Here is a 261,038-nt window from a genome sequence, read left to right on the forward strand (position 1 = left end):
GCTATAGTGAAGAAGGAGATTGGTGACATTTTTTTTACTGAGCTAATTCAGTTCACCTAGCCTAGGCATTTAACTGTGTTTATTATTACATGGGCTGTGGTGGTCTGAGCATAATATAAGAGCTGTTTTCTAAGAAAGATGAAGTTTATACTGTAAAAGTCCTTGCAACTCTAGGAAAAGCACTTTAACAATATACACTCTAACCAAGCCTATCCCTTTAAGAGGAATTTATTCTTTTGAAAAATATCCTTTGAGTGTTCATCATGTGTCTTGAAGACAAATAAGACACCAGTCATTGTCTTCAAGGAGTTCAGTTTAACAATTAGTAGAGAGAAGATGAATATATACAGAACCACAGTACAAAACAAAATGTGACAAACAAGTACAGAATTTCAGGGCAATCGGGAGGGTTTCATGGGTGGAGTGGATCCACTGAGGCACCTGGACACCAGTGGATGTGTCACTCTATGGGGCATAGGTGGGGCTGCCAAGCAAAGGCAAAGCCAGGGGAGCCGGGACTGATCAGAGCCCGCGATGCTTTGGGCTGGAGTGCAGACATGCTGCCAGCACACTGGCAGCCCATGAATACTGAGCTAAAGTTTTTAACACGTAATAAATTAGGCACCAGGAAGTCACTGAGAGTGTCTCACAGGGACGGTTCCCCAAGAGAGCTATGCCTTGGTTAGGTTCATCTCACAGTAGCAGCTGGAGTATCTCACGCAGCCGGGTCAGCGTGAAGGTGACCCTGCTAAAGACCAGACAGAACATTGTTGCCAATAGCCTAGGTGAGAGGTCACAACCCCGGCACTGGGTGATGGACTGCAGTGGGGAAGAAAGAGGAAATGGACTTTGGTGGCTGCAAGAGTAGAATCCACGGGTGTGACTCAGATGCTGGAGTCACAGCCACCATGAGGATTCGGTAAGAGGCTGCAGTCAGGAGGGCCAGCGCCCACGTCCACTTGGCCTGGTGATCCTGGGAAAGTGATCTCACTCTGGCTGGATTTCAGTTATCTTTTTCATAACCTAACTTAGCACCGTGTGTATTAAAAAACACTCTGAAACTGCATGGACTTTGAGAATCCCCACTTGCATTATCTGATGGAGAGTTGAGCTCCACTCTCTGCTTTCACTCTCCACCTTCTTGCTCTCTGCCTTTCATCTTAGAACGGCCCTTGGAAGCTACAGAGGAAAACTAGCAAGAGGCCTGCAGGAAGGGGAGCTAAGTTGATGGATAAGAACTGCCTTTCCCTCCTCATCCTCTTTTCTCCATGCCTGATTCCTCCCCACTTAGAGACCAGCCATGCATGGTGTGGGCATGTAAGCAGCGAATGGGACACTCTGCTCCAGGGAGGAGCCAGAAGGTTTCAGTGTCCTCCCATGTCATTCAGAGTCTGAGAGATGGGGAGAATATAGAGTGGGCCTGGGTCTCCACAGAGAGGTGAGAACCAGCTTAGTCTCCTGATGGTATCCTGGACTATAGAGAGGTGGTGCATGGCTTCCTCCCGTCTCCTACCCCTACCCCATTCCACCCCCCCTCCCCGCTACACACACTAGCATAGGGGGTTCAAACCAGTCAGGGGTAATGACACAGGAAGTTGCCATAGTTTGAAGCACCAATGTCCCCCCGTTCTTGAGTCCTGGCACACTGCGGCAAGGGTTAGACACTTTGATAAGCTGAAGCAGAACCACTATGGGCTCTCCTCCTCCAGAAGTTTCCCAAATCCCCCAAATAAATCAAAGGAAGCAAGATAAGTCCCTAAAAACCTGAGTTTACACCCAGCAGTGGACTTGGCACTGAGGGGTGATGACTGAAAGGGAAGACTCTTGACTGCTAGCTACCATGTCAGATGAACTCAGACTTCAGAATCCAGTCAAATGCAGATCGCAGTGTGTTCTTCATCTTAGGAAGGAAGAAAATAAGGTTTGAAAATCTCTTAGTACTACACCATCCCAACAAATAAAGTATCTGCAGGATACCAATTGCTCCAAAACTTTGGCCACCTGATACAAAGAGCTGACTCATTGGAAAAGACTCCGATGCTGGGAAAGACTGAGGGCAGGAGGAAAAGGGGACAACAGAGGATGAGATGGTTGGATGGCATCGCTGACTCAATGGACATGAGTTTGAGCAAACTCCAGGAAATGGTGAAGGACAGGGAAACCTGGCACACCGCATTCCATGGGGTCACAGAGAATTTTTAATCTTTTTTAAAATTTATGTATTTTTGACTGCAGTGGATCTTTGTGGCGCACAGGCTCTTCATTGCTGCATGTGGGCTTTCTCTAGTTACAGAGGCTACCCTCTAGTTGTAGTGCATGGGCTTCTCTTGTTGAAAAGCATGGGCGCTAGGGCATGGGCTTCAGTAGTTGTAGCTCGTGGGCTTAGTGGCCCCAGCACATGTGGAATCTTAGTTTCCAAACCAGGGGTCAAACCCATGTCTTCTGCATTGTAAGGCAGGTTCTTGACCACTGGGCCACCATCCTGAATCTTAGTTTAAACTTATGTTCAAATAACCATATGGGGCTGGAGGTTGTCATACTGGACACCAGCCCTTGAACATGAGATAACAAAATCTCTGGGGAAAATTGATATATGAAGACTTCTGTGGCAGGAACTGAGTCTCCCTTTTTTGGTGGATTTTGTACTTTCTGGTTAGGGTAATATGAAATTCCTCTAACTCAAAAATAGTTAGAAAAACAACATCAACTCTTCGTTTTTGCATTTTTTATTGGGATATAATAGCTTTACAATGTTGTATTAATTTCTGCTATACAATGAAGTGAGTCAACTCTATGTATACATATATCCTCTCCCTCTTGGGACTCCTTCCTACTGCCTACCTCTGTAGGTCATCACAGAGCACTGAGCTGAGCTCCCTGTGCTATGTAACAGGTTCTCTCTAGCTATCTGTTTTACACATGGTGGTGTATATATGTCAGTCTTAATCTCCCAATTTGTCCCACCCTCCCCTTGTGCATCAGTGTCCACATGTCCTTGGTGGGAATGTTAGTTGATACAGCCTCTATGAAAAACAGTATGGAGGTTCCTTAAAAAACTAAAAATAGAACTACCATATGACCCAGCAATCCCACTACTGGGCATATACCCTGAGGAAATCATAATGCAAAAAGACACATGTACTCCCACTATTCATTGCAACATCAACTCTTGATTCCAAATTGCAAAATAAGAGCACTCTGGGAATAGGAGGTGTTAGTTACCAGCGATTCAGTATCAGGAATGCTACCCTTCCCGAGGATTCCAGAATGCTTTCAGCATTTTATTTACCCTTTCATGTGTTCTTTCATTTCATTCATTCATGAATTCAGTTCATTCATTTCATGTGTTCTTTTTGTCTCTTTAACATAGATGATTGCAAGTTCAGGTACTTGAAAATGATCTAGGCTTAGCTCAAGGATCTAGTCATTCATCAAACGAAACAGATGGAAGGTGGAGCTACAGGGAAGTAAAAAACAGATGCAGTCTGAAGCAAAGCAGTGAGGTGGGGTGCAGCCCTGGTGGAAAAGAAGAGCAACTAGAAGGCTGATCTTGCTTCCAGCTCCTCCTCTAAGGTAAAGGAAGAAGAATTTTTCCTTCTTTTACCCACTGGAAATGAGAAAGTTGGTGGCTGACTAAATCATTAAAACAGGGAGAGAAACACCAGACAAGGCAGATATGGAGGCAGAGAGTAGGGGATTGCTGAAGAAGAGTTTCATTATATTGGAACACTAGGTCATGAGTGGACTGAGACTTTCAGGGCCAAGTACAGCACCAGATAAGTCTCCTGAAAATCACTTTAATCCCATGCCAGAACGAAGGCCAATGCTTAATGTTTTGCAAACCAAAAAATTAAGATTGTTAATTCTTCCCTGCAATATTGATCAATCCTTTCATCCATCTATCTATCGATACATCCATCCCTCCCTCTCTCCCTCTTACACCAAGGACTCAACTCATGACATCTAAAAAATGCTTAACATTTCCCTTCTGTCTATATTGTCAACCTTTGCAATTTGGCTATTTTTCTGGCAATAGGCAGCTTGGATATGTCATTTTAAATTTCTTAATGGAAAGAAACATTTTATAAAATCTAAAATTAAAAAAAATTAACTCACTTGAAAAGTACTTAGCAAATTAACACTATGGCATTTCTTTGACAGTTTGCAAACTTTTGGCTGAAAGGTTTTTTTTCTTTTTGATAATTACTCCTTTTCTAAAGCTGTTGTTTATGAATTTTACTTCATCATAAATATCTCTGAGATGTTAGAAAACTAACATATTGTACTTTCCACTGAACATTTCTTGGCATACTTCACCTCCCAGAAATAAACAGTGACAGTCCCAACAAGTAACAAATACTTTAGCCTAAGGCCTTCCCAGTGGCCATGTCTGAAAACCTTACCTTGGCTCCAAGATCAAGGACAGTTGGCTCCACTCTCAGTGCACACAATCTAGTCTTACCTCCCCTGTACCCTAGCCTGCCAGCTGATTTCTCTGAATTCACTCTTGCCTTCTGCAGTTTGTTTCTCATGTGTCATTCTCTATTTAAATCCCATTAATGGTCATATTACCTCTAGGATAAAGACATTAATCCTCACTATGATCCCTAAGGCCTGATATGATTTGGCCCTTACCTACATCTCTGACCTAACTGTCCAGTAGAAATAAGATTTAAGTGGGACTTCACTGGTGGTCCAGTGGTTAAGACTCCAAGACTTTCACAGCAGGTTTGGGTTCAATCCCTGATTGGGGAACCAAGATCCCACATGCCGTGTGGCCGAGAAAGAAAAGAAGAAAGATTTGAGTGATAAATATGAACCATTTATATGATTTTAAATTTTAGTAGCCACATTAAAACACACAAACCAATGAAATTAATTTTATTAATATATTTTATTTAACCTCAAACCATACAAACTATTATCATTTCTACTTATAATCAGTATTTTAAATAATTAATTATCTGTGAATAGAGATAGTTTTACTTCTTCCCTTCCAATCTGGAGGTTTTTATTTCATTTTTCTTGCTATATTGCACTGGCTAGAGACCTCAGAATAGACTTCCTTGTTTTTTTCCTGATCTTAAGAGGAAAGCATTCATATTACTGAGTGTTATTTTAAATGTGTTTTTCACTGATGCCCTTTATCAGGTTGGAGAAGTTCCCTTCTCCCTCCCTTCCAAGTTTGCTGACAGTTTGAAAAATCAGGACTGGATGTTGAATTTTGTCAAATGCTTTTTCCACATCTACTGAAATGACCGTGTAGTTTTTCTTCTTTAGTATTATGATGAATTACATTGAATTTTGAATGTTGAACTAGTCTTGTATTCTTGGAAAAAACCCACTTGGTTACGATGTATTTTCCCTTTGATATATTGTTGGATTTAATTGGCTAAAATGTTGAAAAATTTTGCTTCTATATTCATGTAGGATATTGGTCTGTAGTTTTCTTGTAATATCTTTGCCTGGTTTTGGGATAGATAATGCTGGCTTCATGAAATAAGTTAGACAAACACTCCCTCTTCTTCAGTTTTCTGGAAGTCTGTGTATAATTAGTATTTCTTCCTTAAATGCTTGGTAGAATCACTGCTGAAGGCATCTGGGCCTGGTATTTTCTTTATGAAAGAAGTAAATGAGTTAACACATGTGAAGTAATTAGAACTGTGCTTGGCTTGTAGGAGGTGCTCAATAAATGCTAGCTGTTATTTTTTTTTAATTCATCATATTTTCAATTAAAATAATAAATGTTTAGTATAGAACTTAGAAAATATTTTTAAATTTTAAGGATGAAAAAGTCATAGTAATTCTACTAGTCAAAGATCACTAGTATTAACATTTTAGTGCATTCTTCAGCGCTTCCTGCAGATAATTTATGCTTATTTATATTGCTCTGTACATACTTTATTCACTTAACATTCAATTATTAACATTTCCTAAGTCACTTCCTAAGCCATAAAATTAAAAGATGCTTACTCCTTGGAAGAAAAGCTATGACCAACCTAGACAGCATATTAAAAAGCAGAGACATTACTTTGCCAACAAAGGTCCATCTAGTCAAAGCTATGGTTTTTCCAGTAGTCATGTATGGATGTGAGAGTTGGACTATAAAGAAAGCTGAGCACCAAAGAATTGCTGCTTTTGAACTGTGGTGTTGGATAGGACTCTTGAGAGTCCCTTGGACTACAAGGAGATCAAGCCATCGGTCCTAAGGGAAATCAGTCCTGAATATTCATTGGAAGAACTGATGCTGGAGCTGAAGCTTTGGCCACCTGATGTGAAGAACTGACTCACTGGAAAAGATCCTGATGCTGGGAAAGATTGAAGGCAGGAGGAGAAGGGGACGACAGAGGATGAGATGGTTGGATGGCGTCGCTGACTCAATGGAAATGAGTTTGAGTAAACTCCGGGAGTTGGTGATGGGTAGGGAAGCCTATCGTGCTGCAGTCCATGGGGTCACAAAGAGTCGGACATGACTGAGTAACTGAACTGAAAGTCAATAGACGTTCTTAATAAATATAATTTCAAAGGCTATACTATTACGTGGTCATATCATAACTCACTTAACCATAATTTTGTATTTTTAGAATTGCTTTACTTTTCCTGCACCAGAGATCCAAGCATTTCTTTCCTTCACTTCCATATATATTTATATAAATACACATAGACACCTTCAGAATATCCCCTCCAGTCCTTCCCTCTATATGTGCAGATAACATACACTGGTAACAGTTCATGTTCACTGTGTGATTACTATGTGCCAGGCACTGCAGTAAGGACTTTATATGTTATATCTTAATTAAGAGTAGGTTCCATTATTATTATCCCTGTTTTACCAATGAGGAAACTAAAGCACCAGGATGTCAAGCAACTTGCACAAGGTCACCCAGCTAAGGATCGACAAAGACAAAAAAGTCTGTCAGGTTTCACAGCCCATGTGATTAACCACTCAGCAGTAGTGCCTCTCAGCTTATACTTTCAGACTTTTTATATGAATTCCATCCTACACCTGATTTGCTGATCCTAAGACTTTGAGTTCTCACCCAGCTCACTTGCCCCAAATGTGTGTTCTCCACCTGGCTTTGGGGTGCATTCCTTCCTATTCCTTTACTTATTACCCATTTCTTGTTCTTGTAGTTATTTATAGTTTCATTTCCAGCTCCTTTAGTCAGCCAGCTAGAACCCCTATCATCCCAACCAGAAATTGGGACATAATCATCTGATAAAAGGATTCTTTTTCCTATTTTGTAAATTTGTTTCCACAAAAATAATGATAGAGTTGAAGTAAATCATTACACATCCAACTAAGAGACTTTATTGTAAACAATTAAAAATGGAGGCTGCCCTAGAAAATTAAAGATATGCCAATAAAAAATGGCAGGTTGTACCCACTGATAACAAAAATATACAGGTTGTCTAGAATCCTAAAATGGACATAAAGTATTTTCATTTCTTAATTGTTAATCCTCACAAAAGGTATTATTTCTGCCTTTGTCTAGAAGGTTTATATTTTGTGTTGAGAACCAGCAGTATGGTTTGCGCAGCTTATTCATGGCTATCGTATAGGAAATTAGGATGAAAAGACTTTATTACCAGGAAAGGCTTTGTGTGTGTTCTGCTAGATTTCTGAATCTTTCAGTGACTGTGTGTATCTGTGTTTTTGTCACGTCTTTGTTTAACCAAACAGGCTACACTCTAGGGCAGCCCAATTGAGTCCTTCCTGCTGGTGGTCTCTGGTTAATCCTCCAAAGTTACTTCCCAGGTGGGAAATGACGTTAGAATCCTCAAACAAGAAGCCTCTGGGTCCAGGGACTTTCCCACTTCCTTGTCTGGCCTCAGGTACCCCTTGGCTTTAGCGTATCCGTCTTGGATCTGCCAAGAAGAGCCCCGCATCCCACTATATGCAGTTGAGATGGACAAGAACAGTCCTCGCCTCCTGGGCTCAACGTTAAGTTTAAAGTAGCCAGCGAGCGTCCTTTTCCAAGTTCTGGGGTTTTTGTTTGTTTCTCTGTCGGTTCCCCCTAACGATGGGCAGTTTAGGCTCATATGGGTCCCTTTAAGTGCAGCCATCAATCACAAAAGAGTCTGAGTGCTGGCAGACGTGACTGCAATCTGTCGCCATTTTTGGAAAGAAAAAGAAACAATTTCGTGAACTACACAAAGTAAATGGGTCTAAAATTTTTTTATTTTTAAATTTACCCCTGCAAGCACCCGTTAGCTCTTGTCTGGGAAGTTTTAGTAGGGTAACCTCAAGAGCTCGCCTAACTTCTCACTTGCCCTAGGCTAACTTTCAGCTCTACTTAGACTCGAATGAAAATAGAAAGAAAAACTATCACCCGGGAGACCAAGAGAAAAACTGGAGGATGCGGGCATCGATCCCGCTACCTCTCGCATGCTAAGCGAGCGCTCTACCATTTGAGCTAATCCCCCACCGCTAGCCACGGCTGGTTATCTCTTCCTCTAGAGAGAGATCAGAGCTTTTACAAGAGACGATAAGCATTCTTGACCACATTCTTGACCTTACTTCATAGTTTAAGGCCAAAGTAACAAAATTAAGACCCTCTCCTTCGAGCCGGAATCGAACCAGCGACCTAAGGATGGCCGCGGACATTCGTCTACAGTCCTCCGCTCTACCAGCTGAGCTATCGAAGGGAGCGGAAGGACGTGCTCTCAACTTATCCTGGTAACTTTGACTCGGGTTTCTAGGTTTCGTGTGCTTTCGTTTCCTGGGCACAGGATCCCCACTGCGGCCCTCTCACCGCCTCACGGCCGCTGCCACAAGCTCTCATCGCCGACCTCGCCCGTGCTCTGAAGACAAGGTTGGGGGCCCGGCCCCGGGAACGCGGCGTGGCTGTTTCCTGACTCAGGGGTTCGGAAACGCCACAGAGGCTTTAGAAACGAGCAGAAAGCCTTGACCCGGCAGCCGCCCCGCGTAGAGTTGACTCTGCTCCTCTGGGAACTTGGACTTCATGTCCCCGATTCCGGGATTCGCAAAAGATTTCACACTCAGGAAGCTGCCATAGACCAAAGCTGCCGCGAAAGAGCTCTCACCTGTTTTCTGGAACGTAATGGATTATCAGAGAAATCCTTGCGTGGAAAGGATGATAAATCATAGGCGGCTCGACAAAAGTGGATATGTCTCCTTCGAGCCGGAGTCGAACCAGCGACCTAAGGATGTCTCTCGGCTAGAATGTCAACTACAGTCCTCCGCTCTACCAACTGAGCTATCGAAGGGACAGCCAAGTTTTCGGCCCCGCCCGCTGAGATTCAATACGGAAGAACTGGAGCGCGTTTGACTACGAGATCACACTGAGCATGCGCAATGGAGGGAGCCAGACAGGAAGGCGGCGTTGGCGGAGCTTTGTTTTACGCGTGCGCACAAAGACCGCCCGGCTCTGCCTCGCTGGATGCAGTCTGACTCTCAACTTGGGGAAGAACTCCCAAGTCGTTGGTTAAAGCTGAGACACTCCCCCTCCCTCTTCACCCCCCGCATGCCTACTGCCCTTTTTCTTTACTCCCCTTTCTTAGGGTAGTTACTGTCGGGTGTGGCTTCACTATTATGTAACGTTCATGTCCCCTGAGCCCCTCCCCATGTGAGGGGCAGTGGTGTAGGGTGGCCCCAGATTCCTATGTTGAAAACCTAATGCCCAATTGATGGTATTAGGAGGTGGAGTTTATGGGAGGTGATTAAGTTGTGAGGGCTGAGCCCTTATGAATAGGATTAGTGTCTTTATAAAAGAGGTCACAGAGACTGCCTCTTTTCTAGTCATGTGAGGATACAATGAGAAAGGTTGGATACATATGATTATGTCCCTTCTTCGTAGGGTCCCAGTGAAAGATATTAAAGATATGCAAGAAGAAAAAGTCACACATGGAAAACAAAGCAGGTGCAATGAGCAAACCTCAGGTTTTAAATAATTTCTGGGATTGTGGAAAGCAAATGAGTCTGAATGGATGCATGTCCCAAGATGGAGAAAAATCACAGCTCAAAATATACACAATCTAGAAGCTTGCAGAAACAGAACCATTCTCCCCAAGAGGTTTCAGGCACAGAGGCAGCTGCTGAAAGATCAGTTCAGTTGCTCAGTCGTCTCCGACTGTTTGTGACCCCATGAATCACAGCACGCCAGGCCTCCCTGTCCATCACCAACTCCCAGAGTTCACTCAGACTCACCTCTATTGAGTCGGTGATGCCATCCAGCCATCTCATTCTCTGTCGTCCCCTTCTCCTCCTGCCCCCAATCCCTCCCAGCATCAGAGTCTTTTCCAGTGAGTCAGCTCTTCGCATGAGATGGCCAAAGTATTGGAGCTTCAGCTTTAGTATCAGTCCTTCCAATGAACACCCAGGACTGATCTCCTTTAGAATGGACTAGTTGAATCTGCTTGCAGTCCAAAGAATTCTCAAGAGTCTTCTCCAACACCACAGTTCAAAAGCATCAGTTCTTCGGCGATCAGCTTTCTTCACAGTCCAACTCACAGTCCACAGTCCAATTTGGCCTTGGAGCACGGAATGATGCAGGGCAAAGGCTAATAGAGTTTTGCCAAGAGAACACACTGGTCATAGCAAACACCCTCTTTCAACAACACAAGAGAAGACTCTACACATGTACATCACCAGATGGTCAACACCAAAATCAGATTGATTATATTCTTTGCAGCCAAAGATGGAGAAGCTCTATACAGTTAGCAAAATCAAGACCAGGAGTGGACTGTGGCTCAGATCATGAACTCCTTATTGCCAAATTCACACTTAAATTGAAGAAAGTAGGGAAAACCACTAGATCATTCAGATATGACCTAAATCAAATCCCTTATGATTATACAGTAGAAGTGAGAAATAGATTTAAGGGACTAGATCTGATAGCTAGACTGCCTGATGAACTCTGGATGGAGGTTTGTGATATTGTACAGGAGACAGGGACCAGGACCATCCCCATGGAAAAGAAATGAAAAAAAGCAAAATGGCTGTCTGAGGAGGCCTTACAAATAGCTGTGAAAAGAAGAGAAGCGAAAAGCTGAAAGATCAGAGGCCCACAAATCCCAGGTTGACAGTGATGCAGCAAGTCAATAAAGCAATCAGGCAAGTTAGGAAAAACAAAAGAGGTCGGGGTTCTAGCAAGATGATCTTTGATGAAGGAAATTATTTCACAGTAAGAACTTGGAGATACGATAAAGGCATGTCACTTTTCTCAAAAAGAAAACCAAAACTAATTAGAAATTTCTAAAAAACAAAGCAAGTACATAGAGCTTTATGAAGAACTCACCGTCTAAATATAAGGGAAACTGAAATCTGGTGTGATTTTGAGAAACTGATGACCTGTGTTGTGGGCTAACTTGTATCTCCCCTTCTTATATTGAACCTCTGGCTTTCAAAATGTGGCTTTATTTGAAGATAGGGGCTTTAAAGAGAGAATTAAAATGGTGTTGTTAGGGTAGGCCCTCATCGAATATGACTAATGTCCTTATAAGATAAGGATTTAGGAAGAGAGAGAAACACCTGACACGCAGACAACTGTGTGAACATGTGACAAGAAGCATGCATCTGCAAGCCCAGGAAAGAGGCCTCTGAAGAAATCAAACCTGCTGACTTCTTGATCTTGATCTTTTAGCCGCCACAACTCTAAGAAAATAAACTGTTGTTTTAGCCAGCCAGCCTGTGATATTTTGTTACGGTAGCCCCAGCAAAAAAATACAGAGATAGTGAGGAAAGAGAAACATGCTTTGTTTCCTGTACCGTTTGGTATTGTTTTGTTTGACCACATCCAGATACATGTGGGGCAGCTAGTCCCATGAGCTCAGTTCAGTCACTAAGTCATGTCTGACTCTGCGTCCCCCAGGGACTGCAGCACCCCAGGCTTCCCTGTCCTTCACCATCTCCTGGAGTTAGCTCAAACTCATGTGCATTGAGTTGGTGATGCCATTCAACCAACTCGTCCTCTATCAGCCCCTTCCCATAGTTGTCATCTAGGACAGCATTTAATGAAAGTTGCTTTTAAATGAAGGAACTGGTGCCCAAAGCTGTGAAACAACTTACCTACAGTAACAAAGTTGAACAATGGCAGATGAGATCTCAGCTTCCCTGAGTCACCAGCCAGGACTCCTTCCTTGGCACTACTTGTCACCAATTGGACACTTGAGTTAGAGTGACTGGATGCTGGACTGCTCCCTGGGAGGAAGGAGGTTGAAAGGCAGTTTCTGACGTCAGGCAAAAACAAATGAAGACCAGGATGTTCTGGGAGTAACAAAGTGTTCCATTTATTAAAGGGAACACTCTTCTTATCTCTCAAACACAATGATCAAGTTTCTAAAATTTGTTAACAGTGGTGCTCCATGAAAATCATGCCAAGATATCCTGAGATCTGAAAAGCCCTTGTTCAACTTGGAAAAATACTTTACACATATCCGCTTGAAAGTACTTTCACATTCTTTCTTAATTAAGGAAACCGTTCTACAGATCACAAGCCCCTACAAAGATAAGTTAAATAATTTCCTCAGGATGACCCTCCAGACTGGGGGAGCAGAATTGAATTCAGGTTTACTGAGTCCTCATCCATGGCTTCCGGTAAATATTTACTGTCTCCAAGAAGGTTGTTTGTGAGAAACCACAGAGGTGCTATTTCCAAGGTCAGAAAGGGAACTGTTCTGGATAACTGCAGGGGAACTACAGTTGATTCTTGTTATTCATGGTAGTTAGGGTCTATGAAGTCACCACAAACACTGATTTAGTGAATATTGAACCATTGCTTCTGAGGAAGTACAGGGCTAAGTTCCTGTGAGCCTCTGCTCACAACATTTTCATCATTAAGTGATAGATACACAACCTTGTTTTATTCATGCTTCTGTTAAGACACCTTATTTAATACACAACCTTGTTTTATTTATGCTTCTGTTAAGACACCTGCATATTTTTGATGCAGTAACATTGAACTCTTGCCCAATAGCACTATTACTAATACCTGGAAGAAGCTTATCTAACATACATATATTCCCTATAAGGCACACTATAACCTCTTGCACTTATAAACAGCAGACAGCTCTGTGCTTTTAAGAATTTTAAACAATGAGATTACAAACAGAAAGCACACACCAAAAAAAGTGATACTTGTTTACAGTAAGAGGGTTGAAACAATAAGAATGTTATCTTGTCATTCTCTGCTGGGAACGTGTACCCTGGGCAGCTGGGATTTTTTTTGCTGTTTTTTGTGTGTTGCTGCAAGTAACCATGAAAGCACTGTGAGTTCTGATTTGGGGGGTTATAAATGAATAATAGGGAAAGGAGTACATCACGGAGTATTTTTCCAAGTTGTATATTGTCACCCTGCTTATTTAACTTATATGCAGAGCACATCATGAGAAACGCTGTGCTGGATGAAGCACAAGCTGGAATCAAGATTCCCGGGAGAACTATCAATAACCTCAGATATGCAGATGACACCACCCTCATGGCAGAAAGCGAAGAACTACTAAAGAGCCTCTTGATGAAAGTGAAAGAGGAGAGTGAAAAAGTTGACTGAAAACTCAACATTCAGAAAACTAAGATCATGGCATCTGGTCCCATCACTTCATGGCAAATAGATGGGGAAACAGTGGCAGACTTTATTTTCTGGAGCTCCAAAATCACTGCAGATGCTGATTGTAGCCATGAAATTAAAAGATGCTTACTCCTTGGAAGGAAAGTTATGACCAACCTAGATAGCATATTAAAAAGCAGAGACATTACTTTGCCAACAAAGCTCTGTCTAATCAAAGCTATGGTTTTTCCAATAGTCATGTATGGATGTGAGATTTGGACTATAAAGAAAGCTGAGTGCCGAAGAATTGGTGCTTTTGAACTGTGGTGTTGGATAAGACTTTTGAGAGTCCCTTGGACTATAAGGAGATGCAAACAGTCCATCCTAAAGGAAATCAGTCCTGGGTATTCATTGGAAGGACTGATATTGAAGCTGAAACTCCAATACTTTGGCCATTTGATGCAAAGAACTGACTCATTTGAAAAGACTGGGAAAGATTGAAGGCAGGAGTAGAAGGGGATGACAGAGGATGAGATGGTTGGATGGCATAACCGACTCGATGGACATGAGTCTGAGTAAACTCTGGGAGTTGAAGATGGACTGGGAGACCTGGTGTCCTTCAGTCCATGGGGTCGAAAAGAGTTGGACACGACTGAGCAACTGGACTGAATTGAACTGAACTGAATGAGTAATACAAGTAGGCAAATTCGCAAACATGGAATCTGTGATAATGAGAATTGACTGTTTTATTAAGCCACACTAAGCCCTGAATTATATGCCAAATCACTACATCTAAAGATCTTAATGAGTCTAGCCCCCAGTTCCCCACCTCCATTACGGAGGTTAACAGGAGCCACTTGTACTACAGGGAGATGGCAAGACCAACCCAGCCACATCCCAGGGCTCCACAAGCCTCTGCAAACTCGTTTACTTTCGCACTCAGGGAGAGGAGGGCTCTCATCTTGTTCACACAGTACCTTTCACAAAGGCATGATTTGAAGGGTGGGAGTCTGGAAGGTTGTTGCAGGGAGATTTCCTTTAGAGATTCATATTCGTTTAACAAACATTTATTTAGTCTCTACTATGTGTTAGGTATTGTATTGCTCCAATGCTGGAAATACAGCAGTAAACAAAACAGGCACAAATCCCTGCTCTGATGGAGCACACATTCTGAAGGGCAGACAGACAGTATATTGGTTATAAATAACACGTAGAGTAGGTTCAGCAGTTGTGAGTACCAGAGGGAAAAAACAAAGCACAAGTTGTTTCAGTGTGTGGAGCATAAAATGAAAAATTGACATAGGGCAAAAAGTAAAACAAATTATTACAGAATATATATACTCACACAACACACACACTTATTTATTTTAAATGGTTGCAGGTAAAGTTCCTTCAGAAAAAGTTAGTTTGCTAAGTTGTATTTCCTTTGTACTATGAATAAATAATAAAGGATTGCTAATTCTTAGGAACTTGGGGATTTTGAGGCTTTGAGGATTTACTTGAGGAAGTCACTGGAATTTCAGTAAGGGTTATTCACTAGTCCAGTGGTCCCCACCCTTTTTAGTACCAGGGACTGGTTTCATGGAAGACAATTTTTCCATGGTCTGGGGTGGGAGGTGGGTGTTTCAGGATGATTCAAGTGCATTTCATTTATTGTGTACATTGTTTCTATTACTGTTGCGTCAGCTTTACCTCGGATCATCAGGCATTAGATCCCAGAGTTTGGGGACCCCTGTTCTAGAGGAATCTTCTTGAACAGCAAAGGGCAGTTGAAGAGAAAGCAAGATAATAAAAGAAGTGACAGGAGTGAATGTTCTTTTGAAAATAAAAAGACTCTGGGAAGGAGGTGGATAGGGAGGTATAGAGGGTTTGTTTTGAAGGACAAATATAGTTGTAAATGATGTAGTGTGGCATTAAGGTCATGGACTCAATGACCAGCCTGCTGTACCCCTCACTAACTGGGAAATCTTGGCCAAGTTACTTAACCTGTTTTAGTTTCTTAGTCTGAAAAATGGGGAATAATAATGCTGATAGTACTTGTCCCATAGGTTGTTGAGAGCATTAAGTTACTATATAAATATAAAAAATATAAAGCTAATATAGGACAGTGTCAGGTACTGAGCACAATGTTGTTGTTGTTGTTGTTGAGTTGCTAAGTCATGTCTGCCTCTCGAGACTCCATGAACTGTAGCCCATGAGTCTCCTCTGCCCATGGGATTTCCCAGGCAAGAACTCTGGAGTGAGTTGCCATTTTCTTCTCTACAGGATCTTCCCAACCCAGGGGCTGAAGCCTCCTGCATCAGTGGGCAGGTTTTTTACCACTGAGCCACCAGGGAGCACAATGGCTACTGGTTATTACTGTTAGTTTATAATTTTAATTTATGAAAGAATGAACCCTTTCTTCAGACACACCTGTGATCCTAAAAGCCAACACATTCCACCTCCTTTCAAATCCTTTAGTTTGGGGGATGGGATGGGTTAAGAAGAGTTAAGAGATGAAACTAAGAAAAGCAGGAGATAAGCAAGGAAGTGAATCATTTTTATTTTCTATTAAGACTTTATCCTCTTATTCAGAATAATGTGTACCTTTCAGATTTTGGTGACTAAAAATTAAATTTCCTAGTTTGCTGTATATCAAGTTAGAAAATAAATTCCTTGCTAAATACATTAAAGAAACTTTTGAAGTCATTTTATAGAAAATTATTATGCCATTAATAATAAGTTAATCAATATATGGGCTTCCCTGATAACTCAGATGGTAAAGAATCTGCCTGCAATGCAGGAGACCCAGGTTTGATCCCTGGGTCAGGAAGATCCCCTGGAGAAGGGAATGGCAACCCACTCCAGTATTCTTGCCTGGAGAACTCCAAGGACAGAGAAGCCTGGTGGGCTACAATGCATGAGATCGCATAGAGTTGGAAAGGACTGAGTAACTAACACTTAATACACAGGCGGTATTTTTCATTGCTTAACGGCTTTCATTTGTTGCTTTTATGAAGCTATCTAGGTTAGCTTTAAAATACTGTTTTTTTGTGATTATAATTCTGAAAATATCAGTTTAGTAAATGGTTAATGTATATACATGCCCAAATAGATCATTCTAAAAACAATTAAGAAAATGTTGAAATCTCATTCCCAGAGTGAATATTTGTACTAAAAATTTCCCCCAACTATTCTTCACCAGAAAAGAAAGTATATTGTAGATTGAGATTCATCAATCTGAACAGCGTCTCAGGAGTGGAGAAATTTGGTTACCAGAGCAGATTACTCAGAAGTAAGAAGGAAAAAAAAAAAAAAAAACCTTGTAGGTAAGATCCATCTTCCTGGACCTGGGAATAAGGATGTGCCTGGGGACTTTCAGGCATGGGAAAAATTGATAATTAGGTTTTTTAGCTAATAGAAAGCTCAACTGACAGCCTAGAAATGAGCAGAATGTGTTAACAACTGTCCGGTAAGTGCTGATTTGATTCTAGGAATTCAGTTTTGCTTCTTGAGGACAGCCCTGGAATAGCATGAAAATTCCAGAAAGTTTTACCACACTTACCCCTTCATCTGGCACTGAGCATGTTTAGGTCTCCTTTTGGAGACAGACTTTTCTCAGAAATGGTCTATGTTATGAGGATTGATCAGTTAGTCAACAAGTATTTAGTAGTCTCTTCATATTTTAGCACGGTGCAGAATACAGATGTAAACGCTGACCCTAAGATGTGGTTCTGAAATCACTGCTAATGTGAACCACCTACAATTTGGAAATAGCTTTGTTTCACAGAAGCTGGTTTTTCATGACTTAATCTAAATTTCTGGTCCTTTGGTGGTCTAGAACTGCTCAGGAATAATATGAAGGTGACTGTTACTTAGGTTCTCAGGAGGGCTTCAGGCCAGAAGAAGAAGGGTTTTGGAGAGGAGGACTCGTGATTGTCAAATAACGGTCTTTCTTTGCTTTGAGGACTGTTGCCCTGGAAGTGGACATCTGCCTTCTCACCTATAAGAAGTAAGGGGTGGCAGGCTGCTGAAATTAAAAAAATAAATAAATTCTTAAAATTGGGTCAGAGGTTTGAGTGCCCAACTAACAGAGAAATCCCAAGGACAGAGGGGCTTCCTTTGTGGTTCATCTGGTAAAGAATCTGCCTGCAATGCAATCCCTGGGTTGGGAAGATCCCCTGAGAAGGGAAAGGCTACCTCCTCCAGTATTCTGACCTGGAGAATTCTATGGACTGTATGACATCCATGGGGTCACAAAGAGTCGGACACGACCAAGCGACTTTCACTTAACTTCACTTTGCTTCATGGACAGAGAAGCCTGGAGGGCTAGAGTCCATGGGGGTCACAAGAGTTGGACATGACTCTGCAACTGAACAACAACAAATGTAAGACAGCAAAAAAGTAAACGGTTGATTCATGAAACCCCCTACTCTTATAGCCTGGAGGCCAGGATTAGGTAGTGAACCACTGAAGTAGGCAGTTCATTTAACCCTTCATGAACTGGGATCATTCTTGAGGATCACAGTCAGCATGTCCTTTCTTTCCTTGATGCTTCACTGCTAAGATGCTTGTGGATTCATAATAATAGCAGGTGATTCCAGATGGCAACTCCACAAGACGCTTATGTGGCCCCTCCTCAGGTGGAGAGTTGGTCCTTGTGCCTGTTGTAGCTAAGGGGCATTCTGTAGAACTCATTCCCTCACTCACAGACATCCACGTGCTTACATTTGCTGTCGGGAGCTGACAAGAGACACCCCGCCCATGACAAGGTCTTGGCTTGAGGAGCTGGCACGCAAGGCCATCCAGACCTCCAGGGATTTCTCGGGGCCGCCCCATCATCTACACCCAGGCCTCCGTCTCTTCTTCTGATGCTTGGTAGTCCTCAGTGCTGTCTAAGAATCCTGACTCCTGCTCAAATATCCCCCTTGAAGCCTTTGCATGGCAGCAATACAGTCCTTGAGGGTGTATGGGCCCTATAAACTGGCCAGGAATGAAGAAAATATTTTTACACAGAACATCCTGGTTCTTCTGGCCCTGTTGGGGTTATAATTGTCAATTTAGAATTTGGAATGCTCAGGACTACACAAAGCGCCCCGGGCATAAAACTAAGTCTGCTAACAATAGGCCTAAACATTTCACAAGCAAAATAGATACAAAGCCTTTCATGAGTTTAGAAGGGCCCCTTAAAGTGAGATCCGGAGGGAGCTCATGAGACTCTTGGCCCTCAAGGTCACATACCAGTGCTTGCTGATATGTCTCCCTGCCCCCTGTCTATGGTGTGCCTGGGAGTACACTAAAAGAAAACATAGAGATAAAGGTTGATAACAAAATGAATAAGCATATAGTATTAGTGTAAAAAATTGTCTCTGCAGATGTATGGGGATAGAGCCCAAAAACAGATACCATGTTACCTAGGGAGTCACAAGGTCTGCCCAGAACTGAGGCTCCCAAGACAAGGCTTCCTAATAGTTTTTACAGTTGACTAACTGATACACAAATAAAGCCATTTCTCATGCCTTGTGGCCTTGATGTCTTAAGAGCCCATTGTTTAAGAGTTATGCGTAAAGGTACTGACTGTTCTAGAAGATGGTCTATGACTGCATTCCCGGCACAATTTTATCAAGACAATCCCTCCTCCCTTTTTAGTATTGCTGGTTTTAGGGTATATAAGCACTGATGTAAAAAATAAAGCAGTCTTGATCCTGCACTCTACCAAGACTCGACTCGCTTTTTTTTTCTTTCTTTTCTCGCCGAAGCTGCTCATCCTGAGGGTATCCCTGGTCTCTGCCGAGGCTGGACCCCGGCAATTTGCCATGCAGCACTGTAACTAAAACTAGCCCTCTGTAGGAAGCCTTGGCCAGAACACCTCCAGGAATTTAATTCCACATCTGATTGGGATTCTAATTCATGACCTATTTTCATCAAAACCACTCTTGTACTGGCTTTGTGGGAAAGCTGGGGATGGAAGTAGAAAGTCTTCTGTAAGAAAGAAAAGTGAGGTCGAGGGGAGAAAGAGAAGATGAGTGTTGTGACTTGTAGGTTACTATTCAACAGCAGGACTGCTGTTTTGCTTAGAGACCTCAGGAAGGAAAAGTAATGGCTCCAAGTACTCAGAGGTGGGGCTGTTCATCTCATTGTTCCCTTCAAATGGAAAGTTACTCTGAGTACAGTTCTGAGTATCTGCTGGTCACTGGGCTATTTGTATTGGGTATTTTCATGGGTCCTGTTGAGTGAGAGAGTTTATATACAGAAGTCTCCTCACATTTGTCTCTGTGTATCAGACTATACGAACTCATATAAAACCATCTTAAACTTGTTAAATACTTGACTTTTTGGAGTTCTTTCACTTCAACTATTTTACTTGGTCTTGCAACAATTTGGAAGGTAAACAGAGAAGACATGAAAACAGAGTCATAGATTAGCCATATCATTCTCATCTCACTTGGTCACAGGGCTAGTTTGTGAGTGCTTAATTAGAACCAGGTTCTTAAATTTCAAACCTGGGCCCTTTGTACTTAATTATGTTGATTAAAAAATAATTCCAGTAACACGCGAGTTAGAGTAGAGTTTTAATTATGTCAGAACTGTCAGAGCTATAACACCAATTCTCACTTACAATGTATATTTAACTTTGGGGCATAGAATAAGAAACAAAGAAAAAAGGAAATGGCATTTCATGCAATATTATGTAAAAACATAACAAGATCTTGAAAAATCCAACTTTACATTAAGAACTAAGGAAGATCTGGAAAAAGTAAACATTTGCTGCTTACTGTTTTAGAAATAGCATAGGGCTTCTACCACCTGATGAATATAAGAATCAAGTAAATGCAGAGATGACCTCTGAGCATAGATGTTCAACATGGGCAGTATTTCTGGTCACTGGCATGGCTGAAAATGGGATAAGTGATATACCTTTAAATTTAAATTAGAGAATTTAGAATTCTGTCCTTTACCTCATGTGTTTCTTTTTCTTAGTGTGGCTAATCTAAGCCTATTGGACAAAAAATATTTTAACTTAAAATTGTCAGACACATTGTTTGGGGCTGTTTTGTGCCCAGAATGATTTTTTGGGGATCATTTACAACATTTCACAAGGCTGAAGTTCTGTTTTTGTTTTTATGCCCATCTAAAAGTACACAGAAAACTTCTTTCTTCCTGGTTTTGTTAGTTTTCAGTAAGTGATAATTTGTAATCTTTCAAAACTATACTTTAATGTGATTTGTCTTTACCTAATAATTTTTTCCTGCCTCTTGAAATATTTCTGTGGCCATATTGTATATGACAGGAAAAATCTCTACACACACAAGAAATTCTTCCTAAATTCTCATGTATGTTTTGCTGATGATATTTAAAGGCAGATGTTAACACTGCATTTAGTTAAATAGATGAAAAGTGGCTTTGGTTTCAGAATACAACTTTAGTCTATAAGGACTGAGGTCTGGCTCATATAAAGGGAAGGCTCAAAAAGCCTGTCCAGTGCCACAGTCTTACCTCAGGCAAGGAGCATAAAACAACTCTTCAGGCCTTTATTCATCAAAATGGAATGTGTGTTTCCATTAGGAATTCTACTCAAAGAGTGAATCTGCATACTGAGAAAATTATGTAGCAGTCATCTTTCCTTAACCTAAAGATAAAATACAAATGTGGAAAAGTTCACAGCATTTCATGTCCCCTCCCCTCCCCCAACAAGACCACCTGGAGACATGGCTGAACCAAGAGAAGGTATTGTGGACCCTCAATGGGCTCAATATTAAGAGTCTGTACAATAACTTCGAGGTTCTTCTCTGATTAGCTGTGTTTTCTCATTTGCATTTGTGGGTTGGAGAACAACTGGAAAGTCCATATCTAAAAATAAACAAAGAAAACCAATAAGCACCCTCTTAGCATGCTATGTTTCCTTTAACGGGGGCAAGTGGTAGATATTTTTGTTGAAGTGATGATTGGCAAGCCAATTCAATTGCTAAAATATTAGGATCCTCCCTTTTAAAGGCCTTCAAAAGGGAGGATTTATAGTCTTTATTCTTCATTTAAGTTATTTCAGTTATAAAATTTTAAAACCAAAGCACTAAACGCAACTTTCACCTCAAGGCAATTTTCTAAAACCAATAAACTTAAGCTTTAGTTTTTACCATTTTGTGGGTATGAGGACAGGGCCACCACCCATGTCTTATAGACTACATGTTAAGTCTGCATGAAAAGTACCTCCTAGAGTTGTGCAGTGGACAACTGCAAATATGGCCCTGGTTGGGATAGAGGTCAAAACCCAGAGCTTGCTTAGGTGAGGAGTCTAATAGGAAGTTGTCCACAAAAGTAAAAGTGAACTGTTACTTGCTCAGTTGTGTCCGACTCTGCGACCCCATGGACTGTAGCTCACCAGGCTCCTCTGTCCGTGGGATTTTCCAGGCAAGAATACTGGAGTGGGTTGCCATTTCCTACTCCAGGGGATCTTTCCAACCCAGGGATCAAATCCAGGTCTCTTGCATTGGCAGGTGGATTCTTTACCTTCTGGGCCAACAGGGAAGCCACAAGTCCACAAAAAGCTAGTACCCTGAATGATAATGTGGTGTCTAAATCACCATACTCCTAAATCTGCAAGGAAATGTGCTGGTCTTGAGTTTTTGTGAAGCAGGGAAGAGCCTTTTTAAACATTTTTATTGGCAAGTCAATGAGCACACAATTTGGCAGGCCAAATTTATAATACTTATGGTGTTCCAAGAAACCTCAAGCTGAAAATTTAGTTTAAAATGGTCCAGTGCAAAAGCACTGAGCAGAAGTAGATGACCCCAACCTTCAACCCAAGGCTTAAAGAGTCCCCCACAAATTGCAAGAAATAAACTCATAGTTAAAACAGGTAGGAGAGATAAGGAGAAAGAGAAGGAGAGAGACTGAGAGAAGGGGGTGAATATGAGTGGAAGTTAAAAATAGAAACAGTGAACATTGGGTAAGGGCCGGTAGAAACAACAAAAGGCTAAATCAGACCCCAAAAGGCTTCAAATCCTGCAGTGACACTTCAAACTCATACAGTGTTGTATGTCAAGTAAACATCTCAATAAGACTGAGATTCAAAAAGGAAAATGATCACAAATGATTTAAGATAGGAGTTACCTCTGAAGAGGGACAGCAAGCAAAGAACTTAAAGGTAATGGCAATAATCAGGTTGTAATATTTGCTTGTATATGCTGGATAAGTAGAAACAATAACAGATAAAATAGTTAAGTGAATTACCCCCAAAATCTCTACCAGTAACTAACAGAGTTGGGGCTTGAAATGGGACTGTCTAATTCAAAGCCCTTTCCTATCTTAGCCATAACAGTGTACTGTTTTGAGGGAGCTGGCATAAAGGCTGATGATCAACTTTCCCATTTCCCCACACTTGTGAATATTGATGCTTTGTGGTATCCTCTGCTCCTTGCCTCATGGGTGAATTTGCAGCAAACAAAGAACCTTTTCCTTTTCTGAAGAAAGGGTGTTTAGCTTCTTTCTGTAGTCAACTCTTGGTATACCCCTCTCCTCTCCTACAGATATTTTTTAATTGAAGTGAGATCCACATAACATAAAAGTAACCATTTTAATGTGAACAAGTTAGTACATTCATAATATACTACATATAATTCTCTGCTTCTATCTAGTTGCAAAACAGTTCCCCCAAAGGAAACCCAGTACATATTAGGTTCCTCCTCTCCCCCACCCCCCAACCCAGGCCCTGGCAACCACCAATATGCTTTCTGCCTCTATGACTTTACCTATCTGGATATTTCATGTAGATGGAGTTATGCTGTATTTGTCCTTTTGTGTCTGGCTTCTTTCACTTAGCATAATGTTTCCGGGTTCATTCATCCTATAGTATTTTTCAGTACTTCATTCCTTTCTAAGGTTGAATAATATTTCACCTCCGGGTTCGATCCCTGGGTTGGGAAGATCCCCTGGAAAAGGGAATGGCTACCCACTCCAGTAGTCTTGCCTGGAGAATTCCATGGACAGAGGAGCCTGGTGGGCTACAGTTCATGGGGTCGCAAAGAGTCGGACATGACTGAGCGACTGATACCACCTTTTTGCTTTTCTTCCCCAGAACCTTCTGGGTTTTCTCTCAACTTCCTCTCCCCTCTTCCTAGTTAAATCCTACGGCTCTTGCTCTTGTCTAGCAAACTTTCCAGGATTCCAGCTGTTTTCTGCTTATCACATTTTGCTTTGATAGTATGAGTCCTTTTCTGAATGTAGCCCAGTTTGGGGTTATTTGCAAATATGATCTCTGCATAACTTCTACTTCATTCTATTTCCTGATAAAAACTATGCAATAGAACAGCCTAATATGACTATCCCCGCCTTGCCCAGCATCTAGAGCTCCATTTACACTTTTGTCCACAGGATACAGAGAGATTGTGTGCCAAACGCTGTGCCAGTATCAGGATTCCTTCCTTCTGGGACTTCCTTGGTGGTCCAGTAGCTAAGAACCCATCTTCCATTGCAGGGGATGCGGGAAACTAAGATCCCATATGCCTGGGGGCAACTAAGCCTGTGTGCTGCAACTGCAAGAAACACAGCCAAATAAATAGATTTTTTAAATAAAATACTTAAAAAAAAAAAGGATTCTTCTTTTCTAGGATTCTCCATCCCCATAATCTCCTACCCCTAACTCCTCCTCCTTATTAAAGTTTTCAGCTTTATGTGTCACTCCCTCTGGGAAGCAGTCCTCATCTGTATCCGGTCCTCACCTGAATCCGTGTTCACTGTCACAGCCCCCGTGCTTCTCCTCTGGCAGACTTACTGTACCTCTAAGTTAACTAGCTTGTTGTGTGATTATTTACTATTTGTCTTCCCATCTCCTCTGCTAGACTGTCAGGTCTAAGACTGCAGGGACGGCATCTTTCTTTGCTCTGCTGCTGCTGCTAAGTCGCTTCAGTCGTGTCCGACTCTGTGTGACCCCAGAGACAGCAGCCCACCAGGCTCCCCGTGTCCCTGGGATTCTCCAGGCAAGAACACTGGAGTGTGTTGCCATTTCCTTCTCCAATGTGTGAAAGTGAAAAGTGAAAGTGAAGTTGCTCAGTTGTGTCTGACTCTTAGCGATCCCATGGACTGCAGCCTACCAGGCTCTTCCGCCCATGGGATTTTCCAGGCAAAGTCCTGGAGTGGGTTGCCATTGCCTTCTCCTTCTTTGCTCTGCTGCTGCTGCTGCTGCTGCTAAGTCACTTCAGTTGTGTCCGACTCTGTGTGACCCCATAGACCGAAGCCCACCAGGCTCCCCCGTCCCTGGGATTCTCCAGGCAAGAACACTGGAGTGGGTTGCCATTTCCTTCTCCAATGTGTGAAAGTGAAAAGTGAAAGTGAAGTCTCTCAGTCGTGTCCAACCCTTAGGGACCCCACGGACTGCAGCCTACCAAGCTCCTTCTTTGCTCTAGCCCCTAGCAAAAAGTGCGCAATAAATGTTTGTGGTTGAAAGACTATCGTGATAAACCTGTCGAGTAAATTTGCTCACTGAACCTTAGCAGGCAAACTTTGAAGAAACCTTGGGTCCACTTTGAACTGCTTCTAGGGCAGTATTCTGAGCTGACTCATTTGTCCTGCTCCCCAGGCCCAGGCCTCAGTGATGCTTACTTGATATTTTCATATAGAAAGTGAAAGTGTCAGCTGCTCAGTCGTGTCCTACTCTTTGCAACCCTGCGGACAATACTCAGCCAGGCTCCTCTGTTCATGGGATTCTCCAGGCAAGAACTGGAGTGGGTAGCTATTTCCTCTCCAGAGGATCTTCCTGACCCAGGGATCGAACCTGGGTCTTCCTCGTTGCAGGCAGAGTCTTTATCAGCAAAGGGCTTTGGACTAGTTACCACAGTTATTTTCCATAAATTATTTTTAGAAATCAGATCCTTTGGATTGGGGGATGGTTAGGAAGGGGATTGAGTAGGATTGGTGAAGAGAAAGGATGAATTTAATCTCTTCCTTGGTGCCCTTTTACTGGGCAGTAAAGTGCAATAAATGCTGAATAGTAAATGTAATAAATGTCTCAATTTCTTGGCAGAGGGTGAGTCTAATTACAAGCCATATGGCCTCTTCAGCTCAGTGGCTGTGAATTTATTTGGGCTTCATCCAGGTGACTGGCAGGAGCAGCTAAGCAATCCACAGATTTTTCTCTGCACTGACTCTCACGTTTTTAGATCCAAGGTCAGCACACTATAACATTTTCTCCCTTAAATACCGTATTCCCTTGCCTTCAAAAAAAAATAGGGAAATTATGACTCCACAAGGAAATTTTAGGGCTTTAATTAGTCATTTGCGGACCAGTGCTTGAGGAAAAAACCAAAAACTGAATTTATCTTTTGTATTTTTGGTTCTCTTTGCCAGGGTATCCAGCGAAGCTAGGTTTCCATTTATGCTCTTGTTTCTATACCTCCTTCCTCTTTTCTTTCCTTCCTTCCTCTCTCTCTGTCTCTGTCTGTCTGCCTGTCTCTCTCTCACACACACACAGGCCTAGGGAAAGGTTTTCTGTCTCAGGATAGTCTCTGCAGCCCTCTTGGCTGGTAGAATTTTGACTTCATTGTATCCTTCATCTAACAGAGGACAACAGGGTCTAGATGAGCTTGTTTACATATAGTGCTCAAAATTTCACAAAGTAGAACTTCTAATTTGTGATATCGATTACCTTTATCTTTCAAGCTTTAAATTTTCCAAGACAAAAGGGAGGGGTGGGCAACCCAAGATACTGTCTGTCTTCTCTTTGCTCCTAGTTGATTAATAAGAATAATAGAATTCCCCTGTGTTCCTAGAAACCCACTGGGATTTTATTTTTATTTTGAGAAAGAGAAGGGAATCAGTCTACAAGTTCTAAAGTTTGCAGAGACTATTGAAGGTGCCACTGTTTTGAACTTCCTTCATTTCTTAAGGGTAGAAGCTGGCTTACACCTTTTTGCGTGGATGAAACAGACACAATAACCCAAGTAAATCTCTCCTCTTTACTAGAAAATGCCACCCTATACCACTACTCTTGACCAGAAACTGTGGGGTATGTTTGTGTGGTTTGTAGCAATTCTGTGTATAATTACTGCTAGCCATACTGGCATAGAAGTGGCCTTAGAGATAACTTCTGTAACTCAACATCCCAATTTAAATGCTTAAGAGACTTGAAGATCCACACCAGACACGGTGTCACACTCTATGAATGTGTCCAGTGTACTCTGATCCTGGAAGCATTGGATGATGGAGGGGCAACAGGGTTTCAAATGTGTATTCAAACTTGGTCTGTAGAAAAATTCTTCCAAATTTTACATCTTATGAATGAAATAAGTTGGATAGGAGTTTTCTTAAATTTGACAACATCCCTAAAGTTAGACAACATTATCAATAATGAGATGTAAAATTGAAATTTTTCTAATCTACCAATAATAAAAAACAAATTTTGAACAGACATGCTAGAGGAAAGAATTATTTTTCTATTGCCCCTACAGTAAATGATATTAATGAAACTGCTATTAAATAAAGAGGCAATGAAAGAAGATGTACCCAGAAAGTATAGCAGGGAGTATTATAAATGTGTCTCAGGCAGTTACTTAAACTATTGCTATTTTTCAAAATTTGTGACATTTAAGATGTTTATGAGTTTTTAAGTCTTGCAAATTTTTTTTGTTATTTCTTTTTTTCATGATAAATATTTGCTTTCAGATCTAATTTGTAATTTTATGATTTTTTTTCTCCAAAAGGACTGTACAGATTGTGTTAAGTTTCTGGCCCTCAGAAACCTAGAATAATTGTGTATTAAAATACTTCAGAATAAGACAGAGCCTTTCCTTTTGGTTAAGGCTTATAGTAACACAGTCAAATGGGTTCATGATTTACTTAGTCTATAATCTGACTTTTGCAATGGAATTGGTAGCTCTGGAGTGTCAGAACTGAGGAGTGTGTGAGTGGCACAAAAATTCATCACCAACAACTCTGTAGGAAGGAAACCTGGGTGGAATTTGGCACTGAGGATGTGTTTCTGTTCCAGAAAGGAAATCTTCTACAGAGAAGGTCTGCTGAAATGACTGGGTGGAGCTTTTGTCTAATTTAAAATGGAAAGACTCTGTGGCTCTTCAGAGAAGAGTGAAACACTGGATTTGTGATATCTAGATTTAATTCACCCAGTTTTGGTTTCCACGCTATAAAGGAAAAGATAAGGATGACACACTGGCTGACATTGACAATGTTCTCCTGTGTCACTGCTCCTTTCTGTTCTCTGCCAGTGATGGACTGGGTTGATGGATATTATAGGAGATCCCAGTGACCCCTGACATGACCTAATGTCAGTTTTCAGATCTTTTCAGTTGCTCAGTCATATCCGAATCTTTGCAACCCCATGGACTGCAGCACGCCAGTCTTCCCTGTCCATCACCAACTCCCAGAGCTTACTCAAATTCATGTCCATTGAGTCACTGATGCCATCCAACCATCTCATTCTCTGTCGTCCCCTTCTCCTCCTGTCTTCAATCTTCCACAGCATCATGGTCTTTTCCAGTGAGTCAGTTCTTTGCATCAGGTAGCCAAAATATTGGAGTTTCAGCTTCAGCGGCAATACTTCCAGTGCATATTCAGGACTGACTTCCTTTAGGATGGACTGGTTGGATCTCCATGCAGTCCAAGGGACACTCAAGAGTCTTTTCCAACACTACAGTTCAAAACCATTAATTCTTTGGCACTCAGCTTTCTTTATGGTCCAACTCTCACATCCATACCTGGCTACTGGAAAAACCATAGCTTTAACTACACGGACCTTTGTTAGCAAAGTAATGTCTCTGCTTTTTAATATGCTATCTAGGTTGGTCATAGCTTTTCTTCCAAGGAGCAAGCATCTTTTAATTTCATGGCTGCAGTCACCATCTGCAGTGATTTTGGAGCCCAAAAAATAAAGTCTGTCACTGTTTCCATTGTTTCCCCATCTATTTGCCATAAAGTGATGGGACCAGATGCCATGATCTTTGTTTTCTGAATGTTGAGCTTCAAGCCAACCTTTTCACTCTCCTCTTTCACTTTCATCAAGAGGCTTTTTAGTTCCTCTTTGCTTGCCATTACGGTGGTGTCATCTGCATATCTGAGGTTATTGATATTTCGCCCAGCTTTGTTGATTCTAGTTTGTTCTTCATCCAGCCCAGCATTTCACATGATGTACTCTGTATATAAGTTAAATAAGCAGCATGACAATATACAGCCTTGACATACTCCTTTTCCTATTTGGAACCAGTCTGTTGTACCATGTCCAGTTCTGACTGTTGCTTCCTGACCTGCATACAGGTTTCTCAAGAGGCAGGTCAGGTGGTCTGGTATTCCCATCTCTTCACAGTTTGTTGTGATCCACACAGTCAAAGGCTTTGGCATAGTCAATAAAACAGAAGTAGATGTTTTCTGGAATTCTCTTGCTTTTTCGATGATCTAACAGATATTGGAAATTTGATCTCTGGTTCCTCTGCCTTTTCTAAATCTAGCTTGAAAATCTGGAAGTTCTCATACTGTTGAAGCCTGGCTTGAAGAATTTTGAGCATTACTTTGCTAGCGTGTGAGATGAGTGCAATTGTGTGGTAGTTTGAGCATTCTTTGGCATTGTCTTTCTTTGGGATTGCAATGAAAACTGACTTTTTCCAGTGCTGTGGCCACTGTTGAGTTTTCCAAACTTGCTGGCATATTGAGTGCAGCACTTTCACAGCATCATCTTTTAGGATTTTGAAATAACTCAACTGGAATTCCATCACCTCCACTAGCTTTGTTCATAGTGATGCTTCCTAAGGCCCACTTGACTTCACACTCAAGGATGTCTGGCTCTAGATGAGTGATCCCACCATCGTGGTTATCTGGGTCATGAAGATCTTTTTTGTATAGTTCTTCTGTGTATTCTTGCCACCTCTTCTTAATATCTTCTGCTTCTGTTAGGTCCATACCATTTCTGTCCTTTATTGTGCCCATCTTAGCATGAAATGTTCCCTTGGTATCTCTAATTTTCTTGAAGAGGTCTCTAGTCTTTCTCATTCTATTGATTTCCTCTATTTCTTTGCATTGATCACTGAGGAAGGCTTTCTTATCTCTCCTTGCTATTCTTTGGAACTCTGCATTCAAATGGGTATACCTTTCCTTTTCTCCTTTGCCTTTAGCTTCTCTTCTTTTCTCAGCTATCTTTAAGGCCTCCTCAGACAACCACTTTGCCTTTTTGCATTTCTTTTTCTTGGGGATGGTCTTGATCACTGCCTCCTGTACAATGTCATGAACCTCTGTCCACAGTTCTTCAGGCATTCTGTCTATCAGACCTAATCCCTTGAGTCTATTTTCACTTCCACATTATAATCATAAGGGATTAGATTTAGGTCATACCTGAACGGTCCAATGGTTTTCCCTACTTTCTTCAATTTAAGTCTGAATTTTGCAATAAGGAGTTCATGATCTGAGCCACAGTCCGCTCTCGGTCTTGTTTTTGCTGGCTGTATAGAACTTGTCCATCTTTGGCTACAAAGAATATAATCATTCTGATTTCAGTATTGTCCGTCTAGTGATGTCCATGTGTAGAGTCTTCTCTTGTTGTTGTTGGAAGAGGGTGTTTGCTATGCCCAATGTATTTTCCTGACAAAACTCTGTTAGCCTTTGCCGTGCTTCGTTTTGTACTCCAAGGCCAAATTTGCCTGTTACTCCAGTTATCTCTTGACTTCCTACTTTTGCATTCCAGTCCCCTATGATGAAAAGGACATCTTTTTTGGGCAGTAGTTCTAGAAGGTCTTGTAGGTCTTCATAGAACTGTTCAACTTCAGCTTCTTCAGCCTTGCTGGTCGGGGCATAGATTTGGATTACTGTGATATTGAATGGTTTGCCTTGGAAACAAATAGAGATCATTCTGTCGTTTTTGAGACTGCATCCAAGTACTGCATTTCGGACTCTTTTTCTGACTATGATGGCTAATCTATTTCTTCTAAGGGATTCTTGCCCAAAGTAGTAGATATAATGGTCACCTGAGTTAAATTCACCCATTCCAGTTCATTTTAGTTTGCTGATTCCTAAAATGTTGATGTTCACTCTTGCCATCTCCTGTTTGACCACTTCCAATTTGCCTTGATTCATGGACCTAACATTCCAGGTTCCTATGCAACATTGTTCTTTACAGCATCGGAATTTACTTTCATCACTGGTCACATCCACAACTGGGTGTTTTTGTTTTAGCTCCATCTCTTCTTTCTTTCCAGAGTTATTTCTCCACTGTTCTCCAGTAGCATATTGGGTATCTACTGACCTGGGGACTTCATCATTCAGTGTCCTATCTTTTTGCCTTTTCATACTGTTCATGGAGTTCTCAAGGCAAGAATAGGGAAGTGGTTTGCCATTCCCTTCTCCAATGGACCACGTTTTGTCAGAACTCTCCACCATGACCCATCCATCTTGGGTGGCCCTACATGGCATGGCTTATAGTTTCTTTGAGTTAGACAAGGCTGTGGTCCATTTGATCAGTTTGGTTAGTTTTCCATGATTATGGTTTTCATTCTGTTGGCCCTCTGATGGATAAGAAGCTTATGGAAACTTCCTGATGGGAGAGACTGACTGTGGGGGAAAGTGGGTCTTGTTCTGATGGGTGGGGTCATGCTCAGTAATTCTTTAATCTAATTTTCTGTTGATAGGCAGGGCTGAATGTCAGTTTATCTCCCTCCAAAGAACAGATGTGAAAAATGTGTTGGTCTCATCATCTTCATACCCATCGAGGATCTTAGTTCCCTAACCAGGCAATAAACCTGTGTCCCATGCACTGGGAGCATGGAGTCTTAACCACTGGACCAGCAAGGAAGTGCACTGGGCTCATCATTCTTAAGCAGGTTATGCCAAAGTCCGCGGCTCTTTCCTGAAGAAGAGTTTACACATATATATTTCTGTTTAACCTATTCATGAGTAATATAGCTTGCTTGCTCTTTTTTGGTATGTGTGCCCCATTAAATATGTGTCCTTTTGTATCCCAAATTAAGCAAAAGAAAGTTGTAATTGTATTTCACCATGGGCCTACAATTTGGCCGCAGGGGCAGTAATAAAAAATGGTAGGAGCAAACCCCATCTGCCACACTGGCCACCCACTGTGCCCCATAGGAAGGAGTCACAGCTGGCATAGACGTGCCTTCTGATATCCCAGCCCTGAAATGGTCTGAGACCAAGCCATGTTCACATGACTCCTTTAAGTTGGAGTCCTCACTCAGTCACTCAGTCATGTCCAACTCTTCGCAACCCCATGGACTGTAGCCTACACCATGCTCCTCCATCCTTGGGATTTTCCAGTCAAGAGTACTAGAGTGGGTTGCCATTTCAGGGTGGGTAGCATCATATAAGGCAATGGCAAGCCACTCCAATACTCTTGCCTAGAAAACCCCATGGATGGAGGAGCCTGGTAGGCTGCAGTCCGTGGGGTCGCTAAGGGTCGGACACGACTGAGAGACTTCACTTTTCACTTTCACACATTGGAGAAGGAAATGGCAACCCACTCCAGTGTTCTTGCCTGGAGAATCCCAGGGACAGCGGAGCCTGGTTGGCTACCGTCTATGGGGTCACACAGAGTCGGACACGACTGAAGTGACTTAGCAGCAGCAGCAGCAGCATCATATATGATAGGGAATTAAAAGAACCTCGAAACCTTTAAACAGTCTCTGCTCTGTCTCATGTCATGGAATTTGTGCTTCATAGTCATCAAAAGAACCACTTCACAGAAGCGCATCCTGCATCACTGTCTGAGTACTTACTCAGTTGCTTCAGTCATGTCTGATTCTTTGCAACCCCATGGACTGTAGCCTGCCAGGCTCTTCTGTCCATGGAATTCTCCAGGCAAGAATACTGGAGTGGGTTGCCATGCCCTCATCCAGGGATCACTGCCTGAATTATCAAGTAATTCTTTTATTTCCAGGCTTCTCTGTGACTTAGTGGTAAAGCCTGTTACCTAGAATAATGATTCATTCTGCAGGAGAAAATGACAGTGGCATTATGGCTGCAAGACAGAGAGGACAATGGCAGGTTTGACTCCAGTTTGTTTAAAACAAAAACATTTCCATGAGAGTATGGAGTATTCCTGATGTTGTGAATTCTATGAGATTTTACCTTTCTTTACATTTTTTTGTTCAGTGAGTGCACTTGAAGAATCAAGGAATATACCGTGGCCATGCATACACAGTGATAAACACACGGAGGTAGTTTAGCAAACAGCCCCATTTGTAGGATGACATGCTTGATGCTAGCATGGTTCGAAGCTAGCTCTGAATGTGTGGATACGAAGAGAGCCGAATTTCCAGGGAAGGCTACCGTCCACCGGTTTTACCCAAATGCATTTGCAAAGTAACCAAAAAGAAGAAAAGTCAAGGGTTGCTGACTTCTCTTGATGTCCATTCCCTTCTATTTGAATAGAGATCCTAATATAATAGGGCTCAGCGGTAAAGGATCTACCTGTGACACAGGAGATATGGGTTTGACCCCCTGGGTCAGGAAGATACCTTGGAGGAGAGCATGGCAACCCACTCCAGTATTCCTGCTTGGAGAATCCCATGGACAGAGGAGCCTGGTGGCCTATAGTCCAAGCCAGACATGACTGAGCACAGCATGCACCTAAACTAACAGACTGAAGTGTTTTTCCTGGGATAAATATCTACCTTGGCTGTCCTACCCCTGGGATTCCCACCCAACCTCCCTGGATCCATGGTTCACTCTCATAATGTGACTATGGACCTTTGCTTTGTGATCAGCATATCTCATGACTTCTTTCAGTGTCATTTTGTGCTTTTTTTCTGAGACTGGTAAAGATAAATTCCTTTTATCTTCCTCAAAACAGGCACCAAAGGAAAAAGTCTGTGGGATTCTTCCCCCGGTTTGGTTGTTTCATCTCTCTCACTTTGGCAATGACCATCACCATGGGACCTGGTGCCTGGCCAGGCATGTGAAGGGACACCCACTACTCTATCTCATCTCACTCCACCTTTTGCTATGTCTGTCTTGATCTGCTCCTCAAGATCCTCTGGAGACACATAGAAGTCCTCTTCTGGCATCGATGACTTAGCCCAACAGCGTCCACAGCAGCAGTTGCAACAACAGCATAGACAGCAACAAAAATAGCAGCCGGTCAAGAGGCCAATGATGACAAACAGAGTCTAGAGGAAAGACAGGCAAAGAAAAACAGGAGTGAGGGGTACAGGGGTATAGGAGATCCAAGAAATCAAGTGTTTTGCCCACGTACCTCCAAAGACCTGGAGGCATCACAGTTTTCATCCCACAAACTGCACATTCACCCTCATTCCTTATTCCGTGGAGGACTATCTTTTCTGTTTCCTTGGAAACAAATTTCTCATAAAGTTTTGCCTAACGAGCCAGGAACAAGTGACTTGCAGTCAAAGTCACGAGGTATGACATTTTCTTCTTTATTGTTAAGTCACGGTGATCATTATTAAGAGCAGAGCAAACAAAACAAACCAGAAAACATACCCTCTACAGGTCAGATGAGCTGACCACGGGCACTCACTCTCACCAAAGAAGAGCCATGGATAGCCAGCCCTGCCGCCACCTTATTCTCTCAGTCACCGAGTCCTGCAGTCTCTCTCCTCGGTATCTTTGTCCTGTGCCGCCCCACCCTCCCCCAACCCCATCATCTGTATCCTGAGTCGTAGGGCTTTAGAATGGAGCCCCTTATCCTGAAAGGCTACCCACTCCAGCATTCTGGCCTGGAGAATTCCATGGACTGTATAGTCCATGGGGTTGCAAAAAGTCGGAAACAACTGAGTGACTTTCACTTTCCCTTATCTCTTCTCTGGACACTTCAGTAGCCTCAAAACTGACCTACCTGTGGCCACTCTTGCCTCTAACCCAGCCTACACATCGCTGCCGGAGTTTTCTGACATGCGTGTTCTCGTGAACCCATGCAGCAATTCTTCTTGCCTTTTAGAATAAGCTGGAGCTCCTTATTAGTGGTCATCTGGCCTCTCCCAACGCTGCCTCCCCTGCACCAGCATGGCTCCCCTCCTGCTGTATTTGCCATAGCTCTGCTTTCCCTGTGGACTCATCTGCCTGGACATCCCCTGCTCCAACCCCTAGTCATCTAACAGATACCCACTCCGTGTGTAAGTTTATCTCAGCGATCCTCTCCGTCATCTTTCTGGAAAGCCCACCTCCCCCAGAACAATTCCCCCTGGAAAAGGGCATGGCCAACCAGTCCAGTATTCTTGCCTTTAGAATCCTGTGGACAGAGGAGCCTGGTGGGCTATATCCATGGGGTTCAAAGAGTCGGACATGACCGAAGTGACTTAGCACTCATGCACCAGAACAATTACTCCCTCCTTTGTGCCCCAACCATACTCATACAAATGACCACCGTAGGCTTGTTTTGTTGACAAGACAAAACTTTTCAGTTATTCTGAAAAGTTTAAGACAGTGGTCAGTTTATAATTCTGTCTCAGACCATGAGCCTCTTGAAGGCTAGAACTATATGTTAGTCATCTTTCAATCCCTCCTCTACCTCAGGGTTTAGTATTTGGCGTGTGGTAGACAAGAAATACCTACTGAATGAATGTATTGATTGATTATTGATTAGTAGATAAAAAAATGATTTTTTTCCTTCTAGTGCACAACAAATCCTAGTGGGATTTCCCCACAAGCATATAAAAAGTTTCCTCACTAAGTTCACCATAGTTAAAGATTAAAAGATTACACTCTGCTCATCTAATCTGCAGTGAAAACAAGGCCATCTTTGTTAACTGAGCAAAATAAGTTTACGATTGTATTAAAAATATGTTATTTGAAATCAGAAGTGATTTTATACACCCTCACACCTACAGTTTTTTTTTGCTGTGGATTCTCTGCATTTTCATAGAGTTGTAAATTTCTTAAATTAGTCTGAAAAGTACAAAAAACTTCCTTCTCACCAACAGCCTCTAAGACCCTCCTGTGCTGTGTTCTGGAGCTGTTTCCCCAACATGCTACCCCTTTCTTTACCTACTGTTGTCCTTTTTTGCTTTTCCTATTCCGTTCCCCAATTTTTTCTCCTTTCTGAAAATTTCTTTTAATAGCTGTTCTGTTCTTTAGTTATTCCAGCTGGATTGCTTGCCTATTTCAGAAATAACCTTGCCTTATCCTCACAGAGCTTAGTGTAGTATAAGATACAAGCAGGTGTTCATTGTTTTTAAAATACACATTTTCAAATTGGTACACTGATTCATACATGTAGTGCATACTTAAAACATGATCATCGTGTGCTGGGGCACTCTAATGGATACTATGCAATGAGGCTTTGGCACAAGCAGAAGGGAAGGTAAAATTTTTTGTAGCCTTATTTTTAAAGAACCACATCAGGAATTATTTTATGTATATCTCTTACACTGTTCTTCCCAAGTGGTGCTAGTAGTAAAGAATCTGCTTGCCAAGGCAGGAGACATAAGTGATGGGGGTTCAGTCCCTGGGTTGGGGAGATACCCTGGAGGGGGAAATGGTAACCCATTCTAGTATTCTTGCCTGGAGAATCCCATGGACAGAGGGGCCTGGAGAACTTCAGTCCATGGGGTTGCAAAAGGTTGGACAAGACTGAGGCAACTTAGCACACGTATCTCTTATACTACTTACAGCTTCTGCTTAACTCTATGACTTTTGATCAATTTTGTCAACTTCCTGGACAATGAAATTGATTCTCCTTTTTATCCAGGTAGGCTCCAATATGCAATCAGGTACTAGTGTGTAATTATCTAGAACTCTGGACATATCTTCCCATGGACATTATGTCATATCTGGAGGTTAGGTTCCCAGGTAAGCCCACAAAAACCTGTATTTTACATAAACGTTCAATCTATCATCATAAATGACAATATTTACATTCTCATTCCAAGTTCCACAGAAATTTGTCTCCCTCCCAAGTCCTCAACAGTAAAGAAAGGGGGTTTCAGTGGGAACCCCACTTATCCCCAAGAAAAGGAATTCTGAGGACTGTAGAAGGCAGAGGAGGCTTTAGGCTGCAGACTTGCTCTCCCCATGAAAGTGAAAGTGTTAGTCATTCAGTCGTGTCTGACTCTTCGCGATCCCATGGACTATAGCCTATCAGGCCCCTCTGTCCATGGGATTCTCCAGGCAAGGACACTGGAGTGGGTTGCCATGCCCTTCTCCAGGGGACCTTCCTGACCCAGAGATCAAACCCAGGTATCTTGCACTGCAGGCAGATTCTTTACTGTCTGAGCCACCAGGGATATCCTCTCTCATCCTGCATATGTACAACCACTCAATTTAGCAAGATTTACTTTTGTGGAAGAAGGTGGCAATTAGGATACTACTGAACATGACTCCTGACTCTGGAGATCTGCAGTTTCCTAAATTATTTGTTACAACTCATGTGAATTGAGTTGTAACATGTGATTTCATGTTACATGGGAGTTCATGTGATTTCATAAGATGTATGAACTGTAAACTTACTACATGTACATGAACTGTCCAAAAAAAGATGCCAATGGACTATATGTATGATTCAAATGTAAATATACTGTAATCAGAAGATAAGGATATGAATATTCGTGTGTGTGTGTGCTCAGTTGTGTCTGACTCTTTGTGGCCCCGTGGACTGTAGCGCACCAGGCTCCTCTGTCCATGGGATTCTCCAGGCAAGAATACTGGGGTAGTGGGTTGCCACTTCCTACTCCAGAGGATCTTCCTGACCCAGGGATCGGACCTAGGGATCAAACCCAGGTCTCCTCTGGCTCCTGCACTGACAGGCAGATTCTTTACCACTAGCGCCACTTGGGAAGCCTTGAATACTCGAAAACAAATATGAAATTATCATCAAACATGCCTATATGAGGCATTCCTAGAGAATCACACTACTGTCAAAAGTCAATTCTGATTGCACTGAGTCCTAACAATGCTGCCTTTCTCTTGGCTAGATATCCTTTTTCTCCTTCTCTCTTCCTCTCTGTCTCTCCAACTCAGTGTCCTCCACTACTTAATTCTCACCTTTCCCCTTCATTTCCTTCTCTACTACCCCACATCAGGCTTCACATGAACCTATGACATAATTTCCATGCATTCTCCCTAGCCTTGTGTTCACTGATGTAGCCTGTGCTATAGATAGGAAAGTACATAGCTAAATTTGTCCCATAATAATTTTTAAACAGTTGTCACACTAATTAATTATTTTTGGTTTTTAGCAATGAGTCAGTTCTTAGTCATTATGGGAGTAGGGAGGGCAGTCAGAATTAACCTGAAGCTTCAACTTCAAACATAATTAATGTCTAGAAGTATTTTAAGTCATGCTGTATTTTATAATCATTTGGTAAGCTAAAGCAAAAACGATCCTTAAATATCATAACAGCTTTCAGTCAAAGTGATAGCTCTTTTATTAATAAGAGTTTAGTAATATACTAAGGTTAGGCTTTCTTTAAGATGGAGTCTAAAAGAGTGAATAATATCATGACCTTTCAGGAAATTTTTTTCAAGGGAAACAAAAAATCCAATTCACCTTTGCCCACCAGCTTGACAGCATGAAGTAGGTATTAACGTTTTCATCTCCAAATTGCTCGGCCACATAGAGTCCCAGTGATCCGTACTTGTCATAAATGTTTCTTTTTGACATGTCAGTAAGAATTGTGTGGGCATTGTTGATTTCCTTAAACTTTTCAGCAGCCCCTGGATCATCTGGATTCTTGTCTGGATGATGTTTTAAGGCCAATTTTCTTTTAAAATTAAAAAGAAGTGAGGAAAAGTGTTATTCAACAGGAATTACAATGACATTCGAGAAGGGCATTATTCGTTTGTCCATCTTTTATACATGTAAATACCATGACATGGTAAATTTCACAATAATATTGATTTAAGCAAGGTTTTGTTGTCAACTCGTGTTTCTAACGTATAGGCTCAACAGTACTGTTTTCCCCTTCACATCCTCAAAGGAATTCTCCATAGCTGCATAGTTGTTGAGTCTGAGAGATTTTGCTATTGGCAAATATGTGACGTTTATTTTTGCCTGGAAGCTTATGTGTATTCCACCTCAACATGCGGAGGCCTCTAAGACTTCCAGCAATAGGACCAGTTTACACCACAATTTCGTTTAGAACCGCAAGACTTTTCCAGAATTAACAAAATGTCACACCACATATTCTAAAAGTTAAACTCAGCTATCAAAAAAAGAGATCTTACTCTGCCCAATGTCATGTGGCAGGCTGCACAGTAGGGGAGTTTGGGGGAGGATGGCTACATGTTTATGTATGGCTGAGTCCCTTCATTGTTCACCTGAAACTATTCACAGCATTGTTAATCAGCTGTATACACCTCAATACAAAATGAGTTTTTTTAAAAAAAAAAAGATCTCTCATTTATACACCCTTGAATAAATTTTATGACCTATTCACAATTTTTTCACAAAGCCTAACTCCCTTTTGTTTTTATAGACAAACACTGTGACTTACCTTGTATTCAAATGTGTATTTGACCTCTTTTCAAAGAGGTCTTCCCACTTGAAATAATCTGTAGAAGTTTTCTTGTGAGTCCAAGGCCTTCTCTCCTCTGTGGATCATCAGGCAATTCCAGAAGGGTATGAATATATGTTGTGTTGCCATGTGTGTGTATTGTGCAGAGGGGAGTGGTTTGTGAGTATTCTTTATTCTTCAGTTATAATGAAGTATTAAAAGTGTAAAATGATGTAAGAACTGAGCTATGATGATCAGGCTCTGGCTGGGGACTCTTTCCCCCCTCCCTCCACAGACAGATTTAAATTGATAAAAGCCTTGTTCAATATTGAGTTTGTAGTGTTTTTTCCTCTACAAAATCAATTGTATGACTCTCTATGGAAATTCCACGTGACTTACTCTCCCTATTCTACCCATAATATTTAATAGGTATATGTAGGAATGCACCTTAAGTTTTTGTTTATTCTATCAGTGTAGATTGAATTGTTTCACTTCAATGCATTAATAAAAGGCATAAGTAGAGAAAAAAAAAATAAAGTGTATCTTATAAACCAATCTATACAATAAACTGAAAAAAAGCCCACCTATTTTAGGAAGTAAAGCATTGCTGGTTAGGAAGTAGGTGAATGAATAAGCAATTTAGCATCAGTATGCTTAAAAAGCACCAAAGTGTTTAAAAACATAAATCATGGTGTATAATAAATTCTAACTCTGAACTCAGAATAAACAAGAAGAATAAAACAATGATGCGTGCATTTGTGCTAAGTCGCTTCAGTCATGTTCAACTCTTCGTGACCCTATAGTTCATTTTAAGTATGTTTCACCAAACACACTTCATCCTTATTTTTTGAGAGATGTTTGGAGAGAGAGAGAGAGAAGTCGCTCAGTCGTGTCCAACTCTTTGCGACCCCATGGACTGTAGCCTACCAGACTTCTCTGTCCATGGGATTCTCCAGGCAAGAATACTGGAGTGGGTTACCATTTCCTTCTCCAGGGGATCTTCCTGACCCAGGGATCGAACCCGGGTCTCCCGCATTGGAGGCAGATGCTTTAACCTCTGAGCCACCAGGGAAGCTGGAGACATTTTCCTATGTGCAGAATTTATGATAAAATCTTCTGCTAATAGCATAAAAATGCCAATTTTGTCATTTAAAAAAAATTATAATGTTTACTACATGCCAGCACTATTGTAAGCATGTTATAAATAATAATTCATTAATCTTCACCACAGTTCTATGAGATTAATATTATAATAATCCCATTTTACAGTAAGGAAATTTAGCCACTGAGATGAGAGGCTAAGTAACTTGCCCAGCGTCATGTTTTTGTTGTTTAGTCCCTAAGTCCTGTCCAACTATTTTGCATCCCCATGAGCTGTCCACGGGATTTTTCAGGCAAGAATACTGGAGTAGGTTGCCATTTCCTTCAGCAGGCAATCTTCCTGACCCAGGGATTGAACCTGCAGCTCCTGCATTGCAGACAGGTTCTTTACTCCTGAGCCACCAGGGAAGCCCAGCATCATACAGCTAATAATTAGAGCCAGGCTTTGAACACAGGCAATCTAACCCCGAGCACTGTGTTGCCTCCCACATATTCTTAAATTTAAAAAGTAAGACATAGAAAATGTTAATAAGACATTGCAAGTACTTTGGTGTTTGGTCTGGGTGATATGGGAAGCCCTTGGAGTGTTTTGAGAAGAAAAGTGGTTATGATCCGAATTTAAGTTTAGAAGAATCACTCAAGTCTTGGAGAGGACAAATGCAAAAGCAGGAGACTCTTTCAGGGGAAGTTCATGGTGGTTTGGACCAGTGTGGTAGTGGATTAGTTAGAAGTGGTCGGATGCTGGATACACCTTGGGGGCTAGCTGATGGATTGGGTGTGGGATGTGAAAGAAAAGAAGAATCAAGGATAGCATCGAAGTTTCAGCTCAGGTAACTGGCAATTTGGAGTTACTATTTTAAAAGTTGGCAAGAGATTTTTTTTTCAGTAGTAGGAAATGGTTTGCTAGGATTCAGAGTTCCATTTGAACACCTCTGAGATGCCTGTTGGACTTCCAAGTATAATGGAGTACAGATATATAAGCCTGGAGTTCAAATGAGAATTACTCTGGGGGATGTACATTTGGGAGTTCTCAGCAGGTAGATGGTATTTAGAGCCATGAAACTGGAAAAGATTCCCAAGAGAGTTGGATCCAAGATAAGTCCAAGGGCTGAGTTTTAGGAAGGAAGAAACACAAAAGAGAAGAAGAAAGAAAGACCAATGGTACAGAAGGGAAAATTTGGAGAATATGGGATCTTGGGATCCAAGTGAACAAAGTACTTCAAGGAAGAGAGTGGTCACTTGTGTCAAGTACCACTGACAGGTCATGTGCAATGACGACTGTGATTGCTGGATTTAGTGATATAGAGATCTTTGGTGACCTTGACATGTGCGCACACATACACACGTTATACATGTACACATGCACATCTGACTGCACATGCACACAGACTGTTGTAAATCTGCCTTTTATAGGGAAAATATAGCAGAAAAATAAAGAGAGAAATGGAAGGTTATAACCACACTTAACTGGGATTCTAGGTGATTCTTTCTTTTTGTAATTAAAAAATCATACATACTACTTATGTAGTTTCTTTCCCTAAGCATTTTTAAGCTCCAGCTAAAAAATTTTGTGCTCTTTTAATAGTTAAGAGTTTAGAGTTTGCTCTCTTAAATGACCCACTACCAAATTAGAGTAGAGAGGGAGAAAGGAAGAAAGAAGTCCTCCAACTTCAATAATACAACAATCATTATCAAAAAGCCTCAAGTGGGTTCTTGAAGCACATTCATTTTAATGGGTCAGTATTCCTGGAATTCTCACTCCATGCCCTGGAACACAACTGCAGCATTTCCCCCTACCAGTTCCCGAGATCATGTCCAGGACAACCAAATGCAAAGGCTATTATTTCTGCCTGAAAAGAAAAAAAAAAAAAAAAAAAAACCTGGAAAATGTCTCTTTATATAATACTTCTTATTTCTAGGGTTCAGTTGTAGATGGATGGCCCACTGCCCAAGACTTAGCCAGTGGAGCCTATCATTTTAAGCTGCTTGGATCTTTGTCAGCTTACAAGGGCAGAGGCACACAACCATTTATCACATTCCTCTAACAATGAAGTTGGCAAATTCAGAGGCTGGAGCACTTCCATCTGTAACAAATCCAATTCTTTGTCATCAGCAGCATTTTGACTCCTCTTAGCAGATGCTCTTGGCTCCGAGGAATCCTCAGAAAGTATGGCTAACAGAGGCAGCTACCAAAGTCACACAACTGCTCACACAATTGCCAAAGTCACACAGGCAAGTTAATCGATCAATGACTCACCTCCTTGTCCATACATCAGGAAAACACATCTGGAATTTAGGGTAAAAAGAGGGATGCTTGAAGTACATTTAAATATGAAGTGAAGTGAAGTAAAAGTCACTCAGTCGTGTGGACTCTTTGTCATACCATGGACTGTACAGTCCACAGAATTTTCCAGGCCAGAATACTGGAGTGGATAGGCATTCCCTTCTCCAGGGGATCTTCCCAACCCAGATATCAAACTCAGGTCTTCCACGTTTTAGGCAGATTCTTTACCAGCTGAGTTACCAGGGAAGCCAACATTGCCTATTCACTTTAAAGATCTTTCTTGTAATTTTTCATTTTATACTTAAAGCTGATAATAATGTTCAATCAGAATGTGTGCCTTTAATTCCAAATCTTTGTATACTCTTAATCACTGTTAATCTGATATGGCTATAACTAATATTACTGATTACTGATATATATATATATATAAATAATACTGATATGTGTGTGTGTGTGTGTGTGTATATACATACATATATAACTGTGGTGTTGGAGAAAACTGATGAGAGACCTTTGGACTGCAAGGATATCAAGCCAGTCAGTCCTAAAGGAAATCAACCCTGAATATTCATTGGAAGGACTGATGCTGAAACTAAAACTCCAATACTTTGGCCACCTGATGTGAAGAGCTGACTCACTGGAAGAGACCCTGATGCTGGGAAAGATTGAGGGCAGGAGGAGAAGGGACAACAGAGGATGAGATAGTTGGATGGCATCACTGCCTCAATGGACATGAGTTTGAGCAAACTCTGGGAGATAAAGGACAGGGAAGCCTGGCGTGCTGCAGTCCATGTGGTCACAAAGAACTGGACATAACTTAGCGACTGAGTAATAGCTAATATTAAAAATAGCATCAATACCTGTACTTTCTACTTCAAAATCCAATAACAGCTTTCAACTGAAAAGCATAATGAATTCAGTGAGTGGCAGATAAGATCAATATGGATTTATAGTTGTAATTACCAAAGGCTCCTAAGATCTACCTATTTTGAGGCAGTGGAATAATTCTAAGAATTGTAGTACCCAATTCTCTTCCTTACACCATATACCACTCTGGTGAGATCTACTTACTACTCTCTACCAGCCTGTTTTGTTTTTTTTTTTTTTAATTTATTGACATGTAGGTGATTTACATGGAGAAGGAAATGGCAACCCACTCCAGTGTTCTTGCCTGGAGAATCCAGGCAAGGGGGAGCCTGGTGGGCTGCCTTCTGTGGGGTCGCACAGAGTCGGACATGACTGAAGAGACTCAGCAGGAGCAGCAGCAGCAGCAGGTGATTTACAAAGTTGTGTTAGTTTCAGGTGTACAGCAAATTCAGTTATATCCAAACATATATTCATTATTTTTTAGATTCTTTTCTCATATAGGTTATCACAGAATACTGAGTAGAGTTCTTTGTACTATAAAATAGGTCCTTCCTGGTTATCTGTCTTATATATAGCAGTGAAGTGAAGTCGCTCAGTCGTGTGACCTCTTGGACTGTAGCCTACCACATTCCTCTGTCCATGGAGTTTTCCAGGCAAGAGTACTGAAGTGGATTGCCATCTCCTTCTCCAGGCGACCCAGGGATCGAACCCAGGTCTCCCACATTGTAGGCAGATGCTTTACCATCTGAGCCACCAGGGAAGTCAGTACTGTATATAGTAGTATGTGTATGTTAATATCCAGCTCCTGATTTATACTTCACTCTGTGTCCCCTTTGGTAACCATAAGTTTGTTTTCAGACAAAGTCAGTCAGTCAGTAAGTCTGTTTCTATTTTGTAAATAAGTTCATTTGTATCATTTTAAAATTAGATTCCACATATGCTGCTGCTGATGCTGAGTCACTTCAGTTGTGTCCGACTCTGTGTGACCCCATAGACAGAAGCTCACCAGGCTGCCCCGTCCCTGGGATTCTCCAGGCAAGAACACTGGAGTGGGTTGCCATTTCCTTCTCCAATGTGTGAAAGTGAAAAGTGAAAGTAAAGTTGCTCAGTCGTGTCTGACCCCCAGCGACCCCACGGACTGCAGCCCACCAGGCTCCTCCATCCATGGGATTTTCTAGGCAAGAGTACTGGAGTGGCTTGCCATTGCCTTCTCCAGATTCCACATATAAGTGATATCAAATATTTGTCTGACTTCACTTAGTATGATGATTTCAGTTGAAGATGATGTAGCACCAGCTACAAATGAGATCATTTCATTTTTTATGGCTGAATGGTATTCTGTTTTATATATGCACCACATCTTCATTACCCACTTGTCTGTTGTTGGACATTGAGGTTGCTTCCATGTCTTGGCTATTATAAACAGTGCTGTGGTGAATGTTGGAGTGTGTGTATCTTTTCAAATGATCATTTTCTCTGGATATATGCCCAGGAGTGGGATTGCAGGATCATATGGTGACTAGTTTTAGTTTTTTAATGAAACTTCATACTTTTCTCTGTAGTGGCTGAACCAATTTATCTTCCCATCAACAGAGTGGAAGGCTTCCCTTTTCTCCAAGCCTCTAAAGCATATATTGTTTGTAGACTTTTTGGTGATGGCCTTTCTGACCTATGTGAGGGGATAAATGATTGTAATTCTGATTTTCATTTTTCTGATAATTAGTAATGTTCAGTATCTTTTCATGTGCTTTTCGGCCACCTGTATGTCCAGAAATTCTTAACTTTAATTAGTTGAATTAATCAGTCTTTACCTGAATTAGGGAATATATTGTCCTATCAACTCTTCAACTCTAAACTTTTTATAGATTGGACTTTCACATAGACTTCATTGATGCATTTATAGTTGATTTTTAAATAGTTGAAAGTAAGCATACAATTTCATTTTAAAAATCTAGATATGCAATTGCCCTAGCATCATTTATTAAAAAGATAAATTCCTTTTCCTATATTTTAGGATCTCTATTCTGCTACAGTGATATGTTTGGCTATTTCTGAGCTAATAACAGTCTTAGGTATGATGTTTTTAAAATATGTCAGTCTAGTCAAGGCTATGGTTTTTCCCATGGTCATGTATGGATGTGAGAGTTGGACTGTGAAGAAAGCTGATGGCCGAAGAATTGATGCTTTTGAACTGTGGTGCTGGAGAAGACTCTTGAGAGTCCCTTGCTTGGACTGCAAGGATATCCAACCAGTCCATTCTAAAAGAGATCAATCCTGGGTGTTCACTGGAAGAACTGATGCTAAAGCTGAAACTCCAATACTTTGGCCACCTCATGCGATGAGTTGACTCACTGGAAAAGACTGATGCTGGGAAGGATTGGGGGCGGGAGGAGAAGGGGACAACAGAGAATGAGATGGCTGGATGGCATCACCGACTCGATGGACATGAGTTTGCATGAACTCTGGGAGTTGGTGATGGACAGGGAGGCCTGGAGTGCTATGATTCATGGGGTCGCAAAGAGTCGGACACGACTGAGTGACTGAACTGAACTGAAATTAAAGAACAAACTCTTCCATATTGTTGTTCTTCAAGAGTTCTGTGGCTATGCTGGTCCCTCTATATTTCCACAAAAATTTTAGAATTGGCTTGCCAATTTACACACACACACACACACACTTTGTTGGGATTTTTATTACAATTATATTTGACACTGTAGATTAATTTAGACGTTGATATTTGTATGGTATGTCTACTTATTTGGAACTCAAACATTATCATTTTACCATTTAAGCTCTGCATATATTTTATTAGCTTTATTTCTAGGAGCTTAATTTTTTGTGTATTTTTTGGTTGTTGTTTTGTTGGAAGTTTTACTTTCATTTTTGGTTTGAAGAAACCACTCTTTACACACACGTAAACAATTTCAATTTTTTATAGAAGATTAGTTGACTTAATTTCAATACACAGTCTATTCTATTAAAAGAAATAGAAAAAAAAAAGTAGCAGAGTTTATGGTCTTCCCTGGTGGCTTAGTGGCAAAAAATCTGCCTGCCAAGCATGAGATGTGGGTTCAGTCCCTAGGTTGAGAAGATCCCCTGGAGGAAGAAATAGCAACCCACTCCAGTATTCTTGCTTGGGAAATTCCATGAACAGAGGAGCCTGGTGGGCCACACTCCATGAGGTCACGAAAGAGTAGGACATGACTTAGCAACTTCACAACAACAGAGTAAACTTTACCAAATTAGACTGACCTCCACCCAGACTTCTATCATTGACAGCAATCAGGAATCCCAACTGGGAAGTGGTCCTGGGCAGTACGTCCCCCCACAGGTCAGACTTCAAATTGCAGTTTTGTGGGGTCCTGCGTATAATCCCAGGTCACAAACTGATATCATTGTCAGTTTGCATACAAAAATGCAGCTCTGGTTTTTATGACTTTTACAATGCTGTTTGTTTCACACTGTGAGTCACAGGATTTCGTTAGACCCTGGGGGAGGGTGGGGGTGTGGTGTGGAGGGGTGTCTAGACCCTCAGGAGCTCAGGAATTCCAAGAATTCCTTTCTTATCTAAAGTGCCACCTGACTTGCTGTGCTTGCAGACAAGGAATCTGAGCAGCGTCCAGGCAGGTCAGAAACAGGTCAGAGCCTGCTCTCCTGCTTCTGAAGCCCTAACAAGACCTCCATTTTAATTTTCCTAACAGTGGGCCTCAGGATTGTTTAGGCTGAACATCATAGGAATAAAACAAAATTCTTATTCCTATGAATAAGAGCAGTTTTCTTAATCCTACAAGTCAGACCACAATTCCAAATAGTCAAACAAAAATCATCAAAGAAACAAGGGATTAAACAAGTAGGCAATAAATTTTTGAGCGTAGGGGATTTAGTAAAGAAAAAGTCCCACATGAATGAGAAGTATGTTTTTGTACATCAATTCCTATATCCATTAACTTTTTGGCAGCTATAGTAATAACAGCAGAATGTTCTATCAAGGTATGATTACATTTATCTATGAAATTTTGTAGCACTTTGGTTCCTTGCAAAATCTTACATAAAGATTCTCAGGGGAAGCTAATATTAGGGACAGACAAAGTAGGAAATAACATTTGGGTCCATAATACCTGAGTTCTCATTGGGGGATAGTAATAGGTGGTCCCCTTCCAATGTAAATGATCAACATGTACTAGGCATCCAGAAAAAGGGGTTCCAGAAAAACATCTATTTCTGCTTCATTGACTATGCCAAAGCCTTTGACTGTGTGGATCACAATAAACTGTGGAACATTCTGAAAGAGATGGGAATCCCAGACCACCTGACCTGCCTCTTGAGAAACCTGTATGCAGGTCAGGAAGTAATAGTCAGAACTGTACATGGAACAACCGACTGGTTCCAAACAGGAAAAGGAGTACGTCAAGGTTGTATATTGTCACCCTGCTTATTTAACTTATATGCAGAGTACATCATGAGGAACGCTGGGCTGGAAGAAGCACAGGCTGGAATCAAGATCGCCGGGAGAAATATCAATAACCTCAGATATGCAGATGACACCACCCTTATGGCAGAAAGTGAAGAGGAACTCAAAGGCCTTTTGATGAAAGTGAAAGAGGAGAGTGAAAAGGTTGGCTTGAAGCTCAACATTCAGAAAACGAAGATCATGGCATCTGGTCCCATCATTTCATGGGAAATAGATGGGGAAACAGTGGAAACAGTGTCAGACTTTATTTTTTTGGGCTCCAAAATCACTTCGGATGCTGATTGCAGCCATGAAATTAAAAGACGCTTGCTCCTTGGAAGGAAAGTTATGACCAGCCTAGATAGCATATTAAAAAGCAGAGATATTACTTTGCCAACCAAGGTCCGTCTAGTCAAGGCTATGGTTTTTCCCGTGGTCATGTATGGATGTGAGAGTTGGACTGTGCAGAAAGCTGATCGCCGAAGAATTGATGCTTTTGAACTGCGGTGCTGGAGAAGACTCTTGAGAGTCCCTTGGACTGCAAGGAAATCCAACCAGTCCATTCTAAAAGAGATCAATCCTGGGTGTTCATTGGAAGGACTGATGCTAAAGCTGAAGCTCCAATACTTTGGCCACCTCATGCGACGAGTTGACTCACTGGAAAAGAGTCTGATGCTGGGAAAGGTTGGGGGCGGGAGGAGAAGGGGTCGACCAAGGATGAGATGGCTGGATGGCAGCACCGACTCTGTGGACATGAGTTTGAGTGAACTCTGGGAGTTGGTGATGGACAGCGAGGCCTGGCGTGCTGTGGTTCATGGGGTCGCAAAGAGTCGGACACGACTAAGCGACTGAACTGAACTGAACTGAACTGCACTGCACTGATATGCAGAAACAGTTTCTACATCATTGGTTACAATACAGAAAATTGAGCATCCATTTTTTTAAAAAAACATAGGATTTAGGGAAGATAGTCCATTCATAATAGTTAATGGAGGTCCCCAATAAGCAGGATTCCCAAATGTGAGAAGTTGGTCCACAAAGCAGAACCTCAGTAGCCTCATCACAATCTGCCAGTCATTGGGTATGGTTATCAAAGTCCAAATATTTCCCACTGAAACGAGGCAACCAATATTCTTCTCCAAATACAATAGGTAACACATGAAACTGGCCCTTGATACTTGTGTTCACTACACTATAAGGTTAGTGTTCCTTGGTACCAGCTGTCAGTGCACTTTGTAATGCCACTGGGGATAAGAGCCCAGTGATTGTTAGGAATCCATGCTCTAAATAATTTTTTTCCATTATGCATCAATAGACATTAAAATCCCTTGGGCCTTATCCTTTTGAGCCAGGTGCTATAATAACTGGATAGAACAAACTGTCTAATCAAATATGTCCATTGAGGATTAAGTTTGGTGTAGCTGAAATATTACCGAGCCTTTAAACAACTGTAAAATATCTGTCATGTATTAAGCTAAGTTCCTGTCCTGTGAAAGTCACTCAGTCATGTCTGACTCTTTGCAACCCCGTGGACTGTAGCCTGCCAGGCTCCTCTGTCCATGGAATTCTCCAGGCAAGAATACTGGAGTGGGTTGCCATTCCCTTCTCCAGGGGATCTTCCTGACCCAGGGATCAAATCCAGGTCTCCCGCATTCTTTACCATCTGAGCCACTGAAATATTACCAAGCCTTTAAACAACTGCAAAAAAAGCAAAATGGCTGCCTGAGAAGGCCTTACAAACAGCTGTGAAAAGAAGAGAAGCCAAAAGCAAAGGAGAAAAGGAAAGTTATACCCATCTGAATGCAGAGTTCCAAAGAATAGCAAGGAGAGATAAGAAAGCTTTCCTCAGTGATCAGTGCAAAGAAATAGAAGAAAACAATAGAATGGGAAAGACTAGAGGTCTCTTCAAGAAAATTAGAGATACCAAGGGAACATCTCATGCAAAGATGGGCTCAATAAAGGACAGAAATGGTATGGACCTAACAGAAGCAGAAGATATTAAGAAGAGGTGGCAAGAATACACAGAACTGTACAAAAAAGATCTTCACAACCCAGATAATCACGATGGTGTGATCACTCACCTAGAACCAGACATCCTGGAATGCAAAGTCAAGTGGGCCTTAGGAAGCATCACTACGAACAAAGCTAGTGGAGGTGATGGAATTCCAGTTGAGCTATTTCAAATCCTGAAAGATGATGCTGTGAAGTGTTGCACTGAATATGCCAGCAAGTTTGGAAAACTCATCAGTGGCCACAGGACTGGAAAAGGTCAGTTTTCATTCCAATCCCAAAGAAAGACAATGCCAAAGAATGTTCAAACTACTGGACAATTGCACTGATCTCACACACTAGCAAAGTAATGCTCAAAATTCTCCAAGCCAGGCTTCAACAATACGTGAACTGTGAAATTCCAGATGTTCAAGCTGGATTTAGAAAAGGCAGAGGAACCAGAGATAAAATTGCCAACATCCGCTGGATCATCGAAAAAGCAAGAGAATTCCAGAAAAACATCTATTTCTGCTTTATTGACTGTGCCAAAGCCTTTGACTGTGTGGATCACAACAAATTGTGGAAAATTCTGAAAAAGATGGGAATACCAGACCACCTGACCTGCCTCTTGAAAAACCTGTATGCAGGTCAGGAAGCAAGAGTTAGAACTGGACATTGAACAACAGACTGGTTCCAAATAGGAAAAGGAGGACGTCAAGGCTGTATATTGTCACCCTGCTTATTTAACTTATATGCAGAGTACATCATGAGAAACGCTGGGCTGGAAGAAGCACAAGCTGGAATCAAGATTGCTGGGAGAAAGATCAATAACCTCAGATATACAGATAATACAACCCTTATGGCAGAAAGTGAAGAGGATCTAAAGAGCCTCTTGATGAAAGTGAAAGTGGAGAGTGAAATAGTTGGCTTAAAGCTCAGCATTCAGAAAACTAAGATCATGGCATCTGGTCCCATCACTTCATGGCAAATAGATGGAGAAGCAGTGGAAATAGTGACAGACTATTATTTTGGGCTCCAAAATCACTGCAGATGGTGATTGCAGGAATGAAATTAAAAGACACTCCTTGGAAGGAAAGTTATGACCAACCTAGACAGCATATTAAAAAAACAGACATTACTTTGTCAACAAAGGTCCATATAGTCAAGGCTATGGTTTTTCCAGTGTGTCATGTATAGATGTGAGAGTTGGACTATATAGAAAGCTGAGTGCCCAAGAATTGATGTTTTTGAACTGTGGTATTGGAGAAGACTCTTGAGAGTCCCTTGGACTGCAAGGAGATCCAACCAGTCCATTTTAAAGGAAATCAGTCCTGAATATTCATTGGAAGGACTGATGTTGAAGCTGAAACTCCAATACTTTGGCCACCTGATGTGATGAACTGACTCATTTGAAAAGACCCTGATGCTGGGAAAGATTGAAGGTGGGAGGAGAAGGGGATGACAGAAGATGAGATGGTTGGATGACTCAATGGATATGAGTCTGAGTAAACTCCAGGAGTTGGTGATGGACAGGAAGGCCTGGCGTGCTGCAGTCCATGGGGTCACAAAGAGTCGGACACAACTAAGCAACTGAACTGAACAACTGTGAAAGGTCCTTCTCGTGTGTTAATCTTAGTTCATAAAGTTTTAATGTTTTAGGGATTCACTTAGCATTAGTGGTCAAGGCTTGAACTATATCTTTACCAGTACTGTGTAATCTAGGAGACAGATAAATTTTGTCCATAAAAGTCAAAGTTAAGAGAGGACAGGCCTTGTTTGTTGGGCAGGTGATGTTATCCTGAGTTTGGGTCCAGCTCACATTTCTCTAGCTGAAGATTCTTCAGTAGATTTCTTCGTATTTTTCTTTTAACTGTAGCATATCCTTGAATGTTGAGGCATGAATGACAATCCACATTACAGTCAGGCTTCCAAGAAGAGTCTGTATGTTGCTTTTTCTCCCAGATGGCCACATTTTTGGTGTGCCCACAAATTCAAACCCTGTAGGTTGCGGGATTCTGGATCAATGTCCACTGCTTGGATTTCGGTTTGCTCATCTGTAATAGTTACAGCGTTATTGCATAGAATCTGGGACACTGTGAGAATTTCCATGTAAGACTGAAACATCAGTCATGTGAACAGTTTCTGAAATGTTCTTTGGCATGAATTTGTCAGTTATGCTTCCCTGGTGGCTCAGACAGTAAAGAATCTACCTGCAATGCAGGAGACCTGGGTTCGAGCCCTGGGTCAGGAAGATCCCTTGGAGAAAGCAATGGCAGTCCACTCCAGTATTCTTGCCTGGCGAATTCCATGGACAGAGGAGCCTGGCGGGCTATAGTCCATAGGGTCACAAAGAATAGGACAGGACTGAGTGACTTTCACTTTCTTTACCCAGAGGGGAAGTCAAGTGGCCAATCCATTGGCTACTGACCAAGAATCTGTATTAGTATGGCATGCTGTTTAATGTTCTTATTTTAGAGCCTGATATACAGTGTATAATTCAGCAAATTGACTTGTTCAGTTGCTTAATCCTTTCTGACTCTTTGTGACCCATGGACTGCAGCATGCCAGGCTTCCCTGTCCTTAACTATCTCCCGGAGTTTGCTCAAACTCCTGTCCATTGAGTTGTGATGCAAATTGACGGTTCTTAGTATAATTCTTTTCTGCCTCTGGAAATTTCCTATTTCAGAAACTAAGGTCACTCTTTTGTTGTTTTCACCATAAGCTCCAATTAGCATACAGTTCACTGATATATACATGTAATTTTGTTTCTCCTAGTTGTATCTTATAGGGTATCTAATCTCTATCCTAAAATAGATTACTGAGATAAGCTTTAGAATAATTAACTTAAACTTCTCATCAATAAAATATAACAGCAAGAAACTATCTGGGAAATGGGTCTTGGTCAATATGGATTTCAATTAACAAAACTAGAACTTAATACTCATTGAAACATAGAAATTTTTTTGTGAGGGTATGTATTAACCTTGCAGCCAGAGAAGGCTTTATTCCTTCGAATAAGAAATGAGGTTTGTCAGGGAGCCTGAAAGTGAAAGTGAAGTCACTCAGTCGTGTCCGACTCTTTGGGATCCCATGGACTGTAGTCTACCAGGCTTCTCTGTCCATGGCATTTTTCCAGGCAAGAGTACTGGAGTGGGTTGCCACTTCCTTCTCCAGGGGATCTTCCTGACCCAGGGATCAAACCCAGGTCTCCTGCATTGCAGGCAGACGCTTTACCCTCTGAGCCACTGGCCACCTCAGGTTTACCATTGCCCTGAGTTTTTATTTACATCTGTTGTTTGTGTGTGTGTTGCTCAGTCATTCACTCATGTCAGACTCTTTACAAACCCATGTACTGTAGCCTGCCAGGCTTCTCTGTCCATGGAATTTCCCAGGCAAGAATACTGGAGTGGGCTGCCATTTCCTTCTCTAGGGCATCTTCCCGACCCAGAGATCAAATCAGTTTTTCTTGTTTCTCCTGTACTGGCAGGCGGGTTCTTTGTCACTGCACTACCTATTGTTTACCCATTTTAAATTTCTTGATTTTCGGGTTGACTGTTTGGGGGTTGATTGCTACCTTGTCCTAAGTGATCTCTGGTGGCCTTGACTTGCAGTGGCTGGAAACAGGGTCTGGGCCAGAGATTGAGGTCAGGTCTTGGTGGTGAGACCACTGAATCCTAACCACTAGTCCAGTGGTCAGTTACAAGGCCCTGGCTTCTTGGCTTTGCAGAAAAGAATTTCCACAAAGAAGGGAAAGTAGTGAAACAAGCAAAGTGTTTGTTAGGAGAAAAAGAGTAACGTACATGTCAATAGGCACATGGGCTGGCTCAGAGAGAAAGTCACTGGGTCGCTTTTATGGTTTTGATACTGAAATATTTTTCTTAATTTATTGCAGATGTAAAAGATTTCTATATACTGATTTTTTTCCTACAAACTTTTTAAGCTCATTTATTAATTTTAAGAAATAATAGGTTTTTTTGTATTTTCTATATATACAATCATATAATTAGCAAATAATTTTTTTCACTTCAATTCTTATATCATTTACATTTTTCCTTATCTTATTGTCCTGGCTAAGACCTCCAGTATAATATCAAGTAAGAGTGACTAAAGGAGGGGTTCTTCTTTCCTTCTTTAACTAATTCACTAAGAATGAATGAATATTGAATTTTAATCAAATCTTTCTTCTGCATCTGTTGAGAAGATACGTGTTTTCTTTTTCTGTATATTAATATGATTGATTTCTTAGTGATAAATGAAACTGATGTTCCTGGGATAAATTTAATCATGTGTTATTTTATTTATTGCTGAACTCAGTTTTTTAATATGTGCATTTAATTCTGTCACTTTCCCTCTAAGTACCACTTTAACTACATTCCACAAGTTTTAATATGAAATATTAACTTCTGTATCTTTTCTAATTTCAATTGTCATATAATTTTACCCATGAATTATTTAAAATTGTGCCTCCAAATTTTCAAACATAGGGGAATTTTCCAGCTATCTTTTTATTTTTGCTTTCAACTTGATTTCCCTGCAGTGGGAGAACATATTCTATATGATTTAAATCCTCCAAAATTTGAGATACGCTTTATGTCTCATTACTTGTTCAATATTTTTATGTGTTTCATGTGCACTTTAAAGAATATGTATTCTGTACTTATTCAGTGCTTTTTTCATATAAAGACAATAAATTTTCTTTCTAATTCTTTTTGTTTAAATCTTCTGTATTCTTTGCCATTTTATTGTTCTACAAGCAAGGTATAATGAAATCTCCCACTATTTCTGTAGGTTTGCAAATTTTTCCTTATAGTTCAGTTTTTGCTTTCTATAGTTTAGGCCATGTTCTTTAGAAGCATGCAGATTCACAACTGATATATATTCCTCATGAACTGAACTTTTATCATTATGAAATGTACACCTCTTTTCCCTAGTAATACTTTTTGTCTTTGATATTATTAAGCTATACCAGCTTTCTTTGGATACGTTTATACATAGAATATACTTTTCTCTTATTTTCGGGTTTCAAATTGGAATACTAAGAAGATGTTATTTTTTAGGTTCTATTTTCAGATGTCTGGAGGATCTTATAAAACTGGGGTCATCTTGATCCAATATTAGGACTTGAGACTTTCTCAGTCACCCCGATGGCTCAAAAGCCATCAGTGCCAAACTCAAATTTCCACACAATCAGGTATTTTTTTATTAACATTTTTGGCCATACTACGAGACTTGTGGGATCTTAGTTCCCTGACTAGGGATTGAAGCCAGGGCTTCGGTGGTGAGAGCACAGAGTCCTAATCACTGTACTGCCAGGGAATTTCCTCAGTTAATTTTAAATAACCCAAACAAGTAGGTTGTTAGCCATTTAGAGCCTATAGCCTATATGCTTCACATATCTGCAAGAGTCACCCAACATCTGCCAGTCATTGGTAAGAGAGTCTTATGGTTGTGAGACTTCAAACTGCTGTGGCCCTTGGAACTCTGACTCAGAAACTCCCCACTCTGGCCCTGAGTGACATCACTTAGATATGTAACCTCCTTTCCAACCTTCTTCTCACCTGGGTGTTCCCTTGACCTCCTGTCTTTTGGTAGTAACCTCCATGCCATACACCTTTGGATGGTCTCATGCTGTCAGAGACTTCCGCTCTCGTGCAGCCCTGTTCAGGCACCATCCAGTGAATCCTGTTGTGTTACTGCTGCTCCTAAGTCGCTTCAGTCATGTCTGACTCTGTGCGACCCCATAGATGACAGCCCACCAGGCTCATTCTCCAGGCAAAAACACTGGAGTGGGTTGCCATTTCCTCCTCCAATGCATGAAAGTGAAAAATGAAAGTTAAGTCACTCAGTTGTGTCCAACTCTTAGCGACCCCATGGACTGCAGCCTACCAGGCTCCTCCGTCCATGAGATTTTCCAGGCAAGAGTACTGGAGTGCGTTGCCATTGCCTTCTACATGATTGTATCTTTCCCCTTGATCAGCCCCCAAATCTCTCAAACCGCCACAACCATTTCAGACATCGGCACTCATTACAGTTTTCCTCCTCACAAGGCACTTTAGTATAATAAGCTGCTGAGAGAAAGCTGGAACAAGAGTGTAAGTGGGACTCAAGGAAGCTGGAGCCACTGGGCCAGGATTGGTGTAGAATCAAGGAAGTGAAGTGAAGTGAAAGTCGCTCAGTCGTGTCCGACTCTTTACGACCCCATGGACTGTAGCCCACCAGGCTCCTCTGTCCATGGAATTCTCCAGGCCAGAATACTGGAGTGGGTAGCCTTGCCCTTCTCCAGGGGATCTTCCCAACCCAGGGATCGAATCCAGGTCTCCTGCATTGCAGATGGATTGTTTACCTGCTGAGCCACAAGAGTCAAGGAACAGAATAGCAAAGAATGATGCCAGTACTACCCCTGCCGTGTGATTGTTTCTGAAACACCGGCTGCCATGTGATTCAAGAGTATGATGCAAGTACTTTGATTCAAGTGTATGATTCAAGTATCTTGACTACCCAGGCAGGCTTCACCCAGGGCCCTCTGAAGGCCACAGTGCTGTGATTTCATCACATTTACAGACAGAATATCTGAGCAGTTCATCCCAGCAATTGTTCATGTTTTCTCAAGTTTTCTGGGATTCACAGTTACAGTCACAATTCAAGACAGGTTCCATGAGATAACAATGGTTATCTCATTGTGATGATCTATTATCTCATTGTGATGATTGGCTAGTGATAATCTGTTTCAGAGAATCAGTCTTTTCTCTCATAACAGAATCACATCAAGAGTCCAGTGCTGACCCCTAGTGGCGGTTGAGACAGTGATCCCACCATACTTAAAATGATCCTTTGCCGGATTTTCACTTGACTCCGTGAGGCGTTATGCCTCATTGTGAGACTTAAAAGTTTTTAAAGTTCAAAAGCAAATTGATAGAGTCTGTTTTAGATAGTTTTTTGATCATTACAATTCTTTTCTATGACTAATTTTAAAAGCGGCTCCTTACCCTTCTTAATAGAATAGACCATAATGTTTGTGCAAACACAGTAGATAAAATGTGGCCATTATTAGAAGCATTTATCGATACCAATCATAAAAATACTACTTTAGGGAAGGAAGACCTGAAGTTCAGACACCAGTGGGCCTCTGACAGCCTTCAGCGGGCCACTAAGATTGGGTGCTATATTTAATCCTTTTTCTCTATAGCCCACCACCTCACCCAGGACTTGAGAGCTGCATATAATACAGGATATATCTGTATCTGGCTCAGATACAGAAAATTTCTGCACCTCTAAGAGGCTTTCCAGGTGTGCAGTGGTAAAGAATCTGTTTGCCAGTGCAGACACAGAAGATGTGGTTTTGATTCCTGGGTTGGGAAGATTCCGTGGAGAAGGAAATAGCAACCTACTCCAGTATTCTTGGCTGGAGAATCCCATGGACAGAGGAGCCTGGCAGGCTACAGTCCATGGGGTCACAAAGAGTCGAACTCAACTAAGCCATTAACACTTATTCTTTTAGACTGTCTATTTCACTGAGTCAGTTTCTTTGACTAGACAAACTCAACCTCATGCATGGTCATACTTTTGTAGTGCTACTCAAATCAATTACATTCAATTTCTTAAAAGCTCTGATTTCCTGACATACCTCCAGGAAGATATGGCACTCTAGCCATCCACTGCTTCCATTCCTATTTCTGGGAGACCAGTATTGCTGGAGAGGATTGCAAAAACATGCAATCCAGGGACAGTAAAGGTACAGGGCTTCCCACCTCAACTGGCCTTTCATGCAGCTTGCCAATCCTGTGGCTTGACCTCGGTAAGTTCCCTTTCAAGTCTCCCGTGGCAGGTGTTCAAGCTTTTGCCACTTCTTGATTGCTCTTCCTCATTCCCTCACCCCTCTCCACAAGAAACCTCATTTCCTACTTCAAAGGGATTAAGAGGTCATTAGAAAGAAACTCCTTCTTCACACACTTTTACTTATGCATATTTGCACTCTCTTTCCCTCCTCCTCTTATTTAGAAAAGAACCACCTCTCCTTTTTAAAATTAAGTTTTCCAGTTATTCGAGAATCTGTTTATCTGTACACCTTCCTAAATCCTGGTCCATCAGTCATCAATCCCTACCCCCAACTCCAGTATCTTCAATAATGTCTCCATTAACTCCTTCTCAACAAGCAAAGACACTCACCATTTTTTATAAAGGGGAACGATTTTTTTTTTGTCCTCACCTCCCCTTCAAACTATTGGACTGTTAATTATCTCCTCTTTCTCTTCCCCATGTGTACACATGCTAAGTTGTTTCAGTCGTGTCTGACTCTTTGCAACCCTATGGACTGTAGCCTGCTAGGCTCCTCTGTCTATGGCATTTTCCAAGCAAGAATACTGGAATGGATTGCCATTTCCTTCTCCAGGCGGTCTTCCCGACCCAGAGATCTAACCCAGGTCTCCTGCATTGTAAGTGGATTCTTTACCACTGAGCTACTGGGGAAGCCCCATTTCTCCTCTGCCCACCAGTTAAATCTGTGGTTTTCAACATCTGGTATTAACAGTCATCTGTCAAGGGCTTTTCTTTTTAAAAACTCACATGTCATGCCGTAAATCTTTCTTTTTCTTGCTCTAGAGTGTTTTTTTACTTTGCAAAACTGAAATTCTGTATCTGTTAAACAACTTCCCATTTCCTCCTCTATAGAAACCACAATTCTGTGTTGTTTCTGTGAGCTTGACTACTTTAGACAGAAATTTGTTTTTGTTTTGTTTAACATATACATGAATTCCTAGCTTCAAAGCTATCTAACACTTTCTCAACAGTTTTGTTGGAATGTTACTAATTCCATGTTACTAATTTATTTGATGCTTTTTTCCCTTATGGTAAATAGTTAAGCACATTGTACAATATTAATGGCAAAGTATTATACACATACAACATCAAGTTATGGCAATTCGATCTCTGTTAAAACATTTAAGTCTGTTCTTTTTGCTTTTTTATTTTGTTTTTTTTTTCTTTAGGACTTAATTCATTTTATAACTGGAAGTTTGTAACTTTGAACCATCTCTACTCACTTCACCCAGCCCCAATGTCCACCTCTTGTCACCGCTAGTCTGCTGTCTGTATCTATGAGTTTGGTATTTTTTTAGATTCTATATTTAAGTGAGATCACACATTTTTTGTCTTTGAGTTTTTCAGTTAGCATAATGCCCTCAAGGTCTATTTATGTCAGAAACGGCAAGCTTTCTCTTTCATGGCTGAATAGGATTCTCTTGAATATATACCACATTTTCTTTATCCATTTATCTATTGATGGACACTTTGGTTGTTTCCATGTCTTGACCATTATAAATAGTGCTGCAGTTAACATGGGTACAGATATCCTTTCAAGTTAGTGTTTTTGCTTTCTTTAGATAAATATTGAGAAGTAGAATTGCTGGATCAGATGGTAGTTCTATTTTTAATTTTTTTAAGAACCACAATACTGTTTTCCCTAGCAGCTACACCAATTTTTATTCCCACCAACACTTTACAAGAATTCCCTTTTCTCCACGTCCTCACCAACAGTTGTTATTTCTTATCTTTTTGAAAACAGTCCTCCTAACAGGTGTGAGGTGATATTTCCTTATGGTTTTGATTTGCATTTCCCTGATGATTGGTGATGCTGAGCATCCTTTCATGTGCCTGTTGGCCATCTGCATTTCCTCCTTGCAAAAATGTCTATTCAGTTCTTCCACACACTTTTCAATCAGGTTGTTTATTTCTTTGATATTGAGTTGTATGATATATGCAGTTGTTTTTTAAATCAGGTGGGAAAAAATAGGAATTGCAAACAGATTAATTCTGTTTTCTATATTTACCTATGAAGTTATTTTTACTGGTATCCACTAAGTCTTCATGTGGATTCAAGTTACTGACTAGTGTATTTGCATTTCAGCCTGAGGGACTCCTTTTAGGATTTCTTATAGGGGGAAGTCTACTAATCACACAGTTATTTATTTATCTAGAAATGTGTTGATTTCTCTTTCATTTTTGAGGGATTATTTTGGTAAATATAGAATTATTGGTTGATACATATATTTTTTCAGCCTTTGAATATATTGGTCTACTGCCTTCTGGCCTCATAGTTTGTAATGAGAAATCAGTTGTTGATCTCACTGAGGACTGTTTATAAATGATGATTCATTTTTCTCTCATTGCTTTCAACATACTATTTGGCTTTGAACAGTGGTTTATGAAGTATCTCAGTGAGGATTTTTTATGTAATTAGAAATTATGGAACTTCTTGGATATGTAGATTATTTTTTTTTTGAAAGTTTTAACCATTATTTCTTCAAATATTCTTCTTTCCCCTTTCTCTTTCTTCTCTCCTCTGGGACTCATATGTATATGTTGGTGTGCATGATGGTATATATAGAGAAATTGATCTATCTTCAACTTCACTGGTTCTTTCTTCTGCCTGCTCATATCTACTATTAAACTCTCTAGTGAATTTTTTGGAGAAGGCAATGGCAAGCCACTCCAGTACTCTTGTCTGGAAAATCCCATGGATGGAGGAGCCTGGTAGGCTGCAGTTCGTGGGGTCGCTAAGAGTCGGACACGACTGGGCAACTTCACTTTCACTTTCACACACTGGAGAAGGAAATGGCAACCCACTTCAGTGTTCTTGCCTGGAGAATCCCAGGGACGGGGGAGCCTGGTGGGCTTCCGTCTATGGGGTCACACAGAGTCGGACACGACTGAAGTGACTTAGCAGCAGCAGCAGCAGCAGTGAATTTTTCATTTTAGATATTGTACTTTTCAGCTAAGTCTGGAATTTCTATTTTTGTTCATTTATATAATTTTTGTTATTTTATTAATATTCAGTATGTGATGAGATACAATTTTCATCTTTCCTTTAGTTCTTCAGATATGATTTTCTTTATCCTTTGACATATTAGCTTATTTAAAGTCTTTGTCTAACATGTCCAAACTTGGAGCTTTCTCAGGGACAGTTGCTGTTGATCATTTTTCACCCTGCATATGGGCCTTATTATCTTGCTTTTTGTTTTTGTGTGGCTCATAATATTTTGTTTTGAAAACTGGACATTTTGAATAGTATAATCTGGCAACTGTACATTTCAGATTCTCTTCTTTCTCTATGGTTTTCAGTTGTTAACTTGTGGTAGTTGTTGTTTAGTAACATTTCTCACCTAGTTTTAGAAAGTCTGTATTCTTAGGCATGTATGGCCACTGAAGTCTCTTGATGGTCAGCTAAAGATTAAATAGATTTTCTTACACATTTGGAACCAGAAATCACTCAGTTTTTGCAGATGGGCTCTGTGTGTGTGTGTTAGGACACACCTTCAGCACTGAGCTAGGCAGTTTACAACTGTGCCTTATAATAGCCTTCACTTCCTGCTTGCACACCTCTTCAAGGTCAGCCAGAAGTAGGACCCTGGGGCTTTCTTGAGTCTTTTCTGGGCATATGCAGAGCCCTGAGCATGAGAGTAGCTTATAGATTCCCAGAAATATGTCAGAGCTTTCCAAAGCCCCTCTTCCCCAAAGTATCTCATTCCCCAGCCTTTCCTCCCAAGAGTCTTTAGTGAGTCTACTGTTACCCCAACTGTTATCATTGCTTCAGGCAGCAATGACTACAAATTTGCCCATAAATGTTTTCAACAAATCCTGCCCCCCTCCTTTTCATGACAGATTTAGCACTGGATGAGTTTTGATTTAGGTGAGATCAAACAAACCTCTTAAATAGGTCTTCCAGAAAGCCACCAGACAGATCATCCAATGACAATTATTTGCAAATGAAGTCCTTCTTGCTTCTTCTAGTACCAGGAGTACCATGAATGCAGGCAGTTTATTTTCAAGGTTACAACTGAGCACAGGAGCGAGTTGTGGGACTAAGATAATTTAAAATGCCATGAAATTCACTGTTCTTACCATGATTCAACTTAATTAAAAATAAGTACACCCCAGTTGCCACAAGCTTTTGTACAGTTTCCAGATTCTGAAAAGGTTGATTCTAATAGGTTTGATAGTTGAAAAATCTTTCAGATTTTTAGTTGATTTTATGGTGGAGCAGACTTTAGGAGTCCCTATTCAACTATTTCCAATGATATCATCACTTATCAAGTTTTAATACATATACAAATTTCAGTAAAATGTGTTTTTTAAGTTTATAGAAAACATTTCTTTGAAAGTATACTTTTATACTTTATGCTTCTGTTTCAAGAATACCGATAGACATAAAGCAGATTTAAGGAACGTTTTGGTACCTAAAAGATGTAGCAACGTCCAATGAGGTAAACAATGTTAGTTTTGTACCTTCATACTCTTGCTTTCACGTTTATGTCTACATAATATCTTTCAATTGCTATATTGTGGTTTTTGGCTTGAGGGCCATTGCTCAAGCACCCAGGAAAACAAGCATTGCTTTTTCATACTGATTTATTCATTTATACTTTTCATGCATGTATTTATTTGTACTTAGTCACTCAGTTGTGGAGAAGGCAATGGCACCCCACTCCAGTACTCTTGCCTGGAAAATCCCATGGACAGAGAAGCCTGGTAGGCTGCAGTCCATGGGGTCGCTAACAGTCGGACACGACTGAGCGACTTCACTTTCACACATTGGAGAAGGAAATGGCAACCCACTCCAGTGTTCTGGCCTGGAGAATCCCAGGGACGGGGGAGCCTGATGGGCTGCCATCTATGGGGTCACACAGAGTCGGACACGACTGAAGCGACTTAGCAGCAGCAGCAGCAGCAGTCACTCAGTCGTGTCCTACTCTTTATGGCCCCATGGACCATAGCCTGCCAGGCTCCTCTGCCCATGGAATTTTCCAGAAGAATACTGACGTGGGTTGCCACTTCCTATTTCAGGGGATCTTCCCCACCTAGGGCTAGAACCAGCATCTCTTGCATTGCAGGTGGATTCTTTTACTGCTGACCAACAGGGAAGCCAGTGTAAACTGTCTTAAAATTGGTATAATTTGTCCTAAAATTAAGACTGCATTAAGTTTCTTGTGGAAGACTTCTCTAATCCTTGGTCCACATCGGCTTTGTTATATACTCTAATGGAACCATCCTTTTTTCCTTTAGATCTCCTTATCTTATCAGTAATTTTACACTCATTTTTGTCACCATTTGATTAATTCTTGTCTCCTCCATTAGGTTACATGAGATCAATGACCATGGTTTGCTTAGAATTGTACCCCCAGAACCTACCATAATGCCTGGAACAGAAATGAATAATGGCATGAAGCATTCACTTTCATTAAATGATTAATATTAATTCTATGCTCAAATTAATCTATTCCCCTGCACCACAATTTCCCTGGTTTTCTTGTTGTGTAATTGCTGGAGAAGACTCTTGAGAGTCCCTTGGACTGCAAGGAGATCCAACCAGTCCATTCTAGAGGAGATCAATCCTGGGTGTTCATTGGAAGGACTGATGCTAAAGCTGAAACTGCAATACTTTGGCCACCTCATGCGAACAGTTGACTCCCTGGAAAAGACTCTGATGCTGGGAAAGGTTGGGGGCGGGAAGAGAAGGGGATGACAGAGAATGAGATGGTTGGATGGCATCACCGATTCTATGGACATGAGTTTGGGTGAACTCTGGGAGTTGGTGATGGACAGGGAGGCCTGGCGTGCTGTGATTCATGGGGTCGCAGAGAGTCAGACACGACTGAGCGACTGAACTAAACTGAGTATGTATCTTTTAAACCTTACTAAATCTAACTCTTTATAAATTAACCTCTTTAAATGACACAAAATTTGTATTTACAGATATGCATCAATTAGAGAAAGAAATGGCATTAGAGAAAAAGACATTTGAGAAAGAAATGGCAACCCACTCCAGTATTCTTGCCTGGAAAATCCCATGGACAGCAAAGCCTTGCGGGTTACAGTCCATGGGGGTCACAAGTGTCAGACACAACTTAGTGACTAAACCACTACCACCATCAGTAGACATAGATATAGAAATCAGTTCAGTTCAGTCACTCAGTCATGTCCAATTCTTTGAGACCCCATGGACTGCAGCACACCAGACTTCCGTGTCCAACTCCCGGAGTTCATGTCCATTGAGTCGGTGATGCCATCCAACCATCTTATCGTCTGTCATCCCCTTCTCCTCCCACCTTCAATCTTTCCCAGCATCAGGGTCTTTTCCAATGAGTCAGTTCTTTGCATCAGGTGGCCAAAGTATTGGAGCTTCAGTGTCAGTCCTTCCAATGAACACCCAGGACTGATTTCCTTTAGAATGGACTGGTTGGATCTCCTTGCAGTCCAAGGGACTCTCAAGAGTCTTCTCCAACACTACAGTTCAAAAGCATCAGTTCTATGGCGCTCAGCTTTGTTTATGATCCAATTCTCACATCCATACTTGACTACTGGATTACTACCATATGGACTACTACCATAGCTTTGATTATACAGACCTTTGTCAGTAAAGTAATGTCTCTGCTTTTTAATATGCTGTCTAGGTTGATCATAGCTTTTCTTCCAGGGAGCAAGCGTCTTTTAATTTCACGGCTGCAGTCATCATCTGCAGTGATTTTGGAGCCCAAGAAAATAAAGTCTCTCACTGTTTCCATGGTTTCCCCATCTATTTGCCATGAAGTGATGGGACCAGATACCATGATCCTAGTTTTTTGAATGTTGAGTTTTAAGTCAGCTTTTTCACTCTCCTCTTTCACTTTCATCAAGAGGTTCTTTAGTTCCTCTTTGCTTTCTGCCATAAGGGTGGTGTCATCTGCATATCTGAGGTTATTGATATTTCTCCCTGCAGTCTTGAGTCTAGCTTGTACTTCATCCAGCCCAGCATTTCACATGGTGTACTCTGCATACAAGTGAAATAAGCAAGGTGACAATATACAAAAAGCATTAACATAATCCTTTCCCTGTTTGGAACCAGTCTGTTGTTCCATGTTCAGTTCTAACCATTGATTCTTGACTTGCATACAGATTTCTCAGGAGGCAAGTCAGGTGGTCTGGTATTCCAATCTCTTTAAGAATTTTCCACAGTTTGTTTTGATCCACACAATCAAAGGTGTTAGCGTAGTCAATGAAGCAGAAATAGATGCTTCTCTGGAACGCTCTTGCTTTTTCTATGATCCAACAGATGATGGCAATTTGATCTCTGATTCCTCTGCCTTTTCTAAACCCAGTTTAAACACCTGGAAGTTCTCATTTCCAGTACTTTTGAAGCCTGGCTTGGAGAATTTTGAGTATTACTTTGCTAGCGTGTGAGATGAGTGCAATTGTGCGGTAGTTTGAGCATTCTTTGGCATTGCCTTTCTTTGGGATTGAATGAAAACTGACCTTTTCCAGTCCTGTGGCCACTGCTGAGTTTTCCAAATTTGCTGGCATATTGAGTGCAGCACTTTCACAAAATCATCATTAGGATCTGAAATAGCTCAGCTGGTATTCCATCATGGTGAGTGATGAATATACATATCTAGATATAGAAATAGATATGTATATTCATCTCTCACAGTGTAAAATAATAAGTATTCAAAAGTAAATAGGTATTGAGTGAGTGAGTGAGTGGGGAAAAAAATCATTGATCATAATGATTCTAGAGCCCAGGAATAATCAAAATAGATGCTGCATGAAGAATGAAGAGAATCAAGTTAGTTCAACTTGATCAAGTTAGATCAAGTTCAACTAAGAGGAAGAACTAAGAGGATCTGCTACAGGCGAAGGGAAGTTCTTACTGACCTGGAGGATCACTCTGGCATAGCCTCAGTTACTCTTCTTTTCAGTGGAAGGTTTTAGAATTCAGGAAGCAAATTAGTGCTTGATAGAGATTAATTTCAATTTATTTTGTGAGCTTGAATCATCACTTTGCCTTGTAAATGTTTACAATTCTTCTATTAGCTATGCACTCCCCTGACATTTAAACTTTATTCATAAGTACCTCTATTATGACATGTAATTGCTGATAAAGATGGGGAAAAGCACCACATATTGGGGTTGCCACAGATCTCTATGGAAATGACAATCTTTCCTGCCTCTTGTGAAAACACCATTTGCCTCACTTCGGTCTAGGCTGAGGCAACTCACCTCTTCAGAGGTGGAAGACAATTTCCAGAAAGTTCCATGTGAAGTTGAATGAAACAGAAGAATTAACTGAGTCCCTGCTACCTTGGGAACCAAGATTTTGGTATCTTATCTCTAAGGAGAAATTAAGCTCATCCATGAACAAAGAGACCAAGGTGCTAATGTACAAACAATTCATTCTGATTCTGTGGTTCTCTGAGGAGTTAAGAAAGAGCTCAGTCTTTGATTTCTCCTCCAGTTGGCCAACCATATGTTAGGCTCTTGTGCCATAAACACCATGGAGACCAATCAGCCTTCTTTTTGACCATCTTAAGTTTGTTTTTATCTAACTTCACATGAATGAAGTTAGTACACATGTAGTAACTTCACATCGGTGTACACATCAATGTGAATAAAAACTACCATTTAAGTTACAGATGAGATTGTGAATACTCAAGACTTAGATTCTCTAAATTGCACAGCTGGCTCTGTTTTCTAGTTTTCCATTCACTTTTGTCTGTCTCCTCCTTCACCAGCTTCCTAACTCAAAAATATTGTTGGTTCAGAGATGCTGCTTAAATTAGGCAAGAGGGAAAAGCATGTCTGTTTAAAGGTGCAGCAAATATGAGAAAGATGGGTAAATGCTTAACCGTTCAGGGTGTATCTGAACTTTAAAAGATTAACTCAAGTAAGTCTTCTTCAGACAGCATGAGAAAGGGGGAGTAAAGACTTTTAGGCAGTGGGAGAATGGGCGGAAATCTTTCTTCATCTTATGAAACCCTGTTGGGATCAAGTGACATGACCCAGCTATGGAAAAATTGGATTAAATAAGGCTTAGAGTTCAAACTCCTTGGAATTATGGTGGCTGAGATGGTAAAAAATCTGCCTGCAATGATCTGAGTTTGATCCCTGGGTTGGGAAGATCCCCTGGAGAAGGAAATGGCAACCCACTCCAGTATTCTTGCCTGGAGAATCCCATGGACAGAGGAGCTACAGTCCATAGGGTCGCAAAGAGTCAGACACGACTAAGTGACTAACACTTTTTTTCACTTTTTCAGACTTCAGACTCTTAGGAGTTATTACACTCCATGATACCAAAAGCAGATTTATTTCATAAGGAAGGCCCTGGATAAGACTCATGGCACAAACCTGAAACTACCACAACATTGTTAATTGGTTATACCCCCAATATAAAATAAAAAGTTCAAAGTTCGAAAAAAAAGACTCATAGCATGAATCTCATTCCATGATGTGGCACTCTTGACATGGTACAGAAACTCACCTTATGCTAGATAAATGGTTTTTGAACAGTAGCACCAAATAGCAGGATAATTTCAGACTTTTAAGGCTAATGAAAGTGTCTGTCCATTCATAATAGTATCTGGTACTTCATTGTGCTTTTCCACAAAGGGCTCCATGCACTTTGAAAAATGATCTCTTCACAAAATCTCAGTGAGGCAAGAGCTTTTGGTACATTGTGGATTGACACAGTAGAAACCTTCCTCTTGTCATACTCCTTGGTGTCCTTTGAGAGAGCTGGGGGCTCCAATTTATTAGGTGACTAATGAACCATAATTGTACTCATAATGCAGAAAAAACAATGATATGGGGAAAAGAGATAGTTTATTCACAGAAAAGTTATAGGATAAAGATTTCTAAATAGACCCAGAAAGGGACTGAAAGAGATCTGTGAGGCTTCTGTCTATGATACTCTCTTAAAAATAAAGAGCTAAGGATATTGATAGTTTCCCGTCCAACTCTGTACCCCCTCTTTGAGAACATTACCACTTCTCCTTCCCATAGAGTTGGATCCCACAGTCCTTGCTAAGTGGTAGTGGGAATTTGTGATTCCAGATCTCAAGTCTGGGCCAGGCATACATGGGTGAGCATCTGATCTAGCTGAGTCCATTAGCTACTTGCTCAGGAATTGAGAATTGGGACCTAGCAAAGCTGAAAAGTGGATAAGAACCAAAATAGTTCTCCTTTTCCCTCCTTTGTCTACCTTTATGGGGCTATGGAAAACATTCTGTTTCCTTCTCTGAGAAGCTCTAAGTTGGTTTAGAAAGGAAGCCTTGATGAAAAACAGCCTAAATATCCATTGACAGAGAAAGGATTCATTCACCTATATGGCTATATAGCACTGTGAAAAAAATGAAACTTCTTTATGAACTGATCATTTCTTAGAATGACCTCCAAGATATATTAGAAAAGAATGCAACACACAAGATAGGAATGATAGTACATCACCATTTGTATAACAAGAAGGGAAAATTTAACATACTTAGACCATTTACATTTGATATAATTACTAATACGTAAGTCTGTCATTTAACTATTTGATTTCTGCTTGTTTCCTCTATTTCTCATTTCCCTTTTCTTGTCTTGCTGGGGGTTGTTTGAACATTTTTAAGGATTCCATCTTGATTTACTTGTAGTATTTTTTGGAGTTTATTAATTTGTCTACTCTTTTTAGTGGTTGGGTATATATTTATCGCAGTCTACTGATAACAGTGTTTTGCCAATTTGAGTGATGTGCAGAAGCTTTACTCCCATTTAGATCACATTATCCTCTCCACTTTAAATGTCATTGTTTTGAATATCAGGTGGTGCTATAAAATTTTTATGGGTTTCTCAGTTAGCTCAGATGGTAAAGAATCTGCCTGCAATGCAGGAGACCTGGGTTTGATCCCTGGGTTGGGAAGATCTCCTGTAGGAGGGCATGGCAACCCACTCCAGTATTCTTGCCTGGAGAATCACATGGACAGAGGAGCCTGGAAAACTACAGTCCATGGGGTCGCAAAGAGTTGGACACAACTGAATGACTAAGCACACATAATTTTTGTACCAATCATCATATATAATTTTAAAAACTTATGAGAAGGATAGTCAATTGTATTTACCCATATTTCTGTAGTCCCTGGGGTTGCAAACAGTCGGACTGAGAAACTGAACAACAACATTTCTGTGTCCTTCATGTTCTTTCTTCCTTTCAGATCCAAGATTCCTTCTTTTATCATTTTCTTTCTTTTGAAGAACACCCTTTAGCCATTCTTTGAGTAGATCTGCTAGTGATTAATTGTTTTAGTTTCCCTTAATCTGAGAATGCCTTTCTTTCCCCTTAATTCCTGAAGTATAGAATGGGAAAGACTAGAGATCTCTTCAAGAAAATTAGAGATACCAGGGGAACATTTCATGCAAAAATGGGCACAATAAAGGACAGAAATGGTATGGACCTTACAGAAGCAGAAGATCTTAAGAAGAGGTGGCGAGAATACACAGAACTATCCAAAAAAGATTTTCATGACCCAGATAATCACAATGGTATGATCATTCACCTAGAGCCAGACATCCTGGAATGTAAAGTCAAGTGGGCCTTAGGAAGCATCACTACAAACAAAGCCAGTAGAGGTGATGGTATTCCAGTTGAGCTATTTCAAATCCTAAAAGGTGATGCTGTGAAAGTGCTGCACTCAATATGCCAGCAAATTTGGAAAACTCAGTAGTGGCCACAGGACTGGAAAAGGTCAGCTTTCATTCCAATCCCAAATAAAGGCAATGCCAAAAAATGCTCCAACTACTACACAGTTGCATTCATCTCACACACTAGTAAAATAATGCTCAGAACTCTCCAAGCCAGACTTCAACAGCACATGAACCATGAACTTCCAGATGTTCAAACTGGATTTAGAAAAGGCAGAGGAACCAGAAATCAAATTGCCAACATCCATTGGATCATCAAAAAAGCAAGAGAGTTCCAAAAAAATATCTACTTCTGCTTTATTGATTATGCCAAACAAACTGTGGGAAATTCTTCAAGAGATGAGATAACCAGACCACCTGACCTGTCTCCTGAGAAATCTGTATGCAGGTCAGGAAGCAACAGTTAGATCTGAACATGGAACAACAGACTGGTTGCAAATAGGGAAAGGAGTACGTCAAGGCTGTATATTGTCACCCTGCTTATTTAACTTATATGCAGAGTACATCATGAGGAACGCTGGGCTGGAAGAAGCACAAGCTGAAATCAAGATTGCCAGGGGAAATATCAATAACCTCAGATATGCAGATGACACCACTCTTATGGCAGAAAGTGAAGAAGAACTAAAGAGCCTCGATGAAAGTGAAAGAGGAGAGTGAAAAAGTTGGCTTAAAAGTCAACATTCAGAAAACTAAGATCATATCACTTCATGGCAAATAGATGGAGAAACAGTGGAAACAGTGAGAGACTGTTATTTTGGGCTCCAAAATCACTGCAGATGGTGACGACTGCAGCCATGAAATTAAAAGACACTTGCTCCCTGGAAGAAAATCTATGACCAATCTAGACAGCATTTTAAAAAGCAGAGACATTACTTTGCCAACAAAGGTCCATATAGTCAAGGCTATGGTTTTTCCAGTGAGAGTTGGACTGTGAAGAAAGCTGAGCGCAGAAGAATTGATGCTTTTGAACTGTGGTGCTGGAGAAGACTCTTGAGAGTCCCTAGGAGATCCAACCAGTCCATCCTAAAGGAATTCAGTCCTGAATATTCATTAGAAGGACTGATGCTGAAGCTGAAACTCCAGTGCTTTGGCCACCAGATTTGAAGAGCTGACTCATTTGAAAAGACCCTGATGCTGGGGAAGATTGAAGGTGGGAGGAGAAGGGGATGACAGAGGATCAGATGGTTTGATGGCATCACCGACTTGATGGACATGAGTTTGAGTAAACTCCGGGAGTTGGTGATGGACAGGGGAGCCTAGAGCACTGCAGTCCATGGGGTCGCAGAGTTGGACATGACTGAGGGTCTCAATTGACTGACTGACTGATAGTTTCACCAGACATAGAATTCACAGTTCTTTAAGCATTTGAAAACTATCATATCACTTCTTTCTGGTCACTATTATTTGAGATGATAAATCTGCTGTCATTTCAATTCCTGTTCTCATATAGATATTATGTCATTTCTCTGTCTGCTTTTAAGTTATTTTCTTTGTCTTTAGTTTTCAAAGGTTTAATTATGATGTATCTTGGCATGAATTTGTTTAGATTTATTCTATTTGAGATGCACTTAACCTCTTGATTTATAGGTTTGTATATTTTGCCAAATTTGGGGAATTTTCAGTCATTATTTCTTTGAATATTCATTCTGTGCCACTCTTTCTCCTTCCCTTCTAGGACACCAGTGCTATAAAGTTGGGTTTTTTGTTAATGGCCTCACAGTTTCCTGTGACTGTTTGGTTTCAGTTTATTTTCTTTCTGCTGTTCAGATTGCGTTTATTCCATTGATCCATCCTCCACTGATTCTGTTCTCTGTTATCCCACTCTACTACTAAGCTCATCCAGTTAGTTGTATTATTTCTATAATTTTTCAGTTCTTTAATTTCCATTTGGTTCTTTTTTATTACTTCTATTTCTTTGCTGAAATTTCTATTTTTTTTTCACTTGGTTCAAGAGAATTTGCAATTGCTTATTGAATCTTTTTTGATGGTTACTCTAGGATGCCTAGATAATTCCAGTAACTGGTTCATCTCTGTGTGAGAGTAAGGTGGTTATCTTTTCTCATCAAGTTGGGCTTTCCTTCTTTCCTTGTATACAATGAGTGATTTTAATCTAGACACTTTGGCTATTATGTTATGAGACTCTGGTTTCTTTTTTTTTTAAATAAAACACTATAGTTTTAAAAAAATTACTTATTTATTAATTATTTTTGACTGTACTGGGTCTTTGCTGCTGTCCGGGCTTTTTTTCTAGTGGCGGTGAGCGGGGGCTACTCCCTAGTTGCCGTGTGCGGGCTTCTCATTGCTGTGGCTTCTCCCGTTGTGGAGCACCGGCTCTATGGTCCATGCACTGACTCAGCAGCTGTGGCTCGTGGTCTCTAGAGCAATGGGTTCAGTAGTTGTGGTGGCTGGGCTTACGTGCCCTGTGGCATGTGGGATCTTCCCAGCCCAGGGATCTAACTGGAGTCCCTTGCACTGCATGGCAGATTCTTAACCACGGGAGCACCAGGGAAGCCCCTCTGGGTCCTATTTAAATTTTTTACTTTAACAGTCAGTCACTTTGTTAGAGTTTAGCTTGCAGGTCCTAGCCTATTTTTGTGGTCAGTGGCTCCAATGACAATCTAATTTTCAGACCCTTATGGTGTTGCTTTGGTCAGCTTGGTCTGTCTCCTGCCTCTGGGGCCCCTAGTGGTGCTTGTTGGTTCTAGATGAAGAAGTGAAAGGAGCCTCCCCAGTCTGGGTGCCTTGGTGCCGTTAGGTAGGGAAAGAGAATCTCCCGGGCAGGGACAAAAACACTTCATGGGCTGGGTGTTTGTTGTGGCAGAATCCCTTGGTGTTAATTTCCCCTGTAAAGTGGGAAAGTCCTCTCTCTGGCTGTTGTTAGGGAGACATTCAATGGGTCCCCTTGGCCGTTTCTGTGGGGATTGCCTAGAGCTGTTGGCTGGGCTTCCGTTCGATTTGGAGGAAGTGTAGGACCACCTGGCTGCCTTCCATTGCTACGGTGGGTGTCAGGAAAGGCCAGGTCTGGCTTACCTTTTCTTAGATGTGGAGTCATCAGAGGCCTTGTCACAGTGTTGTTCCTTTGCTCCTGTGGTCCCTAACTGATGCACCTTTTCTTCTTCCTTCTACCTTTCGAAGGTTCTCTTTTTTTGTCTCTTGAGTTATTTCCAAAGTTTTTGTCATGTTTAGCATGAGGAACTGGGAGAGACAAGTGTATACTATCTTGCCTAGACCAGAAGGTCTCTATATATGCTTATATAGGCATAAGATCTCTCTGTAGAAGGGTACACAGGGAATTGTTTTCCCAGGGGAGGGAACCTGGGGGATATAAGTTAGGAAGGAGACTTTTTTCTTGCATACCTATTTATGTGTTCTTCCCTGATGGTTCAGACAGTAAAGCATCTGTTTGTTGCTTTACTAGGTTTGATCCCTGGGTCAGGCAGATCCTCTGGAGAAGGGCATGGCAACCCATTCCTGTATTCTTGCCTAGAGAATTCTACAGATAGAGGAGCCTGATGGGCTACAGTTCATGGAGTCACAAAGAGTCTGACACGACTAAGCAACTAACACTTTCATTTTATGTGATCTCATGTTAATCAGGTGAATATATTATGTATTCAAAAACAAAATAAAATTTCTAGCTCAACTTTATTCAAGAGCACAACCAAGGATTACAACAGAGGTCAAGCAGTGTATAGATTCAACAGTTGGTAATTTTATTAAACTTCACTGACTTTTAATTTCACTGTATTGTCACTGCTTTGATCCAGATCCCTGAATATAAGAATAATATTCTCAGTGGATTTTTCAGCCTGCTCATACATTTTGAATAACTAGCAGAATACAAATGTGTAATTTAGTTAGAAGGAGAGACTTTTGGCAGCATACTAGTATCCTAATCAGCTGAAAAAATAATATTTGTATGACATTAAAACAAAATTAATAGGAAGACACTGATTACATGAAGAGACTTTAGGTTGTAATGATTAAACTTGCAAACTACTCAGCATAATTAGTGCCTTAATTAGGATATGACCTGAAATTTCAGCTTACAAAATAAAGGCAATTAAAAGTCACATTTGTAAAGTGGGCTCTAGAACTTACAGTTAGACATCACTTTTTTTCTCATTTTGGGAAGCATCTTTGTAGGTATTATGCTTATTGTCCATTTACTTTGATTCCTAGTCTCACCCCCAGCACAATGTCTCAGCCCAGAGCCTTAAAGGTCAAGTTTAATGACCTTTCACCAAGGACATCTACGAACAGGAAGCCGAACAGCTTCCAGCCACACTCCTGGGTAACTCTAGGGTGCAGTGAAACAGCAAAGACTTTTCTAGTACATTAAATGAAATAAACAAGAAGTTTTATATTGACTTTGATCGAAATATACCATTTCACAGAACTATTTGGGTCCAAATGGCAGTTTTCACTGCTGTCATTTATTTTTAAACATGTGCTTCTTGAAGGCATTTCAGGTACCACAGCTTACCACATGGTGAAGGTTCTAATCCAAAGCCAAAGAATTTTCTAATAGTAGATAAAAATGGATAATTCAATAAATTTTGGTGGGCTAGTGATTTAGGAAAAAAATAGTTTGGAATACTACCTTCATTTCTCATGTCAAAATGAACTCCAAATGGATCAAAGATTGAATATAAAAGCAAAATTATAAATGTACTATAAGAAGATAATGGTTAAAAAAAAAAGATAATGGTTAAATATTTTTATAATATTATAATCGAGAGAGGCTTTTTAACCACAACAGATTACCCAAAAGCCGTAAAGAAAATGACCAACAAATTTGCCTACTTAAAGATTTTAAACTTCCATACAGCAAAAAAAAAAAAAAGTTTTCCTAATTCAAGGCCAACTCAAGAAGTAACTGATTAAAATCTGAAACTTTCATTTGTCTTTTGATTCATTTTTCTTCTAAAGGCACAGTTTTATTTTTCAGTAAGTTAGGAAATAATTGGAAATATGCATTACAATTTATGTACAAGGATATTAAGTATAGGGTAAATTAAAAGAATTTACATTGTAAAAAATAGCTCATGGGACTTCTCCGGTGGTCCAGTGACTGTCTGCGCTCCCCAGTGCAGGGAGCCCAGGTTCGATCCCTGGTCAGGGAACTAGATCCCACATGCCACAACTAAGATTCACTGCAGCCAAATAAGTAAGTTAAAATATTTTTTTAGTGGCTCATTAATTAAGTTACAGAATCCCTAGGCTACTGGCATTAAAAATCACAATATTAAACGGCACCTATATTCATGATAGATCCTCTTTAAAAAGAAAACTAATTAGTTGGTGGGAATATAAATTGGTATGCTGCTGCTAAGTCACTTCAGTCGTATCCGACTCTGTGTGACCCCATAGACGGAAGCCCACCAGACTCCCCCATCCCTGGGATTCTCCAGGCAAGAACACTGGGGTGGGTTGCCATTTCCTTCTCCAATGTGTGAAAGTGAAAAGTGAAAGTGAAGTCGCTCAGTCGTGTCCGACCCTTAGCGACCCCATGGACTGCAGCCTACCAGGCTCCTCCATCCATGGGATTTTCTAGGCAAGAGTACTGGAGTGGCTTGTATAGCCACTGTGAAAAACAGTATGGAGAGTTCTTAGAAAACTAAAAATAGAACTGCCATATGACCCTGTAATTTCACTCCTGGGTATGTATCTGAAAAAAAGCAAAATCTCTGATTCAAAAAGATACTTGCAACCAGTATAGGGGTGGGAGAGTGGGAGGTACAAACTACTGAATGTAAGTTAGGCTCAAGGATGCATTGTACAACACAGGGAAAATCACCAATATGTAGTAAGTGTAAATGGAAAGTAACCTTTAAAAATTGTATAAAAATAAAAAATTAAATAAAACAGAGGAAAAACTTATGTTTTCCTAAAATATAAAAGGCACGAATCTGGAAAAAAAATTTAAGAATGAAAAAATACAATAAACTAGTGAATATAACACAAAAGAAGCGGACTCCCAGATATAGAGAACAAACTAGTGGTTACCAGAGGCCGAGAGGGAGCACAGTGTAGGGGTTGTATTATCTAGATTTTTTTTTAAAGACTGGAAGAAAAATTTCAGTGATTGTCAGTAGAGGTAAAATTATGGATCAATGTTATTATCTTCATTTTTAGTAATTTCCAAATTTTGCAAAATAATTATACTTAATCCTTTTTTTAAATTCCTTGATGCTTTTAAGAAGTTATTTCAACTTTTCCCAAAAACAGCTAAGTTGGAACTAGATCAGATATGAAAGATCAAAATGGAAGACTTGAAAAGCATAGCACAATATAGCAATGGCAAGAACCCCCCCCCCTTATTTTTTTTAAAACGCTCTGCCATATTTGGTGGTGCTATCTCATGTCAGTTAACCACAACTCCTGGTCATTCGCAGTGTCTGTCTGTCTGTCTGTCTCTCTCTCTCTCTCTAACAACACTGGCCTAGAACACAAGACTACCTTTCCAGCATCACAGGAGAGTTCTTTCATAAAATCAGCATCATGCTTCTCTGTTCCCAACTGCTCAGCTGTAGAACAGGGAATGGAACGTGAGTTCCAAAGCTCTGATTACCAGGCCTCAGTAGGAAGCTTATGTCTCTGAAACTCACCAATCACAACATAGCTATCAATAGTAGTACAAGAAATGCCATCATTGAACTTCCTCTGTACCTGTAGGTCTTCTTAATTTCTTCATTTGATGCTCCCTTATGCAGACCAAGAATTTCATACAGAGCTTTTCCAGATGTTGACATTGTCCGCTGTCGTTGGTTAGGTATGTTACATGCCATTTTCTCAAACTGCAAAACCAAAGAGGGAGATGGCCGTGAAGCTAATGCATTCCAGATCTCTAAAGGGAAGACAGTTTGTTTCTGAGTGTTTGTAAAATGTTGATCTGAAGTACATCTTTGTGTCAACTGCAAAAGGAGGGGAGAAAAGGATTAGGAAAGTCAACATTAGAGCTTCAGGTCAGGGTCCTAAGCGCTAAACGCAGTCATGCAAATGGAATATGACTTTGTCCACATGGCTAAATAGAAGCAAGATGTTATATAAATAGCCAGCTAATTTACAGTTGTTAAAAACCGATCCTCTCAGGTCAGGCATGTGTAGATTTTTTTCTGTCAGGATTTTTTGGTTAGAATTTGTCCTTTTAAAAATATCTTTTCCAAATGTAGCCAACAACGGAAATAATCATCTATTTTACTTTGACTCTATTGGCATAGCCATTGTTAGAGTATGAGTTCTTAAAGACAAACAAAAAACTAAAACCCAACATTTTGTAAGTATCAAAAACAAAGAAAAACACAACATTCCTAGTCTCATCTGAGAACCTAGTTAGACCATCTCTGCAACTATGGGGTACCAAGTCCCCCCACAGTGCTCATGAGTTCTATATCCAAGATAGCTCCTCTCCCTGTGGTCTATACAGAAGGGGTTGTGCTGCCCCATGTCCCATGGAGCTGCCTTTTGCTGTTTTCTGGCTGTGGGGAGAAGCATGGAGAAGCAAGCACACTGGGGCATCCCTGCATCCACCATGTAGTCTTGACAAACCTAATGTCTTCACTCAGAATACAAGGCTAATAAAGCCCACATCATAAGGATATCTTAAGAATTTAGATGGAGAAGGCAATGTCACCCCACTCCAGTACTCTTGCCTGGGAAATCCCACGAACAGAGAAGCCTGGTAGGCTACAGTCCATGGGATCGCTAAGAGCCAGACACGACTGAGCGACTTCACTTTCACTTTCATGCATTGGAGAAGGAAATGGCAACCCACTCCAGAGTTCTTGCCTGGAGAATCCCAGGGACAGAGGAGCCTGTGGGCTGCTGTCTATGGGGTCGCACAGAGTCGGACACGACTGAAGCAACTTAGCAGCAACAGCAAGGATTTAGAAATAATGCAGATAATGTACCGAGGACATATTGACTTTAAAGAACTATTTCTGTTAAAGGAGGCACAGTATATAAGTCAGAGTGTGCATGGCATTCTGACTATAGGCCTGAATATAGGCCTTGCCATGACCAGCTACATGACTATCCCTATCTATAAACTGGAGACCAAAAAAGTACTTAAATTCATAGAGCTGTCATAAGAATTAAATGAGTTAATATATTTAAAAGATACCAATGTTCATAGCAGCATTATTCATAAAAGTCAGATAAATGAAAATATGGTATATACATACAATGCAAAATTATTCAGTTATAAAAAGAAATGAAATTCTGACATATGCTACAATAAAATGAACCTTGAAAACATTAAGTGAAATAAACCAGTCACAAAAGGGCAAATATTGAATATGATTCCTCTTACATGAGTACCTAGAACAGGCGATGGTGATGGTTAAATATCACAGAGATTTTACTTCGTGTCATTGAATTGTGCACTTTAAAACAAAATTGTAAACTTTGTTATATTTTATCACAAAAACAAAACAAAATAAAAAACAGAACTACTTAGATTGCAAGCTCCTCTGACCAGAAGTTCCTTGAGCATTATCATCTGTCTTCCAGCTTTGGGCTTTGTGCATCAGGCGCTGTAAGAGTGAATAGATGTGGATGAATGAACGTGCCAGGGCTCAGGAGATGGTGTCAGGGCTGGGGAGACTCTTGTGTTCTACACAAGGGGCCCCTGGTGACAGCAGTGAAGCTGCAGACCCAAACAGGTGTAGCCCAGGGATGGGGGGGCTTGGTTGATGCCAAGCTTCAAGCTCTGCTCCCACCAGACTAGACTGAAACAAGATAGATAAAAACAGAGCCTTCTGGACATTGCCTGGTGGGTTCCAGTGGTCTTAGAGGCCCTTGAGATTCCAACATGGCACAGCAAGCACTTGTGGTCCTAAGTAATTCAATGAAGAACAGTGTGGAGAACTTCAAAATGTTTTTGTGAGCATCTAGCTTCTTGAGAGGAGAAAAGGAAGCTGGTGCAGAATAAAGTCAGACCTCAGTCAAAAATCCTGTAGACCCCAAGGCACTTAGAAGAAAACTGACTTAACAAGGACAACAACAAGGATGAAGCCTTGTCTGGTGGCATGACTATGTTGTCTCCTTTCAGTTAGCTCTCCATGCAAGTCAAGCTTTCAGAGGCCAGAGAGGCCCTAGTCCGTAGTGTCTGGTACAGACAATGGTAGGAGGAGGAGGAATTCTAATTTTGCCTGCCACTAAACAAAATCTGGGTTTCCCAGGTGGCACAGGTGGTAAAGAATCCACCTACCAATGCAGGAGAGGCAAGTTTGATCCCTGTGTAAGGAAGATTCCCTGGAGGAGGAAATGGCAACTCACTCCAGTATTCTTGCCTAGAGAATTCCATGGGCAGAGGAGCTTGGCAGGCTACAGTCCAAGGGTTCTCAAAGAATCAGACAGGACTGAGCACATACATACAAACAAAATCTAGCAGATATTCAAACTGACTGGCAGCCACGCAGTAAATCATAGCACATATTCTAGTTACTGCTCCACCTTCCATCACAGTTTCCCTAGCAGATAAATAATTCAGGACTTGGGGCTGGGTCATTCACTCCTGTATTCCAGGTCTGCAGCTCAGCCCTGTCTTGGAACCACAGCCCAGCTGAGTATTCACAATTGAGGGAAAAATTGCCTGACACCCTCCCTACTTCTTTTCCTGTCCCCTCTCTCCTGCTGCCACCTCACATGTAAACTCAGGACACAGATACTCTGCCCTACCCTTCACCGAACTGCTTCCAGAAATGGAGACAACTGGCAGACAGACAGGTCACACTACTTGCCATGAATGAATGGGATTTGGAAAGTAGATATTTCTGTGTGACTTGGGCAAGGAATGAAGCACAGTAATTATACTTGTCTCTGAGATTGTAAGATCTCACTGGGTAGCAAGATCCCCAAGTCACTAAGAATATGACTCAAATCCTAAGACCATAGAATATGGAGTTATAGGTCATCTAAGCCAACTTGGATGAACTTAGATGGTCATCTCATGCAAGAGATGCAAGTTTGATCTCTGTGTCAGGAAGATCCCCCTGGGGAAGGACAGAACAACCCACTCCAGTATTCTTGCCTGGAGAATCCCCATGGACAGAGGAGCCTGGTGGGCTACAGTCCAAGGGGTCACAGAGTCGGACACAACCAGGCGACTAAACACAGCACAGGACAAGCCAACTTAACAAATGCCTTTTGGGGCCTTCTGACCAGAGATCATTGTAGTCAACTAGACCAGGAGTAGGTACTTTACCCAAGCCAAGTCAGAGTCCTTCCCTAAGTTTCTTTTTTTTTGGATGTAGAGCAATCTCTCATGGTAAAAACCTGTCAAATGTGAATTTTGGGTATTATTGGCTGGCCTGAAATGAGAGAGATTGAAACAGACCTGCAGAGGACGAGCTGTGTTAAGAGACAGAGATAGAACCTAGATGGGGTTTGGGTACACTTGCAACTCCTTGTCTCCCACAGTTTGTCAATTAATTCTTCCTTGGATTGAGCCAGTGAAATTCCTCCCTATACACAAATTTATTTACATTGTTTTCTTTTGAGTATATTGTAGCTAGATTCTGGTCAACCAATACTGCTTAGTGTCATGTACCTCAATTAAAAGATCAAGCTATTTCCTTTTAGACAACATCTAAGAAAAGATAGTTGGTCAATAGTTGGTCAGAGTTGTTAGTAGTTTCCTTATTCTACAAACAGAATACACACACACACAAAGATATTCAAACCAAACAGATTCAGTTATGTAGACATTACTACTAAGGTGCGACCCCATAGACGGCAGCCCATCAGGCTCCCCCGTCCCTGGGATTCTCCAGGTAAGAACACTGGAGTGGGTTGCCATTTCCTTCTCCAATGCATACGAGTGAAAAGTGAAAGTGAAGTTGCTTAGTCGTGTCTGACCCTCAGCGACCCCACGGATTGCAGCCTTCCAGGCTCCTCCATCCATGGGATTTTCCAGGCAAGAGTACTGGAGTGGGGTGCCATTGCCTTCTCTGATGGATAAAAGAAGCAGTGGTAAATCTGTGTTAAGACATTTTCATAAAGGAAATTTATAGAGAGCTATTCAAGAGAGCTAAGAAGAAATAAAAGAAACACCTTTGCTTTATGTATTTTTCTCTCTATTCGACATTCAAAAGAAAGAGTTTCAACTGCGGGAATAAAATCTGTTCACTCTTCATCATCTGTCTCATGGATAAGAGAGATGCCATGGCTCATAAATCAACAGATTGTCCTAAAATCAGTTTCAACAAAGCACAAATATGCACAATTTCTCAATTTTGACTGGGCCTTATTTTCCCCCAAGGTTGCCCCCTAAAATTATTCCAGGTGTGGAACAAGAGAGGGGATTACCTGGGGGCTGAAATAGTCCTGGAAACAATCTGAGATTCATCCTTCCCTGCCCCACAGCCATCCCTTTGTGCACTCTTCTCCCCAGTGGAAAAAAGAAGGCAGATACCATCTCTCGAATAGTTCCATACATAGAAACTCACCCCCAAGAAGACATGGTAGCTGGCTATTGCTTTCGTTTGTTTTTTTTCAAATCATCTCTTTGTTGAGAAATCTAATCATACTGTAATCTGTGTTGTTTTCCTAGAGGAAAACATAGGCAAAACACTCTCTGACATAAATCGCAGCAGGATCCTCTATGACCCACCTCCCAGAGTAATGGAAATAAAAGCAAAAATAAACAAGTGGGACCTAATTAAACTTAAAACTTTCACACAACGAAGGAAACTATAAGCAAGCTGAAAAGCCAGCCTTCAGAATGGGAGAAAATAATAGCAAACTAAACAACTGACAGATAATTAATCTCAAAAATATACAGGCAGCTCATGCAGCTCAATACCAGAAAAATAAACCAATCAAAAAATGGGCCAAAGAACTAAACAGACATTTCTTCAAAGAAGACATACAGATGGCTAACATATGAAAAGATGTTCAACATCACTCATTATCAGAGAAATGCAAATCAAAACCACAATGAAGTACCATCACATGCCAGTCAGAATGGCTGCTATCAAAAAGTCTACAAGCAATAAATGCTGGAGAGGATGTGGAGAAAAGGGAACCCTCTTACACTGTTGGTGGGAATGCAAACTAGTACAGCCACTATGGAGAACAGTGTGGAGATTCCTTAAAAAACTGGAAATAGAACTGCCATATGACCCAGCAATCCCACTGCAGGGCAGACACACCGAGGAAACCGGAATTGAAAGAGACACATGTACCCCAATGTTCATCGCAGCACTGTTTACAATAGCTAGGATGTGGAAGCAACCTAGATGTCCATCGGCAGACAAATGGATAAGAAAGCTGTGCTACATAGACACAATGAAATATTGCTCAGCTATTAAAAAGAACACATTTGAATCAGTTCTAATGAGGTGGATGAAACTGGAGCCTATTATACAGAGTGAAGTTAAGTCAGAAAGAAAAACACCAATACAGTATGTTAACGCATATATATGGAATTTAGAAAGATGGTAATGATGATGCTATATGCAAGCCAGCAAAAGAGACACAGATGCAAAGAACAGACTTTTGGACTCTGTGGGAGATGGCGAGGGTGGGATGATTTGAGAGAATATCTTTGAAACATGTATATTACCATATGTGAAACAGATCGCCAGTCCAGGTTCAATCTATGAGACAGGGTGCTCAGGGCCAGTGTACTAGGATGACTCTGAGGGATGGGATGGGGAGGGAGGTGAGAGGGGTTTCAGGATAGGGGACACATGTACACCCATGGCTGATTCATGTCAATGTATGGCAAAACCACTACAATATCGTAAGGTAATTAGCCTCCAATTAAAATAAATAAAATTTAAAAATAAATGAAATTAAAAAAGAAATCCAGTAGCTGATGGCTTTATGTTGTGGGTTGATTAATACTGAGAATGAGTTGTTACAGAGAGTTTGAAATTTGTTTATTTTCTGTTTCACCTTCTTTGCCCTATTCCCCAAAGATCAAACTATTTTCTTTTAGACAACATCTAAGAAAAGATAGTTGGTCAATAGTTGGTCAAAGTTGTTAGTAGTTGGCTTATTCTACAAACTGAAACAAAGAAACACAAAGACCGCAACTTTGCTTTTTTGTGTGTCAAGCAACAACCTGCTATTTTTCTGTGCCCTTGGTGAGCTAGAAACCAGACTCTTCATATATTATTAATGTAGATAACATTTAGTGTCAAATTCAATAGAGCAATACATTGAAACACTTACTTGTTTCAATTTGTGAAAATAAAGACATTATGCTAAGAACCTACTAACTACAGGGCAATAGTCCAAACACCTGCTAAAAACTCTCCTTAAACTTAAATAGTGGAGCCATACCCTTGTTTAATGCCTTATATAAAATATAATTTTTATGAGTTCTTTCTCTTAGCCTTTTGAATGCTCATATTCCTATGCAAAATTCAAGTCTTTATTATTTATTCATAATCACTCAGATATACTATCCAATGGAGAAAAAATTATTATGCAAAGTTATTAAGTAATTTAATTTTGATCGTGATAGGTACATGATACTTAATCTTCTGAACTTAAATTACTTTCTAGCTGCATTTGTGTTAGTCGCTCAGTCGTGTCTGAATCTTCATAGTCCCATGGACTGTAGTCCACCAGGCTCCTCTGTCCATGGAATTCTCCAGGCAAGAATACTGAAGTGGGTTGCCATTTCCTTCTCCAGGGGATCTTCCCACCCAAGGGGTTGAACCTGGGTCTCCTGCATTGCAGCCAGATTCTTTACCATCTGAGTCACCTAGCTGCATTACAATCCATGAATATCATAATTTCTTAAAGCACTGACCACTGAACAGTCACTACCAAACCACATTCAACTGTCTCTTGATAAAGATACAATTAGAAAGAAGGCTCAGTGCTCCAATGGTGACAAACATCCAATTCAAAATAAGCACATATTTTAAAGGTACTAACTCGAGGAGTCCTACAAATGCTGTGCTAAAGTTTTCATGTTGACATGAAATGTTTCCTTCAGAACAAAAGAAGTTTCACCTCTCTCTACTATGTGAATTCTGAAAATGGGAAAAAAAAAATCAGACTCTGCCTTTCTTGGCAGGGTCCCTTCACTGCTGAGAAAGTAAAAATATGAGCAGAGGAGATTAGATCATTAAACAGTAAAAACACTTTTGATGGCTGTGATTAGAGAAACCAACACATTTTACCATTTTTTATTACATCTGTAAACCCTCTATAGAAATCTATTTATTGGAGCAAGATCTTATTCAAAGAGCATTGTATCTTAAAGCTAAACACACATCCAAAATGCTAAGCCTATGTTTTAAAGTATTAACTCTCCCTAGTGTGATTACAACTTGTTATTTAAAAATAATTACCTCTTGACTGCACTGGTACTTATATAAACAGCATCCTGAAGACGAGACAACTTGGAATGTCACAAATAACCCCCAGTACCTGTTCGTATAACTCCAATCCTGTGTTTTCAAACAGGAACCACTTGCTGTTTTCAACTGGTCTGGAAATAGGTGTGCAAAGAGATAAAGAAAGGCAGCAACAAAAGGAACTATTTCATACCTGTTCCACTCTTTCAAAGTAAATGGCTGCCTCTTTCCATTGTTCCCACACGAGCTTAAGCGAATCAATGGCGTCGAGTTACTTTTGATTTGTTACTCTATCAGCCAATCCCTCTGGAAAACACAACAAAGAGAGAATAAAACATGCATGAACTTGAAGGTTGCCATTACAAGGCATATCCAGTGATACCAAAATACATGCTGTATCCATGTATCTAATCGGATCATTAGTCAGCTGGTGCTGGACTCAACCAAATGCTGGTATGAAACTGCCTCCAGGTTTCCACCAGAACTTTCAATCAAGAAAATGGGCTATCCCCTGACGTGCAAACTGGGTTCTTTTAATTTTTTTTTAATTGAGATATAGTTGACATATTTAATTCGTTTTGGGTGTACAATGTAATGATTCAATATTTGTATATATTGCTAAGAGATCACCAAGTCTAGTTAACATATATCAACATACATAGTTACAAATTTTTTTTCTTGTGATGAAAACTTTAAAGATCTCTCTTAGCAACTTTCAATAGGCAGTACAGTATTATTAACTATAGTCATGCTGTACATTACATCTTCATGACTTATATTTATTTTGTAGCTAGAAGTTTGTACCTTTTGACCACCACCAACTGTCATCACCGCTACATTACCCCACCACCACCACCCCCACTTTGCTTAAGGCAGCCACCAACCTGATCTTTATATCTGTGAGCTCAGGTTATTTTCAAGTTCCACATGTAAGTGAGATTATATGGTATTTGTCTCAATTATTTCCCATAGCATGATACCCTCATGATCCATCCATGTTGTCACAAATGGCAGGATTTCCTTTTTTTATGGTTAAGTGCTCTCTACCATATTTTCTTTAGCCACTGATACACACTTGGGTTGTTTCCATATCTTGGCTATTGCAAATAATGCTGCTATGAACATGGAGGTACAGGTGTCTTTTTGAGTTAATGTTTTTATTTTCTTCAGATAAATACCCAGAAGTGAAACTGCTGAATCATATGGTAGTTTTTTAAATTTTTTGAGGTACTGTTTCCCAGAGGTGCTGCACCAATTTACATTCTTATCAACAGTGCACCAAGGGCTCCCTTTTCTCCACATTTTCATCAACATTTGTTATTTATAGACATTTTGATAACAGCCAGTTTGACAGGTGTGAGGTGACACCTTACTGTGGTTGTGACTTGCATTTCCCTGATGATTAGTTATGTTGAACACCTTTTCGTGTACCACCTGTGTGCCTTTGAAAAAATACCTATTCAGATCTTCTACCCACTTTTAATTGGATTGCTTGCTTGCTGTTTTTCTATAGATTTGTATGAATTCTTTATATATTCTAGGTATTAACCCATTGTCAAATATACGATTTGCAAATACTTTCTCCCATTTGGTAGGCTGCTTTTTCATTTTGTTGATGGTGTCCTTTGCTGCGTAGAAGGTTTTTAGCTTGATGTATTCTCACTTGCTTATTTTTGTTTTAGTCTTTGCTTTTGATGTCAAATCCAAAATATTGTCACCCACACCAATGTCAAAAGGTACTTCCAAACCTACATTTTCTTCTAAGAGTTTTGTTGTTTCATGTCTTACATTCAACTTTTTAATCCGTTTTGAGTTGATTTTTTGCATATGGTGAAATATAGTGATCCAGTTTCATTCTTTTGCATGTGGCTGTCCAGTTTTCCCAATATCATTTATTGAAGAAACTGTCCTTTCCCCAGTGTATATTCTTAGCTCCTTTGTCATAGATTAATTGACCATATGAGTCTGACTTTATTTCTGGGCTCTGTATTTTGTCCCACTGATCTATATGTCTGTTTTTATGCCAATACCATACTATTTTGATTAATAGCATTATAATATAGTTTGAAATCATCCAGCTTGGTGGTTCTTTCTGAAGCTTGCTTTGGATATTCAGAGTCAAGTTGAGTTCTTTTAAATTTTATTTTCCTTTGGTCTAAGGCTAATACTAATCCATTGCTTTAAAATTACTAGGAGGACCATATAACATTAATAAGGGGAAAACTACAATTTTTCACTACATTAATCCAACAATTTTCATATCTGAACATTTTGCTCTAATCTTAGTTAATAGGCATTGAGGTGACTGAGGTGGTTTTAAGAATTAGAGACTTCTTGTTGAAACTCTTATGTAACATAAAAAGATCACATGAGAGAATAGTTCCCTGTGATTTTGAGTAAGATCATAAAGATTAAAAAAGGGTTAAACGAGACAGGTGTTACTCCTGAATTTTGCAAAATGGGATCTTGCTCCTGAAGTTGATGGTAGAGTTTAAGTTTGCTTCTTAGCATGACACACAACAAATCATAGTGCTATTTTGTGCAAATATTTCAGAGCACTCTCACTTCTAGATAGCATTGCGTTTTTTTTTCCCAGATACAGTGGTTATTTCTCATAGATCCTGATTTCCAGCAGAGTTTAGGAAGCAGCCCATCATCATGCAAAGAAATGGGGTGAGGATGTAGGGGAGGGGCGGTGTGGAACTAAAGACATTTAGAAATAAATACCGAAGTTCCAGCATCACTTCAGCTTAAGAACAATGTCCTTTTTTCAAAAAAAATGAAGTATAGTTAATTTACAATATTGCATTAGTTTCAAGTGTATAGCATAGTGATTCAGTTATATATGTGTGTGTATATATATATATAAAATATATATATATGAGGGAAGCCCATATAGACATACATATGTACGTATGTATCCTTCTTCAGATTCTTTTCCATTATAGGTTATTAGAAGATATTGAGTATAATTCCCTGTGTTATATGTAGGTCCTTGTTTTCTATTTTATATATAGTAGTGTATACACATTAATCCCAAACTGCTAATTTATCTCTCTTCCACACATCCCACTATTCCCTCTGGGTAATCATACATTTGTTTTCTAAGGGAGTCTATTTCTGTTTCATAAATGAGTTTGTATCACTTTTTTAGATTACACGTTTAAATGATGTCATATGATATTTGTCTTTTGCTGTCTGACTTACTTCACTTAATATGATCATCTCTAAATCCATCTGTGTGGTGCAAATGATATTACTTCATTCCTTTTTTATGGCTGAGTAATATTCATATGTATGTATATGATCCGTCACGTCTTTATCTATTCATCTGTCAGTGGACATTTAGGTTGCTTCCATTTCTGAGCTTTTGTAAATAGTGCTGCTATGAACTTTGGGGTGCTTGTATCTTTTTCAGTTAGAATTTTCTCTGGATATATGCCCAGGAGTGGGATTACAGGATCATATGGTAACTCTATTTTTATTTTTTAAAGGAACCTCCTTACTGTTCTCCATAGTGGCTGCACTAATTTACATTCCCACCAGCAATGTAGAAAGGTTCCCTTTTCTCCACACCCTCTCCAGCATTAATTATTTGGAGACTTGTTAATGATGGCCATTCTGACTGCTTTGAGGTGATACTTCATTGTAGCTTTAATTTGGATTTCTCTAGTAATTAGCAATATTGAGCATCTTTTCATGCTCCTGTTATCATCTGAATGTCTTCTTTGGAGAAATGTCTGTTTAGGTCTTCTGCACATTTTTTGATTGGGTTGTTTGTTTTTTGACATTAAGTTGTATAAGCTTTTTGTATATTTTGGAAATTAAGCCCTTGTCAGTACCATTGTTTGTAAATATTTTCTCCCAGTCCATAGATTTTTTTCTTTTGCTTATGGTTTCCTTTGCTGTCCAGAAACTTTTAAGTTTAATTACAAGGACAAAAACTCTAAGTTTATAATTTTTTAAGTATTGAAACACTCTTAAGTAGAACTGTATTTTTCTCAGAGAGAAAACATAGTTTCTTATTTATCTAGTCATTCACCAGTTGGTTACCTACTAGATCCAGTCATTGCTTAAATGCTAGAAATAGCCTGGTAAGCAAAAATGCAGATCCTGGGTTTGTGGTTTACAGAGTTACAGCCAACTAACAGAGACAGATATTATTCAAATGATTTCTCAAATAAATATAAGAATTTGGAGAGGTGTTACCAGACCATGTAAATGTTAAGACCATGCAAAGGAAGATCAGAAAAAGCTTCCCTGAACAAAAATAGCCAAGCAGATATCTGAAAAGAACCAAATGACTGGGTTTGTGTACTTCTCAAGTATACTTGAGAAGCAAGTATACTCTAGGTAGGAGGAAGAGCATATTCAATGGGCCCAGGCACTTAAATTGAAGAAGTAAAACATTCATGCTGAGGTGCGCTCTAATGCATAGAATGTCGGTGCATGCCTATATATGTATGGCTTCTGATATATAATCTGAAGATATAGCAGGAAATTCTGCTTAAACAAGTGAGGCTTTCTAGAAATGGTGAAGTTTAAATGATATTTGTTAAAGGACATAACTCATGGGAAGCACGTCAATAACTCCTTGATGCAAAACGCACTAAATGTACTGTAAAAGCAGTATAATCATTGAAGTTTGAAAATTTAGAAAATATTCTAAGACGAAGCAATGTGGCCTTTCTGTAAGTTAGAAAACTGGAGAGAGAAGTCTATGTGTGTGTGTTTGTACTGGGGGATGGGACACTACATACTAATTTTCCCTGTGTATTCTATTTATGGGCTTCTGAGGTGCCGCTAGTGGTAAGAAAGTTGCCTGCCAGTGCAGGAGATGAAAGAGATGTGGGTTCAGTCCCTGGGTGGGGAAGATCCCCTGGAGGAGGGCATGGCAACCCACTCCAGTATTCTTGCCTGGAGAATCCCATGGACAGAGGAGCCTGGCAGTATACAGTCCATGCGGTCACAAAGAGTGGGACACAACTGAAGCAACTTAGCACTCATAGACATGCATTCTGTTTATGGGGTCTTCACTATTCCCTTAGGTGCTCCTGGAGACCTTCTATATACCTCTCTCAATTGCGACATAGGGTCAGGGTTATTATAATAAATGGCTAGTATCAATACATCAGCACAGAATCTGCAACAGGTTCTAGATGAATTTTAATATTCAATCAAAATAACCTAAGAATCATAAACATTAGGGTACATAGTGTTTAATGTAAGCTACGTATATCAGCAGATGCAAACACCACTCTTTTTGAACATGTAATGTACAAGGGCACGTAGTTCCAACAAATAGTGTTAGTTGCTCAGTTGTGTCTGACTCTTTGCAACCCCATGGACTGTAGCCCGCCAGCTCCTCTGTCCATGGAATTCTCCAGGCAAGAATACCAGAGTGGGTTGCCATTTACTTCTCCAAGAGATCTTCCCTACCCAGGGATCAAACCCAGGTCTCCTGCAGTGCAGGCAGATTCTTTACCGCCTGAGCCACCAGGGAAGGCCTAATCTAAAATAAATCTAAAGAACCCAATGCAGTGAACAAAGGCATTATTATTGCTCTCTGTTACCATTATTACCCCACCACATTGTTGTTGTTATTATTGCTATTACGTGGAATTCAGGTCAATTTTCAAAAGGACGAGTCATCTGGGTAAAATTCATTCTGTTAAGTGAATTTAGAAAGGGAAAAGATAGTTATTCCTTTGACTGTAAAATTAAGAGGTTATTGGCTACCAGTCCAGCAGCACCTCAAACAAAATTACAGAACAATTCTGGCATTTCAGTAAAACCAAGTGTTCATGTTTCAGAATGCAAATTGGTTAAATCCTATTACATTTCATAATTTTTCAAAGTTAAAAAAATGTCCCTTTTAAAAAGAGGTTACAAAGAGGATGTAAATTTTAAAGTGCCTAAATCTATAAATATGAAGAAAGCATAGAATCATAGAAGGCTAAGGGGTATGGTAAACACAAATCAAAAACCTACAACAGATATACAATTAAAGAGAAAGGAAAACAAGCACATCCCCCCAAAAATTATTAAACCACAAGGAAAGAAACTAAATGAAGAAAATAACAGAGAACTACAAGAGCAACCAGAAGGACACATCAAAATGGCAATAAGTACACACCTAGCAGTGATAATTCTGAATGTCAATGGGCTAAATGTTTTAATAAGATAATATAGGGTGGCTGACTAGAAAAAAAGAAAAAAACAGGATCTGTCTTATAAGAGACTCACTTCAGAGATAAAAACACACACCGATTGAAAATGAGAGGACGGAAAAAGATATTTCAATATTTAATAAATGGATATTTAAACAATGGAAATGACAAGAAACTGGGGATAGCAATACTCAGAGCAGAAAAAAAACAGATTTTGAAACAAAGTCTAACCAAAGATAAAGAAGAGCATTATATAATGATAAAGGGATCGATATAAGAAAAGAATATAACACTTATCAACATATATGTACCTAATATAGAAACACCTAAATGTATAAAGCAAATATTAATAGACATAAAGGGAGAAACTAACAAAACTACAATAGTAATAGAGGACTTTAACACCCAATTTGCATCAATGGACAGATTATCCGGACAGAAAATCAATAAGGAAATGGTGGTCTTAAATGATATTAGACTAACTAGATTTAATAGATATTTACAAGGCATTCCATCTAAAAACATAATATACATTTTTTTTCAAGTACACGTGGAACATTCTCTAAGATTGATCACATACTAGGCCACCAAATAAGTCTCAACAAATATTAAAGGATAGAAATTATATCAAGCATTTTTTCTGATAACAGTAGTATGAAGCTTGAAATCAATTGCAGAAAGAAAACTAGGGGAAAAATGGAGACCAAACAACATGCTACCATAAAAACAATGAGTCAATGAAGAAATTACACAGGAAATAAATCAGAAAATACCTCCAGACAAATGAAAATGGAAGCACAACCTCCCAAACCTATGGAATGCAGCAAAATGCAGAGTCGGACACAACTGAGCAACTGAACTGAACTGAACTGAACTGAAGAAGGAAGTTTATAGTGATTAGGCCTATCTTAAGGACAAGAAACATTTCAAATAAACAACCTAACTTAATATCTAAAGGAATTAGAAAAAGAAAAACAGTCAGCAGAAGGAAGAAAATAATAAAAATCAGACAGAAAATAAAATAGATACAAAAATAAAGTATCAGTGAAACGACCAGTAGTCTTTTTTAAAAGACAAATAAAATTGATAAACTTTTAGCCAGGCTTATAAAAAAGAGACAGGACCCATATAAACAAAATAAGAAATGATAGAGGAAAACATAGCAACCAATAATATCACAAGGATACAAAATATCATAGAATACTATGAACAGTGATAGTCCAATAAATTGGATAACCTAGAAGAAATGGGCAAATTTCTAGAAACATACAACTCTCTAAGACTGAATCAGAAAGAAATAGACAATCTGAACAGACTGATCACTGGTAGTGAAATTGAATTTATAATTTAAAAATTCCCAGGAAACAAAAGTCCAGGACAAGACAGCTTCACAGGGGAATTTCACAAAACATATAAAGACCTGTCCTGCTCAAACTATTCCAAAGAAATAAAAAGGAAGAGAATAAAACACTCCCAAATTCATTCTACTATTACCCTGATCCCAAAACCTACAAAAAAGGAAATTAAAGCCAGTATCTCTGATGAATATAGATGCAAAAACCCTCAACAAAATATTAATAAGCTGAATTCAACAATATGTTAAAAGAACCATACTTCTACACCATGATCAAGTGGGATTTATTCTGGGGATACAAGGATGGTCCAGTATTTGCATATCAATCAGTGTGATACACCATATTAAGACCTGGCTAAAAGAAATCACATAATCATCTCAATAGATGCAGAAAAAGCATTTGACAAAATTCAACATCCATTCATGATAAAAACTCTCATCAAAGTGGGTATAGACGAAGATATCCAGTCCCATCACTTCATGGCAAATAGTTGAGGAAACAATGGAAACAGTCACAGATTTTATTTTCTTGGGCTCCAAAATCACTGTAGATGGTGACTGCAGCCATGAAATTAAAAGACATTTGCTCCTTGGAAGAAAGGCTATGACCAACCCAAACAGTGTATTGAAAAGCAGAGACATCACTTTGCCAGAAAAAGTCGGTATAGTCAAAGCTATGGTTTTTCCTGTAGTCATGTAAGGATGTGAGAGTTGGACTATAAAGAAGGCTGAGCACCGAAGAATTGATGCTTTTAAATTGTAGTCCTGAAGAAGACTCTTGAGAGTCCCTTGGACAGTGTGGAGATTAAACCAGTCAATCCTAAAGGAAATCAACCCTGAATACTCATTGGAAGGACTGATGCTAAAGCTGAAGCTCCAATACTTTGGCCACCTGATGGGAAGAGCTGACTCACTGGAAAAGACCTTGATGCCAGGAAAGATTGAGGACAAGTGGAGAAGGGGGTGGCAGAGGATTAGATAGTTAGATAGCATTACTGACTCAATGAGTTTGAGCAAACTCTGGGAGATAATGAAGGACAGGGAAGCCTGGCATGCTGCAGTTCATGAGGTCCAAAGAGTTGGACATGACTTAGTGACTGAACAACAAAAATTCAAACAGAATAAAGAGCATTTACATAAAAAAAGACCAATAACACAATAAGCATCATACTCACTGTGAAAATTTGACAGTCTTTCCTCTAGAGTCAGGAGTAAGACAAGGATGCCCACTATCACCACTTCTATTTAACATAGTATTAGAAATGCTAGCCACAGCAATCAGACAAGGAAAAGAAATAAAAGGCATCCAGACTGGAAGAGAACAAATCTGTGACTATTTGCAGATTTCATGGTACTATTTCTAGAAAACCCTAAAGTCTCCAACAACAACAACAAAAAAACTGTTGAAACTAATAAATAACTTTGTAAATTTTCAGGATACAAGATTGATATACAGACATCTATTGCTTTTCAAAACAGTAATAATTATCAGAAAGACAAAAAAAAAATCTGGCTTAAAATCACATCAAAAAGACTAAAATATGTAAGAATAAACTTAACCAAGGAGATGAAAGATCTATATTCTGAAAACTGTAAAACATTAATGAAGGAAATTGAAGATGATACAAAGAAAATGGAAAGATACTCCATGTTCTTGGATTGGGAGAATTAATATTGTTAAAATGTGCATACCACCTAAAGCAATCTACAGATGAAATGCACTATCAAAATACCCATGATATTTTCCACAGAAGTAGAACAAGTGATTCTAAGGTTTACATGAAACTACAAATGACACTGAATTGCCAAAGCAATCTTTAGAAAAAAGGACACAGCTGGAGGTATCAAGCTCCCTTACTTCAGGCTATACTCTGAAACTACAGTAAGCAAAACAGCACGGTACTGGCACAAAAACAGATATATTGATCAATGGGACAGAATAGAGAGCCCAGAAATAAACCCACAGCTTATGGTCATTTAATCTACAACAAAGGAGGCAAGAATATACAATGGAGAAAAGACAATCTCTTCAGTAAGTGGTGCTGGAAAAACTGGACAACTACATGTAAAAGAGTGAAATTAAAACATTCTATAACACCATACACAAAAATAAACTCAAAATGGATTAAAGACCTAAATGTAAGACCAAATACTATAAAACTCCTAAAGGAAAACATAGGCAGAACATTCTTTGACGTAAATAGCAGCAATATCTTTTTGGATCTGTCTCTTAAGGCAAAAGAAACAGAAGCAAAAATAAACAAATGGAACCTAATTAAACTTAAAAATGTTTGCACAGCAAAGGAAAGCATTGACATAGGTGGTGAAAAGACCACCTATGAAATGGGAGAAAATATTTGTAAATCGTGTGACTGACAAGAGGTTAATATCCAAAATATATAAACAGCTTATACAACTGAACATCAAAAGACAAACACTTGATGAAAAATATGGGCAGAAGAACTGAATAGATGTTTTTCCAAAGAAGATATACAGATGACCCACAGACTCCTGAAAAAATGCTCAATATGCCTAATCATCAGAGAAATGAAAATTGAAACCACAATGAGATGTCACCTCACACCTGTCTAAATGGCTATCGACAAATAACATTTTGTCAAGGATGTGGAGAAAAGGGAACCCTCCTGCATTGTTGGTGGGAATGAAAATTGGTGCAGTCCCTATGAAAAATAGTACAGAGTTTGCAAAAAAAAAAAAGAAGAAGAAGAAGAATAGAACTACCATCACTTCAGTTGAGTTCAGTTCAGTCACTCAGTATTGTCTGACTATTTGCAACCCCATAAACTGCACACCAGGCTTCCCTGTCCATCAAAAACTCTGGGAACTTACTCAAACTCATGTCCATTGAGTTAGTGATGTTATCCAACCATCTCAACCTCTGTCGTCCCCTTCTCCTCCTGCCCTCAATCTTTCCCAGCATCATGGTCTTTTCAAATGAGTCAGTTCTTTACATCAGGTGGCCAAAATATTGGAGTTTCAACTTCAGCATCAGTCCTTCCATTGAATATTTCCTTTAGGATTGACTGGTTGGATCTCCTTGCAGTCCAAGGGACTCTCAAGAATCTTCTCCAACACCACAGTTCAAAAGCATCAGTTCTTTGGCACTCAGCTTTCTTTATAGTTCAACTCTCACATCCATATGGGACTACTGGAAAAACCAAAGCTTTGACTAGATGGACCTTTGCTGGCAAAGTCATGTCTGTTTTTTAATATGCTGTTTAGGTTGGTCATAGCTTTTCTTCAAAGGAGCAAGCATCTTTTAATTTCATGGCTGAAATCACCATCTGCAGTGATTTTGGAGCCCCCCAAAGTAAAGTCTCCAACTGTTTCCATTGTTTCTCCATCTACTTGCCATGAAGTGATGGGACCAGATGCCATGATCTTAGTTTTTTGAATGTTGAGTTTTAAACCAACTTTTTCACTCTCCTCTTTCACTTTCATCAAGAGTTTCTTTAGTTCCTTTTCACTTTCTGCCATAAAAGTGATGTCATCTGCATCACTGAGGTTATTGATATTTCTCCTGGCAATCTTGATTCCAGCTTGTGCTTCATCCAGCCCAGAATTTCTCATGATGTACTCTGCATATAAGTTAAATAAGCAGGATGACAATATACAGCCTTGACATACTCCTTTCCCTATTTGGAACCAGTCTGTTGTTCCATGTTCAGTTCTGTTTCTTCTTGACCTGCATGCAGATTTCTCAGGAGACAGGTCAGGTGGTGTGGTATTCCCATCTATTTCAGAATTTTCCACAGTTTGTTGTGATCCACACAGTCAAAGGCTTTGGCATAGTCAATAAAGCAGAAGTAGATGTTTTTTTGGAACTATCTTGCTTTTTCGATGATCCAGTGGATGTTGGCAATTTGATCTCTGGTTCCTCTGCCTTTTCTAAATCCAGTTTGAACATCTGGAAGTTTACAGTTCACGTACTACTGAAGTCTGGCTTGGAAAATTTTGAGCATTACTTTGCTAGTGTGTGAGATGAGTACAATTGTGCAGTAGTTTGAACATTCTTTGACATTGACTTTCTTTGGGATTGGAATGAAAACTGACCTTTTCCAGTCCTGTGGCCACTGCTGAGTTTTCCAAATTTGCTGGCATATTGAGTGCAGCACTTTCATAGCATCATCTTTTAGGATTTGAAATAGCTCAAGTGAAATTCTATCACCTCCGCTAGCTTTGTTTGTAGTGATGCTTCCTAAGGTCCACTTGACTTCGTAGTCCAAGATGTCTGGTTCTAGGTGAGTGGTCACATCATCATGGTTATCTGGGTCATGAAGGTCTTTTTTGTACAGTTCTTCTGTGTATTCTTGCCATCTCTTCTTAATATATAAGAAGAGCCACAGCCTTGGCTCTTCTAAGACTTAATATCTAAGAATATAGATATCTAAGAAGGTATCTTAATATCTTAAGGCTTCTTAATATCTAAGAAGGACCACAGCCTTGTCTAACAATGAAACAATGAGCCCTGCCAGGTAGGACCACCAAAGATGGACCATGGTATAGAGTTCTGAGAAAACATGGTCCACTGAAGAAGGCAATGGCGCACCACTTCAGTATTCTTGCTTTGAGAACCCCATGAACAGTATGAGAAGAACTACCATATGACCTAGCAATTCCTCTGCTAGGCCAAGAAAACAAAAACACTAATTCTAAGAAATACATTCTCCCCAATGTTCATAGTAGCATTATTTATAATAGCCAAGATATGGAAGCAATCTGTGTCCATCAACATATAAATGGATAAAGAAGATGTAGTGTGTGTACACACACAAAGATACAGACACACACACACAGACACACACACACAGACAATGGAATATTACTCAGCTGTAAAAAGAATAAAATTCTGCCATTTGCAACAACGTAGATGGACCTAGAGAGTATTATGCTTAGTGAAATAAGCCAGATAAAGACAATTACTCTGTGTGATCATTTGTATGTGGAATCTAAAAAATGAAACAAACAAATGAATATAACAATATAGGAATAGACTCACAGATATAGAGAATAAGCTAGTGGTTACCAGTGGGGAGGGAGAAGGGGAGGGCCAAGATAGGGGTATGGGATTAGGAGATGCATACAACTATGCAGAAAATAAATAAGCAACAAGGATATATTGTACAGTACAGGGAAATATGTATCTGTTATTTGTAATAAATTTTAAATGGAATATAGTCTATAAAAGTTCTTAATCACTGTGCTATACATCTAAATTAATATAACATTGTAAATCAACTGTACTTCAGTTTTAAAAAGAACCATAGAAGACCTGAAGAGGGAAGAACTAGAGAGGAACTCTTTCTAGAATCACTGGGAAAAGTTTTAAGAATTCTGATGTCTAGGTGCCACCCATGGTGTCCCAAAGCAAAATTCTCTTGGATTTAACCCCAACACAAAATCTTGCACAGTGGACCCAGCTCAGGCATGTTTAGGGCTCCAGGTGATTCTGTAGAGCTGCCTGCATTAAGAGCCAGTGCTGACTGGTTCCCAAACTCACTGGATCTGACAACTTTAGTTAAGTAACATGAGAAGCACTCATTGACCAAGCAGCTGTCTGGAGGAATTTTCCTTTGCCTAAGAAAATACTCAGGTAAATAATGGCATCTGTGTGATTCAACAGAAAATAAAATTTGTCTTCTCATAGTTTAAATCAAGAAAACTTATCCAAAGACATCAACTTGCCCTGACATTCTGGGCAAGTCACTTTAATCTACTTTTCTTCTCTGCAAACAGTCATAAAATATGAACCCTTTTTTTCTCTTAGACATTTTATCAAATATCTAGTATGGACGTGCCAAGAATGACACTAGGAACTTTCATAAACACAAATCTAATGATTATTTTTTAGGGTTGGGGTTTGAGCAATTGTTAAGACAGTCGTTGCTCTCTCTCTGCCCCCTAAAATTGAAACAGAGTACGCTGAAAGTGCTTTAATAATTTGAATGTGTAATCCTGGTAGATTTCACCCCAAATCTCTAATTCATCAGTAAGCGGAATGAGCTATGCAATGCACATGGTGCAAGACACTGTACTGGGGGTTGTGACACTTTTAGAGGCGGTAATAATGGTGCTGGTGATGCTGGTAGCTTACATGTTAATTAGATTTTTTAATTGGAACCCTACAAAAGTATGAGGAGGGTATACTCCTATCCTTATTTTACAGAGGAGGAATATAAGATTGGAGAGGCTGATGAACTGCCCAAATTCACCAGCTAAGGGTCGGACACGACTGAGCGACTTCACTTTCACTTTTTACCTTCACACATTGGAGAAGGAAATGGCAACCCACCCCAGTGTTCTTGCCTGGAGAATCCCAGGGATTGGGGAGCCTGGTGGGCTTCCGTCTATGGGGTCACACAGAGTCGGACACGACTGAAGTGACTTAGCAGCAGCAGTACGCCGTGGACCCAGGCTTTGATGTTACATCCCAGGCTCTAACTCACCAGAGAGCTTTGCTTCAGGAGTTCACAGTCTAGTAATATATTCCCTTGCTTATCAATATGTGAATGAGCCAGATGGTGTATGTTTTAAGGTTCATGAAAAAAAAATTGGAGTAATGGCTTTAAACAAGGAAGTATCAATCAGCCCGTTCCTTAGTGAGGTTCAATATGTAGTTCAGTGTCAAGGACAGTGTCTGTTTGGTTAAATAAAGCTCTGAATCTGAGACCTGTATTACTGAAAAAATATTACTCGTGTCTTGTCCCCTGCTAGGAAACATAACATGGACTTCACAGATGTGAAATTTAAACACCTTGTCGCTTACTTACAGTAAGCACTTGCTGTGATAAACCAAGGAGACTTCAAGTCCAACAGAAGTGTGTATTTGACAGAATGTCTCTAAGCAGAACGTTGATCCTTGATATTGCCTGTAGTTGTTCCCCATTCACATTAGCGCAAGATGTCTCTTTTGTTAATTAGCTAAAAGAGATAGAGGACAAAAACAAAGATAAAAATCTTTACTCAAGGCAAAATTTCCCTCCAATATGGTTTCCAGTATAGTGATTATTCTGCACATTGTCATATAAATGTGGCCAAACAGACTACAAAACCAACAGAGTACACAGCTACCAGAATAGTAGTCATTTCTTTTTGTGTGTGTGCATTTAAGTAGTAGTTTAATAGTACTGGCCTAGAGATATATCTTTAACTCTAATAAACCCACTAATTGCTCAGTTGTGTCCAACTCTTTGCAGCCCCATGGACTGTAGCCCGCCAGGCTTCTCTGTTCATGGGCTTCTCCAGGTGAGAATACTGGAGTGAATTGCCATTTCCTCCTCCAGGGGATTGTTCCATCTCAGAGATCCAATCCTCGTCTCTTGCATCTCCTGCATTGGCAGGTTGATTCCTTACCACTAGCGCCATAAGGCCCACTTTCAAATGAAGCCTCACCTAGCACAGACATGTATTTGAAAGAAACACTAAAGGATTCCTTCTAGAGATTAATAACTGCCCTTATATCATCCTTGGTAATTTCCTAAGATTTTTCACATGTCAGATGTATTATCTGACTCTCAGTGTCTGTCTTAAGGAAGAGCTAACTGACTACTTGTGGTCATGTCACTTTCCCCAAGCATGAACATCAATCCTGAGGGGCAGGAAGTTGGAACTAGGGCCCCACCTAAGTACTCTACTTCCAAATCTGTCCTTTTATATCCTTGTTAATTTAAAAGGCTCAATTGAGAAACAGAATCATAAAGAGCCAAGAACCTCTCTAATTAGTGCACGTGGTCAAGCAGCTCCTGAAAAACCCACAGGCCTGGAAGCAGGGCAGTCCTCTGAACTTGCACCAGTTTCTAGGGTCCACAGTGGATTTTCCAGGGGAACATTTCAACTTACTCACTGGGGTAATGGCAATGACTTTGTGCCCTCTGTTGTAGGTACAGGGCTTCCCAGGTGGCACCAATGGTAAAGAACCTGCCTGCCAATGCAGGAGACATAAGAGACACAGGTTAAATCCCTGGGTCAGGAAGATCCCCTGGAGGAGGGCATGGCAACCCACTCCAGTATTCTTGCTGGAGAATCCCATGGGCAGAGAAGCCTGGCGGGTCATGGTCCATGGGGTCACACAGAGTCGGACATGACTGAAACGACTTTGGAGCAGCAGCAGCATTGTAAATACACACTTCCCCCTCAGTTTGCTAAAGGTTTGTCTTTCAGATGAACAGCTAGGGCCCACTAACTTGTAATTAATTCATTAGCACAGCTTTTTGGTCTGCATGATCTTCTTCTGTCTTGTGAAGTAAGTTGTGCTTTACAATTGACAACATGTCATTGCTAAGCACAGTCTCGCTGCCTGCTGAATGCCTTTGGAAGGTGCACAGACTGAATAGCTAGAGCTGAGATGCCTCTCCCAGTGGGTGAAAGTAGACAGGTCCCTTTCTTTTTCTTCTTTTTATATTTATTTGGCTTCGCTGGGTCTTAGTTGCAGCACACGAACTCATAGTTGAGGCATGTAGGATCTAGTTCCCTGACCAGGGATCAAAGCCCGATCCCCTGCATTGCAAGCTCAGAGTCTTAGCCACTGGACCACCAGTAGACAGTCTCCTTTCTGAGTCAGTTATGTAGTCAGGGGCACACACACACACATCCATGGCTTCTAAGCCTGCAGGATTAGATAGGCTCTGATGCTATCTCCCTCCTGTCTACCTAGGTGGGCACTTGTGCAGCTTGGGCTCTCCTCACAGGCTCAAAGATCCAAAGCTGAGACCTGTCACCCCTTCCAGGGCCCTCACCACCCCTGTCAAGCCTCCCCTGGGCATTCCCAACTGCTTTATTCCTGCTTCTCCCAGACTCTTCCATGAGTCCTGCACTGCTGTCCAGAGTGCTCCAGAAGCCATGAACATTCTGTCAGAACGTCCTCACAGCCAGAGACCACTGGTGAGAACTGATGCAGGGCCACAGACACACAGACTGGTCAGCTGGCCACCACCAAAGCTCCACCAACTGTCAGGGCAGCAACCAAGAAAGTGAAACTAGTGAGAGCTTTAGTCACTCAGTCGTGTCCAACTCTGTGTGACCCTATGGACTGTGTAGCCTGCCAGGTTGCTCTGTCCATGGAATTTCCCAGGCAAGAATACTGGGGTGGGTAGCCATTCCCTTTCTCCAGGGGATCTTCCTGACCCAGGGATCAAACCTGGGTCTCACACACTGCAGGCAGATTCTTTACTGTCTGATCCTCCAGGGGAGCTACAGGACCCCTGAAGTCCTTCAGCCCTCCTTGCGGGGTCTTCTCTCTCTGGCTTCTCCATTCTATCAGGGCCAGATAGTAAGTATAGAACTCAGGAATCCAGTTAAATGATTGGCCATGGAAGTAACAAGCCGGGTCCCCACACGAAGTAGCTCTTACCTGGGACACAATCCACACCCTCTCAAAGAGCCGAGCACGGACAGTCTCAGTATGTGGTGGGAGGGTCAGTGACAAGGGCTTCCCCACAAAGGAAGCTGTAACCCTGCCCAGCACCTTCTGGTGGGTATCTCAGGGCCAGATGTCAGGACTTGGACATCCAGAAAGTGATCTCAAAAGCCTTTGCTGTATCTTTCTTAGAGACAGAGCAAAACAGTCAAAAGATCAATTTTCAACATTTGATCTCACATTAGGAAAATGTGAGCCGAGCAGCTATTATTCCCTGTGACTGTATCGCCCTCTAGTGTTCAAAATGTAATGAACTGTAAACAGGAATTTCAGCTTCTAAACAGTCTTCACCCCAAATCACCCGTTCTGTTTAATATCCCTGGACTTCTCAGGTGGCACAATGGTAAAGAATCTGCTTGCCAGTGCAGGAGATGCAGGAGACCAGGTTCAAAAGTCTCCTTGGATGGGCGAGATCCCTGGAATTCGGAATGACAATTCACTCCAGTATTCTTACCTGGAAAATTCCATGGACAGAGGAGCGTGGCGTGCTACAGTCCATGGGGTCACAGAGTTGGACATGACTGAACACACGCACAGACAGATACTCATCGCTGACGCAGCTCCCTCAGCTACCTGAGATTCTGAGAATCACCAAGAAAAACACTCATGGAAATGTCAGGGTGGGGCAAGCCGTGGCTAGAGGGGACACCGCCCTTTTGCTGCATTCTTCTGAAGCTGAAGTTTTGCAATAGTGTCGAGTAGCTAGGCAGTTGGGGGGTTTAAAACATAACCTTATAAAAATCTGTTCTGAAGTTTCTGTCTGAAGGGGGAAACTTAGGGGCAATTGCTGCAATTCAGAGGTCTCACACCCATTGACTGGGCCAGAGCAGAAGACCCAAGAGCTCCAAGCAGCGAATCCACAACCAGCACATCCGTGCCTGCTGGCTGCTGCTGGGGGAGGCAGAGGCCAGGAGCCATTCCCGCTCTTGCTCGCTCACTCTCTCGCTCCCTCTTTCTCGGGCACATCACAGAGGTCCCGAGACACCAGATCTCAGTCAGGTGTTCCTCAGCCAACAAGGTGGGGTAAGTGTTTTAAAGGCAGGAGCACACTGCAGTCTGAAATGGCTGCACTGGCCTCACCCTCAGCTACCTTGAATTTGCAGCTTCTGGTTACCAGTTAGAAGAGGAGACAACTCATCGACACTTAAAAGCACACTCCAGGGTATTTGCCCAGTAGTGGGATTGCTGGGTCATATGCTAGTTTTATTCCTAGTTTTTAAGGACTCTCCATACTGTTCTCCATAGTGGTTGTATCCATTTGCATTCCCACCAGCAGTGTAAGAAGGCTCCCTTTTCTGCACACCCTTTCCAGCATTTATTGTCTGTAGACTTTTTATGGTGGCCATTCTGACTAGAGTGAGCTGATACCTCATTGTGTTTTTGATTTGCATTTCTCTAATAATGAGTGATGTTGAGCATCTTTCCATGTGTTTATTATGCACCTGTATGTTTTCTTTAGAGAAATGTCTGTTTAGGTCTTCTTCCCACTTTTTGATTGGGTTGTTCATTTTTCTGGTATTGAGCTGCATAAGCTGCTTGCACATTTTGGAGATTAATTCTTTGTCAGTTGTTTTGTTTGCTGTTATTTTCTCCCATGCTGAGGGCTGTCTTTTCACCTTGCTTGAAAAAGATACCTGCACCGCAGTGTTCACTGCAGCACTGTTCACAATAATAGCTACGACATGGAAGCAACCTAGATGTCCATCGGCAGATGAATGGATAAGGAAGTTGTGGTGCATATACACAATGGAATATTGCTCAGCCATAAAAGGAAAGCATTTGAGTCAGTTCTAATGAGGTGGATGAACCTAGAGTCTATTATACAGAGTGAAGTAAGTCAGAAAGAGAAAGACAAATGCTATATATTAATGCATATAAATGGTATCTGGAAAGATGATACTGACAGTCCTACATACAGGGCAGCAAAGAAGCCACAGACATGAAGAATCGACTTTTGGATTCAGTGGAAGGAGAGGGTGAGATGACTTGCAAGAATAGCATTGAAACATATACATTACCATAGGTAAAATAGATGGCCAGTGCGAATTTGATGTATAAAGCAGCGCACCCAAAGCTGGTGCTCTGTGACAACCTGGAGGGATAGGAGGGAGGTGGGAGGGGGTTCAGGATGAGGGAGACGCCTGTGTACTTATAGCTGATTTATACTGCTGCTACTGCTACTGCTGCTAAGTCACTTCAGTCGTGTCCAACTCTGTGTGACTCCATAGACAGCAGCCCACCAGGCTCCCCCATCCCTGGGATTCTCCAGGCAAGAACAGTGGAGTGGGTTGCCATTTCCTTCTCCAATGCATGAAAGTGAAAAGTGAAAGTGAAGTCGCTCAGTCGGTTCCGACTCTTTGCGACCCCATGGACTGCAGCCCACCAGGCTCCTCTGCCCATGGGATTCATACTGACATATGGCAAAAAAAAATCATAATAATGTAAAGTAATTATCCTCCAATTAAAATAATTTTTAAAAAAAATTGTGCCTCCACAATCCGAGGCAGCTGACAAGGAGGAGCAGATGACGGTGCAGGACAGACAGGCTGGGGAGGGGAGAGGGAGGATTCCTGGGAACAGGGATCTTCCCTTCATAGTCCTCACTGGGGAACTTCCTCAGTCTGGTGCCCAGACTGGATGGCATGGCAGGTGTATCAGTTTCCAGCCATGCTGAACAAGCTAGTACAAAGTGGATGACTTAGAACAACAGAAGCGTGTCATCTCACAGTCCTGGGAGGCTGAAGTCTGAAATCAAGGTGTTGTGGGCCAGGTTGGTTCGTTCCGGTGGTTCCGAGGGAACGAAGCTCACGGCATCCTCCTAGCTTCTGGCGCCGGGCCATGCTTGGCACGCCTCAGTCTCTGCCTCCGTCGCCGCAGTGTCCTCCCCGCTCTGTCTTCACACGTGCTCCTCTCTGTGTGTGTCTGTCTCTGCGGCTCCTCTTCCAGACTACAGTCTTGTGGGATTAAGGACCCACCCTGCCCACTCCAGTGTCCTTGCCTGGGAAATCCATGGACAGAGGAGCCTTGAGGGGGCTACGGTCCATGGGGTCACAAAAGAGTCATAGGACTGAGCGACTAAACAACAACAGCTACTACTCCAGGATGTCCTCATCTTAACTGACATCTTGATTACATGGGCAGAACCGTACTTTCAAGAAGGTCACATCCATACACGCTGGGGATTATGACGTTTCTCCTTTAGTGACACAGTTAAACCCCCAACAGGACTGTAAGGCTGGGCAGATTGGAGGTTCTCATTGGGCCTATTCAGTGGTGTGCTAGAAAATATTCAACAACCAGATTTCCAGGGGAGAAAAAGCCCTAGTGGTGAAGTGTTTGCAAATTTTCTTGGCATAACTATTCCCTCCCAGGCCTGCTTCAAGCTACCAACATAACACCCAGCTTGCCAAAATTCCAGAAAATTTAACGATGTGCATCCCTCATCCACTGGTGCAAACCAACTACCACATGCTGTTGAGCCTACAGTATTTTAAAATGTCAATAGCTAAAAGGAGTTGTCCAAAACAGTTTGTTCTATATGTTTACATGGGCTTCTTTTGTGACAGCGGTGAAGTGTCTTCCTGCCAGTACAGGAAATGCAGGTTTGATCCCTGGAGGAGGGCACAGCAACCCACTCCAGTATTCTTGCCTGGAAAATTCCATGGGCAGAGGAGCCTGGAGGGCTACAGTACAAAGAGTTGCAAAGAGTTTGACACAACTGACCACACACACATATAGGTTTACCTGTTGAGGCCAAGGTGCCCCTACAACTTTTGATTATCTGTACGTAAAGTGACCAATTCATGTATACTGCATATCAACTTTTAAATCTGAGCACGCCTTGGGGCCATTCTATTTTCTGGGCCTCCCTAAGCCTGAAGCAGCTGCAGCAGCATTCTCCTTCCAGCCTGCCCCCCACCTTTGATGTCCTTACCGTCCACAGGTCCTGTTTGCCCCATGGCTGTCCCCAAGCCTATCAACTCACTCACGTTCCTCGGGATCTAGGTACTCAGCTGTCAATCTCTCCACCCCAAGTCCTGTCACTGACCTTTGACCTGGGGTCCTTCAGCTCCCATGTAGTCCTCCCAGCCAGCACACCCTCCCTTGTGACTCCTTGTTCATACACCTGGATGTTCTCCAGGTCACAAACCTTGAACTCCAGCCTCACTCACCACTGCCTCCCTCACCAGCTAGCTTCCCTGTGCTCATGGTACTAACATCTCACTAGTACCCCCCGCTCCCCAAATCTGTCAGCTTGTTCCTTTCTTCCACCCTCTCCCTGTTCAGCCTAGATACTGTATATATTCCCTTGTCCAGCTCCCAATTCTTTTCACCACCCCAACCAACATCCAGTTGTGCATCCATGGCTGAGGCAGATGTCAGCACCACAGACCCATGGTCTCTGGTACCAGCTGCAACCCTGCCCCATACCTTCTGTGTGTCTTGTGGCCAAGTCCTGGCCGACTCTTTGAGACCCCATGGAAGGCAGCACGCCAGGCCTCCCTCTCCCTCACTATCTCCCAGAGTTTGCCTGTGTGTCCTGGGGGAACCCTAATCCCTTCACCATTCCCCATCACTTTCATCCCAAACTCCTTCTTCACTTCCATCAAAAGACATTATGTCCTACTCGGGAAAAAAACATAGAGTACTCGATGGTTAACAAGGTATTTTCACATAGGTTTATTTGACCTCCACAGAAGCTGTGTCAGGCAGGCAGGGAAAGAGTTCTTATTCCCATTTCATAAGCCAAGAGACTCCTCTGAGGCTCAGAGGAGTTTCATGTTAGTCGGACAGTTACTAACAAAGCTGCGATTGGTGCACAGGTCTCCCAGATCCAAGAACCCCGAGTCAAGCAGTGAAGTGGATATTTGTCCAAGGGCATGAGCGAGTCCTCTGCGTACCTTCCAGATTCTTTATCCACCTCTAGGGTGTGCTGCCTTCACAACAATGGCTCTGTTGCTCTCAAAGCACCTGAGGTTCATCTATCCTTAATGGTTGTGTCTGTGTGCTAGTTGCTCGTGCATGCGAGAGTGTGTGCTAAGTCATTTCATTTGTATCCGACTCTGTGGCCCCATGGACTGTAGCCCATCAGGCTTCTCTGTCCATGAAATTCTCCAGGCAAGAAAACTAGAGTGGGTAGCCATTCCCTTCTCCAGGAGATCTTCCCCACCCAGGAATCAAATCTGCATCTTCTGCATTGCAGGCAGATTCTTTACTGTCTGTGTCACCAGGGCAGCAATGTTATTTTGCTTTTTTATTTTTCCAAATTGTTCCCACCAAGGACTGTTTCTCTGTGTAAATATCTGACAATATCCTCAGAGCCTTGCCTGACACAAGCACAGCTGCCCTCAGCTCTTATCATCACGTTTGCAGGCTCTGGAAACAAGACCAACAACAAAACAAAGGGAGCCAGACCAGGGATCTAATCTAGAAATGTCATCCCATGCAGCCCAAATGCATGCCTGTTTGGCCTGCCATGGAAAATCCTCTGGGTGGATCCCTGCAAACTAACAAGCTGAGTTTCTGTGAATACATGATATAAGCCAAAGCCACTTCCGTTGGGAATGGGGTCCATAGTGAGTCATTCACTTCAGTTCCAGACAGATGGGAATCTCAGCTCTTTCCAGGCCCTTCCAGAGAACCATGAAGACTAAAGGGAATCTGCTTCTGTTCATAAGAAAGGCCCACCCCATCCCAGCATCTCTGGCAATACTTGCTTTGTTTGTGCTGTTGTTTGTTGTTCAGTCACTCAGTCATGTCCAATTCTTTGCAACCCCATGGACTGCAGTACGCCAGGCTTCCCTGTCCATCACAAAATCCCAGAGCTTGCTCAAACTCATGTCCTTTGAGTCGAAGGTACCATCCAACCATCTCATCCTCTGTCTCCCGCTTCTCCTCCTACCCTCAATCTTTCCCAGAATCAGGGTCTTTCCCAATGGGTCTGCTCTTTGAATCAGGTGGTCAAACTATTGGAGCTTCAGCATCAGTGCTTCCAATGAATATTCAGGGTTGATTTCCTTTAGGATTGACTGGTTTGATCTCCTTGCAGTCCAAGGGACTCTCAGGAGTCCTCTCCAGCACCACAGTTTGAAAGCATCAATTCTTTGGCGCTCAGCCTTCTTTATGGTCCAGTTATCATACATCAGTATACGTGGAGGCAGACACGCAAGAGGGGTTCTGACCTCCCTTGTTGTCTGCCGTAGCCTGCATGTCTTTCTGCCCCTCAGCTGCTGCCTTGGAGATAAACTGTTCTTTATCTGCCACCGCAGCCCTGTCCCCACCCCCTCAGAACTGATATCTCTGGGGAACACTGGCCTGGGGGACAGATGACTCAGCCCATGACTGTAAACTTGGGTAAGACATAAGAGGAACCTCTGATTCCTCCTCTCTAGGAACCGAGGTTTGCTGTGATCTACCCAACTCAGCCTCACTGTTAGGACTGCCTATGTCATCCCAATGAAGGGGACTCACAGGAAGCAGCCCAGAGAGGGGACAGAGGCATCCCCTTTATACAAGGTTGGTTTAGGGTCTCCCAGTACAGTGTTTCCTGACAGTGCTGGTGGAGGTAGAAAGTAAGGAACAGCAACTTGTAAGCTGAGGAGCAGACCCAACAAAGGGAAAGCCCAGGCCTGTCCCATGGGTGAATCAGCAGGTGGCACCCCTGTAGAATTTTTGATTCATGTGTATTTTATCCTGGCTTTATGAGCAGATTTTGGGGACGGGTAGAACAGGATGAGGGCTTCCCACATGGCACTAGTGGTAAAGAATCCGCCTGCCAATGCAGGAGACAAGGATTCGATTCCTGGGTTGAGAATATCCCCTGGGGGAGGGCATAGTCACCCACTCCAGCATTTGTGCCTGAAGAATCCCGTGGACAGAGGAGCCTGGTGGGCTGCAGTCCATGGGGTCGCAAAGAATAGAACATGATTGAAGCGACTTAGCACACACACCCTGAAATCCAAGTTGGGGAGGAAAAAGGGTCTGATTACTGTTTACACTATGAAGGGCAATAGAGGATAAAATGCCCACCAAGTCTTTGAAAAGCAAGATAACAGGAAGACCATCAGGAATAATACTTATAGGCATAGATGTCTATTCCCCAAGATTCATTGGATACCTATGAGCCCTGGGGACTCTAGCAAATGAATGAAAGAGATCCCAAGCCTGTATCAACTACAGTGTTCTCTAAAAGCTAAGTGTCTGGAGAGTCCTTGGCCAGGCTTATTGAAAGCACCATCTCTGAGAAGAAAAATACCTGCTACTCTGAGCTTAACTCTGATTGCCAGTGGGGCTCTGACGTTTTAGAGTTGATAACCCGCCTTACTGCACCTGTGTAAGTACAGTTTGAAGCACAGTTCATAGATTTAGAGAAAAGACTGATCTTTTTGCCCAAGAAATATGATCTGATAAAGCCAGGTTGGCCAGTTGACTCCATGATGGAAGAAAATTTAGCTTGTGCTAAATTTGTGTGGCTGCAGAGGGAGTTCTCTTACTTTAGATTTGAAAAGAGCTGCGTGAAAGGAGAGAGTGCCCCCAGAGTGGAGCCAGGGAGAGTTTAAAGCAGCCGCCGTGTGAGGGGCTGAGGATGGGGTACAAGGAAAAGGATGCTTCAAAACCAAATTTGACTTCGATGTTAATCAGCAGGGGGTTTGTGAGATCACCATAGGAGCATAGCCACAGTAGTCGTTGAAGAGAATGAAGCTGACATAAAAGTGGTATAACGAAACACAGTTTCCCATTTTTTTATAAAAAGGAAGACCTATGTTTGGGTTTCTCTGGTAGCTCAGATGCTAAAAAATCTGTCTGCAGTACAGGAGACCCGCAGTACAGGGCTCAATCCCTGGGTCAGAAAGATCCCCTGGAGAAGAGAATGGCAACCCACTCCAATCATCTTGCCTGGAGAATTCCATGGACAGGGGAGCCTGGTGACCTACAGTCCACGGGGTCTCAAAGAGTCGGATACAGCTGAGCAATTAACACACACAAGGCTTCTGTATAGTGATATCACTTTAAAAAGTAGATCTATGCATCTGTATATACACATACGTACACAGAGAGCATGCGCATAGTACATACTCAGACACATTTGTATATGCACAAAACCTTTCTGGAGAGTGTGTAAAACTTGCAAAATCTCCATGGAGGAAAAGGACTGGGGCCTGGGGTGGGAGGGAGAATTGTTTTTCATAGCGTAGCACTGTTGAATTTTTTTTTTTTTTACAACATGCACATATAACTTTTCAATTAGAACACTATTTTTTTTTTCATTAAACTATGCTTGAGGAAGAATTGCCAGCACCAAGAAGGACTCCCTGCTTTGAGCAGCTGTGCGCTGTCAGCATTTAACACCCCACGTCAGTAGCTCTGCCGTCTAGTCTGTCTGTCTTCTCCTTTCTGGCCATGCTCCACACCACTTGCAGTTTTCTCTTTCAAAAACGTAGGTGGGATGGGGTGGGAGGTGGGAGGGAGGTTCTAGAGGGAGGGGACATATGTATACCTAGAGCTGAATCATGTTGATGCATGTCAGAGTCCACTACAATATTGTAAAGAAACTATCCTCCAATTAAAAATAAATTTAAATTGAAAAAAAAAAAGTAGGGTTACCTTAGCCAAGAAATCCTTGTTGCCTCCTGTTTCTTTCAGGATAATATGAAGTCTCCCTGGTGTGAGGCATTATCAGGAAGTGATACTGCCCCAGGACAGTGTCTTCTGGGCCTTTTCTGGCTGTCTTCCTTAACTTCTCCTCCAAGTAATCCAGGCCTGGTTGATGAACCAGGCCTCATTAGTCCTCCTTTCTAAAGCTCCCGGAAGCCCACTGTCTTCCTCTCTTCCCTCTGTCACTAACCTAGACCCAGTTCATCACCTCCTTGGTTTTCCCTGCCAGCGTCCTAACTGAGACTCCTTTCTCCAGTCTCTCTTCGTTCCCATCTTTTCTCTGGACACCACATTCTTTTAAAATGCAAGTAGGATCCTGTCCCTCCCCCTGCTTATAACGCTTTAGAGTGGCCCGCTGATGTCAAGCTAAAGTCCCAGCTCCTTAGCAGGGCTAGCCTCTGCATCTTTCTCCAGAGCCATCTCCTCCAGCTCCTTCCCCTCAAGTCAGACTTGACTTCCACCAACTCCTGTGAACTGGTCAGAGGAGATAGTCTGACTGTGTGCTCAGACAGTCTGCTGTGTGCTCAGTTGCACAGTCATATCCAACTCTGTGACCTCAGGGACTGTAGCCCACCAGGCTCCTCTGTCCATGGGATTCTCCAGGCAAGAATGCTGGAATGGGTTGCTATGCCCTCTCCAAAGGGAACTTCTCAACCCAGGGATTGAACCCATATCTCCTGCCTTGGCAGGCAAGATTCTTTACCACTAGCGCCACCTGGGAATCATCTCTGACATGTTAATCCCTGTCTTAAAACATTCTTCTGCTCCCTTCTCTCTGGTGTTCCAACCGCATCCAGCTTACTCTTTCAGCATAAAGGGTCATACATAATAATGTCATGAGGAGATCATAAATAATGGGGGAAGAAAGTGGCCACCCCTTTGAGGAGGACTCGTGCAGGAGTTTAGCTGTCAGAAGAGACCTGCATAAGAAAGAACACAGGGGCAAGAAAGTTCCGGGCAGGCTGGAGAAAGGGAAGCAAAGGGATCCATCCGGTGCACAGAGTGGGGAGGACCAGGTGAACAGGTTGCCGAGGAGAGGCGCGGCTCAGGAAGCTAGAGAAAGTGAAGGACTTCTTGAAAGCCAAGATGAGTTTGTGTGTGCATGCTAAGTCACTTTATCCATGTCCAACTCTGTGTGACCCCATGGACTGTATCCCACCAGGCTCCTCTGTCCATGGGATTCTCCAGGCAAGAATACTGGAGTGGGTTGCCATGCCCTCCTCTAGGGGATCTTCCCAAACCAGGGATTGAACATACGTCCTTTTCATCTCCTGCATTGGTCAACGGGTTCTTTACCACTGGTGCCACCTGGGAAGCCCAAGATGAGTTCAGTCCTCATTTTTTTAAACAGTGGGAAACCTGAACTGTTTTAAAACTGGCAAGTGACAGACTCTAGTGTTTGTTTTAGAAAGATGTGACCAGCAGAGTGCAGAGGATGAACCTGGGGAGATGACTTACCCCAGGAAACAGGATGGGAAACAGCGTGGTCCAGTGCAGCAGCCTGCAGAACCAGCAGGAAGTGATGGATTCCAAAGAGATGTGGAGCCATAACCTCCTGGGCCTGGTGGCCAAGTGCCAGGGAGGACTCACGGTTCTAGCCAGAATAGCTGGGAATGTGCTGAGGTCATGGGCCGAGATGGGGGTCACAAAAGGAGATCAGATTTGGAGGAAGATAGTGAATCAGATTTAGAACATGTTGACTTGGGGTATAAAGTCAGGAAGCCCAGGTCCATAATTAAAGTCCAACACAACTCTGGTTATGGCAGGTAGGCCCTTTCACAGAGAACACCTGTTAGGGTGGGTTTCATCCTTCCTGGAGTGTCATGTTTCCATGACTCCAGTCTCCTTGTCCCAAAGCAACCTTGTGAACTGTTCGTATCACATGCAAAGAAGGAGTTGTGAAAGCACAGGGAGAGGGTGGAGATGAGGGCTGACCGGGACAAGACCCACTGTGCTGGGGCCAAAATCTGTGCCAGAAAATTGTCTTCCTCCCCAGGCTTGCATCGGTCACTGTTTTGTTTCTCTTCAAAAGTTCTCTCAAGTCCTAAGTGTCCTGTGATGAGCAACCTGAACACCAGAGACAACTTTGCCTCTGCCCCGGGCACTCTGAAGTCTGTAAGAGCATTTCTCACATGGTTGTGCAGTTCTTTCTTTGCTTTTGAACTCTTCACAGGTGTATATCTCATCTCCTCACCTAAATCCTTAATTGTTCAAAGAACCCAATTTATGGCAAACATTGTATTTTGTTATTGCCACTGTGCCTGGTATACTGGTACATCGTCCATTGTCAAAAATTACAGATTTGATTGAAACTGACACTGAATTCATTTGGGGTAGAAAGAAGAAAGGATAATAAGCACCTTGGAAGGACAGGATACAAGAAGTTATATGCTGGTGAGAGGAGTAAGATAGAGTCAGTTCCTAGTATACGAAGAACCGATTCCAACATGAAAGGAAAGCTTTCACCTCTGCTGATAGAAATGGCTTTGCATTCTAAATATGCTCAAAAGGAGCAGAAGAATACTGGCATTCTAGTTGTCAAGTGAGTGGTCTTCTCAACTGGCTAACAAGTCTGTTTTTCTTGGACCACCTTTTGTTTATAAGCAGTATTGGTAAAATAATATAATAGTTAACTATACTACATTGTGGGGCTTCCCCGATGGCTCAAAGGATAAAGAATCCTCCAGCAATGCAGGAAACATAGCAGATGTGAGTTTGATCCCTGCACTAGGAAGATCCCCTGGAGGAGGAAACGGCTACACACTCCAGTATTCTTTCCTGGGAAATCCACCGACAGGCACCTGGTGGGCTGTAGTGCATGGCTTCGCAAAGAGCTGGACACGACTGAGTGACTATCACACACACACACACACACACAAACACACAACCATTACAATCACCCTTCTTCCTACACTGGGGAACTGGAGGGATGGGCCCTACCACTCACAGCGTTCAGTAGAGGCACAACCAGAAGAAGTGGAATGACTCAAAACTGATTCAGAGTCTTCTCCTGAGAGCAACCCAAAGCACGCCTCTGGAGGCTGGCAGAGACGAGCGCAGAAGGCCCTGGGGTGTCTGCTTCTCACTCCTGCCAAGGGCTCCATTGCTCTTCCTTTTAGAGCACATCTTGCACTTTCTGTGATTCCCCCAAGGGCGAGGTAAACAGCAAGAGAGTTCCTTCTTGGCCCTGGTGGCAGCAGCGCCTGTTGGCTCCGGGTCACATTCCTTTCCAGACTTCACAGACCTTGGGTTACAAAGGGCTTGTTGCACAATTCTTGGGAGAGTGGGTATGGGGGCTGGGCTAAGTTTAAGGGGAGTGTCTGGCATGTGTCAACCATCCAGGTGTGGCCGTTTGCCAAGGCTCCCCAGGTGGCGGCATTGGGGGGGGGCGGTGAGGGGGAAAGAGAGAGGGAGAGAGTCAAATGTCTCAGGATCTCTGGTGAGGTAGATTACCTCTTTTTTCTCTCCCACGGCTGATAATAACACTCGTCAGGATGCATTTCTCAGGTGGAAAGCTTTTCAAAAGTACAGTCGGCATACCTGTGTTTCAGCTTACTGGAGACATTTGAAAGTTCAGAACCCACAATGGAGAATCTGAAACGAAAGCTCCTCTTATCCCTTCATTTTTCATAGTCAAGCTTTCTCCTGCTGTTCTATGTGATAAGATGTATAAACTTACTCAATCTATTGCACAACTTTTGAAATGAATATGGAAGCTGAAAGATATTACCACAGCTTTGTTTAAACCCTATGCCATGATGGAATCTTCTTTCATGTTGGTAATTATTTCATAATTCTCTTTTATTAAAGACAATTTGTCTGGAAAACCAGAGACCTATGGAAGATCCTTATAGGATAACTGCATTTCAGTGAGTTAAAAAACAAGCTAGTGACCTAGAAAATATTAATCAGATCTTTGGAGCTGGTGGCTATACAAATGAGGTCTGTGCTTATATCCAACAATTCTTCATTTCATTTTCTTTCAGATTTGGGGATTTCAGTTCAGTTCAGTTCAGTTCAGTCACTCAGTCATGTCCAACTCTTTGCGACCCCATGAATCACAGCATGCCAGGCCTCCCTGTCCATCACCAACTCCTGGAGTTCACACAAACTCATGTCCATCGAGTCGGTGATGCCATCCAGCCATCTCATTCTCTGTCGTCCCCTTCTCCTCCTGCCCCCAATCCCTCCCAGCATCAGAGTCTTTTCCAGTGAGTCAACTCTTTGCATGAGGTGGCCAAAGTATTGGAGTTTCAGCTTTAGCATCAATTCTTCCAATGAACACCCAGGATTGATCTCCTTTAAGAATGGACTGGTTGGATCTCCTTGCAGTCCAAGGGACTCTCAAGAGGCTGATGTTAATACACTTGCAATGAATTCAGTTGGAGAATACTCTGAGTATCTGTATCAGGGAGTGCCTGGACTCAAACTTACAGATTAATTAGAGCTGCAAGACATAGACAACTCTACATAAAACGAACTCTGGACATGCCTAAGATTGCTCCTAAATTATCAATAACTCTAAACCAAATGCTACTTCGTGGTTTAAGTCAGGAAAGGGTCATATAGGAGATGAACTAGTTGATAAAGATAGGTCTGTTACTACGGATGGTGTAAACCTCCATGCCTGCCAGAGTAAGGTTACTCACACGTGCATTTGCAGAGTGCACACATACATACCACAGAGTGTACACATGCGTACACATGAGCAAAGGCTTCCCTGGTGGGTCAGACAGTAAAGAATCTGCCTGCAACACAGGAGACACAGGTTCAATCCCTGGGTCAGGAAGATCCCCTAGAGAAGGGAATAGCAAATGGCAACCCACTCCAGTATTCTTGCCAGGAGGATTCCATGAACAGAGGAGCCCGGCAGACATGACTGAGCAACTATTACTACTCCACATAAGAAAAGTGATCTACCTAAACTAGAAAAGGCCACAGAAAGTTTGTATATTTATTATAAAGCAAAAAGCTCATTAACTGTATAAATGCCTTTTTTTTAAAATAGACTATTTCTAATCAGGCCTGATGCTGGAAAAGATTGAAGACAGGAGAAGGGGACACCAGAGGATGAGATGGTTGGATGGCATCACTGTCTCGATGGACGTGTGTTTGAGCAGGCTCCAAGAGTTGGTGATAGACAGGGAGGCCTGGCGTGCTACAGTCCATGGTGTCTCAAAGTGTTGGACACGACTGAGCGCCTGAAATGAACTAAACTGTACTGAATCAGGTCAGAAGGTAGAGTAGGCAATCCATGTCCCTGGATTCATTTTCATTGTATCCTCAGCCTTTTGAATGAGGTCTTAGGTGCTTTCTCTTGACCTTGGTCAAAGCTTGTTTTATTTGGAGCTGAAGGCTGGGAGAGCTGTGGTGAATAGTGTCACCCACTTGGAGTTCCTGAGTTTACCAATAACCACACTAAGGTGATAAAAGGAGATCTCCTTATCTTAGAATATGCTGACTTAGAAATTAAAACAGTTCAAGTGTGAACCAGTAAATTCCTTCAGGATGAACTGGGGCCAGGAGTACTGAAGAGGCCACCGGGCTGAGAGCAAGGGGATTCAAGCCTTAGTCTCAAGACAACACTGACTAGCTCCATGGCCTAAGTCAAGATATGTAACCTCTCTGTGCTGATTTCCTTTTCTGGAAATTGGGATGTTGGAATGGATGATCTTTTAGTTACCCGCCCCCAACTCTAAAAGTCTGTGGTATGTGACTAACACAAGGGTCAGAGAACATTAGTCAATAAATGTAAATGTAGACAAGTTAGAATATTCTGTTTTTTGTGGATGTTACTTTAGGTTAAACTTAAACATAGTTTTCAGGGCTTCCCAGATGGCACCAGTGGTAAAGAACTGCCAGTTCATCGTTGGAGGAAGGAACAAGATGGTGGAGGAATAGGACGGCGAGACCACTCTCTCCCCCACAAATTCATCAAAAGAACATTTGAACGCGTAGTAAAGTCCACAAAACAACTTCTGAATGCTGGCAGAGGACATCAGTCACCCAGAAAAGCAGCCCATTGTCTTTGAAAGGAGGTAGGAAAAAACATAAAAGATAAAAAGAGAGACAAAAGAGGTAAGGACGGAGCTCCGTCCCGGGAAGGGAGGCTTTAAAAAGAGAAGTTTCCAAACACTAGGAAACACTCTCACTGGTGAGTCTGTGGCAAGCCTTGGAACCTCAGAGGGCCACATAACCGGGAAGAAAAAGAAAGAAATAATTAAAACTCACAGATTACCCGCCAAACAGTAACTCCCAGCGGAGAAGCAGCGCAGACGCCTACATACACCATGAGCAAGCGGGGGCTGGGCAGGGAGGAGCCGTCTGAACTGCTTAGAGAGAGGACTGGGCTTGAATGCCGCAAGAACAATCTGAGAGAACTAATTGGGGATAGCAAAGCAGACTGGGATAGCTTCCCCACAAAAAGGTGGAAAGCTCTAACCTAAGACTCCACCAGCCCTGCTCACAGGACAAAGGGCTGAGCAGAGCGAGCTGGCTGCAGTCGGCAAATCCCCCATCCCCCGCTGAGACAGGCAGGGAGGTCAACCAGAGCCGGAGGGGCAACCGCGGCCCCAGAAAGGCATCCGATACAAACTGCAAGCAGGCTTGTTGCTAATCAAGACTTCCTGGGCTCAGGCCAGTCGATATCCGCCTGAGAAGGTGTGCTGATTGTACACCCAGAAAACCGAGTGGCAGGGACGGGGGAGGCGATAAGTTGCAGTGACCGTGTTCGCCAAACACCTGGTCATCTGAGCTTCTCGGGCCGGGGAAGGCACAAAACGCGGGCCCAACCAAGTCTGCACCTGTGTGGAGTACCTGAGAAACTGAACTTGAGCCGCTCAGACCTGGGAAGTGCATTCAACCCAGCGCCAGCCTCAGACAGTTCCCAGCAGAGCAACCTGTGCAGTGTAGACTGGGACAACACATGCGCTGTGAGCGGGGGCAAACCCAGTGTGGCCAAGACGCTGCGAGCACTCCCCACAGACGCCAGAGATATTCGTCTACAGTGTTCCTCCCTTCCCAGAACAGGACTGAACAACTGAGCCTTAAAAAGTGTCCACCCGCCCCCTAGTATCAGGGCGGAAATTAGACACTGAAGAGACCAGCAAACAGAAGCTAAAACAGAGGGAACCACCTTGGAAATGACAGATAGAGAAGTCTATAGACTACTCCAAGAATAAGACCAAAAACCAGAGGCAAGAGGCTTAAGCCCGAATCCTGAGAACACCAGAGAATTCCTGATTTCAGGGAACATTAATCGATAGGAGCTCATCGAACGCTTCCACACCTACACTAAAACCAAGCACCACCCAAGGGTCAACAAGTTCCAGAGCAAGACATACCATGCAAATTCTCCAGCAACACAGGAAAATCTCCCTGAGCTTCAATATACAGGCTGCCCAAAGTCACTCCAAACCCACTGACATTGCATAACTCATTACTGGACACTTCATTGCACTCCAGAGAGAAGAAATCCAGCTCCACCCACCAGAACACCGACACAAGCTTCCCTAACCAGGGAACCTTGACAAGTCACGCGTCCAACCCCACACACAGCAAGGAAACTACATAATAAAGAGAACTCCACAAACTGCCAGAAGAGGGAAAGGCCACCCCAAGCAAAGCAATGTAAGCAAGATGAAGAGGCAGAGAAATACTCAGCAAGTAAAGGAACAAAATAAATGCCCACCAACACAAACAAAAGAGGAAGATATAGGGAATCTACCTGATAAAGAATTTCAAATTTTGATGGTGAAAATGATTCAAAATCTTGAAAGCAAAATGGAGTTACAGATAAATAACCTGGAGAAAAGTATTGAGAAGATGGAAGAAAGGTTTAATAAGGAATTAGAGGAAATAAAAAAGAGTCAATATACAATGAATAATGCAATAGATGAGATCAGAAACACTCTGGAGGGAACAAACAGTAGAATAACGGAGGCAGAAGACAGGATAAGTGAGCTAGAAGATAGAATTGTGGAAATAAATGAAACAGAGAGGAAAAAAAGAAAAACAAGTTAAAAGAAATGAGGACAATATTAGAGACCTCTGGGACAATGTTAAACACTCCAACATTCGAATCATAGGAGTCCCAGAAGAAGAAGACAAAAAGAAAGACCATGAGAGAATATTTGAGGAGATAATAGTTGAAAACTTCCCTAAAATGGGGAAAGAAATAATCACCCAAGTCCAAGAAACCCAGAGAGTCCCCAACAGGATAAACCCAAGGCAAAATACTCCAAGACACATATTAATCAAATTAACAAAGATCAAACACAAAGAACAAATATTAAAAGCAGCAAGGGAAAAGCAGCAAATAACACATAAGGGGATTCCCATAAAGATAACAGCTGATCTTTCAACAGAAACTCTTCAGGCCAGGAGGGAATGGCAAGACATACTTAAAGTGATGAAAGAAAATAACCTACAGCCCAGATTACTGTACCCAGCAAGGATCTCATTCAAATATGAAGGAGAAATCAAAAGCTTTACAGACAAGCAAAAGCTGAGAGAATTCAGCATCACCAAACCAGCTCTCCAACAAATGCTAAAGGATCTTCTCTAGACAGGAAACACAGCAAGGGTGTATAAACTCGAACCCAAAGCAATAAAGAAAATGGCAACGGTATCATACTTATCAATAATTACCTTAAACGTAAATGGGTTAAATGCCCCAACCAAAAGACAAAGGCTGGCTGAATGGATACAAAAACAAGACCCCCATATATGTTGTCTACCAGAGACCCACCTCAAAATGAGGGACACATACAGACTGAAAATGAAGGGCTGGAAAAAAATATTCCATGCAAATAGAGACCAAAAGAAAGCAGGAGTAGCAATACTCATATCAGATAAAATAGACTTTAAAACAAAGGTTGTGAAAAGAGACAAGGAAACTACATAATGATCAAAGGATCAATCCAAGAAGAAGATATAACAATTATAAATATTTATGCACCCAACATAGGAGCACCACAATATGTAAGACAATTACTAACAAGTATGAAAGGGGAAATTAACAATAATGCAATAATAGTGGGAGACTTTAATACCCCACTTACATCTATGGATAGATCAACTAAACAGAAAATTAACAAGGAAACACAAACTTTAAATGATACAATAGACCAGTTAGACCTAATAGATATCTATAGGACATTTCACCCCAAAACAATGAATTTCACCTTTTTCTCAAGCGCACAAGGAAACTTTTCCAGGATAGATCATATCCTGGGCCATAAATCTGGCCTTGGTAAATTCAAAAAAATTGAAATCATTCCAAGCATCTTTTCTGACCACAATGCAGTAAGATTAGATCTCAATTACGGGAGAAAAACTATTAAAAATGCCAACATATGGAGGCTGAACAACACGCTGCTGAATAATGAACAAATCATAGAAGAAATCAAAAGAGAAATAAAAATATGCATAGAAATGAATGAAAATGAAAACACAACAACCCAAAACCTCTGGGACACTGTAAAAGCAGTGCTAAGGGGGAAGTTCATAGCAATACAGGCACACCTCAAGAAACAAGAAAAAAGTCAACTAAATAACCTAACTCTACATCTAAAGCAACTAGAAAAGGAAGAAATGAAGAACCCCAGGGTTAGTAGAAGGAAAGAAATTGTAAAAATTAGGGCAGAGATAAATGCAAAAGAAACAAAAGAGACCGTAGCAAAAATCAACAAAGCCAAAAGCTGGTTCTCTGAGAAGGTAAATAAAATTGACAAACCACTAGCCAGACTCATCAAGAAACAAAGGGAGAAGAACCAAATCAATAAAATTAGAAATGAAAATGGAGATATCACAACTGACAACACAGAAATACAAAGGATTATTAGAGAATACTATCAGCAATTATATGGCAATAAAATGAATAACTTGGAAGAAATGGACAAATTCCTAGAAAAGTACAACTTTCCAAAACTGAACCAGGAAGAAACAGAAAATCTGAATAGACCCATCACAAACACGGAACTAGAGGATGTAATCAGAAATCTTCCAGCAAACAAAAGCCCAGGTCCAGACGGCTTCACAGCTGAATTCTACCAAAAATTTAGAGAAGAGCTAACACCTATTCTACTCAAACTCTTCCAGAAAATTGCTGAGGAAGGGAAACTTCCAAACTCATTCTATGAGGCCACCATCACACTAATCCCAAAACCTGGTAAGTTCAGCTCAGTTCAGTCGCTCAGTCATGTCCGACTCTCTGTGACCCCATGAATCACAGCACGCCAGGCCTCCCTGTCCATCACCAACTCCCAGAGTTCACTCAAACTCATGTCCACAGAGTCGGTGATGCAATCCATCTATCTCATTCTTGGTCGTCCCCTTCTCCTCCCGCCCCCAACAAAAAAAGAAAACTACAGGCCAATATCACTGATGAACATAGATGCAAAAATCCTTAACAAAATTCTAGCAATCAGGATCCAACAACACATTAAGAAGATCATACATCATGACCAAGTGGGTTTTATCCCAGGAATGCAAGGATTCCTCAATATCCGCAAATCAATCAATGTAATACACCACATTAACAAACTGAAAAATAAAAATCACATGATTATCTCAATAGATGCAGAGAAAGCCTTCGACAAAATTCAATATCCGTTTATGATAAAAACCCTCCAGAAAGTGGGAATAGAAGGGACATATCTCAACATAATAAAAGCTATATATGACAAACCCACAGCAAACATTATCCTCAACGGTGAAAAACTGAAAGCATTTCCCCTAAAGTCAGGAACAAGACAAGGGTGCCCACTCTCACCACTACTATTCAACATAGTTCTGGAAGTTTTGGCTACAGCAATCAGAGCAGAAAAAGACATAAAAATAATACAAATTGGAAAAGAAGAAGTAAAACTTTCACTGTTCGCTGATGACATGATCCTCTACACAGAAAACCCTAAAGACTCTACCAGAAAACTACTAGAGCTAATCAATGATTACAGTAAAGTGGCAGGATATAAAATCAACACACAGAAATCCCTTGCATTCCTATACACTAATAATGAGAAAATAGAAAGAGAAATTAAGGAAACTATTCCATTCACTGTTGCAACGAAAAGAATTAAATACTTAGGAATATATCTACCTAAGGAAACAAAAGACTTGTACATAGAAAACTATAAAACACTAGTGAAAGTAATCAAAGAGGACACTCATAGATGGAGAAATATACCGTGTTCGTGGATTGGAAGAATAAATATTGTGAAAATGAGTATACTACCCAAAGTAATTTATACATTCAATGCAATCCCTATCAAGCTACCAACAATATTTTTCACAGAACTAGAACAAATAATCTCACAATTTGTATGGAAATACAAAAAACCTCAAATAGCCAAAACAATCTTGAGGAAGAAAAATGGAACTGGGGGAATTAACCTGCCGGACTTCAGGCTCTACTACAAAGCCACAGTCATCAAGACAGTATGGTACTGGCATAAAGACAGAAATATAGATCAATGGAACAAAATAGAAAGCCCAGAGATAAATACATGCACCTATGGACACCTTATCTTTGACAAAGGAGTCAAGAATATAAAATGGAGAAAAGACAATTTCTTTAACAAGTGGTGCTGGGAAAACTGGTCAGCCACTTGTAAAAGAATGAAACTAGAACACTTCCTAACACCATACACCAAAATAAACTCAAAACGGATTAGAGAGCTAAATGTAAGACCAGAAACTATAAAACTCCTAGAGGAGAACGTAGGCAAAACTCTCTCCGACATAAATCACAGCAGGATCCTCCAAGACCCACCTCCCAGAATATTGGAAATAAAAGCAAAAATAAACAAATGGGACCTAATTAAAATCAAAAGCTTCTGCACAGCAAAGGAAACTATAAGCAAGGTGAAAAGACAGCCTTCAGAATGGGAGAAAATAATAGTAAATGAAGCAACTGATAAAGGATTAATCTCCAAAATATACAAGCAGCTCCTGCAGCTCAATTCCAGAAAAATAAATGACCCAATCAAAAAATGGGCCAAAGAACTAAACAGACATTTCTCCAAAGAAGACATAAAGATGGCTAACAAACACATGAAGAAATGCTCAACATCCCTCATAATCAGAGAGATGCAAATCAAAACCACAATGAGATACCATTTCACACCAGTCAGAATGGCTGCTATCCAAAAGTCTACATGCAATAAATGCTAGAGAGGGTGTGGAGAGAAGGGAACTCTCTTACACTGTTGGTGGGAATGCAAACTAGTACAGCCACTATGGAGAACAGTGTGGAGATTCCTCAAAAAACTGGAAATAGAACTGCCATATGATTGAGCAGTCGCACTCCTGGGCATACACACCAAGGAAACCAGAATGGAAAGAGACACATGTACTCCAATGTTCATTGCAGCACTGTTTATAATAGCCAGGACATGGAAGCAACCTAGATGTCCATCTGCAGACGAATGGATAAGAAGGCTTTGGTACATATACACAATGGAGTATTACTCAGCCATTAAAAAGAATACATTTGAACCAGTTCTAATGAGATGGATGAAACTGGAGCCTATTATACAGAGTGAAGTAAGCCAGAAAGAAAAACACCAATACAATATACTAACGCATATATATGGAATTTAGAAAGATGCAAATGATAACCCTGTATACGAGACAGCAAAAGAGACACAGATGTATAGAACAGTCTTTGGGACTCTGTGGGAGAGGGTAAGGGTGGGATGGTTTGGGAGGATGGCATTGAAACATGTATATTATCATATGTGAAACGAATCACCAGTTCAGGGTCGATGCATGTTACAGGATGCTCGGGGCTGGTATGCGGGGATGACCCAGAGGGAGGATAAGGGGAGGGGGGAGGTGGGAGGGGGGTTTGGGAGGGGGAACTCATGTACACCCAGGGTGGATTCATGTCAATGTATGGCAAAAGCAACCAATATAATATTGTAAAATAATTAGTCTCCAATAAAAATAAAAATAAAATATTCATCGTCTGACAAAAAAAAAAAAAAAAAAAAGAACTGCCAGTTCAAGAGACGTAACACTTACAGGTTCGAAACCTGGGAAGATGCCCTGGAGGAGGGCATGGAAACCCAGTCTAGTATTCCTGCCTGGAGAATCCCATGGACAGAAGCCTGGTGGGCTATGGGCCATAGGGTCACAAAGAGTGGGACACGACTGAAGCAACTTAGCACAGCACGAACGTAGTTTTCAATGACTATAAAATGAATAAAGTCTAAACACTGGACCAGTGAGCTTTTACTTTCCAAGGACTTGAGGTTAGGTCATAATCTAATTTTGAAAATGATAGTGGCTTCTCTCGATGGAAGTTGAATATGTGCTAAGCCTCTGGATTTATTTACATGCTTTGGATTAATACTATTATTATAGAGTGAGTGAATATTGGCTTTGCAGCTGAGATATATTTATTCCCAGGGTGTTGGAGGCCAGAGTGTTAAAACTGTGTTCTGTGGATAGAGACTGGGTCTCCCCGCCTTGTCTGTTCCTCTTGGGGTCCCGGTGGGCAACTAATCTACCTGTCAGAACATTGGACTGCTGCTTTCACTTGGGAAAGGAACATGGCAATAAACTTGGATCTTGCAGGCGAATCTCAGCGTGCCTGCCTGAGCAGTCCTGCACTTGGCTCTGGGGTCGTGGTGTGCCGAGGGCAGCCAATGTGGATGAGTCAGAACCTGGCACCCACCCCACCCTCCGCCCTCCTGGTAAACAGAGCAGCTATTTGCCGTCACTCAGAGCCTCCCAGGGCCTCGAGACTCCAGGAAGAAACAAATGAGTTAGAAGCCAAAACCCCAAGGCAAGGTAAAGAAAACAGAACTGTCTGCCTCCCCAGCGATGATTTCACTAGTGGGAGTTCTTTAGGGGGAGAAGCAGTAAACAGTCTCAACTGAACTGTTTTACTTTCTTCTCAACCAGAAGGCCCTTCTCTTTCACTGTTTCTAGGGGTGACCTTTTGCCTTTTAAGCCTTGAAACTTCAAAAGCAGACTTGAGAATCAATATTGGTTGCTAATCCATAATATTTTTCCCCTCCCTTTTATTTTGTTTGCATTTTTTATACAACCTTCTATTAAAATACTTCTTTCAGTTAACTTATTCTTCATTTAGTTTATTCTTTCCCATAGAATTCCATGGACAGAGGAGCCTGGTGGACTACAGTCCATGGGGTCACAAAGAGTGTCTTACTCATTTGGGGCTTCCCAGGTGGCACTAATGGTAAAGAACCTGCCTGCCAATGCAGGAGACATAAGAGACTCAGGTTCGATCCTTGGATTGGGAAAATCCCCTGGAGGAGGGCATGGTAAACCACTTCAGTATTCTTGCCTGGAGTATCCCAAGGACAGACGAGCCTGGAAGGCTACAGTCCATAGGATCACACAGAGTCGGATAGGACTGAAGTGACTTAGTACTCACTCACATCATTCTGGGCAGAAGCTGTTAAAAGAAGAATACCTGGATAAAAGAATAGACATCACCAGGCGCTAATTGAAGACTGTTTTAGAAAGCAGTTTTACACTGACCTCTTGAGATTCCCTTGCCTCTTTTGCACCCCTCAGTGGATGGGGAGAGGACTAGGCACCAACCGTCTTGGAAATGTCCTTGTGGTCTGTCTTCACAGTAGTAAGTCTGGATGTTTGGAGAAGATGCCACAGCTGTGTTTCTGCTGGGAGCTCCTGTGGCATTTGGTCTGATCATTTAGATCCTTTCCATTGCCCGAAAGTAACTGGTACATCATCTCTGTGCTTACACCATTACTCCTAAGCCTGGAGACACACCTATCTTGTAGTCCTGTCCTCTGGATAGCCATTCCCTTCTCCAGGGTATCTTCCTGACCCAGGGGTTGAGCCCAAGTCTACTGTACATTGCAGGCAGATTCTTTACTGTCTGAGCCATCAGGGAAGTCCTTTGTTCCTTTAGACACAGTAAATTTGTTCTGAGTTTAGCAAATGTCACGTACCTGAACCGGAGTCATGGCTGGCTGATTCCTTCTAGCTCCATCAGGTAGCGTCCCACCTTTAATGTATCAGATAACTTCTTCTCAGTAGCCAGGGTTGAGCCTGCGCTGGACATTGTGATGTCATAGAGTGGAATCCTTACTCCTCCCAAAGGCCCATCTGGGACCCTCCAGTGGAGCACTTCCTCTCCTGCCCATGGTAGGAGGTTGGGAAGGTATACCCCCTAATCTCTAAACTGACCCGTGGAATGATAGAATCTTCAATGTGGGCAGAGACGTAGGAGACCTCATGACTCAGTTTTGGTCTAACTGCCTGACTTTGAAGCTGGGAAATCAAGGCCCAGGGTGGTTAAGTGTCAGAGATACATCTCAAAGCTAGGTGCTTTCAGTGTTGTCCCCTACCCTTCTGAACATGCTGTTTTCACTCTAGGCTATATTCTCTGGATCTTGTCAGCATAGCTGTTTTCTGATAAGCACCTCATGGGGGTAATTCTTACCTGAATCCACTCACAGATGGAGACCATTTGAATAATTTGAAATATGGAAAGAGAACAGAGTCTCAGTGAAAATCATTCATTTTTCCAACAATGTATAGGCGGCCAGAAATAGCAAATTCTCGTCCTAGCCTGAACTCAGAAATCCTGAGCTAGCAGACCAATCCTAGATTAACCAGTAATGTGACTTCTGGGTAACCCGATGTTGTCCATGAGATCTGATGATAAGGAGAAAAGCTCAAAAGCCCGGGATTAGTGCTGCTGCAGTGCCAAATCAGGCCCCAGTGTTTGCTGAGGAGGGCACAGGAAGGAATAAGCTGTAAAGAGAGAGACTCTCACTGAAATTTATTTTGTTGCTTTCATACTCTTCACTTTCTCTAGATACTGTCCTCATATGGTATTCAAAAATTACCTGCATTCATTGCACGAAATGACTTGTATCTGTGAAGCTAGAGAATTGTGCTTTCGAAATCTCTCAAGGTGGGACTAGATATTGCACTCATAATACCAACGACTAACGTTTTATATCATGCTTTAGCATTTACAAGCCACCTTCACATACATCATTTCATTTCATCTTCACAGCTCGGTGAGGTAGTATATTTTTAGTACATTTTTATGGGTGAGAAAATTATAGCTTACAGAGGTTGTGACTTGCACAAGATCACAAAGATAATTACGTGAAAAGGGTAACATTAACTACAAACCAGATCTTCCAACCAAACTTTTCCCCCACCACAGGGCTTCCACGGGGATGGGAGGAATTGTCCTTTGGTCCCTGAACACACTTGAGGGAAATTCCATTAAGCAGTCCTCATGAAATGAAGAAGAAATTATTCCCATGGATCATAAGCACCTCTTTGCTAATCCCCTAAATGTCTTCATAAAACCTTAGAGAAATGATTGAAAAAGAAAGTGAAAGTGTTAGTCACTCAGTTGTATCTGACTCTTGGCGACCCCATGGACTGTAGCCCACCAGGTTTCTCTGTCCATGGAATTCTCCAGGAAAGAATACTGGAGTGGGTTGCCATTTCCTTCTTCAGTGGATCATCTCAACCCAGGGATCAAACCCAGGATTCCTACATTGGCAGGCAGATTCTTTACCGTATGAGCCACCAGGGAAGCCCATAATTACTGAAAGTGAAAGTCACTCTGTCATGTCTGACTCTTTGTGACCCCATGGACTATACAGTCCATGGAATTCTCCAGGCCAGAATGCTGGAGTGGGCAGCTGTTCCCTTCCTCATGGGATCCTCCCAACCCAGGGATCGAACCCAGTTCTCCCACATTGCAGGTGGATTCTTTACCAGCCGAGCCACCAGGGAAGCCCTATAATTACCTAAGCCAGACCTAAATATATTTGACATGTAAATGCAAAATTTTTTGCCCAGTTTTCATATAATATATGCTGATTTTTCCAGAAATGCACCTACCTTGTACATCAGGGAAGACCATTCTTTGTCTTGTTCAGAACTTTACCAAAAGTTGTTCACAGTTTTGGAAAATCAGCATCACCAATGGCCATGCCACTCCCAGTATTTGAATTACCTTGAAACTCACCTGTTTGTGTCTGTACTCCCAACCTCACATTCTCATTGAATCTCCCGTTAGGTCCTCCATAGTAGTCAAGACCAGCCACCTAATTCACTAAAATGTGTGTTCTTTTATACAAATTATTCTCTCTTGTTTCTCCTTTTTATCTCGGATAGAGCATTATACTGATTTTTATTGAATTAAATAGATAGGCTATCTCTGATTTTCATTTTGGGATTGGACAAGGCCAGTTAAAACTTTGTCATCGAAAGGGAATGCTGGGACTGATAGGATGAGCTCCTCACTGTCATCGAGTCCAAGAAGTTGCTTGAGACATTCACGGGCACAACCAAGGATGTCAGTGTAATCCACATAGTCTTCATAAGAATCATGATCATAATGCTACCTTCTTTAGCCTTACTAAAGGCAACAGTATCTGCAAAATTACAGGCTCAATGTACTAGCTGCATTTTTCAGTTACTCACAAGCAAAAAGTACAACCTTTAAAAATGTCTAAAATGTGTTTATGTAGCACTAAAAAAACACTTTATGCATCAACTGTGGCACATATTACATATCATGCTTTAGGAAATACATGATTTCATGCTTTAGGAAATGCAAGATTTTCCATTTTAATGATGCAGAGCAATGCCCAGAAGATGGTACTGAGCAAAAAAGATCCGTTGCGAAGAAGTAGGTACCATTTTTAATAAACGCAAGTATTGGGAAAATTGAAAGAGCTACACCAAAATATTAACAGGGGTTATTTCAGAATGGCAGACTCTGTGTGATTCAGTTCTTTTGCTTGGCTACCTTTTCTAAATGTTTTAGAATGGACACGTATTGTACGTAAATTAAAAAAGGGTATTTGAAACAGAGATATGGCACATTTATATTCATATATACATCTCTGTAGTGCCTGATTTCTTTAACAAGCATTATGACTTTTGCTATTAATATTTTAAAAATCTAATAAAGCAGAAAATAAAACAGAAAAATGTTGAAAGGAATACACTTGTAAATATAGTGAATGAGTATCAAATTTTCCTCAGTTGAGCCGGAAATGTTATAACAGATTTTTATATAGGGCATGGTGTGTACTAAGTCACTTCAGTCGTGTTCTACTCTTTGCAGTGCTATGGACCATAGCCCACCAGGCTCCTCTGTCCATGGGATTCTCCAGGCAAGAATATTGGAGTGGATTGCCATCTCCTCCTCTAGAGGATCTTCCCAACCCAGAGATCACACCCAGGTCTCCCACATTGCAGGCAGATTCTTTACCAGTTGAGCCACCAGGGAAGCCCAAGAGAGTCTGCAGGGCTTGTGAAAACACAGATCACCAGCCCTGCCCTCAAGAACCCCAGTTCTGAGGCCTGAGCAGGCCTAAGACTTTGTATTTTTTAACAAGTTCCCAGATGAAGATGGACCTGCCCTCAAGACCTCACTTTGAGAATCCCGCCCAGAAACTGGAAGTTCTACAGGCACTTTCACAGAACCAGGAAACACATTTTGGGACCCTGAGTCTTTACCTATTAAAGACTCAGCAAAACATTTGTATATTAAGGAATTTTGTTCTTTCTTTGCTTTTTCATTTTCTTTAATTAGGATTTCTTTCCACAGATAATGTTTATTTTCCCATGAAAATGCTTGTTTTCATCCATCCCTTCAGGGTTCTCCAAGGTTAAACAACATTCTTTTTCCTTTACTTTGTACTTTTTAAATATGAAAATGTTGTAGATGAACATAATATCTGACTTTAAAGATGCCTGCATTAATTTGATTTCAATGACCTATTGAGCACCAATGTTAGCATATAATTACCAGGAGCTAAAACTCCAAAATAGGCATGAGATATTAACACACTGTGTGCTAGAGATTTTAATTAAGCCTTAGTGACTCTGAAGTCGGACTTTTATTTAAGGGATGTTATGCGAATCAATGTAATCTTGAAAAAATGAATCTAACACCAGGCCTTTTTCCAAGCCAAACTACTTGTGCTTATTAGAAATGTAAGCATGCCTGGAGAATCAGAAAGATATATGTTGCTAATGTTTACTCCCACGAGACCACCTCATGTGCTCATAAAAATCGTAATATTTTCTCAAAACAAAGGTAGTACTGTACACCCCTACATAATTCATTTTTAAGTAGTGCTAATGACATTAGTAAGGGAAAATGTCAGCCAAGCTGCAATAAAACGTTTCCAGGCCAATAAAAGTACTGTAGCTGAATCGAATGCTTTAAAATTACTGGGTTTGAAAGGTTAAAATAATAAGTGATCACAGATCCAAGAAATAAAATGCTCAAGTCATTAGCAGGGACATTTTCTACTGTGTTGTAACTAAAGTTGTAGGGACTCCTCAGTGTAGATCCTGTAAGGTGATCCTTTTGAGGACCCCCTCTGCTATGTGACTCCTCTTTCTGAAGAACAGAAAGTTATATACAGGACCAATAACACAGACATCTTAGGAAATTTTCAAAAACTATATTTTGTTTTGTAATGTATTTGTGTAATCCCGTTTTGGCATAACAACCTGTTCTTTCAGAAATGCTTTAAGCCAAATGTAAAGTCACACTGTGAAGATCTGCATCTTCAAAGACTAGGGCTGATATTGATCTAATTTTCTCACCAAGGCACCTTTTCAGAAAATTTTTCCAATTTTTTTTTTCAGTTCTACCTGTGTACTGCCTATGCATTATTACCAACACATCTTCCTCCACCCTCCTCATGGTGTGTGTGCTCAGTCATGTGACCCCATGAACTGCAGCCCTACCAGGCTCCTCTGTTCGTGGGATTTCCCAGGCAAGAATATTGGAGTGGGTTGCCATTTCCTTCTTCACTACTGCTTACACCCATGAAAGAAGCAGACACCATTGTGGCTCAGGAGTTAAGGAATATATCATTTATTGAGCTTTGTGATTAGGTACTTAACATGTACTTTCTTCTCACCACTCACTTGTGAGTTAGATGTGTTATTATTGCCATTAATTTGTAAGGACATAGTTTGGAGAAGTAAAACTTTTCTTGAACTCCGTGGTAGTGAGTGGAGACGAGACTGAACCTGAGGAATACCTGACTCCAGAGGTTGCGTTCTCTCCCCCAGACTGAATCATCCTAAAATGAGGTCTATTGCTTACACCTTCTCCTACCCTGGAGAATTATGTTTGGCCTTAAAAGCTGAGCTAGAGTTTCCAAGAGAAGCACAAATAACCAAGAGAAAGTGAAAAATCTGAACAAAGACCATTAGTTTCAACAATTTCTGTTAACGAAAACATGAGAACTAGCAAATAATCCAAGGTTAGTGGTTTCACACATGTACTTTGTACAAAGAAATTGTTTCTAGGTCAGTTAAAATTTTGAAACTGAAGTGTTTCTAGTTCAATTGAAATTTTGTAAATTATATATTAAATGCATTGTATGTGCGTGCATGCTAAGTCGCATCCGTCATGTCCGGCTCTTTTGCGACACTATGGGACTATAGCCTGCCAGACTCCTCTATCCATGGGTTTCTCCAGGCAACAATAATGGATTGGGTTGCCATGCCCTCCTCCAGGGGATCTTCCCAACCGAGGGATTAAACCTGCATCTTTTATGTCCCCTTCATTGGCAAGGGAGTTCTTTACCCCTAGTGCCACTAGGGAAGCCCATTAAATACCCTACAAGAACTAATTATTTAGCAGAAACATGAAGCTTTGTTGAAAAAAAGAATATTCACATCCTAACTTACTTCCTTTGTAAAGTTGGTATTTCCTCTTCATAATCCATCCACTTCCTCAAGTGTTAATTTCAAACCTATGGTGCACAAGGCACCATGCCAGATGCTACAAGGATGCGTTGAATACAGACAGTGTCCTCAGAGAGCTTAGAGCCTAATGGTGCAGGAGTTAAATAGCAAAAAAAAAAAAAAAAAAAAAAAACACTTCTACTACAGAAAGCAGTGTATATGTATTGTAAGAGAATTATCATCCAAGTGCCATGAGATGTTAAAGGAGAGAGAACTGACATCTATGTCTGGCAGTCAAGGAAAGCTTCATGAAGTGGAAGACATATGAAAAGAGTGAAAGGGTGGGCACTTCATTCATTCCTTTATTTTATTCCTTCGTTTATTCATCATTATTTATTTTTGATTGCGCTGGGTCTTTGTTGCTGCTCGAGGGCTTTCTCTAGCTGCGGTGAGCAGGAGCTACTCTCGAGTTGCAGTGTTCAGGCTTCTCATCGCAGTGTCTTCTCTTGCTGCAGAGCATAGGCTGTCGGTCATTCAGGCTTTGGTAGTTATGACATGTGGGCTCAGTAGTTGTGGCGCACAGGCTTAGTTGCCCCGTAGCATGTGGCATCTTTCTGGACCAGGGATCAGATCTGTGTCCCCTGCATTGGCAGGTGGATTCTTAACCACTGAACCACCAGGGAAGTCCAGGATGAGTACTTTCTTAATAAGTAAGATGAGAGTGACAGGTGAGAAGGAATTTCTCAACACAGCTGAGTTAGAGCTTGTCTTATCAATAATTCTAATCAAGTCAAAGTCTTAGTGCTACAAAATGCAATTCAGGATATTCATTTATTTGTATCCACCCAGGGTCTTTGAGAGAAAATATGATTAACCCACACATATAACAGGATTGTTAAAAATAAAAATTATATAGGAATGCCTATGCGTGCATGTGTGCTGAGTCACTTCAGTCGTGTCCAATTCTGTGTGACACTATGGACTGTAGCCTGCCAGGCTCCTCTGTCCATGGGATTCTCCAGGCAAGAATACTGGAGTGGATTGACATGCCCTTCTCCAGAGGATCTTCCCGACCCAGGGATTGAACCCACATCACTTACATCTCCTGCACTGGCAAGGAGGTTCTTTACCACTAGCTCCACCTGGGAAGCCCAGCAATGGCTCAGCTCTTGGTAAATCTGCCTCTTCTCCCCTTTCTTTACCACAAATAGTTACCCCAGGTAAAGAAAATCCTAACACCATACAGACTGCTCACACTACAAGTGGTCTGCAACCTCAGTTATGCCCTCAACACAAGGCAGCTCTTCTATTGTCCATTTCACAGTTGTGTTAACCTTCCCCAATCTCCAGGAACCCTCTGCCTTACCTATTTCCCTCTCACTCTGAGAAGTGAACCTTATTGCCTTTGTAAAGAACTCAGAAGTCATTGTGTTATCTCTCCCAACTCAAACCCCACACCTCTCTGAACACATCCATATCGATGCTCCATCTCTTCACTCCTTCCTTCAGCTCAGTTGTAAACCCATCCCTCCTCCAGATCAATGCTGATACCTCTGTGCCCTGAGCCCCATTCAGGCTAAAATAATTATTTAGCAGAAACTTGATATAGCACTCAGGGGCTACTTCAAGGAACTTACTCCTTAAATTACCCCTGTAGCTAATTTCTAACATTGTATCTCTCTCTCTCTCTCTCTCTCTGCTAACTCCTCCTTCCCAGCATAAAAACATTCTTAAGTCTCTTCTATTTATAAAAATACAAACCCTTTCTTAAACTCAGACCCCTTTCCCCAGCACAGCTACTTTCAGTTCTCTTTCCTTCTTTGCCAAGCCAAGCTAATGGAAAGAATAATTTGCAGAGTCACCTTTCAGGCCACAGCGCCAATGTCCAAAGCAAAACAGAGAGGATACAAAAGTGCCCAGGCTTGATATCATTTCATACATAACAACTCCCTTCATGACATCACTCCCAAACTCTCCTAGGACTTCCTTCAAGCTACAGCTGGTAGACAGGCTGTTCATGTCCTGCCTGAAAGACTGTTTATAGTGTTTTCACGTGATTTTTCTCATTCTCGTGCCATTGCCAGGACATGTGGTGAGTCAGGAGGAGCTGGCCTCCTGGTCGGCCACCGTCTTTTTTCTGTCTTACCTCAGTGTGGGAATCACAAAGATGTAGGCATTCAGCAGTTTCCCTTCCTCGTAAGATCTTAGTATAATCTGCATCTTCCCTTGATATTCATTGAACTCATGATGTTTTATTTCTAATATGCTATTAGTTATCTCTGTTTGCCTTCCCCTTCACTTTCAGATGGTTTCTCCTCTGAATTTCTGCTCTGATTAGTACTCAGATGGCATTCAGAAATCTAAAGAAATTTACCTCTACGGTGACCTAATCTTTTCTCTGAGTAGTTAAACTTCTTCTTGTTGTTGTTTAGTTGCTAAGTCATGTCTGACTCTTTGCAAGCCCATGGACTGCAGCACACCAGGCTTCCCTGTCCTTCACTATCTTCCCAAGTTTGCTCAAACTCATGTCCATTGCGTTGGTGATGCCATTCAAACATCACATTCTCTTGTCGTCCCCTTCCCCTCCTGCCTTCAATCTTTCCCAGCATCAGGGTCCTTTCCAATGAGTCAGCTCATCGCATCAGGTGTCCAAAGTAGTGGAACTTCAGCATCAGTCCTTCCAATGAACATTTAGGGTCGATTTCCTTTAGGATTGACTGGTTTGATCTGTTTGCTGTCCAAGGAACTCTTAAGAGTCCTTTCTGCATCATAATTCAAAAGCATCTGCAGTAGTTAAGCTTCTACCCAAGTTTAATTACTAATTGATCCTAAGATAACAATGGTAGGAAACACCCAAGGGCTAATGACAGCTTTTTAGGAAAAGAATGAAGAGATCACCAGGTAAATCAGGACACCAATTGGGCATGTGTTCCAATTTAAGAGACAAATGTGGAAAGAATAGCTGCTTTTTAGAATACAGAGAATTGAATATCTTTCTTTTTTTTTACTGTGTAAGACACTGTGAAGATATATAAAGTGATACAGAGATGATCACATGTGGTACCTGCCCAAAGAACCCCCCAACTAAGGGGGGAGACAGAAATCACATACAATTCAATGCAGACCAAGTGTTCCCAGAAGCATTGTTAAGATCACCATTTTTGGAGTTAAATCCTAAGTTCAAATCTTTGCCCAGTTTCCTCATCTATAAAGTGGAAATAACAGTATTTACTTTGCAGGAGCCTTCAAGGAAGAAATGAGATGGATAGTGAATGGAAGTTTAGCATGGACGAAGCATATTTGAAGTTCCCAAGGATAAGTCAGTGTGATTTGGGCTGCTATTAGCTTTATTTTTATTATGGAGAGATAAGCCAGATACTGTATGGATTTAAAGGAAGAAGAGATCACATATGCTTGGGAGATTCAAGAAAGACTTATTTCGTAGGCAGCCTTTCAGAAAAACCTTGGATAGTGTGTAATATTTCTTCAGGGAAAGGTGAAAGAGCTGTATCTCTCTGTAGTCCTGGCATAGGACCCAGAGCCTGCCCGTGTGATCACCTTAAGTATCATGGGTAAAAAATGAAACTTGATATGTGTTAAAACTTACAATACTTGTTTATGACTGTACCTGGTCAGTTCATTTATTTAATAAATTCCTATTTATATTTTTGATTTGAAACAGGCAATACTTGTTAAAGTTCTATAATATCCATAGTAGTCCCAAAAGCAAGTAAAGGGTATTTTCAATAAATGCTATTGTAAAATAATTTCAAAAGAGCACACTCGTTATTAATGACAGGCAGTGTATTATGTACCTCTTGCCTTGTCATCCTGTCTATGGAGTACGTGTTGTAAAGGAAGAAAAGTGGGTAATTATATTTCACATGAACATCAAATTGAGTGTTCTTTTCTTGCAGTTTTATAAAGTAGAATTGTGGCAAGATTGTCCCTAGCTAATGCCAGGAAAAATAAAAAATAAATGTCTCTTATATAAACAAGTAAAATCTGTTGAAGTGGTTTGTGGTCATTGAACACAAGTCTGTTCCCATTAAAACAAACTTCGTGGATAAGTCTGAATTATTTTATGTTGGTATTTTGTTGTATCAAATATTACTTAACATGAAATTAAATATATAAAGTTTATATCAGAGCAAAATAAATATCATTATTATTACTAATTTAGCCATTGCTAGCAATTATTCAAATAATTTTGCAATAAGAGTCTTAAATTTTCCTATATGCATCTTAATAGGTGTAAGTTGATGGCTCAAAAAATGGACAAGTGATTTTTAAAATCTTTTTATATAAATAGAGAAATTAATTTTTGTCTCTGATGTCTATTTTAATAATTGCCTTCAAGATACTTATTGGAAAAACGCTGTTGAGATTTGATTATTAAGATTTGTGTGTTCTGCATAAAAAATATTTAAGAGGTTTTAAAAGTAAAAAATAGAACAAAAACAAAATTATCTAAGAGGTTCTAATATTCCTTGGCATTCTATACCTCAAGCTCATTCCCAAGGAATTTTTTAATAACAGGACCTTATTTGGGACTATAATTATTGTCTGAGTTTTAATATTATCACTAATCTTTAAACTTTGATGTAAAATTCTGGACATTAGCCATTTGAGAACATTTCTGGTATGTGTTGTGGGTGTGATATTTGGAACACTCTAACCTGATTTTGGAAATAGAGCTGATCATTATCTAGAGGGACATTCCAACTTTCTCCTCCACCTACTTTCTCACGTTTGCTGCCATGCTGTGTTCAGTCACTCAGTCATGTCTGACTCTTTGTGACTCCATGGACTGTATCCTGCTAGGCTCCTCTGTCCATGGAATTCTCCAGGCAAAAATACTGGAGTGGGTTGCCATGCCCTCCTCCAGGGAATCTTCCCGACCCAGGGATCGAACCTGGGTCCTCGCATTGCAGGCAGATTCTTTACCATCTGAGCCACTAAGGAAGCCCCAAGAACACTGGAGTGGGTAGCCATTCCCTCCTCCAGTGGATCTTCCTGACCGAGGGATGGAACCCTGGTCTTCTGCATCGCAGGCAGTTTTTTAACCATATGCACCACCAGGGAATCCCTGATCAGCTTTTGCTGTGTACCAAAAAATTTCTCAGTAGTTTGCAATAACGAAATTTTTACATCTTGCCTACAGGTTGGCTGAGCAGCTGTGGCAGTGATGCTCTAAGCTGTGAGTCAGGTTCAGGTATGTTCCATGGGCATTCATTCTGGGATACTATGATCCTAGATTATCTGGGGTACCCCATATCGTAGTGGAACAGAGACAGACTACCAAAACTGATTGCCCATTGCAGAAGAGGAAGCAGTCACTGGCATGTAGCAATTCTAAAATCTCACTGGACATACGTTGCCAAGTTCCCAACCTGAATGTGGGGATTGTTTCTGGATCAGGCTCCATTTCTGTTCCCTGGGAATTAATGCTTCTCTCCATTGTTCTCAAGGCTATTGGCTCCACCAATAGAGTAGTTTTCCATCATCCTTTTTGGTCATAGCTGAAGAAGTATATATCCTCCCTGGCAGCTGAGCAGTTTCCTCTTCCTACTGTTTGCCTGTAGAATGTTGAAGACCCTAAGGTCTTTTTAAAAAAAATCAAATCTTAACCTAGAATATAAGTGTGTGTGTGTGCTCAGTCATGTCTGACTCTTTGCAGCCCCATGGACTGTAGCCTGCCAGGCTCCTCTGTCCATGAAATTCTCCAGGCGAGAATACTAGAGTGGGTTGCCATGCCCTCCTCCAGGGGGTCTTCCCAACCCAGGGATTGAACCTGCATCTCTTTCATCTCCTGCTTTGGCAGGTGGATTCTTTACCACTGGCACCATCTGGGAAGCCCAACTGAGAATAGTTTTAGATTTACCCCAAAGTTGCTGAGCTAGTACGGAGAGTTCCCATTTACTCAGCACCATGTTTCTCCTATGTGGTAACATCTTACATTAATATGGTCCATTTTTCACAATTAATGAACCTATGTTGATATGTTATTGTTATCCTAAGATCTTTTATTATGGCTCAGAAAATCATAGTATCATTTAAGGGGAAAAAAATGTCATGGTCTCTCTTAATCCAGGCAAGTCTGCTTTGGCACTTAAATCTCTCTTGGAGCCTATTAAAACTCTGCGAGTGTGTGACTTGAGTCAGCTCCATGGGCAGCAGCCATATCCACATCATTTTCAAGGCTTCTTCTCTCTAGAATTAACTACAGATAGTTTATCATATTTGTGAAACCTACTCCTTATTTCTTTCCTATGAGCTCTTTCGTTCAGATGAAAGAATATGCAGTCACTCTTCAGTCTTTCATTCCTGCTTGCAGGCAGGTCAGTTTCTTCTTGAAAGTGACTTATCAAAAGAAGCAACCAGTTCATGCTAGTAACAGTCTATCTTGAAATCTCTTCAACCCAAAACCATGCGTTCATGAGATATCCTTTCTGTCTTCAAGTTATCTTTGTTGACAGTTTTACCAAATATTTACTGCTTCATAAGATGGGTCATCATTTTTCCAGTTTCCAACACTTTCTTGCTTCCTAGTTGAGTCCCAAGACCAAAGACACCTATTTTAGGTTTGTTTGGGTTTTTTTTAATTCTGTTATTATTTACTTGTTTATCGCCTGTATTTCAAGTTTTTATCTCAGTAGCATCACATTTTTAAGGACTAATTTCTGTGTTAGTCAGTTTTTACTGCAAAAATGCTGTGTAGTAAATATCCCCCAGAGGTCCGTGATTTCTAAAACAAAGGCCTCTGGCTCATGGGTCTTTGGCTTGGTGGCCCCCAGCCTGCAGATTGTTCAGATCTGCTTCTCTGTCCTTATCTAGGACCCAGGCAGGCGAGGGCTCTTTACATGGCAAAGAGCAGGAATGCAAAAGGCTGAACCAAACCATACATGCAGAATTTATGCCTTTGTTCACATTTTATTGACCAAAACAAGTCACACTGTCAGACCTAATATCAGTGGAGTGAGGAGTTGTTTTTGTTCAGTTGCTCAGTCATGTCTGAAGGAAAACATTCTATTTTAATTATTCTGTTTTATGTGTGTTTACAACCCCATGGACTGTAGCACACCAGGCTTCCCTGTCCTTCACTATCTCCTGGAGTTTGCTCAAACTTAGGTCTATTGATTTGGTGATGCCATCCAACCATTTCATCCTCTGTCACCCCCTTCTCCTCCTGTCTTCAGTCTTTCCCAGCATCAGGAACTTTTCCAGTGAGTCAGCTCTTTGCATCACGTGACCGAAGTATTGGAGAGGAGAAAGCAAATCCTTACATGCCAATAATACATTTTACCTCACCAGACATAAGTCTGGGCTCCAGAATTCATTCATTCAGATGATCCCTAAAATGGAGGGGAGCAGGAAAGGGAGGGGTAAAAATATAGTTAGGAAAATTTTTTGTATATATCAGTTCAGTTCAGTTGCTCAGTAGTGTCCAACTCTTTACGACTCCATGGACTGCAGCATGCCAGGCTTGCCTATCCTCCACTGTCTCCTGGAGTTTGCTCAAACTCATGTCCATTGAGTCAGTGATGCCATTCAACCATCTCATCCTCTGTCATCCCTTTCTCTTTGCCTTCCATCTTTCCCAGCATCAGGGTCTTTTCCAAAGAGGCGGCTCTTTGCATCAGGTGTCCAAAGTATTGGAGCTTCAGTATCAATCCTTCCAATGAATACTCAGGGTTGATTTCCTTCAGGACTGACTGGTTTGATCTCCCATCCCTTCATACCAAAGCCAAGGATCCTGGTCCCACTGATGTACTTCAGCACACACACTCCTCCTGGGATGTTGGACAGCAGACCTAGTCTCACTTAGAATAGCTACATTTTTCTCAGGGCCTTCCTCTCTTCATCCCCATGGACTGCAGTTCTTTGGGGGTCATCATCACCTCTAGCCTGGCTTCCTACAACAACCTTTGAGCCTGGCTCTTTCTCCAGCCTGCCCCTCTCCAAACCACTCTCCATTCAAAGTAATCCAGAGTAATCTTTCTAGGGTGGAAATTTCATCTCATGGCTCTCTCAGCATAAATCTCCCAAGGTTTTTACTTTTTGTCTCTAGTAAATAAAACATAGCTTTGCACATGTGCCCCCCCACCCCTACCAGCTGGTCCCAGAATATTGGACTTTGGTAAAGGGTCAAGTTTCTCTCATCCTCTCAGACTTCCACACCTTCAGGCTCCTGGATACAAGAGAATGGTGTCCTTTCTGCTGGGTGGGCCTCTTGGGCAGCAAAGCGGGTGTTGAGAGCCTGAGTGCCCTGAAAGCTTTCCCTACTCCCGCCCAGCCCCCATACACCACTTCTGACCTCCCCAGAGAGGGAAATGACTACTGACAGAAATGTGATCACGCTGCCAGACACATGGTGTCAGCTACACGAATTGTGAAACTGAAGTCTGCGGCCCTTTGATTCTGCCCCTGTGGTGTCAGGAAGTGAGTAAAGACAGCTGCTGGGAAGCTGGTGGAGAGGGGGGAAAAGTTAGCCTCTCAGGAAATTGGGGGAAAATTCTCTTCTTTAGGCTACCAGAAACTAGAAGAAAACGGTTCCTGTCTGAGGTGGGTGTAGACAGCCTCATGAGGTCAGTTCAGTTCTGTTCAGTCACTCGGACATGTCCAGCTCTTTGTGACCCCATGGACTGCAGCATGCCAGCCTTCCCTGTTCATCACCCACTCCTGGAGTTTGCTCAAACTCATGTCCATTGAGTTGGTGATGCCATCCAACCATCTCATCCTCTGTCTTCCCCTTCTCCTCATGCCTTAATCTTTCTCAGCATCAGGGTCTTTTCCTCATGAGATACCTTCTTACGATTCTCCAGCAGCATGACTAGGAGGTGGAAGCTGTCCTTCAGTATCCTTTCCCACTCTTGTTTAGAGCAGCAAAGAGACCCAAGCATAGTCACAGAGTTGATAAGCTGTCAGGATCTGTAAAAGTCACATTTACTCTTTAACAGATCCCTCTTACCCAGACAGAATTACTGTTCTCTTTGGAAATTATTTTAATCAAGTCTTTTTTTTTTCAACTTCAAGTCATAAACAGATCAAACTAGCTCAAGCAAAACAGCATGATTTTTAAATAAGGATTCTGGGGTATCTTATAAAGCTGACAATCAAGAAAGTGAGTCTTGTGAGTAACCGAAATGAGGAATTGGCTATTACAGTAAAAACTGAAGCCAAATCTGAGCAGTGTGGGTTCGTATTGATGTTTTCCTATAATTGCTAATGCCAGTAGTCCAGGAGACCAAATTCTAGACTTGTCAAATACCAGCTATATCCAGCTTCTCTTTCTCCCTGAAACTGACCTTCCCACCACTTTCTATGCAGGAAACCAACCTGGACTTGTCCTCTACACTTGGCAGCTGCTGGCGGAACCAGATGAGGATATATGATCCAAGAGCAGTTTACCCACTGCTGGCCAAAACCCACGAGATGGGTCACCGAGAAGGTCTCGTCCGAGTAGTATCAATGGTAGTTGTTGTTTAGTCACTAAGTCAGGTCTGACTCTTTTGAGACCCCATGGACTGCAGCCCATGAGGCTCCTCTGTCCATGGGATTCTCCAGGCAAGAATACTGGAGTGGGTTGCCATTGCCTTCTCCAGGGCATCTTCCCCACCTAGGGATCGAACCTGCATCTCCTGCATTGCAGGCAGATTCTTTACCACTGAGCCACCAGAGAAACCCTCAATGGTAGTTAGTCAATCCAGTTAATTTAGATTCCTCTGGATGGTGGAAAATACGGAAAGATTTGCCAGTGAGTGATAAAGAGGGACACAGATACCTTAGCTAAGAGACCATGTTGGCTCAGAGAGGTGGAGAGAGTCACTGGCCTCTAGAAACGTCTTGCCTCATTCTAGTTTACAGGTGCCTGTGTTAATTTGCTGGAGAAGGCATTGGCACCCCTCTCCAGTACTCTTGCCTGGAAAATCCCATGGATGGAGGAGCCTGGTGGGCTGCAGTCCATGGGGTTGCTAAGAGTCGGACACGACTGAGCGACTTCACTTTCATGCACTGAAGAAGGAAATGGCAACCCACTCCAGTGTTCTTGCCTGGAGAATCCCAGGGACCGGGGAGCCTGGTGGGCTGCCGTCTATGGGGTCACACAGAGTCGGACACGACTGAAGTGACTTAGCAGAAGCAGTATCAGTGTTAGTTTGCTAGGGGTGCTATAAGAAGGCACCACCGACTGAGTGGCTTAAATAGCAGATATTTATTTTGTCTCAATTTTGGAGGCTAGAAGTCTCGTAGCAAAGTGTTGGCAAGTTTGGTCTCTCCTTGGCTCACAGATGACTGTCTTCTCCCAGTATCTCCACAGAACTCTCCCTCTGTGCGTGTCTGTGTTCTAATCGCTTCTTATCAGGATACCAGTCAGACTGAATTGGGGCTCATGTAATGAATTCATTTTAACCTAGTTACCTCTTTAAAGATCTGTCTCCAAATGCAGTCACATTCTGAGGTATCGGGGTTAGAATTTCAACATACAAATGCGAGGAGACCCAATTCAGTCCATACCAATGCCACCTCCCTTTTTTTGCAGAGTCCTGAATAAGTCTATACAATGAAAAGAACCTAAGAAACTGTATTAGCACTCTCTGTTCTAATCAGCAGAAAACCCAGTTCAAACAGTTTTTAGGAAAAAGGACTCAGGCAATTGAGAAGTCAGAAGTATCACTAACTTTAAGTACATCTGAACCCAGAACTCAGATAACATCCTTTGATTGGTTAGGATCCTGGCAGGAAATACATGGCTCCATCCAATCAGGTTTTATCCACTGAACAGGGTTGCAGCCTCCTTTTACTCCCGACTCTGTCTCTGCCACTGTCAATGATTCTGACACCCTATCTCTGACAGAAAGCAAAGTGATCTGGACCCTGCAGAAAGCAAAGTTATCAGATGAACCGTAAAACAAAGGAAGATTACACTAAGTTTAACTCTAAAGATTTGAATTCCAATCCCAAAGAAAGGCAATGCCAAACAATGTTCAGACTACTGCACAATTGCACCATCTCACATGCTAGCAAAGTAACGCTCAAAATTCTCCAAGCCAGGCTTCAACAGTATGTGAACTATGCACTTCCAGATGTTCAAGCTGGATTTAGAAAAGGCAGAGGAACCAGAGGTCAAATTGCCAACATCTGTTGGATCATCAAAAAAGCAAGAGAGTTCCAAAAAAATATCTACTTCTGCTTTATTTACTACGCCAAAGCCTTCGACTATGTGGATCACAACAAACTGTGGAAAATTCTTAAAAACATGGGAATACCAGGCCACCTTACCTGCCCCCTGAGAAATTTTTATGCAGGTCAAGAAGCAACAGTTAGAACTGGACATAGAACGACAAACTGGTTCCAACTCAGCAAAGGAGTATGTCAAGGCTGTATATCATCACCCTTCTTATTTAACATATGCAGAGTACATCATGTGAAATGCTGGGCTGGATGAAGCACAAACTAGAATCAAGATTGTCAGAAGAAATATCAATAACCTTAGATATGCAGATGACACCACCCTTATGGCAGAAAGTGAAGAAGAACTAAAGAGCCTCTTAATGAAAGCGAAAGAGGAGAGTGAAAAAGTTGACTTAAAACTCAACATTCAAAAAACTAAGATGATTGCATCTGGTCCCATCATTTCATGGCAAATAGATGGGGAAACAATGGAAACAGCGAGAGACTATTTTCTTGGGCTCCAAAATCACTGCAGATGGTGACTGCAGCCATGAAATTAAAAAACGCTTGCTCCTTGGAAGAAAAGCTATGACCAACCTAGATAGCATATTAAAAAGCAGAGACATTACTTTGCCAACAAAGGTCTGTCTACTCAAAGCTATGGTTTTTTAGAGGTCACGTATGAATGTGAGTGTTGGACTATAAAGAAGGCTTAGCACTGAAGAATTAATGCTTTTGAAGTGTGGTGTTGGAAAAGACTCTTGAGAGTCACTTGGACTGCAAGGAGATCCAACCAGTCCATCCTAAAGGAAATCAGTCCTGAATATTCACTGGAAGGACTGATGCTGAAGCTGAAACTCCAATACTTTCGCCCCCTGATAGGAAGAAATGACTCATTGGAAAAGACCCAGATGCTGGGAAAGATTGAGGGCAGGAGGAGAAGGGGACGACAGAGGATGAGATGGTTGGATGGCGTCACCAACTCGATGGACATGAGTTTGAGTAAGCTCCAGGAGTTGGTGATGGACAGGGAAGCCTGGCATGCTGCAGTCCATGGGGTTGCAAAGAGTTGGACATGACTGAGCAACTGAACTGAACTAAACTGAAAGTTTTGAAGACTCTAAAGAAAAATAGCAAAATGACCACAGTTCAGAAGGCTTTGACTCACATTAACAAGAATGGAATGAAAAGTATTGATTTCTTTTTTGGTAAAAACATGTTTTAAAAAATTGGAAAGATTTGAATCTTTGAAATGAAATTGAGCAAGAAAGAAAAAAAGGGTATTTAATCACAAGGTATATTGAAGTAGCAGTTCAGTTCAGTTCAGTTCAGTCGCTCAGACGTGTCCGACTCTTTGCGACCCCATGAATCACAGCACGCCAGGCCTCCCTGTCCATCACCAACTCCCAGAGTTCACTCAAACTCATGTCCATCGAGTCGGTGATGCCATCCAGCCATCTCATTCTCTGTCGTCCCCTTCTCCTCCCGCCCCCAACCTTTCCTAGCATCAGAGTCTTTTCCAGTGAGTCAACTCGTCACATGAGGTGGCCAAAGTATTGCAGTTTCAGCTTTAGCATCAGTTCTTCCAATGAACACCCAGGATTGATCTCCTCTAGAATGGACTGGTTGGATCTCCTTGCAGTACAAGGGAGAGCAAGTAACAATTAACAGTGGGTCTTCGTTACCATCTCTAGGCCTACAAGAATGAAGCAAGTACAGATACTGGAACCTGAAGCTACTAAGTTGTAGGAACAGGTCCCTTGACAGAGCCATAGCCTTCAGTAGAGATAGCCAACCTGAGAGGATCCTACATAAAGAGACTGCTAAATAAATAACCTAATATCTGATCTCCTGACAATACTCCCATCTTGAAGCCAGAGGGGAAGAAAGCTGGACAGAGTCCATTTTGTCAGCTGGTGGAGAGAAGGAGAGAGATCTAGGGGCAAATGGAAGATAACTAACAGCACTTGGTCTCCTTCTTCATCCTCTGTGTTGGTGTCTTTCTGGGCAGGGTCTCAGCTCAACGCCCTTACAGCTTTCAATCTGTGGGAAGAAAGCTTCTCTTGCACAAGTTTTTTCAGAAGCCCAGAATTTAGTCTCATTAGCCTGCTTGTATCACCCAATTTGTCTCTAATTCAATCACTGTGGCCAAAGCACAGCTGAGCAGATCATTATCACCCGAATAACCTAGAGCTGTGAGAGTGGGATCAACCCCATAGGAATACATAGTGTCCAATGGGAGAGCATAGCTCCCCCAAAGGAAAATTCAGATGTTGTTAACAGAAGAAGGCTAGACAGGTGAGAATAGCCGATGAGCACTACAGTACCCAGATGATTCATAGGCCAGTTCAGTTCAGTTCAGTTCAGTCGCTCAGTCGTGTCTGACTCTTTGCGACCCCATGAATCACAGCACGCCAGGCCTCCCTGTCCATCAGCAACTCCCAGAGTTCACTCAAACCCATGTCCATCGAGTCGGTGATGCCATCCAGCCATCTCATTCTCTGTCATCCCCGTCTCCTCCTGCCCCCAATCCTTCCCAGCATCAGAGTCTTTTACAGTGAGTCAACTTGTCGCATGAGGTGGCAAAGTATTGGAGTTTCAGCTTTAGCATCAGTTCTTCCAGTGAACACCCAGGATTGATCTCCTTTGGAATGGACTGGTTGGATCTCCTTGCAGTCCAAGGGACTCTCAAGAGTCTTCTCCAGCACCACACTTCAAAAGCATCAATTTTTCGGCGATCAGCTTTCTTCACAGTCCAACTCTCACATCCATACATGACCACGGGAAAAACCAGGCCTTGACTAGACAGACCTTTGTTGGCAAAGTAATGTCTCTGCTTTTTAATATACTATCTAGTTTGGTCATAACTTTCCTTCCAAGGAGTAAGCGTCTTTTAATTTCATGGCTGCAATCAGCATCTACAGTGATTTTGGAGTCCCAAAAAATAAAGTCTGACACTGTTTCCACTGTTTCCCCATCTATTTCCCATGAAGTGATGGGATCAGATGCCATGATCTTTGTTTTCTGAATGTTGAGCTTCAAGCCCACCTTTTCACTCTCCTCTTTTACCTTCATCAAGAGGCTTTTTAGTTTCTCTTCACTTTCTGCCATAAGGGTGGTGTCATCTGCATATCTGAGTTTATTGATATTTCTCCTGGCAATCTTGATTTCAGCTTGTGCTTCTTCCAGCCCAGTGTTCCTCATGATGTACTCTGCATATAAGTTAAATAAGCAGGGTGACAATATACAACCTTGACGTACTCCTTTTCCTTTTTGGAACCAGTCTGTTATTCCATGTCCAGTTCTAACTGTTGCTTCCTGACCTGCATATAGGTTTCTCAAGAGGCAGGTCAGGTGGTCTGGTATTCCCATCTCTTTCAGAATTTTCCACAGTTTATTGTGATCCACACAGTCAAAGGCTTTGGCATAGTCAATAAAGCAGAAATAGATGTTTTTCTGGAACTCTCTTGCTTTTTCCATGATCCAGCGGATGTTGGTAATTTGATCTCTGGTGCCTCTGCCTTTTCTAAAATCTGCTTGAACATCTGGAAGTTCACAGTTCACATACTGCTGGAGCCTGGCTTGGAGAATTTTGAGCATGACTTTACTAGCGTGTGAGATGAGTGCAATTGTGCGGTAGTTTGAGCATTCTTTGGCATTGCCTTTCTTTGGGATTGGCATGAAGACTGACCTTTTCCAGTCCTGTGGCCACTGCTGAGTTTTCCAAATTTGCTGGCATATTGAGTGCAGCACTTTCACAGCATCATCTTTCAGTATTTGAAATAGCTCAACTAGAATTCCATCACCTCTACTTGCTTTATTTGTAGTGATGCTTTCTAAGGCCCACTTGACTTCACATTCCAAGATGTCTGGCTCTAGGTGAGTGATCATGCCATCGTGATTATCTGGGCCGTGAAGATCTTTTTTGTACAGTTCTTCTGTGTATTCTTGCCACTTCTTAATATCTTCTACTTCTGTTAGGTCCATGTCATTTCTGTCCTTTATCGAGCCCATCTTTGCATGAAATGTTCCCTTGGTATCTCTAATTTTCTTGAAGATATCTCTTGTCTTTCCTTTTCTGTTGTTTTCTTCTATTTCTTTGCATTGATCACTGAGGAAGGCTTTCTTATCTCTCCTTGATATTCTTTGGAACTCTGCATTCAGATGCTTATATCTTTCCTTTTCTCCTTTGCTTTTCACCTCTCTTCTTTTCACAGCTATTTGTAAGGCCTCCTCAGATAGCCATTTTGCTTTTTGCATTTCTTTTCAATGGGGATGGTCTTGGTCCCTGTCTCCTGTACAGTGTCACGAACTTCCGTCCATAGTTCATCAGGCACTCTATCTATCAGATCTAGTCCCTTAAATCTATTTTTCTCTTCCACTGTATAATCATAATGTATGTGATTTAGGTCATATCTGAATGGTCTAGTGGTTTTCCCTACTTTCTTCAATTTAAGTCTGAATTTGGCAATAAGGAGTTCATGATCTGAGCCACAGTCAGCTCCTGGTCCTGTTTTTGCTAACTGTATAGAGCTTCTCCATCTTAACTGAAAATAATGTAATCAATCTGATTTTGGCATTGCCCATCTGGTGATGTCCATGTGTAGAGTCTTCTCTTGTGTTGTTGGAAGAGGGTGTTTGCTATGACCAGTGCGTTCTCTTGGCAAAACTCTATTAGCCTTTGCCCTGCTTCATTCCATGCTCCAAGGCCAAATTTGCCTGTTACTCCAGGAGTTTCTTGACTTCCTACTTTTGCATTCCAGTCCACTATAATGAAAAGGACATCTTTTTTGGGTGTTAGTTCTAAAAGATCTTGTAGGTCTTCATAGAACCGTTCAACTTTGGCTTCTTCAGTGTTACTGGTTGGGGCATAGGCTTGGATTACTGTGATATTGAATGGTTTGCGTTGGAAATGAACAGAAATCATTATGTCATTTTTAAGATTGCATCCAAGTACTGCATTTCAGACTCTTTTGTTGACCATGATGGCTACTCCATTTCTTCTAAGGGATTCCTGCCCACAGTAGTAGATATAATGGTCATCTGAGTTAAATTCACCCATTCCAGTCCATTTTAGTTCACAGATTCCTAGAATGTCGACGTTCACTCTTGCCATCTCCTGTTTGACCACTTCCAATTTGCCTTGATCATGGACCTAACAGTCCAGGTTCCCATGCAATATTGCTCTTTACAGCATTGGACCTTGCTTCTATCACTAGATGACCAGCTGCAGTGGCACAGACGTGAGACACTGGCTCCAGTGCAACCGTCCAGGAGCAGAAGCATGGCCGAAAGGAGCTATCCCACGCCCGAGGTCAGGGGCGGCGGCCGAGAGGAGCTACCCCACATCCAAGAGGCGGTGGCTACGCGGGCGCAGGAGGGCTGAAAGGAGCTACTCCACGTTCAAGGTCAGGAGGGGCGGTCTTGAGGAGATACCCCTTGTCCAAGATAAGGTACAGCGGCTGCACTTTGCTGGAGCTGCTGTGAAGAGATATCCCACGACCAAGGTAAGAAAAACCCAAATAAGACGGTCGGTATTGCGAGGGGGCATCAGAGGGCAGACACATTGAAATCATAATCACAGAAAACTAGTCGATCTGATCACATGGACCACAGCCCTGTCTAACTCAATGAAACTAAGCCATGCTGTGTGGGGCCACCCAAGATAGGCGGGTCATGGTGGAGAAGTCTGACAGAATGTGGTCCACTGGAGAAGGGAATGGCAAACCACTTCAGTATACTTGCCTTGAGAACCCCATGAACAGTATCAAAAGGCAAAATGATAGGATACTGAATGAGGAATTCCCCAGGTCGGTAGGTGCCCAGTATGCTACTGGAGATCAGTAGAGAAATAACTCCAGAAGGAATGAAGGGATGGAGCCAAAGCAAAACCAATACCCAGATTCATAGGCCAGCCCTCGGTAAAAATGTAATGACTAATTACATTGATTGGATGCAGTATGTTTTGAGAACAATTCATTGCAGATAGTCAGAGGTCAGTAAACATTTGCAAAAATCTGTTGGCCTATAAATGTTCATAACCTATGCATGCATGCTAAGTTGCTCAGTTGTGTCTGACTCTTTGCGACCCCATGGACTGTAGCCCGCCAGGCTCGTCTATCCGTGGGATTCTCTAGGCAAGAATACTGGAGTTGAGTTGCCATTTCCTTCTCCAGAGGATCTTCTAATCCAGGGATCGAACCTACATCTCTTATGTCTCCTGCATTGGCAGGTGGGTTCTTTACCACGAGTGCCACCTAGGAAGCCCCTCATAACCTATGGACAGAATTACTTTGCAAATGACTAGAGGACATTTCTGAATCCAGAGGATGTTTTTTCCACTTCCAGTCTCTGTAGTCATCCTTATATGAATATTCTTGTTTGTTGAAATCTGTATTTACACCCCAAACACTGTCTCTCTTCAGTGATCTGAATTATTTTGTAAACCCTGCTTATGTCTTTTCATTAGACCACAGTCTTGAGAATTTTTGGCTTGTTTACACACATGAGTCTTTTTTAAAGACTCATTTAGCAAAAGATCATCATGAAAGAGGCAGTAAACTAAGTGAATAGTTTAAATTTAACTGTTAATGAGGCTTCTTTGTTTCTGCCTATTAAAGATGACTGTCAGTGTTGCTAAGAGCTATTTATTAAGCTGATAAAAAGTGAATAAAGTCAAGCTGCCTTTATCTGATCTCAAAGGTGAGCTTGTAAAATTAATTCTTCTGATGTTTGCTTGTCATTCAAGCATAACTTCTTCTATCCACACCCACTGATTTTCTTGTTCAGCTCCAGTAAACTTTTGGCAGTAGTTCTGTCAATGGCTCTTGGGATAAGAAACCCTACCAGTAGGGTCTAAGCAACATTTTGCAAGGAGGGAGAGCAGGAATCCAGATTGCTCTGACACTGAAAATCAAAGAATTTCCAAAATATAAGAATCACTATTTTTAGAGTTTTAATGCCACTGAAAGTTCCATAAAGTTTCTCTTTTATGTCCCTTTATTCTAGAGAGCAATGATTTTAGTGATCCAGTCCATAAATATTTATGCAGTGGACACAAGAAGCATGGACCCCACTTTAATTGAGCAATCTCCTGTAGAGGATCCCCAAATACTTTGCCCATCCAATACGAAGAGCCAACTCATTGGAAAAGACCCTGATGCTGAGAAAGACTGAGGGCAGGAGGAGAAGAGGGCAACAGAGGATGAGATGGTTGGATGGCATCACTGACTTGATGGATATAAGTTTGAGCAAGCTCCAGGAGTTGGTGATGGACAGGGAAGCCTGGCATGCTAAAGTCGATGGGGTCACAAAAAGTCGGACACAACTTAATGACCGAATGAATACATGGATGATGGGGTGGCCCATGGGGTCTACAGATAAATTCGTGCAGGGTGTTGCACCCACTGCCCAATCATTCTTGCACAGGACACACCAGGGAGAGTAGGAGAGAAAGCCTAAAGTTATGAAGCAACCATCTTTCCATTACCTATGCCAACAGAGGCAAACAACAATATGAAGAGCTCCTCAAACTTCACACATTCAATTTTGGAATACATGATACACAGCAGGAAAGGGAGATTTAACTTCTTATCTCTCTCATAGACATTTCATCTGTCTAAATCCCTGCCTCTTTAAGCCTTTCTGACCATTCCAGATCAGAGTGATCTTATCATCCCCTTTCTCTCAAAACCTGTGGTCCTCAGACCTGACTGTATACTCTCTCTCACAGTATGGATCTGATTTTTGGGTGTCCCCCTATGCTCCTTCATGGCAAGGGCCAAATTGAATGCTTTTTTACATCCCCTACAGCCTAAATTCTGGGGTAAAACAGGAGCTGTATAATCACAGGCTAAAATAACAGAAATGCTTTGCTCAGGTTAATATTAAACTTAGTTTGCATTCTCAGTCCATAAACCACTCAGTAATTAGAGGGTCATTTGTACAGAAGCAGCCTTAAATGTAACAGCAATGAAAAAGATCTTGTCTGGTGGCTGGAGGAAGTAGAGCAACCTAATAAAAATCTAATGAATTGAGTCCAACCTAACCCAAAGAATATTAAAGCTGAAACAGTTTGTACAAAAATCTTTTGGTCCACATTTCACAGAAAGGAAACCAAGGTCCTTAGAGGCTGTGGCTTGCTCAAGGTTACCTTGAATTAGTAATAGAAGCCAGACCAATAACTACAGTTCTGGACCAAGTTATTGGGTGAAGAGTCAAGTTAGGAATCGGTTAGATTCAACTTTGTGTTTTCCAAGTCATCATAATAGCAAACATTTTTCAAACCCTTTTTATTGTTCCTGGAACTGTATCATATCCTTCTTAGATAGTAACACATTACTTCATTTAATCTTCACAACCCATCTGAAGGAGACACTGGATCAGCCAGAGTTCCTCCTGAGGAACAAAACCAGTAGGAGACAGATATCAAGAAATATGTTTATTAGAGAAATGCAAATCAAAACAATGAGATACCACCTTACACCTGTCAGAATGGCTATCATCAAAAAGTATACACATAATAAATGTTGATGAGCATGTGGAGAAAAGGGAACCCTAGTACATGGTTGGTGGGAATGTAGATTGATGCAGCCACTGCAGAAAACATTACAAAGGTTCCTCAAAAAACTAAAACTAGAGCTACCATATGATCCATCAATTCCACTCCTGGGTATATATCCAAAGAAAATGAAAACACTAATTTGAAAAGATACATGTACCCCAGTGTTCAGAGCAGCATTATTTTCAGCAGCTGAAATAAGGAAGCAACTCAAATGACCATGAACAGATGAATGGATAAAGGTGTGGCATATATAAATACACACACACACACACATATACATCTATAATGGAATATTACTCAGCCATAAAAAGAAGGAATTTCTGCCATTTGTATCAATGTGGATTGACCCAAAGAATATTGCACTTAGTAAAATAAATCAGACAGAGAAAGACAAATTCACTATGATATCACTTACATGTAAAATCTAAAAAATAATACAAATGAATGGACATACAAAACATACTCACAGAAAGAGAACAAGCTAGTGGTTACCAGTGGAGAGAAAGAAGGGGACAGGACAAATTAGGGGTATGGGGCTCAGAGATATCTGAGTATAAAATAGATAAACAATAAGGATATATTGTTTGGCACAGGGAGTTATAGCCATTATCTTGTAATACATTTTAATGGAGTAGAATCAACCAGTCCATTCTAGAGGAGATCAATCCTGGGTGTTCATTGGAAGGACTGATGCTAAAGCTGAAACTCCAATACTTTGGCCACCTCATGCAACGAGTTGACTCACTGGAAAAGAGTCTGATGCTAGGAGGGATTGGGGGTGGGAGGAGAAGGGGACGACAGAGAATGAGATGGCTGGATGGCATCACCGACTTGATGGACATGAGTTTGAGTGAACTCCAGGAGTTGGTGATGGACAGGGAGGCCTGGCGTGCTGTGATTCATGGGGTCGCAAAGAGTCGGACACGACTGAGCGATTGAACTAAACTGAACTGACAATCTATAAAAATACTGAGTCATTATGCTGTACACCTGAAACTATATTTCAGTTTTGAAAAGAGATTTGTTGCAATTGGTTTACATGATTTGGGGAGCTAACTAGGAGAATCCAAAACCCATAGGGAAACGTAGCCTAGGGTTTGGGGACAGAACAAAACTGCTGTCCACAAGTAGACTTTCTTCTTCTTCAAGGAAGCCTCAGTCTTACTCTTTTATTTTTTAAATTTTATTTGTATTATTTTTTAACACTAAAAACATTTTGTATTGGAGTATAGCTGATTAACAGTGTTGTAATAGTTTCAGGTGAACAAGGAAGGGACTCAGCCATGCATATACACGTATCCATTCTCCCCCAAACTCCCTTCCCATCCAGGCTGGCACACAACATTGAGCAGAGTTCCCTGTGCTATACAATAGGTCTTTGCTGGTTATCCATTTGAAATATAACAGTGTGTACATGACCATCCTGAAGTCCCTAACTATCCCTTCCCCCTGACAACTGTAAGTTCATTTTCTAAGTCTGTGAGTCTCTTTTTGTTCTGTAAATTCATTTGTATCATTTCTTTTTAGATTCCACATATAAGGGATGTCATATGATATTTGTCCTTCTCTGTCTGACTTATTTCACTCAGTATGACACTCTCTAGGTCCACCCATATTGCTCCAAATGGCCTTATTTCATTCTTTTTAATGGTCTTAGCCCTACTTTTAAGTCTCTTCAATACCTTCTGGGGGTGTGTCTAATTCACCACCACGACCCTCTCCTGCTCTGACTCCTATCTGCTGGAAGTTTGGTTCACTTTCTTAGCCAGACAAAGGAGGACACATTGGTTGATTATGGCTCTTGCTCTGTTATGTTTTCCCTACCTCATCTGAATTCAGATCTCTTTGCTAAAAAAAGTATTTCATGCCTTCATGAAATAATTGTAAAAAATGGTCTTGTGTGCAGACACTCTGTGAGCATATTCCCCTAAACTCACTGTCCTACTTCTTCCTAGAATATTGAAGGTTTTCCACAAGGGCAAGAGGATTGGACCTGCTGGAATTATTTTGTCTCCCATGACTTGAGTGGGGCAAAAAGCGAGTTGATTACCACTTTCGTGTTTTCATGATAAGGGCAATCACAATGCCAGGTCCAAAAACCAAGTGGTACCCCTTGATGTTACAGTTTATCTGTCCAAACTTGAAACCCACCATTTTAGAAGAACTTCATGGCCTTGACATGAATGGCATCAAGTGAAAACATTACTTTTTTTTTCCATTGGAAAGTCACAACTGCATGTTTTTTCTGTACTACCCACCCGGCATCCTTAAATACATCTCATGATTGCATCTCTACACCTCATCCAGGGGCAGCTGGGGAAAAAAAAATAGACTCTAAATCTCACAGATCCTAGGCATCTCCACCGTGTGGTCTCACACACGAGCCCTTTGTGGCTATCTTGTCTCCATCCCATTCTCACTGTCCCAAACCTCTCACTATGTCCCTCTACCCAGCTCCAGCCTCTTCACCTTACTCTCAGCAGGTGCCCTTGCCAACTCCTTTGCAGAGAACTTGAAGGTCATCAGACAGAAACTCCCTCAACATCCTGGCTGATCGCCCCCTGCTTTCCCACTAAAACCTTCCTATATCTGACTTTCCTTCCTTCCTTCCCCCACTCTCAGAAGTAGGAGCATCCCTTCTTCTTCTCTTGTTCCAGGTGAATCCCTCCATCTGTTCTCACCCATCCCCTTCTCTATCATTTCCTTTCTGGAATTGTAGACCTTTTTTCATAAGATCCTACCCAAGAGCCTGTAAAGAGGTCCACGGCTTGCCCATCAGGAAGGAAGAGAGGGAAGGAGAGAGGAAGAGGAGAAGGGAGGAGGAGGGGACAGACTCCTCGAGCTGTTGCTCCACCTCCCGTCCTCAGACAGTCGTCCTCACGTGTCCAGTTTCTCATCTTTCCCTAACTGTGAGCACACTGAAGTTTGCCTTTTGCCTCCATCATTTTGCTAAAGATGCTTTTGCTAAGGCTGCCAGTGACCTCCCAATTGCCAAATCCAATGGATGATTTCCATTCCTTATCAAACTCACCAACTCCCTTGCAGAGAACTTGAAGGTCATCAGATAGAAACTCCCTCAGCATCCTGGCGGATCACCCCTGGCTTTCCCATGTCCCATGATTATGGGACACCTGGCACTGTCTCCTTAAAAAAATGCTTCCTAATCTCCAGGACAGCACCCAGCCCTGGTTCTCTTCCACCTCCTGAGAGATTCTCACCAGAACCCTTCATTGACTTTCTCCTTCCATCTGCTCCCCAGGCTCTATCCTGACTCTTATTTTCTTCTCACTTTGTACCTCTTCCAGTGATGTCCAGGCCTTACCAGGACCTTTAATGACTCCTTCCTCTCAGTGGCAGAGATAATTAGAACTTATCTGCAACAATTCCCTACAGCTCAGGGAATTTCTCTAGGCAACACCTTTCACCCACCGCTTAGAACTTTCTTCTCTTGTTTGGTTTCCATCCCACTCCCTGGTATAGGATCCCTGCGCTCTGTGCTCATGCAAAACCTCTTTGCATGCATGACTTATTTAGATGATCAGCCTGGCTTTTGAGTCTACTATAACAAGAACAGAATTATTAATGCATGAATCCTTCCAACCTTTCACCTCCTTCTGTCTTCTAAAAGGATCCTGACTTCGCAGGTTTCATTTCTTCTCCTCCCTCAGCCCCCAGAGAAACCTCCTCTGCCTTACCAGACTCATCTTTGGGGAATTTGTGATGTAGAATAAGGAGGAAGTGGGAGGGAGATAGGAACAGGAGATGCAGAAACTGGGGTGGGGGAAGGCTTTTCAGGACATGTATGAGGGTTGGAGGAGTTTGTGATAAGACAGAGACATAAATGGGAAAGAGATGGGGATTATAAGAGGTACTACTGTGGTCTGTTTTCATTCAAAATATTACAGAAATGAAAGTGAATAATTTGAATAGTTTGGATAGTACTTTTGGGTTTGGGCAGATTTTCCTTGATGGCAGTTTTGCTCTAAAGATGGGCTTCAGGGTTTCCCAAGTATACCACTCCTCCCCACAAGCCTCCACACTGAAGTACCAATTCCCCCTGGACACCACCCCACAACTCAGATGTCCTCATTTTCCCTTGAGGCCAACCTGTGTGAAAGAAAAGATCCAAGTGTTCATGTGGTCTTAGATATGACGTTCCGGGTTCCAGACCTGAATTTTCAAGTCAGTTCTCTCTTCTGAGCCCCAGACCAATACATTAAACTGTTTATAAAACATTTCATCCAACATTCGCAGAACTCTCACAGTCACCTTGTCCCAAAGTTGCCTCTTTGTCCTTATCATCTCTTCCTCTTAATGTTGCTCCTCTGAAGTCCCTCAGAAAGACAACAACCTCACCTGAGTCACCTGATTCAGAGACGTGGGTGTCATCCTTTCTTTGCTAAGACCTCTCGTCTAGATGGTCACCAGCCCTCTCCTGATTCTTAAAGGTATCAACACACTGAGCCACTTGATGCTTCTGAAACTCTTGAAGTTTCTAAGTTTTTCACATTATGCCATGGAGCGTTCTCTTGTGTTTGCCTTCAGCATCAATTTCCTACCTCCACTCTTCTGTTAAACATTAGATGATTCTTAAAGTTCATCTCTTTTTCAAAGCTTCCCTTGATTGCCCAACATGGATTGATCCTTTGTTTCCTTTATACTACCTTGAACTTACTGGTATTAAGGCAGATATCACAATGTATTGCAATTATTTTACTTATTCAACTATCTCTGCTCCTAGACAATGACATTCTTGAGGGAAAACACTATGTCTTATTACTGAGTCTCTATCACCCAGCGTGGCATCTGGTTTCTGGTAATAGCTCAATAGATAAACACTTATAATTCCACAAATGAATTAGCAATTAGTGTATGAGGTAGTCAGGAATTCAAATAAAAGATAGAAAAGATAGGCTTCCTGAAGTTAAATAGCTTGCCCAAACAGCTGCAAACTGAGGGAATAGAGTTTGATCTTGGCCCATTACTACAAAGCCCTTAACTTCTTTTTTAAACAATAATCACACTACCTCTTAGCTGTGGTCAAAGCCCTTCTTATACTTTAGGAAATTTTCTCTGCTGATAGTGATCATGTTTATCCCTTCATGGTGACTTTTCTGGAAGGGCATTTTCTTGGAGGTAACCCAGGGACATGAGAAGAATTTCAACCATTCTGTTTTCATTGAACATTTTTAATCTCATTTCTGAAGTTTTCCTCAGAAATTCAATTTTACAGCCATTTATTCTGCATTTATTTCACAAATTCTAGGTGTTGGTATTGTTGGAAAGTAGGTTGGAGTTGGGATGCCATAGTTCTGCCCATTGTCACTCACAGAACGATAGCCATCGACACCAAGGACACCTGAAGTAGAGGTAGGTGCAAGAGTTTATTTTGAAGAAAATTAAAGGATGCAGTATTGCTAGTTTTTTGCGGGGCAGCATTTATGTTCAATAAATCCATAGGACCTCCCTGTGGATTTCTCAGAAGTCAAGTCAAAGAATCACTGATGCCAATGAATATTCTTCTTTTGGGTTCATTTCTGTAACTGCAACCTATGGCAACGTAGATTGTGATGTCTGACATACTATCTCAGGGAAGAAAAAAGCAGCATTTGGAAATGCATACTATTTAAAAAGAACAAACAGTTGGCTTTCTCCAGTTGGAGGATATTGTGTTTCATTATGGTTATGGTTTTGTTTGCTTGGCCACAGTATCTCTTTTTTATTTCATCTGATAAAAATGTGAGAGTAATAGATGATTTTGAGTCATTTAAAATACTCTACCACTTTCCTACATTGTTCAGGGCATCTGAGTTCTTTATAAGTGGAACACAGGAGAGTTGTGGCACTGGTCAGAGTCACTACGGAATTTTAAAATAGGCATCCTCCCTTTCCTCCAAGGCGTCTTACAAAAATTCCATTGCCATATAGGCATTACTGTTTCCAATATTCAAGGACATGGGTGAAAGTGTACACTTTATCAGTGTAAATTGATTGAACTATTGATATTTAGGGGAAAGAGACAGCAGCTCACTTGCAGATGGAGTAATAGGGAGAAACATAATGGAGATTCTAGTTTGTTCTACTATCATTCTCTCAGGACTTTCTAAGCATCAGGCGCTGTGCTGCATGTTAGGGACACAGAGACTGAACTACCAAGCCTGGTGTGCATTCTCAAAACACTTCTGGAGGAGTAGGCAGTGACGGAAGCTGTACGCTGACCCCCGGTGAGGGCCACGGGGGCTACAAGTATGGAAACCCAGGAGTGCACGGAGGGGCACCTGCTGTAGAATAGGGGTGAAGGAAGACTCCCCAGAGGGGGCACCTGGGCTGGATCTTGAGGACAAACAGGAGATGGGCCAAGAAGAATATTAAAGGCAGAGAAGGAGATCTGCCTTTCATAAATGAAAGAGAGATGACAGGCTCCTTCAGGAAACTGTGAACATTTCAGAATGGATGAAGTAGAACTTTGAAGGCTGAGAGTGTGGAGGGCTAGTCCCGTGAAGTCTGTGGTAAGGGCTGGGGAGCAGATCAGGTGGGACAAAGGTATGAGCACCCAAAGGCGGGGGAGGGGTCCATGAGACAGCTTCCACAGCTTCCTGTCCAGCTACAGTTGAGCCGGATGTCTCTGGTGGGCAGTCTTTTTCTAGAAATGCCCACTTCCCGGAAACAGCCCTGAGTCATTGGCCCAGAGTTCACAGAGCTTGTTCCTTGGAGCTCAGGGATGCTAGGAGGAGAGAAATGAGCCCCCTCTCACCTCCCCCCATCCCAGGAAACACTTACCGGGAGCCTCTTGATCCCAAATGGGAACAGGCTTCCTAAGAAGTCACACACTGCAGGTCTCTGCTCTGTCATCAGCAGTTGAACAGCAGTGTTGTCCCAAGCTATGGAAGACCAGCTGCCTGCACCGCTGCATGACCACGTACCCACAGGGCAGGGACCAAGTACATAGTCTCTCCCAGCCCGTTGCTTCTGATAATTGCTTAGGAAACCCTCACAAGCGTATTAACTCTTTTGAACTATTGTTTAATGGTGATTGATTGATGCTCAATAAATATTTACAAATAATATTTACAATCGGTCTCTATGGTAAGGGGAAAACAAAAGCAAAGGACAAGAGAGAAAAAATGAAGGTGCAGAAATAATGTGGAAGAAGTAATCATTCATATTAACCCGTTGTTGTTGTTTAATCGCTGAGTCATCTGACTCTTCGTGACTCCAGAGACTATAGCCCACTAGGCTCCTCTGTTCATGGGATTTTCCCAGCAAGAATTCTGGAGTGGGTTGTCATTTCCTTCTCTGAGGGATCTTTCTGACCCAGGGATTGAACCTGCATCTCCTTCATTGGCAGGCAGATTCTTTACCACTGAGCCACCTGGAAAGTCCTATTAACTCATAGAATGCTTACTAAATCACAAGTCGTTGTCATAACACTTCCGTATATTATCTCACTTAATATTTACAATGATCTACGATATACATTATGATTTTCTCTCCTTAAAAAGTAAAAAGACCGAAGCTCAGAGAAGTTGAGTAACTTTGCTAAGGCCAGGGAAGTGGTTTTCCGACTCCACAGCAGGGATCTTGTTTGTTAAATCCAGCTTCTGGTGAGAGGGACAGGCTTGGGGGTTTCCCGGTAAAGCTTTGGTCACAGTTCGGACTTGAGTAAAAACAGCGGGAGAGTCTTCCTTCTGTTTCAGTAACTAAAGAATAAAGTTTAAATCTTGCTTATATGTAGTCCTAACACACAGGATGTCTGCGTGTGTGCATGCTAAGTCACTTCAGGTCTGTCCGACTCTGCGACCCCATGGACTGTAGCCTGCCAGGCTCCATTGTCCATGGGATTCTCCAGGTAAGAATATTGGATTGGGTTGCCTTGCCCTCTACATGGAGATCTTCCTAACCCAGGGATGGAACCTGGATTTCTTGTCTCCTGCATTGGCAGGTGAGTTCTTTACTACTAGTGCCACCTCAGTTCAGTTCAGTCGCTCAGTCATGTCCGACTGTTTGCGATCCCATGAATCACAGCACGCCAGGCCTCCCTGTCCATCACCAACTCCCGGAGGTCACTCAAACTCATGTCCATCGAGTCTGTGATGCCATCCAGCCATCTCATTCTCTGTTGTCCCCTTCTCCTACCACCCCCAATCCCTCCCAGCATCAGAGTCTTTTCCAGTGAGTCAACTCTTCGCATGAGGTGGCAAACTATTGGAGTTTCAGCTTTAGCATCAGTCCCTCCAAATAACACCGAGAAATGATCTCCTTTAGAATAGACTGGACGGATCTCCTTGCAGTCCAAGGGGCTCTCAAGAGTCTTCTCCAACACCACAGTTCAAAAGCATCAATTCTTCGGCGATCAGCTTTCTTCACAGTCCAACTCTCACATCCATACATGACCACTGGAAAAACCATAGCCTTGACTAGACAGACCTTTGTTGGCAAAGTAATGTCTCTGCTTTTTTAATATGCTATCTAGGTTGGTCAAAACTTTCCTTCCAAGGAGTAAGCGTCTTTTAATTTCATGGCTGCAATCAGCATCTACAGTGATTTTGGAGCCCAAAAAAATAAAGTCTGACACTGATTCCACTGTGTCCCCATCTATTTCCCATGAAGTGATGGAACCAGATCTTAGTTTTCCAAATGTTGAGCTTCAAGCCAACTTTTTCACTCTCCTCTTTCACTTTCATCAAGAGGCTTTTTAGTTCCTCTTCACTTTCTGCCATAAGGGTGATGTCATCTGCATATCTGAGTTTATTGATACTTCTCCTGGCAATCTTGATTCCAGCTTGTGCTTCTTCCAGCCCAGCGTTCCTCATGATGTACTCTGCATATAAGTTAAATAAGCAGGGTGACAATATACAACTTTGACGTACTCCTTTTCCTATTTGGAACCAGTCTGTTATTCCATGTCCAGTTCTAACTGTTGCTTCCTGACCTGCATACAGGTTTCTCAAGAGGCAGGTCAGGTGGTCTGGTATTCCCATCTCTTTCAGAATTTTCCACAGTTTATTGTGATCCACACAGTCAAAGGCTTTGGCATAGTCAATAAAGCAGAAATAGATGTTTTTCTGGAACTCTCTTGCTTTCTCCATGATCCAGTGGATGTTGGCAATTTGATCTCTGGTGCCTCTGCCTTTTCTAGAACCTGATTGAACATCTGGAAGTTCACGGTTCACATATTGCTGAAGCCTGGCTTGGAGAATTTTGAGCATGACTTTACTAGTGTGTGAGATGAGTGCAATTGTGCGGTAGTTTGAACATTCTTTGGGATTGCCTTTCTTTGGGATTGGAATGAAAACTCACATTTTCCAGTCCTGTGGCCACTGCTGAGTTTTCCAAATTTACTAACATATTGAGTGCAGCACTTCACAGCATCATCTTTCAAGATTTGAAATAGCTCAACTGGAATTCTATCACCTCCACTCGCTTTGTTTGTAGTGATGCTTTCTAAGGCCCACTTGACTTCACATTCCAAGATGTCTGGCTCTAGGTGAGTGATCATGCCATCGTGATTATCTGGGTCGTGAAGATCTTTTTTGTACAGTTCTTCTGTGTATTCTTGCCACCTCTTCTTAATATCTTCTACTTCTGTTAGGTCCATGCCATTTCTGTCCTTTATTGAGCCCATATTTGCATGAAATGTTCCCTTGGTGTCTCTAATTTTCTTGAAGAGATCTCTTGTCTTTCCTGTTCTCTTGTTTTCCTCTATTTCTTTGCATTGATCACTGAGGAAGGCTTTCTTATCTCTCCTTGCTATTCTTTGGAACTCTGCATTGAGATGCTTATTTTTCCTTTTCTCCTTTGCTTTTCACTTCTCTCCTTTTCACAGCTATTTGTAAGGCCTCCCCAGACAGCCATTTTGCTTTTTTGCATTTCTTTTCCTGGGGATGGTCTTGATCCCTGTCTCCTATACAATGTCACGAACTTCCGTCCATAGTTCATCAGGCACTCTGCTGCTGCTGGCTGTTGCTAAGTCACTTCAGTAGTGTCCGACTCTGTGGGACCCCATAGACGGAAGCCCACCAGGCTCCCCCGTCACTGGGATTCTCAGCCAAGAACACTGGAGTGAGTTGCCATTTCCTTCTCCAAGGCATGAAAGTGAAAAGTGAAAGTGAAGTTGCTCGGTCATGTCCGACTCTTAGCGACCCCATGGACTGCAGTCTACTAGGCTCCTCTGTCCATGGGATTCTCCAGGCAAGAGTACTGGAGTGGGTTGCCATTTTCTTCTCCAATCAGGCACTCTAGGAAGTCCTAAATCTTGCTTGGGAGGCTTAAAAAAAAATCAACCCTAAGGATCCAGCCATCACTCAACACCCCACACAATTTTCTTTGGACATTCTGGGTCACTACTGTCCCTCCATGGCTCTTTCCACTCTTTCCCTCAATTTTTCTAATCCTTGTTTATAATCCTTCCATATCTATTTTGATGACAAGTACATGTATACTTTTCTGGGGACTTTAACTTAGCATGGAAGCCAGAGTTTAAGATCTGATATCTAAAATGTGGTATAGTGACAAATGCCCACATTTGATATGTGTGTTCCCCTGGCATCATCTTAGAAATTCCCATCAGACACGAGAAAAATTTTTCTCAGTAGTATTATCCATGATTGAGTAGTGGGTGTCTTTAAAATCATTAATTTCTAAATGCACTTTGGCTATCAGACTGTCAAAAGCCCTACCAGAGGATCCATTTAAAGATTAAACAGGAATGTATTTGAAGAGGTCTGCTTTTGCTATACCCAACCGCACTTTGTATTTCCATGATTCATTAGGTGTATCTAAGAAACAGAAGTTATGTTTTATTTAGCCTGCAGATAAAATATTACTGAGTAAGCAGTAACAGGGCTTCCCTGGTGGCTCAGGAGTAAAGAATCTGCCTGCTAAGGCAGGAGATGTGGATTCAATCCCTGGGTCAAGAAGATCTCCTGGAGAAGGAAATGGCAACCCACTCCAGTGTTCTTGCCTAGAAGGTCCCATGGACAGAGGAGCCTGGCAGACTATGGTCTATGGGGTTGCAAAAAGTTGGATGTGACTGAGTACATACAATAAGCAGATAATTAAGCAGAAACACGTTCTCTTTCAATCCATATTAAAAAATTTTCTAAGTTTTCTATTTGGGATAAATAATGAATTATCAACTTATTTTCATTTTCTTGTTCTTTTGTTCATGTCTTATTTTGTGCCAGGCACATGTGGGTGCTGTTAGGCCCTGGACAAGCAGCAGTGAACATCACAGGCGGATTGCTGCTTTGACCAGGCTTACAGTTATCAAAGAACCTGAATTCCTGAGATCCTCCTTTTCTTGATTCAATATGGAAAGGCTTCGGAGCTGGGATTGGGAATTAAGCTAGGAAAAGGGATAGGAGAGGATTGACGGGGGAGGCAAAGGCCAGATGGTGGAGGCTCAGGAATGTCTTGTAGGCAGACAGGTTCTAGCCTCTGAGTGGAGAAAGGAGAAGTCAGGTGAGGAACCTTGGGGGCCCACGGAGTTGGTGACCCACAGGCAAAGGGTTTGGGTACCAAGGGGCAGGAGTCTTGGCATCTCAGTCAGCTACAGCCGAGCACCCAAAGCAAGAAAGGAGCTGAAACAGGCTGGCTCAACTGACAGGACTTGAGGTTTGACATGGAGGGTTTTCGAGCATTTTTGTCAAGGCTGAAGGACAAGATCTCAGTTTTTCTGTTGTGCCCAGGTCACAGGTTGAAAAGGTGAAGGCAGGGGTTTGGTGGCGTTGTTCATCGAAGTTGAAGTTGCTGCATGTTGGTGGAGTTGAATTGCCCAGTTTCTGAATGATTACCTGAGCCATCTGCTCCTCAGCATTGGTGTCTTCTGGCCCTCACCCCGGGGCTCTCCCAACCAGCCAGCGTCACAGTTACAGCTCATGACTGTGCCCACTTCTCCAGGCATCTCTGCTTCCCCCGTCCCCGACTGACTAGGACTCTCACTGAAGAAAGTGCCAGCGCACAAACAGTGGCATTTTCAGTAAATCTCTGATGTCAGCCTTTTCTTACATGTCTTTTTTTTTCTGGAAAAAAAATTCAGAAGTTTTAACCTTTAATTTTAATTCACATATAAATAACTAAGGGGCTTCCCAGGTGGCACTAGTGGTAAGGAACCCGCCTGCCAATGCAGGAGACATAAGAGACACAGGTTCGATTCTTGGGTCAGGAAGATCCCTTGGAGGAGGGCATGGCCACCCACTCCAGTGTTCTTGCCTAGAGAATCCCCTGGACAGAGGAGCCTGGAGGGCTACAGTCCATAGGGTCACACAGAGTCAGACACGACTGAAGTGACTTAGCAGGCACACATGCATAAATAATTAAGATTGTTTGTTGCTATTGTTTATTTTTTGAGATCTTTTTTCTTTGGTAGCCTTTGCCCTGTTTATATTTACATTTGCCCTATTTAAATAGGCACACTTACACTTTCTTCCCTATACATCTTATATCTTTTACATAGACAGTACATCATATAATCCCATATGTGATTGTTCATTGGAAGGACTGATGTTGAAGCTGAAACTCCAGTATTTTGGCCACCTGATGCAAAGAGCTGACTCATTTGAAAAGACCCTGATGTTGGGAAAGATTGACGGCAGGAGGAGAAGGGGACGACACAGGATGAGAAGGTTAGGTGGCATCACCGACTCAATGGACATGAGTTTGGGTAAACTCCGGCAGTTGGTGATGGACAGGGAGGCCTGGTGTGCTGCGGTTCACGGGGTTGCAGAGTCGGACACGACTGAGCAACTGAAGTGAACTGAACCGAAGTATGTTATGTGACCATCCTTCTCTAGGAAGTGAAAACAGTGTTCAAAATAAAAACCAAGGTAGAGTGTGAATGCTGGGTTCTGGGTTTTATATGTGTGTGTGTTAGTCGCTCAGTCGTATCCAACTCTTTGTGACCCCATGGACTGTACAGCCTGCCAGGCTCTTCTGTCCATGGGATTTTCCAGGCAAGGATACTGGTGTGGGTTGCCATTTCCTTCTCCAGGGGATCATCCCGACCCAGGGATCGAACCCGGGTCTCCTGCATTGCAGTCAGATGCTTTACCGTCGGAGCTACTAGGGAAGCCCGGGTTTTATATAACACAAGGTAAAGGAAATCTGGTAGCTGGCATTCATAAAATTAGTTTAGATGTTCAAGTCCTACTCTGTGTTTCTTGGTTGCCCTAGCAACCCAGTGTACAGATAAACTCTGAAATAATGAAAACCCTGGAAAGAAGGTCAAATGCTCAAAACTATACTCTTATAAGGACTATAGCAATCACCTTGTTATAGCTCCTTCAAAAATTTTTTTTGAACAATATTTTTATTTTCTGGGTTGAGTTTTTCTTGTTAATAACTTGTTTTCTTAAAAAAAAAAAAATACTCCTACTCCGAGAAAATAGGTAACCACATTTATTCCTTCTACCTCTGAAAATAGAATCATCTCAGTTTCAAGGTGAATGACTGGATGCACTGAGATCGCCGTTTGTTCAACTCAAGCTTCAGACAGCAGCAACCCTGTAGCAACAGGCGTGATCAGACCGAAACAGGCCCTTGCAAAGGAAGCATCCTGAAATGTCTGTCCTGCTTTTGCCAGTTCCGGCTCGTCTGTGTTAGTTTAGTTCCTGTCTCCCCAGATTAGTTATCTTTCTATAACAATTTATAGAGAATCTTCAACTCGGGGACGTGACAGAGGAATCTGTTGGAATGACAGCACCTTTTACACCTAAAGTTTACTAAACAAGTAAGTTGAATATAAACATACAGGTGATTCTAAATACTCTGTGCTGTTGCTGTTTCGTCGCTAAGTCGTGTCCGACTCTGCCGCCCCATAGACTGTAGCCCGACAGGCTCCTCTGTCCATGGGATTTTTCAGGCAAGAATACTGGAGTGGGTTGATCTTCCCGACCCAGGGGTCGAACCCACATCTCCTGCGGTGGCAGGTGGATTCTTTACCACTGAGTCATCGGGAAAGCCCTTGAATACACTCTAGTTCTTTCTTACTGAGAAACTGGTAACAGTGCTTAGTGTGATTGTGGGAATTGTCTCAGCTACTGGACAGCCCAGATTCTCTTTTCCCAGGTTTTTAAATATATTTCTGGATATTTCATCCTACTTACCATAGAATGTCCACTTCTTGCTCTGGGGGCTGTTACTACTAACCTCAAAAAGTTTTCAGGCTTCACTTGCAATGTGTACAGACTATGTATAGAATTATTTGCCTCTCTCTATCTACTCTGTAAACTCTCCTCTAGGAAATACCATCATGTGTCCTGTGCCAAGTGTATATATATATATATATCCCGGGAAGTAACAGTAGAGGCAGCATTATTCTTTTTTTTTTCTTATTATCCTGTTCATTTAACTTCTATGCAGGGTACATCATGTGAAATGCCAGGCTGGGTGAATCCCAAGCTGGAATTAAGATTCCTGGGAGAAATAGCAATGACCTCAGATATGCAGAAGATACTACTTTAATGGCATAAAGTGAAGAGGAACTAAAGAGTTTCTTTTTTTATTATTATTATTGATACAGTTGTAATTTATTAGTTCAGTAATGTTAATATTTTGGAATTTTTCACTTAGCAAAGCTTTTTTGAGTTTTTTTTATTTTTTATTTTTCTTAACTAATTAATTTATTTTAATTGGAGGATAATTACTTTATAATATTGTGGTGGTTTTTGCCATACCTCGACACGAATCAGCCATGGGTACACACATGTGCCCCCATCCTGAACCTCCCTCCCACCTCCCTCCTCACCTCATCCCACTGGGTTGTCCCAGAGCACCGGTTTTGGATGCTCTGCTTCATGCATTGAACTTGTACTGGCCTTGTATTTTACATATGGTAATATACGTTTCATTGCTATTCTTTCAAATCATCCCAGCCTCACCTTCTCCCACATAGTCCAAAAGTCTGTTCTTTACATCTGTGTCTCTTTTGCTGCCTTGCATATAGGATCGTTGTTACATTCTTTCTAAATTCCATAAATATGTGTTAATATACTGTATTGGTGTTTCTCTTTCTGACTTACTTCTCTGGGTATAATAGGCTCCAGTTTCATTCCCCTCATTAGAACTAACTCAAATGCATTCCTTTTTATAGCTGAGTAACATTCCATGCTTTTGAACTGTGGTGTTGGAGAAGACTCTTGAGAGTCCCTTGGACTGCAAGGAGATCCAACCAGTCCATTCTAAAGGAGATCAATCCTGGGTGTTCTTTGGAAGGACTGATGCTAAAGCTGAAACTGCAATACTTTGGCTACCTCGTGCAACGAGTTGACTCACTGGGAAAGACTCTGATGCTGGGAAAGGTTGGGGGCGTGAGGAGAAGGGGACGACAGAGAATGAGATGGCTGGATGGCATCACCGACTTCATGGACATGAGTTTGAGTGAACTCCGGGAGTTGGTGATGGACAGGGAGGCCTGGCGTGCTGTGATTCATGGGGCCGCAGAGAGTCGGACACGACTGAGTGACTGAACTGAACATTCCATTGTGTATATGTACCACAATTCCTTATCCATTCATCTGCCAATGGACATCTAAGTTGCTTCCATGTCCTAGCTATTGTAAACAGTGCTGCAATGAACATTAAGGTACACGTGTCTCTTTCAATTCTGGTTTCCTCAGTGTGTATGCCCAGCAGTGGGATTGCTGGGTCACATGGCAGTTCTAGTTCCAGTTTTTTAAGGAATCTCCACACTGTTCTCCAATAATGGCTGTACTAGTTTGCATCCCACCAATAGTGTAAGATGGTTCCCTTTTCTCCATACCGTCTCCAACATTTATTGTTTGTAGACTTTTTGATGGTGGCCCTTCTGACCAGCATGAGATGATGCCTCATTGTGGTTTTGATTTGCATTTCTCTGATAATAAGTGATGTTGAGCATCTTTTCATGTGTTTATTGGCCATCTGCATGTCTTCTTTGGAGAAATGTCTGTTTAGTTCTTTGGCTCACTTTTTGATTGGGCTGTTTGTTTCCCTGGTATTGAGCTGCATGAGCTGCTTATATATTTTGGAGATTAATTCCTTGTCAGTGTTTTCATTTGCTATTATTTTCTCCCATTCTGAAGTCTGCCGTTTTGCTTTGCTTATAGTTTCCTTCGTTGTGCAAAAGCTTTTACGTTTAATTGGGTCCTACTTGTTTATTTTTGTTTTTATTTCCATTACTCTGGGAGGTGGGTCATAGAGGATCTTGCTGTGATTTATGTCAGAGAGTGTTCTGCCTATGTTTACCTCTAAGAGTTTTGTAGTTTCTGGCTTTACATTTAAATCTTTAATCCACGTGAGTTTATTTTTGTGTATGGTGTTAGAAAGTGTTCTAGTTTCATTCTTTTACATGTGGTTGACCAGTTTTCCCAGCACCACTTGTTAAAGATACTGTCTTTTCTTCATTGTATATTTTTGCCTCCTTTGTCAAAGGTAAGGTGTCCATAGGTGCTTGGTTTTTTTCTCTGGGCTTTCTATTTTGTTCCATTTATCTATATTTCTGTCTTTGGAGGCAGCATTATTCTCAGTGTCCAATATCTTGCAGGCTCCGTGTCACCTGCCTGTTGTATGTTTCCATTGCGCATCCTGCTGCCTCTGCCCCAAACTCAACATCTAAACTTGAACTAATCAGGGACTTCCCTTGTGGTCCAGTGGTTAAGACTCCATGCTTCCAGTGCAGAGGGTGTGGGTTTGATCTCTGGTTGGAGAACTAAGATCCCACATGCTACATGGTTTGGTCAAAAAAATAAAAATTGAAAAACAAAACAAAAAAATCCTTGAACTAATTCTTCCTAAAACCAGCTCTCTTCTTGATTTCCTACTTCTATTACATATTTTCCCAGTGACTCAGGCTTAAAGCTGTGAAACCATCTTTGATGCTTCATCTCCTTGGCCTCTGTTAGTCAACAAGCCCTGGCCATCCATACTTTGTAATCTCTTTCACAGTTGTATCTTTTACCCGACCACTGCCACCCTTCCAGTTCATGTCCTGTTACTTCATGGAGGCACCACTGTGATGGTCTCCTTGCCCGCTCCTTCAGGCTCACCCTCCTATGCTCTGGCCAGACGATTGGTGATCAGACACTGCTTTAATCATGTCACTCTTCTTCTCACATATTTCTAGTGGGTCCCTGTTGCTAACTGGATAAATTCCAAACTCCTTGATTTGGTGGGTAAGGATCCTGATGCCAAGCTATCTTCTTAATCTCATCTCTTAAGGAGATCAATCCTGGATGTTCATTGGAAGGACTGATGCTAAAGCTGAAACTCCAATACTTTGGCCACCTCATGTGACGAGTTGACTCACTGGAAAAGAGTCTGATGCTGGGAGGGATTGGAGGTGGGAGGAGATGGGGACGACAGAGAATGAGATGGCTGGATGGCATCACCGACTCAATGGACATGAGTTTGAGTGAACTCCGGGAGTTGGTGATGGACAGGGAGGTCTGGCGTGCTGTGATTCACGGGGTCACAAAGAGTCGGACACAACTGAGCAACTGAACTGAACTGAACCTCAGCCCCAGTGAGATGTCATCTACTTGCCCTTTCTTCAACGTACCCTGTCCATCCCACCCCCTCACCAGTGGCCAAGCCATTTCTTTCACTTGGTTGACTAACTCAGTTGTCATTCCTAACTTCCTTTTTTCTCTGGTCACTTTCCACTCTAGAAGCTGGAAACACTGAATGTCATCTTTCCCAACCTCCCTTGCAACTTGGGTCAGTCATGTGTCACAGTGGAACACTTTCAATGTCATCACATTTATTGTACTGCTGTTCTACTTCTAGAAAAATTATAGTAAATAGTGTAGGAATGTGGGTTAAATAAAATGTCATGATGGGGGCTTAGAGCCTAAAGAGGAATAGTGCTATGGTTTCTAGTTTACTCAGCTGAATTAAAGATTTCCAGTTTAGAAACATAGCACCAGTTTTTGAGAAGTTCAATTTTTTTCCTCCCTCTCTCTCTCTCTTTCTCTTTCTTTGATTTAATGGAAATAGATGAAGGAGGTGGGATTGTTTGTTTGACATCTGGGAGTAACAGGAAGGCTCTTCTTTACCTCTTCTGGTTTAAAAAAAAAAGGTGGTTTTATTTGCTAATGATTTAGAAGCTACATTCTATTTGCTTGATTGCTATGGACCTGCACAGAGGTGCTGTTGACTAGTAGTCATAAAACTCAAAGACTTCTTGTTTACTTGAATTTCAGCAGGTTCTTTCACAAGGATGTTAAGGTTTTTTTGTTGTTTTTTTTTGAATGTGCTTTGGGGGTTACCAAGTCAAATAGTGCGACCCATAAACTCTTGAACTTAAGTCCATGAAGCAGTAACTATAGAAACTGAAAGGGTCATTTAGAAAGGCTGCTAACAGTTAAAGACACCTGTGGTGAACACCAAAAAAGAGAGAAGGAAAGACTGTCAACCCTCAGTCCACTCCTTGAGCAATTTTACTTCTGTTTCTTACCAGTGAAGTGGAACCTAATTTTGAAGTAAAATGTCTGAACAAAAGAGTTACAATGTAGCAATAGCTGTGGCGGTCAGATTAAGCCCTCCCTTTTAACCTCAGATGTTGTTTGATGCCTTCACACATTTAAGCAATTCAGCTTCATAATCAATCCTTTGCTAAAGGTTCTCATGAAAATACCACCCCCTGAACCATTTCAACCCTGGCATTTGTGAAAGATGTCAGTTTCTAAAAGGAAATGCAGTCATATTTGCTAAACCCTCATCACATGCTTCACCACGGTAGAGTTAGGAGCTAGTGTTTTAGGTACATGCCTTTCAAAGCCAAACTCTAATCCTAAATATATCCCAATATATAGAAGAGTGACTATAAGTAACCAGTGAAGAACCAAGAGCAGAAAGGAGGAGTCAAAGGAGGCAAAAGGCCCCTGAAAGGGATGTAAAGTAGGAGGGAGGGCACAGTCAGGAGAACTGAAGTCCCATTCCTTCCGCTGCCACCAGGGTTCTTGCAACAATTCAAAAATACACAGTATTGGGTTAGGGAGGCCGATGTAGATAAAGCCTTCTGATGGAAAGCTGGTCTTGATAAATATTTAAATAGCTCTCTGAGTATGACAGAAGACCAGGGGACCAAAAGCTTCCCTTCTTCAGGTGGGATGGGGGATGTTCTAACAGAGATGGTGAGATTCAAGCTGGGTCTTGAACGATGAGTAAGACTGTCACAGCTGGAGTTGCAGTCCTGTGCCACAGCTCACATGGGAGCAATGACGACAGCATAGGAAAGCCAGACTCAGCTCACACACCAGACTGAGACCTTCACCCTTTTGGTCCACCTGTAAGTCAGTCGGTTAGGTGTCTGCCATCTGAGCAAGAGGGAGAATGATTTGAGTGAAGGTCAGGGCTTCTGGGTAAAGCCCACCCCTGCCCCTTCTCCACAGGTGTTGGCCTGAGCCCCTTTCATGGCGGACAGCATGGAATACCCCTCCACCTCCTCAGTTTCTCCATCCTCACCTGTGCTTCCATGTCCTTCCTGCAGTGGACACCTATTCTTTTTTTCTACATAGGACCCTTCCCTCTTTCTGGGATTGATACGCTTTGAAGGGGGGCACTTTTTCCTCCCTCCATGCCGAGCACATGGATTGCCAGTCACAGCATCCTGAAGCCCTGGAAACAGCTGTTGTGTTAGGATCAGTCAGCAGGTGTAAGACTGGAACCAGTCCTGAGATTTTTCACACAGAACACAGGCAAAGAGATTTAGTCTCTTTGATTTTGGAGGTATAAACGTGGAAGCTATTGATGGATGAAACTGATATAAGAGAATAAAGTTGAAATAGAAAACCAGAGATGAGAACTCAAAATGGCAATGCTTAAATTGTAGTAAAGTTTTCCTGAGGTTCAAATAAGCTTGTACAACACTGCTATATTCAAAATGGATAACCAACAAGGACCTACCGTATAGCACAGGGGACTCTGCTCTATGTTGTGTGGCAGTCTGGATGGGAGCAAAGTTTGGGGGAGAATGGATACATGTGTATGTATGGCTGAGTCCCTTTGCTGTGCGCCTGAAACTATCACAACATTGTTAATTGACTATACCCCAATACAAAATAACAAGTTTAAATAAAAAAAAAAAAGAAGCTTGTACATTCTCCTCCGAGACTTCCAGTAAATCTCCTTTTTGTCTTTGATTAGCATAGGGTCCTGTCACTTGCAATGAGCATCCCAGGGCTGCTATAACCAGGTACTAGAGATCAAGTGGGTTAAAACAACAGAAATTCATTCTCTCATTCCTGGAGGCTAGAAGTTAAAATCAAAAGTGTCAGCAGGGCCATGCTCCCTCCAAAGCCTCTAACTGGAGGATCTTGCCTTTCCTCTCCCCAGCTTCTGGTGGCCTAGGTATTTGCTGGTCTTTGGTAGTGTAACTCCTGCCTTTGGAGTGCTTCATTAGCAGATTTTATGGAGAATTATAGCCAAGGCAAAAAGACCATCCGAGAGTGAGTGCATACCGTTTAGAAGACAAAGTGATGAAATTCCTTTGATAATCCACTCACTATTTATTAGGAACTTAATTTTGTTGTTGTTGTTCAGTTGCTAAGTCGTGTCCGACTCCTTGCAACCCCAGGGACTGCAGCACACCAGTGAACCTTATATCACAGGAAATAAAACTTTTTGAGGGTTGGTACCAGTCCTTTCAAATCTTCAGAGAAGCAGAAACTTCAAAAAAGCCTGAATCTGCTTTTTGTTTTCATGAGTCATTCTGTAAGGAAGACAAATTTCAGACTTATCACACACACACACACACACACACACACACACACACACACACACACACACATTTTCTCCATAAGAATGGGTGGCAAACCAACAAATACACACACAGCCTGGCATGAGGCCTGCCTTCTGCTTTGTAGACAGTGCCCAGCTAATTTCTCCTAGAGTACAAGACGAAAGAAAGAAAGAAATCACCTCCTTCAATCATTACAGCAAAGCTCTTTGTGATGTGTTTTAATCCACACCTAGAAGGTGTGAATTAAACTAGAAGATATTAAGTGTACCCAATAGCTTTCAATTTGTGCCAGCCTGCTTCTCCCTTCAGTCTTTCTCCATGGGTAAATTCTTACCAGCAGAACAGTCTACTGCTCTTCACTTGCTTTGATATAATCTCTAGTGGCCAGGAGGGTAACCATTGCTGGCTTGTTTGTATTTATCTTAGGGGCTAGGTGGAGGAAATTGGACACAATAATTAATTCAGCTTCATTGCCCAGGGGTACGTCAAGAAACCTGAACTTGAATCTCAGGTTGCAGAAACACAGTTCAAAGAGAACATGATATTCCTTCTCCCTTGTCATTTTGCTGATAGAATTGTAAAGCTAAGTGGAAGATTATTCCCTAATGTATTCCATTCACTCTAAACATCCTCCACTCTTAGAAGCGGCAAAACTGAAAGTAAAATGATACCACCAGTGAATTTCCTTGATTTAGAACACTACCAGCACAAGTCCAGTTTGAACTTTTCAAGTGATCTTTGACAAGCAAAAGCTGGATCCTTCTACTGATTGCCCCTCCATGAAAAACATACTGTACAGTGGGACTGTAGGGTTTTTTTTTCACAAGCAGTTTTATAATGGAAAAACCCTGTGACCTTAACCTTACAAAAAGTTGAAAAACACAGACAGGCTTTATGTTGAGCATCAACAAAAAATACCTAACTACCAGGCTTATTTCCTGGCCAATGCATTTGATGTGTTTGTGAAGCCTCGTAAAGTGTTACCAGCAGCTGTGACTGTATGGAAAGTCTCCTTGGGCAGGTTGGTACATGACTTCAGCCTTATTTAGAGTTGTCATCAGCTCCTTGCAGGATACTGGCATTTCACAGTGCTCTGGGATGCAGTTATGCTTTCCAGGGTGCAGTCATCAGCCCCTGCATGATTGTTTCTTGGACTTTTGGTGATGCTTGTTAAATAGGTGCATAAGAAAATTTTCCTCTTGACTGCAAGCTACAAAACATCATCTCCTCTCCTCTCTCTCTCTCTCTTTTTTTTTCAATAGAAAAGCAATATGTGTTCTGTTTTTAATTTGGAAAAAAATTTTCGATCATCTCATCACTTCTTACATCCACTGTTAATGTCCTCGTTATAACTTCACAACTTATTTGTGTGCCTTGGTTCTTAGGTGACAAAGTTGGGTGTTTGTACAAAGTATACAATTTTGTGTTCTACTTTTTGGGGAAAGATTATATCTACACTTTTGTTCACCTTTAGAGTTATTTTAGTAACTTCAAACTTAAAGTGTTGGCCTCATAGCTTACCTGTTTAATTTGCCACCCCCCCCCAGTCCAACACAAACATTTTCTTCTGATTTTATAAACAACTTTATAATCATCATCTCTGTGCAAAAAGAATAGCAAATTCCAAAAATACAAGGGATTGCAAATTATTAATATTTATAACTCTTGGATCAGCCTTCTAGTTACTTTCCAAAAGAGTTCTGTTAATTTATATGCACGAATTATATGCAGAGTACCTAGTTATTTTATCACACGCCTTTCTTGCCATTGGATTTTGTGATATTTTTAATGGCTTCTCTAATTTAATTGATGTCTACAACAGTGCCCAGAAAAGTTCTTTTCCCCATAATTTGGGTTCACTATTTGTGTTTCTTCTCTTATAAACAGTCTTTTTGTGCTCTTTCCCACATACCTATCAGTGTCTTAATGTTTTTCTTATGGATTTGTCAGAGCTCTTACTATTTAATATTTGGTCTGCTATTTGCTATAAATATTTGTTTTACTTTTAAACTTACACACCCAGATTTTAAGATTTTTACTGTAACCAAACCTGTGTATTTTCCCTTATTGACTTCTGTTGCTTTTAAGCTTAGGAATCTCTTCTCCATGCGTAAAGGGGACAAATATTTTCTTTCAAATTTTCTGATTAACTCTTTAAGTTATGTGGAATTAGTGTTCACAATGATGTACTGACCTAAAATGTTTTTTCAATAGTTAGCCAATATGTTTATTCATTTGCTGAATATTTATAATGTTGTCTGGTATAGAGGTAATTCTTACATGTGAGGGTCAATCTGTTCTGTTTTGAGTTTCTCAGATGGTGCTAGTAGTAAAGAACCTGCCTGCCGATGCAGGAGATGTAAGACACCCTGGGTCGGGAAGATTCCCTGGAAGAGGGCATGGCAACCCACTCCAGCAAGCCTGGAGAATCCTATGGACAGAGGAACCTGGAGGGCTGTGGTCCATAGGGTCGGAAAGAGTTGGGCATGTCTAAAGACACACATGCATGCACTGTTATGTTTTACTGAACTATTGGTTTAAAGACATAGCTGAAATTATTGTAGCTTAATAATGTACTGGCACAAGCCGTATGCCTCCAGAAATAACATTTTCTTTCAGCAGAATGCCTCTTGGACTGTACTACATAAACTTCATGGAGCATACTTTTTGGTACAATATTTTTTTTCACCACTGGTTACTTACATAGAAAAATTTGATGTTTTTCCATTAAACTCAATATGAAATTTTAAGCAAAATTATGACTAGAATAAGTCTTGAGTGAAATAAAATTAGTAGAATATCAGAGTCATGTTGATACCATAATGTGTAAACCATTTTGGAAAGCACACTAAGTGACTGCAAAGCGAGTTACATTTGGGATATTACATTACAAAGCAAAAGTTTGTTACTAACCCTACTGTTTGGTGAGAAAGTGATGTTCTAAACATATATACTAACCTAATGTATCTGATATACAGGTATTTTACTTTGTTGTGGTTTATGTTAGGGAAATTAGTTGGGTGTTTTATGTTGATATATCAACCATAAACTTTTTCACATTAAAATAGTGGTAAATAGGCTCTCAGTCAGCATTTTTTGGGGGCAGTAAGTCTGATTATCAAGAACAAATTATTGACTTAGCTGAGGGGTCCCTGTTCTTTATTATCTCGCAGGACCAGAACTGCCCTACAATTATTTCTCTTTTCTAAATATTTTTTCTTCTCTTTTTCAACTTTTTAAAAACTGAACCATTGAGAGTAAGTTGTTTACATGATGCCTCCAAATACCTTAGGACGGAATTCCTGTAAACAATGAATTTCCCATTTAATGCTTCCCCAGAAAAGATCAAAATCAGTAAATTAACACTGATGTGCTGCTACCATCTAAGCCATAAGACTCCAGACAGATTTTGTCCCTTGTCCCCAAATTGCTATTTATAGTAAAAGAATGTAGTTAAGAATCATTTTTTTGGTCATGTCTCTTTGTGTATGTGCATGTTGCTGTGTCTTAATAAAGCTCTATACCTACAGCTGTGGTGTGATTCTCTGTGGTTCTTGGCTTTTGACCTTTGGGTTCTTGGTACTGCCTTCTAAGTCATTCTTCATTTTCCATAAAAAATAGCCTATGTTTTTTGCGGAGTAAATTTCTCCATCTAAATCCTTCTTCTGTTAGTTTAGGAGTCCAAAGCCCTCTTTTAATTTGATGTTGTCTGTGACCCTTTCATTCCAAGATGGTTAATTCCTTTAAAAATATTGTGGGATTCCTGTATATCAAACTATAATCCATTTTCTTAGATCAGAGACATGACCACAAATCCTTTTGAGCAGGGCTCTTCTCTGCCTTTGGCTTTTGGGAAATCTGCTTAAGGATGTTACAATAGCCTAAAGATTACCAGAATCTCTATTGTTTAATAGAGAAGGGTGATAAGGTACACTCTTCAAAACTTTTGTCTGATAGGGCCTATCAACTTAAAATGTTTCTTAGATCTTATCAAAGGGATTTATGCTTGCAGCTTTGACTTCATCTTTACCCTGAGTCTTTGTTTTACTGCCCTTTTAAAAATTTTTACCTGGGTACTATTTCTTGCTTTGAAAGTATTTTCTTAGCTAGATCTGTGTTCTAGATCTTTTTTTGAAGCCAGCAAGTCTTGGGTTCTGTTTCCTCTAAATTCTGCTAAAAAATTTAACAATCTATTTGGCTAATTTCTCCCCATCTCTGCTTTATTGTCTGCAGATATAAGAATTATTTGGCAGTCTGCCTGGAAATCTACTTGTTGAGATCCACTAATGTCTTAGGCACATCTTATATTTTCCAAAACATGTTAGGTGACAATTTCACTAAACCTACTATGAATAAAAAATAGGGGTTGCCCTCTTGCCAAACCTCAATAATAACCTCCTTTCTCCATTAACACTCTCTTTCAGTCTCAGCCCACTGTCCAGTTTCAAAGTCAATGCCACATATTTTCCATTGTTATAATGAGAGCAACTACATCTGCTCCTGTTTTCGATTGCTGCGTTACAAACTACCACAAAATTATGTTTCCCAAACAGCTATTTTATTTACTCAGAATTTGGGTGATCTCAACTGGGCAACTTGTGTTTCTAATCCGTTTGTTGTCAGTTGGGGTCACTAAGGTTGAGTATCCACTCACAAGATGGCTCACATATCTTGCTCACATGTTTAGCATCTCAGCACTTCTTTTTTTTTTTTTAATTTATTGGAGGCAAATTACCTTACATTAATATATTGGTTGGTTTTGCCATATATGGACATGAATCCGTCCCGGGTGTACATGTGTTCCCTTTCTTGAACCCCCCTCCCAGCTCCCTCTTCCCCATATCCTCCCTCCAGGTCATCCCCGTGCACCAGCCCCAAGCACCCTGTATCATGCGTCAAACCTGGACTGGTGATTCATTTCACATATGGTAATATACATGCTACAATGCCATTCTCCCAAATCATCCCACCTTCACCCTCTCCCACAGAGTCCCAAAAACTATATACGTATGTCTCTTTTGCAGTCTCGTATACAGGGTTAATGTTACCATCTTTCTAAATTCCATATATATGCATTAGTATACTGTATTGATGTTTTTCTTTCTGGCTTACTTCACTCTGTATAATAGGCTCCAGTTTCATCCACCTCATTAGAACTGATTCAAATGCATTCTTTTTGATGGCTGAAAAATACTCTATTGTGTATATGTACCAAAGCTTTCTTATCCATTCATCTGCAGATGGACATCTAGGTTGCTTCCATGTCCTAGCTATTATAAACAGTGGTGCAATGAATATTGGAGTACATGTGTCTCTTTCCATTCTGGTTTCCTCGGTGTGTATGCCCAGGAATGCGATTACTGGATCATATGGCAGTTCTATTTCCAGTTTTTTGAGGAATCTCCACACTGTTCTCCATAGTGGCTGTACTAGTTTGCATTCCCACCAACAGTGTAAGAGGGTTCCCTTCTCTCCACACCCTCTCCAGCATTTATTGCATGTAGACTTTTGGATAGCAGCCATTCTGACTGGTGTGAAATGGTATCTCATTGTAGTTTTGATTTGCATTTCTCTGATCATGAGGGATGTTGAGCATTTTTTCATGTGTTTGTTAGCCATCTGTATGTCTTCTTTGGAGAAATGTCTGTTTAGTTCTTTGGCCCATTTTTTGATTGGGTCATTTATTTTTCTGGAATTGAGCTGCAGGAGCTGCTTGTATATTTTGGAGATTAATCCTTTATCAGTTGCTTCATTTGCTATTATTTTCTCCCATTCTGAAGGCTGTCTTTTCACCTTGCTTATAGTTTCCTTTGCTGTGCAGAAGCTTTTAATTTTAATTAGATTCCATTTTTTAATTTTGCTTTTATTTCCAGTATTCTGGGAGGTGGGTCTTGGAGGATCCTGCTGTGATTTATGTTGGAGAGTGTTTTGCCTACGTTCTCCTCTAGGAGTTTTATAGTTTCTGGTCTTATATTTAGCTCTCTAATCCATTTTGAGTTTATTTTGGTGTATGGTGTTAGTAAGTGTTTTAGTTTCATTCTTTTACAAGTGGCTGACCAGTTTTCCCAGCACCACTTGTTAAAGAGACTGTCATTTCTCCATTTTATATTCTTGCCTCCTTTGTCAAAGATAAGGTGTCCATAGGTGCATGGATTTATCTCTGGGCTTTCTATTTTGTTCCATTGATCTATATTTCTGTCTTTATGCCAGTACCATACTGTCTTGATGACTGTGGCTTTGTAGTAGAGCCTGAAGTCCGGCAGGTTAATTCCTCCAGTTCCATTCTTCTTCCTCAAGATTGCTTTGGCTATTCGAGGTTTTTTGTATTTCCATACAAACTGTGAGATTATTTGTTCTAGTTCTGTGAACACCACATGGTGCGAGACCAAGAAGTGCTGAGCATCTCAGCACCATGTGGTGTCTCATTCTCCAGGTCCTCTTCACAGGGCTTTTACTTCTCCCAGCATGGTGCTCTCAGGGTGGCCATACTTCTTCCTGGAGGATGACTTCTGTGAATGAGTGTTCCAAATGACAGAAAGCAGAAGCCATCAGTTTCCTAAGGCCTGGGCCCCAAGATGGTCAGAGTGTCATCTTCACCATGTTCTGTCCTTTAGAGCAGTCACAGAGCCCAGCTAGGTTCAAGTGGAAGAGACACTTGCAGTGAGAGAAGTGCCAACATCTTTGTGACCATCTTTAACCCACCTTAGAGCTGAATCTTTGTTCTCCTTACTCTAACAGGTCAGGGAATTCTGAACCAGAAGACAGACCAATATGACTGAAGCCCAAGTCTATCCTCCTTAACTGGTGTATTATTATCTTGGTGTCACTTTCTTTCTCTGATCATCTGTTTCCTCATTTATAAATACAGTAGGATATTAATACTCCATAATTTAAGATTCATGGCTACATTTATATTAGAATCATCCTGAAGGTTCGTGACATAAAATAATGTGCCATTTGGTTGAGGTATCCATTTAAATTATGTTTATCCGGAGGCTGCTATACCTAGTCAACTTATTAACATCTGCATACAACTCAATAGAGCTTAGTTTTCTCCTTAATGTTATGTCAGTTATTTTCATGGTTTTGGTTAAAATTTATTTTCTTAGAGAAAAACATTCAATAAGAAAATGTAGCTCTTAACAAAAGTTTTGAATAAATAAAATAGAAGGGTGTTTAATTGACTGAGCGACTTCACTTTCATGTTTCACTTTCATGCATTGGAGAAGGAAATGGCAACCCACTCCAGTGTTCTTGCCTGGAGAATCCCAGGGGTGGCGGAGCCTGGTGGGGTCTATGGGGTCGCACAGAGTCGCACAGAGTCAGACACGACTGAAGCGACTTAGCAGTAGCAGTAGCAATTTCATTGCATCTAGCAATACTATAATAGGAATGAGTATACCATCAAATTCAATCTGCCATTTGTTAATTTAAGATACATAATGCAGGGTCTACTTCTCTGCTATATTTTCAACTTTGGGATTCCCACGATCTCTACATATATCTATTGTGAGAAACAGGAGTCTACTACAATGATAACATCTATTTCACAGAGTTGCTAAAATAATAAATGAGATATAATGTGTAGCCTGCCAGGCTCCTCTGTCTATAGAATTCTCCAGGCAAGAATACTAGAGTGGGTAGCCATTGCCTTCTCCAGGGGATCTTCACAACTCAGAGATCAAACCCGGGTCTCCTGCATTGTAAGCAGATTCTTTGCCATCTGAGCCACCAGGGAAGACCACAAAAATAATCATCAGCCTAAAACATGCTGTTTCCCTAGAACATGGGTTCTTGGAGATAAAGACTTTAGTATATTTCTCTTTAAGTCACTGGTACATAGCTTAGTGCCTGCACGTTTTTCTGACCATGTTTGACAGAAATGTAATTCAAATGAGCATAAGCAAAAATGAGAATCTGTTGCTTTACTCTATCAAAGAAAGCATGATAAAACTGAGAACTCTGAGCACAAACCAAAGGGTGGTTGGCAAGGGGCAGGCTGAACTGTGGGAAGGGCACCCTACTCTCCCCTAAGAGAGTAGGGCATGAAGCATTGAGTCAGGGGGAAATGACCAGCTGCCCCTCACCGCCAGCTAGGAACAAGCACGTGGCCACTCTCCCACAAAGCTGCCCACGATCACTCATCCATAGAAATGTCAGCCACCGGCATCCAGGGCCTGCAGGCCACCTACCACCAGGTCCCTGATGAAGTGGAGTTCCTCCTGCCTGAGAAATTGAGGCTGTTGTACAATCACCCAGCCGGTCCCACAGTGTTTTTTCTGGGCTCCAATTAAGAAATGAAGATTGGTGTGCGCTGAACTGGCTGGCATGGCCAGACCTGCAGAAAAAATCAGCACAGCTGAAGCTACTGTTCTGGCTACAGGGTTTGATTTGGTCAAGATAATCACTTGTAATTATTCCAAAAAACTGGAGTCTGCTTGCTATTAATTTCTTTGCCAGGACAGAAGGAGCCTCTGAGCTCTCTCATATTTGAAGATATAACCAAGAACTAAAAGCTAAAGCAAACAAATAAGAGTAGCTGATCACCCTAACAATCTTGATGTGGACATAGCCACTGAGACCTAGTCTGATTTATTATCTGGTTGTTGATAAGGTGATGCTAACTGTGCTAACGTTTATCAGGCATAAACTCTAACTATAATCAGGAGATAGTATTGATATTTGATTCAACAGGAAAATGTAGCAAACTTTTAATAAGACAAACAAAAAACAAAACTGTGGGAAGAGTAGTTGGTTCAAAGGAATAACTAGAAGATTTCCTCAAATCTACCAGGAGCTATATCTTTCATTTCTTTCCTCTTTGCAAATTGATTACATTCATCTTCCAAGTCTTACATCCTGCAGCTTTCAACCTTTCTTTCACCAAGCCCAACAATCTTGGATTTTCTTTGTCAATCTTAGATCAGGTGACAATCTCTGTATCAATCAAATACGTTAATTTTTAAACTTCAGTGAGTTTTATAATTGGCCCACTCATAAGTCATTTCACTATGATCAGGGGGTCATACAAACACACAGTAAGATGCCAAGGTAGTCACAAGGAAGAGGCAATATAAGTTATAAGATGAGAAGACGCTGTAGAGGTGGTTTCCTCAGCAGACAGTGCCACAAATTTCTAATAATCTTGACATTTGATAAAATAAAAATTGCTTACTGTCTGTTATTTCATATTATAGCCCCAAAATATACTCTAAATGTCATAGCTGTGTCAAAGTCCATTAAGGCCTTAGCCAGTGTTGCACAATCAGATAAGACATTATCACAATTACCACATAACTAGTTCTCTCCACCACAGGAACTACTGCATTGGCTTTCAATTTCTTTGTCTTGGCTCTGACTCCATGCTCGGAAGTCAGCAAGTCATGGGAAAAGATCAGGCATTTAGCACTCTTCTCTAATATGCTGGCAGGGAAACACTGGCTAGCTTATACCTTCAGAATTTCAGTAACCTATCAAGTAAAAGATAAGTTCTATAAATTATGACCCATTATTGGCATTACTGCCATGCAGGTAGGGACTATAAACTGTGGTCAGATTCTGCTATTTCAGCAACAAACTGTTCACCTGCCACTTACTCAAGAAGCGTTTATTAAACCTCTGTTTACCTCTCTGGGAAGGATCCCCACACACATTCTCTGTGGTCACTGGCTCTGTCTTTCAGAAATATTTATTAAAGAAGCACTTACTGAGCACCTGCCAAGCTCTGAAGAACAAAAGCTACACATAAATAAATAATTTGAATGCCAAGTGATAAGTTTAGTGATGGATATGCAAAGGCTTGGGGTAAGTCAAGTAAGAACACTTAATCATCCTGGAAGCCAGCACTGACTTGTTTGAGATGGCACTTGAATCATCTTAAGCAGTTCAGTTCAGTTCAGTCGCTCAGTCGTGTCCGACTCTTTGTGACCCCATGAATCACAGCACACCAGGCTTCCCTGTCCATCACCAACTCCCGGAGTTCACTCAAACTCATGACCATAGAGTCTGTGATGCCATCCAGCCATCTCATTCTCTGTTGTCCCCTTCTCCTCCTGCCCGCAATCCCTCCCAACATCAGAGTCTTTTCCAGTGAGTCAACTCTTCGCATGAGGTGGCCAAAGTATTGCAGTTTCAGCTTTAGCATCAGTCCTTCCAATGAACACCCAGGATTGATCTCCTTTAGAATGGACTGGTTGGATCTCCTTGCAGTCCAAGGGACTCTCAAGAGTCTTCTCCAGCACCACAGTTCAAAAGCATCAATTCTTCGGCGATCAGCTTTCTTCACAGTCCAACTCTCATATCCATACATGACCACTGGAAAAACCATAGCCTAGACTAGACGGACCTTTGTTGGCAAAGTAATGTCTCTGCTTTTTAATTTGCTATCTAGGTTGCTCATAACTTTCCTTCCAAGGAGTAAGCGTCTTTTAATTCCATGGCTGCAATCAACATCCGCAGTGATTTTGGAGTCCCCAAAAATAAAGTCTTCCACTGTTTCCCCATCTATTTCCCATGGAGTGATGGGACCAGATGCCATGATCTTTGTTTTCTGAATGTTGAGCTTCAAGCCAGCTTTTCACTCTCCTCTTTCACTTTCATCAAGAGGCTTTTGAGTTCCTCTTCACTTTCTGCCATAAGGGTGGTGTCATCTGCATATCTGAGGTTATTGATATTTCTCCTGGCAATCTTGATTCCAGCTTGTGCTTCTTCCAGCCCAGCATTCCTCATGATGTACTCTGCATATAAGTTAAATAAGCAGGGTGACAATTTAACCAGGCAAAAAGGGAGGGGATTCTAGGAAAGTATGAATAAAGGGAAGAATCATGGTATGATAGACAAAAGGAAGTGAGTGACAAGAAACGAGGCTGCAGAAGACAATAGGGATCACATGGTGAAAAGCCTCAGATACCAGGTTAAAAGAGCTTAAATTTAACTTTAGAGGGAGAGACTTCCCTGGTGGCCTGGATCCACTTTGCAATGCAGGGGATTTGGGTTCAATCCCTGGCTTGGGAACTAAGTGAAAGTTGCTCAGTTGTGTCTGACTCTTTGTGACCCCCTGGACTATATAGTCCATGGGGTTCTCCAGACCTGAATACTGGAGTGGGTAGCCTTTCCCTCTTAAGGGATTTTCCCAACCCAGGGATTAAACTCAGGTCTCCTGCATTGCAGGCGGATTCTTTACCAGCTGAACCACAAGGGAAGCCCAAGAATACTAGACTGGGTATCCTATCCCTTCTCCAACGAATCTTCCTGACATAGTAATTGAACTGGAATCTCCTGCATTGCAAGTGGATTCTTTACCAGCTGAGCTAACAGGGAAGTCCTAGAGAACTAAGATATCCCATATTCCATGGAGCAACCAAGTCTGGCCCATGGGACTGGCCCATGCACCCCAGTGCGAAAGATCTTGCATGCCACCACTAAGACGGAATGTAGCCAAATAAGTAAGTAAATTATTTTTTAAAAACATCTTGAAAGCCATTGGATCATCTCTTTGGGGCGGGGGTGGGGGGGCATGGAATAGAGCATCATTCACGTTTGTGAGGATCAGCCTGGTTGATGTTTGTAGGATGAATATGGTGGTTCCTAACGACTGATACCCAGTGTGGTTTGTTTCACTGCAACTGTTATATTCTGCAGTGTAACCCAGCAGCCAGCGTACTTAAATGTAATCCCAAACTGTATTCCTTAAATCATCCCAAAGAGAATCTAATTTCTTAGCCCTAATTCTCATTCTCTTTGTTCTCAGTATCTCTACCCCCACCCTTCCGTTGCTCGAGTATCTTCTCTTCATGCCCTAATAGTCTCTCTGCGCTAAAGCTTGGGAAAGTATGATAAGCTTTCAGCAGTCATTTAGAACTCTTAAATCCCAATGGATAAATGTTATAAGGGCCCCCTACTCGGGAGCAGAGAAGATACTTGACTCTCTAACATCCTCCTGGATCACATCCTAAGTGAGTATTGGAGAATATGCCTTCCTTGGGGTCTGGCCTCCTACCCATCAAAAGATGGGACCTGAGGTTCTTTTTAAGTCTTGAAAGTCACACACTTTTCACGTTCTGACTCATGGTTTTTTGGTGGTAAAATTTTAAAACTTAGTGGGATAGATAGATACATGTTAACTAGTCTGTGCTGCTCAGACTAGTGCTCTGATTCATAACTTTGCCCTGATTCTTCATTTGTATGTTCACCCAGGCATCAGTGAAGGCTGGAACCCACCAGTTTATTAGTCCCACCCTGGCCTAATCTTTGCACATGCTGGCTGCATGTAGATTTCCAAAGAAACTCTGGATGATGAGCTAACATGAAGCAGCATTCCTAGGACAGGAATAAGACATACTTCTAAGAAGCAGTGGAAACCCTGCTTAGGTGCAGCGATGCACATCCGTGCTGACCACCAGGGCAAAGCTGCAGGAGGTAGACCCTCTTGGCAGGAAGCAGTCAGAGATGGAGTAGATAACTGGTGAGCCAAAATTTCATGAAGTGTATAAGATAAAGATGCACAGCAACAGCATGCACAAATTCAGAGCAGTCATGAAACAAAAAGCAGTGTGCATGCGTGCATTGCATGTCAGCTGAGGAACTGTAGGATTGGTGGCTTAGCAGAAAGACAGGCAGGAAGCTGGGGCTGGCAGAGCAAAACCAGGCCCAGGTTGTAGACCTGGGCTGCACAGCAGGTCTGCAACCTGATAAGGAGCCAGGGGCCTGGACGCTCATAGGAGTGACAAAGCTGTGAATCAGACTACTAATCTGAGAAGCACAGTAACAACTGGTCAGGGGAGATGGTAGGGTAGGAACCCATTAGGAAGGGCAGAAACAAATAGCTTTAAGCGCTGCAGAGAAAGGCCAGAAGAGCGGCTTGATGTTGCACCGGAAAGAAGGGGGCAGGGCAAGACGAACAACGTTGAGGTGCGGAACACCGAAAGGAAACCCCGGTGTTGTGGGTAATCCGCAGCCACAACCGGGACACTTCCTGTTTGCTTCTTTCTGGAACAGGAATTCATTCCCTGCTCAGTTTGGGAGTTATTGGTGGCAGAAGGCAAGAGGGTGAGTCTGCCAGAAGGAGGGAGTTTCCACAGAGAGATAAGAGAAAATCCTGATCATTTCATGTAAGGAGAGCAGATAATTACACAATGGACTCTTTGAAGCTCACACACCACACAAAAAGATACGTGATGTCTTTACAGGTGCACGTCAGCTTCATGACCCACTTTCAATGAAACAGACGCTTATCCAGGGTGGTTGCGGTTGGCCCTGAGCCAGTCAAGGTATCTTGTTTCAGCCTTGCATCCGATCCATGCTACACTCTGGAACACTGACTGCCTCAGCAAAGCAGAGCAGTCTGGAAGCATGACTCACCCCAAGACCAATAGCGGTACACAGACAGTGCCTCGAGACTTGGCCAGTGAAGTAATCTCCTTTCTGAGAGCTCAGGCTGTAGTTTGTTAGTTGGTGTAGTTGCTTAGCTGGGCAGTGATAGCAGTGTTGTTTGGGGTTTCTTCCTTCCTTCTTTTCTGAGTATGAAGATCATTTGTCCACCTGAGAAGCTTGGGGAAGAAACTTATCTCAAAGAGTAGAATACAGAAGTATGGGGCCAGGCTTAAGGCCTAGGCTTTCTGAGAAGATGACCAGGACTGGCTCAGTTGTTCAGAGGTCATTAGGTTCCTTAGTGAGAGGGAAGAGGGGCACTCTATCATTTGCTTACAGAGGAGCCTAAAGAGGGAAGGACTAGGAACTATGAAGAAGACTTGAGGGGAGGGGCTGGGGCCAAGGACCCTTCTCTCCTAGTTTCCTGCCACAGTCTCCTGGGGACCTCACCTCTTACCATGGTTTTATTTTTTTTATTTTTTATTTTAAAGTGCAGTATAGTTGATTAACAATTCCATGTTAGTTTCAGTTGTACAGCAAAGTGATTCAGTTATACATGTTTCTATTCTTTTTCAAATTCTTTTCCCATTTAGGTTATTACAGGGTATTGAGAAGAGTTCCCTGTGCTATGCAGTAGGCCATTGTTGTTACCTGTTTTAAATACAGCAGGGTAGACATGTCAAACTCAAATTCCTAATCTATACTTCCGCCTTGCCTTCCACTCTGCTCTTTCTGCCTGGTAACCAAAAAATTCATCCTCTAAGTCAGTAAGTCTGTTTTGGTTTTGTAAATAAGTTCATTTATATAATTTTTTAAGATTCCACACATAAGCAAAATCATACAATATTTTTCTTTCTCTGTCTGATTTACTTCACTTAGTATGACACTCTCTAGGTCCATCCATGTTGCTGCAAATGGCGTTATTTCATTCTTTTTAATATTTTAATAATATCCTATTGTATATATGTAACACATCTTCATTATCCATTTATCTGTTGGTGAACATTTAAGTTCCTTTGATGACTTGGCTTTTGTAAACAGCACTGCAGTAAATATTGGGGTGCATGTATCCTTTCGAACCGTGTTTTTCTCCAGATATCTGACTAGGAGTGGGATTGCTGTATCATACGGTAGCTCTATTTTTAGTTTCTTAAGGAACCCCCATACCATTCTCTATCGTGGCTGTACCACTTTACATTCCTACCAACAGTGTGAAAGTGTCCCTTTTTCTCTACACTCTTTCCAGTATTTACTATTGTTTATAGAATTCTTGATGATGGCCATTCTGACTAGTGTGAGGTGATATCTCATTGTAGCTCTGATTTCCATTTCTCTAATTAGTGATGCTGACATCTTTTCATGTGTCTCTTGGCCATCTATATTTTTTCTTTTGAGACATGTCTTTTTAGGTCTTCTGCCCAGTTTTTGATTGGGTTGTTTGTTTGGGGTTTTTTTGTATTGAACCACATGTGTGCTAAGTCGCTTCAGTTGTGTTGGACTTTTTGCAACCCCATGGACTGTAGCCCGCCAAGCACCTCTGTCTATGGGATTTTTCAGGCAAGAATACTGGAGTGGCTTGCCATTTCCTTCTCCAGGGGATCTTCATAACCCAGGGATTGAACCCATGTCTCCTGTGTCTCCTGCATTGCAGATGGATTCTTTACCCATTGAGCCATTCAGCTGTTTGTAAATTTGGGAGATTAACTCCTTTTTGGTCTCAATATTTGCAAATATTTTCTCCCATTCTGTGAGTTGCCTTTTTGTTTTGTTTGTGATTTATTTGTTTTGTTTATTTTTATTTGTTAATTTTTGTTATTTCCATGACTCTAGGAGATGGATCAAAAAAGATATTGCTGTGATTTATGTCAAAGGGTCTTCCCTCTATTTTTTCCTCTAAGAGTTTTATAGTATCTAGTCTTATATTTTTCTTTAATCCATTTTGACTTTATTTTTGTGTAAGGTGTTAAAGAATGTTCTAATTTCATTTTTTTACATGTAGTTGTCCAGTTTTCCCAGCACCATTTATTGACGAGACTATCTTTTCTCCATTATATATTCTTGCCTCCTTTTTTGTAGATTAATTGACCATAGGTGCATAGGTTTATTTCTAGGCTTTCTGTCCTGTTCCATTGATCTATATTTCTATTCTTGTACTAGTACCATACTGTTTTGATAACTGTAGATTTGCAATATAGTCTTAATTCAGGGAGCCTGATTCCTCTAGGTCCATTTTTCCCCCCTCAAGTTTGCTTTGGCATTTGGGATCTTCTATGTCTCCATACAAATTTTAAGACTTTTTTTTTGTTCTAATTCTGTGAAAAGTGCCATTGATAATATGATAGGGATAGCATCAAATCTGTAGATTGTCTTGGGTAGTATACTCATTTTGACAATATTGATTCTTCCAATCCAAGAACATGGTATATCTTTCCATCTGTTTATGTCATCTTCACTTTCTTTCACCAGCATCTTGTAGTTTTTGGAGTACAGATCTCTTGCTTCCTCAGGAAGGTTATTCCTAGGTATTTTATTATTTTTGATGGAATGGTAAAAGAGAACGTTTCTTTAATTTCTCTGTCTGATCTTTTGTTATTAGTGTATATAAATGAAATAGATTTCTATGTATCCCACAGCTTTAAATGCCATCTGTATGTTGATAACCCCCATATCCTTTCCTCCAGATCAAACTTCCCCTTCCAAGTCCCAGGTGTGTCTTCTGGCTTCCCACTGGACTCCCCCTTCTGTCTGTCTCACACACAGCTGAAAATTAATTCTAAACCTGAATGCATTTCTGCTCTTTCGCGCAAGTGCATTCTCCCCTCAGATTTCCCCGTGATGGTGTCATTAACTAAGACTTTCAGTCGAGAAATCTAAGTCATACTTGCTTCCCCTTTTGCTCACTTCTCAGACAGAATCCAACAGGAAGTCATGTTGATTCAACCACCAAGAGGATGGAGAAACCCTGCTTTCTCTTCTGTGTCCTATGACCTAGTCTCCATGCACTTTGAAACAAGGATGACTTGGAATTTCAAACATTTCACGTTATTCTCCCATTTCAGTGGCTTCATTATTTCACATAGAATTATATGAAAGCTCTCTGCAGCCTTCCCTCCTGCCACTAACCATATCTCACTTCTTGTCTGGTATTCTTCTGCCCTTTGCTTACTATCCGTCAGCAACTCTGATTTTCTTTCTGTTTCTTCAACATACCTCCCCCAGGGAGTTTGCATGTGCTGTTCTTTCTGGCTGTAACATTCTCCCTTCCTTCGACTGCTTACATGATTACTGTCTTCTCATTTTCTTTTTTTTCCTAATTCACATCACCTCCTCAGAAAGGCCTTCCCTGAATGGTCACTCTCCCCTATTATTCTGTCTCTGCCTCCTGAGCTTTTCATTCAAGGAACATTTCACAATTTGTGATAATGCTTTCTTTTTTAAATTAATTTTTATAGGAATATAGTTGCTTTATGGCTTCCCTGGCAGCTCAGATAGTAAAATATCTGCCTGTGATGCAGAGAACCTGGGTTCAATCCTTGGGTCAGGAAGATCCCCTGGAGAAAGAAATGGCTACCCACTCTAGTATTCCTCCTGGGAAATCCCATGGTCGGAGGAGCCTGGCAGGATATAATCCATGGGGTTGCAAAGAGTCGGACACAACTGAGTGACTAACGCTTATAGTTGCTTTACAATATTGTGTTTGTTTCTACTGTACAGTGAAGTGATCAACTATACATATACATATATACCATGATCTAAGTTTTCTGGATGTTAAGTTTAAGCCAGCTTTTTTACTCTCGTCTTTCACTTTCGTCAAGAGGCTCTTTAGTTCCTCTTCACTTTCTGCCATAAGGGTGGTATCATCTGCATATCTAAGGTTATTGATATTTCTCCTGGCAATCTTGGTTCCAGCTGTACTTCATCCAACCCAGCATTTCACATGATGTACTCTGCATATAAGTTAAATAAACAAGGTGACAATATACAGCCTTGACATACTCTTTCCCAATTTGGAACCAATCTGTTGTTCCATGTCCAGTTCTAACTGTTGCTTCCTGACCTGCATGCAGATTTCTCAGGAGGCAGGTCGGGTGGTCTGGTATTCCCATCTCTTTCAGAATTTTCCACAGTTTATTGTGATCCACACAGTCAAAGGCTTTGGCATAGTCAATAAAGCAGAAGTAGATGTTTTTCTGGAACTCTCTTGCTTTTTCCATGATCCAGTGGATGTTGGCAATTTGATCTCTGGTTCCTCTGCCTTTTCCAAATCCAGCTTGAACCTCTGGAACTTCACAGTTCATGTACTGTTGAAGCCTGGCTTGGAGAATTTTGAGCATTATTTTGCTCACGTGTGAGATGAGTGCAATTGTGCAGTAGTTTGAACATTCTTTGGCATTGTCTTTCTTTGGGATTGGAATGAAAACTGACCTTTTCCAGTCCTGTGGCCACTGCTGAGTTTTCCAAATTTGCTGACATATTGAGTGCAGCACTTTCACCGCATCATCTTTTAGGATTTGAAATAGCTCAACTGGAATTCCATCACCTCCACTAGTTTTGTTCGTCGTGATGCTTCCTAAGGCCCACTTGACTTCGCATTCCAGGATGTCTGGCTCTAGGTGAGTGATCACACCATCGTGGTTATCTGGGTCATGAAGATCTTTTTTGTATAGTTTTTCTGGGCTTCCCTGGTGGCTCAGAGGTTAAAGCGTCTGCCTCCAATGCGGTAGACCCGGGTTCGATCCCTGGGTTGGGAAGATCCCCTGGAGAAGGAAATGGTAACCCACTCCAGTATTCTTGCCTTGAGAATCCCATGGATGGAGAAGCCTGGTAGGCTACAGTCCACAGGGTCCCAAAGAGTCAGACACGACTGAGCGACTTCACTTTCACTTTCTGTGTATTCTTGCCATCTCTTCTTAATATCTTCTGCAAGGTCCATCCCATTTCTGTCCTTTATTGTGCCCATTTTTGCATGAAATGTTCCCTTGGTATCTCTAATTTTCTTGAAGAGATCTCTAGTCTTTCCCATTCTGTTTTCCTCTATTTCTTTGCATTGATCACGGAGGAAGGCTTTCTTATCTCTCCTTGCTATTCTTTGGAAGTCTGTATTCAAATGGGTATATCTTTCCTTTTCTCCTTTGCCTTTAGCTTTCTTTTCTGTTATAGATGTTTTGGTCGTTGTATCATTGTTATCAAATGGAGTCAGTGAAGCCCTATCAGAGCAATGGACTTCTAATCAGCTAACTCGATTGTAATATAGTGAGATGGGAAAAATTATTATATAACAAATGTACCCTTTCTTATGGATACAGTCCCAGGAAGCCTGTAAAGAAAAAGCAGTACTTCCCTGGGAGGGTATAGGTGCTTTGAAGTCTTCTGAGGAAAGAAGAGTCAAAAGAGATTTATTTGCAATTGAGGTGAGGCAGAGGGAGAAGGGAGGGAAAGGGAGAGAAGGGAAATGAACTTGAGCAAAAGTCATGTTTTCTGGAGTACGATGAACTAAGCAAGGTGACTTGGTGACCTCATACACCTTCAGGAAATTTTACAAAATCTCAAAAGCTCGACGTGATGGCATTTCTTATGAAAACCAGTAAAGTAGCCAAATTCTGCATCATGGTTTTTGTGGGAAATAGAGACAATGAGTTCTGATGCTGGGGCCTGAGTCAGAGGAGATCTGGAGGCCTTAAGTGGGTGAGAGTCCCCAGAAACCCTGGGGACTTCCCCACCCTCTGAAAATGAGAGGCTTTGAAAAAAATTTCCCCTGGAGCATAGGGATAGAGAGGCCTTTAGATAAAATCAGCATGACGGCAACTTTCATGGTCACAGGCTCATAATCTAATATTCTAGGGGTATTAACCCATGACTTATTTACATAAACACTACCTCCATTTGTAAGAAAGACAAGTAATGCTTGAGGCAGTATAACACAATGACACAATGTTTATGAGCACAGGCTCTGGGGTCAAATGCCTCCGTCTAATTCTTGGTTTCACTTTTTGCCAACTATGTGATCTTGGGTACTTTCTGTGCCTTGGTTTCTTCATTTGAAAAGTGGAAGAAATAAAAATACATAGTGACCAGAGGGTTTAACAAAACCTATTATCCCTCTGTGAGACTTAAACATTAGTTGACTCTCCAACCGATGAAAGTAGAAATGTCAACTGTGTTATTAGACATTGTTCTTCATGGTAACAATGAAGCCTGAATGGTAAATTGCATCTGGACTGGGATGAAGTAGAAAAAAAATCTATGAATGTCTGATGGGCATTTATGGGCATGCCAAACTCTGGGCTTCCCTGAGTATGGCAACCCTTAAAACTAGGCTTGACTTTTCAGGATCCTTGTGGTTCTGTCTATAAAAATCCTAAAGGAGATATCATCCAGGAATCATGCTCCTTGGTATTTACCAAAATGAACTGAATGCATGCTGTGGCTGCTACTAAGTTGCTTCAGTCATGTCCGACTCTGTGCAACCCCATAGACGGCAGCCCACCAGGCTCTCCCGTCCCTGGGATTCTCCAGGCAAGAACACTGGAGTGGTTCAGTTCAGTTCAGTCGCTCAGTCATGTCCAACTCTTTGTGACCCCATGAATCATAGCACGCCGGGCCTCCCTGTCCATCACCAACTCCCAGAGTTCACACAAACTCATATCCATCGAGTCGGTGATGCCATCCAGCCATCTCATTCTCTGTCGTCCCCTTCTCCTCCTGCCCCCAATCCCTCCCAGCATCAGAGTCTTTTCCAGTGAGTCAACTCTTCGCATGAGGTGGCCAAAGTATTGGAGTTTCAGTTTTAGCATCAGTCCTTCCAATGAACACCCAGGATTGATCTCCTCTAGAATGGACTGGTTGGATCTTCTTGCAGGTTAGGCCCACCCAAAAACCTATACATCTTATTCATAACTGCAAAAACTTGAAAACAACCAAATGCTTCAGTAGGTGAATGGGTAGACACACTGTGGTACATCCATGCTGTGGAATGTTGCTGCTGCTGCTAAGTCACTTCAGTCGTGTCCAACTCTGTGCGACCCCATAGACGGAAGCCCACCAGGCTCCCCCGTCCGTGGGATTCTCCAGGCAAGAACACTGGAGTGGGTTGCCATTTCCTTCTCCAATGTGTGAAAGTGAAAAGTGAAAGTGAAGTCGCTCAGTCGTGTCCGATCCTTAGCGACCCCACGGACTACAGCCAACCAGGCTCCTCCATCCACGGGATTTTCTAGGCAATAGTACTGGAGTGGCTGTGGAATGTTCAGTTCAGTTCAGTTCAGTCGCTCAGTCGTGTCCGATTCTCCGCAACCCCATGAATCACAGCATGCCAGGCCTCCCGTTACTCAGCAATAAAAAGAAATGAGCTATTAAACCAGGTGAAGACATTGAGGGATGTTCAAAGCATATTGCTAAATGAAAGAAGGCTGAAAAGGCTACATATTATATGATTGCAACTACATGACACTATGGAAAAGGCAAAATGGAGAGAATGAAAATATCGGTGGTTGCCAGGCATCTGAAGGATGAAGAAGTGGAATACATGGGGGTTTTAAGATAGTTAAACTACTCTGTATGAGGTTACCATGATGGATGTATGACATTATGCATTTGTCAAAACCAGTGAATGTACTCCCAGAGTGAACCCTGATAATATACTAGGACTTTAGTTAATAACAATGTGTCTTCATTTATTCATCAAGTGTAACGAATGGACCACACTAATGTAAGATGTTAACAGTAAGGGAAACTATGTGCGTATGGGGTTCCTTAGTGGCTCTGCTGGTATAGTCTGCCTGCATTGCAGGAGACCCAGGTTTAGGAGGAAATGGCAACCCACTCCAGTATTCTTGCTTGGGAAATCCCATGGACACATGAGCCTGGCAGGCTACAGTCCAAGGGGTCGCTAGAGTTGGACACGACTTAGGGACTAAACCTACCTACCTCCCTATGTGTATATAGGACTGAGTATATGTGAACTCTGTACTTTCCTCTCAATTTTTCTGACACTTAAAACTGTTCTAAAATATGTCTATTAATTAAAAGTGGGTAGAGCCCTGCCAGAGGTATTGTCTCTGGTGAAGAATGAGGCTTCTAAGACAAGCAGATCTTGCACTGAACCCACGTGGGACTCTTTCTTGCCCCCAGGTTGTTGGACTGTTTCAAGAACTGCCCTGAAAGAGAAGTGTCTGAAGCGCCCAGCTGGTGAACTTTGTCCTCTCCTGTATACACTGGTGGGCCAAACACTTGGTGAGTTGGAGAGTTTGGTTGAAGTAAGAAGATCATCTCTTGGGGAGCTCTTCTCTATCTCATAGAATTGCTGTGAGAATTAAATGAGCTAAAAAAAAAAAAAGAATTAAATGAGCTAACATTAGCAAACCAGAGAAGGCAATGGCAAGCCACACCAGTACTCTTGACTAGAAAATCCCATGGACGGAAGGAGCCTGGTGGGCCGCAGTCCATGGGGTCGCTACTAGTTGGACACGACTGAGCGACTTCACTTTCACTTTTCACTTTCATGCATTGGAGAAGAAAATGGCAACCCACTCCAGTGTTCTTGCCTGGAGAATCCCAGGGATGGCGGAACCTCGTGGGCTGCCATCTATGGGGTCGCACACAACTGAAGCGACTTAGCAGCAGCAGCAGCAACATCACCAAAATATTCAGAACAAGGCTTGAGACAGGTAAATGCTATATGATTGTTAGTTATAAATGTTACAAGGAATGAGTGGCTACAGTTTAACATTGTAATCATTCAGTTCAGTTCAGTCTCTAAATTATGAGTGACATGCCATCTGCAACGTCAGATCAATACACAGTGTATATATATTGATGAATCCATAGATACATATATGCATATAATTATATCCACAGTGGCTCAGTGGTAAAGAATCCACCTGCAATGCAGGACATGCATGAGTTGTGGGTTTGAACCCTGGGTTGGGAAGATCCCCTGGAGAAGGGCATGGCAACCCACTCCAGTATTCTTGCCTGGAGAATCCCATGGACAGAGGAACCTGGAGGGCTATGGTCCATGGCTTTACAAAAGAGTCAGACCTGATTTAGCGACGAAACAATAAGACATATGACTAAATTAGTCCAAACAGAGCCAGTCCTGAGATCTTTGTTGGGATTACTGAGAAATAAGCTCTTTCTCCTCTTAGAAAGAGGTAGGAAGTTATGCCTGGGCATGGAGTCAGCCTGAGAATGAAGTCAGACCCAAGGGAGAAAGAAAGAGGCTAGCTTTTGACAGGGAGGGTCAAACTACTGAATTCATTCATGTTTGAAGTTTTCTACCCTGAAACCATTCAGTTTTCTAGGTGAATAACATGTTTTTGCTTTCTTGTCCCTGCAGCTGAAGGCAGACAAATGAATAGTGCTTTCTTTCTCTATAAATCCCACCCTCTTGGGCATTAATATAAAAACCTGGGGTCCCCAAAGTGATGCACTAGCAGGGCTCCCTAGAACCTTGTGATCGCTTAACTTTCCACTACAGTGTTGCGGGAAGAGCTCAGATGAGTCACAGGGTAGAGGCATGGATTGAGTTCCTGGTCCTGGGGCCAGACCCTCCATACCTCCACACCTGGCACTTAAACATATTTGACAGCACATCCTGTCCTGTCTCTTCCCTCTCCCTCCTGGCCCGTGTTTCTGTCTGAGTGCTCTGCCAGCAATCTGATGCAACTTCTTGAACTCTTAAAACTGCAGGGGAATTTGAGGGCCATTCAGGCATACAGTTCTTAAGTAGAGCAGAGCAGGTGGAATTTCTGGCACCCTACCAGACTTATTTTGAACTACCAGACTGGTTTGAAACTGGGAAAGAAGTACGTCAAGGCTGTATATTGTCACCCTACTTATTTAACTTATATGCAGAGCATATCATGCAAAATGCTGGGGTGGATGAAGCACAGGCTGGAATCAAGATTGCCAGGAGAATTATCAACAACCTCAGATATGCAGATGATCCCACCCTAATGACAAAAAGCAAAGAGGAACTAAAGAGCCTCTTCATGAAAGAAGATAGTGAAAAAACTGGCTTAAAACTCAACATTCAAAAAATGAAGATTATGGCATCCATCACTTCATGGCAAACAGATGGGGAAACAATGGAAACAGTTGGAGACTTTATTTTGGGGGGCTCCAAAATCTCTGCAGATGGTGACTGCAGCCATGAAATTAAAAGATGCTTGTCCCTTGGAAGAAAAGCTATGACAAACCTAGACTTGATTGCCATTTGTGCTTCATCCAGCCTGGCGTTTCTCATGATGTGCTCTGCATATAAGTAAAATAAGCAGGGTGACAAAATACAGCCTTGACATACTCCTTTCCCAGTTTTGAACCAGTGTGGTAGTTCAAAATAAGTCTGTTAGGGTTCCAGAAATTGTACATGAGGCAGTGATCAAGACCATCCCCAAGAAAAAGAAATGTGAAAAGGCAAAATGGTTGTCTGAGGAGGCCTTAAAGATAGCTGAGAAAAGAACAGAAGCTAAAGGCAAAGGAGAAAAGGAAAGATATACCCATTTGAATACAGAGTTCCAAAGAATAACAAGGAGAGATAAGAAAGCCTTCCTCCGTGATCAATGCAAAGAAATAGAGGAAAACAGTAGAATGGGAAAGATTAGAGATCTCTTCAAGAAAATTAGAGATACCAAGGGAACATCTCATGCAAAAATGGGCACAATAAAGGACAGAAATGGGATGGACCTTACAGAATCAGAAGATATTAAGAAGAGATGGCAAGAATACACAGAAAAACTATACAAAAAAGATCTTCATGACCCAGATAACCACGGTGGTGTGATCACTCACCTAGAGCCAGACATCCTGGAATGCAAAGTCAAGTGGGCCTTAGGAAGCATCATGACGAACAAAGCTAGTGGAGGTGATGGAATTCCAGTTGAGCTATTTCAAATCCTAAAAGATGATGCAGTGAAAGTGCTGTACTCAATATGTCAGCAAATTTGGAAAACTCAGCAGTGGCCACAGGACTGGAAAAGGTCGGTTTTCATTCCAATCCCAAAGAAAGACAATGCCAAAGAATGTTCAAACTACCGCACAATTGTACTCATCTCACACGTTAGCAAAATAATGCTCAAAATTCTCCAAGCCAGGCTTCAACAGTACATGAACTGTGAAGTTCCAGATGTTCATGCTGGATTTAGAAAAGGCAGAGGAACCAGAGATCAACTGCCAATATCCGCTGGATCATGGAAAAAGCAAGAGAGTTCCAGAAAAACATCTACTTCTGCTTTATTGACTATGCCAAAGCCTTTGACTGTGTGGATCACAATAAACTGTGGAAAATTCTGAAAGAGATGGGAATACCAGACCACCCGACCTGCCTCTTGAGAAACCTGTATGCAGGTCAGGAAGCAACAGTTAGAACTGGACATGGAACAACAGATTGGTTCCAAACTGGGAAAGAGTATGTCAAGGCTGTATATTGTCACCCTGCTTATTTAACTTATATGCAGAGTACATCATGAGAAACGCTGGGTTGAACGAAACACAAGTTGGAATCAAGATTGTCAGGAGAAATATCAATAACCTTAGATATGCAGATATACCACCCTTATGGCAGAAAGCGAAGAGGAACTAAAGAGCCTCTTGATGAAAGTGAAAGAGGGGAGTGACAAAGCTGGCTTAAAACTTAACATTCAGAAAACTCAGATCATGGCATCTGGTCCCATCACTTCATGACAAATAGATGGGGAAACAATGGAAACAGTTGGAGACTTTATTTTGGGGGCCTCCAAAATCACTGCAGAGGTGACTGCAGCCATGATATTAAAAGACGCTTGCTCCTTGAAAGAAAAGCTATGACCAACCTAGACCACTTATTAAAAAACAGAGACATTACTTTGCCAACAAAGATCCATCTAGTCCAAGCTATGGCTTTTCCAGTAGTTATGTATAGATGTGAGAGTTGGACTGTAAAGAAAGCTGAGCACTGAAGAATTGATGCTTTTGAATTGTGGTGTTGGAGAAGACTCTTGAGAGTCCCTTGGACTGCAAGGAGATCCAACTAGTTCATCCGAAAGGAAATCAGTCCTGAATATTCATTGGAAGGACTGATGCTGAAGCTGAAACTCCCATACTTTGGCCACCTGATATGAAGAACTGACTCATTGGAAAAGACTGAAGGTAGGAGTAGAAGGGGACGACAGAGGATGAGATGGTTGGATGGTATCACTGACTCGATGGACATAATTTTGAGTAAGCTCCAGGAGTTGGTGGTGGACATGGAAGCCTGGTGTACTGCAGTCCCTGGGGTTGCAAAGAATTGGACACAACTGAGTAACTGAACTGAACTGAATGACCAAAACATCACCAGACATGTGTCTCTAAATATCTTTGTTTAGTCTATTATGTTGTTGTTTCCACTTTATTTTCCTTTCAGTATGGCCAACAAAATAGCAGAGAGAGCAGAAGCAATTTATTGCTCATTTAGCGGGAATAGTCAAGGCTATGGTTTTTCCCGTGGTCATGTATGGATGTGAGAGTTGGACTGTGAAGAAAGCTGATCGCTGAAGAATTGATGCTTTTGAACTGTGGTGTTGGAGAACACTCTTGAGAGTCCCTTGGACTGCAAGGAGATCCAACCAGTCCATTCTAAAGGAGATCAATCCTGGGTGTTCATTGGAGGGACTGATGCTAAAGCTGAAGCTCCAATACTTTGGCCACCTCATGCGACGAGTTGACTCACTGGAAAGGACTCTGATGCTGGGAAAGATTGGGGGCGGGAGGAGAAGGAGATGACAGAGAATGAGATGGCTGGATGGCATCACTGACTTGATGGACATGAGTTTGAGTGAACTCCGGGAGTTGGTGATGGACAGGGAGGCCTGGTGTGCTGTGATTCATGGGGTCGCGGAGAGTCGGACACGACTGAGCGACTGAACTGAACTGATACTTTTCTCATAAATCTCAAGCTTGTCAACCCAGGAGTCATTACTATCCAGTTGCTCTACTCTGTCATCAAATGTCTATTAGTTTTGACTAGAAGGACACTTTATTTACAATGCCTGTCTTTGTTAGTGTTTAGCCCAAGTTGTGGTTGGCAAATTGACAACAGGTTTCATCTTTCATTCTTAAACTAATATTTTCAGATTTGCCATGTGATGTAATTTAGGTCAGAGCTATCAGTTTTCTGTGAGATATTGTATTCACTGGGTTTTAGTTCAACTCAACTCTAAAATATATTGAGTGCCTAATGTTTACAAGGTACCATGAGAGGTAACAGGGGATATACAAACGTGAGCAGGGATTTGTCATCAGCCTCAAAAAAAAAATCAAGTGGAACAGATAAGACATGAACCTAGTAACTACAGCATAGTAGAACATAACTGCTGTAATAAAGAAGAAGATGAAAATATTGTGCTGTGGGATTTTTTTTTGAAGTATTAAACATTAGTTCTTTTTTTATATAATGTTGTGCAACCATCACCACAATCTAATTTATTTTATTTTGGTTGCACTGCATGGCACACGGGATCTTAGTTCCCTGACCAGGGATCAAACGCTTGCCCCCTGGAATGGAAACTTAAAGTCTTAACCACTGGAATGCCAGGGAAGTCCCTGCTGTGGGATTTTGAGAGAAAAGATATATCATATCCAGTTGGGAAGACTGAGAGATGACATTTGAGTAGGTCTTTGAAGGCTGAGGAAAATTTTGAGAAATTGGGGTCATGAAAGTGTTAGATGCTCAGTCATGTCTGACTCTTTGCAACCCCATGAACTGTAGCCTGGCAGGCTCCTCTGTCCATGGGATTTTCTAGGCACGAATACTCCCCATGGACAGAGGAGCTTGGTGGGTTACAGTCCATGGGATCACGAAGAGTCAGACATGACTGAAGTGGCTTAGCACAGCCATTCCCTTCTTCAGGCGATCTTCTTCACTCAGGGATGAAACCGGGGTCTCCTGCATTGCAGGCAGATTCTTTACCTTCCTAGTCACCAGGGAAGCACTGTGGGGAGAGTATTAAAGACACGAGGCCAACAGAAGCAAGAGTTTGGAAGTAAAAAGGTGAGGGATGGAATCACAAATCAGCAAAGTATTCTTTTTTGGCAGAAGCACAGATGGGAGAGGATTTGGGGTGACGAAGCTGGAAAGGTAGGGCATATTTGAAGAAGCTGCAAATTTGCCTTAAAATAGTAAAAATAGTTGAGGCTAGAAAACCTTTCAGTCTTGAAATTATAAGCCGTTTCAACGTCTCGGGTAGAGACTGGAATTTACCTTTGGGGCCAAATTGCTAAATCAGTTTTTGTAAACATAATTTAAATGGGCCTTTTAATCCTGTAGATATGAGGGCAAGTAAGTACTCACTGTTTTTCTTAAAGAAGGCCAAAATGGGATGAAGTAACCCAAATGCAAATGCTTTGAACAGTCTATTTAGTCATGTAAATTGGGTGTATCTTAAGCTCAATTATGCTCTTACAGGGTTATAATTTTTTTTTTTCTCAATATAGATTTAGAATTTCTTATGTCTGAAAATTGCTGGTTGTTCATGGGAGATTCGTCAATGGATTCTCACCCAAGCATTTATTTACAGGAGATCAGGAATGAAAACCAGGCTGTAGTAGGGGTTTCTCAAGGACCATACTACTCTGCACCACATGATGGAGGAAAAAAGGCTATAAAGGAATTGTATTTGCCTTGTGGTAGTGCTTCCAGGCTGGATTCTTGGTGGCCACATATAGTGTTGCATAGAACTGGACAGTCTAATTTTAGTAAACATGGTGTGGGAAGGTAGGACCTGCCGAGCTAGGTGAGCCTAACTAATGCTTAAAAGTGAGGTTCCCAGGTAAGGGGTGAGGGGGTCTCCTTAGCATTGCTCATCTTGGGAAGACAGTCCACCCAAATCTGGAAGCAAGGGCATTGAGAACAGTGTTTTTCCCTCTAGGCCTGGCACATTGCTGAGTCTGGACTTCCTAGCAGGGACATTATGGGGGCGTTTGTGGTGGAGTGAGTTGAGCCTTCCGAATGGAGGTGGAAGCTATTTAACGACTCTGGGGTCATGTTTTAGTCTGTGAGCTCTAAGAACAGTAGTTTTTCTTTCATTTAAAAAAAATCATTTATTTATTATTAATTTATTTGGCTGCGCCAGGTCTTAGTTGTGTCATGAGAGATCTTTAGTTTCAGTATGCAAACTCTCCGTTGAGGCATGTGGGATCTAGTTCCCTGACCAGTGGTGGAACCCAGGCCCCCTGCATTGGGAGCTTGGAATCTTAGTCACAGGACCACCAGGGAAGTCCCAAGAGTAGTTAACTTCTCAGTAGTGGTTTGACATTGTTTTCTGTGTCATGCTTGTGATACAGGATTCCCTGGTGGCTCAGATGGTAAAGAATCTGCCTGTAATGCAGAAGACCTGGGTTTGATCCCTGGGTTGGGAAGATCCCCTGGAGAAGGGCGTGGCAACCCACTCCAGTATTCTTGCCTGAGAAATCTCATGGACGGAGGAGCCTGGTGGGCTATAGTCCGTGGGGTCACAAAAGAGCCAGACACGAATGAGTGACTAACACACATGCTTGTGATACCCTCAAGCATTGAAAACAATTCTGTTAAAAAGTTATAGCCTGGCCTTAGGTGTGCTGTAAAGAGTTAAGGAGCATCTTCAAGGGTTTCCCTCAGCTTCCCAGGTGGTGCAGTAGTAAAGAATCCGCCTTCTAATGCAGGAGACACAGAAGACAGAGGCTTGATCTTGGATCAGGAAGATTCCCCTGGAGTAGGAAATGGTAACCCATTCCAGTATTCTTGCCTGGAAAATTCCATGGACAGAGGAGTTTGGTGAGCTACAGTCCGTGGGGGTCTCGCAAAAGAGTCTGACATGACTATGCACAGCTTACACACTACCCAGGGTTTAGAGTGAGAAGCTAGGACCTGCAGCATTCTTCCTTGAAGGTCTGCAAGGATCTGAGTGGTGGCATCAGCAGGAGACAACCCAACCTCCTCTTAAAGTTCAAGGGTAGCAGTGGCAGCAGCCACGTGGAGGGCAGTGAAGTCAGCCAGCCAGACGGAAGAACCAGAAGGACCGGCTCCACATCACACATGAGGCAGCGCCCTGGGAAACTCTGAAAAATACCCTGGGAAGATAATGAGAGAACCCAACCGAAGGACATTCCACAGACTGTGAGCCTGTGCTCAAGAATGTGAAGTTCATAAAAGACACAGAGAGACTGAGAAGTCTTTCTGGAGTAAAGAAGACAGGAGACTCGACAACCAAATAAAATGTGTGATCCGGGGTTGACCCCTGGATGCACGAAATAAACGCCATTGAGGACATTTAATTATTGGTATATTTGGTAAAATTTGAATATGGGATGTGTTTTGGATAATAGTAGTGTGTCTCTATTGCTAATTTCCTGAGTTTGATTGCTGAGTTGTGGTTATGTAAGAGAATGTTCTTGTCCTTAGGAGGTATTTTGGTATTTAGTTGTCTAGGATAAATGACCAGGTATTTGGAAGTGAAAGGTCGTGGTGTCTGCAACTTATCTCAAATGGTTTAATCAAAAGATAATAGTACTAATCATGCATATATGTGCATGTGTGTGTATATAGAAAGGGGGTGGAAAGACACACCGAAGAGAATTAATTTCATGAGTGAGCTCAGTATTACATACTTAGTATATAATAATTTATTATCAGAAGCATGACTTTTTTTCCCCCTTCCATTGCTCAGTCCTGTCCGACTCTTTGCAGCACCATGGACTGTAGCCCGCCAGGCTCCTCTGTCCATGGAATTCTCCAGGCAAGAATACTGGAGTGAGTAGCCATTCCCTTCTCCGGGTGATCTTCCTGACCCAGGGATCGAACGAACCCTGGCAGCTTATTTACTGTCTGAGCCACCAGTGACTTTATTTAGGTGTATCAAATAGTATATCTTGGTAAGGTCTGGGACATTCAGGTGACCTTATTTTGTAATCATATCTTGGTAAAGCTTGAGATATACACATTGTATATTTTAAATATTTAATGCTATGTTTATAGTGCACTTTGATAAGCATGCACACCACATAATAATGTATCCCTTTTCTTATAGCATGTAACACTGATTCAGTGCTAGAGCGTTCTAATTGCTTCATTTTATGTTATGATGGAGAACAAGTGTACTGATGGGCATGGTTGGTTCACTTGCTACTCTGAAAATATTGACTTAACTCATTTTTGCATCCTTAACATCTACTATGTTCCTAATAATGGTGGTTAACAGGTGAATTAATGAAATGAATTGAATGGATGTATAAATAGCACTTAAAGGAGCAATGAACTTCTACCACTTTATGAGAGACACAACACGGACAAAAAGGGAGATTAAAAAATATGGACAAATCTTCTTGATGAGATCTGTGGACAGACCTTGTCTAGAAACTTCCCTTTCCATTTGTCTGCCATGGTATTCTCTTTAGCCCAGATTCACATCTGACTTTTTTTTTTTTTTAAGTTTAATGTGTACAACATTGTATTTTTACTTCTGTCTACACTGCAGTGTGCTCACCATCAAAAATTTGTTTCCATTCATCATCATCAAGTTGATCTCCTTTATCCAAGTAACCCATCCACTCCCACCTCATGTCTGATTTTCTTCTGGCTCCTCTATGCTTTGGAGATGCTCCAGCCTTATTTCTTCCTAGTTAGCTCTCTTGAGTTCAGTGTTGTTTCTGGCACTTGCTAAATTCATCTATTTGCTATTTGATGTGTGCAACTCTTGAGTAGATGAAGATCTTGATTTTTGCCAGCTGGTTTCCTCCCTGGGGACCAATAAGGGAGGGACCACATAGGTTGAATGGCAACATATTCCAAATTACTGACCAAAACATAGAATTCCTATCTGGGAAGAGATAGTTATCAAAGCCTACTATTGTTCAGTCAATAAGTTGTGTCCACCTCTTTACAACCCCCTGGATTACAGCATACCAGACTCCTCTGTCCTCCACTATCTTCTGGAAAAGCATACTGGTTGAGCATGTATTCTTGTGTGTGTGTGTGTGTGTGTGTGTGTGTGTGTTATTCATAAAGGGCAAGGAGGCAAAAAATTTGTAGATGTTCGTCAAAGCCAAAATAGAATATATTTCTATTTCAAAAAGATTAACACCATCATTTTTTTCTTTTTTACTCCATTTTAAGATTGTATATACACATAATTCAAAAATTCTTTAAGTATTAGGTGGCATTTATCAAATTATTCTCCCACTATTCTGAATATCATTAAAATTATATTTTAAAAAGGCTATTTCATGAATAAGTAAAAGAATAAGACTTTAGGCCTAGAAGTGTTCAGTGTTCAAAGTTTTAAATGCATCACCGCAATGTATTATGGATTTAAATATGGCCATTCAGGACTTCTCTGGTGGTTCAGTGGTTAAAAATCTGCCTGCCAGTGCCAGGGACACAGGTTTGATCTCTGGTCTGGGACGATCCCCAATGCCATGAATCAGCTAAAGCCCATGCATCACAGCTATTGAACCCACGCATCTAGAGCCTGTGCTCCTCAACAAGAGAAGTCACTGCAAAGAGAAGCCCATGGACCACAATGAAGAGTAGCTTCCACTCTCCACAACCAGAAAAAAGCCCGAGCAGCAACAAAGACCCAGCACAGCCAAAAGTAAATAAATAAAAAATTTAAAAGATAGCTGCCCATTTCATAAAGAATATGGTTAAAGGAAATAGGAGAAGTAATTTGTGTTTAGAGACAAAGAATATAGTAAACATCAGTTCATATCTGATAACTGGTGAAAAGTTAAAGGCCCTGAAAGAGAAGGAAACTACCCATGTTACCTTTTGCCTTGTGTTTTCTGCACAGGTAACGATCATCAGATTGAAAAAAGTTAGGACAACTCCTCTCTTTAAGCCTTGGATAGACAGGCTATTATGAGAAGCCCTAATTGCCAGAAACACAGAGATAATTGTGCTGCTGTCTATAATGCCTGTGGGCAAGAAAAGAGTGTTAGATAAGGCAAAAGTCCTTCTAATTTTCAGACATAGTAATACTGTGGGTTGCTGCTGCTGCTAAGTCACTTCAGTCGTGTCCGACTCTGTGCGACCCCATAGATGGTAGCCCACCAAGCTCCACCGTCTCTGGGATTCTCCAGGCAAGAACACTGGAGTGGGTTACAGAAAGACATTTTAAATGTATTTACTCAACAGAACCTTTTTGAGAACCTTCTTGAGTAACAAGTACACTGGGGGTAAAAAGAGAAATAAGATGTGGTTCCTGGAGAAGAGAGGCATGTGACAGATGACACAGTAAACATTTGGAAAGTGCACTATTGATCTGCACAGGGTATCATCAGGCAATCAGATTTGTGGTGATGAATATGAGCATACAAATTAGATGTGCATTTGATACCAGCTGTCTCATACAAGCCATGTGGATCTGGAAAAGCAATTAAACAACTGGCCCTCACTCTCCATCTGAGAGTAAAGTCTACCTCCTAGGCTTGTAGTAGAAATTGAATGGAATAACGTAAAAAAAGCCCTTAATACAATGCCAGGCATAGAGTAGGCCCTCAATAAAATGGCAATGATTGGGGTTATTATCATATCTAGAAATTATGTATAGGAACTGTTAATCCAAGATTCAAAAACTGTCACATAATGTTTTGCTTAAAAAGGAAAGATATGGCCACGAGGAGCTATGTAACGTATTCAGGAACAAATCAGCTATAATTAACCTCATTCCTTTTTTGGCATGGCCCCCACACTTAGTTACTAACGAGGTAAACATCACACTATGGGGTTTAGCAAGGCTCCCAGCATAGTCTCCCATAACACACCTTTAGGCGTTTGGGAAAACTAGGGTAGGCCTGGTGATGGTTCAGCAAAGTGGGTTTGCATGTGGCTGACGGTGCTTACCAAAGGTGATATAAACCTGAGGGGAAGTGTATGAGGCCAGTAGTCTGTGAAGTTTTATGAACAAATTAGACAAGAGCTTTAATGGCAGTCTCATAAACTGTATCTTCTCATTAGAAGAGATAAGCACATAATGCTTCATGACGGATTCAAGACCCAAAAGGAGTTCTCTTCACAGACCAGAAAAACAGGATGAGTCTCCTTGAATTTCTTTTTTCTTCCTCTGTGTGTAGTCTTTAAAGTAGTTTTGATGACTGTAGACAGCATGGTCTGAAGTTACAGAGAAAACAATAAGGCTTAAGTGCTTTAGTTAGTTAGTTAGTTAGTTCAGTCGCTCAGTCGTGTCCGACTCTTAGCGACCCCATGAACCACAGCACGCCAGGCCTCCCTGTCCATCACCAACTCCCGGAGTTCACTCAAACCCATGTCCATCGAGTCGGTGATGCCATCCAACCACCTCATTCTCTGTCGTCCCCGTCTCCTCCTACCCCTAATCGCTCCCAGCATCAGAGTCTTTTCCAGTGAGTCAACTCGTCGCATGAAGCAAGCGAAATGGTAAAGTACTCCTCTGACCATGTATTATGATGTATTCCTTCTACAGGCTTCACAGGTGGCACTAAGAACCTACTTGCCAATGTAGGGGACATAAGAGACTCGGATTCGATCCCTCGGTTAGGAAGATCCCCTGGTGAAGGAAATGGCAGCCCACTCCAGTATTCTTCCCTGGAGAATTCCCATGGACAGAGGAGCCTGGAGAGCTACAATCCATGGGGTCACAAAGAGTCAGACACAACTGAGCATCTGAGCACACAGCACAGGTGTTTCATAGAGTTCTTTATTTTTGGCTGTGCTGGATCTTCACTGCTATGCCCAGGCTTTCTCCAGTGGCTGTGAGTGAGGGTTAGTCTTCGTTGCAGTGTGTGGGCTTCTCATTGTGGTTTTTTTTCTGGTCGCAGAGCACAGGCTTCAGTAGTTGTGGGGCACAGGCTTAGTTGCCCTGAAGCATGTGGGATCTTCCTGGACCAGAGATCAAACCTATGTCCCCTGCATTAGAAGGAGAGTTCTTAACCATTGGACCACCAGGGAAGTCTTTATACATTCTGATGAGGCTTCACAGAACACCAGATAGGGCCTCTTGACTTGCCTCCCTTTGACTGGTCTTGCTGCACTATGGTCTGTTTTCCCCGTGGCCACCAGGGAGATCTTCCAAAGCCTGCATCTCATCTTTTCATTGTTTTCCAGTCACTCAGTCGTGTCTGATCCTTTGCAACCCCATGGACTGCAGCATGCCAGGCTTCCCTGTCCTTCCCCATCTCCCAGAGTTTGCTCAAACTCACGTCCATTAAGTTGGTGATGCCATCCAACCATCTCATCCTCTGTCATCCCCTTCTCCTCCTGCCTTCAATCTTTCCCAGCATCAGGGTCTTTTCCAGTAAGTCAGTTCTTCATGTCAGGTGGTCAAAGTATTGAAGCTTCATGCCTCTGCATAAAACACAGTAATGTTTTTCCCCACGGTCCCTAGAATAAAGCCCTAGTTTCCCAGAGTGGGGTCTTCCTGATCTGACCCCAGCTTAGCTCACCTGGTACCAGCCTTCCTCCCTGTTGCATCTTCTCCAGCCACCCTACATTTCCAAGGACTCCTGCTCTTTTGCCATTGGGCCTTTGTGCCTCTGTTCCCTCTGCCTGGAGCATGCCTCCTCCTCCCTTCCCCTGCTGCATCCCATAACCCCTCCTCCCTGCTGATGCTCCTCATTCTCAGCGTGGACCTCTCCCCCTAGGAGGCCTTCCCTGCCCCTCCCAAGTGCTCCCTGTGTGCTCCATGCTTCACCCAACATTGCTCTTCCCTGGGTTGCACTTGTTTGTTTATTTAGGTAGCAAAAAATTTTACTCTTCACTCCTCAGGTACAAGAAATGTCACATTGCATGATTACAAAATCAAAACTAAATGTGTTTCTGCTTCTCATCCTCTTGAATCATAAGAATTCAATCTCTGCGCTTTCTCCCTGCCCCACACTCCCAAGATTTCTGAATTCATGCAACACCAGAAAAATGGTTCTCCAGCCGCTAGAGGCAGCAGTTGACGGTTGGTGCCAGTTGTCTGATTAATTCAGGGACCACCCCTCACCCTAGCACTCCTCTCCACCAATGGCAGGAAAACACAGAGCCCTCACGGCTACTCAAAGCCTCAGCATGCAATGGCCAGTTAGGCTTGATTCCCTGGTAAGGCAGAGTTCACATCCCCTTGTAGACACTACCATAAACAGGAACCCCTCAACTCCTTTTATTTATATCTAGGGAAATCTCAGATGGTAAAGAATCTGCCTGCAATGCAGAAGACCCAGGTTCAATCCATAGGTTGCAAAGATCCCCTGCAGGAGGGCATGGCAACCCACTCTAGTATTCTTGCCTGGGAAATCCCATGGACACAGGAGCCTGGTGGGCTACAGTCCATAGGGTTGCAAAGAGTTGGACACGACTGAGTGACTAACAGTTAGAGCTTAAGGAAACCTCCACCACTCTGTCCCCCATGCCCATGTATACTGTCAAACTCAGGGGCCAGCCTTACACCAGTGTGGGATATGACGGGTAAAAGGTAATTGGGTTTCACAAGCACCATGCAGGACTCTGCATCTAGCTAGAAACAGAAAAAAATCTGGATGTGCATTGCTCCACACTCCCCTGGTAGCAAAACAAAAGCAATATAAAAGCCAAAATACCAGTTAATTTTTTTTAAAAACCCTCCACCTATTACACAGTTTTTCCTCCCCACTGAGAGAAGAGGGAGAATGCACGGGTTCACCATGACATTGTACTTGCTGTGTAGCAGGTGTTTGAACCATTACACTATACTGCTAGACAGGAAACTATCTTTAGAAATTGGGCACGCTTGTTAATCATTCAATAGCCTAGTGTGTTAGCTGCTCAGTCGTGTCCAACTCTTTGTGACCCCATGGACTGTAGCCCACCAGGCTCCTCCATCCACAGAATTTTCAGGGCAAGAATACTGGAGTGGGTTGCCATTCCTTTCTCCAGTGGATCTTCCCGACCCAAGGATTGAACCTGGGTCTTGCACATCACAGACCTACTCTTTACCGACTAAGCCACCGGGGAAGCCCTAAATAGCCTAGAATAGGAGTAAAAAGCTTAGAATTTGACAAATCTGGATTTGAACACATGCCTCTTATAAGCTTGTGACTTGATATACCTAGAATATTTGACATCCAAGTTCAGTTCAGTCGCTCAATCGTGTCCGACTCTTTGCAACCCCATGAAGCACAGCAGGCTTCCCTGCCCATCACCAACTCCTGGAGCCCACCCAAACCCATGTCCATCGAGTCGGTGATGCCATCCAACCATCTCATCCTCTGTCATCCCCTTCTCCTCCTGCCCCCAATCCTGCCCATCATCAGGGTCTTTTCCAGTGAGTCAGCTCTTCGCATGAGATGGCCAAAGGATTGGAGCTTCAGCTTCAACATCAGTCCTTCCAATGAACACCCAGGATTGATCTCCTTTAGGATGGACTGGTTGGATCTCCTTGCAGTCCAAGGGACTCTCAAGAGTCTCCTCCAACAGCACAGTTCAAAAGCATCAGTTCTTCGGCGCTCAACTTTCTTCACAGTCCAACTCTCACATCCATACATGACTACTGGAAAAACCATAGCCTTGATTAGATGGACCTTTGTTGGCAAAGTAATGTCTCTGCTTTTTAATATGCTATCTAGGTTGGTCATAACTTTCCTTCCAAGGAGTAAGCGTCTTTTAATTTCCTGGCTGCAATCACCATCTGCAGTGATTTTGGAGCCCAAAGTAGATCATCATTTTTAATGTTCTCTCCTGTTTATAACCAAACTTTTCCAGTAATACTCATGTGATAATCAGTAAATGGTCATTGTTTCCTTGATAAATTCTTTAGTTTCAAAACAGCAGTCTTTAAAAAGTACATTTTGAAACTAAAGAGACCCAAAGTCATCCAAATATTTAATGAGTGAACTATTTATACTTACTAAACAAATAATTATAACTTGCATTGGCAGTTGTTTTATTACTTTAGATTTTAAAGAAAAATGAAAACTCCAAACTGTTCACATAGAATGACAGCATTAAAGTGACTCAAGTTTTGTTCTTTGTCTTTACAATCATGTGCTATCATTGCTTATTTTAAATTTAGTATGTAAATATAGGAATGGGTAGTACCACAGGGGTTCAAGATACAGATTGCACTCAAAGTAAGCTTGGGATCCCTGGTGGCTCAGATAGTAAAGAATCTACTTCTAATGCGGGAGATGTGGATCCAGTCTCCTTTCCAGAGAAGGGAAATGGCAACCCATTCCAGTACTCTTGCCTGGAAAATGCCATGGATTGAGTCTGAAAAATGCCATGGAGAAAGGAGCCTGGCAGGTTATAGTCCATGGGGTTGCAAAGAGTCAGACACAACCAAGCAACTAACACTTTCACAAAGCAAGCTCAATTTCAACTCATCACACACTTATTCTCTAAATAAATAGAAGAAGATTCTAATTTGTTCTCAGAATTCATATCTGTGTAGAATCCAGTGTTGCTTTTCTTTTTCTTTTGTAAAGGAAAGTAATTTCTTAAATGTGCTAGTTTAAAAGAAAGAACTGTGCTAGTTCTGAGGTGTATACTATATTATTCAAATTCAGTAGTACCTACAACAGTTGCCTAAAATGTGACCAACAAAAGAGTTTTTCAGGAAGGAATATTTTATCCCTGATTTTATCTAGAGTTTCTGGTACATAATGATTTAAACACACACATGCATGCATGTGCACACTTGTGCATGCATACACACACACATATATCCACATTCATTGGAGAGTATTCATAATAGTTAAAAAATGGAAGCAACCCAAGTGTACATTGACGGATGAATGGACAAACAAAATGTGGTTCCTATATGCTGTGGGATATTATTCAGCTGTTAAAAAGGAAGAAAATTCTTTTCAAAATATATGCTACAATGTAGATAAACCCTGAAGACAGTCTGCTAAGTGAAATAAGCCAGTCACAAAAGGACTATGTGGTTCCACTTGTATGTGGTACTTAGACTTGTCAAAGCTGTTTTGACAAAAAGTAGAATGGTTGTTGCCAGGGGCTAGAGGGAGAGGTAGATGAGGCATTATTGTTTAATTGGTTCAAATTTTCAGTTTTGCAAAATGAAAAGGGTTCTGGGGATGGATGGTGGTGATGGTGGCACAAAAATATATTTAATGTCACTGAACTGTACACGTAAAAATAGTTAAGATGGCAAATTCACGTTATATATATTTTACCCCAAATTTTTAAATGTTAAAAAAAAGTTAGTCTGACTTTTTTTTGTTAGTTGCTCAATCGTGTCTGACTCCTTGCAACCCCATGGACTCTAGTCTCCCAGGCCTCTCTATCCGTGGAATTCTCCAGGCAAGAATACTAGAGTGGGTAGCCATTTCTTTCTCCAGGGAATCTTCCTGGCCCAGAGATCGAACTCATGTATCCTGCCTTGCAGGCAGGTTCTTTACCATCTGAGTCATATTATATTTAAATTATCTGCAGCTAGTTCACTTCCTTCGGAGCAGGCAATGGCAAGCCACTCCAGTACTCTTGCCTAGAAAATCCCATGGATGGGGGAGCCTGGTAGGCTGCAGTCCATGGGGTCGCTACGAGTCGGACATGACTGAGCAACTTCACTTTCACTTTTCACTTTCACACATTGGAGAAGGAAATGGCAACCCACTCCAGTGTTCTTGCCTGGAGAATCCCAGGGACGGGGGAGCCTGGCGGGCTGCCATCTATGGGGTCGCACAGAGTCGGACACGACTGAAGTGACTTAGCAGCAGCAGCAGCAGCAGCAGTGCACTTCCTTATTGCCTGAACTCAGGGCAACCACAACCACATCCACCTCTTAATATTCTCCTGGACTTTTAGCAAGTTTCTCAATTTCTTTGAGTCTCAGTTTGCTTATTAGCAAGATGGGGATAATAATTTCTTTAAGGAGTCATTGAAAGAATGAAATAAACTGCCCTTCAGTTCAGTTCAGTTCAGTCGCTCAGTTGTGTCCGACTCTCCGCGACCCCATGAATCACAGCACACCAGGCCTCCCTGTCCATCACCAACTCCCAGAGTACACTCAAACTCATGTCCACAGAGTCTGGATGGTGATGGTGATGCCATCCAGCCATCTCATTCTCTGTCGTCCCCTTCTCCTCCCGCCCCCAACATTTCCCAGCATCAGAGTCTTTTCCAGTGAGTCAACTCGTCGCATGAGGTGGCCAGAGTATTGCAGTTTCAGCTTTAGCATCAGTCCTTCCAATGAACACCCAGGATTGATCTCCTTTAGAATGGACTGGTTGGATCTCCTTGCAGTATAAGGGACTCTCAAGAGTCTTCTCCAACACCACAGTTCAAAAGCATCGATTCTTCAGAGATCAGCTTTCTTCACAGTCCAACTCTCACATCCATACATGACCACGGGAAAAACCATTGCCTTGACTAGACGGACCTTGGTTGGCAAAGTAATGTCTCTGCTTTTTAATATACTATCAAGGTTGGTCATAACTTTCCTTCCAAGGAGCAAGCGTCTTTTAATTTCATGGCTGCAATCAGCATCTGCAGTGATTTTGGAGCCCCAAAAAATAAAGTCTGACACTGTTTCCACTGTTTTTCCATCTATTTCCCATGAAGTGATGGGACCAGATGCCATGATCTTTGTTTTCTGAATGTTGAGCTTCAAGCCAACCTTTTCACTCTCCTCTTTCACTTTCATCAAGAGGCTTTTGAGTTCCTCTTCACTTTCTGCCATAAGGGTAGTGTCATCTGCATATCTGAGGTTATTGATATTTCTCCTGGCAATCTTGATTCCAGCTTGTGCTTCTTCCAGCCCAGTGTTCCTCATGATGTACTCTGCATATAAGTTAAATAAGCAAGGTGACAATATACAGCCTTGATGTACTCCTTTTCCTATTTGGAACCAGTCTGTTGTTCCATGTACAGTTCTGACTGTTGCTTCCTGACCTGCATACAGGTTTCTCAAGAGGCAGGTCAGGGGGTCTGGGATTCCCATCTCTTTCAGAATGCTCCACAGTTTATTGTGATCAACACAGTCAAAGGCTTTGGCATAGTCAAAAAAACTGCCGTTGGCTCATAGTAAATGCTTAGCAGTGGTAGTGTTGTATTCATATTTAAATGATTTTTAGATGCCAGGGAAGTGATAGAAATAAAGTTGGCAGAACTCAAAACTGGCAGCAGGATACATGAGTCCTTTTTTAGAAGAGAGTGTAACAAAGTGCAGTGTGCAGTTTTGACCTACTGCTTCAGTTTGGTGACTGTGAGCTCCTCTAAGGGCCCAGGCCCATCCCATTGCCACCACTGACCATCCAAACCCAAGCAAATATCCTGTCCATCTTTGAAATTAACAGGATTTAAAGTGTCCCCTTCAGCCAAACAGCACCCAGAGGGTGTACTGGGTACCAGTCTCAGCAACATTATCAGCATCTTCTTGATCTTTTGGCAAAGGTGGGGAAACTGGAAGTGAACACGGAGTGGTATTGACAATGTTTAGCTGTCATTAGGGCTTCCTCTCTCATGAAGTGAGTTTATGATGATAATTTTTAGAATACTCTTCTGTGTGCCATTTATTCATTCTCAGGGGCAGCTTCTGCTTCTGCAGCAGGCAGGAGGTTGTACTTGTTCCTGCAGAAACAGGATATCACTGACCACATCTGATGTGACAATACAGGGAGGAAACCCATTGCCTTTGCTAAGTGTATGAGACCAGCTACTGCTACAAGAGTTAAAAAAAAAAAAAGGAAAATAGGAAAGAATACACAAGCCAGTATAATGTACAGAGCACATGCCATCCAAAATAAGACTACAGTGTCTGTCTTTAGTTCTAGATGCTGTTTCTTGGAAAAAAGAAAGAGCAGCAGCAAGCCCAAAACAGTCATTTGCCCCCAGCGACACCAAACTGCTAGATAGCATATTAAAAAGCAGAGACATTACTTTATCAGCCAAGGTCTGTCTAGTGAAGGCTATAGTTTTTCCAGTGGTCATGTATGGATGTGAGAGTTGGACTGTGAAGAAAGCTGAGCGCCAAAGAATTGATGCTTTTGAACTGTGGTGTTGGAGAACACTCTTGAGAGTCCCTTGGACTGCAAGGAGATCCAACCAGTCCATTCTAAAGGAGATCAATCCTGGGTGTTCATTGGAAGGACTGATGCTAAAGCTGAAACTGCAATACTTTGGCCACCTCATGCGAAGAGTTGACTCTCTGGGAAAGACTCTGATGCTGGGAGGGATTGGAGGCAGGAGGAGAAGGGGACGACAGAGAATGAGATGGCTGGATGGCATCACCGACTCGATGGACACGAGTTTGAGTGTACTCCGGGAGTTGGTGATGGACAGGGAGGCCTGGGGTGCTGTGATTCATGGGATCGCAAAGAGTTGGACACGACTGAGCGACTGAACTGAACTGAACTGACACCAAACTGCAGGGGCTTCCCTGGTGGCTCAGATGGTAAAGAGTCTGCCTGCAGTGCAGGAGACCCAGGTTCAATCCCTGGGTCAGGAAGACCCCTGGAGAAGGGAATGGCAACCCACTCCAGTATTTCTGCCTGGAAAATCCCACAGACAGAGGAGCCTGATGGGCTACAGTCCATGGAGTCACAAAGAGTCAGACACGACTGAGCAACTAACACTTCACACCAAACTAAGACTTAATTGCAACTTCAATCCCTCCCAGAAATGTGACCTTTGCAGGAGTCAATCTGAAATTTCCTGGTCAACACTGGTGGTGTAATCTACAGGATAAAGACCCCTGCCATTCCTTTCCTTCAAAAGAAGGCCAGGTCTGAAACAATCCTTTCTTTTCTTATGCTAATATATTCTTGCCCCACTCTCCTTCTGCCTATAAAACCCCTCCATTTTGTATAACCTCCATTTTGTGTAATCTCTCAACAGGCTTACCTCAATTTAGTGCATTTCAGATATGGTGTTTTTTGCAAACTGAACATTTGTGGCCACCTTGTATTGAGAAGTCTGTCAGTGCCATTTTTCCAACAGCATTTGCTCACTTCTTGTCCCTGTGTCACATTTTGGTAATTCTCAAATTATTTCCAACTTTTTCATTATTATTGTTTTTGCTATGGCTGCCTCTTGAGAAACCTGTATGCAGGTCAGGAAGCAACAGTTAGAACTGGACATGGAACAACAGACTGGTTCCCGATAGGAAAAGGAGTACGTCAAGGCTGTATATTATCACCCTGCTTATTTAACTTATATGCAGAGTACATCATGAGAAACGCTGGGCTGGAGGAAGCACAAGCTGGAATCAGGATTGCTGAGAGAAATGTCAATAACCTCAGATATGCAGATGGCAGAAAATGAAGAAGAACTAAAATGCCTCTTGATGAAAGTGAAAGAGGAGAGTGAAAAAGTTGGCTTAAAGCTCAACATTCAGAAAACTAACATCATGGCATCTGGTCCCATCACTTCATGGGAAATAGATGGGGAAACAATGGGAACAGTGGCTGACTTTATTTTTCTGGGCTCCGAAATCACTGCAGATGATGATTGCAGCCATGAAATTAAAAGACACTTACTCCTTGGAAGGAAAGTTATGACCAACCTAGACAGCATATTAAAAAAACAGACATTACTTTGTCAACAAAGGTCCATATAGTCAAGGCTGTGGTTTTTCCAGTGGTAATGTATGCATGTGAAAGTTGGACTATAAAGAAAGCTGAGTGCCGAAGAATTGATGCTTTTGAACTGTGGTGTTGGAGAAGACTCTTGAGAGTCCCTTGGAGTGCAAGGAGATCCAACCAGTCCATCCTAAAGGAGATCAGTCCTGGGTGTTCTTTGGTAGGACTGATGTTGAAGCTGAAACTCCAATACTTTGGCCACCTTATGCGAAGAGCTGACTCATTTGAAAAGACCCTGATGCTGGGAAAGATTGAGGGCAAGAGGAGAAGGGGACGACAGAGAATGAGATGGCTGGATGGCATCATCGACTCAATGAACATGGGTTTGGGTGAACTCCAGAAGTTGGTGACAGACAAGGGGGCCTGGCGTGCTGCAGTTCATGGGGTCGCAAAGAGTCATACACAACTGAGCGAATGAACTGAATTGAATGATGATGTTATATACCATTACTGCAAAAAATGTATGACTCTCTGAAGGCTAAGATAGTGGTTAGCATTTTTTTAGCAATAAAGTATTTTTTTTTTTCAGGAATGTTTATAGACACTATTTATTTATTTATTTTTTTGACTATACAGACCTTTATTGGCAAAGAGATGTCTCTGCTTTTTATTTTTTATTTTTTTTTAAATCAAATAATCCAATTTTATTTATTTATTTTTTTTCAAGTTGAACAGACTAAATTTCTTTAAACAAACTTACTTATACTCCAGAGTCCTTTAAAAACTTAATAGCATTTATACATTGAAGGTATTTGATTTTCTTGTAACTAGCACTTCAAATGCAACAAGCATTTGAAGCAACAAGCATTTGACCCAACAAGTAAAACTTTCTACAGTTCATAACTTTTATAAATAAAATAAATTAAATGTACAGTGAATAAGTTCTCTGAAATATTTCAATATTTCTGCAGGTTTAGTAACATCGTAAAATACATTTCAACTAAAGTTCACAAATCTAAAAACCTGTTAGGCATTTTTAGGTGTTTTAAGTTGGAAATGAAGACCAATGTTACATCGGAATATGCCAATTACAAATAGTACTTCAAATAGCAAATACTACAGTTTGTCCCAAACTTTAAAAACTATTCATGAACTCAACACTGAACTATTGATGGCTATGAGAATTGTTCCTAGCCTTTTTGAAAATTTCAACCCATTTACGTTTAAGGTAATTATTGATAAGTACGATCCCGTAGCCATTTTCTTTATTGCTTTGGGTTCAAGTTTATACACTCTTTCTGTGTTTCCTGTCTATAGAAGATCCTTTAGCATTTGTTGGAGAGCTGGTTTGGTGATGCTGAATTCCCTCAGCTTTTGCTTGTCTGTAAAGCTTTTGATTTCTCCTTCATATTTGAATGAGATCCTTGCTGGGTATAGTAATCTGGGCTGTAGGGTATTTTCTTTCATCACTTTAAGTATGTCTTGCCACTCCCTTCTGGCCTGAAGAGTTTCTGTTGAAAGATCAGCTGTTATCCTTATGGGAATCCCCTTATGTGTTATTTGCTGCTTTTCCCTTGCTGCTTTTAAGATTTGTTCTTTGTGTTTGATCTTTGTTAATTTGATTAATATGTGTCTTGGAGTATTTCGCCTTGGGTTTATCCTGTTGGGGACTCTCTGGGTTTCTTGGACTTGGGTGATTATTTCTTTCCCCATTTTAGGGAAGTTTTCAACTATTATCTCCTCAAGTATTCTCTCATGGTCTTTCTTTTTGTCTTCTTCTTCTGGAACTCCTATGATTCGAATGTTGGAGCGTTTAACATTGTCCCAGAGGTCTCTAATATTGTCCTCATTTCTTTTAATTCGTTTTTCTTTTTTCCTCTCTGCTTCATTTATTTCTACAATTCCATCTTCTAGTTCGCTTATCCTGTCTTCTGCCTCTGTTATTCTACTGTTTGTTCCCTCCAGAGTGTTTCTGATCTCATCTATTGGATTATTCATTGTATATTGACTCTTTTTTATTTCTTCTAAGTCCTTATTAAATCTTTCTTCCATCTTCTCAATCCTTTTCTCCAGCTTATTTATCTGTAACTCCATTTTGCTTTCAAGATTTTGAATCATTTTCACCATCAAAATTTGAAATTCTTTATCAGGTAAATTCCCTATATCTTCTTCTTTTGTTTGTGTTGGTGGGCAATTATCTTGTTCCTTTACTTGCTGGGTATTTCTCTGCCTCTTCATCTTGCTTATATTGCTTTGCTTGGGGTGGCCTTTCCCTCTTCTGGCCGTTTGTGGAGTTCTCTTTATTATGTAGTTTCTTCGCTGTGTGTGGGGTTGGACGGGTGACTTGTCCGGGTTCCCTGGTTAGGGAAGCATGTGTCGGTGTTCTGGTGGGTGGAGCTGGATTTCTTCTCTCTCCTTTAGAAGACAATGGGCTGCTTTTCTGGGAGCCTGATGTCCTCTGCCAGTATTCAGAAGTTGTTTTGTGGACTTTACTCTACGTTCAAATGTTCTTTTGATGAATTTGTGGGGGAGAAAGTGGTCTCGCCGTCTTATCCCTCCGCCATCTTGTTCCTTCCTCCCCAGAACACTGGATTCTTATATTCCACTTGGTCATGGAGTATCTCTTCCCAGCTGCTCCAGCAAGGTGCAGCTGCTGTACCTTACCTTGGACGAGGGGTATCTCCTCAAGGCCGCCCCTCCTGCTTTGAATGTGGATCAGCTCCTCTCGGCCCTCCGGTGCCCAAGCAGCCACCGCCTCCTGGACGTGGAACAGCTCCTCTCCGCCACCGCCCTAACCCTGGGTGCGGGGTAGCTCCGCAATAAAGTATTTTTTAATTAAGGTATTTGTTGTTGTTTAGTCACTAAGTAGTGTCCTACTCTTTGCAACCCCATGGACTGTAGCCCACCAGGCTCCTCTGTCCATGGGATTTCCCAGGCAAGAATACCAGAATGGGTTGCCATTTCCTTCTTCAGGGGATCTCCCTGACCCAGAGATCGAACCCCTGACTCCTGTGTTGGCAGGAGGATTCTTTACCACTGAGCCACCTGGGAAGCCCTAATTTAGTTACGGGCATTGTTTTTTTTTTTGTAGACATAATGTTATTGCACACTTAGTAGACCACAGTAGGACTTCCCTGGTTGTCCACTGGCTAAGACTCCATGCTCCCAATGTAGGGGGCCCAAGTTCGATCCCTGGTCAGGCAACTAGATCATGTGGCACAGGTAAAGGTTCACAGCTACAAATAAGAGTTTGAATGCCAAAGATTCCATGTGCCACAAATGAGACCAAGTGCAGCCAAATAAATAAAATTTTAAATATTTACACAAAAAAATAGACCACAGTAAAGTGTGAACACTGGGAAACAAAAATTTATATGTGCTGGGAAACAAACATTCATGTTTTACTTTATTGCAGTATTTGCTCTGCTGTGGTGGTCTGGAACTACCACTAAATACTTTCCAAGGTATTCTGTGTTTACTAGATGGAATGATGCCTGCCTGATTTGTGAATCCCTGAATAAGACCAATTGGATCTTCAAACTTACTCAGTTCAGTTCTGTTTTTTAACAAAACTTAATAACCTCTTGATTTGGGATTTTTAAATTAACTATGGAAGACAGTTTTCCCCATTTTTGCATAATGGACAAGCCACTTCGAAATATAAGTTTTTTAAATCAGTGACAACTACTGATGGGGATTCTGAGATTCAGTGGCAGTAGTATTACCAGAATATAATAGGAATATAATTTTTTTTCCCCAAAGAGTGAATTAAAAATAACTAACCTTATTTTTCAAAAGGAGGTAAAAACAAGTGATAGAAAGAAAATTATCTTCAGAGCCTTATTTGGCACACTGTTAACAAGTATCCACAGTGAATCTAGGCAGTCATTTTTTAATTGAAGGACATTTTTAAAAGGCTACCCTTTGAATGACAAAATGAGTTTTCAGCACTCTGCCACCACCGCCACACATCTTTCCCCCTGAATACAGGTATAGGTGTAGAAGGAGATGTTTTGATGTGTAACTCAAGTTTATAGAAGAGACAGAAACCACATAGCCTTAATTAGGTACAGGATTCTTAGTAAAAGAGGGAGCAAAATAAAGGAAGAAACAAAAAGAGAGGGGGAATGGGGAGGGAGAAAGGAAGAAAGGGAGGGAGAAAGGGGAAAAGAAAGAGAAAGAGGGGGATGGAGGGAGGAAGGAAGAAGAGAGAAGGAAGTAGGTGAGAATCTGCGTTTTCGTCAGATTCTCCAGGTGGTCTGTAGCGCAGTAAAGTGTGAGCAGCGCTGAGTTCCAGTGGGTGGCAGGGTCTCAGCCACACTGTCCTCCACAGTCGGACCTGGAGCCCCACCTGGAGGAAGAGGAGACAACCCCATCCAGACATCAGGCTCAGGAGGCAAGGATGTCAACAGAGCTCAGAGATGACACAGGCACAGGGCCCAGACTGGGTGCTGTGGCCATGTGGAAGGCCTGCCGGGAGGCACAGGCCTTGGGACTGAGGCTTGTGTCCAAGGATGTGGCTAGAAACCAATCCTAAATCCCTGCCGCCCTGAGGACTCTGTGTTGTAACAAATCACCTCTGGAAGCTCCAGGTAGCTCAGTGGTAAAGAATCCGCCTGCAATGCAGAAGACATGGGTTCGATCCCTGGGTCAGGAAGATTCCCTGGAGAAGGAAATGGCAACCCACTCTAGTATTCTTGCCTGGGAAATCCCATGGACAGAGGAGCCTGGTGGGCTACAGTCCATGGGGTTGCTAAGAGTCAGACATGACTTAGAGACAGAGCACAAGCACAAAAAGCTCACACACTAGGGTTTTGTGAAGTTACTCTTGAAAGTGTCAGGTGAACTTTTAAAATGAAAATAAAGCCAGTTGACAAAGGAAGCTTTGCTGAAGTAATAGAGATTTTAGGAAGGAGTACCTTAGAGGGTTCTAGACTACTTGGGAAGCAGATTGTCGTCAAGGAATAGGTAACTCATTATCAAAGGCAGATACATACTGCCTACTTCAAGGGGTGCATCTACCAAAACACCTCAAACTCATGAAAACCCATTAGTGAGTGCCTTCTCCTGCAGCTCCATGACAGGGAGACGCCGTGAAGAACAACCAATAAGCCTTCCCTTCCTCCTGACAAAACAGGTGTGTGCTCAGTTGCTCAGCTGTGTCCAACTCTTTGCGACTCCATGGACTGTAGCCCACTAGGCTCTTCTGTCCATGGGATTCTCCAGGCAAGAACACTGGAGTGGGTTGCCATGCCCTCCTCCAGGGGATCTTCCCAACCCAGGGATCAAACCAAGATCTCCCACATTGCAGGTGGATTCTTTACTGTCTGAGCCACCAGCAAAGCCCTACAAGACAGGACTTCTACTGATAATCAATTTAGGCACATAAATAGGAAAATACTTCATAGAGGACAGTGAACTGAATGATACTTCAGCAGATGAATTCTCGATCCAGCAATTCTGACATCCACCAAGGTAAATAAAATGAAGTTCTATTAAACAGGGAAGAATGTTGATATAGTCTAAACTCATTTGTTCTACAGAAAATATCAAATTCTCCCTTTTCTGGAGAGTCTTGGAGCCTCTCACCAAGAGAACACAGGCCCAAAGCCATGCATTCAGAAATTCTCTGAGCAGTGTAACTTTAGCTCCATTGCCAGAATCATCAAACCTGTAGAATGGGACATCTTTGGTTTGCCTTCGTCCAAGGTCAGGTCATGAGTTTGAGTGTACTCCGGGAGTTGGTGATGGACAGGGAGGCCTGGCGTGCTGTGATTCATGGGGTCGCGGAGAGTCGGACACGACTGAGCGACTGAACTGAACTGAACTGAAGGTCAGGTCTCTTTTCGTAGTAAGAAAAAGTGGCTTTTGCTTATTATAGAATGTTATGCAAGGGCTAGAATGGCTGGGATCTTAGAGCAAGATCCTTTGCAATAACCAGCACCGCGAGTTCTTGGAACCTGCTGCTCCCTTCATATTTGGCATTAACCAACTCATTGTCCTTGTCTAGACAAGTGCTATGGGCTGCGTAAACACTGAATTGCTACATAAAGCCTCTATTCATCCAGAGTGAAAATGTGTCAACATGTAGCCTCTAAAGTCCAAGAGGGGCCTTTGTTCAGAGAAAGGACTCTTCACAGTTCCTTTAGTTTTAAATTAAGATTTACTTATTAACATTACAAAATTTAAAACCTAATCCCCTTACATTTTAAGTGCAACTTATGAGTCATGTTCTTCGATTTATAGTTCTGATAAGAATATTTTTATTCATTCTTTCATTATTTGATTAACTCAAACTAAACAAGCTAAATTCCTTTTAATAATAAACAAGCTAAATTCCTTTTAATAATCATTCCCATTTACCAGTTCCCCAAGTTTAGTCACTTCCTTAAGTATTTTAACTACATTTGCAAATATCACATATTGACTGTTCTCTTCTAAGACTTCAAATGCCTGACAAGATAAACTAAATAATCTTTACAAGCAAAACAATTCATGAACTAATTTAATACTAATTTAGTGAATCTCAGTTCAGTTCAGTTCAGTTCAGTCGCTCAGTCTTTGCGACCCCATGAATCACAGCACGCCAGGCCTCCCTGTCCATCACCAACTCCCGGAGTTCACTCAAACTCATGTCCATCGAGTCAGTGATGCCATCCAGCCATCTCATTCTCTGTCATCCCCTTCTCCTCAAGTTATCCTAAAAATTTAAGAATGATTCATAAAATTAGCCAAATGATTATGTGTATCAATTTAAAGTTATAAGTCTGAAATCAATAATCTGAGTAAATCTGAAAGCACATGGGTGATATGTCAGATTCTTTAAGCATTACACTTTAAATAACAAATACAGTAGATTATTCCAATGATTACTTACTCCTATATTTTATACCAAAGTATTATTCATGGGCTGGTTAAATTTATTATATTTAAATTTAATACTAAAACTCAACATGGTTGGAAGGACACTTAGCTGCACAGAAGTGAATTTGGAACATCCAGGCAAATTGAGGTGACTGCTGATCTGAGATGGCTGCTAATCTTATGAATTCCAGGCAGGACACTACTTTGAGGATACTTACTTGCAGAGAGCAACTTGTTCCCTGGGTTTATTTTACCTTTTTGTTTTTTCAGCTTTATTATTTTACAATTATTTTTAATTTGTATTTGCATTATTTAAAAAAAATTTTTTTTTTAATTTGGCTGCACCGGGTCTTAGTTGAGGCATGGAGGATCTTTGATTTTCATTATGGCATGCAGGATTCTTTTTAGTTTCAGCACCCGAATTAGTTGCAGCATGTGGGATCCAGTTCCCTGACGAGGGATCAAACCCAGGCCCCTTGCATTGGAAGCATGGAGTCTTGGTCACCCAACCACCAGGGAAGACCTCTATTTTTTATTTGTTATACCTTGATTTTGGTAGATGGAATTCTACAAACCATTTTCCACCCTCCTTTTGTTAACCCTAAATGAATTAGACTGACCCCTTTATTGCATGATTGAATCTACATTCTTTTAGATCTTTCTCAGACAACAGCTTTCTAGCCCTCTTAATGTCATCTCATGGATCAGGAATTTTCTCGATCCTCTGTCTAGCTCTGTGGCTACAAATCTGAAAGTCATAAAATGGCAAAATGTGATACAAATCATTTGTATACTCCAAACAGAATCTCTGAAAACCTGCAGGCAGGCTATTAGGCTAAGAGAGTTGATCTACACCATTTACTAGCTAAATGAACTTGGGGTGTGTCACGTAACAGATTGATGACCCAAAAGCCATTCGTATTCTTTCCCCTTGTCTTTTTCAACTATAGAGGCTAAGATATTGCTTTCAAACTCTTTTGAAGATAACAGTGGTCATGAAAACAGTTCTTGTCAATGAAGAGAAAGTGGAATTTACAAGGAAGATATTCTGGGGGAAGATTTTTGTTGTTGCTGCTATTACTAGCCAGAATGGTACTTTTTTTTTTTTTGCCAAAGATGAACGCATATTGACACATCATAATCACTCAAAAATCACAGTTTATCTTAACATTTATTCTTGGTGTTATACATTCTACTCGTTTGGACAAATGTACAACGACTTATATCCATCATTATGATAACCTACAGAGCAGTTTCACTGCTCCCAAAATCCTGTATGCTCTGCCTATTTACCTCCCCATCCTTACCCACCCCAACCCTGGAAATCACTGATCTTTTTGGTGTCTTCATAGCTTTGCATTCTCTAGAATGTCTCATAGTTGCAGCCATACAGTATGCAGCCTTTTCAGAATGGTTTCTTTCACTAGTGATATGCACTTAAGATTCCTTCTTCCTGTCTTCTCATGGCTTGATCATTTCTTTTTTGCTCCAAATAATATCCCATTGTCTGGATGTACAAAAATTTATCCATCCACCTACTGAAGGATCTCTTGGTTCCAAGCTATGAATAAAGGTACTAAAAATATTCATGTGCAGGATTTTGTGTGATATAAGTTTTCAGCTCCTTTGGTTACATACCAAAGAGCACCATTGCTAGATCATATGGTAAGAACATGTTGAGTTTTATAAGAAATCACCAAACTGTCTTCCAAAGTGGCTGTACCATTTTGTATTCCCATGAGTGATATATGAGAATTCCTATTACTCCACATCCTCACCAGCATTTGATGTTGTCAGTGTTCTAGATTTTGGCCATTGTAATAGTTGCATTGCTACATATGATTGTTGTTTTGATTTGCACTTCCCTGATGATAATTCATTGTGAGGCATTTTTTCATATGTCTGTTCAGTTCAGTTCAGTTGCTCAGTTGTGTCTGACTCTTTGCGACCCCGTGAATCACAGCGCGCCAGGCCTCCCTGTCTATCACCAACTCCCGGAGTTCACTCAAACTCATGTCCATCAAGTCAGTGATGCCATCCAGCCATGTCATTCTCTGTCATCCCCTTCTCCTCCTGCCTCCAATACCTCCCAGCATCAGAGTCTTTTCCAGTGAGTCAACTCTTTGCATGAGGTGGCCAAAGGATTGGAGTTTCAGCTTTAGCATCAGTCCTTCCAATGAACACCCAGGACTGATCTCCTTTAGAATGGACTGGTTGGATCTCCTTGCAGTATAAGGGACTCTCAAGAGTCTTCTCCAACACCACAGTTCAAAAGCATCAATTCTTTGGCGATCAGCTTTCTTCACAGTCCAACTCTTACATCCATACATGACCACGGGAAAAACCACAGCCTTGAATAGACGGACCTTGGTTGGCAAAGTAATGTCTCTGCTTTTTAATATACTATCAAGGTTGGTCATAACTTTCCTTCCAAGGAGTAAGCGTCTTTTAATTTCATGGCTGCAATCAGCATCTGCAGTGATTTTGGAGCCCAAAAAAATAGAGTCTGACACTGTTTCTACTGTTTTTCCATCTATTTCCCATGAAGTGATGGGACCAGATGCCATGATCTTTGTTTTCTGAATGTTGAGCTTCAAGCCAACCTTTTCACTCTCCTCTTTTACTTTCATCAAGAGGCTTTTGAGTTCCTCTTCACTTTCTGCCATAAGGGTAGTGTCATCTGCATATCTGAGATTATTGATATTTCTCCCGGCAATCTTGATTCCAGCCTGTGCTTCTTCCAGCCCAGCATTCCTCATGATGTACTCTGCATATAAGTTAAATAAGCAAGGTGACAATATACAGCCTTGACGCACTCCTTTTCCTATTTGGAACCAATCTGTTGTTCCATGTACAATTCTGACTGTTGCTTCCTGACCTGCATACAGGTTTCTCAAGAGGCAGGTCAGGTGGTCTGGTATTCCCATCTCTTTCAGAATGTTCCACAGTTTATTGTGATCCACACAGTCAAAGTCTTTGGCATAGTCAATGAAGCAGAAATAGATGGTTTTCTGGAACTCTCTTGCTTTTCGATGAACCAGCGGATGTTGGCAATTTGATCTCTGGTGCCTCTGCCTTTGCTAAAACCTGCTTGAACATCTGGGAGTTCACGGTTCACATATTGCTGAAGCCTGGCTTGGAGAATTTTGAGCATGACTTTACTAGCGTGTGAGATGAGTGCAATTGTGCGGTAGTTTGAGCATTCTTTGGCATTGCCTTTCTTTGGGATTGGAATGAAGACTGACCTTTTCCAGTCCTGTGGCCACTGCTGAGTTTTCCAAATTTGCTGGCATATTGAGTGCAGCACTTTCACAGCATCATCTTTCAAGATTTGAAATAGCTCAACTGGAATTCCATCACCACCACTAGCTTTGTTCGTAGTGATGGTCTCTAAGGCCCACTTGACTTCACATTCCAAGATGTCTGGCTCTAGGTCAGTGATCACGTTATCGTGACTATCTCGGTTGTGAAGATCTTTTTTGTACACTTCTTCTGTGTATTCTTGCCACCTCTTCTTAATATCTTCTGCTTCTGTTAGGTCCATACCATTTCTGTCCTTTATGGAGCCCATCTTTGCATGAAATGCTCCCTTGGAATCTCTAATTTTCTTGAAGAGATCTCTTGTTTTTCCTATTCTGTTGTTTTCCTCTATTTCTTTGCATTGATCGCTGAGGAAGGCTTTCTTATCTCTCCTTGCTATTCTTTGGAACTCTGCATTCAGATGCTTATATCTTTCCTTTCCTCCTTTGCTTTTCGCTTCTCTTCTTTTCACAGCTATTTGTAGGCCTCCTCAGACAGCCATTTTGCTTTTTTGCATTTCTTTTCCATGGGGATGGTCTTGGTCCCTGTCACCTTTACAATGTCACAAACCTCCGTCCAGAGTTCATCAGGCACTCTATCTATCAGATCTAGTCCCTTAAATCTATTCCCCAGGTCGGTAGGTGCCCAATGTGCTACTGGAGATCAGTGGAGAAGTAACTCTAGAAGGAATGAAGGGATGGAGCAAAAGCAAAACCAATACCCAGTTGTGGATGTGACTGATGATAGAAGCAAGGTCCGGTGCTGTAAAGAGCAATATTGCATGGGAACCTGGAATGTTAGGTCCATGAATCAAGGCAAATTGGAAATGGTCAAACAGGAGATGGCAAGAGTGAACATAGACATTCTGGGAATAAGTGAATTAAAATGGACTGGAATGGGTGAATTTAACTCAGATGACCATTATATCTACTACTGTGGGCAGGAATCCCTTAGAAGAAATGGAGTAGCCATCATGGTCAACAAAAGAGTCCAAAATGCAGTACTTGGATGCAATCTTAAAAACGACAGAATGATTTCTGTTCATTTCCAAGGCAAACCATTCAATATTATAGTAATCCAGGCCTATGCCCCAACCAGTAACGCTGAAGAAGCCGAAGTTGAACGGCTCTATGAAGACCTACAAGACCTTTTAGAACTAACACCCAAAAAAGATGTCCTTTTCATTTTAGGGGACTGGAATGCAAAAGTAGGAAGTCAAGAAACACCTGGAGTAACAGGCAAATTTGGCCTTGGAGCACGGAATGAAGCAGGGCAAAGGCTAATAGAGTTTTGTCAAGAGAACACACTGGTCATAGCATACACCCTCTTCCAACAACACAAGAGAAGACTCTACACATGGACATCACCAGATGGTCAACACCGAAATCAGATTGATTATATTCTTTGCAGCCAAAGATGGAGAAGCTGTATACAGTTAGCAAAAACAAGACCAGGAGCTGACTGTGGCTCAGATCATGAACTCCTTATTGCCAAATTCAGACTTAAATTGAAGAAAGTAGGGAAAACCACTTGGAGAAGGCAATGGCAAGCCACTCCAGTACTCTTGCCTAGAAAATCCCATGGATGGAGGAGCCTGGTGGGCTGCAGTCCTTGGGGTCGCTAAGGGTTGGACACGACTGAGCGACTTCACTTTACTTTTCACTTTCACACATTGGAGAAGGAAATGGCAACCCACTCCAGTGTTCTTGCCTGGAGAATCCCAGGGACGAGGGAGCCTGGTGGGCTTCCATCTATGGGGTCGCACAGAGTCGGACACGACTGAAGTGACTTAGCAGGGAAAACCACTAGACCATTCAGGTATGACCTAAATAGTTGACATCAGGTTTCTTATAAAACTAAGCATGTTCTTATCATATGGTCTAGCAATGGTGCTCTTTGTTATCTTGAGTTGTTAACAACTCACAGCATGCTGATAAAGAGTGCTTAGAGGGAAATTTACAGCTATAAATTCCTAGATTCAAAAAGAAGAAAAATCTCAAGTCATTATCTAAACTTCTACATTAAGACTCTGGAAAAAGAACAAACTAAATGCAAAACAAACATGAAAGAATAAAAATTAGCACAAAAAATAATGAAATAGAGAATAGAAAAGCAATAGAAGCAAAAAGCTGGTTCTTTGAAAGTATCTACAAAATTGACAAATCTTCAGCAAGATAGACCAAGAAAAAAGTAAAGACTCAAATGATTAATACTAGAACCAGAAATGAAAAGTGGGACATTACTACTAACCATAGAGAGATAAAATGGATTATAAAAAAATATTATGAATGACTGAACATCAAATAAGATGAAATGGAAAATTTTCTAGAAAAACACAAACTACTGAGACTAACTCATGAAGTAATAGATAACCTGAATAGGCCTTTAACAAGTAAAAGATTGAATCAAAACTGCCCATAAAGGATCCAGACCCTGACTTCACTGCTGAATTCTATCAACGAAAAACTATTACTAGTTCTTTATGAACTCTTCCCCAAAATTAATTACCTCTTTTGAACAATTATATTTTTTTCACTTTAAATGTGATGAATAATGTTTTATATATATATATATATATATATATATATATAAGCACCCTTATGCTTATAGGATGAAAAAATCCTTATCATTTCTGGTGCTTTTCTCAGGATAAAAATCTGCAGAGGAAATATTTTATAATATTAACAATCTTATCTCTGAGTGGGGAAATGATGGGTAATTTTTATTTTTTCTACTTTTCTCTACTTTCTATACTGTATTATTTTTATAATCAGAAGAAAACTGAAGGACTTCTCTGGTGGTCCTGTGGCTAAGACTCTGAGCTCCCAATGCAGGGGTCCCTGGTCAGTGAACTAGATCCCACATGCCATGACTGAAAGATCCTTCATGCTAAAACTAAGACTCAGCACGGCCAAATAAATAGATATTTTATTTTAAAAAAGGAGAAAATTGAAAGTATAGCCTTTATATTATTTATATTTACATGGACTTGGAAATAATTAGCTAGTTGAGCACAATATATAGCCCTAAATAAATGATACTAAAAAGAAATGTTTAAGGCTTCCACTATTGATGTGAATACAGAATCTACCTTAATGCAGAGAACACTGAAAGGTACTGAAGCAGCAAATGAAAAAGGAAGCCATGATGATTAAGTTCCTGCTATGACCCAGGCTCTGTGCTGAGTGTCATAAAATATACGAATGTCTGATAAAAGGACCAACATCTAGCAGGAGCTTTTCACTTCAGCAATTTATAATTGATATGTAGAAAGAAGAATAAGAAAGAAAAATGTATACAAAACCATCTCAGATGACACCTGGTTAGGTTACATACTGCTTGAGATCCCGGACAATACCTGATACTTCTTGGTATCTTCCATAGCACTTCAGTTCAGTTCATTTCAGTCGCTCAGTAGTGTCCGACTCTTTGCGACCCCATGAATCACAGCACACCAGGCCTCCCTGTCCATCACCAACTCCTGGAGTTCACTCAAACACATGTCCATTGAGTCGGTGATGCCATCCAGCCATCTCATTCTCTGTCGTCCCGTTCTCCTCCCGCCCCCAATCCTTCCCAGCATCAGAGTCTTTTCCAGTGAGTCAACTCTTCGCATGAGGTGGTCAGAGTATTGAAGTTTCAGCTTTAGCATCAGTCCTTCCAATGAACACCCAGGATTGATCTCCTTTAGAATGGACTGGTTGGATCTCCTTGCAGTCCAAGGGACTCTCAAGAGTCTTCTCCAACACGACAGTTCAAAAGCATCAATTCTTCGGTCCTCAGCTTTCTTCACAGTCCAACTCTCACATCCATACATGACCACTGGAAAAACCATAGCCTTGACTAGATGGACCTTTGTTGGCAATGTAATGTCTCTGCTTTTTAATATACTATCAAGGTTGGTCATAACTTTCCTTCCAAGGAGTAAGCGTCTTTTAATTTCATGGCTGCAAACAGCATCTGCAGTGATTTTGGAGCCCAAAAAAAATAGAGTCTGACACTGTTTCCACTGTTTTTCCATCTATTTCCCATGAAGTGATGGGACCAGATGCCATGATCTTTGTTTTCTGAATGTTGAGCTTCAAGCCAACCTTTTCACTCTCCTCTTTCACTTTCATCAAGAGGCTTTTGAGTTCCTCTTCACTTTCTGCCATAAGGGTAGTGTCATCTGCATATCTGAGGTTATTGATATTTCTCCCAGCAATCTTGATTCCAGCTTGTGCTTCTTCCAGCCCAGCGTTCCTCATGATGTACTCTGCATATAAGTTAAATAAGCAAGGTGACAATATACAGCCTTGATGTACTCCTTTTCCTATTTGGAACCAGTCTGTTGTTCCATGTACAATTCTGACTGTTGCTTCCTGACCTGCATACAGGTTTCTCAAGAGGCAGGTCAGGTGGTCTGGTATTCCCATCTCTTTCAGAATGTTCCACAGTTTATTGTGATCCACACAGTCAAAGGCTTTGGCATAGTCAATGAAGCATAAATAGATGGTTTTCTGGAACTCCCTTGCTTTCTCCATGAACCAGCGAATGTTGGCAATTTGATCTCTGATGCCTCTGCCTTTTCTAGAATCTGCTTGAACATCTGGGAGTTCACGGTTCACATATTGCTGAAGCCTGGCTTGGAGAATTTTGAGCATGACTTTACTAGCATGTGAGATGAGTGCAATTGTGCGGTAGTTTGAGCATTCTTTGGCATTCCCTTTCTTTGGGATTGGAATGAAGACTGACCTTTTCCAGTCCTGTGGCCACTGCTGAGTTTTCCAAATTTGCTGGCATATTGAGTGCAGCACTTTCACAGCATCATCTTTCAAGATTTGAAATAGCTCAACTGGAATTCCACCACCTCCTCTAGCGTTGTTCGTAGTGATGCTTTCTAAGGCCCACTTGACTTCACATTCCAAGATGTCTGGCTCTAGGTCAGTGATCACATTATCGTGACTATCTTGGTTGTGAAGATCTTTTCTGTACACTTCTTCTGTGTATTCTTGCCACCTCTTCTTAATATCTTCTGCTTCTGTTAGGTCCATACCATTTCTGTCCTTTATCGAGCCCATCTTTGCATGAAATATTCCCTTGGAATCTCTAATTTTCTTGAAGAGATCTCTTGTTTTTCCTGTTCTGTTGTTTTCCTCTATTTCTTTGCATTGATCACTGAGGAAGGCTTTCTTATCTCTCCTTGCTATTCTTTGGAACTCTTCATTCAGGTGCTTATATCTTTCCTTTCCTCCTTTGCTTTTCACTTCTCTTCTTTTCACAGCTATTTGTAAGGCCTCCTCAGACAGCCATTTCCTTTTTTGCATTTCTTTTCCATGGGGATGGTCTTTTTCCCTGTCTCCTGTACAATGTCATGAACCTCTGTCCATAGTTCATCAGGCACTCTATCTATCAGATCTAGTCCCTTAAATCTATTTCTCACTTCCACTGTATAATCATAAGGGATTTGATTTAGGTCATATCTGAATGGTCTAGTGGTTTTCCCTACTTTCTTCAATTTAAGTCTGAATTTGGCAATAAGGAGTTCATGATCTGAGCCATAGTCAGCTCCTGGTCTTGTTTTTGCTAACTGTATACAGCTTCTCCATCTTTGGTTGCAAAGAATGTAATCAATCTGATTTCGGTGTTGACCATCTGGTGATGTCCATGTGTAGAGTCTTCTCTTGTGTTGTTGGAAGAGGGTGTTTGCTCTGACCAGTGCATTCTCTTGGCAAAACTCTATTAGCCTTTGCCCTGCTTCATTCCGTGCTCCAAGGCCAAATTTGCCTGTTACTCCAGGTGTTTCTTGACTTCCTACTTTTGCATTCCAGTCCCCTATAAAGAAAAGGACATCTTTTCTGGGTGTTAGTTCTAAAAGGTCTTGTAAGTCTTCATAGAACCATTCAACTTCGGCTTCTTCAGTATTACTGGTTGGGGCATAGGCCTGGATTATTGTAATATTGAATGGTTTGCCTTGGAAATGAACAGAAATCATTCTGTCGTTTTTAAGATTGCATCCAAGTACTGCATTTTGGACTCTTTTGTTGACCATGATGGCTACTCCATTTCTTCTAAGGGATTCCTGCCCACAGTAGTAGATATAATGGTCATCTGAGTTAAATTCACCCAACCCAGTCCATTTTAGTTCACTGATTCCTAGAATGTCTATGTTCACTCTTGCCATCTCCTATTTGACCACTTCCAATTTGCCTTGATTCATGGACCTCACATTCCAGGTTCCTATGCAATATTGCTCTTTGCAGCACCGGATCTTGCTTCTATCACCAGTCACATCCACAACTGGGTATTTGTTTTGCTTTTGCTCTATCCTTTTATTCCTTCTAGAGTTATTTCTCCACTGATCTCCAGTAGCATACTGGGCACCTACCGACCTGGGGAATTCCTCATTCAGTATCCTATCATTTGCCCTTTGATACTGTTCATGGGGTTCTCAAGGCAAGTATACTGAAGTGGTTTGCCATTCCCTTCTCCAGTGGACCACATTCAGCTGTGGTCCATGTGATCAGATCGACTAGTTTCCTGTGATTATGATTTCAGTGTGTCTGCCCTCTGATGCCCCCTCGCAATACCTACCATCTTAGTTGGGTTTCTCTTACCTTGGGCGTGGGATATCTCTTCACAGCTGCTCCAAGAAAGCGCAGCCGCTGCACCTTACCTTGGATGAGGGGTATCTCCTCAAGGCACTTCAGTTAAGTTCAATTCAGTCACTCAGTCGTGTCCGACTCTTTGCGACCCCATGAATCACAGCACGCCAGACCTCCCTGTCCATCACCAACTCCCGGAGATCACTCAAACTCATGTCCACAGAGTCGGTGATGCCATCAGCCATCTCATTCTCTGTCGTCCCCTTCTCCTCCCGCCCCCAACCTTTCCTAGCATCGGAGTCTTTTCCAGTGAGTCAACTCGTCGCATGAGGTGGCCAAAGTATTAGAGTTTCAGCTTTAGCGTCAGTCCTTCCAATAAACACCCAGGGTTGATCTCCTTTAGAATGGACTGGTTGGATCTCCTTGCAGTCCAAGGGACTCTCAAGAGTCTTCTCCAACACCACAGTTCAAAAGCATCAATTCTTCGGCAATCAGCTTTCTTCACAGTCCAACTCTCACATCCATACATGACCACGGGAAAAACCATAGCCTTGACTAGACGGACCTTTGTTGGCAAAGTAATGTCTGCTTAATCATGTTTATTGATTTTTTATCAAGTGTTTAATAGCACGTAGGCTCAAAATCTTCTACCAGCATAAAGATTATAATGCACTTTGATGAAAAGAGACTTTTATATCATAATTCATTGTAATTGTAACATACTTATATAAATATATCCATGATCATTAATTATTTAATGATCCCAGTGCATGTCAGTCTCTGGTAATGAAATGAGAAATTGCTCCACATTCCAAGGAATACCAGTGTATAAACACTGCTTCTATAAACATCTCTAATTTTTGTTCCATCTTCTGATCCTTCCAGAGACAATCGGCAGGTTGTTATTCTCCCTAACAATTCTTTTGTGTTGCCACACTTCTTTTACTAGTACTTTGCTGTGTCTAGAATTCTCTCCACTTTGCTCCCTCTACTTTGTTTCCCTTCTTTGACAGCCAGATGCTCAATAATCTTTAAATTTTGACTGAACACTCCCCTCTCTCAAATCCTCCTGCATTCTACCAAAGTATTCATTTCTCTTCTGGGCCTCCAAAGCATTTATTTATTACTTTTGTCCTCTTTTCAGTAATAAAAAAAAAAATAGCTATAGTACAACTATAATGGAAAGATCCCCTGGAGGAGGGCATGGCAACCTACTCCAGTATTCTTGCCTGGAGAATCCTGTAAACAGAGAAGCCTGGAGGGCTACAGTCCATGGGGCTGTAAAGAGTCGGACATGACTGAAGTGACTTAGCAAGCAAAACTGTGAAGGAAACACGAGGACTCAGAAGAGAGAGGCTCAAAGACCTTCTTTCAGCACATTGTAAAGGAAGACACTGTGCCCAAACAGTAAACTGAAAATAGCCAAAGATGGGGAGAGGAGCTTCTCTGGAGGTCCAGTGGCTAAGACTCCCCAGGAGTCCCCAGTTTGACCCCTGGACAGGGAACTAGATCCCACGTGCCACAACTAAGAGTTCACATGCTGCAACTAACAGCCAAGCAAATATTTTAAAAAGCAAGTATATAAACAAAAAGAAAATTTAATAAGTAAGATGGGGAGAATGAATTTTCTGCAATTTGGTATAAAGTCCTAATTACTTCCTTCTTAAAGACATTTCCAACGCCTTCTTCTCACATATAGAACAAGAAGCAGAAACTCAAATTTCATTTTTGATCTAGGAAACATCTGTAACCCCAAACCACATTATACTAGCAGGGAAATCAGATGGCGGAATAATATATAACTTAGTAGAACACAGGGAGCAAAAATCTAAGTGCCTGCAGACCTGATACTGGCTAGAAGCAAGCCAGTTTGACTCATAGGATATACCAGTATGGCTTAGAAAGCGGAGACACCAGCCCCCTGAAAGATAAGGATATTAATAAGAAGCGTTAATAAGAAGAAGGTCATTGAGAAGTTTGTAAAAGGAAAAATTGGATGCTCACATCTATATTCCCACCTCTGTCAGCCTGGGGACCATCCCTCTGGAGAAATTTGAACTAGAAAGGAGACTAACAAAGAGAATGGTCAGGTGAACAAGAGTAAAACCTGGATTATAAGCAAAAGCCTGCATATCAAAGCTTAAGAACTCTGCCAGCACCTTCCTCCTGCCCCCAACATTTGCACATTTTAAACCTGAGCATCTAGGCTTTTACTTTCCCCTAGGCAGCAGCAGCAGGGAACTAGTAAAGGACAGGAGCCTGAAGTGCTGAAGCCCATGGGGTCACAAAGAGTCAGACACAACTTAGTGACTGAACAACACCAAAGGGGACTAGAAGATTCTTCCCTAAAGAAACTGACCACACACACCAGAGGAAAATCCTTCAGCTGTTGACAGGGAGTCCACAATGAGAAAGCATGCTGGCCTTGCCCCTACACCAGGGTTTCTTAACTTAAGCACTGTTGACATTTTGGACCAGATAATTCTTTGTTGCGGATATGGGCGGGTAAGAGAGGAGGCTGCTGTCAAATGTCCCTGGGTAGTCGGGGGGTGGGCAAGGAGAAGGGCTGGTGGAGAAACTACTGACCAACAATGAGGCTTATCAATCTGCAAGCCACTCCCTACACAGAGATTCTAATCTGCTCTCTAGGGTATCTCCAGTTCTTTGAGCATAGCCTCTGACACAAAAGATAGAGACCAAAACAAATCATTTTGTTGATGTTTAGTCACTCAGTAATGTCCGATTCTTTGTGAGCCCATGGACTGTAGCCCACCAAGTTCCTCTGTCCATGGGATTACCCAGGCAAGAGTACTGGATAAGGCTGCTATATCCTTCTCCAGGAGATCTTCCCAACCCAGGGATCAAACTCACGTCTCCTGCTTGGCAGACGGTTTCTTCCCCTCCAAGTCATTTGGCCAGGAAAACCCAAAACAAATCATAAACTGTAATTAATATCCCCAGAGAGTTAAGAGATGTTTCATATTTAAATAAGAATGATATATGAAAGAACAGCAAATAAGAAAGATATTTGTTTGGTTAGTTTTTTGTGTTTTTTTTTTTTGGCTGCTCTGTGTGGCCAACAGGATCCTAGTTCCCTGACCAGGGACTGAACCCCAAGTCCTCAGCAGTGAAAGCGTAAAGTCCCAACCACTGGACTGCCAAGGAATTTTCAGAAAGAACTCTTGAAAATAAAAATATCATTGAAGAATTTATTTAATTGATTAGAAATGTTAGAAGTAAAAGTTAAACAAATCTCACTAAAAATAAAAGAAGACAAAGATTGAGCATAAAATATAAGAATATTAGTGAACCAGTCATAGAAAACTGGTATCACATCTAACTAATCAGCGTTCCAGGAGAAAAAGGAAAACTAAGGGGGGAAGGTTATCAAATAATTTGAGAAAATTGTCTAAAACTGAAGGACAAGAATTTCCAGATATTGGTGGCTAAATGCCTAGTAAAGTAGATTTTAAGAAAACACCCATATCAACTTCACTATATTGAATTGTAAGGGAAAAAAACAAAATCCTTAAACCTTCCAGAGAAAGGAAAAACAGAGACATACAGAAGATTTGGAATCAAAATGACATCAACTTTTCTACAGCAGTGTTAAAATAAGACAATGGATCAATGCATTTAAAAATCTTTTGGTAAATGATTTGTATCCTTACATTTTATATCCAATTAAGTTATCAGTCAAGATTTTAAGATAGGTATGGCACAGAAAGATTAGTCACAGATTTTTTTAAAAATTGAATTGATTATCAACTGGAAAAATAGATGAGGAAAGGTTGTCATAGTCTTTTTTTCTAATTCAGCATTGAATGATTTTACAGTCAAAGCAGGAAAACACTGAGTATATAAGCAAAACAAAGCTAAACTAAACTGAAAACCCCTGTGTTGTACAAAACCAAGAGGATAGAGGGTAGAAAGGAAAAGGTTATCAGAAAGACAAAAATTCTCACCTGACACAGTTCAGTTCAGTTCAGTTGCTCAGTCGTGTCCGACTCCTTGCGACCCCATGAATCACAGCACGCCAGGCCTCCCTGTCCATCACCAACTCCTGGAGTTCACTCAAACTCATGTCCATCGAGTCGGTGATGCCATCCAGCCATCTCATTCTCTGTCGTCCCCATCTCCTCCCACCTCCAATCCCTCCCAGCATCAGAGTCTTTTCCAGTGAGTCAACTCGTCGCATGAGGTAGCCAAAGTATTGGAGTTTCAGCTTTAGCATCAGTCCTTCCAATGAACACCCAGGATTGATCTCCTTTAGAATGGACTGGTTGGATCTCCTTGCAGTCCAAGGGACTCTCAAGAGTCTTCTACAGCACCACAGTTCAAAAGCATCAATTCTTCGGTGCTCAGCTTTCTTCACAGTCCAACTCTCACATCCATACATGACCACTGGAAAAACCATAGCCTTGACTAGATGGACCTTTGTTGGCAAAGTAATGTCTCTGCTTTTTAATATACTATCTAGGTTGGTCATAACTTTCCTTCCAAGGAGTAAACGTCTTTTAATTTCATGGCTGCAATCAGCATCCACAGTGATTTTGGAGCCCAAAAAAATAAAGTCTGACACTGTTTCCACTGTTTCCCCATCTATTTCCCATGGAGGGATGGGACCAGATGCCATGATCTTTGTTTTCTGAATGTTGAGCTTCAAGTCAACCTTTTCACTCTCCTCTTTCACTTTCATCAAGAGGCTTTTTAGTTTCTCTTCACTTTCTGCCAAGAGGGTGGTGTCATCTGCATATCTGAGGTTATTGATATTTCTCCCAGCAATCTTGATTCCAGCTTGTGCTTCTTCCAGCCCAGCATTCCTTATGATGTACTCTGCATATAAGTTAAATAAGCAGGGTGACAATATACAACCTTGACATACTCCTTTTCCTATTTGGAACCAGTCTGTTGTTCCATGTCCAGTTCTCACTGTTGCTTCCGACCTGCATACAGGTTTCTCAGGAGGCAGGTCAGGTGGTCTGGTATTCCCATCTCTTTCAGAATGTTCCACAGTTTATTGTGATCCACACAGTCAAAGGCTTTGGCATAGTCAATGAAGCAGAAGTAGATGTTTTTCTGGAACTCTCCCTACTGCTTTTTTTTTTTTTTATATAAATAATGCTTATGTGGTATAAGCATCTTTCCCTCTCCTTTTACCTCCAACCTATTTATGTACTTGTATTTGAGGTTTTGAGGTGAGTTTCTTGTAGATAGTCTATCAGGATGACCTTTTTTTATTATTACTATTTTTAATCAATTTTATTGGAGTATAGTTGCTTTACAATGTTGTGCTCGTTTCTGCTGCACAGCAAAGTGAATCAGCCATAAGCAAAGAAATTCTAAGTAAGAAGACAAATCTGAAAACCAAAACTGATCAATTTCAATGTATTAATGATCTCTTCTCTACAAAAGAGCTGCATGTTACAAGCATGTTTCAGGTAGTAACTTCCCAAAAGGAATGATTAAGTTTGAAGTTAAAATGTGTACTGAATTTCATTCTGGACCCGGAGACAGCAGACTCCAGTGAGAACCTTTTCTGTGAGCTGTATGCCTGTACAAGAGAAAAGGTTTCAGGATGTGGACTCAGGGAAGTAAAGAATCCTGCTTCACTGAAGGTCAGAACATGCCTTAAAAATGCTCACAGTGTGGACTTCCCTATTGGTTCAGAGGCTAGGACTCTGCGCTCCCAGTACAGGGGCCCCATTTCTATCCCTAGAGACATGACTTGGCTTGCAAAGGTCCGTATAGTCAAAGCTATGGTTTTTTCAGTAGTCACATACAGATGTGAGAGTTGGAACATAAAGAAGGCTGAGCACTGAAAAACTCATGCTTATGAACTTGGTGTTGGAGAAGGTGCTTGAGAGTCTGTTGGACTGCAAGGAGATCAGAACAGTCAATCCTAAAGGAAATCAACCCTGAATGTTCATTGAAAGGACTGATGCTGAAGTTGAAGCACCAATATTTTGGCCACCTGATACGAAGAGATAGCTCATTGGAAAGACCCAGATGCTGGGAAAGATTGAAGGCAGGAGGAGAAGGGGACGATAGAGGATGAGATGGTTGGATGGCATCACCGACTCAATGGACAATGAGTTTGAGCAAACTCCGGGAGTTGGTGATGGACAGGGAAGCCTGGCATGCTGCATGCAGTCCATGAGGTCACAAAGAGTCGAACATAACTTAGTGACTGGACAACAGGGAATTAGATTCCACATGTCAGAAAAGCAAAAACAAAAAAGATCCTGCATACTGCAACAAAGGTCCCATGTGCCGCACCTAAGATCCGATGCAGCCAAACAAATATTTTAAAAAAACATGCTCAGCGTGGAAGTCTCAGGACTGAACAGAGAAAAACCTGTAGGACATCAGAGGGTGACAAGAAAGTGAGACCCTGGTCTGCTCCTTGCTGTGGGGGGCTATGATTGACTGTGTTCTCTGGCAACCCTCTTCAAGTACTGTTTTCTCTGGATTCTGGCAACGCTGCCCTCCATGACTACAGGTGGTAATAGCTTCCTGCAGTTGCTAGCACCAGGGTTCTTCCCCATCTTTTGTTAGTTTCCCTAAACCCTGCTCACACCTCTATAAATAGACTAATTATTAATTCTCATTAATTACTTAGTTGAGGGGCCCTGTTTCCCACCGGAATCGGAGGGATATGCCCATTCTCCTATGAGATTCTCCTCACAGTCTCTGGGGGAAGGAGAGTGAAGGTTTATTTACTGCTCACCCATGCTCTGGGGGATGTAGACTTTTGAAGTCTCTACTTGGCCTGAGAATTCTTTTATCAGCTAATTTGCGTCTGTGTTAAGTCACTTCAAGTCGTGTCTGACTCTTTGCAACTCTATGGACTGTAGCCCACAAGGCTCCCCTGTCCATGGGATTCTCCAGACAAGAATACTGGCATGGGTTGACATGACTTTCTCCAGGGGATCTTCCCAACCCAGGGATCAAATCCACATCTCCTATATCTAATGTTTTGGCAGGCAGGTTCTTTACCTGTAGTGCCACCTGGGATTAAGTCCTTTAAAAAGATGATGTTTTACCTTTTATCCAGGTAAACTTTTCAGCTTACAACCACCGTATCACCACAGATGGAAGTTCTCTGTTACTTTGTGTGAACTCCTTATTGCCAAATTCAGACTTAAAGAAAGTAGGGAAAACCACTAGACCATTCAGATATGACTTAAATCAAATCCCTTATGATTATACAGTGGAAGTGAGAAATAGATTTAAGGGACTAGATCTGATAGATAGAGTGCCTGATGAACTCTGGACGGAGGTTCGTGACACTGTACAGCAGACAGGGACCAAGACCATCCCCATGGAAAAGAAATGCAAAAAAGCAAAATGGCTGTCTGAGGAGGCCTTACAAATAGCTGTGAAAAGAAGAGAAGTGAAAATCAAAGGAGAAAAGGAAAGATATAAGCATCTGAATGCAGAGTTCCAAAGAATAGCAAGGAGAGATAAGAAAGCCTTCCTCAGCGATCAATGCAAAGAAATAGAGGAAAACAACAGAATAGGAAAAACAAGAGATCTCTTCAAGAAAATTAGAGACACCAAGGGAACATTTCATGCAAAGATGGGCTCCATAAAGGACAGAAATGGTATGGACCTAACAGAAGCAGAAGATATTAGGAAGAGGTGGCAAGAATACACAGAAGAACTGTACAAAAAAGATCTTCCCGACGAAGATAATCACCATGGCGTGATCACTGACCTAGAGCCAGACATCTTGGAATGTGAAATCAAGTGGGCCTTAGAAAGCATCACTACGAACAAAGCGAGTGGAGGTGATGGAATTCCAGTTGAGCTATTTCAAATCCTGAAAGATGATGCTGTGAAAGTGCTGCACTCAATATGCCAGCAAATTTGGAAAACTCAGCAGTGGCCACAGGACTGGAAAAGGTCAGTCTTCATTCCAATCCCAAAGAAAGGCAATGCCACAACTGCACTCATCTCACACGCTAATAAAGTCATGCTCAAAATTCTCCAAGCCAGGCTTCAGCAATATGTGAACCGTGAACTTCCAGATGTTCAAGCAGGTTTTAGGAAAAGCAGAGGCACCAGAGATCAAATTGCCAACATCTGCTGGATCATCGAAAAAGCAAGAGAGTTCCAGAAAAACATCTATTTCTGCTTCATTGACTATGCCAAAGCCTTTGACTGTGTGGATCACAATAAACTGTAGAAAATTCTGAAAGAGATGGGAATACCAGACCACCTGACCTGCCTCCTGAGAAACCTGTATGCAGGTCAGGAAGCAACAGTGAGAACTGGACATGGAACAACAGACTGGTTCCAAATAGGAAAAGGACTACATCAAGGCTGTGTATTGTCACCCTGCTTATTTAACTTATATGTAGAGTACATCATGAGAAACGCTGGGCTGGAAGAAGCACAAGCTGGAATCAAGATTGCCAGGAGAAATATCAATAACCTCAGATATGCAGATGACACCACCCTCTTGGCAGAAAGTGAAGAGAAACTAAAAAACCTCTTGATGAAAGTGAAAGAGGAGAATGAAAAGGTTGGCTTGAAGCTCAACATTCAGGAAACAAAGATCATGGCATCTGGTCCCATCCCTCCATGGGAAATAGATGGGGAAACAGTGTCAGACTTTATTTTTTTGGGCTCCAAAATCACTGTGGATGCTGGTTGCAACCATGAAATTAAGACGCTTACTCCTTGGAAGGAAAGTTATGACCAACCGAGATAGTTATAAAGCAGAGACATTACTTTGCCAACAAAGGTCCATCTAGTCAAGGCTATGGTTTTTCCAGTGGTCATGTATGGATGTGAGAGTCGGACTGTGAAGAAAGCTGATCTCTGAAGAATTGATGCTTTTGAACTGTGGTGTTGGAGAAGGCTCTTGAGAGTCCCTTGGACTGCAAGGAGATCCAACCAGTCCATTCTAAAGGAGATCGATCCTGGGTGTTCACTGGAAGGACTGATGCTAAAGCTGAAACTCCAATACTTTGGCCACCTCATGCGACGAGTTGACTCACTGGAAAAGACTCTGTTGCTGGGAGGGATTGGTGGCGGGAGGAGAAGGAGATGACAGAGAATGAGATGGCTGGATGGCATCACCGACTCTGTGGACATGAGTTTGAGTGAACTCCGGGAGTTGGTGATGGACAGGGAGGCCTGGCGCACTGTGATTCATGGGGTCGCAAAGAGTCGGACACGACTGAGTGACTGAACTGAACTGAGTGACTACTATAATATCAAGGAGATTTTGGAGAAAAGAAAATGCTTGAAGACAAAGAGAGACATTTTATAATGATAAAAGGATCAATCTTCAAAGAAGACATAATCATCCCAAATGTAACAGCACCAAAAACAGGGCATCAAAATACATAAAGCAAAATTATCCCAGTTGTCCTATACCCACCCCAGGAAAGGGGCTGGCTGGTGGTCTAGAACAACTTATGTAGTTACAGCGACTTTAGGCCAAAGTCTTATGTGCCTTATCACAGCTGCCATGCAGGGACCAGAAGACAAGTAAAGATACCACGCTCGAGAGAGCTCCAAGGACCAGAGCCAAAGGTACATGTCTAGAGTAGTTGCCACAGGAAGAAAGGCTTTCAAGAAGGAAGTCAAAGACTCAGAGAGCTGGGAACATAAAGCATAGACCTGTAGGTTGACAGATACAAGCAGTAGCATGAGAGATTTCTTGCTATAGCTGAGCAAGTGCCATGCTCAGATTGCATAATCCGTGGATACTTTTAAAGAGGCTAGGACACCATTAAAGCTTGCATATTATTGAATTATGACCTAAACTTTCCCTGAAATAATTTTTAAAAAGTAATTAACATTGATTGAGCCCTTACTGTTGGTCAGGCAGTAGTAACATACTTGCATTCTCATAATTTTCCCAGTGGCCCTATTGTATTAGGTTTTTAAAAAAATATTTGTTTGGATCCACTGGGTCTTAGTAGCAGCACACAGGATCTTCATTCACTATGGTGTGTGGGCTCAGTATTTGTAGCACCTGGGCTTAGTTGCCCCGTGTCATGTGGGATCTTAGTTCCCTGACCAGGAGTTAAACCTGAGACCCTGCATTGGAAGGTGGATTCTTATCCACTGTACCACTAGGGAAGTCTCTTGTATTAGTTTTTGCTGCTGCAACAAGTTATCACAATCTCAATTGCTTACAATAACCCAACTTTATTATCTTCCAGTTTTGTAGGTCAAAAGTGCAACACTGGAATAAATTTAAGGCATTGGCCAGGCTGTGTTCCTTCCTGTACACTCTTGGTAGGGTCCATTTTCTTTGCCTTGCCGAGCATCTAGAGGCCACCCATATTCCTTGGTTTGCAGACCTCTACCTGTCTTTCAAGCTGTCAAAGGCAAACTCACTGTCCTTCTCACATCATGTCACTCAGACCTCTTCTGCTTCACCCTTTCACTTACAAGGACACTTGTGATTATATTGGGTTCCCCCAGATAATCCATGATAATTTCCCTATTTTAAGATCACTTGATTAGTAACCATAGTTCCATCTGCAACTGTAACTCCCCTTTACCGTGTAAGGTAACATCATCATAGGCTACAAGCCTTAGGATATGGACATCTTCAGAGGCTATTATTCTGCCTACCATACCTACGAGGTGGGTTCTATAATTCACAATTTAACATCTGAAGCAATGATTTCCAAGCAGGTGTGATGTGCAATGTCTGGAGACATTTTTGATTGTCATGATTAGGGGGAACTTCTACTGGTCTCCAGTGGGTAGAGATGCCAGTCATCCTACAATGCCTGGAATATTCCCGCACAATAAAGAGTTATCAAAATGTCAATGGCTCCACTGTTGAGAATCCGTGGTCGAAAGAAACTGAGACTTGGAGAGTGTAAGTATCTTAGTCACAGCTAAGATTCAGAGCCATGATCTAAACCCAGGTCCACCTGAAATGGTTAGATAGCATCGCTGACACAACAGACTTGAATTTGAGCAAACTCTGGGAGATAGTGAAGGACAGAGGAACCTGGCATGCTGCAGTCCATGGGGTCACAGAGTCAGACATCACTGAGCAACTGAACAGCCAGCCCCACCACCTGACTGTGAATCTCAGACACTTTCCACCTTTGCCACATGCAGCATTATACCATCAATTGTCCTGTGACAAGCAAAGCTGAATGGCCCCTTCATGGATGTATTCATACACACTGATAAGAGTCCTTTAGTCTCTCTCTCTTTTTCGATATTTATTTGGCTGTGCCTGGACTTAGTTGTGGCATGAGGGATCTTCAATTGAGGCATTTGTACTCTTAGTTGCAGCATGTGGGATCCAATTCGACCAGAGGCTGAACCCCGGGCCCCTGCATTGGGAGCTCCAAGTCTTAGCCACTGGACCAGAAGGGAAGTCCCTCTTTAGTCTCATAACTCGGAACATACAAATGTCCAGCTCAAAGTGACCAGTGCCTTGGTGATCTGGACAATGCGGTCTTGATTGTTAGTTGAAGCAGCGTAGTTGTTTTATGGAAACATTCACTGAACGTAATCCACTCAGGCCTTAGAGTAATAAAACCAATGTGAGTCACAACATGCTTTCTCAGTGCCAGAGGCAGGAAAGGAATTGGTCCTGTAAGATGAAATATCACGTCAATATTTTGCTTCTTTTTACCCATCTCCCTAGTTTCTGTTGCTTCCCTTACCAGAATGTCAGTTGCTGACAACATTTAGAAATGTTTTTCTATGAGGATAGATGGGCTTTCCAGGGGGCATTAATGATAAAGAACCTGCCTACCAATGCAGGAGACAGAAGAGACTCAGGTTCCATCCCTGGGTCAGGAAGGTCCCCTGGAAGGGGGCATGGCAACCCACTCCATTATTCATGCCTGGAGAATCCCCATGGACAGAGGAGCCTGGAGGGCTATAGTCCCATAGTGTCGCAAAAGAGCCGGACATGACTATAGTCACACTTACTAAGTGTGTGTAAAGTCCTATCCCAGCGTATTTATGTAAATAAACTATGTAAGAAAGTAACGTGTGATAATTATCATCCAACATGTGAAAAAAAATATCACGTTAGCATAACAAAAATTAGGTAGTCACAGACTTTTTAAATGATGACATATTTAACTTTTCATTAATCACATCATTAACAATCCATTACGACTGAACATTGCATAAGCCATGACATCATTAAATATACACCGAAAATAATTATGGCAAGATTATTATTTTCTACAGCCACATGTTCCCTGAAGAATTCATTTGAACCCAATTATGGCATTTCAACTGTACAAATATCAGCATGAATTTAAAAGACTTTAATTAGAGAACACCTTTAGCTTTCATTGGGTAAACAGTTACATTCCAACATCAGTCACAGCAATTTACATAATTACATATTTGTGTACAGGTTTAGTTGGTCTAAATTATTTAACAATTTCAATCAATTTTGCTGGCTTGTAGAGTTTCAAATGCAGATTATCACAGTTCCACCAAATAAGAAAACATCAGCTAAATGTTACTTGACATGTATGTGAAGGAAGTTGCAAATCTTTAAGAAATGGTCACTCATGATCTAGGCTCCTGAAAAATCAATCACCCTCTGCCTACCCTGAGTTGTACTAATTAGAAAATTAATCCATTTTCTAAGAAGCTCCAAGAAGCTAGTGACTCAGCTCCCAAATCACTCAGCTCCCCAAATCAGGTCCAAGACCAACCCTCAGGTCTTCCAAGTTCCTTGGTTTTATATCTCATCTTCCTCAGTGCTGTTGACTGAGGGACTTGCTCAGTGTCTGGCAGAGTTAGTTATCTGTTGAAATGAATTCTCAGTCTAATAGTCACCACGCAAGTGTCTTGTTTTATGTGCAGAGCTGGTGTTCAGCTGAATTCCAAGTCTATCCGATCCTACATCCACAACCCCAGATCCAGCCAGTAATGCAAGAGCTAAATGGAATTTACTGGACTTCTAGACCCTGCAGGGTTATAGACAACGTCCATTCTGATTGTTAGGTCTCCTTGCCATAACTACTGTTAGAGGCTATGAAAATCACCCTGGTTTATGTTAATAAGTTACTAACTTCTCCTCTCATCTTAAAAGGAGGGTAAAAATAATAATAGTTATTTCTTAGGATTATGAGGATTATATGAGATCATTTGCATAAGGTATTTAACACAGTGCTTGGCATACAATAAACTCTTAAAAATGTTAACTATTAATATTTTGCTAGCAAAAAATTATTTTCTTTAAATGACAGAAACCAGTGCACAGCTATTTCAGTTCAGTTCAGTCGCTCAGTTGTGTCCGACTCTTTGCGACCCCATGAATCACAGCATGCCAGGCTTCCCTGTCCATCACCAACTCCTGGAGTTCACTCAGACTCATGTCCATCGAGTCGGTGATGCCATCCAGCCATCTCATTCTCTGTCGTCCCCTTCTCCTCCTGCCCCCAATCCCTCCCAGCATCAGAGCTATTTAGGATGCTCAAAATGCCCAGATTCAATATTCAAGATTCAAAACGTTTAACATGTTAAATGATTTTTTTATATAATAAGAGTAAGAATAATTATAACTGTAGAATTACTCTTGGGTAGAGAAGAAATGGCAACCCACTCCAATACGCTTGCTTGGAGAATCCCATGGACAGAAGAGCCTGGAGGGCTACAGTCCCTGGTGTTGCAAAAAGTCAGACATGACTGAGGGACAGAGCACAAAACCTTTACTAAATAATGTTTACAAAGTGCTTTCTTACACATTATTAAATTAATACCATGAACTAAAAAATAGTGGCTAGTCTTAGAGATCCTGTGTTAAAGGTTACCTTCTCTTAGAAGAGAAGTTATATGTGATTTTAATTTGAAGAACACTAAAGAAAGCTTTAGTGAGATTGATGATAAATAATAAATTTGATTTGGGGCTTCCCTGGTGGCTCAGAGGTTAATGCGTCTGCCTCCAATGAGGGAGACCCGGATTCGATCCCTGGGTCGGGAAGATCCCCTGGAGAAGGAAACGGTAACCCACTCCAGTATTCTTGCCTGGAGAATCCCATGGATGGAGAAGCCTGGTTAGGCTACAGTCCACGGGGTCGCAAAGAGTCGGACATGACTGAGCGACGGAACGGAACGGATATGTTAAATTAACTGTAATACACTTTCTTTTAATAGCTGAGTCTCACTGGTCAATCTTAGGTTTTATAGAGGGGCTTCCCTGGTGGCTCAGATGGTAAAGAATCTGTCTATAATGCGGGGAGCCAGGTTCAATCCCTGAGTCGGGAAGACCCCTGGAGGAGGAAATGGCAACCCACTCCAGTATTCTTGCCTCGAGAATTCCATGGACAGAAGAGCCAGGTGGGCTATAGTCCATGGGGTCACAAAGAGTCAGATACGACTGAAGTAAATTACATACACACACATCAGTTCAGTTCAGTCACTCAGTCGGGTCCAACTCTTTGCGACCCCATGAATCACAGCATGCCAGGCCTCCCTGTCCATCACCAACTCCCGGAGTTTACCCAAACTCATGTCCATCAAGTCGGTGATGCCATCCAGCCATCTCATCCTCTGTCGTCCCCTGTCCCCAATCCCTCCCAGCATCAGGGTCTTTTCCAATGAGTCAACTCTTCGCATCAGGTGGCCAAATTATTGGAGTTTCAACTTCAGCATCAGTCCTTCCAATGAACACCCAGGACTGATCTCCTTTAGGATGGACTGGTTGAATGTCCTTGCAGTCCAAGGGACTCTTAAGAGTCTTCTCCAACACCACAGTTCAAAAGCATCACTTTTTCAGCACTCAGCTTAAAGAAGGCTTAATGCACAGTGTATTTCTCCAGTGCAAATGGCACAGTGTCTATATTCCATTACTCTAGTAAAGATAAAAGCTTTATTTTAGCCAGCTCCTCCTTTAAAATGCCCTTACTTTTTGAACTGCTGTTAACTCATGCTAAAGATGTTTTCTATCATTCCTATAGCCCCAAAGGACTCTGTGCTTCTTAATAGAATGTAAAACAGGACAGTGAGAAATAATAGAACAGAAGTCATTTAAAAAGAGCAGAAAAGTAAAGAATGCCAGACTTTGAAGAGTTAAAGTTGGGCACTGGATATATTTCACTATCTTGGCAACTATGACAGAAATTGGAAGCATCTTGTGTAACGTGATCTATATTTTCTGACCAAAAAATCCCAAACACATTTGTCTGCAAACACATACTTTCTTCTGGGAACAACTTGTACCAGAAAGATTGCCAAAACTCTTCTGATTCAAGCTATGAATCTTTTAGAATTGACTTACTGTCTTACTGGCAAGAGGTCAGATGTGTGAAATTTATAGCCTTGTCTCTAGTTAGTATTCTCTCATTACAACTGAATGAAAATCTGCCTGCCATTGCCTGGTTAACTTTTGCCCTTCCTTTGCATGTCATATTAAACCATACGTGGGTATGTGCTCAGTCATGTCTGACTCTTTGTGACCCCCATGGACTGCAGCCCACCAGGCTCCTCTGTCCATGGGATTTCCCAGGCAAGAATACTGGAGCAGGGACCTCCCTGGTGGTCCAGTAGTTAAGACACTGTGCTTCCAATGTAGGGGGCCAGAGTTTGATCCCTGGTCAAGGAACTAGATCCCACATGCCACAACTAACAGTTTGCACATCTCAATTAAAGATCTCACATACTCCAACTAAGACCTGGCATAACCAAATAAATAAATATTAAAAAAAAAAAAGAACACTGGAGCAGGTTGCTGTTTCCTCCTCCAGGGTATCTTCCCAACCAAGGGATGGAACATGAGTTTCCTGCGGCTCCTGCACTGACAGTGCTCATTCTTTACCATGGAGTCACCTGGGAGTCACCCCATATAAACCCATAAGGTTGACCAAAGTTAGACTCAAGTATTAAAATAAGAGAAAATATAGTAGTTAATTTAACATATACAAATTTATTATTTATCATAATCACACTAAAATATAAATTTTAAGTAGAGACAAATAATGATTGTAACAATACCACATTTATAAACCTTTACAGTGTACAAAAATATTTTCACAGACATTATTAACATCCATTAATTAAATCAACAAATATTTATTGGAAATTATATTTTAGGTATTTGTATCTGGAGAGGGTAGTATAAAATACAACATGGTTCTTATATTCTCAGAACTCACCATTTAGTGGATGAAGTTAATACGTTAGAGAATTTATTAAGAAATAATAAATTCCTTTTGTGATAAGTGCCATGATGGGACTTCCCTGGTAAAGAATCTGCCTGCAGGAGCACTCAGGTTCGATCCCTGGGTCAGGAAGATCCCCTGGAGAAGGGAATGGCTGCCCACACCAGTATTCTTGCTTGTAGAATTCCATGGATAAAGGAGCCTGGCAAGCTACAGTCCATGGGGTTGCAAGGAGTTGGACACAACTGAGTGACTAACACTTTCACACTTTCAAGTGCCATGATGGAGTCTCCAGCAGGGAAACCTGATATGTACTAGGGGGTTGGATAAAGTTTCCCCGAGGAAATGATAGGAAGGTTGAGACCTGAAGAATGAATGAGTCGATGTTAGCAAAGAGGAGCATGAGCTCCAGAAGCCAAGGAAATAGCTGGGTAAGGATGTGAGTTTGGAAGGGGTGCCGTCTTTTCTAGGAAGTGATGAGAGGACATTAGGGTGGCTGGGCGTCCAGACCCCAGAGACAAGTCACTTAATGAAAGAACCGGCCAGGAGACTAGTGGTCACAACATGCTGAGTCTGGAAGACTACCAGATTCTGAGAATTTGATCACAGGACCTCGTAAATTAATACAGACTGGCGGATTGTGCAGAGCAAAGCCAGGCTCTAATGACAGGTGGGTTCCCTGTGGTTTCATTGAGTCACATTAAGGAAAGCTGAATGTCCCATGTCACCCCAGCTGGCTACAGACCACAGCAGCTAACAGCTGTAGAAGAGTTACCTTGGCTCTCTAAGTATCTAAATGACCTCAGAGAGGAGACAGGGTATCAATGGTTAACAGTCGAGCCTTCTCACCTTAATTCCAATTCTGACTCACAGCTTTATGACTGTGGACAAACCTCTAGTTACTCTGAGCTTCTGCTCTTTTGTTTACAGAATGAAGATCATGTTTCCCTCGCATCATTATTGTGAGGATTAATAAAGGAGAGCACTTCACAATGATAAAATAAATGCTCAATGTTTATAGCTTTACGATTCTGACTTTTGCCATGTTTTCCTTAGTGAAAGTCTTAAGTAATATTTTATTCTAAAAGGTTTTAGAATGCTGTCTTTAGAATGCTTCAAAGGCAGCGTGGTGTAATAGAACACCTGAAGTCAAATGCCAGTCCTAGTGCTTTCTAGCTGGGTGACAATGTGAAGACTGAGCCTCAGTTTTTTCATCTGCTAATTGGGGGCAGTACTTTATACCTCTGTTGTTATTTTATGTGTTAAATGATATAACATTGGTGACTATGTATAGTACCTATTACATAGCACATCTGCAGTAAATGATTGTGCCCTACTTCTAGTTCCAAGGAGAAAAAATTTTTCTGTGCTGCATTTAAAAAGGCAGGGTAAAGGTGGAATGATTGGGGAGAATGGAATTGTAGCATGTATATTATCATAAGCGACCAGTCCAGGCTCGACGCATAAATTTTCCTCTGTTCATTTCTTTGCATTTGTGCTTTTTTAATAAAAATACTTTTAACTGTAAAGAAAAAAAAATTATAAAAAATAAATAAATAAATAAATTTTGAGAAAGTCACAAAAAATAAAATAAAATAATTAAAAAAAAATAAAAATAAAAAGGCAGGGTAGACTAGTGCTTCACAGACATCATGCATGCACAGGAAACACTTGGGGAATTTCTAAGATGCAGACTTTTATTTGGTAGATCTAGGATGATACCCAAGAATAAACATTTCTATTGATAACAAGCTCCCAGATGATGCTGTCCCAGCTCATGCATAGCCCACAGTGTAAATGTCAACAGTCTATATGATCTTCCTAGTTTACTAACATCATCAAACTGCTATCCACATCAGAATACGTTAGCTAATACTGGGATGTATCCTGGTAGGTTTCCATGCTTCCTAAAAAAGAAAGTAACATTTTAGGACTTCTTGTTGTTTGATTGTAATGGACAGTGAAGCCTCGCATGCTGCAGTCCATGGGATCGCAAAGAATCGGACATGACTGAGCGACTGAAATGATTGTTTGATTTCATTTACATTTCTTGCTCCAGAAGTAAGAAACTCATACCTACAAAATCTAAGTAAGATAAAAATATTGAGCAAGAATCATCCATTTGTTTTTTTTAAAAAATGTTTTTTATGTGTACCATTAAGCTTCTTTATCGAATCTGTTACAATATTGCTGCTGTTTTAGGTTTTGTTCTGGTTGTGAGGCATGTGGGATCTTAGCTCCCCTACCAGGTATTGAACCCACACTCTCTGTATTGGAAGGCAAAGTCTTAACCACTGAACCACCAGGGGAGTCCCAGAATCATTCTTAATATACAGGTTTGCTGGTCACTCATTTGGAGAGTCTTTCAGGAATGCTTCCCAGGTGGTTTCCCAGTGGTAAAGAACCGCCCACCAATGCAGCATATGCAGGTTCGATCCCTGGGATAGAAAGATCTCCTGGAGAAGGAAATGGCAACTCACTCCAGTATTCTTGCCTGCAGAATCCCATGGACAGAGGAGACTGGTGGGCTATAGCCCAAGAGGTCCTAAAAGAGGCAGGCACGACTTAGCAACTATTATGGAAGCCAAGAAATTTAATATGGCAGAGAAAGCAACAAAGGACAAAATTCCTCTTCTTTTGTATTTTGATAAAATATATGTAACCTAAAATTTATCATTTTAATAATTTTAAAGTAGAATTTCACTGGCATTCAGTATATTCACTTTACCGTGCAGCCACCATCACTCTTTATCTCCAGAAGTTTTCATCATCCCAAACAGAAACTGTAATCATGAAATAATAACTCCTCATGCTCCCTCTGTTAGCCTGGATAACCACTGTTCTACTTTCTGACTCCATAAATTTGACTATTTGGGGTTCCTCATACAGGTGGAATCATACTATATTTATCTTTTTGTGTCTGGTAGCTCAGCTGGTCAGAGAAGGCAATGGCACCCTACTCCAGTACTCTTGCCTGGAAAATCCCATGAACAGAGGAGCCTGGCAGACTGCAGTCCATGGGGTCACGAAGAGTCAGACACGACTGAGCGACTTCACTTTCACTTTTCACTTTCATGCATTGGAGAAGGAAATGGCAACCCACTCCAATGTTCTTGCCTGGAGAATCCCAGGGATGGGGGAGCCTGGTGGGCTGCCGTCTACGGGGTCGCACAGAGTTGGACATGACTGAAGCAACTTAGCAGCAGCAGCAGCAGTTCAGCTGGTAAAGAATCCGCCTACAGTACAGGAGACCTGTGTTGGGAAGATCCCCTGGCGAAGGGAACAGCTACCCACTCCAGTATTCTGGCCTGGAGAATTCCATGGACTATAGTCCATGGGGTCACAAAGAGTCGGACACAACTGAGTGACTCTTTATTTCCTTTAGCAAAAAGTCTTTCAGGTTCATCCATGTTGTAGCGTGTATCAGAATTTTATTTCTCTTCAAAGCTGAATAACATCCCATTTGTCTATATGTATTTGTCACATTTTTGTGTATTTCTTTCACCCACTAATGAACTTTGGGGTTATTTCTACCTTTTGGCTGTTGTGTATAATGTTGCCATGAGCACTGATGTACAGATATCTTTTTGAGTCCAGCTTTCAGTTCTGATGGGTATATACCCAGAATGGGATTTCTGGGTCATATAGTAATTCTATGTCTTATTTTTTTGAGGAACCACCATACTGTTTTCCACATTGGGTGTACCATTTTCCATTTTCCATCAGGAATGCCTGTCATATCTGAAAAGAAGAAAAATCATGTTTTTCAATAAGGAATCATTTTTTTGAAAGGTGCATGGGACCATAACTCCCTCCTAAAAAGGACCACCTTTTAGAGTCTCTGGTAAAATTGGAGCTGACTTTACTGAACTATTATTTGCTGCATATTTTCCCCAAAATTTTATTTTCTTTTTGTTGCTCCTGATTCTTCAAAGCATATCCTTTTGACAAGGAAGAGAGTGTACTGTAGCAGAAAGAAAAAGGCATTTTCAGTGCTGTATCAGAAAGAACAGAGATTTGGGGCTGTATACTGTGGGTTCTAATCCTGACTCTGCCCCATCCTGCGTGTGTGATTTTTTAATGTCACTAAGCCACTCTACACCAGTTTCCTCAGTGTAAATTAGAACAATAAAAATGCCTCCCCCAGGAAGTGGAGGGCTTCCCTGGTGGCTCAGTGGTAAAGAATCCGCCTGCCAATGCAGAAGACACGGATTCCACCCTTAGGTAGGGAAGATCCTCTGGAGGAGGAAATAGCAATCCACTCCAGTATTCTTGCATGGGAAATCCCATGGACAGAGGAGCCTAGTGGGCTGAAGTCCACGGGATCACTAAAGAGTCAGACATAACTTAACAACTAAACCACAACACTGATAAGGAGGCCAAATGAGATCAGGCATGTCATTGATTTTCATAGAAGAAACTGAACCCGAAGGCAACACCTCCCAATTCACACACCGCAGAGTAACCTTCAGTAGAGCAACTCCCCTTCTGTTTGTTTGGCTGGAGGAATTAGCTCTAACAGAAATTGAAAACCATCAAAATATGTACACCTTGCTTTCTCTCTCATTTTTTTCTTGTTAAGTAGTTTTAACTGTTTTTGTTCTCTCCTGACATCTTCATATGTGCCCATCTCCTCTCTAATGGCAAGAAAGTGGAACGAGGCAACGCTTCATTTAACCCCTCCTGCTTCCCCCAGATAATTTGCTGTTTTTATATTTTCTTTCATTGCTAAATTTTCATAGAGACTGATCCTACTTTCTGCTCCTATTTTTTCTCCACTGATCTCCTTTTAGTCCCTTATTATATGAATTCTGGCCCGAGGACTCTACTGCAACTATGTAGTTAAACTCAGCCTCTGACTAAATTCCATTCCCATTCTCTTAGCAGCTTTTGAAATAGTTTACTCCCCACTTTCTTCCTCGAAACCCCTTTCTTCCTGGTGTTAAGAGAAACAATGAAATTCTGGCATACCCCCATCTCTGGCAGCTGCTTCCTGGACATCTCCAGTCCCAAGACAGTGGCGCGTCCCCAAGGACCAGCTGTCGGCCACCTGCTCCATCCCCTGCCCCAACCATCCCTCTGAAATCTTGCCCATCTTCATGGCTTCAGCTGTCACGATGACACAGTGTGTAACTAGGACCACTCCTCGGCTCCAGTTCCCTGGCTTCAGTGACCTGTTGGATATTTCGTGTCACATGTCTGGCCACCAGTGATATTATTAATTGGATCATTAACCTGATCCTCAAGTGCCTACCCCTCCAGACTTCCTGTTTATGTTATGGCATCAGCAGTCTCACTGCTCTGAGATTTAACATCCCCCTCATGTGTGCATGCATGCTAAGTCGCTGCAGTTGTGCCCGACTCTTTTGAGACGCTATGGGACTATAGCCCGCCAGGCTCCTCTGTCCATGGGATTTCCCAGGCAAGAATACTAGAGTGGGTTGTCATGCCCTCCTCCAGGGGATCTTCCCAACCCAGGGATCGAACCCATGTCTCCTTCATTGTAAGTGAATTCTCTACCTCTGAGCCTCTGGGGAAGCCCCTGATACCCGCCTCATGCTTGATAATTCCTTGTCCTCATCTCTCTTCTCCCATATCTGATCAGCCACAAACTTCCGTTGACTTTTATACCTCAGTGCCTTAGAAACGCCTTCCTCCTTCTTCACTGTGTCCACTAACATTCTAGTCTAAAAGTTTACTCCTCGAAGAGGTCCTCAAAGACTTACCTTCAGTGTCTGTCTTCCGTCGGCTTCTCCCATGCAACATTTCTCTACTTTTGTCAATCTCCTTTTCCAAACCTTTCATTTCTCTTTTCACCTCTAAAATACAATCCAAGCTCCTTAATCTGGTGCTCTGTGCCTTCGATAATCTGACCTCAACTTACTCTTCCAAACTTATTTTCTGTCTCCCTTAAGTTGTAACTTACTTTAGTAAAATGTATAACCTCAGAATTCTAAGAAGAGACAGTGCTATAAGTTTATTTTAAATTAAGAATGCCTAACTCTGGTCTATTTGGCTACTGCATAGGAGTCAGGGTCATGCTCAGGTTTGCCTTCTCTGAGTGTGAATGGAGGAGTATTCTACACTGGAAGTACAGGCAAGGAGAAAGTTATTTCTGATACTAAGAAAATTGCTAAGCCAGTGCCTATACCAAGAAAAGGTTGGGGGAATGGCTTCACCCCCTTTCCCTGATCTGTCCTAATTTTCATACATCTTTCTGTAATGTATATGGATCTAAATGGTCACTTGAAGCCTCCTCAATCTTTTGCAAACATAGTCTCTACTCTCCTCCTTCACCTCCATAGGGTGCAGATCAGAAGCTCCTACCTTCTGAGATATCCTGGAGCAATCGCTGAAGGTCTGTATAGAGATGGTTCCTGTGCTGGACATTCGCCTTGGCCAAATGACAACTAAATTAAGTTTATTTTCAGGCTTAAAAATATAATAATTATACTAGAAATATTAGAAACTAAAAATTGATATCCTTTACCAATAGGACCAGTCCAATATTTTGACTCTCTGGTCAATTATTAGGATGAATAAAAGGACCCTACTGTGTATACAAAGCCAAAAGAACACTAGTTATGACAACTCACTTTTATTTTCCTGTTGACCGAGATATTTTGTATTCTATATTGTCCTAAGTAAAAGCTCATGTTAAGTCTATATGAAAAGCTATTTTAAGAGAATTGGAGAAATGGAGTGAATCCAATAAACAGGTAAAGAACTTGATATTGAAATTGATTTGTCAACAAATAAGAAAGAACATGGAAGTGTCTTCATGTTGTGTAAGAGAGAAATTCTGTTATCTAAAGTTATGTTGTAGAGCAGCAAAGTTAAACTTCCTCGCTTTTCTTTTTTATAGCTTTATTGAGATATACTTTGTATATCAGTACCATAAAATTTACCCATTTAAAGTTTATAGCTCAGTGGTTTTTAGTGTAGTCACATAGGTGTACAATCATTACCAGAATGTAATTATAAAACATTTCTGTGGGCTGGCAGAAGCCTGACCTAGATAGTATATTGAAAAGCAGAGACATTACTTTGCCAACAAAGGTCCGTCTAGTCAAGGCTATGGTTTTTCCCGTGGTCATGTATGGATGTGAGAGTTGGACTGTGAAGAAAGCTGATCTCCGAAGAATTGATGCTTTTGAACTGTGGTGTTGGAGAAGACTCTTGAGAGTCCCTTGGACTGCAAGGAGATCCAACCAGTCCATTCTAAAGGAGATCGATCCTGGGTGTTCATTGGAAGGACTGATGCTAAAGCTGAAACTCCAATACTTTGGCCACCTCATGAGAAGAGTTGACTCACTGGAAAAGACTTATGCTGGGAGGGATTGGGGGCTGGAGGAGAAGGGGACGACTGAGAATGAGATGGCTGGATGGCATCACCGACTCGATGGACATGAGTTTGAGTGAACTCTGGGAGTTGGTGATGGACAGGGAGGCCTGGCGTGCTGTGATTCATGGGGTCACAAAGAGTCGGACACGACTGAGCGACTGAACTGAACTGAACTGAATGCTCCATTGTGTGGGCATGCTCCATTCTATTTATCCAGTTGATGGACATTTAGGACATTTGCTTCTACTTCTTGGCAATGATTAACAACGCAGCTAAGAACATTCATTTTGGTGTAGACATATGTTTTCATTTCTCTTATATGTATACCCTTGTAGAATTACTAGGTCATAAACTAACATATATTAAATGCTATATGATATACATAAATATATATAAAGGGTATATTAAAAAACTGTACCTAAAATATATTAAATATATTAACTCTATGTTTAATATTTTTAGGAACTGCTATTTTTCAAAATGGCTGCACCATTTTACATTCCCATCAGCAGTATACTAGGTTTCCAATTTCTCTACAATCTTGCCAACACTTGTTATTGCCTATTTTAACAATCCTAGTGAGTTTAATGTAGTATCTCATTGTAGTTTTGAATCATCCTTATTTTTACAAGAGAAAATTGAAGTCTTGAGTCTCATACTTTTTTTCCCAGCTAGTCATGGGCAAAATCGGATCTACAGAGCTGTGTTGTCTTGGAGAAAGGTATGAGAAAACACCTAGCTAATTGTTAGTCTTAGATACTAGAAGGCAGCGATTTAGGAAAGGAAGCACAGAAAGACTATTAACCTTTTTCTTTATGTTTATCTATTGTTAAAATGAGCATTTTAGGTATAAGTATTACTTTTCCCCCCTTTTTTAATAAAATTTATTTTTTAAATTTTAATTAGAGGCTAACTACTTTATTAAAACTATAAGAAAACAAACATAGTCAAAGCTATGGTTTTTCCATACATCCGCAGTCATGGACAGATGTGAAAGTTGGAATGTAAAGAAGGCCTAGTGCTGAAGAATTGATGCTTTTGAATGGTGGCACTGGAGAATAATTTTGAGAGTCCCTTGGACTGCAAGGAGATCAAGCTGCAAGGAGATCCTAAAGGAAATCAAGCCTGAATATTCACTGGAAGGACTGATGCTGAAGCTGAAACTCCAATACTTTGGCTACCTGATGCAAAGAGCTGACTCACTGGAAAAGACCCTCAGGCTGGGAAAGATTGAAGGCAAAGAAGAAGGGAGTGACAGAGGATGAGATGGTTGGGTGGCATCACCAACTCAATGGACATGAGTTTGAGCAAACTCTGGGAGATAGTGAAGGACAAGGAAGCCTGGCATGTTTTCCTTGCAGTCCATGAGGTCTCAGAATTGGACATGACTTAGCATCTAAACAGCACTAACATAAGAAAACAAAATGAGAAAACCCATGACTTCTGATTTCCAGTTCTTCTTTTCTCTGGGGGTTTGAGTTAAAGTCTTTTTGTGCACAAGGATTACCAATATACATATATAAGTCATATGGTATTGATATCAGATAATACATTTAATAATAGACACATATAAAAACTTACCTAAAATACTGGCAAAGTTACACTTGGCCAATTAGAACTTGAGTATTCTGTGGCAAGTGTTAACACAGTGGCTAATGATTTGCTGGAATATTTGGATAAAAGTGTTACACTATTAGTATTTTCAGATTATGGAGTATTTACCTGAAAGAAATTTGTTTTTTGTGGGTGATTAAAATGCAGTAGAGACAATGGGTCATATTCTCCTCTCAATTCTTGAACACAGTCTAATAAACAGAAAAGACTCATGACTTGATCAGCTTGAGTAAGCGCCAGGTTGTGCCGTTTGGCAGGTTGCCGCCATCCTTCTGGAGGCTGATCTTTCTGACCTGGTACAACAATCTCCAGAAAATCACTCACACTGGCTTAGCAGTTCACAAACTTCTATTGAGTCATTCTTCCAACACAAAGAACACGATACGTGTGTTCAGTCACTAGGTCATGTCCAATTCTGTAGCCCTCCAGGCTGCTCTGTCCATGGGATTTCCCAGGCAAGAATACTGATTGCCATTTCCTCCTCCAGGGGACCTTCCTGATGCAGGGATCAAAACCACATCTCCTGTATTGGCAGGCAGATTCTTTACCACTGAGCAACAAGGGAAGCATATAGCAGTTTTAAGTAATTTCAAATACTTAATGGTAATAAAAACAACATATGGATTAAATACAGCTCCTCAAGTGGATAAAATTTGTGAAAAAAAATTTAAATGAAGTCTAAATGCAACTTCTGTATATCTTCTGGAAACTTTTTAAATTTGATATTTTTTATATATCCATGTTGCATTAGGGTGTGCAGAAAACAGGACAGATGCAATCTGTTTCCCATCACTGGATTTTCTAAGTGCTTTGTTGTGCTCCTTCACAGTTTGAGCAAAACTGTCTAGTTTTGTTTTGTTTTTTAAGCAGAGTTCAAGCAAAAGAGAGAGAAGCAGCCAGAGCAGGATTCTGTGTCTCAACCCAGTTATTATCATTAATCAACTACATCCTACCTGTAAGATTTATACTGGAGAATGAAAACCTGATAGTAAATACTCCAGAAAAAAAGGATTTAATTCCAGAATGAAAAGATAAAAATTGAAGCAGTGGTGGAAGTAGAAGAGAGTTTCTTCAAGCCTTTCCCGCAACGCCATTACCCTTCATTATGAAGGTCAGTCAATCAGAACCCCAGAGTGAAAAGCACTGTTGAGGGCTTTGGGCAGGTATTTAGGAGATAAGATCAGAAACTCCCAGATCTCTGAAGGATAACAAGGAATGTAAATTCCAGAGGCAAGAATCTATCGCCAACAATGTGCCTTTGCTTGCCCCGGAAATTCAGACCTTTGGAATGAAGAGTAAGAATTAACTAAGCATCCTAACAAGAATTTATAGAGGCAGCACAAGGAAACTGGTTCCAGGACACTGTAATAATCTACGGCTTGACATGTCACTAGTGAAACATAACACTAATTTCACTTTCCAAGGAGCTGAATTTGTACATAAACTTGAGATGAAAAGTAGGCTCCCCTGGACAGAAACATGCTTATGAAGGTAGGAAAGACAATTCAATTCAATAATCCATTGAATACCTTAGGTATATGTTTTGACTGTGTCATTTAGAGAAAATTCCTCTAATATAAATGGAAGAATTAAAAAAAAATTCTGATGGCAAAAAACCCTCAAAAGTAAGTTTTAAAAAATGTTTAACGTTAATATCCCTCCAATGTGCTATCTTCAGTCATGTCCGACTCTGCAACTCCATGAACTATATAATCCACCAGGCTCCTCTGTCCTTGAAATTCTGCAGGCTAGAGTACTGGAGTAGGTTGCCGTTTCCTTCTCCAGGGTGTCTTCCTGACCCAGGGATCAAACCCGCGTCTCCTGCATTGCAGGAAGATTCTTTACCATCTAAGTCACCAGGGAAACCCCTTCCCATATGTAATCACATCTAAACCATCATATCCACTGACAGAAAATATGTTTTTATTTTTATAAAAGATATATCTTACTCCTTGCTTAGCTTATAGCACCTTGACTATTTTTACCTTTTCTTACTAAGTTCATTTTTATTTGATTAGCCCATTGTGTCAGATGCCAGGGATTAACTTGATTCAGATCATCTCATTTCATTTAGAGTCAGGTAACAGTTTTGTACAGATGAAAATTTACTTTATTGGGGGCCTTTCTTTAAAGAAAAGCATACAAAATTGTGATTGCAAAGTAGGTTAAAAGTTAGAATGATAAAAGAAATTACAATAAGTTAAAAACATTCTAATGCTGATGAATACTGTAAATAATACAAACTCAGAAAAATTACATGATATTTTTAATAATTAACTGCATAACATACTATTATCATATTTTTCTTCTACTTGTTTTGGCTTAATGCTCTTCAATATCTTCTTTATGCAACAGCTATTTTGTAATATCATCTTCTGTAAAGAAAATATAAAAGTAATTCAGTCTCTCTTGCAGTAGTTGATCAAAATTTGTTTCACATTTTGAGACGAGGGAATGTTTAGTCTAGAGACTAGGGACTATGGACTAGAGACTAGGGACTACGGACTAGAGACTAGGGAATCTTCACAACCTTATACACAGACATACTTGTTGTTTTTTATATTGCCACGTGTGTGTAACTTAAAATCTAAAGAATCTTGATCAATTCTGTTTCACATAATTCCCATCGCAAAAGAAAGACCTGTTGATAATTGTATGTGCTACCTCATCATATATGTTCCAACTGAAAAGCCATGGTTTTGCCTAGACTTGGAGGCAAACTGAATCTTCCACTTACGGATTTGTGTATCTGATAACTGGAAGAATTTCCCATATGCTAGCTTAGGACGTTTCAAAAATGTTTCTTCACAACTTACTTACACAATCTTTTCAGAGGTGTGATAGGACCCTTTCGTGTTGTATAAACCTTGGCTTTGCAGCTTTATGTCATGGCGTCAGGTGGGTCAACATAGTGGGAGTTACAAGCTTTCCTGGAAGCTGTTCCTTCACCAGGACACCTGGCTATAACTTAACTTGTCACAAAAATGACTGCAAACTATGTAAAGATACCCTCTGAGACTTTCACTGTATCACTAACTTAACTTCAAAGGAGCAAAAGAGTCCTGTTAACTGAGAGTAGCTTAAATATCTCTCATTTCACAAAATTTACAAAAACATGTGGCACATGAGCACATTGCTTAATCCTTTCCCAAAGCCTGGGAAAGAGCTACTCAAAGAGAAGACCTGAACCTTCAGCGTCCCCTACGTTAGTCCATCAACTCCTGAGTCCACTTTATCTCACGGATGGAATGCTCACCCTGTGAGCCACACATGGAAAAGCACATCGCCACACAGAAGTAAATCATGATTTAAAGGAATTCAGTCTGCTTCTCTGGAGGAAAAAAGTTCCTTCCTATATCATAGTACATAAACTTTACAACTAACTGAAACCATATTCCTCTGAGACTTCAGGGATTTTCAACAGAATTTTCTGGGGACAGTAAAAGGAAATTGCCTACTTGCAAGAAGAAAGAACGAATATCAATGGAAACGAAGCCCGTGTTCAATCAGGGAGAATCTTCTTCTGAGTGCCAGGTCAGTCATCCTGCCTGCAGCACTGGCCCAGGGCTGTTATTACAGGTGTGTGACAGGCAAGGCGCCAGGTGGGGCCTGGAAGAAAAGAGGCCCCAACAGGGAAAATGGGAAATATGAAAGATGAACTCTGATATCTCTGGAGTTAATACCTGGGGCAGGTTTACCTGGCGCCCTAAAAGAAATCCAGAGGCAGATTCTGAGGCCATCCCAGCAGGTTGACACAACCAGAAGGAAAACAGGCAACATTTAGAAAAGTGTTTTAGCTCCCTACAATAAAATTTTCCCCTCCGGATTAGATCAAGACTTATTTGTACCTGAAGGCAGGAGTGATGAGATGACTTCTTAGGGCATTCATCATCAATCTATGATATCATATGAAAATTTATTCTCAGAGAAAGATGAATGACAGACATGTAGATTTGAAAACTATCCTTTAATGTTCTCTATAAATCTTATAGGCTATTATTTACCTTTCAGTATAACTTTCCCACTTGAGAAAACAGAAAAGAAGCAGTGAGATGGTTTTAAATGTGCCTTAAAAATACCATAGAAAAATCACCAAAACCTTATCCTCTAATGTATTTTCTTTAGGTTCTTCTCAATTAATTTTTCCATTTCTGTTTGAATAGGAATCTAACAAATTTTTCCCAAGTACGCTTAAGTAATATTTAACATCTGAATTCATAAGAGACAATTAAGCTAGGAAAACCAACACTTCTTCCACAGCAGTCTCTCTAGGTAAAAATTACGTCTTTAATGATCCTTAGAACACTAAATTAGAAAAATCATGGGACTTCAACTGTACCCAATACTTTCATTTCCTAGGAGATTTGACCTCCTGGCAAGTTCAAGCTTTCCTTTCCTTTTTGTTTCTCCTTTGTAACTGTAACACTCTTGACAATTTTCTCACGTTCATTGTCCTGATGATGTCACATCTTCCATGGCAACACTTTGTCAGTCTGTTGTAAATAAGCTACGAAATTCTTGGCTGCCTTTAAAAAAATTTAATATGCTTCCTTAAAATGTCAGATATATCTCTTTATTTTCCCACAAAATTGAATGAAATATTGGGGGCAGGATACCTTAAAATATGAGCAGAAGACAAAATTGAGGCCAAACTGGGAAGGTCAGATAACAAGCTAGAGGTTTCAGTAATCCGCGCTAAGATTATGTAATGACAACGCTCTCTTCTCCGGCCCTTCATACTTGATGTTTATGAACACCGGCTTAGTTAAATGTCAGCCACAGATGTAAACAGCAACAGTGGCTTTTGGAAAATGAGCTTTTAAATAATGCCATTATCTTAAGAAAGAGAATCTGAAATTGCAGCTACATAAATATATATTTACCTATCAACAAGACTAGAGAGTAACGTAAAAGTGGAAAGAACTGGAATGCTTCAGGAGTCAGAGTGTAATTTTTTTTTTCTTTGAAGTGAGGAAATTTAATATAATGAATACTGGAGTGGGTTGCCATGCCCTTCTCCTGGAGATCTTCCTGACCCAGGGATCGAACCCATGTCTCTTAACCTCTCCTGTCTTGGCAAGTGAGTTCTTTACCACTAGTGGCACCTGGGAAGCCCCAGGTACAAACTAGGTACAAAGTAGTCAGTCCAGTAACTGGAAGGATAGTGAGATAACTCTATGGTGTGAAGACAGAGAATCCTGAAAGGAGTTACCATCCCTAGTGCGAGGGAAAGTTTTAAATTTCATTGTTCACTCAGCATCTCCATGATGATGATTTGAATAATGGACACATCCGTTGGTTAGTAAAAGAGAGTCTATAGTCTGGCTCTGCTGGCTGGAACTTCTCAGTGCTGGAGGCCAAAAAGACAGTAAGTGCTATCAAAAGAAAGACTAAATCTGAGAATTTATTTCCATACTTCAGTATGAAGGAAGCAGTAACAGAAATCATTTTATTAGCATAACACCTCTCAAGACAAAGAGCTAAACAGCGGAGTCCTCTCCTTCCACTTGCTCTAGAGGTTTCTTTTCACTTGTTAGCTCTGAACATTCTCCCACTCCTAGTGACAATTTTCTGTGACAGAGGCTGTGCTGTGTGCTGTGCTTAGTCACTGAGTCGTGTCCAACTCATTGTGACCCTTTTGGACTGTAGCCCGCCAGGCTCCTCCCCATGGGATTCTCCAGGCAAGAATACTGGAGTGGGTTGCCATTTCTTCCGCCAGGGGATTTTCCTGACCCAAGGATCGAAACTGTGACTCCGGTGTCTCATGATAGGCCACATGGGCCTTAATTCCAAATTTCAGAGAGTCATCCACAAATTCAAGGATTTTGTGAGACTTGGTAGATTTACAAGAGAAGATGGACATCTGGTATATATGATTAACTTCCAGGGATAACTCTGTATAGCCTCAGTGCAAATGATGTGCATAAACTTATGCAAATTTCTGAATGGCTTCCCTGGTGGTAAAGAATCCACCTGCCAAGTAGGAGACACAGGTTTGATCCCCTGGGCAGGAAGATTCCCTGGTGAAGGAAATGGCAACCCTCTCCAGTATTCTTGCCTGGGAAATCCCATGGACAGAGGAGTCTGGCGGGCTACAATCCACAAGGTGGCAAAAAAGTTGGACATGACTTAAGGACTAAATACACGAAACACTTTAGGGTAATTATCAGATGCTCCCCCAAAATACTGAACAGTAAGGAATTTGCTAGAATTAAAAAAAATATGAATGTAA

The 261,038-nt window shown here is 41.5% G+C and overlaps 1 protein-coding gene, 1 long non-coding RNA gene, 3 other non-coding genes and 1 pseudogene across 6 annotated transcripts; 2 read left to right on the forward strand and 4 right to left on the reverse strand.

Moving 5' to 3' along the window:
• Positions 1–8,354: 8,354 nt before the first annotated feature.
• Positions 8,355–8,427, reverse strand: TRNAA-AGC (transfer RNA alanine (anticodon AGC)). The gene has a single exon. It is a non-coding gene; the product is annotated as a tRNA-Ala (tRNA).
• Positions 8,428–8,560: 133 nt separating this feature from the next.
• On the reverse strand, positions 8,561–8,649 carry TRNAY-GUA (transfer RNA tyrosine (anticodon GUA)). Its single transcript is given in 2 exon segments — positions 8,561–8,596; positions 8,613–8,649. It is a non-coding gene; the product is annotated as a tRNA-Tyr (tRNA).
• Positions 8,650–9,137: 488 nt separating this feature from the next.
• On the reverse strand, positions 9,138–9,231 carry TRNAY-GUA (transfer RNA tyrosine (anticodon GUA)). The gene is made up of 2 exons: positions 9,195–9,231; positions 9,138–9,173 (listed from the first exon to the last, which is right to left on the reverse strand). It is a non-coding gene; the product is annotated as a tRNA-Tyr (tRNA).
• Positions 9,232–20,097: 10,866 nt separating this feature from the next.
• Positions 20,098–156,507, reverse strand: DNAJC5B (DnaJ heat shock protein family (Hsp40) member C5 beta). Of its 2 annotated transcripts, none has more exons than XM_055431904.2 (7): positions 156,206–156,507; positions 97,691–97,841; positions 83,569–83,681; positions 75,724–75,851; positions 37,933–38,146; positions 33,427–33,598; positions 20,098–21,338 (listed from the first exon to the last, which is right to left on the reverse strand). In XM_055431904.2, exons 4-7 carry the CDS (start codon positions 75,840–75,842, stop codon positions 21,244–21,246), a joined length of 600 nt encoding a protein of 199 aa, XP_055287879.1. In that variant the 5' UTR covers positions 75,843–75,851; positions 83,569–83,681; positions 97,691–97,841; positions 156,206–156,507; the 3' UTR covers positions 20,098–21,243. The 2 variants fall into 2 exon arrangements, with proteins under 2 accessions (XP_055287879.1, XP_055287880.1); XM_055431905.2 differs by lacking the exon at positions 156,206–156,507 and adding an exon at positions 111,938–112,156.
• Positions 156,508–171,102: 14,595 nt separating this feature from the next.
• On the forward strand, positions 171,103–215,790 carry LOC148775274 (uncharacterized). The gene is made up of 3 exons (XR_016039264.1): positions 171,103–171,165; positions 191,640–191,741; positions 215,559–215,790. It is a non-coding gene; the product is annotated as an uncharacterized LOC148775274 (long non-coding RNA).
• On the forward strand, positions 177,519–178,677 carry LOC148775275 (mitochondrial pyruvate carrier 2 pseudogene; annotated as a pseudogene).
• Positions 215,791–261,038: the final 45,248 nt, after the last annotated feature.

The sequence above is a fragment of the Moschus berezovskii genome, chromosome 16 (genome assembly GCF_049115385.1).
Source record: "Moschus berezovskii isolate FMDL1 chromosome 16, NW_MosBer_1.0, whole genome shotgun sequence".
NCBI classification, from domain to species: Eukaryota; Metazoa; Chordata; class Mammalia; order Artiodactyla; family Moschidae; genus Moschus; species Moschus berezovskii.

What these genes read in the sequence shown, in the direction of transcription:
- DNAJC5B (XM_055431904.2), bottom strand. Translation starts at nt 75,842, where the DNA reads ATGGCATGTAACATACCTAACCAACGACAGCGGACAATGTCAACATCT. An exon ending in GAAATTAAGAAGACCTACAG is followed by an intron (nt 38,147 to 75,723) that starts GTACAGAGGAAG and finishes TAATTTTAAAAG; the next exon opens with AAAATTGGCCTTAAAACATC. An exon ending in CAAGACAGACATAGCAAAAG is followed by an intron (nt 21,339 to 33,426) that starts GTGGAGTGAGAT and finishes GTTTATTTTTAG; the next exon opens with ATATGGACTTTCCAGTTGTT.